The sequence below is a fragment of the Neoarius graeffei genome, chromosome 25 (genome assembly GCF_027579695.1).
Source record: "Neoarius graeffei isolate fNeoGra1 chromosome 25, fNeoGra1.pri, whole genome shotgun sequence".
Lineage (NCBI taxonomy): Eukaryota > Metazoa > Chordata > Actinopteri > Siluriformes > Ariidae > Neoarius > Neoarius graeffei.
The window spans coordinates 15,314,005-15,565,466 of NC_083593.1; the positions used below are offsets into that span (position 1 = coordinate 15,314,005).

Here is a 251,462-nt window from a genome sequence, read left to right on the forward strand (position 1 = left end):
GGCCATGCAATATGAATGGTCAGATTCACAAGGCTTTTTGACTATACCCACATGCTGATTGCTGTCTTTGTCAGCTAGCATCAGTAGCTTGCCAAAACAATAATGGAGGAGAGCTACAATAGCAGTGAAAATAGCACAAGATGGCCATCTGGCTTTTTTTGCCTTCTCGACCTGATTATATATAGCCGATGAACTGTTTGCCATCCTCCAGAGCAAACTGCAATGCATGCATTAGCTCCTAGTGTCTCCATTTTGTTGGGTTTAATACCATAAGTCGTCTCACAAATATGACACCTTTTTTTCTTGTTTGTGATACAGGTGGCTTGTTCAAAAATGTATCAATATGCACATCTGTGCAGTTTTGTAGGACGGCCGCATTCACATTAGTTAGACACAGGCTACTTTATGAATGTATCCTGTCAAGATTCATTCGGTATGAAAAAAAAATGGAATTGAACAGAGGCTTGTAATGTGAATGTAGCTATGGTAACAGAGGCTGGTGTCCAGATAATTTTTTTTAACTGGAAGGATAAATTATAGAGCAATGATCTGGTCCTTCCTCCCCCATGAGAGATCGCTGTGAATATACGTTGTTGGCAAATAGACATTTTGAATAATGAGGTGCTCTGCAAGTGGCAGCCTGGTGCAGCAGGTCTGTGCATTGTGCATGTTGTGTTTTTTTTCTGCTGTTTTTTTCTGAGATGAACTGTGAGTGCATTGTTTATCTGGGTCCTGGTGATAGTGCTACATGAGCCTGCTTTATTACAAGGAGAGAGCTGTCAGATTCCAGAGGAGCTCAAGGGGTGATACAGGGCAGTTAGCAGATGCTCTTATCCAGAGCGACATACAAGAAGTGCTGAACTTCTAGACAAGAAAGTCCTAGTGCCCACTGAACAAGTGACAGAATAACACTTGGTGTAATATTCTGTTGAAGTACCAGTATTCAAACAGCCAAAGAAAACAATTCAACCATACAAATGAGCTGACAAAGTACAACTAAATAGAAAAATAAAACTCCAACAGCTAACCCCAGGCTAGACAGTACACGGCCTGGGTTAGTCAAGACCGATACGTGGTTAGACAGTGGGCAGGGAAGTGGGGGAGAGGTGCAGCCTGAAGAGGTGAGTCTTCAGTTTGTGCTTCAAGGTAGTCAGCAGTTTTGACCTCAATGGGAAAGTCATTCCACCGACAGACAGCAACCTTGAGCGGGCTGGGCAGGAGTGAAGAGGAGGGGAGGAGCCAGGCAACCAGTAGTAGTAGTAGTAGAGCATAGGAATCTAGCTGGCATGTAGGGGTGGATCAGTCTCTGGAGGTATGCTGGCCATAGCCCCTTGACAGCCTGGTAAACAAGCACCAAGGTATTAAATTTGATGTGAGTTGTGATAGGTAGCCAGTGCAGGGTGGCAAGCAGAGGGGTAACGTGGGAGAAACAAGGGAGGTTGTAGACCAGTGTTCTGGATGAGCTGCAGGGGTCTGATGGGATATGCTGGAAGGCCAGCAGGGAGAGAGTTGCAATAGTCTAAGCAGGAAAGGATCAGTGCTTGCACCAGGAGCTGAGTAGAGTAGGTGGTGAGGAAGGGGCAGACCCTTCAGATGTTGGAGAGGAGAAATGTACATGTCTAGGTCACTGCAGCGATGTTTGCTGGGGAGGAGAGTCTGTCATCGAACACCACCCCTAGGTTCTTCACACTGGGTGAAGGTGACCGAGATTTCCACCAGAGAGATGACGATGTCCAGGGGTGCAGATGATGGCGCAAGAATGTAGATCACCTCTGTCTTGCCTGGGTTGAGCTTCAGATGATGGTTGTCCATCCACCTCTGGATGTCACGCAGGCAAGCAGAGATGCAAGCAGAGACTTGTGTGTCAGAAGGAGGAAAAGAGAAACAATTGGGTGTCTTCAGCATAGCAGTGGTATGATAGACCATGAGCAGAAATAATTGGGCTGAGAGACTGGGTGTAGAGGCAGAAGAGAAGCAGACCAAGGACTGAACCTTAAGGGACTCCAGTGGTAAGTGGGTGTGGTGCTGATACCACCTGGAAAGAGTGACCAGAGAGGTAGAACTTCAACCAATCCAAGGCTGTCCCATGGAACCCCAGAGCTGATGGGGATGACCGGAAGATCGGGTGATCAACAGTGTCAAATGCAGCAGAAAGGTCTAGGAGAATCAGGACCGAGGAGAGGGAGGCAGCACATGCTGCATGAAGTGCCTCACTGGCAGAGAGGAGCATGGTCTCGGTTGAGTGTCTGACTCAGAAGCCAGACTGGTGAGGATCCAGGAGGTTTTTCTGAGGGAGAAAAGGAGAGTTAGTTAGCAAACAGCACATTCAAGCGTCCTTGATGGGAAGGGGAGAAGAGAAGCCAGGTGGTCGTTCTGGATGACAGAGGAGTCTAGTGTTTCCAAGCAGAGGGGTGATGTGGGCCTGTTTAAAGGTGGAGGGAAAATATCCAGAGGACAAGGAGGAGTTGACCAGGGAGGTGATGAATGGGAGAATGTCAGGAGTGATCATCTGGGCACAGGTGGTAAGATGGTGAGAGAGCAGGAGCTGGGAGACATCAGAAGTACAAAGAGGGGAAAAGCAGAGAGCAAGGGGGAAGAAACAGGGAGGGGGTGGGAAGGGGAGGCAAGAGTGATTGAGGGAGTTGCAGATGGCCACAATCTTTTCCTCACAAAAGACTGCAAAGTCCTCTGCAGTGCTGGAGGACTGAGGTGCAGCTAGTGGAGAGTTGAGAAGAGAAAACAGAAAAAAGGTGACAAGGGTTGGATATGGAGGAATGAATTTTGGAGTGATAAAACTTGATCTTAGCTGATTTGAGTGAAGCTGTAAACTTGGCAAGAAGGGATTGGTAGTGAGACAGGTTGGCTGGGGCCCTGGATTTTCTCCACTTCCTCTCTGCTGCTCATAGCCTGCTTCTGTTGGAGTGAAGTGTTTCAGACATCCAGGGACTAGGAGGGGAAGATCTTACTGGCCTGGAGACAAGAGGAGATAACGTGTCAAGTTATGAGGAGACCATAGAAGATGCAGCAGATTCAGTGGGAATGTTGGGCAAGGCTTCAAAGTGGGGGAGGGAAGCAGTGACCAAGAAGGAGGGCGAGAGGGAGCAGAGGTTACGGTGAACTGTAACAGTGGGGGTGGGCGAGAAAGAGGAAGGAAGAGAGAAATTAAGTGGTGGCCAGACAGATGGAGAGGGGTACGTGTGTGATCTGAGGCAGAGCAGTTTCTGAGGAAGTCCAGGTCTAGAAGGTTGCCAGATTTATGGGTTGAAGGTGAGCGCAGCAGGGAGAGATCAAAGGAGTGGAGTAGTGGAATGAAGGCAGCACAGTGGGAAGCTTCTAGGTGAAGTTTCCCAGGAGCATCAGTGGGGTGCCATCTTCTGGGAAGAAGCAAAGATGTCCAGTTCATCAAAGAACCATCCCACAGGGCCAGGAGGGCAATAAACAACAACAAACAGGTCAATAGGAGAAGAGACTGAAACCGAATGAAATTCAAAGGAGGTTATGGGAGAGGTGGAAGAGATGAAAACTTCCACAACTGAGAGATCAACATATCAGTACCATCACCATGACAACCAGATGGTCGAGGGGTGTGGGAGAAGGAGGTGGAGAGGGCTACAGGTGTTGTGGCATTTTCAGGTGAAATCCAGGTCTCAGTCAGTGCAAGGATATGGAGGGACAGGAGGGAGGTGTAGGCCGAGATGAAATCAGCCTTCCATGTGGCGGACTGTCGGTTCCATAATCAAACGGTGATCCAGATGTTAGTGGAGGTAGCTGAAGTGTAGATGAGGCTGGAGAGCCATTGTCCTCATGGGGGGGATGGAAGCACCTTTTTTGGGTGAGACCACAAACAGGAATGGGGTTGAGACACACAATGAAGAGGTAATGGGAGGGGTGGGAGAGGAGGAGAGATTTTGGGAAGGAGCTTGAAACTACACTAAAATCCCTGCTAATTAGCAAATGGAAAAACAGCTGATTGCTTGTGCAATTGAAACTGATGGGCGAGGCCCGTCTAATAGCTAAACAGGTGTAAATACAAGGTAATGGAGTAGCACGTGTCTAACAAGCAACAGATAAACTGAATATTCAACAGATACAAGCAACAGAAAAACACAACCAGCAAAACACAGAAAACTTGGCCTGCTCCAAAAGTGTTCTGTAGCTCCTGTAGCCAGCGATGAATGTGCTCAACGATGCCTTGGACATAGGGTCAAAATGGGAAAAAAAAGGGACATTAAATGGCAGTTTAAACTAGGTCTGGGTGAGATAAGCAAAATCTCTTGTCCGAATGTAGGTTCTTTCATATCCAGATAATGGACATCACAATATAGCATATTTTCTGTAAATTCAAAGAGTAAATCTAGTTTTATTAAACAGGAATGTAGCTTTTTCAGATTATCATTCTTCAGAAAAGATTAAATAATGCATATAAACCTGGTATAAGTGCATGTTTTGCTAAGGTTGTAAAAAGTGGTAAAATTATTAGCCAATTCACCATTTAAAAAAAAAAAGCAAGTTACGTTTTGATCCAAAATAATACTGAGAGTCCTTGTTTCACATTGGTATCCTGGTTTAATTATGTGACTTGTTGATAATTTCTTAATAAACATGTTTACCTGTAATTTGACTGGGGGGAAACATCAGCCTCTACTCCACAGCGAATAACCACATTTGTGCTAATGTAGCCATAGCAGTGCCCAGCAGCCCATCACTTAGAACAGCAGCAGCACCTGCATCCCAACTGTCCAAATGATGAAAAATATTCCTGTAAAGAGTGATTTGCAGGACAATGTAATAGAGTAGAGCATAAAATGAAACGATAATGTTTTTCTATCGTCACACTATATATTTTGTCATAACCCACAGCCCTAGTTTAAACCATTCCTTCCGTCAGTCGTCATGCAGAATGCATGGTCTCAGGCTAAAATTGATTAATTTCAAGCCTCTGCAAAATACTAAATATGGGGATAGGAGCATAATGTGCTTCCATGAGACATGGCTACATGACATGGCAACTTACAATTCCCAATGTCGAGCCAGTAAAGGCCAAAGAAAACACCCTTTAATTTGAAGTTCCTCCTTGTCAACTTGGGGTAGTCGTCTTAACTATGAGGTTTCTTCCCAGTTTATGGAGTGACATTATCATAATCATTACTGATGCCATCAGAAATAAACAAATTTTCACTTCTTACCTGTAAATGAGTTATGCATACAACCCGAGTTCCAAAAAAGTTGGGAGGCTGTGTACAACAGGAATAAAAAACAGAATACAATGATTTTCAAATCCTTTTCAACCTATATTCAATTGAATACAAAGAAAAAGATATTTAATATTTAAACTGATCAATTCTTTTTTGTTTGTTTGTTTTTTGCAAATATACACTCATTTTGATGCATGCAACATGTTCCAAAAAAATTGGGACAGTGCAGCAACATACTAGGAAAGTTGGAAAGGCTGAATCATTCACAAGCAAAGATGTTCAAGTTCACCACTTTGTAAAATAAAAAACTGCATGGGCAAATACAGTTTAAGAATGTTTCTCAACATACAGTTGCAAGGAATTTAAGGATTTCACCATTGACAATCCATAATATCAAAAGTTTCAGACAATCTCTGCACATAAGGGGCAATGTTAAACACTTATGACCTTCAATCTTTCAAGTGGAACTGCATTAAAAATTCTGACATGACTGTATAAAGGGCATTACTACGTTGGCTCAGGAACACTTTGGAAAACCATCGTTGGTAAGCACAGTTCGTTGCTGCATCCACCATGCAAAGTGAAAGCCATATATCAACAACTTCCAGAAATATAGTTGAATTCTCTGGGCCTGAACTAATCTGATATGGACTGAGGTGCGAGCGTGCACACACACAGACAGACAGACAGTGCCCTCCATGACTATTAACATCCCTTGTAACGATTTGCAAAAAAGGTTAGAAAAATCAGCCTTTTGGTGAAGTAGCTTCATCTTCTACTGAAAATGAGAAAAATCCAATCTTTAATTGAAATAAATTTATTCAGAGAAAAACAAATTCATCAAGAAATAATTTTCAACAAAGACGTGCCACTATTATTGGCACACCTCGAAATTATAGTGAACCCAATGTAACTGAAGTATATTTTCCATTTAAATTGTACATTTGATTTGAGTGTGTAGGAACTGTCAAGCTATAATCCATGACTCCCTGATTAACTGGGGTACAAATACAAGGTAATACAGAGGCCAAATTCCCTTAGTCATCCATCAACACAGGAAAGACAAGAGAACACACAGCCAAATGAGGGACAAGTGTGTTGACCTTCATAAGTCAGGGAATGGTTATTTTAAAAAAGATCCTTGCCTGAAACTGCCACTTTCTACTTTTAGGGTATTAATAAAAATAAAGCTCGTCTTGGATATGAATGTCATGGGAATATCAGGGTTTCAATTATTTCTTTCAGTTGTTCTTTTTCTGTGGCAGAATGGTTGTACAACATACAGTGTCTTGCAAAAGTATTAATCCCCTTTGTGTTTGTCCTGTTTTGTTGCATTACAAGATGGAATTAAAATGGATTTTTTTTTGGGGGGGGTGTTAGTACCATTTCACACACACACACACACACACACATCACATTATCTCTAGCCGCTTTATCCTTCTACAGGGTCGCAGGCAAGCTGGAGCCTATCCCAGCTGACTACGGGCAAAAGGCGGGGTACACCCTGGACAAGTCGCCAGGTCATCACAGGGCTGACACATAGACACAGACAACCATTCACACTCACATTCACACCTACGGTCAATTTAGAGTCACCAGTTAACCTAACCTGCATGTCTTTGGACTGTGGGGGAAACCGGAGCACCCGGAGGAAACCCACGCGGACACGGGGAGAACATGCAAACTCCGCACAGAAAGGCCCTCGCCGGCCCCGGGGCTCGAACCCAGGACCTTCTTGCTGTGAGGTGACAGCGCTAACCACTACACCACCGTGCCGCCCTAGTACCATTTGATTTACACAAAAAAACAACAATTGTCACCTTTAAAGTGGTATGCGGGCGGCACGGTGGTGTAGTGGTTAGCGCTGTCGCCTCACAGCAAGAAGGTCCTGGGTTCGAGCCCCGGGGCTGGCGAGGGCCTTTCTGTGTGGAGTTTGCATGTTCTCCCCGTGTCCGCATGGGTTTCCTCCGGGTGCTCCGTTTCCCCCACAGTCCAAAGACATGCAGGTTAGGTTAACTGGTGACTCTAAATTGACCGTAGGTGTGAGTGTGAATGGTTGTCTGTGTCTATGTGTCAGCCCTGTGATGACCTGGCGACTTGTCCAGGTTTACCCCGCCTTTCGCCCGTAGTCAGCTGGGATAGGCTCCAGCTTGCCTGCGACCCTGTAGAAGGATAAAGCGGCTAGAGATAATGAGATGAGATGAGAAAGTGGTATGCATGTTGTGTAAATCAAAAGGTGCTAAGCCCCACAAAATCCATTTTAATTCCATCTTGTAATGCAACAAAACAGGGCAAACACAAAGGGGATGAATACTTTTGCAAGACACGGTCTCTATTTTATTTTTCAAGAATTATTATAGCATTTTTCATAAATTGCTACTGTCATTTCACCGGTTTGTTTACATTCTAAGTGGAAATGATTGTTGGACGTTTTGTACAAAGTTTTTATTTATCGAATTTGCAAAAAATAAAAGTGCTCAGTTTCTCAAAATCCAGTAAATGTGGATATAATAAAACAGTTATTCCACTCAGTCTCATCGTACATGGCTTATAGCCAACTCAGCACTACGCGCCTCATTGGCTATCAGCTCATGCATGACTCAATTTTGTGGAATAACTGATACACACACCGATCAGCCATAACATTATGATCACTGACAGATGAACTGAATAACATTTGATTATCTCATTACAGTGGCACCTGTCAAGGGGTGGGATATATTAGGCAGCAAGAGAACAGTCAGTCCTTGAAAGTGATGTATTGGAAGCAGGCAAAATGAGCACGCGTAAGGATTTGAGCGTCTTTGAAAAGGGCCAAATTGTGATGGCTAGATGACTGGGTCTGAGTATCTCCAAAATGGCACATCTTGTGAGGTGTTCCTGGTAGTACCTACCAAAAGTGGTCCAGGGAAGGGCAGCTGGTGAACCAGCAATAGAGTCATGGGTGTCGAAGGCTCATTGATTCACATGGGGCATGAAGGCTAGCCTATATGGTCCAATCCCACAGAGGAGTTACTGAAGCACAAAATGCTGAAAATTTAATACTGGCTAAAACAGAAGGGTCTCATAAGATACCCACATGTTGGAAACATGTCAGTTTATTAATGTATCTAAAGAAAGAAGAAACCTTTTATTATTCATCACATGCACACTGAAATTCATCCTCTGCATTTAACCCATCTGAAGCAGTGAACACACGCACACACTCAGAGCAGTGGGCAGCCACACCAAAGCGCCCAGGGAGCAGTCAGGGGTCAGGTACCTTGCTCAAGGGCACCTCAGCCCAAGGCTGCCCCACAACCTAACTGCATGTCTTTGGATTGTGGGGGAAACCAGAGCACCTGGAGGAAACCCACGCAGACACGGGGAGAACATGCAAACTCCGCACAGAAAGGCCCTCGCCGGCCGCTGGGTTCGAACGCGGAACCTTCTTGCTGTGAGGCAACCGTGCTAACCACTACACCACCGTGCCGCCCTTAGATCTAATATCCAGATCTAAGGGCGGCACGGTGGTGTAGTGGTTAGCGCTGTCGCCTCACAGCAAGAAGGTCCGGGTTCGAGCCCCGTAGCCGGCGAGGGCCTTTCTGTGCGGAGTTTGCATGTTCTCTCCGTGTCTGCGTGGGTTTCCTCCGGGTGCTCCAGTTTCCCCCACAGTCCAAAGACATGCAGATTAGGTTAACTGGTGACTCTAAATTGACCGTAGGTGTGAATGTGAGTGTGAATGGTTGTCTGTGTCTATGTGTCAGCCCTGTGACGACCTGGCGACTTGTCCAGGGTGTACCCCGCCTTTCGCCCGTAGTCAGCTGGGATAGGCTCCAGCTTGCCTGCGACCCTGTAGAACAGGATAAAGCGGCTAGAGATAATGAGATGAGATATCCAGATCTGCATCTGATAGACTCAATTGTAGGCCTAATGTCTGTAACAATCCAGGATTACTATGTGATTTATCAAATGTCAAAGTCATTGCTCCCTCTAAATAAACACTGCTCAGTGCTGTCAGATGCTAACTATGTGTTGGTATTAACTGATACATGATCCACCTGCAAGTTTTGATACCAATATAAATGTTATAAAAAAATAAGCTGAAATGTTTGGAAATTGCATATTTCAATGCCATTTTTTTCAAACATTTTTTGGGGTTACCCTCTCCCGCACCCTCCCCTCTTGGTGCTTTGCTACCATCAATCAGCTACTGTGTGGGCTCAGCCTCCAGCTTTACTCCAGAAATGGACCAGCATTTGGAAGTTGGAAACTTGGGACCTATGCATATCTGATACCAAAAATGAGGTTTTGATGACTTTAGAAGTGCCATTACTACTGTGCATGACCAGATGTTACTCTTCTCCACCAATGGAGGGCACAATCTCATAAATTCTTGTGCAACTTCTGACAGCCCCTTCCTACTGTCAATCTAATGGAGGTTTGGAAATCTAAAGTCAGCTGTTACTTATTAATGGGGTTTATGCTGAGATTTACTAACCTCAGGTCAGCCTGCAATACAGAGACCCCTCTCCTTGATAAACAAAATATTATGATGGCCTTCCTTGAATAATTAGATCATGTAAAACATGTCTGTGGTTGTGCTCAATCTTGAGCATCCTGCCATCTGCCCACAATGCAGTGAGAACCTTCACCCTTACCACAATGTCCTTTGCACATTGTCATTACGTTCAACACAAATCTACCAGTATCAAAAGGTTTCATCACTGCACTCTTCATAAGATTCAAAGATTCTTTGTCAATTTACTATATATCCAGGACATATAGGAGAATCGAAATGCTGTTTCTCTGTCACCTTACTTGAAAAAAACAGATAAAGATTACACAAAAAAGAGAGAAAAAAATTAAGAAAAACAATACATATAAATATTTATAAATATAGATAATATAGATAAAAAACACTCTAAAATCAAACAATGTTCAAAATAGCAGTAGTGCAAATACAGTACAATATCTAACGGAGAAGGTGCTAGAAGAGTAGCTTATGAGGTGTATATGAACAGTAGTGCAAATAAGCAATAGCAGCAGATACAGCAGTAACGCTAATGTTTGTGGTGTGATGTGCAAACGGATGAGATAGTTTCTTGTGTGAATGAATGAGTTACAGACCAGGGGTAGGTAGTGGACAGAGTTCAGCATCCTGACAGCCTGGTGGATGAAGCTGTTTAGCAGTCTTGTGGAGCTGGCCCGGAGGCTCCGGTACCTTTTCCCTGAGGGCAGGAGGCTGAAGAGTGAGTATGAAGGGTGGGAGGTGTCACCAGCGATGCTGATGGCTCTGCGGGTGATACGGGAGTGATAGATGTCCATAAGGGAGGGCTGAGGGGTACCGATGATCTTGCTGGTCGTGTTCACTATGCGTTGCAGAGTGCACTGCAGCCTCCGTACCACTCAGTGATGCAGCCAGTGAGGACACTCTCAATGGTGCCCCTGTAGAATGAGCACATGATGGGGAGTGGGACTCGTGCACTCCTCAGTTTGTGGAGAAAGTAGAGGCGAGTTTGAGCCTTCTTCGCCAGTGATGTGGTGTTATTGGACCAGGAGAAGTCCTCGGTGATGTGCACCCCTAGGAATTTGGTGCTGCTCACCCTCTCCACTGCAGCACCATCAATGGTCAGAGGGGGATGCTGTGACTGACCTCTCCTGAAGTCAACTACAATCTCTTTGGTCTTCTCCACGTTCAGGAAGAGATTGTTGTCTTTACTCCACTCGACCAGTCGGCTCACCTCATTCCTGTAGTTGGCTTCATCGTTGTTAGTGATGAGGCCCACCACAGTCGTGTCATCTGCAAACTTGATGATGTGGTTGGTGCTGTAGATTGGTACACAGTCATGGGTCAGCAAGGTGAAGAGCGGCGGGCTGAGCATAACCATGCTTTTCTATTTAAAAGAAAAAAAACATTTTGATCGTTACTTCTGCCCATCCATCTGAAACTGTAGCAGTCAGGAGTCATGGACCTGTAAAGTGGTGCATGTCTGATTACAACGAACAGAAGAGCTCACTTCAACAATGAGGTTTTGATGACTTTAGAAGTGCCATTACTACTGTGCATGACCAGATGTTACTCTTCTCCACCAATGGAGGGCACAATCTCATAAATCCTTGTGCAACTTCTGACAGCCCCTTCCTACTGTCAATCTAATGGAGGTTTGGGAATCTAAAGTCAGCTGTTACTTATTAATGGGGTTTATGCTGAGATTTACTAACCTCAGGTCAGCCTGCAATACAGAGACCCCTCTCCTTGATAAACAAAATATTATGATGGCCTTCCTTGAACAATTAGATCATGTAAAACATGTCTGTGGTTGTGCTCAATTTTGAGCATCCTGCCATCTGCCCACAATGCAGTGAGAACCTTCACCCTTACCACAATGTCCTTTGTTCCACACTGTCATTACACTCAACACAAATCTACCAGTATCAAAAGGTTTCATCACTGCACTCATCATAACCATGCTTTTCTATTTAAAAGGAAAAAAACCTGTTGATCATCACTTCTGCCCATCCATCTGAAACTGTAGCAGTCAGGAGTGCTTAAGTAGGAGTCATGGACCTATAAAGTGATGCATGCCTGATTACAACGAGCAGCTCTGAGACCAAATTTCCAAATGGACAAGATACAAATTGCATCCACAGTTACACTCAAGCCAGATGTTCACCAGGGACTTTCACCCAAGACTTCTTTCAAGCAAGTTCAGTCAATGATTCAGTGTTCTTTCCAAAGTACTTGGACACGTTAATCCAGTTTCAAATCACCTTGAATTACCATCATCTTATAGAACAGCCCTTATATGCCACATATAGTACGTGTGCTCAAAACTATTTTCTTCTGCCTGGGGCAAATGTCCGAGCTGCAGTTGTGGGTTATAGCATTAAAAAGGACAGTAGAGTTGATGCTTTTCTGTCACAAACTTCCTGTGTTCTGATGAACTTTACCTTGCAGGTCCACCTCCGCATTGTAAAGAGTGAAAAGTTACCACTGAACAGCTGCAATACTATGGAAAAGAAGTTTTATGTAACCACTTTAGGTCAGTCCATGTTATATCTGAAATTCATGCAGTTTTGTAGTGTCTCAATGGTCTCTGTTTTCTGAGTTTTGCTTCAAACGTCTCAGATTCTGTTGTACAGAGAAATTGGCATGCCAGAAATGCTGAGCTGTGGTTTATCCTCACACATGGTGCCATGTTATGGTCCAGGTTGGGAATACAATTACAGTGGTGCTTGAAAGTTTGTGAACCCTTTAGAATTTTTCTATATTTCGGCATAAAGTTGACCTAAAACCTCATCGGATTTTCACACAAGTCCTAAAAGTAGATAAAGAGAACCCAGTTAAACAAATGAGACAAAAATATGATACTTGTCATATATTTATTGAGGAAAATGATCCAATATTACATATCTGTGAGTGGCAAAAGTATGTGAACCTTTGCTTTCAGTATCTGGTGTGACCCCCTTGTGCAGCAATAACTGCCACTAAATGTTTCCGGTAACTGTTGATCAGTCCTGCACACCGGCTTGGAGGAATTTTAGCCCATTCCTCCGTACAGAACAGCTTCAACTCTGGGATATTGGTGGGTTTCCTCACATGAGCTGCCCGCTTCTGAAAATGGACAGATGTCCTGACACGTGGCTTGTCCACGTGATCTTTAGCAAACTGCAGATGAGCAGCAATGTTCTTTTTGGAGAGCAGTGGCTTTCTCCTTGCAACCCTGCCATGCACACCACTGTTGTTCAGTGTTCTCCTGATGGTGGACTCATGAACATTAACATGTTTTATGGTTTGTATATCCTGGGCTTGATCACATCATGCTTTGGTCTAAACTAATCAAAACCTAAAAGACCAAATGCACTGACAGAGTTCTTTGCAACAAGCAGCACCATGTACCTGGTATTTTTTCCACATTATTTCCTATACCAGTATACTTACATTGCAACAACTTATAAAGTAAGGGCTAAATATTATTTGTAAGTACTACATCATAATTATAATTTAAAAAAATCATCTGAATAATTATTGTCTGAAGGAACCAAACACTGCTGTACAAACCTGTTAGGTTTTAAACAAAGTACTATGAATTGAAATATCCAACATGGATATGCAGGTTATGCGGCAGACAGGGACAGGTTTGTAATTAGAACATACCTCATGTGCCTACTATAAAATAAAATGTTATTGTTAATTTGTTATTCACCATGTCATTGTGTAGTTATGTTCATTTCTGTGACTGAACATAACTAGATGATGTTATTTGTCTGGTTTTTTTTTCCTGGTTTGTAGTATCTGCAATATGCATCTCCCTATCATTACAGTATATCATAAAACAGAACCTATTCTGTATATTGTAGATACACTGTCTGTCCTTAAAATCTCCTTATATTTGCCACAGCATAAATTATACTTGCTTAGGAACAGAAGGTGCACTATTCATATACACTTTTTTTCTCTTGTCAAGTGTTTTGTTCCAGCTATGCAACCTAAACACTGCCTTACTGAGCTTCAGAATAAAACCTACTATATTTTTCTACTATTTTTCTGTCTGAAACAAAACCACTTTGCTTTTATTTTTAGAGCCAATACTGTACACATAAATAGCCCACACAGATTATGTACTGTGCACAGGGCAAGATATTGCTGCTGGGGTCAAATTTAATTAATTTGATATATGAGCGAGAGTGGCGGCGGCTACAATTATCAACACCTTAACGATCTTTTGGTCATCTCAAAAGTAGAAAAGACTTTCAATACATAAATTGTGCATGAATAATTACTCAAACTTCCACTGGAAAAAAAATGAGTCGATTCACGATTACTTAGTATATCAGATCATGTGACACAGTTCCACAATTATTATGAACTTCCACATGAACTGCTCGCTTCTGAAAATGGACAGATGTCCTTACACGTGGCTTGTCCACGTGGTCTTTAACAAACTACAGATGAGCAGCAATGTTCTTTTTGGAGAGCAGTGACTTTCTCCTTGCAACCCTGCCATGCACACCATTGTTGTTCAGTGTTCTCCTGATGGTGGACTCATGAACATTAGCATTAGCCAATGTGAGAGAGGCCTTCAGTTGCTTAGAAGTTACCCTGGGGTCCTTTGTGACCTCGCCGACTATTACACACCTTGCTCTTGGAGTGATCTTTGTTGGTCGACCACTCCTGGGGAGGGTAACAATGGTCTTGAATTTCCTCCATTTGTACACAATCTGTCTGACTGTGGATTGGTGGAGTCCAAACTCTTTAGAGATGGTTTTGTAACCTTTTCCAGCCTGATGAGCATCAACAACGCTTTTTCTGAGGTCCTCAGAAATCTCCTTTGTTCGTGCCATGATACACTTCCACAAACATGTGTTGTGAAGATCAGACTTTGATAGATCCCTGTTCTTTAAATAAAACAGGGTGCCCGCTCACACCTGATTGTCATCCCATTGATTGAAAACACCTGCCTCTAATTTCACCTTCAAATGAACTGCTAATCCTAGAGGATCACATACTTTTGCCACTCACAGATATGCAATATTGGATCATTTTCCTCAATAAATAAATGACCAAGTATAATATTATTGTCTCGTTTGTTTAACTGGGTTCTCTTTATCTACTTTTAGGACTCGTGTGAAAATCTGATGATGTTTTAGGTCATATTTATGCAGAAATATAGAAAATTCTAAAGGGTTCACAAACTTTCAAGCACCACTGTAAATGCTTCACATGATTTCTGTTTGAAAACTATGTTCGGTAGGAGAGGGAAGTCAGTGCGACTACTGGTGCCACATCTAGGCAATTAACTAAAATAAGGCACTGTACTTTCAGAAAGTTATAAAGAAGCAGAAATAAGTTACAGAATAATTTCACTTGATAAAACATAAAGTATAATAAATAAACACATACACTGCCTGGGGAGCAGTTAGGGGTTAGGTGCCTTGCTCAAGGGCATTTCAGCCATTCCTGCTAGTCTTGGGAATCAAACCAGCAACCTTTTGGTCCCAAAGCTGCTTATCTAACCTTTAGACCATGACTTTTTTTTTTAATGATGTCTCTTTCAGTAATTGTTCATCAGTTTAATAACTGATTTTTATGGTTACATCTTCCTGGCATTGAATTAAGTACAGAATACCAAGCATGTTCTGCTAATGAACTGCTAATCCTAGAGGTTCACATACTTTTGCCACTCACAGATATGTAATGTTGGATCATTTTCCTCAGTAAATAAATGACCAAGTATAATATTTTTGTCTCATTTGTTTATCTGGGTTCTCTTTATCTACTTTTAGGACTTGTATGAAAATCTGATGATGTTTTAGGTCATATTTATGCAGAAATATAGAAAATTCTAAAGGGTTCACAAACTTTCAAGCACCACTGTATATTAAAACATTATCTCTTGGGTGCTGAAGTAAAAAAAAATTGCAGAGTTTTAATAAAAAGAGGTGTCAATCTGAAGGGGTGCTGTAGCTGTGAACAAACTGCTGTTGACTTGCATTTCACAAAAAGGAAACTGTAGCCACAAACCTGTTTTATTTCAGGCTGCCTGAAGCAGAACGATCACTAGAGGAATGGGTCCATACACGCTGCGTTGTCTACAATGGTGAGAAAGATGTTACTGTCTCACTGCACAGTACATTTCATGTTTTATATGTCGTTAAGTATCAAGTTAGCCTCCTTAATATTGTTATTGTGTTAATACCCAGCTGTCTGAATTTGTCTGCGATTTCTATGTCACCTATATTTCTATATCATTTATACAATTTCTATGTCATGTATAGGCATCAGTAAGGAGCCGTTTTATCTGCACTGTGTGGATGCATCTGTGCTTTCTTTCAGGTAGTGTATTTTTGCGTTCTGTTCATGAAGACAAACATGAGCATTATGAGCATAGTTACTTTTTTTGTATAACAGAAAAGCTCACTGCCATTCCTGAGCCTCAGTAAACCAACATGATATAACTTACACAGCAGTTATGTTTTGGCTCATGGAGGAAAATTATTGTTCCTCTTTTTCTGAACTTTTTATTTCTCCAGCCATGAATACACAGAATTGCAGTGAATTCAGTCAGACAGAGACCATCAGATCTGTCAGAGAATGTCAACCAACATCAGCTGCAATTACAGAAAAAACAGAAGTCAATATCTTCTAGCATCTTTGAGAACAAAACAAAAACTGTGTGAATACTTCTATTCAAATGGATCCTGGACTAAACAATTCTGTCACAAAAACATCACATTGATATGGATTCCAGAAACAGAGGAAATATCATTTCATCTCATACATCTTCAGATAAATAATTCAGGCGTTTACACATGTGCTGTTGAAGAACACGTACCACCACCTACAAAGTGTTTGGGAAAGACGAGCATATACATTCATGTAAAAGGTAAGTGTGCTTGCTTACAGGACAATAATCCTTAAATTGAGAAATCTGTTGAAATCTCTATGATCTTTGATGATTTTTTATTTATTTTTTTATTTTTTATTTATTTATTTGTACAACAAAAAAGAACATAATACTATAAACAATAAAAAAAAACAAGTGCAGGCGGAGGGAAAAGCGTTTATCGCTTATACTAGGCCCTCCTCCTCTATACTTATTTAAAATTGATTATAGTCTTAATTACCAATAATCATGACTATAAATGAAATAATACAAGTAATATAATACATAGAGAGTGATAACAATACAATAAGGATAATTAAATACTTAATGACATAAATCAAAATAAGAACTGATCATATGAGGCTATTACAAGGGACTATGATGGCTTATGAGATGGCTTTTCAGGGCACTTTTAAACATCAGAAAAGAGGAAATTGTTCGTATATTTGTCTGAAGACTGTTCCATATTGTGACACGTTTATATTTTACGGAGGACTGTGCTAATGATGTGCGGAAGAGAGGAATATGGAGCTGATTCCTTTGCCGGGTATAATAATTATGTACAAGTGAATTAGGATTTAAGAAATTCATTCATTCATTCATTATCTCTAGCCGCTTTATCCTTCTACAGGGTCGCAGGCAAGCTGGAGCCTATCCCAGCTGACTACGGGCGAAAGGCGGGGTACACCCTGGACAAGTCGCCAGGTCATCACAGGGCCGGATTTAAGAAATTGCCAAATATATTGGGGAGATTGTTTGCCAGGAAGTTAAATGTGAAGATACTAATTTGTAATTTATTGATATCATGGATATTTAGTATTTTTAATTTTTGAAACAAGGGAGCCAAGTGTGATCGAGAGTCAGAAGCAATTGCTATTCTTACAAATTTCTTTTGGAGGGTTATAAGAGAGTGTAGAGTTGTACGGTAGGCACATCCCCAAACAATGTTACAGTAAGTCAAGTATGGGTAAATGAGGCTGTTATATATAGTTATAAGAGTCTTTTGAGGGATAACGTATTTGATTTTCCCAATAACACCAATTGTTTTAGCAACTCTTTTACTTATGACAGAGACATGGGCTTTCCAATTTAATTTGTCATCTATTACTACCCCCCAAAATTTAGTCTGTCTCTCTTGCATAATAGAAACATTCTTTAAGAATATTTTGGCCTTATTAATATCATAACTTTTATTTCTACTACGGAAAATAAGGAAATTTGTCTTTTTAGTATTTATTGATAATTTATTTGCTTCAAACCACGTAGCTACTTTAGTCAATTCTTGATTAGCCAGTTGTATCAGAGAATCAAAGTTTTTGTGAGAAAGGAATATGTTGGTGTCATCGGCAAACAGTATTGAGGAGGCTTCTGCTAGATCATTGATGTAGATCAAGAATAGTAGAGGACCCAAAATTGACCCCTGTGGTACTCCACATTGAATTTCTTTGTAGGTAGATTTGATTCCGTTCAGAGTCACATATTGTTTTCTATTATTCAGGTAATTTCGAAACCAATTTAATGCAATGCCACTAACACCGTAAGCAGCTAATTTCCGGAGGAGTATGGTATGGTTTACTGTATCAAAAGCTTTTGATAAATCTAAAAATATTCCTATTGTATATTCGTTTTTGTCAATGGCTGTAGATATTCTGTCTACTAGTTGTATTAGGGCAAGAGAAGTGGATACACCCTTGCGTAAACCGTATTGGTGTTTGTATAGGATATTATTAATGTTGAGATATTTAATCAGTCGATTATAGACAAGCTTTTCGTACAGTTTTGACATACTGGGCAAGACTGAGATTGGTCGGTAGTTGTTAAATGATGTTGGATCTCCACCTTTGAAGATAGGGATTACTTTAGCAGTTTTTGTCCCAGTGGGAACCTCTCCACTTTGTAAAGACAATCTAAGAATATGTGTGAGAGGAATGAGGATGTGGGGAAGGGCCATCTTTAGGGCTTTAGATTTAATTTCATCATATGCAGCAGCAGAGTCTTTTAAATTTAAAACTATGTCCTCTACTTCTGTGCTTGAAGGTGGTTCAAAATGTGACAGGGAACAATTTCTAGGGGCCTTAACGTAGCTTATGGGATCTTTTTGCATTCTTGAAATTTTATTTGCTAGATTAGTACCAATATCTATGGGGCACCGTTTGTAAAGCATGTCCGTGCTGAAAATTTCAGCAACATTTTGTCACATTTGGCTTAAAACAGTGTTTTAAAAACGGTGTGAATTTTTCAGACTCCCCTTTTTGCACATTTATAACAATATTTGTCATCTTAGAGATATTCTAAATAGTTATATCTAAATGTTAAATGTTACAAATAAATGTTAAATGTTAAACCTAAATGTAAAAATTAACATTTACTTTTAACATTTAGATTTCATTTTTATATTTATATTTAAATTTAACATATATTTTTACATTTAGGTTTAACATTTAACATTTATTTGTAACATTTAACATTTAGATATAACTATATAAAATATCTCTAAGATGACAAATATTGTTATAAATGTGCAAAAAGGGGAGTCTGAAAAATTCACACCGTTTTTAAAACACTGTTTTAAGCTAAATGTGACAAAATGTTGCTGAAATTTTCAGCACGGACATGCTTTTTTCAGCACGGACATGCTTTACAAACGGCGCCCCATAAATATCAACAAAGAATTTGTTAAACTCGTTACACATTTCAACATTTTCATTGATGATTTTATCTCTCATTTTTATTTCTTGTGGGCCTGCGTTTGTCTTTTTTTTTTTTACGATTTAGTACTTCATTAATAACTCCCCATGTTTGGTTTATATCAAGACTTGCTTCCGTAAACCTCTTGTGAAAATATTCCTTCTTTGCAGTTCTCAACATGTGATTGAGTTTGTTTCAATATTTTTTATATTGGTGTTGGTTCAAAGGCGTTGGAATTTTTAGGCAGCTTTTATATAGTTGTTGTTTCCTGTTTATTGATTTAAGTAATCCTTTGCTTAGCCATGTTTTTTTGTAACTTTGGTTGGGGCTTTTAGCCGTCTTAAGAGGAAAGCTTTTATCATATATGGTTCCTACAATATTATGGAATAAATTAAATGCTGTCTCAGTGTCAGGTTCCTCTAATACTCCGGTCCATGATACGTCAGACAGCAGTTCTTTAAATTTCTGTGTTTCTGTTATTAACTTGTCGGTATGTGTATCTATCCATTGTTATCTTAGGTTCTTCAATCCCGGTTATTATAAATATAGGAAAATGGTCGGAAATATCTGTAACCAAAACACCTACTTTATAGTCACTATTTAAGGAATTTGTATAGATGTTATCTATTAGTGTTGCAGATTTGTTGGTTACCCTTGTTGGTCTACATACTAGTGGAACAAACGAAGATGAAAATAGGTTATTTATGATCTGCAGTGAGGGAATTAGAACTTTTTATGAGATCTATATTGAAGTCTCCGAATATGTAGCAAGGCTTGTTTTTTCCACTGACCTTACTCATGCTTTGTGTCAGTTGTTCATCAAAGTCATGAATACTTGTGTTAGGCGGTCTATAGATACATCCTATAACTACGTTTTTATCTTTTTTGGATAAAATTCCCACATAATTAGAGAGTATTGTATTTCTATATGTGTGAATTACAGGTTTTTACAGTACCAGTCAAACATTTGGACACACCTACTCATTCATAGGTTTTTCTGTATTTTGACTAATTTCTACATTGTAGAACAAAACTGAAGGCATCAAAATTGTGAAATAACATAAATGGAATTATCAAGCCAAGTCACTTTATCTATATAGCACATTTAAAACAACCTACAGGTTGACCAAAGTCCTTTACAGAGTTGGCAAATAAAACACAGAAAGTCATCATTAAAAAGAGGACATAAAAGTAAATAGTACATAAATGGATAACAGTACAATGACTGGGTGATAAAACACAAGCACATAAAGCAACTAAAAATCCAAAGAAAACAAATGGATTTTTAAGTGGGTGGTGGGGGCTGTTCGGACATAGTGGGAGTTTGTTCCAGTTTGAACCCAGATATACAGAAAGCACAATCACCTTTTTGTCTCAACCGACTCTGCTGGATGGAAAGAAGCACCTTGTCGGAGGACCTTAGAGGTCTACCAGGATGGTGGGACTGTATGAGGTCAGTGAGGTATTGTGGGGACTATGTGTCCAAAGCTTGAAAAACAAACAATAACAATTTAAATTCAATCCTAAACTTAACTGGCAGCCAGCGTAATGAGGCTAAAATCAGGGTAATGTGGCAGATGTCTTTTTTTTTTGGGTCATGAGACGTGCAGCCACATTTTCCACTAGTTGTAACTGACACAAAGTAGACTGACTGATTTTGAAATAAAGTGCATTACAATAATCCAAGTGAGAAGAAATAAAAATGTGTATTATCATCTCAAAATCCTTCAAAGAAAACATGTGCTTGACTTTGCTTCAAACTCTAAGATGATAAAAAAGCCGCTTCACAATGGCACTGATGTGCCTATCGAGTTTTAGATCAAGGTCAAATAAAACTCCAAGATTTCTTGCATAGCGTGTGACATAGGCAGAAAGTAGACCCAGGTTTCTAACTACATTCTTAGCTACTTCTGGAGTTCCAAAAATTAAAATTTCTGTCTTAGTCTCATTTAGTTTTAAAAGCTATGAGCCATCCAGTGCTTCATGTCTCCTAAACAGTCAAACAGGGCTTTCAAAGTCCCATGAGCACCAGGTCTCACTGGGCGATATACCCACGTGTTGTCGGCAGAACAGTGGTATGGTACTCAATGCTTATTCATAATGCGGCTTAGGGGCAACATGTACATCCATCCATCCATTATCTGTAGCCGCTTATCCTGTTCTACAGGGTCGCAGGCAAGCTGGAGCCTATCCCAGCTGACCATGGGCGAGAGGCGGGGTACACCCTGGACAAGTCGCCAGGTCATCGCAGGGCTGACACATAGAGACAAACAACCATTCACACTCACATTCACACCTACGGTCAATTTAGAGCCACCAATTAGCCTAAGCTGCATGTCTTTGGACTGTGGGGGAAACTGGAGCACCCAGAGGAAACCCACGCAGACACGGGGAGAACATGCAAACTCCACACAGAAAGGCCCTCATCGGTCGCTGGGCTCGAACCTGGACCTTCTTGCTATGAGGCGACAGTGCTAACCACTATACCACCGTGCTGCCCGCAACAGTGAAAATAAAATGCAACTAAGAATCAAACCCTGAGGTACACCATACAAGAGAGAAGTAGGAACAGATGACAATCCACCGAAAGAAACTGAAAAGGATCTCTTTTCAAGGAAAGAGGCAAACCAATGGAGTGTGGTGCCTGAAATGCCTACCCAGCGCTCCAGGCGATTGAGGAGGATGCTATGGTACACAGTGTCAAAGGCTGCACTGAGATCTAATATTGCGCAGTCATCTGCAGACATCAGTGTTTATGTAGTAAACAAAAAAAGTGTTAAAAAACCAAAATATGTTTCATATTTTAGATTCTTCAAAGTAGCCAGCGTTTACCTTGATGACGCTTTGCACACTATTGGCATTATCTTAACCAGCTTCATGAGGTAATCACCTGGAATGCTTTTAGTTAACAGGAGTGCCTTGTCAAAAATTAATTAGTGCAATTTCTTGCCTTCTTCATGCATTTGAGATCAAACAGTACAAAGTAAATAATAAAAATACAGTAAACAGCCCTCAACTGTAGTAATATTATGTCAAGAACTGCTCAACTAAGTAAAAAGAAACGACATCCATCATTACTTTAAGACATGAAGTGACAGTTAATAGAAATAAAGAAAAACAATTGAATTAAGAGGTGTGTTCAAACTTTTTGTACCTACCAGTGAGCACTGATCAAGTATCTTTCTTCATTTCATTGTAATATTTTGTAATTTTCACTTAATTGTAATATTCAGAATTAGTAATTAATAAGTAATTCCTTCTATAGTAATTAGTATGTTTCAGAGTATGTCCTCTGTACTATACTGTAATATATGTGTGTGTGTGTGTGTGTGTGTGTGTGTGTGTGTGTATATAATATATATATATATATATATATATATATATATATATATATATATATATATATATATACACAACCCCGATTCCAAAACAGTTGGGACAAAGTATAAATTGTAAATAAAAACAGAATGCAATAACTTACAAATCTCAAAAACTGATATTGTATTCACAATAGAACATAGACAACATATCAAATGTCGAAAGTGAGATATTGGCTCATTTGAAATTTCATGACAGCAACACATCTCAAAAAAGTTGGGACAGGGGCAATAAGAGGCTGGAAAAGTTAAAGGTACAAAAAAGGAACAGCTGGAAGACCAAATTGCAACTCATTAGGTCAATTGGCAATAGGTCATTAACATGACTGGGTATAAAAAGAGCATCTTGGAGTGGCAGCGGCTCTCAGAAGTAAAGATGGGAAGAGGATCACCAATCCCCCTAATTCTGCGCCGACAAATAGTGGAGCAATATCAGAAAGGAGTTCAACAGTGTAAAATTGCAAAGAGTTTGAACATATCATCATCTACAGTGCATAATATCATCAAAAGATTCAGAGAATCTGGAAGAATCTCTGTGCGTAAGGGTCAAGGCCGGAAAACCATACTGGGTGCCCATGATCTTCGGGCCCTTAGACGGCACTGCATCACATACAGGCATGCTTCTGTATTGGAAATCACAAAATGGGCTCAGGAATATTTCCAGAGAACATTATCTGTGAACACAATTCACCGTGCCATCCGCCGTTGCCAGCTAAAACTCTATAGTTCAAAGAAGAAGCCGTATCTAAACATGATCCAGAAGCGCAGATGTCTTCTCTGGGCCAAGGCTCATTTAAAATGGACTGTGGCAAAGTGGAAAACTGTTCTGTGGTCAGACGAATCAAAATTTGAAGTTCTTTATGGAAATCAGGGATGCCGTGTCATTCGGACTAAAGAGGAGAAGGACGACCCAAGTTGTTATCAGCGCTCAGTTCAGAAGCCTGCATCTCTGATGGTATGGGGTTGCATTAGTGCGGCTGTTGGAACGCCTGACGATCTTCCTGTTGCGCCAGGACCAGGGCCTCGAACCATTGTTCTTGCTCCTTTCGGAGGGCGAGCACCGCCTGGTGCTGGCTCTGTTGGGCCGTGGTGAGGGCGTGGATCAGGTCTGAGAAGGGGGAGGACTCCATGGGGCTGTTCTCTTCTGTGCTCGGGCTCCCGGGTTTCGGCACCACTGTAGAACTTTGAACGGGTGGGTGGAGCACAGAAGTACGGCAGGCCAGAACTAAGTTTCCAAAACTCTTTATTTTTGCACTTTTCAGTGACACACGTCCACTCTCCCAGCCATACACATAAGACATCTGGTTCAGGAGAGAGCTCCCTTCCTCTGCCCTCTCTCTCCTTATATAGGGCGTGGTTGCTGGGAAGACACACAAACACAGGTTAATTCACATCAGGTGTAGTGATTCTGCCACTTACCTTCCCTGACTCCGCCCTCCGGTCACAGACCGACGCTTGACCATGCCCCTACTGCCACAAACAGATAAGAAGAATCAAGAGAAACATGGGACTCATAGTAAACTAATTTTCTAATAATAATCATCATATAAGTTTCACATAATCTCAGTTTACATTAAAGAGGTTATATACAACATCCTCCAAAAACGAGACCTGAACGATAAATTGTAAGTGAACAGTAGTGTGTGTGTGTGCGTGTGTGTGTTGTTAATACATTGTGTTTTGTGGTTTGCATATCCTCGGCTTGATCAGATCGTGCTTTGGTCGAAATTAATCAAAACCTAAAAGACCAAATGCAAAATAAATACAGAACCTTTAGGTCAGATTGTAACAGGTCTTGAACGCAGTCATGCTGGTCTTTATGAATGTTTGATGATCAGTGTAATGCTACCACCAGCAGAGGAAAAATATTCAACCCTGATGCTGATTATAATCTTCTGTTACTCTTCACTTGCTCTTAAAATGGTTTCTGTCACTCACTCTGCTAACAATAAATGTAATATTATGTTCATCTCATAAAGCCTGTACTATATTTTATGGTTTCTTGAGGAAATGTCACCATGGTGTACTGATTTCAGTGTTCTCTCCCCCTCTGCAGTTCTACCATCTCTTACCCTGCAGCTGATGAACAGCACTAATGTCTCCTGTGTGGAGCTTCTCTGCTCTCTGCAGGGTTTAAGACCACAGCAGGTAAACTTCACATGGACCAGAGCTACTCAGCTTCTTCACCATCACGAGTCCAGGAACATGAACAGCACGTTGATGCTCTGCAAGCCGAACTGGACAGACGGAGAAACATTCACTTGTCACGCCAGTTACTCACACAGCCACACACTCTACAGCAAGAACATCACACTCCCATGCAACTCAGGTGAGCCTTTTACTTACTCTATAAATGTGGACATTTCTTTGATCAAGTTAGTCCATGTGAGAAGATAAGTGAATTGACTAAAAGGAGACAGATTTGTTGAATTGTGAATTCACTCAGGCCTTTTATGTTTTTATATGAAGTTATTTCTTTACAGCTTTGTTTACTGAACAGTTCTTATAGTGGTGCTTGAAAGTTTGTGAAACCTTTAGAATTTTCTATATTTCTGCATAAATATGACCTAAAACAACATCAGATTTTCACACAAGTCCTAAAAGTAGATAAAGAGAACCCAATTAAACAAATGAGACAAAAATATTATACTTGGTCATTTATTTATTGAGGAAAATGATCCAATATTACATATCTGTGAGTGGCAAAAGTATGCGAACATTTGCTTTCAGTATCCGGTGTGACCCCCTTGTGCAGCAATAACTGCAACGAAACATTTCTGGTAACTGTTGATCAGTCCTGCACACCGGCTTGGAGGAATTTTAGCCCATTCATCCATACAGAACAGCTTCAACTCTGGGATGTTGGTGGGTTTCCTCACATGAACTGCTCACTTCAGGTCCTTCCACAATATTTCGATTGGATTAAGGTCAGGACTTTGACTTGGCCATTCCAAAACATGAACTTTATTCTTCTTTAACCATTCTTTGGTAGAACGACTTTTGTGTTTAGGGTCGTTGTCTTGCTGCATGACCCACCTTCTCTTGACATTCGGTTCATGGACAGATGGCTTGATATTTTCCTTTAGAATTTGCTGGTATAATTCAGAATTCATTGTTCCATCAATGATGGCAAGCCGTCCTGGCCCAAACAATGATACTACCACCACCATGTTTCACATATATGATAAGGTTCTTATGCTGGACTGCAGTGTTTTCCTTTCTCCAAACATAACGCTTCTCATTTAAACCAAAAAGTTCTATTTTGGTCTCATCCATCCACAAAACATTTTTCCAATAGCCTTCTGGCTTGTCCACGTGATCTTTAGCATTAGGGCTTAGGGGCAACATGTACATCCATCCATCCATTATCTGTAGCCGCTTATCCTGTTCTACAGGGTCACAGGCAAGCTGGAGCCTATCCCAGCTGACCATGGGCGAGAGGCGGGGTACACCCTGGACAAGTCGCCAGGTCATCGCAGGGCTGACACATAGGCTACATTTACATTAGACCGTATCTATCTCGTTTTCTTCGCGGAGGCACTGTCCGTTTACATTAAACCCCCTGGAAAAGCCAGGAAACGGGAATCCGCCAGCGTCCACGTATTCAATCTAGATCGTGTCTGGTCCGGTGCTGTGTAAACATTCAGAATACGCGAATACGCTGTGCTGAGCTCTAGCTGGCGTCTCATTGGACAACGTCACTGTGACATCCACCTTCCTGATTCGCTGGCGTTGGTCATGTGACGCGACTGCTGAAAACCGGCGCGGACTTCCGCCTTGTGTCACCTTTCATTAAAGAGTATAAAAGTATGAAAATACTGCAAATACTGATGCAAATACTGCCCATTGTGTAGTTATGATTGTCTTTAGGCTTGCCATCCTTCCACTTGCAAGTAGTAAGTGATATGCGCTGGGATCACACACACAGCGGCTCAGTCCCGAATCGTGGCTTCTGCACTTCACTTGCGCGCTGTGTGAGCTGCGCAGGGCCGTAGTGCGCACCCTCCAGAGGGCACTCGCTGTTCAGGGCGGAGTGATTTGGAGCGCAGGATGCCTGCGGAGCCGAGCGTATCTGCGTATTGGCGTCGCTATGTGCACGGCTAACGGTTTTAGTGTAAACGCGAATCATTTTAAGAACATTAATCTGATGATCCGCTGATTCGACGTAATGTAAACGTAGCCATAGAGACAAACAACCATTCACACTCACATTCACACCTACGGTCAATTTAGAGCCACCAATTAGCCTAAGCTGCATGTCTTTGGACTGTGGGGGAAACTGGAAATCCCGGAGGAAACCCACGCAGACACAGGGAGAACATGCAAACTCCACACAGAAAGGCCCTCATCGGCCGTTGGGCTCAAACCCAGGACCTTCTTGCTATGAGGCGACAGTGCTAACCGCTACACCACTGTGCTGCCCACAACAGTGAAAATAAAATACAACTAAGAATCAAACCCTGAGGTACACCATACAAGAGAGAAGTAGGAACAGATGACAATCCACCGAAAGAAACTGAAAAGGATCTCTTTTCAAGGAAAGAGGCAAACCAATGGAGTGTGGTGCCTGAAATGCCTACCCAGTGCTCCAGGCGATTGAGGAGGATGCTATGGTACACAGTGTCAAAGGCTGCACTGAGATCTAATATTGCGCAGTCATCTGCAGACATCAGTGTTTATGTAGTAAACAAAAAAAGTGTTAAAAAACCAAAATATGTTTCATATTTTAGATTCTTCAAAGTAGCCAGCGTTTACCTTGATGACGCTTTGCACACTATTGGCATTATCTTAACCAGCTTCATGAGGTAATCACCTGGAATGCTTTTAGTTAACAGGAGTGCCTTGTCAAAAATTAATTAGTGCAATTTCTTGCCTTCTTAATGCATTTGAGATCAAACAGTACAAAGTAAATAATAAAAATACAGTAAACAGCCCTCAACTGTAGTAATATTATGTCAAGAACCGCTCAACTAAGTAAAAAGAAACGACAGCCATCATTACTTTAAGACATGAAGTGACAATTAATAGAAATAAAGAAAAACAACTGAATTAAGAGGTGTGTTCAAACTTTTTGTACCTACCAGTGAGCACTGATCAAGTATCTTTCTTCATTTCATTTCATTGTAATATTTTGTAATTTTCACTTAATTGTAATATTCAGAATTAGTAATTAATAAGTAATTTCTTCTATAGTAATTAGTATGTTTCAGAGTATGTCCTCTGTACTATACTGTAATATATATATATATATATATATATATATATATATATATATATATATATATATATATATATACACACACAACCCTGATTCCAAAACAGTTGGGACAAAGTATAAATTGTAAATAAAAACAGAATGCAATAACTTACAAATCTCAAAAACTGATATTGTATTCACAATAGAACATAGACAACATATCAAATGTCGAAAGTGAGACATTTTGAAATTTCATGCCAAATATTGGCTCATTTGAAATTTCATGACAGCAACACATCTCAAAAAAGTTGGGACGGGGCAATAAGAGGCTGGAAAAGTTAAAGGTATAAAAAAGGAACAGCTGGAGGACCAAATTGCAACTCATTAGGTCAACTGGCAATAGGTCATTAACATGACTGGGTATAAAAAGAGCATCTTGGAGTGGCAGCGGCTCTCAGAAGTAAAGATGGGAAGAGGATCACCAATCCCCCTAATTCTGCGCTGACAAATAGTGGAGCAATATCAGAAAGGAGTTCGACAGTGTAAAATTGCAAAGAGTTTGAACATATCATCATTTACAGTGCATAATATCATCAAAAGATTCAGAGAATCTGGAAGAATCTCTGTGCGTAAGGGTCAAGGCCGGAAAACCATACTGGGTGCCCGTGATCTTCGGGCCCTTAGACGGCACTGCATCACATACAGGCATGCTTCTGTATTGGAAATCACAAAATGGGCTCAGGAATATTTCCAGAGAACATTATCTGTGAACACAATTCACCGTGCCATCCGCCGTTGCCAGCTAAAACTCTATAGTTCAAAGAAGAAGCCGTATCTAAACATGATCCAGAAGCGCAGATGTCTTCTCTGGGCCAAGGCTCATTTAAAATGGACTGTGGCAAAGTGGAAAACTGTTCTGTGGTCAGACGAATCAAAATTTGAAGTTCTTTATGGAAATCAGGGATGCCGTGTCATTCGGACTAAAGAGGAGAAGGACGACCCAAGTTGTTATCAGCGCTCAGTTCAGAAGCCTGCATCTCTGATGGTATGGGGTTGCATTAGTGCGGCTGTCGGAACGCCTGACGATCTTCCTGTTGCGCCAGCACCAGGGCCTCGAACCGTTGTTCTTGCTCCTTTCGGAGGGCAAGCAGCGCCTGGTGCTGGCTCTGTTGGGCCGTGGTGAGGGCGTGGATCAGGTCTGAGAAGGGGGAGGACTCCATGGGGCTGTTCTCTTCTGTGCTCGGGCTCCCGGGTTTCGGCACCACTGTAGAACTTTGAACGGGTGGGTGGAGCACAGAAGTACGGCAGGCCAGAACTAAGTTTCCAAAACTCTTTATTTTTGCACTTTTCAGTGACACACGTCCACTCTCCCAGCCATACACATAAGACATCTGGTTCAGGAGAGAGCTCCCTTCCTCTGCCCTCTCTCTCCTTATATAGGGCGTGGTTGCTGGGAAGACACACAAACACAGGTTAATTCACATTAGGTGTAGTGATTCTGCCACTTACCTTCCCTGACTCCGCCCTCCGGTCACAGACCGACGCTTGACCATGCCCCTACTGCCACAAACAGATAAGAAGAATCAAGAGAAACATGGGACTCATAGTAAACTAATTTTCTAATAATAATCATCATATAAATTTCACATAATCTCAGTTTACATTAAAGAGGTTATATACAACATCCTCCAAAAACGAGACCTGAACGATAAATTGTAAGTGAACAGTAGTGTGTGTGTGCGTGTGTGTGTTGTTAATACGTTGTGTTTTGTGGTTTGCATATCCTCGGCTTGATCAGATCGTGCTTTGGTCGAAATTAATCAAAACCTAAAAGACCAAATGCAAAATAAATACAGAACCTTTAGGTCAGATTATAACAGGTCTTGAACGCAGTCATGCTGGTCTTTATGAATGTTTGATGATCAGTGTAATGCTACCACCAGCAGAGGAAAAATATTCAACCCTGATGCTGATTATAATCTTCTGTTACTCTTCACTTGCTCTTAAAATGGTTTCTGTCACTCACTCTGCTAACAATAAATGTAATATTATGTTCATCTCATAAAGCCTGTACTATATTTTATGGTTTCTTGAGGAAATGTCACCATGGTGTACTGATTTCAGTGTTCTCTCCCCCTCTGCAGTTCTACCATCTCTTACCCTGCAGCTGATGAACAGCACTAATGTCTCCTGTGTGGAGCTTCTCTGCTCTCTGCAGGGTTTAAGACCACAGCAGGTAAACTTCACATGGACCAGAGCTACTCAGCTTCTTCACCATCACGAGTCCAGGAACATGAACAGCACGTTGATGCTCTGCAAGCCGAACTGGACAGACGGAGAAACATTCACTTGTCACGCCAGTTACTCACACAGCCACACACTCTACAGCAAGAACATCACACTCCCATGCAACTCAGGTGAGCCTTTTACTTACTCTATAAATGTGGACATTTCTTTGATCAAGTTAGTCCATGTGAGAAGATAAGTGAATTGACTAAAAGGAGACAGATTTGTTGAATTGTGAATTCACTCAGGCCTTTTATGTTTTTATATGAAGTTATTTCTTTACAGCTTTGTTTACTGAACAGTTCTTATAGTGGTGCTTGAAAGTTTGTGAAACCTTTAGAATTTTCTATATTTCTGCATAAATATGACCTAAAACAACATCAGATTTTCACACAAGTCCTAAAAGTAGATAGAGAACCCAGATTAAACAAATGAGACAAAAATATTATACTTGGTCATTTATTTATTGAGGAAAATGATCCAATATTACATATCTGTGACTGGCAAAAGTATGTGAACATTTGCTTTCAGTATCCGGTGTGACCCCCTTGTGCAGCAATAACTGCAACGAAACATTTCTGGTAACTGTTGATCAGTCCTGCACACCGGCTTGGAGGAATTTTAGCCCATTCATCCGTACAGAACAGCTTCAACTCTGGGATGTTGGTGGGTTTCCTCACATGAACTGCTCGCTTCAGGTCCTTCCACAATATTTCGATTGGATTAAGGTCAGGACTTTGACTTGGCCATTCCAAAACATGAACTTTATTCTTCTTTAACCATTCTTTGGTAGAACGACTTGTGTGTTTAGGGTCGTTGTCTTGCTGCATGACCCACCTTCTCTTGACATTCGGTTCATGGACAGATGGCTTGATATTTTCCTTTAGAATTTGCTGGTATAATTCAGAATTCATTGTTCCATCGATGATGGCAAGCCGTCCTGGCCCAAACCATGATACTACCACCACCATGTTTCACATATATGATAAGGTTCTTATGCTGGACTGCAGTGTTTTCCTTTCTCCAAACATAACGCTTCTCATTTAAACCACAAAGTTCTATTTTGGTCTCATCCGTCCACAAAACATTTTTCCAATAGCCTTCTGGCTTGTCCACGTGATCTTTAGCAAACTGCAGACGAGCAGCAATGTTCTTTTTGGAGAGCAGTGGCTTTCTCCTTGCAACCCTGCCATGCACACCATTGCTGTTCAGTGTTCTCCTGATGTTGGACTCATGAACATTAACATTAGCCAATGTGAGAGAGGCCTTCAGTTGCTTAGAAGTTACCCTGGGGTCCTTTGTGACCTCGCTGACTATTACATGCCTTGCTCTTGGAGTGATCTTTGTTGGTCGACCACTCCTGGGGAGGGTAACAATGGTCTTTAATTTCCTCCATTTGTACACAATCTGTCTGACTGTGGATTGGTGGAGTCCAAACTCTTTAGAGATGGTTTTGTAACCTTTTCCAGCCTGATGAGCATCAACAACGCTTTTTCTGAGGTCCTCAGAAATCTCCTTTGTTCGTGCCATGATACACTTCCACAAACATGTGTTGTGAAGATCAGACTTTGATAGATCCCTGTTCTTTAAATAAAACAGGGTGCCCGCTCACACCTGATTGTCATCCCATTGATTGAAAACACCTGACTCTAATTTCACCTTCAAATGAACTGCTAATCCTAGAGGATCACATACTTTTGCCACTCACAGATATGCAATATTGGATAATTTTCCTCAATAAATAAATGACCAAGTATAATATTTTTGTCTCATTTGTTTAACTGGGATCTCTTTATCTACTTTTAGGACTCGTGTGAAAATCTGATGATGTTTTAGGTCATATTTATGCAGAAATATAGACAATTCTAAAGGGTTCACAAACTTTCAAGCACCACTGTAAATGCTTCACATGATTTCTGTTCGAAAACTATGTTCGGTAGGAGAGGGAAGTCAGTGCGACTACTGGTGCCACATCTAGGCAATTAACTAAAATAAGGCACTGTACTTTCAGAAAGTTATAAAGAAGCAGAAATAAGTTACAGAATAATTTCACTTGATAAAACACAAAGTATAATAAATAAACACATACACTGCCTGGGGAGCAGTTAGGGGTTAGGTGCCTTGCTCAAGGGCATTCCAGCCATTCCTGCTAGTCTTAGGAATCAAACCGGCAACCTTTTGGTCCCAAAGCTGCTTATCTAACCTTTAGACCATGACTTTTTTTTTAATGATGTCTCTTTCAGTAATTGTTCATCAGTTTAATAACTGATTTTTATGGTTACATCTTCCTGGCATTGAATTAAGTACAGAATACCAAGCATGTTCCTCTTACTCCTGTTTTTACAGGTTCAGTTGTGCGTTATATAGTCGTTGGGATCCTTTTTGGCTTATTGATTGGCACTGCTTTGTCCATTGAGGTTTACTATCAATGTCTCAGTAAGTTTGTGTTTATATATACACAATATAAAACCACAGTAAACATAACTATTTGTCTTTCCAGTAATGTTCTACATGAGTTGAACAGTTTTGCATGTAATATTATAAACTAATTGCTGTCACTGTGTTTCAGCTGGATGCCGTCACCAGGCTCCTGCATCTGAACTTGTCTCAACCTCTCATATCTAGTACATCAACAGCACAAACTGAAACAAACATATCTGGTACCAAAAAAGAGGCTTTGATGACTTTAGGAGTGCCATTACTATTGCACAACACCAGATATTACTCTTCCCTGCCAGCAGAGGTCGCAATCTTCCAAATTCTCATGCAACTTCTGACAGCCACTTCTCGGTCACAAGATTGGCAAGACTTTGTAGTGTGTTGCTGAACTTGTTGGGTATATACAACAAGTTCAGCAACACACTACAAAGTCTTGCCAATCTTGTGACTGTGTAAATTATGAGCCTTGTAGTTCTGATGATTTTCTCTGCTGTGTCTAACTACTCTCTTTGTTTATTCTTGAGCTCACTCTTATTCCTGGTTATATTGTGTCTTCTTGTGTTTTGAGTGCTTTTCCACTCTGAGTTGATTTGTAATTTTAAGTTTGTATTCCTGGAGTCCATAATAAAGTGCCTGTGATCATGTTAGAAGCACTCTCCTTTTGAATTCAGTCTGTTACTGAAGAGCTCACTTCAACAATGAGGTTTTGATGACTTTAGGGTGGCACGGTGGTGTAGTGGTTAGCACGGTCGCCTCACAGCAAGAAGGTTCTGGGTTCAAACCCAGCAGCCGGCGAGGGCCTTTCTGTGCGGAGTTTGCATGTTCTCCGCGTGTCTGCGTGGGTTTCCTCTGGGTGCTCTGGTTTCCCCCACAATCCAAAGGCATGCAGTTAGGTTGACGTAGGGCGGCCTTGGGCTGAGGTGCCCTTGAGCAAGGTACCGAACCCCTGACTGCTCCCCGGGCGCTCTGGGCTGCCCACTGCTCTGGGTGTGTGCGTGTGTTCACTGCTTCAGATGGGTTAAATGCAAAGGATGAATTTCACTGTGCTTGAAGTGTGCATGTGACGAATAAAGGTTTCTTCTTCTAGAAGTGCCATTACTACTGTGCATGACCAGATATTACTCTTCTCCACCAATGGAGGGCACAATCTCATAAATCCTTATGCTGAGATTTACTAACCTCAGGTCAGCCTGCAATACAGAGACCCCTCTCCTTGATAAACAAAATATTATGATGGCCTTCCTTGAACAATTAGATCATGTAAAACATGTCTGTGGTTGTGCTCAAGCTTGAGCATCCTGCTATCTGCCCACAATGCAGTGAGAACCTTCACCCTTACCACAATGTCCTTTGCACATTGTCATTACGCTCAACACAAATCTACCAGTATCAAAAGGCTTTATCACTGCACTCATCATAACCATGCTTTTCTATTTAAAAGGAAAAAAAACCTGTTGATAATCACTTCTGCCCATCCATCTGAAACTAGCAGTCAGGAGTGCTTAAGTAGGAGTCATGGACCTATAAAGTGATGCATGCCTGATTACAACGAGCAGCTCTGAGACCAAATTTCCAAATGGATAAGATACAAATTGCATCCACAGTTACACTCAAGCCAGATGTTCACCAGGGACTTTCACCCAAGACTTCTTTCAAGCAAGTTCAGTCAGTGATTCAGTGTTCTTTCCAAAGTACTTGGATACATTAATCCAGTTTCAAATCACCTTGAATTACCATCATCTTATAGAACAGGCCTTATATGCAACATACAGTACGTGTGCTCAAAACTATTTTCTTCTGCCTGGGGCAAATCCCTGCGCTGTGGTTGTGGGTTATAGCATTAAAAAGGACAGTAGAGTTGATGCTTTTCTGTCACAAACTTCCTGTGTTCTGATGAACTTTACCTTGCAGGTCCACCCCCGCATGTAAAGAGTGAAAAGTTAGCAGTGAACACCTTATGTTGTTATCTGATGTGTCGTCTCATGTAATGGAATAATTGCACTTCTGTTGGCACTCTAAAATAACTTTGCTTTCAGATCGCCATTATCAAACGAGACGTCTGTCAGATGGAAAGTGATCCAATGCTCTGAAAATGTAGACCTGGTTTGTACAGTCGTGCTTGAAAGTTTGTGAACCCTTTAGAATTTTCTATATTTCTGCATAAATATAACCTAAAACATCATCAGATTTTCACACAAGTCCTAAAAGTAGATAAAGAGAACCCAGTTAAACAAATGAGACAAAAATATTATACTTGGTCATTTATTTATTGAGGAAAATGATCCAACATTACATATCTGTGGGTGGCAAAAGTATGTGAACCTCTAGGATTAGCAGTTAATTTGAAGGTGAAATTAGAGTCAGGTGTTTTCAATCAATGGGATGACAATCAGGTGTGAGTGGGCACCCTGTTTTATTTAAAGAACAGGGATCTATCAAAGTCTGATCTTCACAACACATGTTTGTGGAAGTGTATCATGGCACAAACAAAGGAGATTTCTGAGGATCTCAGAAAAAGCGTTGTTGATGCTCATCAGGCTGGAAAAGGTTACAAAACCATCTCTAAAGAGTTTGGACTCCACCAATCCACAGTCAGACAGATTGTGTACAAATGGAGGAAATTCAAGACCATTGTTACCCTCCCCAGGAGTGGTCAACCAACAAAGATCACTCCAAGAGCAAGGTGTGTAATAGTCGGCAAGGTCACAAAGGACCCCAAGGTAACTTCTAAGCAACTAAAGGCCTTTCTCACATTGGCTAATGTTAATGTTCATGAGTCCACCATCAGGAGAACACTGAACAACAATGGTGTGCATGGCAGGGTTGCAAGGAGAAAGTCACTGCTCTCCAAAAAGAACATTGCTGCTTGTCTGCAGTTTGCTAAAGCTCATGTGGACAAGCCAGAAGGCTATTGGAAAAATGTTTTGTGGACAGATGAGACCAAAATAGAACTTTGTGGTTTAAATGAGAAGCGTTATGTTTGGGGAAAGGAAAACACTGCATTCCAGCATAAGAACCTTATCCCATCTGTGAAACATGGTGGTGGTAGTATCATGGTTTGGGCCTGTTTTGCTGCATCTGGGCCAGGATGGCTTCCCATCATTGATGGAACAATGAATTCTGAATTATACCAGCGAATTCTAAAGGAAAATGTCAGGACATCTGTCCATGAACTGAATCTCAAGAGAAGGTGGGTCATGCAGCAAGACAACGACCCTCAGCACACAAGTCGTTCTACCAAAGAATGATTAAAGAAGAATAAAGTTAATGTTTTGGAATGGCCAAGTCAAAGTCCTGACCTTAATCCAATAGAAATGTTGTGGAAGGACCTGAAGCGAGCAGTTCATGTGAGGAAACCCACCAACACCCCAGAGTTGAAGCTGTTCTATACGGAGGAATGGGCTAAAATTCCTCGAAGCCGGTGTGCATGACTGATAAACAGTTACGGGAAATGTTTAGTTGCAGTTATTGCTGTACAAGGGGGTCACACCAGATACTGAAAGCAAAGGTTCACATACTTTTGCCACACACAGATATGTAATATTGGATCATTTTCCTCAATAAATAAATTACCAAGTATAATATTTTTGTCTCATTTGTTTAACTGGGTTCTCTTTATCTACTTTTAGGACTTGCGTGAAAATCTGATGATGTTTTCGGTCATATTTATGCAGAAATATAGAAAATTCTAAAGGGTTCACAAACTTTCAAGCACCACTGTATACCTTGATCAGTACAAAGAAGGATGCTAAATATGTGCCCGATGCTTCACAATATTTAAAATAATCTGTGAAATATATATGTAATATAAGTTCTGGTTCAAGAATAAATGGCCACTTTAGGCCTGTCCGTGTTATATACAAGATGAAAGTTTGTTTTGGCCCTTTTTTTTGGAGATTCAAGTGATTCGGTTTACAGACTTTTTCTTGTCAAGTTTCCAGATTTTGCTGTACAGTAAATGTGTCCTGGCATTACATCATATTAAGATGCAGAATAGATTATAGATGTTTTGATTAAAGCATTTCTGCTGATGCTTGGATTCAGAAAATTCAACACAGTCGTGTTACATGGTGTTACAGCGGTCAACAAACTACTGACAGGAAACTGTAGCCCCAAGCCTTGCCTTAAAGTTTCCAGCCCTGATTTATTTCAGGATGTGTGAGGCATAATGATTACTACAGCAATGGATACATACAATGTGAGATAGTGAGAAAGTGTTTACCTAGTCAGTATAATGTACAACATGTTTTATATGATTATTATCTATCAAAAAGGACTGGGTTACAATAGCATTAACCTCTAATGTTCATTTTGTGTGTTAATACCCTTTTTATTACCAGAGTCACATCTGTATTCAGTTATGGACAAGTCACCAGATCATCGCAGGGCTGACACACAGAGACAAACAACCATTCACACTCACATTCACACCTACGGTCAATTTAGAGCCAATTCTAACCTGCATGTCTTTGGGGGAAACTGGAGCACCCAAAGGAAACCCATGCAGACACGGGGAGAACATGGAAACTCCACACAGAAAGGCCCCTGTCGGCCATTGGGCTCGAACCCGGACCTTCTTGCTGTGAGACGACAGTGCTAACCACTACACCACCGTGCTGCCTGGCTATTTACTGTATCTTACCATTTACTATTTGGCTTCAAACACATTAAGAAGTCAATAAATTGCACTTATTAACTCTTGACGAGGCACTCCTGCTAATTCAAAAGCATTCCATGTGATTGTCTTATGAAGCTGGTTAAGATAATGCCAATAGTGTGCAAAGCATCGTCAAGGTAAACGGTGGCTACTTTGAAGAAACCTTTTAACACTTTTTTGTTCACCACATAATTCCATATGTGTTCCAGATGTTATTTCATAATTTTGATGTCTTCCGTATTGTTCTACAATGTAGAAAATAGTCAAAATACAGAAAAATGCAAAGAGTGGGTGTGTACAAACTTTTGACTGTTACTGTATTCTTCCCCCCGTCCTTAATTAATAGCAAAAAAATTAAAAAATCTTAATAGCGCTAAGGTCGACCTTCAGTAGAAGAATGCAGTGTACAAGTGTAATAAATAGAATTGTTTAGGCTTGTGGAGGAAAATGAATTTCCCTATAAACTGCTTCTTCCAGCCAGAAAAACACACAATTGCACTGAATTGAATACGACACAGACGGTTTATCTGAGAACATCAACCACAGTCAGCTATCGTTACAGCACAAACAGCAGTCTACGTCCTGTGGTATATTTCAAAAGAAAACATTTACATCTTCCTCAATAAATCCTGGATTAAAGCATCATGTGAAAGCCACCGATCATGAGCTGTTAAATCTTCAAAGAAGTAATTCCGGGGTTAATACATGCATCACCTCCTACAAGAGCATGCATCGCCTCTTACAAGAAATGTGTGAGAGAAAAAGATATTCATGAGAAAAAGATATTCATTCACTGTAATTGGCAAGAGTGATTATATTGGTTGACAGGAAAATAGTTTCTGTAAGCCTTGATTTAATGATTGAATATCCATATAACCCCTTCGGACATAATGTGTACAATTGTACACGTGAAGTTCCATAGCACTTTTCCTTGTGTCCGAAGGGGATAATATTGATATTCTGTGTACTCAGTTTCAATTGTTGATGAAAACATGATGGGTCTTGACTTAGACTGATCACTTTTGGAACTACATACCCTTACTTAACATAGCTTCTTTGTACTTGCTAAATCATTTGCTTTAAAGCATGGGTTCTCAGCCTGTAACAAGTCGGGGCCCATTCAAAAAAAGATCCCCAATTATTTTGGCACATCTATTCTATTAGAATCTACATCACTGAGGATGTGACCTGGGAAAGCAGCTGAGGTTTCCCCAACATGTGGCAGCAACAACTCTCCGTCCAGACGTGGTGATAACATCTGAGGCTTCAAAACACCTCATCATTCTGGAACTAACAGTTCCCTGGGAAGAGCGTCTTGAGGAGGCCAATGAGAGGAAAAGAGCCAAGTACCAGGAGCTGGTGGAGGAGTGCAGGGAGAGAGGTTGGAGAACCTTCTACGAGCCCATAGAAGTCGGCTGTAGGGGTTTTGCAGGGCGCTCCCTCTGCAAAGTCCTGAGCCGCTTGGGCATAGTAGGAGCAGCTAAGAAGAGGGCCATTACATCCGCAAGCGAAGCCGCAGAGAAAGCCACACGGTGGCTTTGGATTAAAAGGGGTGATCCGTGGACTGCTACTGGGACGCAAGTCGGGGCTTGATCAACCCCGGCTGGGTCGCCTGGGTGAGGGTGTATGATGTTGCGAGACCCGAAACACCCGAGGACCCCAGGATACATCACTGAGGATGCGTCCCAGTGCATCCATGAGGTGTTTCTAGCATAGTATTCGAATCTAATAATCTACTCTAAAGTGTATTAATGTGATGCAACATCACTCCATGTTACAGATGGGAGCCCAGGAAAGAAAGAAATGCAATAAAAACAATGTTTTTAATTGTAGGTATTGTATTTAAAACTGTATGGATGTACCAGAAGTTAAACCATGCATGCAGGACATTCTCAGTCAAAAGGGATTAATGATCCAAAAGTGGAGTCTGGTCCATTAACACAAGAACTTATTGCTATGTTTGTGAACAGCAAACTAGCAAGTTATTAAAACCAAGAAGTACACTCAAAAGAAGTGGATATAGAATCCACTCAATGGGATTAGAGCCTTACACGCTAGATTTTTTCTGATGAGTTGGAAAATGATCCATCCGTTGAGTTCTCCGACATCTCAAACTACCAGGTGCTGCAGACATCATTCTACACAGACACACAGATGAAAACCTGGAAGAGCATGGAGGAGAACAACTTTTTATACGTGGCTGGGTTAAAGATCTGGGGATTAGGATACTACAAGATAAATCCTGTATCGTTTATGCCCAGGTAAGTAGGCATTTTTGGGCTCTTTGTATGCGTCTTCCCGATGGTTGCTAGGATGCTACAAGTTTTAGTATCAGGTGTAAACAAACCACAGCCACTTGATTCTCAATCCTCCCTGCTCTTCTCTTCCAGCAGGCACCACAGATCTATATAATTACTATACTTGCATGCATTGTTATATGTCAAAAAGTCAAAGTCCTTCCCACGCCTTAGAGTACCTGGTATTCCTAGGCAGTCTCCCACTCAAGTACTAACCAGGCCCAACCTGTATGTGGCGCATCGGGCGGCGCCGATCTCCGTTTCCATAGCCCTCGGCCTCTCGCCTATTACATAGCTAGAGTTACAGTGGGGGGCTAGTCCTCTGGTAACCACGAGAGTTTAACTCCCCATGCACATCTGTATTGCAGCGTGCCTTGCCAGATGGCAGTAGGTACCATTTTTATGATGGTCTTTGGTATGACCCGACCGTGAATAGAACTCACGATCTCCAGATCGAGAGGCGGACACGCTACCACTAGGCCACTAGTCGGTGTTGTTATATGTACAACCCCAATTCCAAAAAAGTTGGGATGTTGTGTAAAATGTAAATAAAAACAGAAGGCAATGATTTGCAAATCTCATAAACACGTATATTTTTCACAATAGAACATGGACAATATAGCAACTGTTTTACTATTTTTACTATTTCATGAAAAATATTAGCTCATTTTGAAATTGATGGCAGCAACACGTCTAAAAAATCCGGATGGGGGCAACAAAAGGCTGGAAAAGTAAGTGGTACTAAAAAGAAACAGTTGGAGCCAATCCCAGATGACTTTGGGCGAGAGGCAGGGTAAACGCTGGACAGTTCATGAGTCTATCACAGGGCTAACACAGAGACAAACAACACTCACACCTATGGGCAATTTAGGTGGTGTTTACATTAGACCGTATCAGTGGATCATCAGATTAACGTGTTTAAAACGATTCGCGTGCACACAGCAACGCCAATACACGATTCGCGTGCACACAGCAACGCCAATACACGGATACGCTAATCACATGACTAATTAGACAGCACGTCACATGATCCCAGTGCATATCGGGCATGCGCAAGTCACTCACCACTTGCAAGTGGAAGGATGGCAAGCGAACACCTTCTCCAGCAGATAAACACACCTGGCTGTGATGTTCATGTTCTCACTGAGTTTAAGCGCCTGAAGGAGGTAAATAAGGTGAAATGTGTAAATAAACCTCAGTGCGGCTCAGCGCTTCCTCCTGCGCTCCAAATCACTCTGCCCTGAACAGTGAGTGCCCTCTGGAGGGTGCGCACTCCGGCCCTGCGCAGCTCACAGAGCGCGCGAGTGAAGCGCACAAGCAGTGATTCGGGACTGAGCCATTGTGTGTGTGATCCTAACGCCAGCGAATCAGGAAGGTGGATGTCACAGTGACGCTGTCCAATGACGACGTCAGCTAGAGCTCAGCACAGTGTATCCTCGTTCCTCAATGTTTACACAGCACTGGATCAGATACGTAAAGGATTGAATACGTGGGCCCTGGCGGATTCAAGTTGTTCCGCCTGTGGAGTCGTTTCCCGGCGTTTTAATGTGAACGGACAGTGCATCCGCGACGAAAACAAGACAGATACGGTCTAATGTAAACACCACCTTAGAGTAGTTGACCTAATCCACATGTCTTTGGACTGTGGGAGGAAACCAGAGCAACCCCATGCAGGCATGGGGAGAACAGGCAAACTCCAAACAGAAAAACCCCATTCAGCCATGAAACTTGAACCTAGAACCTTCTTGCTATGTGGCAACAGTGCTAACCACTTTCAGCATGACTGAACTATCTATCTGTCCATCCATCCATTATCTGTAGCCGCTTATCCTGTTCTACATGGTCGCAGGCAAGCCAATCCCAGCTGACTCTGGGTGAGAGGCAGGGTACACCCTGGACAAGTCACCAGGTTATTGCAGGGCTGACACACAGAGACAAACAACTATTCACACTCACATTTATACCTACGGTCAATTTAGAGCCACCAATTAGCCTAACCTGCATGTCTTTGGACTGTGGGGGAAACTGGAGCACCCGGAGGAAACCCATGCAGACACAGGGAGAACATGCAAACTCCACACAGAAAGGCCCTCGCTGGCTACTAGGCTCGAACCCAGGACCTTCTTGCTGTGAGATGACAGTGCTAACCACTACACCACCCACTATTGAACTAATAATCTTAATTATTAGTGAACTAATAAACGTAATTATTATTATAATATTAATTATTATGGGCGGCACGGACAGTGGTGTAGTGATTAGCACAGTCTCCACACAGCAAGAAGGTTCTGGGTTCAAGCCCAGTGGCTGGTGGGGGGGCTTTCTGTGTGGAGTTTGCATGTTCTCCCCGTGACTGTGTGGGTTTCCTCCAGGTGCTCCGGTTTCCCCCACAGTTCAAAGACATGTGGTTAGGTTAACATGGGGCGCCCTTAGGCTGAGGTGCCCTTGAGTGAGGCACCTACCCCCCAACTGCTCCCCGGGCACTATTAGCATGGCTGCCCACTACTCTAGGTATGTGCATGTGTGTGTTCACAGCTTCAGATGGGTTAAATGCAGAGAAGAATTTCACAAGTGTACATGTGATAAATAAAGTTGTTCTTTTTCTATTAATTCCAATTATTAGTAAGTGGATATATGTACATTTTTGACCATGTGTTCATTTCAGAAAACATGTGCACCAAATTCTTGTTGGTTTTTTTTTCTACTAAAGATGTATATGTATAATAATTCTGCCGTGGGTGGGTGGACGCTTCAAAGAAATCACTGAAAGCCCAAAACTGCCATCACACACACACACACACACACACACACACACACACACACACACACACACACACACACACACACACACGGTGTAGAGCTGCATGTACATCAAGACAACAGTGAATGCTTAACCCTTACAGTAAGTAGATCTGGTGGCTTTGTTGTGCTGTGGTGGGTTTTTTGTTTTTGTCGAAACTTTGTGTACTCCACTTAACACGAGTGTCGTGTTCATGTGTTATGCCTAAATGTCATGCCATATTTCACATAAAGGAAACTGTGACTACTGTGATCTACCTCAGAGCCCACAGCCTTTACATCAGGGTGTATGAAACATAATCTCAAAAACAGCAGATACAGAAATAGGACCTGTTCAGCAGTGTGAGCTGCTTTTCAGCTGTAGCTTAAACTATTTAATTTTTCCCCTACCAAGCCTCTGAGCCTGAAAACGAATTAATGACAACTTTAAGACTTTTTATACCTTGACAATTAATTGTTGTCCGTTGTCATCACAAATCAAAATTCTTGTTTTTTCAGTAATCAGTCAGAATGGAATGACTTTTGCCCACTTGAGCAGTCTGAATCTTTACACTGCCATATACTGCATGCATATATATATATATATATATATATATATATATATATATATATATATATATATACGGTGTGTGTGTATATATATATATATATATATATATATATATATATATATATATATATATATATAAAAAAAAATCTCCTTCTCACCCCCGGCGGGGGTGGGGGGGTGGTATCCATGTCATCCTCAAGCTCGGGTCCTCTACCAGAGGCCTGGGAGTTTGAGGGTTCTGCGCAGTATCTTCGATGTTCCTAGGACTGCGCTCTTCTGGACTGAGGCTTCAGATGTTGTTCCTGGGATTTGCTGGAGCCACTCTCCCAGTTTGGGGGTTACTGCCCCAAGTGCCCCCACTACCACGGGGACCACGCAACCCTTGACCTTCCACATCCGTTCCAGCTGCTCTTTCAACCCTTGATACTTCTCAAGTTTCTCATGTTCCTTCTTCCTGATGTTGGCGTCAGCTGGGATCGCCACATCTATCACCACCACCCTCTTCTGCTCTTTGTCCACCACCACTATGTCCGGTTGGTTAGCCAGGCTCTGTTTGTCAGTCTGGAAGCTGAAGTCCCACAGAATCTTGGCCCTGTTGTTCTCAGCCACCTTCTGTGGTATGGCCCATTGGGACTTGGGTATTTCTATTCCATACTGGTTGCAGATGTTCCTGTATACTATCCCAGCCACTTGGTTGTGCCTCTCCATGTACGCTGATCCAGCTAGCATCTTACACCCTGCTACTATGTGCTGGACTGTTTCAGGGGCTTCTTTGCACAGTCTGCATCTTGGGTCTGATCTACTCTGGTAGATCCTGGCCTCTATGGCTCTTGTGCTTATGGCCTGTTCTTGTGCTGCCATGATTAGTGCCTCTGTGCTGTCTGTCAGTCCTGCATTATCCAGCCACTGGTAGGATTTCTTGATATCAGCCACTTCCTCTATCTGACGGTGGTACATGCCATGTAGGGGTTTGTCTCTCCAGGTTGTCTGTTCCTCCTCCTCCTCTGCACTCTCATCAGGGTTCTGCTGCCTGAGACATTCACTTAGCAGTTCATCCTTTGGGGCCATCTTTCTGATGTATTCTCGGATTTTCGATGTTTCATCCTGGACCGTGGTCTTGACGCTCACTAGCCCTCGGCCTCCCTCTTTCCGCTTAGTGTATAGTCTCAGGGTGCTGGACTTGGGGTGGAACCCTCCATGCATGGTGAGGAGCTTTCTAGTCTTGATATCTGTGGCTTCTATCTCCTCCTTTGGCCAGTTTATGATACCAGCGGGGTATCTGATGACTGGTAGTGCGTACATGTTGATGGCTCGGACCTTGTTCTTACCATTCAGCTGACTTTTCAGGACCTGCCTTACTCTCTGGAGGTATTTGGCTGTGGTTGACTTCCTTGTGGCCTCTTCATGGTTTCCATTAGCCTGTGGGATGCCAAGGTACTTGTAGCTGTCTTGGATATCACCTATGTTGCCCTCTGGTAGGTCAATCCCTTCAGTCCGGATCATCTTGCCTCTCTTTGAGACCATCCGGCCACACTTGTCCAATCCGAATGACATCCCTATGTCATCGCTGTAGATCCGGGTGGTGTGGATCAGCGAGTCTATTTCTCGCTCGTTCCTGGCATACAGCTTGATGTCATCCATGTAGAGCAGGTGGCTGATTGTTGCCCCACTACGGAATCGGTACCCGTAGCCACTCTTCGTGATGATCTGACTGAGGGGGTTCAGGCCTATGCAGAACAGCATATATATATATATATATATATATATATATATATATATATATATATATATATATATATATATATATATATATGGGGCGGCATGGTGGTGTAGTGGTTAGCACTGTCGCCTCACAGCAAGAATGTCCGGGTTCGAGCCTCGTGGCCGGCGAGGGCCTTTCTGTGTGGAGTTTGCATGTTCTCCCCGTGTCCGTGTGGGTTTCCTCTGGGTGCTCCGGTTTCCCCCACAGTCCAAAGACATGCAGGTTAGGTTAACTGGTGACTCTAAATTGACCGTAGGTGTGAATGTGAATGGTTGTCTGTGTCTATGTGTCAGCCCTGTGATGACCTGGCAACTTGTCCAGGGTGTACCCTGCCTTTCGCCCGTAGTCAGCTGGGATAGGCTCCAGCTTGCCTGCGACCCTGTAGGACAGAATAAAGCGGCTACAGATAATGAGATGATATATATATATATATACCCATAATATCATATCACCTGCAATCAATTTATCTCTAAGCATAAAAGTTGAGCCTGTTTCAATAGAATATATGTCATATTATGAAAACTGGTTTATGTTCGTAAACAGTGGTGCAGTGATTAGCACTGTCACCTCACAGCAAGAAGGTCTGGGGTTTGAACCTCACAGCCAATGGGGACCATTCTGTGTGGAGTTTGCATGTTCTCCCTGTGTCTGTGTGGGTTTCCGTTCATAGTTCAAAGATCAGGTTAAAAACTGTTGGACTTGTACGTCGCTCTGGATCAGAGCATCTGCTAAATACCTGTAATGTTTACATTTAACTTTTTTTAATAGTACATTAGGACATTTGATAATATAGCTAAATACAAGAAGAACACTATTCTGTGTAGGATTGACATTTGTATGGTACATCTTTCCTGTTGCCCACTTCCTGTGGTTCTTATGAACACAACCTCACAAGTCCATCTCCACCTGTGAAGAGTAAAAGCTTGTCACTAAATAACTTCCTTTTGTCATTCTTATATTAGGTATCATTTCTTGTGATGAGAAATCAATTGCATTTATGTTGCTATGCAAAAAAACCCAACATTCAAATAACTTGATTTCAAAATAACCATTTGAAAATTCCATTAGATGGAATCTGATATAAATTCTAAAATAACTATATACTGTAAAAATAAACATGATATGAAAAATAATCTGGAAAAGAAGTTTGATGTAACCACTTTAAGCCAGTCCATGTTATATCTGAAATTCATGCGGTTTTCTAGTATCGCAAGGGTTTCTGTTTTCTGAGTTTTGCTTCAAAAGTTTCAGATTCTGTCGTGCAGAGAATTGGCATGCCAGAAATGCTGAGCTGTGGTTTATCCTCACACGTGGTGCCATATTATGATCCAGGTTAGGAATGCAGTTATATTAAAACGTTATCTCTTGGGTGCTGAAGTAAAACATATTGCAGAGTTTTAACAAAAAGAGGTGTCAATCGGAAGGGTCTATGAAACTGGTTCTATAGCTGTAAACAAATTGCTGCTGACTTGCATTTCACAAAAAGGAAACTGTAGCCACAAACCTGCTTTATTTCAGGCTGCATGAAGCAGAATGATCACTAGAGGAATGGGTCCATACACGCTGCGTTGTCTACAATGGTGAGAAAGATGTTACTGTCTCAGTGCACAGAACATTTCATGTTATATGTCATTAAATATCAAGTTAGCCTCCTTAATATTGTTATTGTGTTAATACCCAGCTGTCTGAATTTGTATGAAATACCTTGTCTGTGATTTCTATGTCACCTATATTTCTATATCATTTATACAATTTCTATGTCATGTATAGGCATCAGTAAGGAGCCGTTTTATCTGCACTGTGTGGGTGCATCTGTGCTTTCTTTCAGGTAGTGTATTTTTGCGTTCTGTTCATGAAGACAAACATGAGCATTATGAGCATAGTTACTTTTTTTGTATAACAGAAAAGCTCACTGCCATTCCTGAGCCTCAGTAAACCAACATGATATAACTTACACAGCAGTTATGTTTTGGCTCATGGAGGAAAATTATTGTTCCTTTTTTTCTGAACTTTTTATTTCTCCAGCCATGAATACACAGAATTGCAGTGAATTCAATCAGACGGAGACCATCAGAGACCATCAGATCTATCAGATCTATCAGAGAATGTCAACCAACATCAGCTGCAATTACAGAAAAAACAGAAGTCAATATCTTATAGCATCTTTGAGAACAAAACAAAAACTGTGTGAATACTTCAATGTAAATGGATCCTGGACTAAACGATTCTGTCACAAAAACATCACATTGATATGGATTCCAGAAACAGAGGAAATATCATTTCATCTCATACATCTTCAGATAAATAATTCAGGCATTTACACATGTACTGTGGAAGAACAGATACCACCACCTACAAAGTGTTTGGGAAAGACGAGCATATACATTCATGTAAAAGGTAAGTGTGCTTGCTTACAGGACAATAATCCTTAAATTGAGAAATCTGTTGAAATCTCTATGATCTTTGATGAATTTTTATTTATTTATTTATTATTTATTTATTTGTACAACAAAAAAGAACAATACTATAAACAATAAAAAAAACAAGTGCAGGCGGAGGGAAAAGTGTTTATCGCTTATACTTGGCCCTCCTCCTCTATACTTATTTAAAATTGATTATAGTCTTAATTACCAATAATCATGACTATAAATGAAATAATACAAGTAATATAATACATAGAGAGTGATAACAATACAATAAGGATAATTAAATACTTAATACGTACTGTGGAAGAACAGATACCACCACCTACAAAGTGTTTGGGAAAGACGAGAATATACATTCATGTGTGCTTGCTTACAGGACAATAATCCTTAAATTGAGAAATCTGTTGAAATCTCTATGATCTTTGATGAATTCCCACATAATTAGAGAGTATTGTATTTATATATGTGTGGATTACAAGATTTTACAGTACCAGTCAAAATTTTGGACACACCCACTCATTCATAGGTTTTTCTGTATTTTGACTCATTTCTACATTGTAGAACAAAACTGAAGGCATCAAAACTCTGAAATAATATACAGAACATATATGGAATTATGTGGCAAACAAAAAAAATTGTTAAAAATGTTTTATATTTTATATTCTTCAAAGTTTACCTTGATGACGCTTTATACGCTATTGGCATTATCTTAACCAGCTTCATGAGGTAGTCACCTGGAATGCTTTTCAATTAACAGGAGTGCCTCGTCAAAAGTTAATTAGTGGACGAGTTTCTTTCCTTCTTAATGCGTTTGAGATGAAAACAGTCAATAGTAAATAATATAAATACAGTAAATAGCCCCATTCAACACCGCAACTGTAGTAATCCATATTATGTCAAGAACTGCTCAATTAAGTAAAGAGAAACAACAATCCATCATTACTTTAAGACCTGAAATGTCTTTTAATTAATAAAAATAAAGGAAAAACCATTGAATTCAAAGGTGTGTCCAAACCTTTAGTACCTACCAGTGAGCACTGATCAAGTATCTTTCTTCATTTCATTGTAATATTTTGTCATTTTCATTTAACTGTGATATTCAAAATAGTTCACAAGTAAGTAATTCCTTCTGTAGCAATTAGTACATTAACCAGTATGTCCTCTGTACTATACTGTAAAAAAAACATAAAATAGCAACTAACTAGTGTACTTCACTATTTAGCAATTAAACAGTAATTGTTCTCTCTGGTACGCAGAACAAAACTAGATATAAACAATTATTCAGGGAGTTTGTATGAGTAAATCCTTTTAAATAGAAATATGGCTGTAAAAATATAATAATAATAATAATAATAATAATAATAATAATAATAATAATAATAATAATAATTTATTGTTCATGGTAATTACTCAGTAATTATCTCTCTGTTGTATGCAGACCATGTGCTCATGCTGTATGATTTAATGGTTAACAAGCTACCGACTTTTGTTCAATACCTTTTATTATATTACTATATACTGTATAGTATTACTGTCTATATGTTTGTTTTCCTGAAAGTTCAGGAATTAAATATATAAATATGTTACATGAAATTAATGCAGGTACTATGTTTCTCATGAGTGGTTTAACAGTCTTCTTTTAATGTGGTACCTGAAAAAAAAAGTTTTGTGTTCATATGTCATGTTTTATGGTTTGTATATCCTGGGCTTGGTCACATCATGCTTTGGTCTAAATTAATCAAAACCTAAAAGACCAAATGCACTGACAGAGTTCTTTGCATCAAGCAGCACCATATACCTGGTATTTTTTCCACATTATTTCCTATATACTTACATTGCAACAACTTATAAAGTAAGGGCTAAATATTACTTGTAAGTACTACATCATAATTATAATTTAAAAAATCATCTGAATAATTATTGTCTGAAGGAACCAAACACTGCTGTACAAACCTGTTAGGTTTTAAACAAAGTACTATGAAGTGAAAAATCCAACATGGATATGCAGGTTATGCGGCAGACAGGGACAGGTTTGTAATTAGAACATACCTCATGTGCCTACTATAAAATAAAATGTTGGTGTTAATTTTTTATTCACCGTGTCATTGTGTAGTTATGTTCATTTCTGTGACTGAACATAACTAGATGATGTTATTTGTCTGTTTTTTCCTGGTTTGTAGTATCTGCAATATGCATCTCCCTATCATTACAGTATATCATAAAACAGAACCTATTCTGTATATTGTAGATACACTGTCTGTCCTTAAAATCTCCTTATATTTGCCACAGCATAAATTATACTTGCGTAGGAACAGAAGGTGCACTATTCATATACACTTTTTTTTTCTCTTGTCAAGTGTTTTGTTCCAACTATGCAACCTAAACACTGCCTTACTGAGCTTCAGAATAAAACTTACTACATTTTTCTACTATTTTTCTGTATGAAACAAAACCACTTTGCTTTTATTTTTAGAGCCGATACTGCATGCATAATAGCCCACACAGATTATGTACTGTGCACAGGGCAAGATATTGCTGCTGGGGTCAAATTTAATTAATTATATATATATATATATATATATATATATATATATATATATATATATATATGAGAGAGAGAGTGGCGGCTACAATTATCAACACCTTAACGATCTTTTGGTCATCTCAAAAGTCGAAAAGACTTTCAATACATAAATTGTGCATGAATAATTACTCAAACTTCCACTGGAAAAAAAATGAGTCGATTCCCGATTACTTTGTGTATCAGATCATGTGGCACAGTTCCACAATTATCAACACCTTTGTCCACAATTATCAACATCCAGATGATTTATTTAAAAAAAAAAAGTAATCGGTATGTGGTATTAAGTTAACAAAACAAAGTTTCTATTGAAAATTTGTTTTACATAGACTTATATTTAGTACAAAATACCTTTTATATAAATATATCGATATCGGTGTTTACGTAAATGAGGAAATAATTCTAATGTTTGTAAACAAATGAACTGATAATGTTTAACCTGCGTCAGAAAATCTTTGTTCTACTTTCTACCCACTTTCCAAGTATTTTCGTAGATCACATTTTGTTAATCATTCATTGTTGTTTGTATTAATTTCTAGTTTTGTAGTTTATCAATAAATGTCAACAGGCAACTGACATTGTAATCACATGAAAATTCAGGTCAAAGGTAGATTTTTTTTTTAAATTGAGATTTTAAATTTACATCTAAAAATTTAAAATGTCTACTGATATTGTAATATGTGGTAGATATTTACAACAAACTGCAAAACGTGGACAGAACCAAAAAGGTCATTGTTGACTTCAGGAAAAACCAACCCAGCCACACTCCACTTCTCATCAACAACACGGCCATGGAGGTGGTCAACAGCACCAAGTTCCTGGGGGTGCACATCACAGACAACTTCACCTGGTCTGTGAACACCATGTCACTGGCCAAGAAGGCACAGCAACGTCTGCACTTCCTGCGTAGGATGAGGAGAGCCCACCTGCCGCCTCCCATCCTCACTACATTCTACAGAAGCACCATAGAGAGCGTTCTAACCAGCTGCATCTCTGTGTGGTGTGGAGGCTGCAGTGCCTCTGACTGAAAGAATGCGAGGACAGAAGAGAAAATCATTGGGACTTCTCTTCCCTCCATTCAGGATATTGCACCAAGGCGCTGCATGTCTCAAGCCAGAAACATCATCAGTGACCCCTCACGCCCTCATTATGGACTGTTCTCACCTCTGGCCTCTGGAAAGAGGTTCCGCAGCATTAGGTGCAGGACCACCAGGTTCTGTAACAGCTTTTTCCTCCAGGTCATCAGACTGCTGAGACCGACTAGTGGCCTAGTGGTAGTGTGTCCGCCTCTCAATCGGGAGATTGTGAGTTCTATTCATGGTCGGGTTATACCAAAGACCATCATGGTAGGTACCATGACCATCATGGTACCTACTACCATCTGGCAAGGCACACTGTGATACAGATGCGAGTGGGGAGTTAAACTCTCGTGGTTACCAGAGGACTAACCCCCCACTGTAACCCTAGCTATGTAATAGGCAAGAGGCCGAGGGCTGCGGAAACGGAGATCGGCGCCGCCAGATGCGCCACATGGTGCGGGAAGGACTTTAACTAACTAACTTTAACATCAGACTGCTGGACTCCAAACCCAAACTTCTATTTATACTTGAACATTCCTAATTCCAGAGGTCACTTTATACTATTGCATTTTATAATTTTTTTGCTGCTGCATAATGTAATTTAATACACTTCATATTTAATTCTGTGCTGAGCCAAATTGCAATGAAATTTCATTCGGTGTACACTTGTTGCATACTGAATGACAATAAAGGTTGTCTAAGTCTAAAATAAATATTTTCTGAACAGAATAGAAAACTGAATATTTCAAGCATGTAATTTTTGATGTGCTAGGAATTTAATTTTGCTCTAATTCTATTTATTGCAGTAGGATTCCAAATACTCTACAAATATTCCATTCTGTAATGAATCAGAAAACAAATTATTATAAATCATAGTACTTTTTTTTTACGTACTTCATCTACTTCAGCAATGTTACACAAAGATCGATCCATAACAGTTGTAAATGTCACTTAATTCCACAGGGTGTCGATAATGGTGGACACCGGTGAAAGCAATCACTATTATCGACACCTCATGTGGCTTCTCAAACGCGCGTTTAGATACAAAACGGCGACTGCCAAATGAAAGAGTAAGAAACAAAGTAGGTTTCGACGAGGAGATCATGAAATGTTGGTGAATTTGAGAAGTTAAAACATGTCCATGATCTTTCCACCATGCTTACCTGTGATGAGAACGTCCGGGTTTTCCTCAAATTGCTGATCGTGCTGAAAAAATTCCATCTCAGGTAACGAGCTGTGTCATCAAATGACAAGATCAAAGGGCGAGGGGGGTCTTCCAGTTGATTAATTAACCAATGTAACTGAAACTCACCTTTGTAAAATTGCTGTTTATTGGTAAATCTGCAAAGGTGTTGATAATTATGGACTGTTGATAATTGTCACCACTGCGCTCTCTCTCTCTCTCTCTCGCTCTCTCTCTCTCTCTCTCTCTCTATATATATATATATATATATATATATATATATATATATATATATATATATATATATATATATATATATCCAATGCAATTTTATTGTCTTTGACAATGACAATAACCCTGGAAACCATCTTTGTACTGCATTCTAAGAGTCTGTCTACCAAACTTATTTCTCTACAAGCTCAAGAGCTCAAGTAAGGGTAGTATCTCACTGGCCTGCGACTAGTTGGAGACACAACAATTGTGATAAAATATGCAAATTAGCGACAATTTTCACTTGGAATCACACTGAATTGATATTTGCATATTTTACCACAATTGTTGTGTTTCCAACTAGTCGCAGCCTGGCTTTCCCTCGGCAGGCAGGGAAGTAGAGGAAGCCTCACGGAAACTGACTTGAGAAGGGTTCGCGGCGGCTTTGCAACACCAGAGACGCACTTGCGGCTATTTTGAGAGAAATTTTGTCGCACGAATTTTTTGAACATGTTCAAAATTTCAGCGACGAAGGAGCGACACTTTGCGACTCATGTGAGGAAATTGAGAAGCCCCGCGAATGTTTCAAGACACTTTTGAAACTCTCGCGAATGACGTTCGCAATTTGTCACAAGCTGCTGCAGCCCAGTGACATACTGGCTTAAACCTGATAAAATATTACTAGATGGCTATTGTTGTAATCTATCAACAACAGTTCCCTGATTTGGAAAGCTTGCCCAAAAGGTCCAAGGGGCATCTGGTAAAGACTAAAGTTAAAGCTTTAAACTCCCAAAACTTGTTCATGGGACAAAGACTTACTTTCTTCACTCTTGTAACTTCATTTTTTATTTGTTTGATTGTAATACAAATAATTTGGATTAGTTACTGAAAAATATACTTTAAGGTGAATAAATGAATAATAATGAATGTTTGTTTACACACAATAACAGCACTAAGTCTAGAATGCATTGACTACCAGCTATTTGAAGACTCAAGAAAAACATCTGTATCATGAGAAGATCTTATCACAGATAGATATGGTGCTAGAGTTTTGTGGGGGGGTTTATCATAGACTGTGTATGTATGCAAATGCTATTTCCTAGAATCATTCTCTTTCTATTATCTGTTACTCTGCAGCAACTCCATCCGTAAATGTATCATGTGTGAAAAGGCCTGACAGAGCTCCCACGGTACTTTGCATTTCTCAGGGCTTTTATCCTGATGATCTGAAGCAAGCCTGGCTCAGAGATGGAGAATATATCACTTACCTGAACACTTCACATAAACCTCTATACAAGGAAAACTTGAACTTCTCTGAAGTTAGCTGGAACTACAGCAAAAACACAGATGGGTCTTACAGCCTCACATCGTACCTTCACCTGTCTTCAAACATAACAGTGGACTCCTGTTGGGTGAATCACTCAACCCTGAGCCAACCCATCATTGTTAATGTATCCTCCACTGTGTGTACTGAAAGAGAAGATAGATTAATTGGTATTTTTAACAAATTAACAGATTTTCAGATAAGATTTGATTGTAAAATACTTTGATGATGCATACATTGTATTTTTTTTTTTTCAGATGCGTTGTCATCAGTCACAGGAATCAGCTGTGGTGTGATCGCTGGCATTGGGCTGATAACTGCAGGATGTTATCAATGTTTCAGTAAGTTTCACTATGCCTCGTTTACTTAGTAAATATTATTTCTCTAATTTGTGCCTTCATGATGGTTCTGTTATTGAGATTTTAATAGTGGCAAATTCAAGTGAAATCTGTGCATCACTGCTCAAATACATAATCATATTTGAGATCATAAAGAGAAACTGGCAACTACATTGCTGCACCTCTCAGGCTCAGTGGTTTAGCCAGAATTTTATGATGTGACTTTTTTTTTGCATCTACAGGGATGTTTGAAAGTTTGTGAACCCTTTAGAATTTTTGATATTTCTGCATAAATAGGACCTAAAACATCATCAGATTTTCACACAAGTCCTAAAAGTAGATAAAGAGAAGCCAGTTAAACAAATGAGACAAAAATATTATACTTGGTCATTTATTTATTGAGGAAAATGATCCAATATTACATATCTGTGAGTGGCAAAAGTATGTGAACCTCTAGGATTAGCAGTTAATTTGAAGGTGAAATTAGAGTCAGGTGTTTTCAATCAATGGGATGACAATCAGGTGTGAGTGGGCACCCTGTTTTATTTAAAGAACAGGGATCTATCAAAGTCTGATCTTCACAGCATATGTTTGTGGAAGTGTATCATGGCACGAACAAAGGAGATTTCTGAGGACCTCAGAAAAAGCGTTGTTGATGCTCATCAGGCTGGAAAAGGTTACAAAACCATTTCTAAAGAGTTTGGACTCCACCAATCCACAGTCAGACAGATTGTGTGCAAATGGAGAAAATTCAAGACCATTGTTACCCTCCCCAGGAGTGGTCGACCAACAAAGATCACTCCAAGAGCAATGCACGTAATAGTCGGCGAGGTCACAAAGGACCCCAGGGTAACTTCTAAGCAACTGAAGGCCTCTCTCACGTTGGCTAATATTCATGAGTCCACCATCAGGAGAACAGTGAACAACAATGGTGTACATGCCAGGGTTGCAAGGAGAAAGCCACTGCTCTCCAAAAAGAACATTGCTGCTCATCTGCAGTTTGCTAAAGATCACGTGGACAAGCCAGAAGGCTATTGGAAAAATGTTTTGTGGACGGATGAGACCAAAATAAAACTTTTTGGTTTAAATGAGAAGTGTTATGCTTGGAGAAAGGAAAACACTGCATTCCAGCATAAGAACCTTATCCCATCTGTGAAACATGGTGGTGGTAGTATCATGGTTTGGGCCTGTTTTGCTGCATCTGGGCCAGGATGGCTTGCCATCATTGATGGAAACATGTCTGTCTTTTTACCACCCACAGATCATTGATGGAACAATGAATTTTGAATTATACCAGTGAATTCTAAAGGAAAACGTCAGGAAATTTGTCCATTAACTGAATCTCAAGAGAAGGTGGGTCATGCAGCAAGACAACGACCCTAAGTACACAAGTCGTTCTACCAAAGAATGGTTAAAGAAGAATAAAGTTAATGTTTTGGAATGGCCAAGTCAAAGTCCTGACCTTAATCCAATCGAAATGTTGTGGAAGAACCTGAAGCAAGCAGTTCATGTGAGGAAACCCACCAACATCCCAGAGTTGAAGCTGTTCTGTACGGAGGAATGGGCTAAAATTCCTCCAAGTCGGTGTGTAGGACTGATCAACAGTTACCGGAAACATTTAGTTGCAGTTATTGCTGTACAAGGGGGTCACACCAGATACTGAAAGCAAAGGTTCACATACTTTTGCCACTCACAGATATGTAATATTGGATCATTTTCCTCAATAAATAAATGACCAAGTATAATATTTTTGTCTCATTTGTTGAACTGGGTTCTCTTTATCTACTTTTAGGGCTTGTGTGAAAATCTGATGATGTTTTAGGTCCTATTTATGCAGAAATATTGAAAATTCTAAAGGTTTCACAAACTTTCAAGCACCACTGTTCTTTCCTCAAAAGTATACTATAATACCCAGAGACAATATGCAAATATGTCCTGAAATCATGAAAGAATCCTCACCAGGAGCAATGAATTATTAGCACGAGCATGTCGCGATTACTAGCCAGTTGTAGCATAGGATGCAAGATTAGTTGCAAAACAGGTCAAAAATATATAGTCTTGGAACAAAATACAACTTGAAGGCTGCCTGTGTTAATTCAGTGTGTGATAAACACAAAAGGTGAAAGCTGAACGTGCTGTTCATCACTGCTTCCTTGAAAAAAATTATTGAGTGTGCAGCTAACATTTAAAACCAGAACACTACTACAAGGAGGAATGCTTACAGAATACTTACTGGAGACAAAATAGTCACAATTCTATTTTGCTTCAGGAGGGGTGGCTATCCATAGGACTAATTGCCTGATTGCCATCCCACTCTAGCAGTCCCTCAAGCTAAATGTCATAAAAAGTTATAGAATGACAAAAATATATATATTAAGCACAATGTGAAGAAAAATTGGATGAAATACACCAGAGAATTGTTAAACAAATTTAAGTGTATATTCAGACAACTAGGGTAGCACAGTGGTGCAATGGTTAGCCCTGTCGCCTCACAGCAAGAAGGTTCTGAGTTCTGGCAGGAGCCTTTCTGTATGGAGTTTGCATGTTCTCCCCGTGTCTGCGTGGGTTTCCTCCGGGTGCTCCGGTTTCCCCCACAGTCCAAAGACATGCAGGTTAGATTAATTGGTGGCTCCAAATTGACTGTAGGTGTGAATGTGAGTGTGAATGGTTCTTTGTCTCTATGTGTCAGCCCTGTGATGATCTGGCGACTTATCTAGGGTGTACCCCGCCTGTCGCCCATAGTCAGCTGGAATAGGCTCCAGCTTGCCTGCGACCCTGCACAGGATATGCGGTTACAGGTAATGGATGGATGGATGTAGATTTAGAGCATCTTATTGTCTCTTGGAGTCTGTCGTTGTCAACTAATGAACTTTGGTTCATTAGTTATCTAGATCACCATTCAAAGTTCTTTAAAATAGTTTTGTGACTATTATCTTCTGGTAAAAGTGTCAAAAATAAAATTTATTTGAATTGACAGGGCTCATCTCATCTCATCTCATTATCTCTAGCCGCTTTATCCTTCTACAGAGTCGCAGGCAAGCTGGAGCCTATCCCAGCTGACTACGGGCAAAAGGCGGGGTACACCCTGGACAAGTCGCCAGGTCATCACAGGGCTGACACATAGACACAGACAACCATTCACACCTACGGTCAATTTAGAGCCACCAGTTAACCTAACCTGCATGTCTTTGGACTGTGGGGGAAACCGGAGCACCCGGAGGAAACCCACGCGGACACAGAGAGAACATGCAAACTCCACACAGAAAGACCCTCGCCAGCCCCGGGGCTCGAACCCAGGACCTTCTTGCTGTGAGGCGACAGTGCTAACCACTACACCACCGTGCCACCATTGACAGGGCTTTCCTCAAAAAAAAAAAATATTCTGTAACTTCTTTTCACATGCACCAACCTAATGACAACCTAATGGCCTCTGTTGCCTTGATAGGCTGCTAAGACTTTCACTGTCCAGTGCTTTCCAGTCATGGAACTTGGTATTTAGTTGGTCTTCATCCAGCCGGAGCCACAGGCAGGTCACCCTCAACAGCTGACACATCTGTCTCAGGCTACATCCACACGACAACGGCAACGAGATTTTATTTAAAAAAATATCGCGTCCACATGGGCAACGGATCAGTAAAATATCAGGTACATATGGCAACACAACGCTTGCTGAAAACGATGCAATACACATGCCACACCTTTACATGCGCTGTAAGACGGTCCCATCGGAGACACCAGAACAATAGAAGAAGTAGGACGCATGCGCATAAACCCCTTCTTCTACCCGGCGTGAAGTACTCACAGGAACAAGCACACAACAAGAAGAAGAAGATGGCTGCGACTACGCGAGGATATCGTGCCTTCTGTGTGTACAAATTAGTTTTATTAGTGTGCATAGTTTTATATAACTTAATTTTCTTATTGTGTGTGAACATTTTGAAAAGCATTTTTATATAATTTATATAACTTTTTATATTGTGTGTGAACATTTTGAAAAGCAGTCTTATCCAATAAAAAAAAGAAATTCAAGAAATGGTTCAGTTACTTGTTTATTTAAAAGAAAAGCTGTATACAAAAGTGAATGCAATGCAGTGGTTCATACAAAACAGCGAGAGTGCTGCTTGTTCTAGTCATGTGGCTGTGACGTCATTGTAAACAAATCCGTTCTACTCATCCAGATGACTTCGCAACGGCGCCGTTGCCAGATTTTTCCACTCTGGAACCTGTTCTCAAAAAATATCGTTTTGGGGCACCCAAAACGCCGGTGCCGTGTGGACGCCAGGCCGAAACGATAAACAATTTTATCAGATTCACCTGAATCCGTTGCCGTGTGGACAGGGCCTCAATGAGTGGCCAAGGATGTCACCCTCAGTGATAGACTCAAACATATTTAGAAAGGCTTATACATTGGTTTTGTCTAGGAAATGTTCTCAGAAAACAGCTATATAGTGCAGTGCTGGAGAATCCTTAAGAATCAAATGTAAATATTATTATGGCTGCATAAAACTGACCTGAAGAAATCAACAAAGAATGTAGGAAATCGAATTTATAATATCTCTTCTGTCTGAAGGCAGTTTACGAATACTGAATGTACTGGAATATGTCCTTATAGGAAGAAGAACTTATTTACTGTCTTCAGTAGAACCATCTCCATTGCCTGAGACGGTGTCCCATTCTACACTGGGGCGACTGGAGAACCATCAGCCTGGTCCACAGGTGCATTCAACACCGGGGAACCGTCGGCTTGGTCCACGGGTGTATTCAGTACTGAGGAATCCTCAGCCTGATCTACAGGTGTACTCAACACTGGGGAACCATCAGCCTGTTCCATGCAGGAACAACAGCAATGACTCCACATCTCCCTCTCTATGAGGTTCGCTAAACAGTCAAATACTTTAAAATGTGTGACTTATGTACCCACTGGAAGCTACCCAAATGTTAAGTAATCTGATTCTGCTTTTCACTCAACATTTTGAAAAATATCTGTGCAACTGTAGTTAGAAACTAAACCTTGTTCGTCATTGTTATTATTGTCTATTATTATTATTGTAATTTTTTTTATTGTCATTGCTACTGTTATTAATATTGCCTTTCATTCTTATGACTTTTTTCTCTCATCTAATTTTGACTGTTTTTCATCCTTTCCTTCTCATATATGCTTTTCCCCCTTTTTGTCATTAAAGGTGGATCGGGATTTATATGGAGGCTAGGAGATCTGCACACAAAATGTGTCATGCAAAAAAACACAAGGATGTTGCTCACAACATCTGGAAACAGCAGATTATGAAAGGACAAATTCCTTTTAAACTTTTTTGGATTTATTGGGGTGTGTGTGTGTGTGTGTGTGGCCGGCAAGGGCCTTTCTGTGTGGAGTTTGCATGTTCTCCCCGTGTCTGCGTGGGTTTCCTCCGGGTGCTCCGGTTTCCCCCACAGTCCAAAGACATGCAGGTTAAGCTAATTGGTGGCTCTAAATTGACCGTAAGTGTGAATGTGAGTGTGAATGGTTGTCTCTGTGTCAGCCCTGCAATGACCTGGCAACTTGTTCAGGGTGTACCCCGCCTCTCGCCCATAGTCAGCTGGGATAGGCTCTAGCTTGTCTGCGACCCTGTAGAACAGGATAAGTGGCTACAGATAATGGATGGATGGATGGATGGATGAATGGTGTGTGTGTGTGTTTAGATCATTATTAAATTAATAAAAAAAACAATGGAACGGTGATTTTTTCAGGTGTGACACAAGTCAATAAAAGGGTATAGTGTGCTCACTGGTTATTAGAGCACTTAGTCTTAACATAGTGCCTATTGTATTTCTTTTGTCCCTTCTGTGGTATAGTTTAGATAATCATGAGCTCATCCTATGTTTGAAACAGCCTATGTTTAATTATTAAAAAGTTATTTACCAAATTACCAGAGGATCACTACCTCACATGGCCTTTTTAAAATCAGAGACAGACTGCGGCAGTGTGGTGCTGGAGTGGTTAGCACTGTTGCCTCACAGCGAGAAGGTTCCATGTTTGAACCTTATGGCCGACAGGGGCCTTTCTGTGTGGAGTTTTCATGTTCTCTCCGTATCTGTGTGGGTTTCCTCTGGATTTCCTCCACAGTCCAAAGACATGCAGTTAGGTCAACTGGCTACTGTAAATTGCTCATAGATGTGAATGGTTGGGTGGGAACTGCTCTACATCCTTGACGTCCACCCTGGGTAGCTCTCCTGAGCTTACTAACAAATCTGCAGTAAACAAACAACTACAGGTGACATATGAGAAGAAGAGAGGGCCAGACTCATTCCTCTAACTACGGTTACTGAATAATTCATAGTACAGTGTCTTGCAAAAGTATTCATCCCCCTTGATGTTTGTCCTGTTTTGTCGCATTACAAGCTGGAATTAAAATGGATTGTTGGGGGGTTAGCACCATTTGATTTACACAACATGCCTACCACTTTAAAGGTGAAAATTGTTTTTTTTTTATTGGGACACAAACAATAAGATGAAAAAACAGAAATCTGGAGCGTGCATAGGTATTCACCGCCTTGCGTATGAAACCCCTAAATAAGAGCTGGTCCAACCAATTCACTTCATAAGTCACATAACTAGTTGATTAAGATCCACCTGTGTGCAATCAAAGTATCACATGATCTGTCACATGATGTCTGTATAAATCAACCTGTTCTGGAAGGACCCTGACTCTGCAACACTACTAAGCAAGCAACATGAAAACCAAGGAGCCTCCAAACAGGTCAGAGACAAAGTTGTGGAGAAGTATAGATCAGGGTTGGGTTATAAAAAATATCCCAAACTTTGAATATCCCAGGGAGCACCATTAAATCCACTATAGCAAAATGGAAAGAATATGTCACCACTACAAACCTGACAAGAGAAGGCCGCCCACCAAAACTCACAGACTGGGCAAGGAAGATAACACTGAAGGAGCTGCAAAGATCCACAGCAGAGATGGGAGTATCTGTCCATAGGACCACTTTAAGCCATATATTCCACAGAGCGGGGCTTTATGGAAGAGTGGCCAGAAAAAAGTCATTGTTTAAGAAAACATGTTTGGATTTGCCCAACAGCATGTGGCAGACTCCCCAAACACATGGAAGAAGATTCTCTGGTCAAATGATACTAAAATTGATCTTTCTGGCCATCATGGGAAATGCCATGTGTGGTGCAAACCCAACACCCTGAGAACACCATTCCTACAGTGAAGCATGGTGGTGGCAGCATAGTGCTGTCGGGATATTTTTCATCTGCAGGGACAGGAAAGCTGGTCAGGACTGAAGGAAAGATGGATGGCACGAAATACAGGGTAATTCTGGAGGAAAACCTGTTTGAGCCAGCCAGAGGTTTGAGACTGGGATGAAGGTTCATGTTCCAGCAGGACAGTGACCCTAAACGTACTGCTAAAGCTACACTGGAATGATTTAAAGGGAAACATTTAAATGTCTTGGAATGGTCTAGTCAAAGCCCAGACCTCAATCCAATTGAGAATCTGTAGCATAACTCAAAGATTGCTGTACAACAACGCAACCCATCTAACTTGAAGGAGTTGGAACAGTTTTGCCTTGAGGAATGGGCAAAAGGTGGCTCTACAAAGTATTGACTTTTTTTTGGGGGGGGGTACCCATGCACACTCCAGATTTCTGTTTTTTTCATCTTATTGTTTGTGTCTCAATAAAATAGCAATTTGCACCTTTAAAGTGGTAGGCATGTTGTGTAAATCAAATGGTGTTAACCCCCCAAAATTTCATGTTAATTCCAGCTTGTAATGCAACAAAACAAGACAAACACCAAGAGGGATGAATACTTTTGCAAGCTGAATCATTTGCTTGTGAAATATTATGGTGAATACCAAAGTAAACTCATGGTTGAAATCCTTCCTCTCTTGCAAAAAATGTCTGTGATCAGTAAATGAACTCACACTCGTGCGAATTTGCATTTCTGAATTCTAAAGGTCATAATTAATTTAACTCATAAGAAATTTAAGAATTCTTATTTCTAACAAACAGGTTTATTATACATTCAGAATATGGTGCATTTTAAAGAGAATGAATGAGAATTAAATACAAATGTAACAATTGTGTTCTCTTTTACTGCATTTATGCAACATTTTTTTATTTTTATTTTTTACTATCAGCTATGATGGGACTTTCCCTCTCTGTATTCCTCATTGCAAAACACATAAACAGAGTAAACAGCATAAATGACATTCAGAGTCAATGACTAATTTCCTGGCTAGTGTGCACATGCTCAGCACATGCGTTTTCTGATCTTCTCTATATTTCCACCTCAGATCTCTCCCAGAGCCCCCTTGTTTTCAGGCTGCATGAGGCAAAACTGTGCTCTTTAACCTATTTATACATTTTCCTGTACCAACCCTCAGACTCTTTATGTAAGTACATCAGGAAAAAGTGCTTCTTTTCATGACAAAACTAAAAAAAAAAAAAAAAAGGACATTATCAAGGGTAGGTCCCTGCTGCCACCCAGTTCTATTGCTTTCATGAACTTTCTCTTTCAAGTCCACCCACACACAAAACGTTGACAGTAATGCTGCATTTAACTACAGTTCACTACTCATAATTTCCAACCTCCAACTAGGAAAAACCAAAGAAACCCTTCCTTAAGAGAGAATTTTCAAGAGAGAGACAGGTGGTCATCCAGTTTCTATTTAGAATTATAGAAGCCAAGAAGCCTTTATTTTGTCATATGTACACTCAAGCACATATTTAAGCACACCGTGAAATTTAATCTCTGCATTTAACCCATCTGAAGCACACACAAGTGAGCAATGAGCACATACACATACGCAGAGCACTGGGCAGCTATGCTACAGAGCCCGGGGAGCAGTTGTGGGTTAGATGCCCTTACTCAAGGGCACTTCAGCCCAAACTCAAGCCATGGCTGCCGCATGTTAACCTAACCATATGTCTTCGGACTGTGGGAGAAACTGGAGCACCCGGAGGAAACCCACACAGACACAGGGAGAACATGCAAACCCCACACAGAAAGGCCCCCGTCAGCCACTGGGATTGAACCCAGAACCTTCTTGCTGTCAGGTGATCACCATGCCACCCAAAAAGTTAGACAGCCCCAGTGGTTCAAACTTGGGTTGGGCCGGTGTACAACTGAAACAGTATTCAATGGAAGTAACCACTTGGCTATGCTAATGTACTCAGAATTAACTAAGAATTACTTGGGACCCTGGGCTGCTCTGCTCAACTCTGAATTCAGCAAGTGACGTCAAATAAACATGGTTGCACACAGCATCAGCAAAATAAACAAGGTAGAAATTATTACTTTTAAATGAATAAAGCTGTATACACACACACACACACACACACACACACACACACACACACACACACGTATTTGCCTTAGCTCAATCACCATACACACTCTAAAAGGTAATAGCTATGCTTACTTAAATTATAATAGTGTACTTTACTTATCTGTCCCTATCCTGTTGATTTAACTCATGGAGTGGATGTACTCATTTTTCCTTAAGGAGGTTTAAAACTAAGTTCATCTGAGTAAACTGGACTTGTAACATTCTGTTCCTGGAGTGAACACAGAGGCTCAGCAGTGCACATGCGCAGTAGAGCAGTACAAGAAAAGTTTCCAGAAACTGCATGGACAAAAACTTTGGAAGAAAACAACATTTTCTGGGTCTCTTGGTAAGTTATTCAAAGTCTTTCAATTGATTCAAGATTCAAGATGTTTATTTGTCATATACACAATAGCAGACACAGCAGTTATTATCTCATCTCATTATCTCTAGCCGCTTTATCCTTCTACAGGGTCGCAGGCAAGCTGGAGCCTATCCCAGCTGACTACGGGCGAAAGGCGGGGTACACCCTGGACAAGTCACCAGGTCATCACAGGGCTGACACATAGACACAGACAACCATTCACACTCACATTCACACCTACGGTCAATTTAGAGTCACCAGTTAACCTAACCTGCATGTCTTTGGACTGTGGGGGAAACCGGAGCACCCGGAGGAAACCCACGCGGACAACATGCAAACTCCACACAGAAAGGCCCTCGCCGGCCCCGGGGCTCGAACCCAGGACCTTCTTGCTGTGAGGCGACAGCGCTAACCACTACACCACCGTGCCGCCCAGCAGTTATTATTGAGTAATGAAATTCTTATTTTGCAACTACTCGACCAAACTATCTCATCTCATCTCATTATCTGTAGCCACTTTATCCTGTTCTACAGGGTCGCAGGCAAGCTGGAGCCTATCCCAGCTGACTACAGGCGAAAGGCGGGGTACACCCTGGACAAGTCGCCAGGTCATCACAGGGCTGACACATAGACACAGACAACCATTCACACTCACATTCACACCTACGGTCAATTTAGAGTCACCAGTTAACCTAACCTGCATGTCTTTGGACTGTGGGGGAAACCGGAGCACCCGGAGGAAACCCACGCGGACATGGGGAGAACATGCAAACTCCGCACAGAAAGGCCCTCGCCAGCCACAGGGCTTGAACCCAGACCTTCTTGCTGTGAGGCAACAGCGCTAACCACTACACCACCGTGCTGCCCTACTATATATAAAATATAAAATATAAAGTGCATATGCAATGCAAAATATAAAGTAGAATGAAAATAAACAAAAATTAACATAATTAAAATAAAGAATAACAAATAACTGATCAATGCAGTAGGACAGCAATCAAACAATATGCAATAGCACAGATATAATGTGCAATGTGCAATGTCTTGTGCAAAATTGCAAATATAGAGGTAGATGGTGATTATAACCTATGGTTCAAAAGCCTGATGGCCTGGGGGTAAAAACTGTTTGTCAGTCAAGTAGTCCTTGCTTTCACACTCCTGTAGTGTCTGCCAGATGGTAGGACAATTGTCCTACCATTGTAGGACAATTGCCAGCTATAATTTCATTACTTACTACATTTTTGGCAGGACATTTTTTTCTGAACATAGATATTACAAACATCTCTGGAGATAACTAGGCTAATGCTATTGTTAGCTAACATTAGCCAAGGCAGCTAACTAAAACCGCCATTATCATGTCATTCACACGATAATTTATACTGTGAGCTATAGTACATAAATGATGTGATCATGATGCAAATACTAATATATGTCTTTTCTCAGGGAAAGTTTACTTCCACTTTCATATTACAACAGTGAACTAAACAACAGATTTCCTGGGTAACTGAATAGTACTAGTGTTATATTATGGCCATGGGTTAGGAGATATCCTTTGTGTCTTGTTTTGGCATGGAGAATGGCTCTAAATACTGAGTGAGCCTTAACTACCAGTTAAGTTGTACTAGATGCACCACTTTTCTGTCTTTGTGAAAAATATACATTTGAAATTATTCGTTGAATTGGTTGGAGTTGCTTAAATTATCTTGCCTTCTAGATAACTCAGACCATACCAGCATTAATACACCCAGTTTTAAATACTGGATAGTGACCACAAAATCTTAAGGGATACTTCTATAGTGGCCATGGAGCTTTGGGAAATTCAGATACCCAGATTGCCTGTATAAATCCACCTATTTTTGCATTTTGTTTTGTTTATTACAGTTCAAAGCATATGCATTGTTTGTGTTTCATTTAACTTGAAAGCTGGCTGAAGCTTAATTGAATATTGGTATTGTGATAAAAGGAGCCTTGTTGAAGTCTTAAGTAATGCCAGAGAAAAAGATATGTTTCTGTTTAGAAAGATTTGCATATAAAAGATTATTTTACAAGGCTTACATATTTGTTTTTATTTCATTTGTGTCCACAAACAGTGGCCTTGGCTTAAGATGCACAATTACATTTTGTTCCAATAATAAAATAAGCCTGAAAACTTATCATTCTTTGTTCTGCTTACTTTATTTTTTTTTTAGTGCAATTGGTTTCCTAGATTCTACTGAGTAAACAACTGTTCAGTTAAGTCAGACTAACTTGGCTTACTTAACTTGGTAACACTTAGAAAGATCAAGTTTATTATACTTGCTATTATTTTTTAAGTTTAATTAACTTCACAAAATTAAGTAACTACAATTAGATTTAAAGTAAACTTAACAAGTAGATATGAAGTAAACTTAACTTAAGACTATTAGTTATATTTACTTACCTTTTTTAATGTAATCGGTTTCCTAGATTCTTTTAAGTAAGCTCAACTTGTCACATTTTAGAGTGCAGATATACAGTATTCATTTGTGAAATATATAACACTGACTAACTTCATTGTTTTGAGAAGAAAAATACATCACTCATCATAGCTAGCTTGTTTTCTAATAAAATACATGAAAAAGACATTTTTCTACGCAGGCTCAGGTCTTTCATCATATATAACTGGGGTTATTCTGTCACTGTCGCTGCCAGATTGCTTTTCTTTACTGTGGTCTACTAAAAGAGCAGAGCCACCACAAAGGAATCACCTCAATAAGCTCATTCGAAAACCTACCCTTATCAAAAAGTATACTTCAAGTTCATTTTATTAAGTGTACTTAATAAACTACTTTTGTGTACCAAGTATACTGATACCAATGTACTTACAGTATACTTGTAAGTAAACTAATCTAATACTTCTTGGGACTAAATTGGCCCACTTTTAGTTTATAAAAAGTATACTTTAAGTCTAAGAGAAGTAAACTTTGAGTATACAACTAGTATTTTTTTATTTTGTACTGCAAGTAGACCACGAGTAAACTTACATACTAATAGTTTACTAGTTCTATACTTGTAGTCCACTCTTTAGTTTACAAAAACATACTTCATAGTATACTGGAAATATACTATGAGTTTACTATTTTATGCTTCTAGTCCACTTTTTAGTTTACTAAAGTATACTTTGTAGTGTACTGGAAATATACTACTGGTTTACTCATTACACACTTCTAGTCCACGTTTTAGTTTATAAAAGTATACTTTATAGCATATTGGAAATATACTATTAGTTACTGGTTATATACATCTAGTCCACTTTTTAGTTTTGAAGTATCCCGCAATTACCACAATGTGTCACAATGTTCTCACCTTTGTTTTCAAATTTGTTGGCAAATAAAATAAAAGAAATGTTTATCTGTCTCTTTGTGGGTTAATAACACTATGTACATAAAAGATAAGTTTAAGTTCCAACACTGTTTACTCTTAAGCTATTCCACCCCAGAGCTGACCACAAATTTATGGTACATGTAGATTTAAAAGATGGGATTTAATACATGCTGCCGTATATCACAAAGAAGCCAATATGTGTGAAAAAGAAGTATTTTATAGGCTACTATCAAAAGGATAAGCACAACTACAGGGCAAGTACACTTAAACATAAGGCACAAATATTTGAATACTTGAATACACTTTTGTTAAGTATATCTTGATCAAAATTTTAAGTACAGTGGGGCAAAAAAGTATTTAGTCAGTCACCAATTGTGCAAGTTCTCCCACTTAAAAAGATGAGAGAGGCCTGGAATTTTCATCATAGGTATACCTCAACTATGAGAGACAAAATTAAAAAAAATCCAGAAAATCACATTGTCTGATTTTTAAAGAATTTATTTGCAAATTATGGTGGAAAATAAGTATTTGGTCAATAACAAAAGTTCATCTCAATACTTTGTTATATACCCTTTGTTGGCAATGACAGAGGTCAAACGTTTTCTGTAAGTCTTCACAAGGTTTTCATACACTGTTGCTGATATTTTGGCCCATCCCTCCATGCAGATCTTCTCTAGAGCAGTGATGTTTTGGGGCTGTCGCTGGGCAACACGGACTTTCAACTCCCTCCAAAGATTTTCTATGGGGTTGAGATCTGGAGACTGGCTAGGCCACTCCAGGACCTTGAAATGCTTCTTACAAAGCCACTCCTTCGTTGCCCGGGCGGTGTGTTTGGGACCATTGTCATGCTGAAAGACCCAGCCATGTTTCATCTTCAATGCCCTTGCTGATGGAAGGAGGTTTTCACTCAAAATTTCACGATACATGGCCCCATTCATTCTTTCCTTTACACGGATCAGTCGTCCTGGTCCTTTTGCAGAAAAACAGCCCCAAAGCATGATGTTTCCACCCCCATGCTTCACAGTAGGTATGGTGTTCTTTGGATGCAACTCAGCATTCTTTCTCCTCCAAACACGACAAGTTGAGTTTTTACCAAAAAGTTCTATTTTGGTTTCATCTGACCATATGACATTCTTCCAATCCTCTTCTGGATCATCCAAATGCTCTCTAGCAAACTTCAGATGGGCCTGGACATGTACTGGCTTAAGCAGGGGGACCCGTCTGGCACTGCAGGATTTGAGTCCCTGGTGATGTAGTCTGTTACTGATGGTAGCCTTTGTTACTTTGGACTCTCTGCAGGTCATTCACTAGGTCCCCCCGTGTAGTTCTGGGATTTTTGCTCACCGTTCTTGTGATCATTTTGACCCGACGGGGTGAGATCTTGCGTGGAGCCCCAGATCAAGGGAGATTATCAGTAGTCTTGTATGTCTTCCATTTTCTAATAATTGCTCCCACAGTTGATTTCTTCACACCAACCTGCTTACCTATTGCAGATTCAGTCTTCCCAGCCTGGTGCAGGTCTACAATTTTGTTTCTGGTGTCCTTTGACAGCTCTTTGGTCTTGGCCATAGTGGAGTTTGGAGTGTGACTGTTTGAGGTTGTGGACAGGTGTCTTTTATACTGATAACGAGTTCAAACAGGTGCCATTAATCCAGGTAACGAGTGGAGGACAGAGGAGCCTCTTAAAGAAGAAGTTACAGGTCTGTGAGAGCCAGAAATCTTGCTTGTTTGTAGGTGACCAAATACTTATTTTACCGAGGAATTTACCAATTAATTTATTAAAAATCCTACAATGTGATTTCCTGGATTCTTTCCCCCCATTCTGTCTCTCATAGTTGAGGTATACCTATGATGAAAATTACAGGCCTCTCTCATCTTTTTAAGTGGGAGAACTTGCACAATTGGTGGCTGACTAAATACTTTTTTTGCCCCACTGTATAAGCTTAATATACTTAGACTTTTCTATATACTTTTCAGTATAAGCCAAGTATACTTATGTATAAATGTATTAAGTATATCTCTGATAAGTAAATAAAATGTAAACTGAAAGCATACTCTCTTATTTTTAGTTTAAAAGAAGTATACTAGAAGCACACTTGAATAAACTTCTTTTTTGCAAGGGTAGCTCTCTCACAGGACTGTTAACTTGATGCAAACTTCTTTTTTTTTAAATCTGCCCATCCCCTTATTTCCATAACATTCAGGAGCATCTGGATAAGTAAACACTCATGAGGCTCCACAATCTCATTCTATTCCTGCATACTTCAATTCTGTGGTTATATCTTTTTTGCATTCAGGCCATTTTGCATTAAGGCCATTATATCACAAACTGGGTGGCACGGTGGTGTAGTGGTTAGTGCTGTCGCCTCACAACAAGAAGGTTCGAGCCCCGTGGCCAGCGAGGGCCTTTCTGTGCGGAGTTTGCATGTTCTCCCCGTGTCCGCGTGGGTTTCCTCCAGGTGCTCCGGTTTCCCCCACAGTCCAAAGACATGCAGGTTAGGTTAACTGGTGACTCTAAATTGACCGTAGGTGTGAATGTGAGTGTGAATGATTGTCTGTGTCTATGTGGCGGCCCTGTGATGACCTGGCGACTTGTCCAGGGTGTACCCCGCCTTTCGCCCGTAGTCAGCTGGGATAGGCTCCAGCTTGCCTGCGGCCCTGTAGAACAGGATAAAGCGGCTAGAGATGAGATGAGATATCACAAACTAAGAGAGATGGAAGCTCTTCTTTTACTATACAAAGAATGTTGTAGTGAGTATTTACACACGTTACACAACAGATTCAAATATAAAAAATGCAGCATGTGCAAGTTCAAGTTGCAGTTTATTAGTCATATGTAGGTTAACACAGGGTCTACGATACAATGAAATGTGTTGGACGAAAAAAACAGGTCAACTCAGCAATGAGAGCACGCATCGTGGAAAATTAAGAACAAGGGAAATTTAAAAGATGAGATTAGGTAAATAGAAATATAACACTACATACGTAACAAAAGCAAACAGTAAAAGTGATGTGTATACAGCAATATTGCGCAGTGTCTGGCATCCCAGACACCAGAGCCCATGCAATTAAGGATGCATACCAAGGTACCCAGGCTAAGGTCATAATTTCAGATGGTGACACAGAAGAATTTGACATCCTGGCTGGAGTGCTTCAAGGCAATACACTGTTCTCATATCTGTTCATGATTGTACTTGACTATTGCCTCAGGTCTGAAATCAGTGGTGAAGAGAAGAGATTGGGATTCACAATCATACTTAGAAAAAGCCGCAGAGTTGGTCCCTTGAACATAACAGACCTCAATTTTGCAGATGACTTTGCACTTTTGTCACTCTCGTCTCGTCTCGTCTTCTTCCGCTTTATCCGGGACCGGGTCGCGGAGGCAGCAGTCTAAGCAGGGAAGCCCAAACTTCCCTTTCCCCAGACACCTCGGCCAGCTCCTCGGGAAGAACACCGAGGCGTTCCCAGGCCAGCCGAGAGACATAGTCCCTCCAGCGTGTCCTGGGTCTTCCCCGGGGCCTCCTCCCGGGGGGACATGCCTGGAACACCTCCCCAGGGAGGCGTCCAGGAGGCATCCGAAAAAGATGCCCGAGCCACCTCAGCTGATTCCTCTCGATGTGGAGCAGCAGCGGCTCTACTCCGAGCTCCTCCCGAGTGACTGTGCTTCTCACCCTATCTCTAAGGGAGCGCCCAGCCACCCTGCGAAGGAAACTCATTTCGGCCGCTTGTATCCGCGATCTTGTCCTTTCGGTCATTACCCAAAGCTCATGACCATAGCTCATGTCACTTTTGTCACTCTGCGCAAGCATAAGAACTGCTCAGAAAGCTTGAGAATGCTACACCATGTGTTGGTCTACACATGAATGCCAAGAAAACTCAGTTTATGGCATACAACCAACCAAGCTGTGTCAAAATCCAAACATGGCAGCTTTTTAGAGGAAGTAAATGATTTCAAATATTTGGGGTCATGGGTTCAGAGTACTAAGCAAGATATCAAGGTTAGAAAAGCGTTGGTGTGGAAGGCATGCAACAAACTAAATAAAATATGGAAGTCTAACCTCCCAAGGTCCCTGAAAATAAAGCTATTCCAAGCCACAGTTGAAAGCGTGCTGCTATATGGTTGTGAGACCTTGACCATTACGAAGAAAATCAGGAAAGCCTGGACATTTAGTGTTACACTAAAATGTTGAGAGCAGTTTTGAATGTAAGCTGGAACTCACATATGACCAACAAAGAAATATATAGTGACATACTTCATCTCTCAAATAAAATCGCTATCAGGAGACTGGCTTTTGCAGGACATTGTAAAAGGGCAGAAGGGAGTATGGTGTCAAAATTGATTACATGGCAGCCTACACAAGGGAGAAGAACTCAAGGGCGTCCCATGAAGACGTACATTGACCTACTACAGGATTACACCAGCTATGAGATCCAGGAGACTGAAACCAGCATGCAGGATAGACGTTTTTGGAGAGCCATCATCAATGCCTGACAGCAAGAGTCGACGGAGTGAGGGAGTGAGTGTGCATTGGATGTGTATCAGCATTTTATTCTGTGCAATTTTGTATGTAAACAGTGTGATAATAGTGCAATGGGCTCATATGCTGTGGAAGGTTTAAATGTGGAATGTTTCAATATTGAAGTTGAGAAGCCAGATGGCCCGGTGATAAAAACTGTCCTCGAGTTTGATGTGTGGAGCCATAGTCCTGAATCCTTTCCTTCACAATATTGTAAGTGATCTGGGTGGCACGGTAGTGTAGTGATTAGCAGTCGCCTCACAGCAAGAAGGTCCAGGGTTCGAGCCCAGTGACTGACGGGGGTCTTTCTGAGTTTGCATGTTTTCCCCGTGTCTGTGTGGGTTTCCTCCAGGTGCTCCAGTTTTCCCCACAGTTCAAAGACATGCAGGTTAGGCTAATTGGTGGCTCTAAATTAACCGTAGGTGTGAATGTGAGTATGAATGGTTGTTTGTCTCTATATGTCAGCCCTGCGATGACCTGATGACTTGTCCAGGGTGTACCCCGCCTCTCACCCATAGTCAGCTGGGATAGGCTCCAGCTTGCCCACAACCCTGTACAGGATAAGCAGCTACAGATGATGGATGGAGTTGTTAAGACCAACAAAAATAACAAGACCGCAAAAGATCGCCATTTTTAAGCGATGAGAAGCCGCAGCTGTACAAACGCTTAGTCATCCATTATTATTATTATTGTTGTTGCTGCTGCTTCTTCCGTGTTGTTTTTGCTTCGATATTCACGCCAAGGTTTATGCAAACGTAGCGACGTAACTGACGTATACAGCAATGTAATGACGTATACAACGAAGTAACTGACATATACAGCGACGTAATGACGTATACAACGAAGTAACTGACATATACAGCAACGTAATGACGTATACAACGAAGTAACTGACATATACAGCGACGTAATGACGTATACAACGAAGTAACTGACATATACAGCGACGTAATGACGTGGCTTCCCTTAGCACCGCGAGCGATGGAAAAGCAAACTGGTTCTCAGCTGGCTCACAAGTTGAATGAGTTGTGAACCAGCACCAGCACTGGCCCCGAACCAGCCCTGGAACTGATTTGGTGGAAAAGAGGCATGATGAGTGACCTAGATACCCTGTACTCCTGCAGTATCATCAACAACAAATACTGAGACACACAATCATTGGTCTTGTCTAAATAAACACAACACTTAGACTCTTTGCCTGATCCTTTCCCTAAGATTTGTTTACAAAGGGTGGCCCTACATTTAGCTTACAATGATATAGTCCTGAGGTTCACTGGATTACACACGTCTGTTGAACTTGACAAGGTTTTGATCCACAAAGGGGGCTGAGTAAACTCACATTATATATAATAAAGCTGTTGTGCAAGAAACTGAATATGATACAGATGGTTTATGAGGAAATATCAACCACAGTCAACTGTCATTACAGCAAAGCACAAGTAAATCTTTCTTCTACAGCAGCTTTGAAGGCATTTAAAACACCTATTTGAAAACATCTATCATGTGCAGCATCTATTTTTTAAAATCATGGACTAAAGGATTCACTAAATTTGAATGCAGTCCTGAAACAGAGGAAATAATTTCAGCTGTTAACTCTTTAGAGAAATAATTTTAGCATTGTACACGTACTGTGGAAGGACTAATAGCAGGCCCTACAAGATGTGTGGGAGAGAAGAGAATGTTCAGTCATGTCATAAACATGTTCTTGTAAGCAAATATACAAGTGTATCTAAAAAAAAAGAGAATATCGTGGAAAAAATTCAATATTTTCCATCAGTTATTTAAGAAAGTGAAAATTTAATACATTTGAGACTGATTACATGTAAAATAAATGTTTCAATCATTTTTCTATTTTAATTTTGATAATTATGGCCTAGGCGGCACGGTGGTGTAGTGGTTAGCGCTGTCGCCTCACAGCAAGAAGGTCCTGGGTTCGAGCCCTGGGGCCGGCGAGGGCCTTTCTGTGCGGAGTTTGCATGTTCTCCCCGTGTCCGCGTGGGTTTCCTCCGGGTGCTCCGGTTTCCCCCACAGTCCAAAGACATGCAGGTTAGGTTAACTGGTGACTCTAAATTGACCGTAGGTGTGAGTGTGAATGGTTGTCTGTGTCTATGTGTCAGCCCTGTGATGACCTGGCGACTTGTCCAGGGTGTACCCCGCCTTTCGCCCATAGTCAGCTGGGATAGGCTCCAGCTTGCCTGCGACCCTGTAGAAGGATAAAGCGGCTAGAGATAATGAGATGAGATGAGATGAGATAATTATGGCCTATAGTACAAAAGAAAAAAAAAACCATCTCAATATTGGAATATTTCATTTGAGTAAAACAGTATAAATACTGTGCATCTCTCGGTCTAGTTCACTACATGCAACCACAATCATGAGTAAGACTGCTGACTTGACAGTTGTCCAGAAGATGATCATTGACATCCTCCACAGGGAGGATAAGCCACAGAAGGCCATTGCTGAAAAGGCTGGCTGGAAAAGGTGCACAAGCAACAGGGCTGACCACAGACTTGAGAAAAGTCAACTCAAGAATTTGGGAGAGCTTCACAAGGAGTGGACTGAGGCTGGTGTCAGTGCATCAAGAGCCACCACACACAGACGTCTTCAGGAAAGGGGCTACAACTGTCACATTCCTAATATCAAGCCTCTCCTGAACCAGAGACAATGTCAGAAGTGTCTTACCTGGGCCAAGGAGAGAAAAACTGGACTGTTGCTCAGTGCTCCAAAGTCCTCTTTTCAGATTAAAGTAAATTTTGCATTTCATTTGGAAATCAAGGTCCTAGAGTCTGGAGGAAGAGTGGAGAGGCACAGAATCCAAGGTGTTTGAAGTCCAGTGTGAAGTTTCCGCAGTCTGTGGTGATTTGGGGTGCCATGTCATCTGCTGGTGTTGGTCCACTGTGTTTTATCAAGTCCAAAGTCAACACAGCCATCTACCAGGAGATTTTAGAGCACTTCATGCTTCCATCTGCTGATGAGCTTTATGGAGATACCAATTTCTTTTTCCAGTAGGACTTAACACCTGCACACAGTGCCAAAACTACTACCAAATAGTTTCCTGACCATGATATTTCTGTGCTTGATTGGCCAGCCAACTTGCCTGACCTGAACCCCATAGAGAATCTGTTGTGTTTTGTCAAGAGGAAGATGAGAAACACCCGACCCAAAAATACAGATGAGCTGAAGGCCACTATCAAAGCAACCTGGGCTTCAGTAACACCTCAGCAGTGCCACAGGCTGATCGCCTCCATGCCATGCCACATTGATGCAGTAATTTGTGGTAAAAGAGCCCCAACCAAGTATTGAGTGTATAAATGAAGAAACTTTTCAGAAGTTGGACATTTCTGTATTGTAAATCCTTTTTTGAATGATCTTTGGAAAAATTCAAATAATTTGAGATACTGGATTTCTGATTTTCATGAGCTATAGGCCATAATCATCAAAATTAACACAAAAAAGGCTTGAAATATTCCACTTTGTGTAATGAATATAGAATATGAAAGTTCACCTTTTTGAATTAAATTACCAAAAAAAACTTTTTCATGATATTCTAATTGTTTGAGATGCTCCTATACATTTCTGAATTAATATTACCATCACCGTTTTTCAACATTTCAGTAATTTTCCCATGCATTGGCTGATGAACTGGAGATCCTCAACCCATCTTTGCTCTTCAAACACTAGACCTTTACTGGATGCTGATTTTGACTAAATCATGATTACAATCACCTGTTGACATCACCTGTTTCAAATAGCATCATTTTTTTACCCGTTTTACCTCATTACTAGCCTTAAATTGCCCTGTCCCAAATTTTTTTGGAATGTGTTGCGGGCCTGAAAAGTAGTAATGGACGTATATTAACAAATGAAATGAAGTTGACCAGACAGAACATGAGATATATTTGGTTCATACTGTCTGGAATGAAATACAAAGTAAATTTTGAAATCACTGCTTTCTTTTTTTATTTGCATTTTCTCTACCATCCCAACTTTGTTCTCTTTTGGGTTTGTATTTTGAGCACTTGTTGGTTGCCTTTATTTCACTCTGCAATCCAATTAATCCCAAACCATCTCAACTGGGTTTAAGTCAGGTGATTGTGGAGCCCAGGTCTTCTGGTGCAGTACTCGTTCGCTCTCCTTCTTGGTTAAACAGCCCTTACATAGCCTGGATGTGTGTTTTGGGTCATTGTCCTGTTGATAAACAAGAGGTGGTGTGGGGAAAAAAGATGGTAGTGATGCTGGTTAAGTGTGCATTTAATTCTGAATAATTTCCAAAAAGTGTCATCAACAAAGCACCCCCACACCATCACACCTCCTCCTCCATGCCTTATGGTGTGAACTACACAAGCAGATACCATATGTTCTTTTCTGCACCTCACAAAGACATGGCATGTGATAACCAAAAATCTCAAATTTTGACATCAGATCAAAGTACAGATTTCCACTGGTCTAATGTCAAGTCAAGTCAAGTCAAGTTTATTTGTATACGGTAGCGCTTTTAACAATAAACATTGTCGCAAAGCAGCTTCACAGAATTTGAACGACTTAAAACATGAGCTAATTTTATCCTTAATCTATCCCCAGTGAGCAAGCCTGTGGCAACGGTGGCAAGGAAAAACTCCCTCAGACGACATGAGGAAGAAACCTCGAGAGGAACCAGACTCGGAAGGGAACCCATCCTCATTTGGGCAACAACAGACAACATGACTATAACATTAACAGTTTTAACATGAAGTCAATTTCGTTGATGTTATAAACTCTTCATTGATGGAAACTTGAGTGCAAAACTGTTCATGACAACTGCAGTCCTAAAGTTAGCAAGTCAACTGTAGTCCTCAGCCATAAAAGCATTACTGTAAGAATCCAGAGCGTCCTCCAGGTGTGACTTTCAACTGTCCACACGCAGCCATCCTCCACAGGAGCGATGCGATGAGACTCCAACCAGACACAGGGCACCAGGACGGATCAGGCAGGTCCAAGGAGCAGAAGAGGTCAGCATCTCGAGCCCAGGGCCGACATGTAACTCAGAGGGACAGATTTTTTTTGGGGGGGGGAGAAAACACAGGTTGTTAGGTATGCCCAATGTCACCTGAATAAGTAGGAACAGTATACATATTGCACTGAGTACAAGCAGGGACTCCGGCAACTAACTATGACAGCATAACTAAAAGGGGAGAGCCAGAAGGTAACACAGGCATGAGGGAGCCCCAGGACATAAAGCAGCCAGCCACTACACCGTCAACAAACTCGAGTGAGCAAGCAAGTGGGGGACTGACAGCGTCCATACATCCCAGTTTACCAAAACACTCTATGTCTGAAGACCCTCCAGATCTACACCTTTACCTCATAAACACCATTAACAAAAGGCTTGACTAAACAGATATGTTTCAGCCTAGTCTTAAAGGAACAGTCCACCGTACTTCCATAATGAAATATGCTCTTATCTGAATTGAGACGAGCTGCTCCGTACCTCTCCGAGCTTTGCGCGACCTCCCAGTCAGTCAGACGCAGTCAGACACGCTGTCACTCCTGTTAGCAATGTAGCTAGGCTCAGTATGGCCAACGGTATTTTTTGGGGCTGTAGTTAGATGCGACCAAACTCTTCCACGTTTTTCCTGTTTACATAGGTTTATATGACCAGTGATCTGAAACAAGTTCAGTTACACAAATTGAAATGTAGCGATTTTCTATGCTATGGAAAGTCCGCACTATAATGACAGGCGTACTAACACCTTCTGCGCGCTTCGGCAGCGCATTGATAAGGAGCTCAGATATCAATGCGCTGCCGAAGCGCGCAGAAGGTGTTAGTACGCCTGTCATTATAGTGCGGACTTTCCATAGCATAGAAAATCACTACGTTTCAATTTGTGTAACTGAACTTGTTTCATATCACTGGTCATATAAACCTATGTAAACAGGAAAAACGTGGAAGAGTTTGGTCGCATCTAACTACAGCCCCCAAAAATACCATTGGCCATACTGAGCCTAGCTACATTGCTAACAGGAGTGACAGCGCGTCTGACTGCGTCTGACTGACTGGGAGGTCGCGCAAAGCTCGGAGAGGTACGGAGCAGCTCGTCTCAATTCAGATAAGAGCATATTTCATTATGGAAGTACGGTGGACTGTTCCTTTAAACGCTGAGACTGTGTCTGAATCCTGAACATTACTTGGAAGGCTGTTCCATAACTGTGGAGCTTTGTAAGAAAAGGCTCTGCCCCCTGATGTAGCCTTCACTATATGAGGTACCAGCAGATAGCCTGCACCTTTTGATCTAAGTAGGCGTGGCGGGTCATAGAGGACCAGAAGTTCACTCAGTTCACTCAACTTCACTGTGGTGCGAGACCATTCAGTGCTTTAAAGGTCAATAGTAGTATTTTATAATCAATACAAAATTTGATTGGGAGCCAATGCAGTGTGGATAAGACAGGGGTGATGTGGTCATATTTTCTAGTTCTAGTAAGGACTCTTGCTGCTGCATTTTGAACTAACTAGAGCTTGTTTTTGCACTTATTGGAACATCCAGACAGTAAGGCATTACAATAATCCAACCTGGAGGTAACGAAAGCATGAACTAGTTTTTCGCGTCATGTAGTGACATTAAATTTCTTATCTTAGCAATATTTCTGAGATGAAAGAAAGCTATCCGGGTGATGTTATCAATGTGAGTTTCGAATGAAAGACTGGGGTCAATAATCACTCCGAGGTCTTTTACTGCTGCACGTGAAGAAACAGAAAAGCCATCCAGAGTTACTGTGTAATCAGAAAACTTACTTCTAGCTGCATGTGGTCCTAGTACAAATACTTCAGTCTTGTCAGAGTTAAGCAGAAGGAAGTTAATAAGCATCCAGTGTCTGTCCTTCACACATTCCTCAATTCTATTAAGCTGGTGTCTCTCATCTGGAACACAAAATTGGTAGTGTTCAAATTAGCGTGGAAGGAGAGCTTCCTGAAGTATAGAAAAGCTCTTAGTGCTGCGAGATCAACATATTTCTCCTCCCTAATAGAAGATAACAAAAATAATCCTAGATTCCTATTTAATACTGTAGCAAAATTAATGAGGAATAAGTCCACTATAGACACATGCACACCTGCAGTATGTAGTAGCAACGACTTCATGAATTTTTTTAATGACAAAATTGAGAATATCCGACAAAAAATTCAAACTACTAATTTAAGGTCAGACAGTGAAAGTGACCTTGTAGTTAACTATATAACTGTATCAGATCATCAGTTAGAATGTTTTACTCCCCTTAAAGAAACTGAATTACTTTCATTAATCTCTGCATCAAAAGCCTCAACTTGTGTACTAGATCCCTTACCTACACATCTATTCAAACAGATAATACCTGAAGTAATTGAACCGCTTCTAAAAATAATAAATTCTTCTCTTATGATTGGCTATGTACCCAAATCCTTTAAACTAGCAGTTATCAAACCCCTGATTAAAAAACCTAACCTTGATCCCTGTCAGCTGTCCAATTATCGGCCAATATCAAACCTTCCCTTTGTCTCCAAGATCCTTGAAAAAGCTGTGGCACAGCAGTTATGCTCATATTTACATAGGAATAACATCCATGAAATGTATCAGTCAGGATTTAGACCTCATCATAGCACAGAGACAGCACTGGTTAAAGTAGTAAACGACTTACTGTTGGCATCTGATCAGGGCTGTGTCTCGCTACTTGTGTTGCTTGACCTTAGTGCAGCATTTGATACCATTGATCATTCCATTCTTCTGGATAGACTAGAAAATGTTGTGGGAGTTAAGGGAACAGCCCTCTCCTGGCTCAGGTCTTATCTAACTGATCGTTATCAGTATGTTGATGTAAATGGTGATATTTCTAGACGTACTGAAGTAAAGTTTGGTGTTCCACAAGGTTCTGTCTTGGGTCCACTGCTTTTTTCTTTATATATGTTATCTTTGGGTGATATTATTCATAAACATTGTATTAGTTTCCACTGTTATGCTGATGACACACAGTTGTATGTCTCTGCAAAACCTGATGAGAGACACCAGCTTAATAGAATTGAGGAATGTGTTAAGGACATTAGACACTGGATGCTTATTAATTTCCTTCAGCTTAACTCTGACAAGACTGAAGTACTTGTACTAGGACCACATACAGCTAGAAGTAAGTTTTCTGATTACACAGTGACTCTGGATGGCCTTTCTGTTTCTTCACGTGCAGCAGTAAAAGACTTCGGAGTGATTATTGACCCCAGTATTTCATTCGAAACTCACATTGATAACATTACCCGGACAGCTTTCTTTCATCTCAGAAATGTTGCAAAGATAAGAAATTTAATGTCATTGCATGACGCGGAAAAACTAGTCCATGCTTTCGTTACCTCCAGGTTGGATTATTGTAATGCCTTACTGTCTGGATGTTCCAATAAGTACATAAACAAGCTCCAGTTAGTTCAAAATGCAGCAGCAAGAGTCCTTACTAGAACTAGAAAATATGACCACATCACGCCTGTCTTATCCACACTGCATTGGCTCCCAATCAAATTTCGTATTGATTATAAAATACTACTATTGACCTTTAAAGCACTAAATGGTCTCGCACCACAGTACCTGAGTGAACTTCTGCTCCTCTATGACCCGCCACGCCTACTTAAGTCAAAAGGTGCAGGCTATCTGCTGGTACCTCATATAGTGAAGGCTACATCAGGGGGCAGAGCCTTTTCTTACAAAGCTCCACAGTTATGGAACAGCCTTCCAAGTAATGTTCGGGAATCAGACACAGTCTCGGCATTTAAGTCTAGGCTGAAAACATATTTGTTTAGTCAAGCCTTTTGTTAATGGTGTTTATGAGGTAAAGGTGTAGATCTAGAGGGTCCTCAGACATAGAGTCTCATCTCATTATCTGTAGCCACTTTATCCTGTTCTACAGGGTCGCAGGCAAGCTGGAGCCTATCCCAGCTGACTACGGGCGAAAGGCGGGGTACACCCTGGACAAGTCGCCAGGTCATCACAGGGCTGACACATAGACACAGACAACCATTCACACTCACATTCGCACCTACGGTCAATTTAGAGTCACCAGTTAACCTAACCTGCATGTCTTTAGACTGTGGGGGAAACCGGAGCACCCGGAGGAAACCCACGCGGACACGGGGAGAACATGCAAACTCCACACAGAAAGGCCCTCGCTGGCCACGGGGCTCGAACCCGGACCTTCTTGCTGTGAGGCAACAGCGCTAACCACTACACCACCGTGCCGCCCCCAACTAAAGCTTTGTCTAAGGAAATAACCAGATCTGAGATAAAATCTGCAAATTCAGAAAGAAACTCAGAATATGGCCCCGGGGGCCTGTAAATAATAAGTAACGGAATTAACTGGGTAGACCTATTTTCCGAGGCTACATATATTATATTAGTATGAAGAACTTCAAATGTATTAAATTTATAACCAGGTTTTTGTGTTACACCGAGATAATCATTATAAATAACCGCGATGCTTCCTCCTCTACCAGTTAGACGAGGCTGGTGTATATAACTGTATCCAGGATGACTAGCTTCATTTAATGCTATATATTCATTTGGTCTAGCTTGTACATAATGTCTTAATGTACAAGCTAGAATTATTTAGTTATCTGTCCAGAAAAATGACATGTCATCTAACCTTGCTCTATCTTGCAGTTGCACTCACTAGGCAGGCTTTTCTTTTCTTTGCTGGTGGCTTTTAGCTGGCTGAAGAGCGGAGTCCACCATGTTTGCCCACATTGACTTGTTTTGGTTTAAAGTAGGTCAAACACCAAACACCCCACGGTGGTCACGTGATATTGTTGCTACTTGCTTTGGCAATCACCAGAATTGTAAAATGTGGGATGCTTTTTATCTCAGCAAAACATTTACACATAGGTTACACAGTGTGTGCAGCAGCGAAACATCTTGAAACTACAAGAACAACAGAAATAGAAGATTTTGCCCAGCATTCAACTTTGTAGTCAGCACCTTCAAAATAGTGTGCAAAGCATCATCAAGGTAAATGGCTGCTTTGAAGAAACTGAAAAATATTTTTAAACACTTTTTAGTTTACCACATAATTTCATGTGTTATTTCATAGTTTTGATGTCTTCAGTATTATTCTACAATGTGCAAAATAGTCAAAATAAAGAAAAATCTGTGAATGAGTAGGTGTGTCCAAACTTTTATACGTTTATATCTCATCCCAACAATCTCTACAAACTCTCACATGCTCCAGCTCATCTTCATATTAATCACACATTTTAAATTATTTTAAATGGACTTTACCAAAACACAGTGTTTTCTTAAATTCAGTCTGAACAGCGGTGGGTTTCCCAAAAGCCTCTTAACTCTAAGAGCGTCTTAACTAGGAGAGTGTTCAAAGTGCTGCCTGCTCTATCATTTAACAATCTTTGTGCTGCAATGCTTTTGGGAAACCCACCCCAGATCAGTTGCCTATAAATCGAACATCAAAATATCAATAAACTGTAATTTCTTGCAGAAGCAGCATAACAAAGGTTTTTAAATAATGAACATAAAACATCTATTCATCCATTATCTGTAACTGCTTATCCTGTGCAGGGTCGCGGGCAAGCTGGAGCCTATCCCAGCTGACTATGGGCGAGAGGTGGGGTACACCCTGAACAAGTTGGCAGATCATCGCGGGGCTGACACATGGAGACAAACAGCCATTCACACTTACAGTCAATTTAGAGCCACCAATTAGCCTAACCTGCATGTCTTTGGACTGTGGGGGAAACCAGAGCACCCGGAGGAAACCCAAACAGAAAGGCCCCCGTCAGCCACTAGGCTCAAACCCAGAACCTTCTTGCTGTGAGGCAACAGTGCTAACCACTACACCGCCGTACCACCCTGTTTTATGAATCGTTATCTTTTGTTACAGGACTATATCTTATATACATACCGGTATGCATAATAAATATGTGTAACATATTATGTGATGGGCGGCACGGTGGTGTAGTGGTTAGCGCTGTCGCCTCACAGCAAGAAGGTCCGGGTTCGAGCCCCGTGGCCGGCGAGGGCCTTTCTGTGCAGAGTTTGCATGTTCTCCCCGTGTCCGCGTGGGTTTCCTCCGGGTGCTCCGGTTTCCCCCACAGTCCAAAGACATGCAGGTTAGGTTAACTGGTGACTCTAAATTGACCGTAGGTGTGAATGTGAGTGTGAATGGTTGTCTGTGTCTATGTGTCAGCCCTGTGATGACCTGGCGACTTGTCCAGGGTGTACCCCGCCTTTCGCCCGTAGTCAGCTGGGATAGGCTCCAGCTTGCCTGCGACCCTGTAGAACAGGATAAAGCGGCTAGAGATAATGACATGACATGTCATTTTTCCCACCTCAAGATTTTGGAGTCAACTTTATACTGATGAACACAGCCATGAATTAAATCACATTGTTTCTTTCAAGCAGATCTACTGCAAAGGCTTAGTTAGTCATATTGTTTTTGTCTTTTACTTATCAGACCAGAAAATAAATGCTGCCCAGGTAAATTGTCCCAGTGTCTATTTTCTTATAGAAAAGAGCAAACACGTAAACGCAGAAACAAAGGTGGAACCATCAACTCTGGCTCGAGTTTCACGTCGGAAACATTTTCTTGTCGTACTTCGTGTACATGGACGCTTCAGGTAGATTTTAGCTGCGTTCGATATGCATTACGTGTCGAGTTTAATGAAGATTAAACGTGATTTGTGACATGCAGCTAAGCCATCCGTCAGAGACATTTAATTAGCATCGAAGATTTGTATATACTTCAATATATACTTCATGCTAGCAGCTAAGCGCTGTGTTTTGGTTCACAGTTAGTAGCATGAAGTGCTGTCATTGAGTCAGCTGTATTTATGGTCAAACTTCAAACTGGGTTCATCTCTGTTTTTGGACTGTAATTTATTTTAACGCAAAATATGACAATTAGGAAATTGCTAGCAATAGACTACTTGTCTATCCTGTATTATGTGAGCATCGCCTGTACTATTCTGTAAAGACAGCTTTCTTATTTTGCTGAATACAATACTGAGTATTTTAGTGCACAGGTCTCATCTTTGGCTTGGACTGCTTTTACATTTTAGTGGTTTCCTTGCTCAAATGCACCTGATTCAAATAACCAGCTGCTTAGCAGGCCTTACTGAGGTGCAATGGGTGTGTGAGAGCAGGGAAAACACTAAAATGTGCAGGCTAGGAGGCTCTCCAGGAACAGGGTTGGGATCCTGTTCTTTACTGATGGCAGTGTAAAGGATTTAAACCTTTTACCCACAGTGATTTTGTTTTCTCTATCAGCACGACACCTTCAGCTATGTCATCGATATCCCATGGCTTTAAAAGCAGCAAGCAAGACTTCACGTTTGGGCCGTGGAAAGTCACCTCAGCAAAAACCCACATTATGAAATCTAAAGATATCGAGCGGTGAGTATTTCTGCATTTCTCACAGCGAGAAGGTTCCAGGTTCGAACCTCATGGCTGACGGGGGCTTTTTCTGTGTGGAGTTTGTATGTTCTCCTCGTGGCTGTGTGGGTTTCCTCAGGGTGCTCCAGTTTCCCCCACAGTTCAAAGGCATGTGCTTAGGTTAACTGGCGACTCTAAATTGCCCATAGGTGTGAATTGAGATGTGAGAGGAGAAAATCTCTATAATAATCAATCAAGTAGAAGGCAACCGGAAACCACTTAGAAACTTTGATGGAAATCAGAGCGGCCACACCACTGCACTGCGCTGGCATGCCAAATAGTGAGTGAGTGATAACAGTAATGGGTGGATTTTGTCGAGATATTAGACTGGAGATATTGGAGTGATTTTTATTGCTGTCCTGATCTTTCTTCTGATGACTTCTTGTGAAGGTTAGCGGAGGAAATGCACATGCCGTCTCTCCCAGAGATGCTTTTTGGAGACAACGTGCTGCGCATTCAGCATACCGATGGCTTCGGCATCGAGTTCAACGCGATCGATGCCCTCAAGCGCGTCAACAATTTACAAGACTCGGTACAAGTTGCATGTGCCCAGGAGTGGCAGGAAAGCAGGTGGGACTTGCTAAGTAGCACACAAAACATTAAAATATATATATGTATGTATGTATGCAGCTTTTGGTTTGGTCCACTGACTTGGGGGAGGGGGAAAAAAAAACATGGACAGCGTGGCTCCATGCACTTCTGTTGTATAGAAATGAAACCAGATTTCTTCTGCTATGTTGCCAAATTTGGGGCCTGAGGCTACATCCACATGACAACGAGATTTTTTTTTTTTTAAATATCGCGTCCACATGGGCAACGGATCAGTAAAATATCAGGTACATATGGCAACGCAATGCTTGCTGAAAACGATGCAATACACATGCCGCACTTCTACGTGCGCTGTAAGACGGTCCCATCGGAGACACCAGAACAACAGAAGAAGTAGGACGCATGCGCATAAACCCCTTCTTCTGTAGCATTAGCCACATAAAGTTTTGATTATTAATCAGTAGCGTAAAATAGTATCTATTGTCTAAGACACTTATTTATATTTCATATTAAAACATCTATGTAAATTAATACATAGAAAGCCTGGCCAGGCGCTGAACGTTCTTCTGCCTTCACTTTAAGAGAAATTCAGGGCGAGCATGAGCCTAGGTTCTTCCCTGTCACTGTCACACGCGCACACCTTCTCACTGCCTATCCTATGGATGTAGTCCCTTTAAATCACGTGCTCGTTTTTTGAATGGAGACGCGGAAAGAGGAATGAACGGGGGTAGATGGAAGCCGGTACGCCAACATTCTGATATCCTCCAGAATTCTTTAATGGTCCGGAATAAATTGAATGCTACACGTTGATGGATTACTTTGTTCTTCTACGCCCTTTTTGAGGAATGTATTGTTGGACTTAAACCAACATCTGAAGAGGTGAGATCACTCCTTTTTTTTTTCCTTATTTTTGCTGGCGGGATTGTTTTTGTTTTTGGAAAGTGCACGGGCGGTGCGCGGTTTTGGTTATACTGCTTCCGCAGTGTTTGGACTAAAGACTCTGCCCTAAGGGCTATTCTCTCTCTCTCTCTCTCTCTCTCTCTCTCTCTCTCTCTCTCTCTCTCTCACACTTTGCACCATTACACAATAAATATTCACAGTGAGAATATTTTGTAAGCGCGTTTCATGAACCAAGTTATAGGATTTGTTGACAACTCGCATCGAGTTCGTTACACTTCTACCCGGCGTGAAGCACTCAGTCATGTGGTTGTGACGTCATCGTAAACAAATCCGTTCTACTCATCCAGACGACTTCGCAACGGCGCCGTTGCCAGATTTTTCCACTCTGGAACCCGTTCTCAAAAGATTTCATTTTGGGGCACCCAAAACGCCGGTGCCGTGTGGACGCCAGGCCGAAACAATAAACAATTTTATCAGATTCACCTGAATCCGTTGCCGTGTGGACAGGGCCTGAGTCTGCGCAGGAGAGATGAGATCTTCCGCCATCCATGTTTTTACAGCCATTGTTTTGAACATTCTATCTTGCTGCAGAGCCGATTCAGAGCACAAGGAGGTCGTAAAGCGTTATGACTGGACGTACACAACAGATTACAAAGGGACGTTGCTTGGTGAAGACCTCCAGGTAAAGGTAATTTAACACATGAAGGTGATGAACATGTTCCTTTCTCCAAAATCTTAGCGAAACTTACTGACACGCCTGTCCATCCTAAAAGAAGTGCATATGATACTCAGGTGTCTTCTACATCAGAGCGGATAGACCTGGAGAAACTGAAAGCTCGGGAGCAGATCATGTTTTTCGAGGATGTGTTATTGTTTGAGGATGAACTCCATGACCATGGTGTATCTATGATCAGTGTGAAAATTGTGAGTGATGTGCATTTCATTTGCAAAATCTGTGTTGTGTAGTGCGTGTCAAAGTTAATACAAGATTCAGGGATGGTATTTACTAATCTGTGTAGAAGAAAATCTCTAGATCTAGAAGCAAGGTAGTTGAGGGGTATATGATCATTTCCAAAGGAAATATGATCATCATGTCCTTTAATCCAGACTCGGTGCTCGGTTGTGTGTTTCAGAGAGTGATGCCCACTAGCTTCTTTGTGTTGCTGCGCTTCTTCCTGAGAGTGGACGGAGTTATGATTCGGATCAACGACACACGGCTCTATCACGAGGCAAGTAAAGCTTGGTGTGGAAATACTGTACCAAACAGATTTGCCTTTGATTTATTAAATATTGCTATGTGGCAGGACTGATCCTATACCTGGAAATGTTTCTTATGCACCTTGTGTTCATATTAGTGTGAACTGAGAGTTCTCAGTTTTATTAGAATGAACAAACTATTTACAGATGAAATGAGTTGAATTGAGCAAATTTCTTAAATGTTGCTTAGATATGGTGTGGATTGTACTCCTGTGTGTTTTGATTTTTATGCACTCGAATTAAAGACAGCTATTTCAACCTCTTTTTTACAGTATAGATAAAGCATAACGATAACCAAGATAACTAAGAGTCTTACAAATTGTATAACTGCTAAATCAAGTTTGTTCAGATGTAGACTGGTACCAAAATTCAAAAAAGTGCTTATTTAAGGAGTTAAAGGCATTTTTGAGATAAAGTCAGCAAACGGTCTTATTTTGTCAATTTGGGTGTGCCGAATTCAAATCTGCGATATGCCGAGCTCTATCTGACCTCTGTTGACCTCTAGAGGTCATTGAACTTTGGGCCTGTAAACGTCTCAGCTGAACCCAGTTTCTCAGCTTTCTAAGGAAGGAAATGTACTAAAATGATTAATGAAGTTAGCAAATGGCCTTGTTTGTTAAATGTTTGGGTGCTGAATTCATTTTTCATTTGTAAAACGACATATGACCTCTGATAACCTCAAGGTCATTAAACTTGGCCTATAGGCCTATGCATTTAACGGCATTTTTAAACTGACTTTATTCCCCCAAAAAGAATATGAACGGACAAAAAACAAATAAAAAGGAACAAATACAACATTAAATGCCAGTCCATGTAAATGTGACTTACTTTTCGCAATGAGAATGCCTAGGCGATCACCTTACATAACATTGCATTACATTTAGCGGTTATTGTTTATACAAAGCTCCTGAAAAAAGGACAGATTCAGCAGCATACAAAATGTGGGGGCGTACAGGGTATACAGGTTAATCAGGGTTAGTATATAGGAGAGTTTTTTTCTTTGTTTGTTTTTTGTAAAGGCTTTACCCCGTTTAAAACAAAACAAAAAACTCTCCTATATACTAACCCTGATTAACCTGTATACCCTGTACGCCCCCACATTTTGTATGCTGCTGAATCTGTCCTTTTTTCAGGAGCTTTGTATAAACAATAACCGCTAAATGTAATGCAATGTTATGTAAGGTGATCGCCTAGGCATTCTCATTGTGAAAAGTAAGTCACATGTACATGGACTGGCATTTAATGTTGTATTTGTTCCTTTCTATTTGTTTTTTGTCTGTTCATATTCTTTTTGGGGGAGTAAAGTCAGTTTAAAAATGCCGTTAAATGCATAGGCCTATGGAGCACTTGCATGTGACGTCACAGCCGATCCAGATTGTGACAGACGCCATCTTGTCAGTCAAACGCCATATTTCCGCCTTCTACTTCTGGTTCTACTTCTGCCTTTTCTTCTGGAAAAACCTACTATATACAATTCTACTACAACGGCTGCGGCTACAAGCTCTCTCTACCTGTGCATGTTTTTTATGTTTTTTGTGTGTATTTTTGCGTGTTGTTCGTCTGTACCGGACTTCAATATCCACTACAACCGTATGGACTTACTGGACATGGGTTTCCAGCAGAAAATGACGGTTTGTAGCGATTTCCATCGCATGCACAACATTCCGGACGAGAAAAAAAAAAAAAACATTCCGGACGAGATAGCGAGACCAGCGGGGTCTCCGTGGATTGTTATTGGAAGCAAAGCTAAGGAGGCGGCGCCGGGAGCCGAAGCAAAAGCGAGGCTGCAGAGCCGGCCTGTTGACTAAGCTCAGAAAACAGCCACTCAAACCTCCACTGCTAAGCCTCTACCTCTCCAACGCCAGGTAAACAAGACGGACGATTTAGAATTACAGCTGGAATTACCTTATTCTATTCTATAATTGGCTGGTCAGTGCTATACTCAATACTTAAGTGACTTACCCATCCAGTGAGGATCATTTTCTTGTTTACAAGATGCCACATCTGAGTCGCTGACAAATCCTGAATTTCTGTAAAGATAACTGTCCAGAGATTTATAAGCACGCAGTGCTTCACCACTGAACAGTGAGGGAAAGTTAATGAGGTAATTATACACGTCCGGGTATTCCGCTGGCAGTTCCATATCCACTGACACGGTTGTGAAAACTCCGTCCGGAAAGCCATAAGGGTCACTAATCTGTAGATCGTTTATTTTAGACATATATCTAGTTATCTGTTCATTAGAAAAATGAGCCGTGTAGTCCGTCGGTTGAAATTGATCCATTCTGTACACGAGTGCAGCAGTATTCAGCGGTGCTGTTGACCGACAAGATGGCGGCTGTGTACTTTCCGGTCACGTGACTGCAAGATCTCTATAGGCCAAGTTTAATGACCTTGAGGTTATCAGAGGTCATATGTCGTTTTACAAATGAAAAATGAATTCAGCACCCAAACATTTAACAAACAAGGCCATTTGCTAACTTCATTAATCATTTTAGTACATTTCATTCCTTAGAAAGCTGAGAAACTGGGTTCAGCTGAGACGTTTACAGGCCCAAAGTTCAATGACCTCTGGAGGTCAACAGAGGTCAGATAGAGCTCGGCATATTGCAGATTTGAATTCGGCACACCCAAATTGACAAAATAAGACTGTTTGCCGACTTTGTCTCAAAAATGCCTTTGGGCGTCTCAATTCTGGATTTTGGTACCAGTCTAATGAGCTTTAATGGGAATTAATAGGAATGTTTTCTCCATGAATATATAATCTCTAAGCAGGACTGTGTATGATTTGGATGTTAATATTAATGCTGTTTCTAGACCTCGTATGACAACTGTATGCTTTATATTACACCATATAGAAAGTGTGATTTGCAATGCATCTGGCTAGTTTTTCATCTGATGCTTTTTCAGCCCTGAAATTAGCTCCGCCCAGTCTCTCTTTAAAACAGTGTTGTAGTCGAGTCACTAAACCTCGAGTCCGAGAACAAGACTCCAGTCGTACCATTTGACGGTGGCTGTTGTTGCCTTTATGTGAAACCGTCTCTGCTACTGTGTTGGACTAACGTTCCTGCTTGACTGCCCCATTTTACTTTAATAGGCTCCAGATAAAAAGCTTGTTCATCGCTCAGGAAGCCCCACACGCTATCAACAGAGCAATGAACATAGCATGTCACTTCCTTCTCTGGGTGGAGTCTTGCCAAATGACAGTTGAAGTTTGAGGTTGTCCCCTTGATGGTTCTTCTACATAAGGAACATATAGCAGTGGATTTTTTTTTTCCCCACTGCATGAGAAGTCTGTATAAGCAAAGTGGACAATCCTAGGGGCTTCTGTCCAGGCATTTTAGCACCATTAACGTTAGTTTGTTCCTGAACATGACGTATGAACAGGTGAACGTGCATTCTCTTGCCTGAAATTAGGATAAAAATTAATGTAGATTATTATGGCATGTTACAAAAAAATAAAGAAAAAAAAATCAGTCCTCATCTCCAATTTGCGAGTCCGAATGCAGTTAATGCACGAGTCCAAGTCATCAGTGCTCAAGTCCACGTCAAGTCACGAGTCCTTAAAATTAGGGCACGAGTCGGACTCAAGTACGACAAGCCTGCTTTAAAAGACCATTCATAAAGATACTGATGCTGCATTAGACGCATAATTTACAACCTCTGACGAGGAAATGCCAAAGAAAAAGCCTCCTCTAATCAGAATACCGAGTCAGACACTCAGGACGGTCTCCTGAGCCCGGAGTTCAGCCAGTGATTTTAAATCAACCTGGCTGCTCACAGCATCAACAGTAAACGATGCCTTTAAAGGAACAGTCCACCGTACTTCCATAATGAAATATGCTCTTATCTGAATTGAGACGAGCTGCTCCGTACCTGTCCGAGCTTTGCGCGACCTCCCAGTCAGTCAGACGCGCTGTCACTCCTGTTAGCAATGTAGCTAGGCTCAGTATGGCCAATGGTATTTTTTGGGGCTGTAGTTAGATGCGACCAAACTCTTCCGCGTTTTTCCTGTTTACATAGGTTTATATGACCAGTGACATGAAACAAAGTTCAGTTACACAAATTGAAACGTAGCGATTTTCTATGCTATGGAAAGTCCACACTATAATGACAGGCGTATTAACACCTTCTGTGTGCTTCGGCAGTGCATTGATACGGAGCTCAGATATCAATGCGCTGCCGAAGCGCGCAGAAGGTGTTAGTACGCCTGTCATTATAGTGCAGACTTTCCATAGCATAGAAAATCGCTACGTTTCAATTTGTGTAACTGAACTTGTTTCATATCACTGGTCATATAAACCTATGTAAACAGGAAAAATGCGGAAGAGTTTGGTCGCATCTAACTACAGCCCCAAAAAATACCATTGGCCATACTGAGCCTAGCTACATTGCTAACAGGAGTGACAGCGCGTCTGACTGCATCTGACTGACTGGGAGGTCGCGCAAAGCTCGGACAGGTACGGAGCAGCTCGTCTCAATTCAGATAAGAGCATATTTCATTATGGAAGTACGGTGGACTGTTCCTTTAATGCTGTATACCCAAGTGTTTGCTTTAGATGATTCGAATATACAGGCCTATTCACTCGTTACATCTAGAACGCTGAATATCCCCTTCGGACATAATGTGTACAATTGTACACGTGAAGTTCCATAGCATTTTTCCTTGCGTCTGAAGGGGATATGTTCAGTAGGCTGTTGTTTTGAGGAGGTCAAAATTTCATCACAATTACCCGGCAGGATTCCTGCCAGCAAAAGACAAATATTCACATTTTCTCTCACATTGTGGCTTGAGGTCAGAAATTATGTAAATAAGTTCTGATTTTTCTCTTCAGAGGTAAGAGTGTTTTGGATGGAGAGCAGAAAGAGGAGGAGACTTTCTTTTTTTTTTTAAGCAGTATAAACAGGAAAGAGTGACGTGCATCAATTGTCAAACAGTTTAAACTCTATTTCTGCCTGCAGGCTGGGAAAAACTACATCCTGCGGGAGTTCAGCTCACGAGAAAGTAAAGTGTCGGCTCTTCAGGTGAGAGATGTGCTCCTGGGCCGGACTACTGCACAGACAGACGTAAAAATCCATCCGTGCATTGAAATACACTTTTTTTTTTTTTTTTTTTTTGGTCCTGTGATAAAAACAGTGGGGCGGCACGGTGGTGTAGTGGTTAGCACTGTCGCCTCACAGCAAGAAGGTCCGGGTTCGAGCCCCGTGGCCGGCGAGGGCCTTTCTGTGTGGAGTTTGCATGTTCTCCCCGTGTCCGCGTGGGTTTCCTCTGGGTGCTCCGGTTTCCCCCACAGTCCAAAGACATGCAGGTTAGGTTAACTGGTGACTCTAAATTGACCGTAGGTGTGAATGTGAGTGTGAATGGTTGTCTGTGTCTATGTGTCAGCCCTGTGATGACCTGGCGACTTGTCCAGGGTGTACCCCGCCTTTCGCCCGTAGTTAGCTGGGATAGGCTCCAGCTTGCCTGCAACCCTGTAGAACAGGATAAAGCGGCTAGAGATAATGAGATGAGATAAAAGCAGTGGTTTAATCCACCTGGTCCACATACAGCAGTTGAGGTGGCTGGGGAGGAATTCACTCCGACTTCTGCAGAGCTCATGGTTTGCTTGGAGCGATCAGAAATCTAAAGCTCCTCTCCCCAGCATTTTGTTTGCTAATGAATTCCACGTGTAGCTGTTATAACTTTTTCAAATCTGTCCGCCACAGAAAGTGAAAAGGGAGAAAATCACATTTAAAGATTAAATTCAGTTGAAGTGAAGTACAACGGTCACATCGATGGTCTAAAAGCAACTGTTTGATTTTATTTCCATGTAATTTTAATATGCAATAAATATCCAAATTAGAAATAAGACAGTAAAAAGTTTGTCAAGGCCCAGCCACTCCCTAAAAGTCTACTGCTGTACTCCTTTCCAGCTGTCTGGCTCTTCCACATCCGGCAGTCTTTTTATGTCTCATAATAATAATATCCTTTATTTTATATTAAAAGAGCAAATGTTTATATGTTTTCAGGAAGCATTTAAACATATTTACACTATAAACTGTTTTAAGAATCCTTTACGCCTCTGTCATCTCTATTATATATTATTACTTACCGATATTTGAGAGAATTTTAAGCCGAGTTAATATTATCCTGAGCTGACAGGCAAGCATTCGCCAGCCAAATGTTACGTTTGTAACCCAGTTTAAAGGTTCTGACTGCAAAGTTGAATTCTGGGCAGAAATGTTGTACGGCTATTGCTGTTGGAGTTTCGAGATGGTATGTGCAGCAGCGAAACGTGGATCCTATGTGTAAATGTTGTGCTGAGTTAAAAAGCGTCCCGCATTTTACTATTCCTGTGATTGCCAAAGCAAGTGAGCGACAATATCACCTGACCACTGTGGGGACCTACTTTTAACCAAAACAAGTCGGCATGGGCAAACATGGCGGACTCCGTTGTCTCTCCCCTCAGCTAAAAGCCAGCAGAAAAGGAAAGAAAAGCCTGCCTATTGAGTGTAACTGCAAGATAGAGCAAGGTTAGATGACGCGTCGTTTTTCTGGACAGATAATTAAATCATTCTACAGTGGTGCTTGAAAGTTTGTGAACCCTTTAGAATTTGATATTTCTGCATAAATATGACCTAAAACAACATCAGATTTTCACACAAGTCCTGAAAGTAGATAAAGAGAACCCAGTTAAACAAATGAGGCAAAAATATTATACTTGGTCATTTATTTATTGAGGAAAATGATCCAATATTACAGATCTGTGAGTGGCAAAAGTATGTGAACCTCTAGGATTAGCAGTCAATTTGAAGGTGAAATTAGAGTCAGGTGTTTTCAATCAATGGGATGACAATCAGGTGTGAGTGGGCACCCTGTTTTATTTAAAGAACAGGGATCTATCAAAGTCTGATCTTCACAACACATGTTTGTGGAAGTGTATCATGGCACGAACAAAGGAGATTTCTGAGGCTCTCAGAAAAAGCGTTGTTGATGCTCATCAGGCTGGAAAAGGTTACAAAACCATCTATAAAGAGTTTGGACTCCACCAATCCACAGTCAGACAGATTGTGTACAAATGGAGGAAATTCAAGACCATTGTTACCCTCCCCAGGAGTGGTCGACCAACAAAGAGCACTCCAAGAGCAAGGCGTGTAATAGTCGGTGAGGTCACAAAGGACCCCAGGGTAACTTCTAAGCCCATGTTTACATTAGACCGTATCAGCGGATCATCAGATTAACGTTTTTAAAACGATTAGTGTGCACACAGCAACACCAATACACGATTTGCGTGCACACAGCAATACCAATACACGGATACGCTCGGCTCCGCAGGCATCCTGCGCTCCAAATCACTCCGCCCTGAACAGCGAGTGCCCTCTGGAGGGTGCGCACTCCGGCCTTGCGCAGCTCACAGAGCACGCGAGTGAACAAGCTGTGATTCGGGACTGAGCCGCTGTGTGTGTGATTAAAGCGCATATCACTTACCACTTGCAAGTGGAAGGATGGCAAGCCTAAAGACAATCATAACTACACAATGGGCAGTATTTGCATCAGTGTTTGCAGTATTTTCATACTTTTATACTCTTTAATGAAAGGTGATACAAGGCGGAAGTCCGCGCCGTTTTTCAGCGGTCGCGTCACATGACCAACGCCAACGAATCAGGAAGGTGGATGTCACAGTGACGTTGTCCAATGAGACGCCAGCTAGAGCTCAGCACAGCGTATCCGCGTATTCTGAATGTTTACACAGCACCGGAGCTGACACGATCTGGATTGAATACGTGGACCCTGGCGGATTCCCGTTTCCCGGCATTTCCAGGCGGTTTAATGTAAACGGACAGTGCATCCGCGAAGAAAACGAGACAGATACGGTCTAATGTAAACGTAGCCTAAGCAACTGAAGGCCTCACTCACATTGGCTAATGTTAATGTTCATGAATCCACCATCAGGAGAACATTGAACAACAATGGTGTGCATGGCAGGGTTGCAAGGAGAAAGCCACTGCTCTCCAAAAAGAACATTGCTGCTCGTCTGCAGTTTGCTAAAGATTATGTGAACAAGGCAGAAGGCTATTGGAAAATGTTTTGTGGATGGATGAGACCAACATAGAACTTTTTGGTTTAAATGAGAAGTGTTGTGTGGAGAAAGGAAAACACTGCATTCCAGCATAAGAACCTTATCCCATCTGTGAAACATGGTGGTGGTAGTATCATGGTTTGGGCCTGTTTTGCTGCATCTGGGCCAGGACGGTTTGCCATCATTGAAGGAACAATGAATTCTGAATTATACCAGCGAATTCTAAAGGAAAATGTCAGGACATCTGTTCATGAACTGAATCTCAAGAGAAGGTGGGTCATGCAGCGAGACAACGACCCTAAGCACACAAGTCGTTCTACCAAAGAATGGTTAAAGAAGAATAAAGTTAATGTTTTGGAATGGCCAAGTCAAAGTCCTGACCTTAATCCAATCTAAATGTTGTGGAAGAACCTGAAGCGAGCAGTTCATGTGAGGAAACCCACCAACATCCCAGAGTTGAAGCTGTTCTGTACAGAGGAACGGGCTAAAATTCCTCCAAGCCGGTGTGCAGGACTGATCAACAGTTACCGGAAATGTTTAGCTGCAGTTATTGCTGCACAAGGGGGTCACACCACATACTGAAAGCAAAGGTTCACATACTTTTGCCACTCACAGATATGTAATATTGGATCATTTTCCTCAATAAATAAATGACCATATAAATAACTGGGTTCTATTTATCTACTTTTAGGACTTGTGTGGAAATCTGATGATGCTTTGGGTCATATTTATGCAGAAATATAGAAAATTCTAAAGGGTTCACAAACTTTCAAGCACCACTGTATAGCATTTAGCTATTTTAGCCTTAGAATGCATGGGATCGACTCCACAGTAGCGAGTATGGAGTTATACACCTAGTGTTTTAATCTTGCACAGAAAGAAACAGCAACAGACAGAAGATAGGTTTTTTTTTTTTTTTTTGTTTCACGGATCTTTTTGCAAATGTCAACCACAAATTGCGTGCCTGTGACACAAAACTCTCTGAGGTTGATTCAGAGTCACGATGTTTTCTGCACGTCTCCATCTTGGTGTGCCCCAGTTCCATAGTTATGCTAATTAGTTTAAGCTCCTTGCGTTCGGCTGTTTCCGTAGGGTATGACCTGTTTACCTCAAGAGGTAGGAAAACGGTCCCAAAACGGAAAAGCGACCCTCAGCATATCAAAATGATCACATCTAGTCTGCAAGATATTGTTCCTGTGAGACAGAGGAAAATGGCACACACAATAAAAAGCTTTGAAAATTTCAGATGACTTTGCATTCAGTACCTTTTAAATTATTAATCAAAATTAGTCTTTTTTTTTTTTAAACCACATATATATATTCACTCACTCACTGGCCACATTAATAGGAACATCTGCTGATTCATGCGATCAGCCAATCACGTAGCAGCAGCAGTGCAGCGCATAAAATCATGCAAGCACACATCAAGAACTTCAGTTAATGTTCAACATCAGAATGACTATGACCGTGGTGTGGTTGTTGGTGACAGATCTTCAAAAATGTCCTGCTCTCTAGAGTTTATCCAGAAAGGCAGTTAAGCAGCAGTTCTCTGTGTAGAAACATCTTGATGAGAGAGAGAGAGGTCAGAGGAGAAAGGCCAGACTGATTTGAGCTGTCAGGAAGTCTGTGGTAATTCAAATAACCACTTGGTCGAGTCTCGGTGAGCATAAAAGCGTTTCAGAACACACACCACATCAAACAGTGAGGTAAAAGAGTTCCACTCCTGTCAAATCTGGATAAGATCGTCTGCTAAATGCCATTAATGTAATGTAACGAGGCTACAGTGGGCACGGACTCGCCAAAACTGGACAGCTGAAGACTGGAAGAATGTCACCTGGTCTTCAGGTTGTGCCTGTGAGATGAGCCGTCTCTCAAATCTCAAATACTAGTCACAGAGGTCACGCTCCCCCCCCCCCCCCCCTTCGTTTGATGTGAACATTAACCGCCACATGATTGGCTGATTGTTATAATGGCAGATGAGGATATATCGATGCATTTAATCTTTAGTATATAAAACTTCTCTAACCTAATTAGTGTTGTAATGTAGTATTCCATCCATCCTTCGAAGATTAATGGCTACGTTTATTTATTCTGCTTCCTCCTGTGGTTGCTTCTGTTCATGCCACTTCTTCCTTTTCTCTCTGCAGCATGTTCCTCCAGCCTTCTACACAGATCCTAATGAGATCGTTCAGCATTTACCACTGACACTCATAGAGTGCGAGAAACTCGAATTCCCAGAGCCACAGCCCCCAACCGAGTCTCCACAGTGACACAAAGATTACACATATCGAACCTCAGAGTGCTGATCTTGGATCAGTCTGTTGCAGCTATATTCACAGTGACCGCTGAACCCAGATCAGCATTCAGACACTGAGATGTTTGATGCCTGTGAACCCAGAAATGGAACTGGAACAAGCGCTAGGGTTGGATCTTCCTAGAACGCAGGTCCATCAACTCTCAGCTCTGTTTAAAGAGTTTTCTAATGAATCAAACACTCGCTGTCTGCCTCAGTCAGTTACTGGATCATCACATCTGTTTGAGTTGCATTTTCTCTCTCACACACACACACACACACGATGTAACCAAAATGCCAGCTTGATTGGGTTTTTTTTTTTTTGAAGACACCAGTAGCAAAGGAAGTGGATTGTTGGTTGATTATTGATTATGAGGCATGTGGGGGGAAAAACAAGAATTACAAAATGGTTTATTAAAAGTATGTGTTTGTAATGGTCACTCCACTGTGTGTTTTTGTGTTTCACATAAATAATGGAGAAAATGAAAAAGGTCATGTAAATGGAAACAAAAACCTTAATTATTCTTTTTTTTAACAGTTTGTATGTTGTGGTTGTAATTGTGGATGTGTTGTGAAATTATGTGCTGGGGTTATGGTATACAGCCTTCGTATACGTCATCATTACCTGTGAAAAATCCCAGCCAATAGAAAATAGTGTTCATATACAGGATATGGGTTTTTACAGGAAAGAAAAAAGCTGCATCTCATCAGTTTTAGGAATTTATATGTACGGTTTCTTATTAATTACAGCTCATAATATCTTTTACCTAGAATATACTGTTTGTTTTATGAGATGCTTGTTCTGTGAGAACAATTGATTTTTTTTTTATGTAAGTATACAAAACATTGAATAGTTCTATCATTTATAATAAGATGAAATGGACAACTTTTAATTCTAAAAGCTTTACATTATTGTTCTTTAATATGAAATCAGTTTACTGTGACACTTCCGAAAAAGCATGGAAAAATAAAGCATGCTCTGTAAGAAAGAGTAACGTCTTCAGTTTTGTCGCTGATAAAAAGCAGATGAATGGAATGGTGGATATTCTTGCAAAGTACATTCCATACTACGTGCTCCATTACTTTGAGATCAGTTCACTTGTTGGGGGGGAAGCTCTAAAATTCTGTATTTGGAGCCTGATAAAAGCTTAAAACTAGATGCCCTTTCGATTTCATAAAATTGGTGAAATTTAGTTCCCTTTGAAATTTAGTTATTGTGATTATATGTTTATTTCTGTAATATCTTAAAAACAGACCATTCTGTGGCTGGGAAGTTATTTAATTTGAGGGGATTCCCGAGCGAATAATGTGCATGAAATCACTCGCAGGTTTATCATCTTCTTTTGGGTTTTACGGCAGCTGGCATCCAGTGTTGCATTACTGCCACCTACAGGTTTACCTTGACCGTGCACTGACGGTTCCATCATTCTGTAGCTAAACGAACAGCTGATCACGCCTAGGTGCTCGCTGACCGCCGATATTTATTAGTTTGGTCCTGCGTTTCCTTTGTAACATAATGTCTTTTCTTCTCATTTTCCGTTACTCTAGTCGGTCTTTCACACTTCATTCGCACACTCGCGTCCTCCATTTTTCTTTCCTGTTTCAGATTTGTATGCCACAATGCGTTGAGCGAACGGGGAAAACCCACCACGTAATGCATGAAATGTATCTTGAATTGGGTCATGATGAAGCAGGAAAAAATGGTGGAGAATTTAGGGCCACAGGGCCCTAAATTCATTAATTGTTCTCTTTTAAAAAAAACTAATAAAATTGGAAGTCTGTGATTCGAATAAAGCAGCTTTCAGTCCACTAAACAAAAATAATTGGGTGTCAGGGAAAATTCTTTTTATGACCTATACTTGAAAAATCTGAAAGACGGTCTACCTTTAAGTCCAAAAAGTAGGGAAAAAATAAATCGTACATTCCTTCCTGAAGAGGACCTCCGATATGTGTATATACTATGTGTTTCTTTAATATCTACATCACTTATCAGTCAGCATCATAGAGGAAGCTGTAGCCAATCTCAGCTGACTTCAGGTGAGAGGCAGAGTACATCCTGAATGGGTGGTCTGTCTGTCATAGGACTAACACAGAGAACAACAACCATTCACACTCACACATATGGGCAATTTAGAGTTGCCAGTTGATCTAATCCGCATATCTTTGGACTGTTCAAGCACGGGCAGAATATGCAAACTCCACACCGAAAGGCCCCAGTTGACTGCAAGGTTTGAACCCAGAACTTTCTTGCTGTGAAGTGACAGCGTTATAACCACTGTGCCCCCTCTTTAATATCAATTAAGTGAAATTAGGCTGCTGGCTAGCATCGCTACCTGATATTTCTATATCTTACCGAGACCAGGGTTTTTCAAAGTGTGGGAGAGTCAGCCCCCCCTCAGAGAGCAAATAAACAATAGCGGCCCCCCCTTACAATTTTTATTGTTGCTATACTTAACGTTCCATTCGTATTTTTAAAAAAAAGGGTTTTGTACACATTTTTTTTTGTTGTACACATTTTTATTTTTTTTCTTTTACACATTTTAAACATATGAGCTTTTTTTAAAACATCTTTTTTTTACACATTTTAAACACCTGTGCTTTTTAAAACCTCTTTTTTTACACATTTTAAACACCTGTGCTTTTTAAAACCTCTTTTTTTACACATTTTAAACATCTGTGCTTTTTAAAACCTCTTTTTTTACACATTTTAAACATCTGTGCATTTTTAAAACCTCTTTTTTACACATTTTAAACATCTGTGCTTTTTAAAACCTCTTTTTTACACATTTTAAACATCTGTGCTTTTTTAAAACATCATTTTTTTTTTACACATTTTAAACATCTGTGCTTTTTTAAAACATCTCATAGCATCGTTAGCTAGCACCTCTTGGCAGACAACACACTGTGGCAGTGGAGCATCTTCAGATCCAGTCCATGAAAATCCAAACTTTAAATAATCGTGGTCATACTTCCTTCTTTTTTTGCTTAGCCCAGACTCTGTCTCCTCACTCACTGTAGCTTTAGGTACTAAAAATCGATCCATTTTGTCTCTGGCAAAGGCTAGCTGAAGTTCGCTAAATGTCCGCAATAGTAACTTATTCTGGTTTATTTTTCCTCACGTTGCGCCCCCCTGAAGAACTCTGGCGCCCCCTAGGGGAGGCGTGCCCCACACTTTGAAAAGCCCTGACCTAGACTCATCTCATCCCATTCTCATTATCTGTAGCCGCTTTATCCTGTTCTACAGGGTCGCAGGCAAGCTGGAGCCTATCCCAGCTGACTACGGGCGAAAGGCGGGGTACACCCTGGACAAGTCGCCAGGTCATCACAGGGCTGACACATAGACACAGACAACCATTCACACTCACATTCACACCTACGGTCAATTTAGAGTCGCCAGTTAACCTAACCTGCATGTCTTTGGACTGTGGGGGAAACCGGAGCACCCGGAGGAAACCCACACGGACACGGGGAGAACATGCAAACTCCGCACAGAAAGGCCCTCGTCGGCCACGGGGCTCGAACCCGGACCTTCTTGCTGTGAGGCGACAGCGCTAACCACTACACCACTGTGCCGCCCCCTGACCTAGACTCATCTCATCTCATCTCATCTCATTATCTCTAGCCGCTTTATCCTTCTACAGGGTCGCAGGCAAGCTGGAGCCTATCCCAGCTGACTACGGGCGAAAGGCAGGGTACACCCTGGACAAGTCGCCAGGTCATCACAGGGCTGACACATAGACACAGACAACCATTCACACTCACGGTCAATTTAGAGTCACCAGTTAACCTAACCTGCATGTCTTTGGACTGTGGGGGAAACCGGAGCACCCGGAGGAAACCCACGCAGACACGGGGAGAACATGCAAACTCCACACAGAAAGGCCCTCGCCGGCCCCGGGGCTCGAACCCAGGACCTTCTTGCTGTGAGGCGACAGCGCTAACCACTACACCACCGTGCCGCCCTGACCTAGACTATATGGCCAAAAGTTTGTGGGCATCTGACCGTATGTGATTCTGCCCCAAACTGTTACCACAAAGCTGGAAGCACACAATTGTACAGGATGTCTTTGTATGTTGCAGCATTACAATATCCCTTCACTGGAACTATGGGGCCCAAAAATGTTCCAGCATGACTATGCCTCTGTACACAAAGCGAGGTCCATGAAGACATGTTTGGCTAAGCCTTCTTTGGGATGAACTGGAACACTGATTGTACCCCAGGCTTCCTCAGACAGAATCAGTCCCTGGCCTGACCTGACTAATGCTCTTGTGGCTGAATGATCACAAATCCCAACATCCCTGATGATTTGTACTGAGTGATTACTTGTGTATCTGGATTTGCTCTTTTTAATGTCATTTCAATGCTTTGGAAATACTATTGCTGCTCTAACGGTGATGCCAGAAAATCTCTCTGAATTGAATTGAATTGAATTGAACAGTACAGTTGACGGTAATACAGTAGTCGGTTGCTCGGAGTACACTGTGGAACTTCAGTGAAAACGTGTTTCTAGTCGGAAGCTTAGCGGTGTGACACACGACTTTCACGTGGAACGCCGAGTAAGTTAGTGCTCATTGCAATTACACGTTACATTGACAGCATTAGTGACGTCCGTACCGGGAGGTAATTTTGTTTGACTTTAAAGCATCTGTTTATGTAGATAACCGAAATGAGACTTAGTTAAATAGTGCACACGGAGAAAAAGTATGTGTAATTAAGCAGTAGAGCATAACTCAGTACTGTAAACCAAACGCAAGGGCGTTACGGAAATGAAAGAGATACTTTTAAGGCAGAGTGAAGTGTGTGTGACAGCAGTCACTAAAGCAATGGTGTATGTATGTGTACAGTGTCTTGCAAAAGTATTCATCCCCCTTGGTGTTTGTCCTGTTTTGTCGCATTACAAGCTGGAATTAAAATGGATTTTGGGGGGTTAGCACCATTTGATTTACACAACATGCCGACAACTTTAAAGGTGCACTTTTAAAAAAAAAAATGACAAACAATTCATATGAAGAAAAAAACCCTCCGCAGAACGCTGGAGTGTGCATAGGGATTCAGCCCCCGAGTCAATACCTTTTATTGCATTACAGCTGCAAGTCTCTTGGGGTACAGTATGTCTCTATTAGCTTAGCACAGGGGTTTCAAAGTGTGGGAGAGTCAGCCCCCCCTCACAGAGCAAATAAACAACAGCCCCCCCTACAATTTTTATTGTTGCTATACTTAATGTTCCATTCTCCGCTAAGATCTCCGCTGTGGATCTTTGCAGCTCCTTCGGTGTTATCTTTGGTGTGTCTATTGCATCTCTGATTAATGCCCTCCTTGCCTGGTCTGTGAGTTTTGGTGGGCAGCCTTCTCTTGTCAGGTTTGTAGTGGTGTGCCATATTCTTTCCATTTTGCTCTGATGGATTTAATGGTGCTCCGTGGGTTATTCAGAGTTTGGGATTTTTTTTTATAACCCAACCCTGATCCTGTTGGAGTGCTCCTTGGTTTTCATGTTGTTTGTTTAGTAGTGTTGCAGAGTCAGGGTCCTTCCAGAACAGGTTGATTTATACAGACATCATGTGACCCTTGGATTTACGAAAGGGGGTGAATACCTATTCATACTCCAGATTTCTGGTTTTTCATTTTAATTATCGTTTGTGTCACAAAAAAAAGTGCACCTTTAAAGTGGTCGGCATGTTGTGTAAATCAAATGGTGCTAACCTCCCAAAATCCATTTTAATTCCGGCTTGTAATGTGACAAAACAGGACAAACACCAAGGGGGATGAATACTTTTGCAAGACACTGTATGTATTTAAACATGGCACAAACCAAACCCTGCTCCTAGAGTCCCTCCTGTTCTGCACCATTTAATGTTTTCCCTTCTCCAATACACACTTCAGCTCAAGAAGTGCTGATTAGCTGAATCAGGCGTGTTCGTGCAGGGAATCCCATAAACATGCTGTTTACTCCACAGGGTTGGGAATCTGTAATCAAGATCCAGAGACTCATTTAAAGGTTAAATTTAGACTTATGTTTGAATTAGTCAAAACTCAGGATACTAAGTGTAGTCTGTTGTGTGCTGCACAGGGATGCCTAAAAGCGGCAGATCAGCAGTAACCTGTCCTAAGAAGAATGAGGACGTGGAAGTTCCTGCGAAACACAGAAAGACAGACACTGCCAGCTCTGCGTCTCCATTGTGCTTCGACTCTCCAGCCAGCTTCTTCCAGAGTCTGATCTCTCCGATGACTGTGGACGAGTTTTTCCAAGAGCACTGGGAGAAGAAACCATTGCTGCTGCAGAGATCAGACCCAGCGCTTGTGTCCTACTACCAGTCCCTCTTTCAGCTGTCAGATCTTAAACAGCTGTGTGCCCAGGGTCTGGAGTACACCAGAGATCTGAATGTTTTACGCTGCGTAAATGGCAACAAGTTGGTGATGAATAATGAGGGCCGAGTGAAATACAGCCAGCTGAGAAAGGATTTTAATCAGAAAAAAGCCACTATCCAGTTCCACCAGCCACAGCGGTTTAAGGTGGAGATTTTCAATCCAAGAGGGAATGACAAGTGTTTTTAATATAGGATAAGTGAAAGAATCAGGCTTGTCGTGTGTGTGTTTGTTTTCAGGACGAGTTGTGGCACATTCAGGAGCGGCTGGAGTGTTTCTTCGGGTCGCTGGTTGGATCCAACGTCTACATCACACCTGAGGATTCTCAGGGTCTACCGCCTCACTATGATGACGTGGAGGTAGGATTGAAGAGCATTCACCTGCTCATTTCACTAAAGTGCTTTCAAGTGCTCTGGTGAGTGTCAGCAGTCCCACAAATTCCAGTTTCCTAATCCGGAAAATATGTATCTGATGCACAAAAGTAGTATCTATAGGGTGAAATATAATGCAGCAAGCAACAAATATAACTAGTGCCAGTATTTGAAATGGGGGGGGTGTGTAAACCCATGACTGTGTGTTCTGAGTGCTTTCTTTCCCCCAGCATAGGTGTTTATTCTGCAGTTGGAGGGTGAGAAGCACTGGCGCCTGTACGAGCCGACTGTCCCACTGGCCCGCGAGTACAGCACCGAGCCTGAGGAGCGCATCGGAAAGCCCATTCACGACATCATACTGAAGGTGAACATGTAGGGCCTTGACACTAACAGCACGATGAACACGATGCGCAGATACTGAAAAGTTCACTCTGCTGCCCTCTGCTGGTCAGGCAATGAACTTCAGCTGTTACTGACAGCTCATGTTTTCTCTTCAGTGTTCTTGGAAGAATATTCAGTCCCTTTTTTGGTACACATAATTCTTATCCTGATGGACTGAAGTGTTTGAACATTTTGTCACCTATTTCTGTCCCTTTTGTGATTTAAAGTGGCTTTTTAATAATAATAATAATAATAATAATAATAGATTTAGGCACTGCCTAAAAGCGGAGCTCCCATCTGTTTCTGGGTTGTAGACTTATATTTTGTTTTATTTTTTTACCGGCTAACACTGGCCACTAGGCAGTGTGTATGACTGGTAATTACTAACACTGGCCACTAGGCGGCGTCTATGACTGGTAATTACTAACACTGGCCACTAGGCGGCGTCTATGACTGGTAATTACTAATACTGGCCACTAGGCGGCGTCTATGACTGGTAATTACTAACACTGGCCACTAGGCGGCGTCTATGACTGGTAATTACTAACACTGGCCACTAGGCGGCGTCTATGACTGGTAATTACTAACACTGGCCACGAGACGGCGTGTATGACTGGCAGTTACTAACACTGGCCACTAGGCGGTGTGTGTGACTGGCAATCACTAACTGGCCACGAGGCGGTGTGTATGACTGGCAGTTACTAACACTGGCCACGAGGTGGCGTGTATGACTGGCAGTTACTAACAGTGGCCACTAGGCGGTGTGTGTGTGTGACTGGCAATTACTAACACTGGCCACGAGGTGGCGTGTATGACTGGCAGTTACTAACAGTGGCCACTAGGCGGTGTGTATGACTGGTAATTACTAACACTGGCCACTAGGCGGTGTGTATGACTGGTAATTACTAACAGTGGCCACTAGGCGGTGTGTATGACTGGTAATTACTAACACTGGCCACTAGGTGGTGTGTATGACTGGTAATTACTAACACTGGCCACTAGGTGGTATGTATGACTAGCAGTTACTAACACTGGGCACTAGGTGGTGTTTAGGACTGGCAATTACTAATACAGGTAGTCGTCGACTTGCGACTGCGTTTGGTTATAACTGACCGGTCGTAAACTGATCTGGTCGTAAGTCGGCCTATATTAAATAAATGTAAGTATGTTGTGATGTGTAATGATATTGTAATCATCTTAAAGTCTTATTTTATCAACATTTTCTTATTTCATTACCTTGGCTCATTATTTGGTTTAAGTCAAACACTGCAGGGGTGAAAGTAACTTTTATTTCTTGCCGGTATATTATTTTGAGCCATAGTGTGCGTGCGCATCGAGCGCCGAAAAATACACCTAATTATTTATTATTGTCTACTTATCAAGCATTCAATAGGACTTCTTATCACTCAGTAGTACTAGTATAGTACTTTTTTATCACACTATCACTCTTTCATCCACCTGTATCAGTTTTTGATTATAAATAAATTGCAAACACATCATTTCAACAACACAATCATTTTAATTAATTTTTTTTTTTAGCTGAACAGTTGAAAACTAACTTTTTTCATTTTGGACATTGGACACAGAACAGTGTAACAGAAAAGTGAAAGTTACTTTGATTACCAGCTGCGCACATTATAGCATAAGATCTGGTTAAGCCGTACGCGCGCTGTAGCTCGCTCGTTGTTTGTCCAGCGAAACACTGCACACACAATAGAAGAGGCTGGATGCAGTGTTGCCAGATTGGGCGGTTTTAAGTGCATTTTGGCGGGTTTTGAACATGTTTTGGGCCGGAAACTGTCAGCAGTATCTGGCAACACTGGCTGGATGCAGGGCGCTGCCGGGAGCTGGGGCGGAAACTGTCGCACGCTCAGCTGGGAAACACTTGCCAGTCATAACCAGACGGTCGTAAAGTCGATCGGTCGTAAGTCGCATAGGTCGTAAGTCGACGATTACCTGTACTGGTATGGTGGAGGCACGCACAGGACCGAAACCATCAGAAAACAACTCGATGGGTTTTTTTATGTATTCACACTCTATGCCTATGGGGATCTGCTCCGCTTATAATTTTTATTCATAACACACTTTACATTTAGAGCAAATCTCAAAGTGCTACAAAGTAGAAACATCACTCAAAAGACAAATAGAAACAACATAAAAATGATAACTAAGAGTCATATGTTCTGCTAAAAAGAAATGTTTTTTAAGTTCTCTCAGTAGTCTGTAGTGCCCTCAGATGGTCAGGGAGGGCATTCCATAGGCAAGGGGCAGCAGAACAGAAGGCAAGATCTACTCAAATTAAATCTATATACTTTTTATATTGATTTAATTTTTTTTATCCCCCCGGCATAAAATGCAGGGGGGGGGGGGTATATAGCTATCGCTCTGTCTGTCTGTCTAAACATTTTAGGTTCCAGAGCATAACTCAAACTATTAGGAATTTTTTTTCACGAGACCTGACAGTTATGTTAAGTGACTAGAGGAGTTGTGCCTTTTGACATTTTGGGATTTCTGTCATTTTATATTTTTTCCGTATTTCCATGGCAACCAATTCAACTTAAGAAACTTTGGAGTTGAGTTTCATGCCAGGGGGATACATCATCTCCTGATGACTCTTGTTTCCCTCAGATAGACGGTGCTTTTATTCTAGCTTGCTTGTGTTTCCATTGTGCATACTTTTTATCCCCCACTGGTGATTTTCCTCCGTCCTTCCCTCCCAGGAAGGGTGCTCACCTTCTGAAATCAACAGTTTTTGGAGGAATTTCACGAAACTTAACGGGATTCTTTGTTATATGTCGTTAATATGCATATTGTAATTTCGTTAAATTTGGTCGCATTTTACCAGAGTTACAGCCCTTGATTAACAAAATTATACTTTGACAATTTCATGAGTGTGTTTTCCTTCTGAAATCAACTCCTCTCACAATTTTTGGAGGAATTTCATGAAACTTGGCAAAACACCTTGTTATATATCAGTAGTATGCATATTGTAATTTTGTTCAATTCGGTTGCATTTTACCAGAGTTATGGCCCTTGATTAACAACCTTGTACTTTCACAATTTCATGAAGGTGTGTTCACCTTCTGACATCAGCTCCTCTCACAATTTTTGGATGAATTTCTCAAAACTCGGCAGAAGGCCTCGTTATATGACGGTAATATGCTTATTGCAATTTAATTTCATTGGTGAAAATTTGACCAGAGTTTTGACCCTTGATTAAATAACTTGTACTTTGACAATTTCATGAGCGTGTACGTTCTTCTGAAATCAACTCCTCTCTCAGTTTTTTGGAGGAATTTCACGAAACTTGACAGGATTCTTTGTTATATGTCGGGAATACGCATATTGCAATTTCATTCAATTCAGTCGCATTTTACCAGAGTTATAGCATAGTTGCTAGCGGGGGATATTGTGCTCTCCAAGCACACTTGTTGATTATGCATTTTGTGTGTGTGTTTTTAGGCAGGTGATCTGTTGTACTTCCCCAGAGGAACCATTCACCAAGCAGACACACCTGCAGGAGTGGAGCACTCCACACACCTCACTCTCAGCACATATCAAATCATGTACGTGTGCATGCATACACACACCACCTGCGTTCTAATGTAGTATTTCTCACTCTATAAGGTAGTATAATATTTCTATCTCCTTCCTGCATTTCATTCCCAGGTCATGGGGTGACCTCGTGTTAGACGTCTTCCCTGGTTTGATGTTTGACTCGATGAAGAATGACCTCAGCTTGCGTCGTGGTTTACCCAGAAACCTCCTGACTGTAAGAGCATCACGTTTTCCTTATTGCTACTACTTGAGGTGACTAAAATGAAAATCCTGTACGCACTGATTCACTAACAGGTTTCCACACTAATTAATATTTCAGTTTAGTAGGGCTGTTTATTGACTTGCAGTACCAGTCAAAACTTTGCACACGTCTTCGACAACCCCAAATTAGAAAAAGGTGGGACGGTATGAAAAATGCAAATTAAAAAAAAAAAAAAGCATTGATTTCTAAATTGACTTGCATTTCATGTTTTGTCTGGTCAACTTAATTTCATTTCATTTGTTAATATACAGCCATTACTGCGTTTCAGGCCCGCAACATTTAATGTAATTATAAAAGGATATAAAGCATCATGCGGTGTTATTGAGCTTTTGTCAGATTGCTGTAGTATAAGAGGAGCAAAATGTTTCAGGACATATTGTTATTGGAAAATAATAACTTTGGGCTCTGATCATTACTATGTCACCACTCCACTGTGGCTTATTTTCCTTTTAACAGCATGTCCTGTTGTTTTAATCTTTACATGACAACTGTTGCTCATGGAAGGTCATGTTAGGAAGACTCGTGTCAAACAGCGAAGAACTTTACATTTCTCAAGTCCGAAACAAATGACCGAGAGCTGATGTCAAGAAGGACAAAAGCAAAGTTGCTAGCACATGTGCGAAGTGATGCACTAAAGCATTTTTTTTTTTTCGTATTGTGTGAACATTTTTAAACAGTCTTAATCTTCAGGAACAAAGGAGTAACCCTGCACTTTGCTCCATTACAAACTACAAGAAGTCAGACTATGAAGACATGGGCATCATCATCCATCTCTTTTTCAGGGACATCAGATCCATATTCTCTTTTGCAGTCTGAAAAACTAGTGTGTACATTTCCAGATTTTCTCGAATAGTGTTTGGGCCGCGAAGTGCCATCTAGTAGGCTGTGAAATTTTTTTCAAGTTTGAGGCCAAATACTAAATAGTTCAGGATGTTGTAGTGTCCCAAATCCGGTAGCTGGTTTGCTGTACGCTTTTCAAGTGGAATAAATACATTTGTGGGTAAATTAAAAAGAACAAGCCTTTATTTTTGTCACATTTAACCTGTGTATGTGCGTACACAGAGAGAGAGTGAGAGAGTGCGGCGGGCTGGGTAAATTATATAGATCTGTGGTGCCTGCTGGAAAAGAAGAGCAGGGAAGATTGAGAATTGAACAGCTGTGGTTTGTTTACACCCGATACTAAAACTTGTAGCGTCCTAGCAACCATCACAAAGACACGTACAAAAAGCCCAGAAATTCCTCCTTACCTGGGAAAAAAAACGACACAGGATTTATCTTAAAGATCTAGGGATCAGGATACTTCAGCTAAGCCACATATAAAAAGTTGCACTCAACCTGGAAGAGCATGGAGTTCATCTGTGTCTCCGTGTAGAACAATGTCTGCAGCACCAGGTAGTTTGAGATGTTGAGGAACTCAATGGATGGATAATTTTTCAACTCCTAATGAATGAATGAATAACTTTGTTTAATCATAAGTTGATCAGCAGAGCTGGTGGGGTCATGCGTGTGCAAATAATTACAAATACAAAAGACTAAAAATATACACAATCTTTTTATTAAAATCCCCACTTAAATCTGTTAATGATCTTCATATTTAGTTCCGGCTACAACAGGATCAAAATTTATTTTACTAATGTCAAATTTAGCTAGTAAATTTTTCCTTCATAGGAAAAATCCTTCTTTGTTAGCATGTAAGGATCTAATCCCACTGAGTGGTTTCTGTGTCCACTTCTTTTGAGTGTACTACTTGGTTTTAATAACTTGCTTGCTTGCTGAACACAAACATGGCAATACGTTCTTGTGTTAATGGACCAGACTCCACTTTTGGATCATTAATCCCTTTAGACTGAGAATGCCCTGCATGCAGGGTTTTATATTGGCTTCTGGTACATCCATACAGTTTTAAATACAATACCTGCAATTAAAAATAGTTTTTTTATTGCATTTATTTAATTCCTGGGCTCCCATCTGGAACAGGGAGTGATGTTGCATCCTATTAAATACACTTTACAATAGATTATTAGATTCTAATAGAAGAGATGAGCCAAAATAATTGGGGATCTTTTTTAATGAGTCCTGACTTGTTTACAAGTATGAATAGGTGGGCCTTAAAAGGTTGAGAACCCCTGATCTAGAACATCAGATTCCTGAGAAGTGGTGTTGCATCTTCTACCTGTTCAATAATTCCATTATAAATTGACTTAAACCTGTTTTAATGTTGACCACCTCATTTCTGTTCTGCTGTGTGTGTCAGTCTGCACACATGGGTTCCGAGGTAAAGAAGCAAGTGTGTACAGTTCTGAGAAGTCTCGCGGCGCGACTGGAACACGATGAACAGGATCTGCGTTCCTCTGAGATGAGAAGAGACTTCATCTCCAACAGACTCCCACCTTACCACCTGCAGGAGGAAGACCTCGCTCCAGGTGTGTGCGCGCGCGCAATGTTTATGATGATGATAAAGTCCAGCTGGCTCCAGATAATAAATCTAAATTTACACTGGACCCTTTCAAAGCCACAACTGACCCGATAATGGACTAGAACGTGTATATACACCATTGAAAGCGTAAAATGGAGTGATACACCTGCTAATGGAGGTTTTACTTCCCTTTTTCTTGAAGCTGGAAAGTTGCCAACGCTGGAGGACTCGGTGTGTGTGAGGTTCAGAGAGCATATGGTGTTAACATTGGAGCCCAGTCCAGATAACACGGTATGTCCGTCTCTTTTGAGTTTACTAGCATTTGTCGCCATTAGTCACATGAAAAAAAGACACTTTTCCCTTTAGGATGAGGCTATGAAGTTGGCAGCATTCGTGCTACACTCGCTGAGGAACAAAAGGGAGACGCACATGATGGGACCTCAGGATCATCATCATGAGGAGGATGAAGAAGAGGAGGATGAAGAGGAAGAGAAGACAGTACAGGTAACATAAAAACAAACAACTGCTGAGTATAGTGATTAGAACAGAAACCTTTCTCAGCTACAAGAATTTAGTCGGTGAATTATGTTTAACTGGACCACGTCAATGTGTTTTTCATATAGAACCATAAGGGTCAGAAACGTACAATGAACAATTTCTAAGCCTGATTGGTCACTTGAATAATAATAGTCTGAATTAGAACAGCAGTTTGAATAATGTTAAGGATTGATTTAAGAAATGTGACGCATTTCCAAGTTTTTTGGGTTTTATGAATGGACAGGTAATGAATAAAACTCTCATCGCTCTGAAAAACAAACACGTCTATAACAGGCCTAATACCAGAGCTCCGAATATGGTAAGGGTTGTTTTACAATCAGGGTACAAAGTTCAAAAACTGGTACAAGAACCAGTTTAAGTGAAGGACAAGTTAAAGAACAGATAGGCATGTGTAATAGTTTGTATTATAACTAAGTGTAGCTTTAAGCAGGGCTGGGAGAAACAAATGAAGTGATTCTCGGAGAGGACTTTTTTTGACAATTCAGAATCCACTACTTCCATAGTGCTTTTAAATATAAGGCTGTAAGCGTTGTGTTAGTTGTCTCTAATATTTATGTCCCAATATCTTGACCACATTTTAGGATGAAAATAATCATTTTAGATATGTTATTTTATATTGAAAAATTAGCCGTCTCGGAGAGGACGTTTTTTTGACACAATTACATACTAATTTGATCAAAATAGTCTGAAAACTTACTGGCATTCAACATTAAAACTTAACTATGTTTCCAATGATATGGAACCAAATATTTGTTTTATGGTATAAAGAATGATTTAAGTGCATCCCTTCTGGAGCTACCTGTGGTCAAAAAAGCTCTTTTTCTAAATGACACGAGTAATTTTGCTAAATATGACACACATTGCCATACATTCACCAAAAATAACGTTATCACAATTTTTTTTTGCATGGTAAATAGAGCTATCACAGGGCTACAATAAACAACCAAGTTTATTTAGTCAAGCCTTTTGATATTGAAGATAAGTGTTAAATTTTTAGCTTGCGTACCCTGATTGTAAAACAACCTGTAATGCATCGACCTGATTAAAAAAAAAATGTATGGTTTTTGCAACCGTATGACATCCACTGCCTTGTCAACTCTCACAACTTTGCCACGAGACTCATGATTTTTCAGAAAAAAAAATATATTCATGGAAAACAAAGCATTATCGATGCACCAGTGCGTGCTATGGCTACGATATCGTGTTTCCAGAAGCCCAGTGAAGGAGCTTTTGAAAGCGGTTGACAGCTGTGCATCCGTATGTACGTGGCCCACCAGACAATGAAACTTGTATCTTTATTTACAAAAGATAGACGGGTTTTTATCCAGCACTTATTTTTCAAAAATAACATGGGATTATTTATGAACACACACTTAGGGCTGTGCGATGTCCCCTTAATTGGCATCGACGATGTTTACAGTGCAAACATCGTGATGGACGATCATATCGTGGGCGGGGGGAGGGGGGATTTTAATACCACATTATTAAATATATTATTATTATTATTATTATTATTAAAAGCATTAGATACTCATCCGAGGCTTTGGCACGTAAAGAAAAAAAAGCGCTAGGTGATGTGGAATATTTGGCCTTGATAACGGATATGTGGTCCAGCTGCAACATGATGCCCTACATGTCAGCTACCGTACATTATGTGGACCGAGAGTGGGCAATGCAGTCCAAATGCCTGCAGACGAGTTTCATGCCAGAGACACATTCAGTGGACAATTTAGAAGACGCATTGCGCGAGACACTTGCCGAATGGAAAATAGAGGAGAAAAAGATCGCCTGTATAACAACGGGGCGAATATTGTCACAGCCATCAGGCAATTGAGATGCCGTGGTTAAGTTGTTTTGGGCACAATTTGAACCTGGCCATAACCAATTCGCTTGCGCAACAGAGGGCCAGTACAGACCGAGTGTTTGGAGTTTGCCGAGCAGTCAATACTGCGTTTGCGCACAGCTGGCTTCGGAGAAATGAGCTGCGCAAAGCGCAGGTGGAAATGAACCTCCCCGAGCACTCACTGATCACGGTAAGATATTAATCTGCTCTAGCAATGAAAGACTAGTATTCAAACTATGAGAAGAAACTACACTTAAGCTATTACTCATTGTTTATTTACACCATATCAATTGAAGATGCGTTTCGGCCTTTAGTGCGCACTTGAACGCGCTAATTTTTCCAATTTATTAGTGTTTGAATTATTGCACCAGCTTTTAAAATCATGATTTAATATTGTTTTTTGGTTTTTTTTACTGTCTTTACATTTGTCAGAATCACCTTCATTCTTCCATTTGGTTTGACATTATGGCTTAGAGTGGACCATTTTGTGTCTGAAAGTAGGCCTATTTACCAGATTAAAGTTATTTGACTTCTGCCGAAGTCTGCGCTTCACTGCCGTTTGAGGTGCAATATTTCCCGACTGAAGTCGTTAATAGTGGCTATTTGTTTGAACAACATGACAAATTTTACATTAAAAGTATAGTGTAGGCTAAAAAATGAAGTCAAAATTTATTATTAGTAGTATACTGTATTTGTGTAACCACGTTATGTTCACTAGCACGTCCCTGCACCATAGCCTACGTGAACAAGCGGTAATAGGATATTACTTTATAATGATTTATATAATTATGTATTTATTATTATATGTTATATATTAAACAAAACTAACAAAAAACTAACTTTTTAGGTTAAATAGGCCCAGATGATACCGTATATGCATGATTATGACAGGAGGGGGCGTGGTATCACGATGGTGGCTCTCCATCGTGATGGACGACCACCATCGTCGATGGACGATGGCATCGTCTATCGGCACAGCCCTACACACACTACTGATTTTTTTTTTTAATTTTCCTACCTGAACGGTTTCTTACTCTGCCCACTTGTGTAAACAATTATTGTATAGTTCAATAGCAATCATGAGTATCTTTCTTTAGTGTTGGATAATCTAAAGCTATCATAGCTCAATATCGGTTAGTTCTTATGTCCAAGAATATTCAAGTCGTAACTATACGGTAATGATGTAAAGTGAAAGTGCTGTCCACCAGGGTCACACCATAGTAAATATGTATTCGTAACAAGTGATGGGAATAACGGCGTTAAAAATAAGCGGCGTTACTTACAATAAAATGCTCTGCGTTACTTTATTAATGCTGTTTTCATCTGGCACGCTGCTCGTTCAGCCTTTCTTTACTCTGCTTTAGTGTGGGGCGGGGAGACGCGAGACAACGGCATAGTCAGCCAATCAGAGTAGATTTGGACAACATGCTGTACGTAGGTAGGCTCCGCCTACTGCGCACACTTTCAATCAGAAGACACCGCGATGGCGAGCGGTCAGCCCAAGACTGCGCTTTCAAATTGGAAATACAGCCATTGCTTTTCATTACTTGAAATAAAAGGCAAAAATGTGTACGTGCAATGCACATTATGTCGAGGAACAAAGCGTTTGTCCTCGTCAGTGGCCAGTAATTAGTAACGATTTTAATAACTACAAAAATATATTAAATTTGATAGATGTCTTATCTCACATTGTCCCACAAAAATATTAATATAGTGTAGATAACGTTACTAACTGGTTCTGTTAAGTGTCCATTTCAGTCATTAAACACATTTAACATTCACTTTTATTATGATTACACTAATTGAATTTTTTTTTGTTGGGGGGGGGACACAAAATGTAACGGAATAATTACTTTCCCTGGTAATTAGTTACTTTTATGACAAAGTAACTCAGTTACTAACTCAGTTACTTTTTGGGAAAAGTAACTATAATTACTTTTTGAAAGTAACGTGCCCAACACTGTTCGTAACTGCGATGCACACCGCTATTATTGGTCTCACTGTCACAAGACAATGCAGCAGTTTGTTGATGTGAAACACTACATTACGCAATTTGATGGTTCATATACTTTTATTCTTCTTCTATTCAGGTTGATTTTGTGCCCTTGTGAATATTTTGCTTATACACTCAGCAGGAGCTCGGCTTTGAGGCACTGCCTAAATATCTATATTGTTGGGGTTATCTGTCGATTTTATTTATTTTTATTCTTCCCACGCTTATATTTCTGCTGCAGGGTCTGGATTTCCCCATGTCGCACCTCCCTGCTCTGCAGCAACTCCTGAGTGGAGAGCGACTCCGTGTAGCTGAGCTGCCACTGCAGCAGGATGCTGATAAACTGGGCCTCGTGCTCGGACTCTGGACCCAGGGATTGCTGCAGGTCTGCTAACCAGACGTGCACAATATAGAAAATGATAGCAACATTGGGGGGGAGGCAATTTGAGGGAAGTCTGTGCCTTGTGTGAGCCTTCGAAGATTCGGCGGTTATACTGCCTTCCAACCAGAAAGCATGAGTGATGACACTGACCTCATCTCCTATTGTTGTTCAGCGTGTGATCCACAGCTTACAGGCTTCTCATACTCTTGCACTACTGACCTGCCTGTCCAGTTGGAATATCAGCAATATGGGAGAGTGACACATGAGCATGTGTAACAGTAAAGGTATTCTTCTGGTACATACTGTGCTATTGTGTCGTGATGTCTCAGTCTGAGTGACGTGTAGCAAGGATCCTCTCAGTACCATTGTGAGAGCAACACTCCCGTTCTTTCCGGTACGGTCTAGGATCTGCTGTCTTCCAGATAAAGGGCTGGAAACTTTTCATTCAACCAGCACACCAGCTTGTAATATCTTTAATCTTAATAACATTTAAAAACAGAGCTTAATAACTGTACACATTTCCTTTGCACATGGCATTCAATACATACATCTTTTCCCGAATATCATACACGCAGCGCTCTGTGATAAATCCAGTGATTTGACCAGCTTTAAATAATTCTCTGTACACAGCCTGACTACCAGAAGTAAGCGCTGGCTCTCGGCCCGTGTTTGTCTGAGTAAAGGGAGTTTTGACATCATTTGAGGCTGAAAGAGGACATCAAGTGTTCTAATCCAGTAGCAGTGCATAAGGGGAATGCACTAAACTTACAAAAGGGCCAGTCCTGTTCAAATGAAGAGCTTAATAGTGCAAATGTGCTTTAGAGAACAAAAAAAAAGCAAGCATATAATTCCTACTCTTTATGTTGCCTCAAACAGGAACTGCAAACTGCTCTGTTCTCCTCACGTAGTCTGCGCTTGAACAGTCCTAGACTTGCGTAGTGGTTTTGGGTGTTGGTCACCTCTCGAAACAGGCTTTCCTCCTCGTTTGTTCTAAACTATGACACAAAACAGAACCTCCAGCTTTTGATTACACTTGGTGGTATTCACCATGATCAGAACCGAATCAACTGCCTAAACATCACCTAATGGGTTGAACAAGTTGATGTGTTAGGATTGAGATGCAGAACTTAATGAGAACTGCTGAGGCTCCTCAGGGCGAGGTTTTAAGGAACAGTGATTTCAGCCTGTTCGTCTGTAGCTGGGTGGAGGCAGTGCTGTTTAGTTTGAAACTGTCCATGTTTCAGGGAAACAGATACTTGGCCTCAGCACTAAAGCACCTCTATGTCCCAGAACTGTGTGGCTCGATCAGGACAAAACTCACTGAGGATCATATGGTCCTTGTCTATTCCACTCCCTCCTGAAACACCACCAGCAGAAAGGCTCCAGTCAGGTTTCCAGAATGCATTGAAGCGATGTGTACAAGCATCAGAAATTGCGGGGTTTATTTTTTTGCAATAAAAACGTGGTGAAATGCTTTATATGCAAAACAGTAATAGAGCAGCGGCTACAATTAGTCAATTATCGACACCTTTTCAGATACAACAGTTATTATTGGTTAATTAATCGACCTGAAGACCCCCCTCGCCTTTTGATCTTGTCGTCTGATGACACAGGAAAGCATGGTGGAAAGATCATGGACATGTTTTTACTTCTCAAATTCACCGATATTTCATGATCTCCTTGACCTACCATATTGGCTCGAATATAAGACGGTGTTTTTGTTGTAAAAAATAGCTCTTAAAAAGGGGGGGTCGTCTTAAATTCGCAGACTGGACAAAATGCCGCCAAAAATGAAAGTGAAAGTGAGGACAGTGAGAGTGAGCAAAGTGAGGCTGAGGATCTCTGTGCTGAGTAGCTGTAATTTTAGCAAACTACCCTTTCCATTGTTTCAGTTGTTTATTATTGTAAACCTTAATGTATTGTTTAATGCATTGTTTAAAACATTTGCACTGTTCTGCAAATTTATTCCATATACCCGTAGGCTATGGGAAGTTAATGCATTGACATTCTGAAGTTTATGAACTTTCAATCTAAACCTGACAAATTTGTTGAATTAATGCAATTTAAATGTTTTAATTTGGCTTGTCTAGTAGCCTGCAGTTTAGCCTCTTTGTTTTACTTCTATGAACAGTGTTCACGGAAATGACCTCTATTTAAATGTGAAAAACAAAAGCCTCCAATTTTAAACAGAATTTTGAAATAAATACGCGTTATATGAATGAACATTTGGTCTTCAAAAAACTTTTTCCCCAAAGATGAACTTGGAAAAGGGGGGGTCGTCTTATATTCGGGCCAATACGGTACTTTGTTTCTTACGCTTTCATTTGGCAGTCGCCGTTCTGTATCTAAACGCGCGTTTGAGAAGTCACGTGAGGTGTCGATAATAGTGATCACTTTCACCGGTGTCCAACATTATCGACACCCTGTGGAATTAAGTGACATTTACAACTGTTATGGATCGATCTTTGTGTAACATTGTTAAAGTTTTTTTTTTTTAAAGTGTTGTGATTTTATAATTATTTGTTTTCTGATTCATAACAGAATGGAATGCTTAGAGTATTTGGAATCCAATTGGAATACATAGAATTAGACCAGAATCAAATTCCTAGCATATAAAAAATTACATGCTTGAAATATTCAGATTTTGCTATTCCGTTCAGAAAATTTTTTTTGCAGTTTGTTGTAAATATCTACACCACATATTACAATATCAGTAGACATTTTCATGTGGTTACAATGTCAATTGCCTGTTGACATTTATTGGTAAACTACAAATGAATGATTTAACAAAATGTGATCTATGAAAATACTTAAAGTGGAACAAAAAGATTTGACACAGGTTAAACATTGTTTGCAAACATTAGAATTACTTCATTTACGTAAGTATCGATATTTATATTAAAGATGTTTTGTTAATACCACATACCAATTATTTTTTATAAATAATCATCTGGATGGAGCGGCACGGTGGTGTAGTGGTTAGCGCTGTCGCCTCACAGCAAGAAGGTCCGGGTTCGAGCCCCGTGGGTTTCCTCCGGGTGCTCTGGTTTCCCCCACAGTCCAAAGACATGCAGGTCAGGTTAACTGGTGACTCTAAATTGACCGTAGGTGTGAATGGTTGTCTGTGTCTATGTGTCGGCCCTGTGATGACCTGGCGACTTGTCCAGGGTGTACCCCGCCTCTCGCCCGTAGTCAGCTGGGATAGGCTCCAGCTTGCCTGCGACCCTGTAGAACAGGATAAAGCGGCTAGAGATAATGAGATGAGATCATCTGGATGTCAAATTGTAGAATGGTGTCACGTGATCTGACGCGCTAAGTAATCTGGAATCAACTTCCACTAGAAAAAGAAAGTTTGAGTGATTATTCATGCACAATTTACGTATTGAAAGTCTTTTTTACTTTTGCACTGGCCAAAAGATCGTTAAGGTGTCGATAATTGTAGCCGCCGCTCTAATCAGGTAATAAATGATAAAGAAAACTTACCTTTCTGATCCAGTACTAGGCTGTGGTTTAAATGAGAAGCGATAGTCCCATTTTCATTTAAACTCCACCTTTGATTCAGTCGCCCATGCTCTTCCCATAAAGCCACTCTGGCCCCCGCACCTGCCTTCCCACCAATCACAGACATGCAGCCCTTCCCCACCTGTACACACGTTTACAGCTTTGAGTAGACGCCCTTATCCACAGCGACTTACAGAAGTGCTTGGTGGTCTACACATAGCTGTCCATAACAATTCTACTTGTCAATCAAAACTGGAGTCTGTGCTTCAAGCAGATTACATTTCACCATGCTGAGTGCTCAGATCCTTCATTTTATAGCAGCTATGCTTATCTGTATTCAGGTTTTGCTGACCTGTGCAACTCTCCGATTGGATTCAAGTTCTATCAAGCTCTATAGTTAGAACTCTATTTTTAGCCATGTGACACTTTAATTTGAGACTGTGAAACAGGAAAGCAATTACAGCATAGTCTGTTATGGAAAGCTGAATCTGTGCCTGGGTGATGATGACTATGGTTAGTTTGCACACTGAATATGTGCTACACTATAATAAATATCATGCAGTTAACAGTTATTCCACAAAATCGAGTCATACATGAGCAGATATCTGACGAGGTACATCGCGCCAAGTCGGCTATAAGCCATGCATGATGAGTGATCCACATTCACTGGATTTTGAGAAACGGAGCATTTTTATCTCATCTCATTATCTCTAGCCGCTTTATCCTGTTCTACAGGGTCGCAGGCAAGCTGGAGCCTATCCCAGCTGACTACTGTACGGGCGAAAGGCGGGGTACACCCTGGACAAGTCACCAGGTCATCACAGGGCTGACACAGACAACCATTCACACTCACATTCACACCTACGGTCAATTTAGAGTCACCAGTTAACCTAACCTGCATGTCTTTGGACTGTGGGGGAAACCGGAGCACCCGGAGGAAACCCACGCGGACACGGGGAGAACATGCAAACTCCGCACAGAAAGGCCCTCACCGGCCACGGGGCTCGAACCCGGACCTTCTTGCTGTGAGGCGACCGCGCTAACCACTACACCACCGTGCCGCCCGAGCATTTTTATTTTTTTAAAAATTCAGTAAATAACATCTTTATACAAAACGTCCGACAAAATTTTCACTTCGAATGTAAACAAAGCGGCAAAATGCCAGTAGCAATTTGTGAAAAATGCTATAATTCTTGGGGGGGTTCTTACCATCAAATACTTTTATTCCATATTTTTTGCCTTTTTTTTTTTTTTTGGAGGTTGGCAAACCAACTTAAAAGGTGTGAGGAACAGGAGATTCTTTTATAGTTATTTTTGTTTCTTTTCATTTTTTGAGGTTTTCTTTTCAAGTTGAGTTTGTATTTCGTCCTTGGGTGGTTCAGCAACACGCTCCGCTATTTTGTTTTTCCTCTACTCCAAGTACATAAGCTGATATCCTAGTAGTAGAGTAGCCAATCAATCAATCAGAGCGCACGATTGCTCATATCCAATGAATGTGGATACAATATACTAGAACAGTACTCACCACTCCGAATGTGACTATTAATCTATACCACACTGTCATTAAAGCAATCCAAATGCTAAGCAGCTCAAATTCATGGAAATATTTCAGACATTCTACTTTTCACTCAAGTTGGTGTCAATATTATTCATCATGGAAATTGTATTAAATTAGAAAAGAACAGTATTTTCATGAGTTCTCTCAGACTTTTGGACCCCATTGTAGCATGTGTTTTTTCCATAAATGATCAAATGAGTAAACAATCTTTCAGTTGTCGAGGATTTCATTGCTGACCTTGCTCTTGAGCCGAGACTGTGTGTACACCCAGTGCTGTGCGTGTAGTGAGTGTTCAGTAGGACGCAGTGAGAGTCTGGCAGGACACGGGTGTTCCCCGGTTCTCTCTACAGTCAGTGCCATCCCCAGAGCTCGATTTTTCACCTGCACATACGCCCTTCGCTGAGGGGAGAGAAAACATTACTCATACATCAAACATCAGTGTACGGTATATTCACCACCTTCTTAACTACGGCAAAAGAAAAAGTACCACGTGAGACTTATTCAAGCCGCTACTGTTGTACATAGAACTATTACCAATACGGGTTCAGGTTCCTTCATTTGTACCCGCAAGTAGATTTGGTTTGTTGTAGGCGAGTCATCGTCCATGTTGAGACACGTTTTACAAAACACCATAGAAAATCAGCACCCGTAATTTAAAAAAAAAAAGTTCCAGATCTTACTGAAGCACTAAAATGAATAAACATTATATTATACATTGGCGTGACGTTTTTAAATCTAAACCTGACTGATTTTAAATGTTGCACATGGAAGCGTTTAACAACCTAATTAAGAGGGACAGGAAAAAGAAGAAAAAAAAATATCCCAGAAACGCTCATCCTACATCTTCACTCCTACATTTGCTGCCAGCACTATCTAGTTATGTAAATGCATCATATCTTTTTACGAATGAATGGCTTTTATCAGGGCACTACAGACTACTGCTCAGACAAACACAGACGCAGTCCCAAATGACTGCAGAGGTCTGATAACGAGTGGGTGAGATTTTGAGCTGAATAAATTTTGTATGTCAGGTAAACCCAAGGAGTGGAAAAAAGAAAGAATGTAGGCGCTTGAGGGAGTCATTATGAATCTGTTTGCAGCACTAGTACGAGCACTGCTCACCACTGAACGTCAAACAAGAACTCGTTAAGTAATTACTTCAGACCAAATTTAATTTCAATTTGTGTTTTAATATAACTGCTGTATTTTACAGTATGTATTTCTGTTTCCTCACACACTTGCACTTTGAGGTTCCGTCCCATTAAGACCAGTGTTGTAGTCGAGTCACTAAACCTCGAGTCCAGTCTCAAGTCCCCAGTGTTCAAGTCCAAGTCATTAAAAAAAAACAAAACTGAATCCGAGTCGAGTCTGAGAATAAGACTCCAACCACACCATTTGACGGTGGCTGTTTTAGCGCCATGTTTCTGAACAGGTCAATGTGCATTCTCTTTGTCAGGGAGTGTGAAGTATTCTGTCAGAGATAGATGTAAGTGCAGAAGCTGTGTTTATTAATACAAGTGAAGACAGGTAAACAATCCAGAACAGCTGGCAAAATCGTGAAACATGCAATAGGTTGAGCAAGGCACAAACAGGCTATCAAAGACAAGAAACAGGAGATCAGAGATCAGGAAACCAAACAAGGAAGTAAGGCTCGGTAATGTGTCGTTAACGCACCTCAATAGAGATCTTGCATGTGACGTCACAGCCGATCCAGACTGTAACAGACGCCATCTTGTCGGTCAAACGCCATATTTCCGCCTTCTACTTCTGGTTCTGCTTCTACCTTTTCTTCTGGAAAACCCTACTATATACAATTCTACTACAACCTCTCCCTACCTGTGCACGTTTTTTGTGTGTATTTTTGCGTGTTGTTCGTCTGTACTGGACTTCAATATCCACTACAACCATATGGACTTGCTGGACATTGGTTTCCAGCAGAAAATGACGGTTTGTAGCGATTTCCATTGCATGCACAACATTCCGGACGAGATAGCGAGACCAGCAGGGTCTCTGTGGATTGTTATCGGGTCTGGCAGGCGAAGGAGGCGGCGTCGGGAGAGGAAGCAAAAGCGAGGCTGCAGAGCCGGCCTGTTGACTAAGCTCAGAAAACAGCCACTCAAATCTCCACTGCCAAGCCTCTACCTCTCCAACGCCAGATCCATGGTAAACAAGACGGACGATTTGGAATTACAGCTGGAATTACCTTATTCTATTCTATAATCGGCTGGTCAGTGCTATACTAGATACTACTGATATATCTAGTATCAGTACTAGTAATACTTAAGTGACTTACCCGTCCAATGAGGATTGTTATTTTCTTGTTTACAAGATGCCACATCTGAGTCGCTGACAAATCCTGAATTTCTGTAAAGATAACTGTCCAGAGATGTATAAGCACGCAGTGCTTCACCACTGAACAGCGAGGGAAAGTTAATGAGGTAATTATACACGTCTGGGTATTCCGCTGGCAGTTCAATATCCACTGACACGGTCGTGAAAACTACGTCCGGTAAATCGATAAGGGTCACTAATCTGTAGGTCGTTTATTTTAGACATATATCTAGTTATCTGTTCATTAGAAAAATGAGCCGTGTAGTCCGTCGGTTGAAATTTATCCATTTTGTACACGAGTGCAGCAGTATTCAGCGGTGTTTTTTACCGACAAGATGGCGGCTGTGTACTTTCCGGTCACGTGACTGCAAGATCTCTATACTTTGCAAAGTAAGTACGTTTTCACAGTCTTTACATAGGCACACTGATTGCATCTCAATCCTGTGCAGATGTGAGTCGTTTCTGGTGCGCGCGCACATATGAGAGTCCGCTTAGTGTGCTGGTGTGATACTCTTGCACGATTTAGTACAAAAATTAACGTAAATATAAATATCTTATGCCGAATTATTATGGCATGTTACAAAAAATAAAGAAAAATTCAGTCCTCGTCTCCAATTTACGAGTCCGAACACAGTTAATGCAGGAGTCCGAGTCAAGTCACGAATCCTGGACTCGAGTACTACAAGCCTGGCTGGAGCTCACCTGTCTAAGTGGGTGGAGGGAGCCGATGGTGTCCCAGCCACTGTAATCACTCCAACATGGAAACTCGCCGGTTTGCAGCAGCATCTGACGGCCCTTAAACTGGCTGAATTCGTATGCCACCCACCTGTCAGAGGCACCGGCAGACCTAGCTCGTTATCATATGAACTCGAACACAAATATTTAAATAGAAAGCAACAAAAGATTGAGGGATTTTTACAGGCCACTGTTGACTTGAAGAGACTGAGTAAAGAAGTTGCTCATGGTCTCCATGGGTAAACCTGTCTCAGTCTTCAACCCCTCAAACGAGCTCAGTGAAAAGAGGCTGATGGAGGGCTCCGAGAAGCTCTGCAGGGGGTAACACAAACAGGCTTCTATTAGCAATCACACAGCACGATGTAGAAATCTGTGAAACGTCCATTGTATAAATGAGATGCACAAAAATATACAGTACCAGTCAAAGGTTTGGGCACACCAACTCATTCACAGGTTTTTTGACTAATTTCTTCATTCTAGAACAATACTTAATACAGCAAAACTATGAAATAACATATGGAAATGTAGTAAACAAACAAAAAAAAGTGTTTTAAAACACATTTCATGTTTTAGATTCTTCAAAGTAGCCACCATTTACCTTGACGCTTTGCACACTACTGGCATCATCTTAACCAGCTTCATGAGGTAATCACATGGAATGCTTTTTAATTAACAGGTGTCTCGTCAAAAGGTAATGAGTGGAAAATTTTGCCGCCTTAAGGAGTTTGAGATCAAAACAAATAATAATAATAAAAAATGTAAATAGCCCTCAACTGTAGTAATCCATATTATGCCAAGAACTGCTCAACTAAGTAAAGAGAAACAATATCCATCATTACTTTAATATATGAAATGTCTTTTAATTAATAAAGAAAAAACAATTAGAATGTGTGTCCAAACTTTTGCCTGGTACCTATACACACAGTGCCCTCCAGGATTATTGGCTCCTCCTTGTAAAGGTTAATAAAAAAGGGTTAGTTAAAAAAAAAAAATCCACCTTTTGGTGAAGTTGCTTCATCTCACTAGGAAAAAAAAAAAGAGAGAAAATCCAACCTTTAATTGAAAAATTTATTCAGAGAAAAACAAATCCCTCATCAAGACATAATTATTTTTAACAAAAGCACATGCCAAAATTATTGGCACCCCTGGAGATTATAGTGGACACAATGTAACTGAAGCATGTTTCCTATTTAAATTGTAGGTTTTTGAGTTGACGGGAGTGTGTAGGAACTTTCAAATTGTTATCCATAACTTCCTGATTGAATTATTAACAAATATGAGGTGACAGAGAGGCCAAATTCCCTTAGTCATCCATCAACATGCAAAAGATAAGAGAACACACAAACCAGATGAGGGAGAAGTGTGTTGACCTTCATAAGTCAGGGAATGGTTCTTTTAACAAAAAAAACAAAAAGCTACTCGCCTGAAAAAGTGTCCATTTCTACTTTTAGGCCAAAACTGGAACTGTTATAAACTTGCCTGTAAGAAGACCAAAGTTTATCCCCCCCCCCCAATGTACAGTGAGGAGGAGGGTAAGAGGGGCAAAAGAAAAAAAAATCCCCAATGATCACTGTTGGTAAATTACAACAAAAAGTTAAATCTTGGGGTTTCCAAGTTTCCAAAACCACCACCAGTCTCCACCTTCATGCCAACAGATTATTTGGAAGGTATTTCAGAAAAAAAAAGCCTTTTCTGTCTGTTAACCACAAACATAAGCATCTGAAGTTTGCGAAACACTTCTACAACTCTGACTGGAACTGTGTTCTCTGGTCTGATGAAACAAAAATGGAGCTTTTTAGCAATGAACACTCAAGGTGGGTCTGAAGTAAAAAGAAGGACGGCTATAATAAAAAGAACCCGATCCCGGCTGTTTTTCCTCCAAAGTCCCTGGAAACTTTGTTCGGGTACATGGCATCATAGGCTCCATGAAATACCAGGACGTTTTTGATCAAAATCTGTCTGCTTCTGCCAGGAAACTAAAACTGGGTCGTCATTGGCTCTTCCAGCAGGACAATGAACCGAAGCATATGTCCAAATCAACACAAAAATGGTTCGCTGAGCACAGAATCAAGCTTCTGCCCTGGCCATCTCAGTCCGCTGACCTGAACCTCAGTGAAAACCTGCGGGCTGAGCTGAAGAGGAGAGAGCACAAGAGAGGGCTGAGGACCTTGGATGATCTGGAGAGATTGTGGAAAGAGGAATAGTCTCAGATGTCCTGCTCTGTATCTCCAACCTTGTGAAATGTTATCGGAGAGACTCGGTGCTGTTTTACTGGCAAAGGGAGGTTGTATAAAAGTACTGAATGCAGGGGTGCCAGTAATAGTGGCACGTTTTTGTTGAAAATGATTATTTCTTGATGGGGGGGTTTGTTTTTCTCTGAATACATTTTTCAATTACAGGTTGGATTTTTCCTAATTTTTTTTTTTCCAGTGTGAGATAAAGCAGCTTCACCAAAAGGTGGATTTTATTCTAACCCTTTTCACTAACCTTTACTGGGGGAGCGCAGTAATCGTGGAGGGCACTGTATGTGTGGATAGAGAGGGAGAGATTTTCAACTGACAAAAATTTGGTCAAACAGCAGGACTAATATTTAAAAATCTATTCTAATGTTAAGATATAAAGAAACAGGACTTGCCATTCAATTTAATTAACAGCAGTTATTATGAAATGCAGCACATTCAGGAGTACTCCAAAATAGGGGGGAAAAAATGTAGAAAGTTTTTAAATAAATGTTTTATGAATCAAGGGCTCACATATTGAATGGGTTTGAAGGATTTAATGGCTGTTGCCATGCAGCCAAAGGAGGTGAGGTCTGGATAAAAGCCCTCTTCAAGGACAAACTGGTTACCACAGAAACCCTTTTCATCGTACAGCAACCACCTAAACATTGTCAGACAGGGACACACGGAGACTTGACTGTAAATGTTAATTGAATGTGCTGGCTTCCCGCAGCAGTGGGAGTGTATTGAACATGGTGTTCATGTCAGTGGAACTTAAAGCGTTCTCACCTGCCCTGAATTACTCGGAATGACGTGGGATTTGACATGGGACAGTCTGCCACTTCACTTTCAAATTCTCTGCTTTCTCCCGCAAAGCATGGTTTGCTGTAGGCACACAGCTGCATGCACACAAACACAATGGCACGCAAAGCAAACGTGTACAGAACACGGAGTCAGAAATTAACGGTGCAATTATAAACTAGCAGTTTGATCTAACTGTGCTATATTTTCATATATTTGGCATCATGTTTAAGAAACATACCATGAACTTTGGATCCATTTCTCCACAAAGCTCCTTAGAAAGGCAAAAGATATTTTGGAATCAGTCATGTTCATATTCACTTGAGGCATGAGGTTAGCAGCTTTTCTGATCAGACCACTGACTGATTTAACATTAAGTTTGTAATGGAAGCTCAGAAAATAATAAAACGACAGTCACTGTCTTGGCTGGCACAAAAGAAACGGATCTGTTTCTGTATGGAATCAATTTTGTGCCAAAATGTTCATACAATACTTTTGAAATATCAAACAAAAATGACAAATCAAAATACAAGTAGTCATTTTTTTTAGCCTGGCAAACAAATCATTCGTGTAATCGTGCAAAATATCAGTCTATTACTCTTCAGAAACCTTTTATTTTTGTTCCGCGTCTTTCTCAGTTTTGTTTGATGTAATTTATTTCGGTTGCGATTCCAGCTTTCTCGTTTGCGCTCCCTGACTTTTTGCTTGCAGTTTTGGCACAAACTTCACGTGTGGGTGGGCTGTCCAGGAATGCATTCCCATTGGCTAACTTGTGTTTGACTGACAGCTACGCTCAGCGATTCCCCCGGAAGCTGTTGCGGCCATTTCCTACTCGGATTTTGCTGGACTGTTTGATGAGTGTAATATCATAGTCGCCACTGAAGTCTACTCGATCCTTGTGTACCGTCAATGGATCGGTCACTCGTCAAACAGTCCGCCAGAATCCGAGTAGGAAATGGCCGCAACAGCCTCCGGGGGAATCGCTGAGCGTAGCTGTCAGTCAAATACAAGTTAGCCAATGGGAATGCATTCCTGGACAGCCCACCCACACGTGAAGTTTGTGCCAAAACTGCAAGCAAAAAGTCAGGGAGCGCAAACGAGAAAGCTGGAATCGCAACCGAAATAAATTACGTCAAACAAAACTGAGAAAGACGCGGAACAAAAATAAAAGGTTTCTGAAGAGTAATAGACTGATATTTTGCACGATTACACGAATAATTTGTTTTCCAGTCTAAAAAAATTGACTTTTTTTTGTATTTTGATTTGTCGTTTTTGTTTGATATTTCAAAAGTTTTGTATGAACATTTTGGCACAAAATTGATTCCATATTTCTGAACCTTGACTGTCAGCATTCCGGTGTGTACTTACCCTCCGTACAGCCCGGATGGAGACGGGTGAACACTCCCTGCCACCCCAGTCTAATGCTCCAGAGTATCGGCCCTTCTCAAGTATACACTGTTCACCTGTGAAATATCTCCCGCTGTAGGCTACCCACCTAAAAACATACAAACAAAACTCATACAATTCCAGAGAACTTGACAGAAATACTCATTTGTCAGCATAAACCAGTAACACATTACCAGGAAAGAGCATGACATCCTGATAACTATTTATCCTACGACATTTTACACCTTTTTTTAGTGGGTGATTTAATAAATGTTCGCACAATAGCAAGAAAACCTAGTCAACGACTAAGAAAAATGACTGGAAATTTAAAAAAGGGGGGGACGACAATATTTTAGCATTAGACATGATGCAGTCATTTATGAGGAATTATTATACATACAGGACACTTTTTCCATGGAATAAAAACGTGTTCTAGTCCCTTCTTGCGGGTTTCATAGCATGCAATATTGTTAGCATATCGCTTATCCTACGTGTATTACGTCACCCTACTCAATGGAGAATGAGCATTGAATATAGTTTACGATATTGCATGGTTGTCAAGACAACATGACGTCATACGTCGGAGCTGATGCGAATATTCAATGAGAGAGTTTTCTGCTGCGCATGTGCAAAAGCATTTCTTTGTTCGCCGGGAAAAAGAAAGACGCGTTGAACACCTGAAAGGCTACCAAAAACGTCATTAGATATTCTTCATGCATATTTACAAGAGAAAAACATACCAACGGACATCAAAAAACTGGAAAAGAGACACATCGGAGATGTAAAACTAATGCGCTAGCGAGCGACTGTGACAATTTGTAAACAAACATGGCCGCCAGGTTTAATTCGTTAAAAATGGAAGATTTTGAGAGAAGTTTGAAAGAGAAAGACGCGTTGAACACCAGAAAGGCTACCAGATATTCTTCACGCATATTTACAAGAGAAAAAGAGGAGTTTTTGGAGTTGGACCATTTTTATTGTTAGAACTTCGACTTTGTACACTGGATTGACCGAACATTGAATTACATTCAATATTGGTAAGTTACCCCCGTTCTTAAGTTTTTGTAAAATCTGTAATTGTTCCATCGAATGTGTATGTATTAGCTTATCTCATCTCATTATCTCTAGCCACTTTATCCTGTTCTACAGGGTCGCAGGCGAGCTGGAGCCTATCCCAGCTGACTACGGGCGAAAGGCGGGGTACACCCTGGACAAGTCGCCAGGTCATCACAGGGCTGACACATAGACACAGACAACCATTCACACTCGCATTCACACCTACGGTCAATTTAGAGTCACCAGTTAACCTAACCTGCATGTCTTTGGACTGTGGGGGAAACCGGAGCACCCGGAGGAAACCCACGCGGACACGGGGAGAACATGCAAACTCCGCACAGAAAGGCCCTCGCTGGCCACGGGGCTCGAACCCGGACCTTCTTGCTGTGAGGTGACAGCGCTAACCACTACACCACCGTGCTGCCCTTGTATGTATTATTATAATAATAATAATGACTTTTTGTCGTGGTATATCAGATCTATTCCATTCAGCTAGCATGATATTGAACTCTTCTTTGGCTCGTTCAGCATCATGCTAGCTGAATGGAATAGATCTGATATACCACTCAACACCAAGCAATATTATTTAAATACCCAGCAGACTAAAGAACGCACCGTAACTAGAGAAAACACACGTATGAGGAAAAACCTCATGTATTTGAAGTGTCTATAACAAATTCATTATATGTGGGAAGTGTTATACTTCACAGCCTGTGTAACAAGGCTTGGTGAATGTGCATCTAAATATCATTTTAAGATTGCAAGTTTAAATAACAAAAAACTTGAACATTACCAGTAAAGATATGAATTGACATACAGGCATTTGAGTGTGACAACACACTTCCTCAAGAGCACCAGGAGTACATCAAATGGAACTGAGCCCAGAACATATCAGCATCTTCTCTCAACCCTATGCTATAAATAGAGTATATTAAATTGCTCATGAATAAAAAGTTCCTTCATGTCTTACTCACACTCCACTTCTAACGTGGATGGCGTTTGCTTCATTCACTAGCCCAGCCTGCTGCAGGTCCGCCACGTCCTGGTCCACAAGCTCAATCTGCTCCCCGCAACTGTTAAGCGACACCGCAGGCTCAATGAAATCCTGGAACAACCACGACATTTCCGACTTAATAAAATCAATATCAGTTTTTCCTCATTTATTCAAGTACATAATGACGGACAGAGTTGTTGCACAAAGTTTTATTCTAGTTTGCAAATGTCAGCATGCAAAGGATTCCAGCAGGAGTTCTTTATGCGTGCAGGAACAACCAGGGCCGCGTTAACCCTTGCCAAGGCCCTGGGCAGACACCCCCCCCGAGGCCCCGCCCCCGCCTGTTGTCAACTGCGCTCAGCAAATTCACCCCCTCAGACGTGCCTGTCTAACTAGACACAGAAACTTAAATAATGACAGTGGCACAATTAGAAATACTATTGAACGATAAAACTTTATATCCATCAACACCTATTTAATCGAGAAAAAGCAATGGTGAAATAGACAATTGCATGGTGAAAAAATCCATCAGACATCACGGTTAACAAGTCCGGTTAACTAAAGTTTAGCCTCAAGAAGCCTTTGAATGAGTGAGTCAATGAACAACATGTCAAGAACATAACCTAGGCCTACAACAGTTTCTTTAGTATTCAGAACAAGAACATTAATTTGGTATAGAACCGTTCGTTTTCATTTTGGAATCCAGGCGACTTTTAACTTGTGAAAACAAAGAGCGATAAAGAAAGAAAAATATCTTGCTTCTCAGAAATAAATCTCAAAATGTTAGGCTATGTGAAACATTTCATCCTTTCACACACGTAATGTCCCAAACAGCAGTGGCACACAGCTTTGCGCATTCAGTTTGACAGCCATGGGTCAACTTACAAGGGCACTTTCCTACTTTTCTGGAAAGCGAAGTCATTAATTAAATCACTGAACTCAAGCTGGCGTAGCGTGTGAAGACATGGTGGACAGTGATCATATTGACAATGACGGGTGATTTATGCGACGGGACAAGGTGGGCTTCCTTACGGGTGGCGAAATGCATCAAAAATGTTATCAATATGATCAAAACTTCTGAAAATATCGTTTCATATTTTCCGATCTCGCCACCTCCGAGGCCCCCTAGTGGCCGAGGCCCTGGGCAGCTGCCCATGAAGCCCATTAGGATAACGCGTCCTTGGGAACAACCACCTCTACCTGAACATTTCTATCAGAGACCAAGCCTGAATCTTTTATCTCACACCCCTTGCCTTCAACTATCCTATCCCTCGTTTACTACTTACCCCCATCGTGCTTAATTTTATCAACAGTGCTGTTTATTGAGATACAAGTGCGAGTCGAACTGGGTCAAAGCCCTCGAGCCTCAAATTCAAAATCTGACCTACTTTTAGGTCCCACAGCATGCACAAATATAACTTCTCCGAGACGCATATTTGGAAGAACTTGAATAGTTGAAGTAGCGTCAAGATGATCATAGAAGAAAGATGATAATAGGCCCGTGTTTAAATTCACGTCAACGTACTTGCATGTGTATACATCAGGAATTGCACAGACGGGTCATCTAACTCGGGCTGTCAATCGATTCAAATATTTAAATCACGATTAAATCGCATTATTGTCCATAGTTAACTCACAATTAAATCGCAAATGAATCACACTTTTTAAAAAATCTGTTCTAAATGTACCTTAAAGGGATATTTTTCCAAGTTTTGGGGGGAGTGGACAAACACGCTTGCTTTATGTTAAGAAAGGATAAAGCTGGACACAGTAAAAATTATTTTTGTGGGTATTTTTATTTTTTAAAAATAAATAAATAAATAGTGGTGTTAAAAGGAACTTGTGTTAACGCATCATCATCGCGTTAACTTTGACAGCCCTGCATCTAACACGTCACTAATACAGGTCGCCACTCCGAGGACGTCAAGTGGTGAAAACAGAAAGGAAGACGATAAGGAATTGCAAGCAGTGAGTAAAGGAAGGTACTTTGTTAGTCTGAAAACATTTTAGACTAGATGGAGCCAGTTCTACATTTCAAACAGTCTTTTTAATATCCTTTTACTATAATGGACCGTTAAGACTTTGCTTTCACTTTGCATGAAGTTGAGAAACAAGTCAGATCAGCGACACATGCCAGCTCAATGAGGCAGATCTACAGTAGTTGTTGGACGCTACCGAGGCTCGAGTCGAACATGAAAACATTACAGGCTCTGCTGTAGACGTCGTATCCTCCATCCATGAATATACTTTAAGGAGCTTACACACACACACACACACACACACACACAAAACACACTCAAGAGCCACTAACTCATCTATACGAGTGCATTTTAGAAACTGGAATGTCTTTGAATAATGTAATATGGTGCACAGAATTATTATTTTGCACATTTATTGCACTTCTGTTACAACAGTGAGGCCTAAAAGCACTGCAGCTTTAAATTTAATTTGTAGCCTGTGTAGGACTGTTAACTGAAGCGCGGTTTGATGTGCTCTTTGCTGCACAAATAAAACAGTCTAAAAAAAAAAGCGATGTCCTGAAAAACTTTTACCTTACCTATGGAAAAAAACAACAACTAGTTAGCTACTCTGGGGAATTACTGATCAACTGGTAAAAATTAGTAGTCATGCAATGCCTAGCATACATACAGTACCAGTCAAAAGTTTGGACACACCTCCTAAATCTATGGGTTTTCTTTATTTTCATTACTTAAGAGTAGGCTTGTAGTACTCGAGTCCAGGACTCGGACTCGATTCCGACTCGTGCCCTAATTTTAAGGACTCGTGACTTGACTTGAGCGCTGATGACTCCGACTCGTGCACTAACTGCATTCGGACTCGTAGATTGGCGATGAGGACTCGGATTTTTTTCTTTATTTTTTTGTAGCGTGCCATAATAATTTGGCACAAGATATTTCTATCTACATTAATTTTTATACTAATTTCATGCAGGAGAATGCATATTCACCTGTTCATACGTCATGTTCAGGAACAAACTAACGTTAATGGCGCTAAAATGCCTGGAGAGAACGCCCCAGGATTGTCCGCTTTGCTTTTATAGACTTCTCGTACAGTGGGGAAAAAAAAAATGCACTGCTGTGTGTTCCATATGTAGAAGAACTATCGAGGAGACGACGGGGACAACCTCGAACTTCAATCGTCATTTGGTAAGACTCCACCCAGAGAAGGAAGTGACACGCTATGTCCATTGCTCTGTTAATAGATAGTTTTCATATGACGTCACAGAGTCGGGGATTCCCTAGTGGCGGCCGTCTTGCGGGTCAAGCTTACCGTACGGGTCACTGAGCACACATTGTAACGCGCGAGTACAAAGTCTTCAAAAGAACCCAAGCAGGCTATTTAAAGCTAGCAATGGTGCACACCTGTTGTATTCACGGCTGTCGTTATAGGTCAGATGATGACGTCAAGCGGAGCTTTTATGGAATTCCCACTGTACGGGAGCACGAAGGCGAGCAAACAAAGAAACTCAGCATACAAAGGAGAAATCTATGGCTTGCGAGAATCAACCGCAAGGATTATCAGCCTTCCAAACACAGCAAAGTCTGCTCCGATCATTTTATAAGTGGCAAGTTGTTTAAATAAACAATCAATTGTGTTTACGTTTGTTTTTGGAAACCAAAACATCATGTGAACAATCTCTGGAGAATGCCTAACTGGAACCGCTGAGTGTACATTTACATTGTAATGTACACTTAATATCGCTCGTTTGTCACGTTTCTATTTGACACTTGTTGAGAGCTCTAAAATTCCAATGTTTACATACCTTGGCTGTAATTAGGACACAACTGTCACTTGGTTTTATATGGTGGACTTCACGGACCCAGCCACAGACAAAATAATTGTATGACTCCAGCGACTTGTATGCTTTGAGGTCGTCAAGCGTGTAGGCACTTTTACTATTCACGAAATATTTCACAATATCAGGGTACGATATGGATGGCAGCCCGGCATAGTCATTTGAAAATGCATCTTTGTCCACTTCGTAGGGGTCAATTCCCCCAATCAAGGCCAGTTTGGCTGCATACCGTTGTGAGATGTCATCCAATGTATCCATATACTTCCGTTTGCTTGATTTTGCCAACATTGATCTTTATTTTAGAAAACTGACTATATAACTTTATAAATTCGTCCGAGATAACGTAGCCGGTAATAGCGATGGTCCGTTTTGTTAGCCCCACAAGATGGCGGCTGGAGGGCGTTCCCCGGAATGCCGTGACGTCAGTGAAAACTATCTATAGCAGGGCTTGCTGACTGATGAACTAGCTAGTGTTAACCCTCTCTCATGTTGTTTACCCTGTTGATAGTGGGCGGGGCTTGCTGAGCGACGAACAAGCTTTTTACCTGTAGCCTATTAACTAAAATGGGGCAGTCAAGCAGTAACGTTAGTCCACACAGTAGCAGAGACAGGTTCACATAAAGGCAGCAACAGCCACCGTCAAGTGGTGCGACTGGCGTCTTGTTCTCGGACTCGACTCGAAATTTTCTTTATTGACTTGGACTTGAGGTTTAGTGACTCGACTACAACACTGCTTCAGAGACACTTCATGTCTTTAAGTAACGATGGATGCCGCTTCTCGTTACTTAGCTGAGCGGTTCTTGACATAATATGAATTACTACAGTTCTGGAATAGGGCTATTTACTGTTATTATGTACTCTTTACTGTTTGATCTCAAACGCATTAAGGCGGCAAGAAATTGCACTAATTAACTTTTGACGAGGCACTCCTGTTAATTGAAAAGCATTCCAGGTGATTACCTCATGAAGCTGGTTAAGATAACGCCAATAGTATGCAAAGCGTCATCAAGGTAAACGCTGGCTACTTTGAAGAATCTAAAATATGAAACAACGTTTTGTTAAACACGTTTGTTTACCACATAATTCCGTACATGTTATTTCAGTTGTGATGTTTTCAATTTTGTTCGACAATGTAGAAAATGCTCAAAATACAGAAAAGCCTATGAATGAGTAGGCACGTCCAAACATTTGACTCGTACTGTCAAAAGTCAAAGTCCCTTCCATGCCAGGATCTGCTCTTCCCAGGCAGTCTCCTGTCCCAGTACTAACCAGCTCTTTGAGGCGCATGGGTGCGGCGCCGATCTCCGTTTCCAAAGTCCTGGACCTCTCGCCTGTACAGTTAGGGTTACAGTGGAGGGCTAGTCCTCTGGTAACCACGAGAGTTTGACTTCCCTACTCACATCTGTATTGCAGCGTGCCTTGCCAGATGGCAGTAGGTACCATTTTTTATGATGGTCTTTGGTATGACCCTCCTGGTCGAGAGGCGGACACGCTAACCACTAGGCCAGCTCGTGGTGACTGGTACTGTAAATGTAAGCAAATACATCAAAGTGCGTTTCTCTGTACGTGTGTACACTCACAGCCTGAAGGAAGCGGCAGGATCTTAGAACGTTTCCTGGTTCACTGAAGAGCGTGGTACAGTTGCTGTACTCGCCTTCCTCCAGCAGACATTGTTGCCCTCTGTAGTTTTCACAGGAGTAGCCCAACCACCTGCATCACAAAGCACATAAATGTAACCTTTGCCACAGCAGCTCACCTACCAGCTAAACACAGAATACTTAGAACAAGCTCATTCATCACGCACCATTCACACACACATATCTACACATCTTGTAAATCAGCAAAGATTTTTCTCTTCGTATTGCCATTATTGACCCATCCCACGTGACGTCACAACAAATGCAGCTGCCATTTTGGACATGAACTACCAGTAGTCTACCACAGCCAACAACGAGGAACGACGGCGAAGCATCGAAAGGAATATAGCCATCAAAGAAAGTTTTTACTTTCAGCAAGACTTCCATCATGCCATTATATTGTTGTGCACCTGGATGTAGTAACCATCAACACACAAGGCAAGATTTATCATTTTATCGGATCCCGACAGATGCTGACCGACGGAGAAGATGGATAGCGGCCATTAACAGGAAAGATTGGCAGCCCTCGGCATACCAACGCTTGTGTAGTGACCACTTTGTTGGAGGTAAGACGAATAAAATTAGCCAGAAAAGGCATTACATTACTGTTAACATTTTGTGGCGGCGAGTGTGTAACCAAATAGGTTAAAATAACCCATTGTAACCTCTTTGTTCTTCTGTAGTAGCTATTAGCTAACGACATTAGCTAACGTTGTGTTCCTTTGCTGTTGGTAGACTGTAGGACAGATCAGAGGTAATGTCCTACAAATAAGTGTTCAAAACAAGAGGAACATGTATTTGTCTCTTAAATCCAGGCCGTTCCCTGTAATCTGTAACAACGGTTGGAGAAAGTAATGGCAAATAGTGAGTGCACAAACCATAGAAGGTAAACTGTACACAGCGCCAGGGCAGTGTGATGGTATGTCTACTTTTAGATTGTGTTAGCTTATCAATGAACACACTCGTCACTCGACGAGTTTCACGTCTTTACGACGGATACTTAAATGTGTGTTAGGCATTATTGTTGCAGTCTAAGCAGTCATTGTAGCAGCTAGATGAGCGAGAACCGAAAGGGTCTGTGCCATAAACCGTTATTTCTGTACGGCGTTGCTAATGTGTCGTTACTGTTGTTATTGCAGGCAAGAAAAGCAACAACCCCTTATCTCCGGACTACGCGCCCAGTGTGTTCAAGTATCTGACGGAAGCAGGTAAACGTCGTTCTCTAAGCCTGCTAACCTCAATTTTTGCAAATCCCTCTCCCTCTGCTCACCCTGTAAATGCCCTACGTCGCTGGATAGTGAAGGTGTTTTCTGCATCTCGCTCCTTTTTCTTTTATGTTTTTCGTTTGTCGTCTTCCTCGCATTCAAACCGATTCGAACCGAAGTCCACTTCATGTCCAAAATGGTGGTCGCGTTTACAAAGGTCACGTGAGTGGGAAGGGTCAATAGTGCATGACTAAGAATCACAGAAAAGGAGCCCTGTCCAAGGATCTCTTACTGTAGGTTAATAAGAGTAATAGATAGAGAAGGAGCGTCAAAAAGACAAAGAAACTCATATCAGCCTCCTTCCACACCCAGTTATTAGAGATCACTGACGAAATCAGTCTACACACAAACACGCTCCCCTTCAACACACACATGCCCTAAAGTGCATTAACGGTTTGTGCTCTGTTTGCAGAAGGTGGAGAACAGGATTTGTTTAAGTCGTAACTCGTGTCTTGCTGCAGTAATGTCTCACATACACACACACGCTTCAGAAGCATTCCAGCCTGGTCACATGTCAAGGTATGATTCATACTAGGCATAGCAGGTGAAAATTCAAATTCAATCCAAATTGCTTGAAACGGCTCTCATTGAACTCAGAATTGAATGCTAAACAACGTACTTTTCACAGAATTAAAATGTTTATCTGTTCTTGAGATATTACCAAATCAAAGATTGAAAAACGGCTTAATTTTTAGGAAACTGACCTAATATTATTTATTAGGATAGCATGGTCCAAAATGGGCCTCATTAACCAGTGAGATCAAATGTTTTTTCTTAATAACCCCGCCCCAAAGATATTTACATGGAAATTGGCAGGCACATAGATGGTTATATATGGAATAAAGTTTGAAAAATTAATAAAAACAATTATGCTAATGAGTATTTAATTAGTATTAATTATGCCAATTAGGTAAAACTGGTGCACTCTTCTTCAAAGTTTCACCAGATGGCTTTATTTGTGCAATATAAAGCTGATCTTAACTCATTTATACATCACAAAGAAGGAGAAATCAGTGTTAATTACAAAATATGCATAAATAAGCGCTGAACGTCATTCACATCTACCATTCTCTATCAAAATAAAAAAAAAGAATATTTCTAATACCCTCTTTATGCTCTGTCGGCCTTTGTATTTCTAAGTAAGGCCTACTAGTGTTTATATGAAAGATTATAAATGATTATTTCGATTATTATTCACAGCTTTCAAGGCTAACCTCAAAAAAAAAGTGTGTGAGACACATCTGATAAACAATTCCAGTTAACTGAATTGAAATTGACGCTCACGTTTCTGACTTCCGTTTTTTTAAATCTCATTCCGACCACTAAGATCTCAACATTTTTCATCAAAACAACTACTCTAAATAAAATATTCTAAAATAGTTATTTACATGAATCCGTTTTATGTTGAAAAAATAAGTAGGTAAAGTTATGAAAACTCACTTCAAAGTCTCCCGTGAAGTACATCATCAAAACTAGCTGACGGAAAATTTTGCTGAATACTTCATCAGAAACAGTGAGAGCGAGAGAACATCTCTATAGAGGTTATCTGATTAATATTCATGAGTAATCCAGTCGGAAACCGATCAGAAGAGAGAGAGCCTGACTGCTTTACTGTGACGCAAAAAGCACCGGCAGTTTCCTGATGTCACGCGAGTAGAGAGTGAACTCCGTTGTACCAACTTCAACCTGCTGTTAGTCCCAAAGTACTGAACAGATAAGCTTTTTAATGATAGTATTCACGATAGAAAATATTCAAGAGTTAAGCAAGGACAGATTTGGAAACTCAGATGAGCGTCTGCATGCGCAATTTTCACAGCACGGCCAGCGAGCGTCTGATCTGCCTATTTATACTTCAGACAGCTAGATATCCATCAGCCCTCATTCACAATTCTGCACAATTACGCACAGGCAGCACAGAAACGTCACCTTCATTAGAAAAGCATGCGAAGCACACTGTTTACAGTTACAGGGCCATTAGCACCTTTGCTGTTGCGTTTGTGTGCGTGTTAGCAAAATACTCACACTCCACCAGTGACTCGTAGCGAAGAGACACGTACTACTCCGTCAGCAGTTTCTAGGCTAGGTGTGTTCTCCAGTAGCTCCTTGCATCGACCCTGAAAGAACGGCTTCTCATACATCACCATCTATACAGGGACACAGGAGAACATCAATCCTCACCGAGATGCACGTGGCCACATCACATTTGCAGTATGAATGTGTCCCAGTGCGTTCCTGAGAGCACCAATAGTCTTTCCACTTAACAGCTTGTTTTCACACTGCTCACCTACCCTGCTGATACAGTTTGAGCGTGGCTGTTTTGCCAAACATGTATTAATTCAGTCTTTATTTTGAAATGTGTATACAGGCCATGCACAGTCTTGTATGTGGGTCGATTCTCACTGTTCTTAATATAAGCTCTGCCTCTTCAGACATGAGCTCAGAACTCCTGTCTGTGTGTACAGGCTAACTACAGTACAAGAATACTGATAGTTTTATAGCCCTGTGTCCACATTCATTAGATCGTTATGGCCCTTTTCCACTATCCTTTTTCAGCTCACTTCAGCCCGACACGGCTCGCGTTTTGACTACCAAAGAACAGCACGACTCGGCTTGCTTCAGCCCTGCTTAGCCCCTAAAACTCGCACCGTTTTGGAGTGGGGCTGAAGCGAGCCAAACCGAGCCGAGTGAGGCTGGGGGCGTGAGCAGACACTCCCCTGTGCACTGATTGGTGAGGAGGAGTGTCCTCACATGCCCACACACGCCCCGCGAGCACGCTGGGATCTGTAAACACCGTAAACCCGGAAGAAGAATAATTACGAATTACGAGAATTTCTGAAGCCTTATGTGCCTCGCCTCATCTATACGCTCTTGCCAGTATCTGTTGGCGTTGTCGGTGACAACAAGCCACAGCACCAAGACCAGCAACACTAACGACTCCATGTCCTCCATGTTTATTGTTTACTATTCGGGTCGTGAGACTACCGCTTAAAAGCTCACTGATGTCACTGTTTGCGCTGCTTAACGACATCACGTGACGTCCACCCACTTTCGCTAACTCCACCCAATGTGTCCACCCACTTCCAGCCAGCACGGTTCAGCGCGGTTGTAGTCGAAATGCAACTCCAACAGCCCCACTCAGCCCGACTCAGCCCAACTCAGCACGGCACGGCTCAGCCCGACTCAGCCGCGTTTGTAGTGGAAAAGCGGCATTAGAGCTGTTTGAAGGACTTTTTTTTTTTTTTTAAATCCTCAAACACCAACACTTTGCACCAGTACTCAAATGACCTGGATTAAATTTAAATGTATGCAATTCAGTTTTACTTCCCTCTCTTCCTCCTCACATGAAACATTATTAGCCAAGCAGATTTTACACCAGAGAACAGTACAAATAAAGCTTTTATAAAGTATTGACCTGAGCACACAAGAAATGTACGCAGGAAATAACATACAATATCGTTATACACTGTCCACACACACACACATTTTGATTTTTTTTTTGTACTGGCTAGTATTTTGGGTCTTTTTTTTTTTAATAATTGCTTTTGACATATCTGGCAACCCCGATCACAAGTTATCATTTCAAAATGGTGAAAAACGCATAAATGGTTTCTTTGTTGCTTATTTCCTCCTTAGCTATTATGTAAAAGGATTATAAACGTTGACGATCTCCCTCAATTCGGCCTTGTTTTTCCTTACCTTAGGATCCAGAGGTCTTCGTACTCTCAGACCTCCCTGCAGGCAGAATAAAAATGGGAATTACAAGATATTTACGAACCGTACAAGTTATTCATAGGACATAAAGTCTCTGGGTACATGCAACCATGGCCAGATCTATAAAATATACGCAGCTTTTTTTTTTTTAAAGCATATTCATCATTTACCTTGCCTTCATGCTTTTATCTTAAGTTCATGAAGTAACACAAGTACACCACCAAATTACTGGTTTAAATACTACACAAATGCTGTTGTGATATGTATTGATTCTTTCCGTGCTGTAATCTGATCTACTGAGGCAGATGTGGGGTTAGTGACTATGTCAGGGGTGAGAGGTTAATGTAGTCGCACCATTCTCATTGGACGCAGTGACCGCACGCAGGAGATGGGAGCATTCTGTAGAATGGGTGTGGTCAAGCCTCCAGCTTCCAGAACCGTGCTATTTCCTGTGAATCCAGCACCATCGTAGGCCACCCAGCTACGGTTAGAAAAAGATCACAACTGGCTTTATGTCAGGAAAGAAACTTGCCTGCCAGCTACAGAGGCGCACGCACACACACACACGTCTCACTATCCTTGTGAGAACCTTCCATTGACATAATTATTAATGCACTTAATGTCGTGCCTGCACCTAAACCAAACCTCAGGAATGAAAAGGAAACTTTTTGGCTCTTTTATTTTTGTTACATCATTCTCCTCCTCCTCGTGGGAATCATCCAAACATGCCCACAACGTCGAAATTGTCAGATTTTCTCATGCTTATGACATTTGGTCCTCAGTCCTCTCTCACTGTGTGTCACACAACCAAAGTAAGCCAGTCTGGAAAACTCTGCTCAACTTTGTGACTAACACCAAAACGAGCTAGATTTAAAATGTGGTGGACACCCGTGAGTATTTATACCCAGTGGTAATCGAAAAGGTGTCAAATTCTGCTCCAAGATGTTAACACACTGTTGCTACACTTCATAATTATGTTAACCCAGACACATTAGCACATAGCGTCTGGTGGGGTTTTTTTTTTCCCCAAATGGAACAAAGAGTTCAGTAAAGAGGAATACAGACTGACTGACAGACAGTCAGTGTGTGACCAAGTCAAATCACCCAGTTGAGGATGTACAAGGTCACATTTTAAATGCTTTTTTGGCAGTCTACCTTCTAGAAAATGTCCAGAATGTCTGATCTAGTAGTTTTTACCGACATGCATGCTAAATTTAGTAGGTGTGGTATAAAATGCAGAAAAACAAACGCCACATTGACAATAAAAGCTGAATGGTTTCACAGTATTGGTTACCCTGATAGCACCTGTCTGAGACCGACCCAGGATATCTGACATTGCAGCCTTTTGACTGAAAGTGTAATTAATCATGAAAAATGCCCTTTTGTTAGCGAAACTACCCTTATCTCCATGCTCATGAGAGTTAGATTTATCCTGGGAGGAGTCACTGTTTTAGCTGGAACATGATGCCTTTCCAGAAGACCCACTTTTATAAGCAGCAGAACAGGAACAGTGGACCAGGAAGTGGCCCATCCTTCACAGGTGCAGTGTTTAGGAACACACTTATGACTCAGCACTGAACAATGCAACACAGCCAGTTGGCACAGACGCCCCTTCAAGCTCGGGACAGTGCTGCAGTGGATTTAACACAACAATGGTAAAGTCGCTTCACTTGAGCTGTTCTTGTTGCCATTATGGCAACAATTAACAATATGTCTGATCCATGATGCTATGGAGATCCTTAAGCCTGCATTAAACGCTTTGAACTACAATTGTGTGTACACAAGATGGCTGCAGCATGTATCCTATCCTTGACTTGCAAGTAACATCAAAGCAAAATAGAAGCCCGGATGTCGGCCATGTTGGTGGATATACTGTACAAACGCGGGGTCAAGCGGCATTCCATACAAAACAGTCACGCGTGCGCAACTCTCTCTGTTTTTCCACTGCTTTAAGCGTTCTTTTAGCTCTGCCATATCTTTGTGCTGTATATGGTTGCGGTCACAACAGTACTCGTGACCGTGGCACGTTCCAATTTTTTAGAATTCCGTCCGTGATTCGGAAAGAGGGCGAGGAAACTCTGAGGCTTAGTACGGAGACGAGACGAGCGCGGCTGAACAACATCGGCAGGGATGATCTAACAGTGGCTAAAACTAAAACAGCTCGTGTTTGCAGTAATCGTTTTCTCAAGTGAGATTCAAAAGCTTTCTCGATAACATCATGAAAGAATTTTATTTCGTGTTGCTAGAATTTTGCTAGAAAATGAGCGTTCTCTTGTCGTGCTTCACTCGGTCGTGGTTATATTTTAACACACATATTACCATTTCGCTTGTAGGAGCGCCAGAAAAACTATATGATAGAAACAATCCAGACTGGGCACCCACTCAGAAAATGGGCTGATTCTTCAGCAGCCAGACCAGATAGAACGCGATATCTGGGTACTCGATGGTCAGTAGAAGTGTTTTACCTTCAGAAAAGTCTGACTTTTTTAAATAATATGGGTCAAAACCACACATATCTATCTTCTCTTTGTATCAAATATTCGCTCGATTGTTCAAATCGTGGTAATATTGAGAAAATTCAGCACTGTTTACAGACATGCTTTCAGCAGCTGCCATCCTAGTCGCTTTGTACCGTAGATCCACCATCGTGGCGGACGCTCATGACGTACTATAGCACGTTTTGATCACGTGGTTGCAAGTCATCTATAGTTGTTGGAGTTTTGTGTAAATAGTGCCCCCACAGTCTAGCATTATGTGATACAGAGCCTAAAACTGAACAAACAAACAAACAAACAAAAACTAGTGTTGTGTCTTAAATGGAATATTAAATGACATTTATTAAGTACTAACACCAAGTACTAATGTTAAGTACTCCCAGGTTTCAGCAAAGAAGGAACAAAGTAATTCTTTAGGGGCAGCCATGGACTGAAGGTTAGAGAAGCAACCTTGGGCCCAAAGGGTCACCGGTTTGATTCCCGGGACCGGCAGGAAAACGTGAGGGGAGTTGAGTGAATAAACAGCACTTTCCCCTCCATCTGTATTGTGGCTGAAGTACCCTTGAGCAAGGCTCCCCAGGCGCATAGCTGCCCACTGCTGTGTGTGTGTGTGTGTGTGTGTTCACTGCTTCAGATGGGTTAAATGCAGATGATGAATTTCGCTGTGCTTGTGTACATGTGACAAATAAAGGCTTCTTCCTCCACTTCTTTGTGTTTAAATTTTAAAAACCTCACGTCTTCTGTACCAGTCTTCTAAACACTTTTTGAACGGAACTGTGATGCGGCTCATGACAACAATCACAACAGCAGCAATTTTGAAAAGAAATAAAACTCGTCAGTCTGTTTAATACTGCTGCGTCACTGAACGTTTTACACTTTGACTTAGAACCCTGATGAACGGTATGTGGAGGTTGTTTTAATGACCAGGATGTACAAAAAGTACGCAGGAAAGTTATGTGAACAATGCCATTCGTGCTGCTACTGCAAGGTCACACACTTCAAGTACAATTCAGAGCTTACCATCCAGAGCGCACACTGAGGTCAGAGAGGTGGACAGGGTCATGTGCGCCTATGTCATCAGCTTCAGAGTGGAGACAAACATGCTCTTTCTTCTTAGCACTCGCTAACTGGAGATGAATCTCTGGAACAGCGTCATCCTACAGACAAAAAAAAAAAAAAAAAAAACAACCCAGACCACCATCTTTTCTTGTGAGATATTTCTTCAAATTAAGAATCATCATCATCATCATCATCATGTTATGGTGCTGAGTAGGACTGCAGTGTGCACAGATATTTACAGTCATGGGGAAAAGAAAGTACACCCTCCTTCAATTCAATGTTTTATTCATCAGGGTCTAAATACTAAATGTATGGACCTTATGAACTTCTATAAACAAACAAATAACCTCCAGGTGACAGAAAACAGAATTCAAATATATAGTCTTTTTTCCCCAAAAAGTAAGCCAACATTCAGAAACCAGGTGGGGGGAAAAAAATAAAAAAATACACCCTATAATTCAGTAACAATAACCGGAAGTAAACTTATTTTTTTTTCTGTGTGTGTGTAGGAGTTTGTCCATCTCTCATCATTTTCGAGAAATTTTGGCCCACTCTTCTTTACAACATTACTTTTTTTTATGGTGTGCTATTAGCAACTGTTGGGCTGAACAATTAGTTATAGCTCCAGCAGCACTGCCTTTGTGGAACGCATTATGATTTTTGTCCTGGTTACACTGAATTTAAGCCAAAACGGAATTTATCACAAAATCTCTCAGCCACCAAGGAGTCAATTACACGGAGAACGTGTGCCAAAATGCTGCAACATTATAGGAATGCACAAACACTAGTTCCCTTCCAGTCATTTTAATACACTAATAAATTATGAGTGTATTTTTGGCTGGAGAGGAAATGTGTCTCCTGATGCATCAGATGGCCACTGGGAACATTAGGATATAAAAAGGTAGATATAGATGGAGGTAGAGAGAGGGGAAAAAAAAAAGTTGACAGATATACCTTCACTGCTCTCCTGAAAGAGCCAACAGACAATGTGGCAGGAGCAGAGGGCCCATCCCGCTCTCTAGTCTCGCCACTGGTCTGTATAGTCTGTCCCTCTTCAAGCAGGATACAAGATCCCTGGTATCTCCGTTCCACGTACAGTAGCCAACTGCGGCACACACAAATAGTCTGTATAGTCTCCATTACCCATCACACAAAAAACACACAGTAACCCAGATATTGCCCATAATGACACTCAAAACAGCTCCAAGGATGTTTCCATAGGGACTAAACCACTCCCTCCTGTTGTGGTCCCTTTAGTTTAGTTAACACCCACCCCTGCTAGATGGCATCGTCAAGCCAGAGAGGATGACAAGCTAGTTTACTAGTACAGCAAAAACAAAAAAAAATATTATTTAAAAAAAACTAATTTTAAAAAAGCTAAAAAGTTACCCTTCCGGTCTTCTCTGTTTCACTCTTTTTCCTCAGTCCTTTCAGTTCAATAAGCTTTTATGGCACGACTATATTTACTTTAGAGGATCAGCAATGAGTGCCTGCAAACCATCACCGTTCAGCCAAAACGGTATCAGAGGTGTGAGGGTTAAGCGAAGTAAAGCTCCAACTTGAAGAATGACTGTTCTGCCACATTCATAATCCATCAAAGCACGACATGCTGCTGTGATACAGCAGGAAACCATCTCATCGATCTAGACAGAAGGATGTGTGTGAAAAAGTCTACGTCAACGTTCTCTCCCTCCTTGCTTGGCTTGCGGCATGATCAATAATTAGAATCAAAACCAGTAAATCAAATTTCAAACAAACAAAGTCCACTAAGTGCTTGAATATAGTTGCTAGCTCCTATTCGATTTCCCACTGAACCACACAAATGCAGCCAATACAGCCAGCTCAACAAAAGCCTGTTTGAAAAAAGGATTAGACAAAGACTCTTACACACACTAACTGCCAAAGAGCTCCAGCAACCACAAAACACTATTACTAGCATTATAACTGCCACGAGTCCACTGCCTGTAACTGTATATGTATGTAGTTCATGATCGAGCTGTCAGGAAATCAATTTCTGGGCTCCTACGGAAGGCACTTAACCTTGAAATGCTCAGGTACAGTCCACACCGAAAGTATTGGAACAACATTTTTGTTTTTGTTCTACAGTGAAGACGTGGGTTTGAGATCAAAAGATGAACACAGTGACCGATCAGAGCTGACGGATTAGAATTTCAGCTTTCACTTGCTAATATTTACACCTAGACGTGGTAAACGATTTAAAACGTGACACCTTTTGTTTTAACCCACCCATTTTTCATGTGACCAAAAATATTTGAACACAGGACTGTCAGGTGTTCCTTGTTGCCCAGGTGTGTCCTGTTAGACTAATTGTTTAAACAATTGATAGCTCTGAATGTCTCTTCTTGGATTTGAGCCCTGGGCTTCACCTGTGAACACTGCATTTGTTGTTCAAAAGAATAAAACATAAAAGTCCACAGAGCTGTCTATGGGAGAAAAGCAAGTCATTGTGAAGCTGAGAAAAGAGGGGAAAATCGATCAATTGCACAAGCACTGGGCACAGCCAATACACTCTGGAACGTCCTGAAAAAGAACGAAACCAGCGGTATGTTAACAACCAGACACGGAACAGATCGGCCAAGGAAAACAGCAGCAGTTGACAGAAACATTATGAGAGCTGTGAAGAAAAACCCCCAAAGCAACAGTCGGTCACATCACCCACAACCTTCAGAGGGCAGGGGTGAAGGTATCACGAGCCAAAGTTCTAAGAAGACTTTGAGAGCAGAAATATAAATGGCAATACCACAAGCTACAAACCACTCATCATCAGTAAGAATCAGAAGGCCATAAGTTGTAAATATTAGGAAATGAAAGCTAAAGGGCAATTCCATGTAAATGTCAACCTCACCATGCAAAAATAAAGCAACATGTAATACATCAAAACCACTCCCAGAGATATCACCTAGGCCTGTATTTTACAGATGTGAATAAGTTGAACCAATTTGTAACCAACCTAATATGTCACTGTCAGTCTTTCTTTCTTATAATGTAAAACCCAAGCTAAAATCAACTTTGATCATGTACAATTCTATATTATTGCCACAAGCCACAGAAATGTATGCTAAAATCCACAAAACAGCGAAACAATAGCCATCCTAAATATTATTTAAGAACTTTGATAGTTTTAGCTGATATTTAGAGAGTTTTTCAAAGGGTTATGGTGGTTAAATTGCTGATTTTCTAAACATATGCCATGTCTATTTCAGACGCGTCACATCCATAACGGAATTTCGTCACATCCATAACGCTGACTTTTCCTTCCGAAACTCTGCATGAAATACAAAATATTTTAAACAAAGATTTTTTAATATTCACCTTGGACCCCTCTATCAAACGGATATCTCCATTTCGACATTAGGTTTACGATTTCACAGAGTTTGATAAAAATGTACAGTCACCCAAGAAAAGTGATACTTTTTCTGTCACATCCATAACGCATCTTTTATTGGCATTTTCTGGCATGCCCTAGATGTACTATGGGAATTGTTCTTGTTCTATCACTTCTCCAGTATGGTACAGCCTTAAAATATGCAACACCTGTTTAAATACTGGGAGACAATAAAACATGCACTGGGTCATTTGTTGCCATTTTGAGTTCAAGTGTCACGTCCATAACGCTGGAATTGCTCTAAACAAGATCGACCGTGAGCTACTGTTCACTTGCGTTTCCCCCTCCGATCTTGCTTATATCAGAATGCAAGCAATTGAAGGAATAGGACACTTATTATGAATGTTGACTTCAACAAATAATTAACCCTGAAACAATTAAGTAAAGCACAGTGCTCTCTAAACAGGCTGTAGAAGAATGACAGACATGAAAACTCTGTATATATTTTAAAAAAAAAACCAGCTGAAACTCAGTTACAAATATCAAGCAGCTGTGATTCGTAGTTGCTGAGAAAAGTGTTACGAAAATTTTGTAAATCCACATTATATGTTTCATAAATACATTCAGTCGGTAAACAGGAAGTCGATGTGTGGCAGACCTGAAAACGGTATGCATGGTATAGAACCCCAAGCTAAAGTTTGGTACCAAGTGGCTATGATTTGTGGTTGCTGAGAAAAAGGGGTGTTTCGGACAAACGGAAATACGGACGGACAGGGATAAACCTGTATAACCCCCCTTCGGAGTAGGGGTATAATAAGGGGAAGCCCAATGGTTAGAGAAGCAGCTTTGGAACCAAAAGGTTGCTGGGTTCCTGGACCAGTAGGAATGGCTGAAGTGCCCTTGAGCAAGGCTGCTCTGGGTATATTGCACGTTGCTCTGGATAAAAGCATCTGCTAAATGCCTGTAATGTAATGCAAAATATCTGAAAGTCTGATCCATCATTTCATATTCATCTTTTGATCTCAAACCCAAATGTCTTCGGCGTACAGCAAAAACAAAATAATTGGCCTTGCTGCTCTTATACTTTTGGAAGGGACTATTCTCGATTTGCAATTGCTCTTGGTACTTCTCACCATGCCAAGCCCACACTAGCATCATGTTGGGCTCAGGCAGAAACCAGATGAGGAAAACAGAAAACGGACACCCATTAGAACCATTTCATAAGCTCTTAGTGTGGTTGAATGCCAAGTTTACATTAGACCGTATCTGTCTCGTTTTCTTCGCGGATGCACTGTCCGTTTACATTAAACCGCCTGGAAACGCCGGGAAACGGGAATCCGCCGGGGTCCACGTATTCAATCTAGATCGTGTCTGGTCCGGTGCTGTGTAAACATTGAGAATACGCGGATACGCTGTGCTGAGCTCTAGCTGGCGTCGTCATTGGGCAACGTCACTGTGACATCCACCTTCCTGATTCGCTGGCGTTGGTCATGTGACGCGACTGCTGAAAAACGGCGCGGACTTCCGCCTTGTATCACCTTTCATTAAAGAGTATAAAAGTATGAAAATACTGCCCATTGTGTAGTTATGATTGTCTTTAGGCTTGCCATCCTTCCACTTGCAAGTGGTAAGTGATATGCGCTGGGATCACACACACAGCGGCTCAGTCTCGAATCGTGGCTCGTGCACTTCACTCGCGCGCTCTGTGAGCTGCGCAGGGCCGGAGTGCGAACCCTCCAGAGGGCACTCGCTGTTCAGGGCGGAGTGATTTGGAGTGCAGGATGCCTGCGGAGCCGAGCGTATCCATGTATTGGTGTTGCTGTGTGCACGCGAATCGTGTATTGGTGTTGCTGTGTGCACACTAATCGTTTTAAAAACGTTAATCTGATGATCCGCTGATACGGTCTAATGTAAACCCAACCTGAGACACACACAAACGCACTCTGCCCACAAGGCTATACGGTAGCCGTAGCCCTACGTTAAATTAATACACATGTACTGAGCAGCAACCAGAAGCTAAAAGACAGAGGTTGAAAATGGAGATTTACTACACACCAGCAGCCTGCTCGCAGTGCATCTGCAATGGGTGATTTACAGAACTGTGAGTGAATTATAAAGGGAGATTTCTCAAAGTCATACTGCAGCTATATTTAGGTTGAAGCCCCCTTTCGGTCCTCAATCCTCATCATGATTACTTTTATTGTCTTATATTAACAAAAAGGTCCATTAAAACATCCTTACCACCCTCTCTGGGCCTGGACTGTGGCTTCTTGTGGGAAAAAAAATTCCCCCACATCCTCCACGTCCCCGCAGATCTCAATCCTTTTCCCACATGGTGCCAGACCCTCGTAGATGTGCAGCTGCATCATTAGGCATGGTCATTAGATTTTCATCATTGGTATACAGTCATTAGAGACCCATCATTAGGAAACAGTAGGGTACTATATACTTTGTTTTTCAGAAACAAAAAATAACAGCTTCAGTCAATTAAAAAACAAACAATGGGGAAAAAAAACAGCCAACACCACGTGCTAATTAATATGCCAACAAATTATCCAAGAAGCATCTGAATGCCCGATTTACTAGTTAATTTAACCTAGTCTTTAAGGAGACTTTTATTACCAGCTACACCATGCAACTCAGATCACGCTTAGCATTACAGGTATCAAAAGGTTCAGTTTTAGGAAAAAAAACAAGATCAACTGTGAGCTACTGCTCACTTACGTATACCCCCGCTCATATCAGAATGCAAACAATCGAAGGAAGAGGGCACTTATTATGGATGTTGACCTCTACAAATAATTAACCCTGAAACAAGCAAGTAAAGAGCAGTGTCTCTCCCCAGGGATTTCAAATAGCATCCTGGTAAACTGTCATTTTGGAACAGCATCAAAACCCACCCTATAGGTTTCGTAAATACATTAAGTCGGTAAACAGGAAGTTGATGTGCGACAGACCTGAAAACGATATACACGGTATAGAACCCCAAGCTGAAACTCTGTATCAAATATCAAGCAGTTGTGATTTGTAGTTGCTGAGAAAAGTGTTACGAAAATTTTGTAAATCCATGCTGAGTGTTTCGTAAATACATTGTCAGTAAACAGGAAGTTGATGTGCGACAGACCTGAAAACGGTATACAGAGTATAGAACCCCAAGTTGAAGCTCAGTACCAAAAATCTAGCAGTTGTGATTTGTAGTTGCTGAGAAAAGTGTTACGAAAATTTTGTAAATCCATGCTGAGTGTTTCGTAAATACATTCAGTCAGTAAACAGGAAGTTGATGTGCGACAGACCTGAAAACGGTATACAGAGTATAGAACCCCAAGTTGAAGCTCAGTACCAAAAATCTAGCAGTTGTGATTTGTAGTTGATGAGAAAAGTGTTATGAAAATGTTGTAAATACATTCGGTCGGTAAACAGGAAGTTGATGTGCGACAGACCTGAAAACGGTATAGAACCCCAAGCTAAAGTTTGGTACCGGGTGGCTATGATTTGTGGTTGCTTGGGGGGGGGTTCGGACGGATGGACAGAGGTAAACCAGTATACCCCTCCCTCCTTTGGAGCAGGGGTATTTTAAAAAAATTAAAATAAAATAATAATAAAATGTGTGGCAATTATACTATATAGATACATGCACATTTAAATAAAGCTCATATGTGAATCTCTCTGTTCAGCGTTTTTGCAGATATTGTACCTGGAGGAAGAATCTGCATTTAGCCCCATAAATGGCTGTATAATAGTTAACTGTTGCTCGAAGGCAAAAACTGTACATCACTAAGATGTCTAATACTGTTGCATGACGCAGGACGGCAATGAATAACCAGTTATGAAACGGGGATTAAATCTGTGACAATACAAGGCTTTGCAGCGATTAAGCCATCTGATAGAGCCCTCTCTATCAGATGGCTTAATCGCTGTAAAGGTTGTGAGCCTCTCCTTGAAATCCTCATTAAGCTAGAAGCGAATACGAAGTTGCAAGGCATGTCATTTCACTTCACTCTGGGAGTTCACTATGAATAATAATACATTTCTATAACATACAATGAGAGGCGCGTAAGAGAAAGTGAAAGAACAAGAAGAAAAGAGTGTGACTCAAGAGTAAAACAAGAAGGAAAATGAGTCAGAACCCTTACCAGAGTAGGCCGTGGACTGACTTTCCCAAACCCTCCCATCTCTATCTGTGGAGCCAAGCAGGAGACAGTCATCGAACTTGGAGACTCACTACTACATGACTTGTGATCAATAAACACTACACTTGTTACAAACATCCTTACCACGGTAGTACTGGTCAAACTTTCCCCATTAGGAAAAGATTTACTCTCTGTGGCAAGTGATGGCACTACATTGGATTTCAAATATTGATAGAACGGAGTATTGGCAGTCCTTACAGCACTGCTCAGAGTGGCTTCACAACGATTTCCTTCCAAATCCCCATCCTGAGTTTCACTGGTTTTCTGTTGTGGACTAAGGCTGGGAGGAGAGTCCTCATCCTTCGTTGGTTCCTTACTGAGGAACGTTGTCCCTGTGAGCTGTTGGTGTAACAGCAAGCTCGACTCTCCATCAACTGTGGCATCATTGTCGTCGTTATCATCATAGCGATCCCAAAGGGGCCTGAGAAAACGCTGAGGGTACTCCGGTTCATCTGGCCTGTCTTCCACTTCTTCCTCTGTCTCAGAGCTGGTAAAGGTGGACGATTGCAACCTCTCACTGACAGACTGCAGGAGCGAAAGGATGGAGGAGGCTTGCTGTTCCACACTCCGCTGCTCCTCCTCTGTGGCTGGGGGCACATGCAGCACATCGTCCCGTGAGGCGTCCTCTCTTCCACTGTCTTCCTCGTATATTGGGGAAAGGGAAAAGGGGTAGATCTTGACCCGACGTGTGCTCGGACTCAGCAAAGGCCCCGTGTCATTCACAAACACTGTATCAGTCTCCTCCTCCTCGCTGATTATGGCAAAGGTGCCAGGGAGGTCTAGGTGAGGTCTAGCTGAAACTGGAAAGGCTGCTAGCCTGCCAGCGGCTCTGTCCATGCTCAGTCCTCTTGAGGAATCTGACTTTAGTGCATCATCTTCCTGGCTCTGGTCATTAACAACAGTCACTTTAACTGCTCGGAAACACTCCGAGTCATCGCTAGAACCAGCTGGTGTCTCTGAACTGAGCAGCCAGCGCTGTGGACCAGCAGAGGCCTTCTCCTCCTCCCAGGTCTCACCATCTGGTCCAGGCTCAACTGCATATGCTAAAGGTGCCACATCTGGGACTAAGCTTGGCTCCCCTGTGCCTGCACAGTTCGATGACCCTTGTGTATCTCCACTTTTTATATCCTGAGAAACCAATGTGGGCTTGTCCGAACTCTCACAACTGATCAGATGAGGTTCTATCATCTTGTCATGTGCATAGCTTTGGACCACTGACGGATTTGGCCCGTCCTCGTTTTCAGAGGACTCTTGTACTAGAAATACGTTATTTTCAGCAAGCTGTTCCGAATCTGGGTTATTTACACCGACTTGAGACAAGCTTTTTCTCATGCCCTCTACTTGGCTTGATTCCATAGCGTTAATGATTGTAGATACATCACCTGAGTTCATGTGCAATGCATGACCATGATTATTGCTTTCTAGATTGTCTTTGGCTGAATACTCAAGCCCTGGGTCATTCTTGTTCTGCGGAAAACAAACGTGCTCATCCAAAACACACTGTGCCTGTCCTCTGTGTAACTCGCATGAAGTTTCAGATGTGGCTGGCTGTCCAGACGTTATATTGCTATCACTAAAAACATACTGGTGTAATTGTTCATTGTTTGTCTTAGTTGTGGCAGGTCCTCCCTTCTCAAGATTTACTCCAAGTAGCAAAGCAGGACTGTGATGGAGAGAGTCCGGTTTATCATTTTGAGAGGCAGAATTCCTCTCCATGCTCAGCTTGGTAACATCATCTGGATAACATCCACTCACCGTTTCCTCTCGGAGTTCCTGCATGCTGAATAGCCCACTGGTCGAGGTAACATCAGCACTAATGGCCACACTGGTCCGGATATCCGTGTCTGAACCAGCAATGGACTCGTAGCCTGAGGACGGGGTGGACCGACTCCCATCTGTCTGTATCCTGCTGCCCAAAGTTCCATCAGAGATGGTTGTCTGGGGATTCCCATCACCCTGAACAGGTAAATGTTCTCTCAGTGCCTGCCCCAGGCTGGTTTCTTCATCCTTTGGTCCCATAAAGATGAGATTCTCCATCCCCTCAATAAACTCATCTCTTGATCGAGTCTCACTTTCTCGCTCAGAAACGTCAATCCTCTCCAGGGCAGCCAGAGCATTTGTGAGAATGCTGTCTACTAACTTTTTGGACTCTAGCTGTAGTGTCTCTCTATCTACATCCAGCTGTTCTGTCTCTTCATCGTCCAGGATGAACTCCGCCTGCCAGGCGGCGTGTCCCGAAATTTCTGCTACAGATGGTAACCCCGGGGCTCGGGTTTCCTTATGGTCCCATCCATCTAGGCCAGAACTAGACAGTTTGCTATCCTGCCAGGAATCAGGAGCAATTTTCAAACCAGCGGAGTTTGTGTGCAAGTTGGAGGCAGTGTTAATTTCAGGAAAATGTGTGTTCGAGTTTGCGGCAGTATCAGCGTTGGACGGCTGCATTTGGGAAGTACCTGGGGTTTCAGCTAAAAAGTCAAACATCAGATCCTCCATATAAAGAGACTCTGAATGTAGACAAGTCTCAAGCTCCGATTCAGATTCGAATGGCTCGGACTTATGGATATGAGCTTCACCAACGATAACCGCCTCTAAAATAGTAGACCTACAGGCACTATCCTCATTCGTACACATCTTACCAGTATCAAAGTCTAAAGAATTTATATTGGCCTTGGTGTGTATCTGTAAGGCACTTGAGCTCAAAGCACTGTGCGTTCCTTCTGCCTCTGCTTTTCTGCAAGTGTTGGAGTTTACAGTGGAAGAACCCACTGAAGCATAATCAGAACAAACACCGTTTGAAGATAATGTTTTCGGGTTAGGCTGTCCTGAAAGGATCTCTGTGGGGGGAGGTATGACATGACTGCCTGTGTTTGCCTCATTCTGCTCTGTTTCTTCTTCTTCGGAGGCAGACAGACCCACATCAACTTTGCACTGCCCCTCCTCTCCCTCCGAGATTGGGGAGTAGATTTGCACTTCCTGGTTCCTCTTCATCTTCCTGATTTTCCTAAGGCCACGGTACGTCACATGTGTTACCACTGGGGGGCATGCCAGAGCACGACGCCGCTCCTGCTCTTCTTTCTCCTCGTTCTCTTCTTCCACAGCAGCAGACGGGTTCTCTATTGCTGTATTTCCATCCTCTTTGGCCAAAGCCTCTTCCTGCAGCCTGCAAACAAAGGGCAGAGACATCAGTTAATACAATACAAGTCTGATCAAATTCATTTTAAGGTGCAGTCATTTGGTTTTAGAAGCGGTCTGGTTTGAGCTTTCTCAACTTTCTTCTACAAGATACTGAAGAAAGAGTGGACTGGGTTACTCTGAAATAAGCTGATATGGAAGTCATATTTAAGAGTTATTCCACGAAATCGAGTTGTACATGAGCTGACAGCCGATGAGGCGTGTAGCGCCGAGTCCGCTATAAGCCACGTACGACGAGATTGAGTGAAATAACTACTTATATCCATGTTCACTGGATTTTGAGAGAGCATTTTTATTTTTTTGCAAATTCAATAAATCAAAAGACTTTATACAAAACGTCTGACAAAATCGTTTCCATTTAGAATGTAAACAAACGATGAAACGACAGTAGCAATTTATGAAAAAAAATGCTATAATTATTGAAAAATTAAAAAAATATATATCTATATGCTACATCTTACCATCAAATACTTTTATTCCTTTTTTTTTTTGCTTTTTCTCCCGCCAGCATATAACATGAAGGGTACAGCTATCGCTTATCGCTCTGTCTGTCCGTCTGTAAACGTTTTAGTTTCCGGAGCATAACTGAAAAACTATTAGGAATTTTTTCACGAAACCTGACAGTTATGTTAAATGACTAGAGGAGTTGTGCCTTTTGACATTTTGGGATTTCTGTGATTTTTATTATGTCCGTGTTTCCATGGCAACCAATTCAACTTAGGAAAATTTGGAGCGGGGGTTTCATGTGGGGGGCACGTCATCTCCTGATGACTCGTTTGTATTTTTGGGGGGGTTTTGTTTTCGAGTTTTTATTTCGTCCTCGGTTGGTTCAGCAACACGCTCCGCCATTTTGTTTTGCTCTACTCACGGTATAGGAGCTGATAGCCTAGTAGCAGAGTGGCCAATCAGAGCGCGTGATTGCTCATATCCAGTGAATGTGGATAGAATAACAGGCTATACCATTAATACATTCAAACTAGTGGTCATTAAAACATGAGAAACAAATGCTGAACTATAGATGAGGAAAAGCAGTCTTATGGCCCTTTTCCACTACCCTTTTTCAGCTCACTTCAGCTCGCTTCAGCCCGACACAGCTCGCGTTTCGACTACCTCAGAAGAGCACGACTCAGCTCGCTTCAGCCCTGCTCAGCCCCCAAAACTCGCACGGTTTTGGAGTAGGGCTGAAGCGAGCCAAACCGAGCCGAGTGGGGCTAGGGGCGTGAGCAGACACTCCCCTGTGCACTGATTGGTGAGGAGGAGTGTCCTCACACGCCCACACACGCCCCGCGAGCACGCTGGGATCTGTAAACACCGTAAACCTGGAAGAAGAAGAATTACGAGAATTTCTGAAGCCTTATGCGCCTCGCCTCATCTATACGCTCTTGCCAGTATCTGTTGGCGTTGTTGGTGACAACAAGCCACAGCACCAAGACCAGCAACACTAACGACTCCATGTTTATTGTTTACTATTCGGGTCGTGAGACTACCGCTTAAAAGATCACTGATGTCACTGTTTGCGCCGCCTAACGACATCACGTGACGTCCACCCACTTTCGCTAACTCCACCCAATGTGTCCACCCACTTCCAGCCAGCATGGTTCAGCGCGGTTGTAGTCGAAATGCAACTCCAACAGCCCCGCTCAGCCCGACTCAGCACGGCACGGCTCAGCCCAACTCAGCCGCGTTGGTAGTGGAAAAGCGGCATTAGAACACCCCGTATGACTCATCTGGTGTTGACACCAGGCTCCATACACATCCGCTGCTTTTAGCAGGCTCTCTCCTACATGTCCATCAACTGATGTGTAAAAGCACTTACTCAAACAGCAAGAACAGTTTTCATATTAAACATTTATAACCAGCTACACAAAACCCCACTTTTCCCATGGGCATGGTGCTGAGGCACTCCGAGTGCAGCTTTACCTCACGAGCGTCACACTGTTCCGTAACAGGATTAAAGTTTTATTTTCATTGATATGAAAATATTCACTGATCTTCCTACAAAAGAGGCAACTGTGGCAAACCGGAAAGTACATGCTTTCCTAAAAGCTTCATTCCTTGATTTCTGTCTGACTTGTTCACCAGTGTACAAAAACCACTCATACAACTGCATATTAAAGCTAAACCTTGTCCCACCTTATTCTCGATCAATTTTTAACCAATTACACAGCTGCCTTTCAATACAGCAAGAGAAGTCCAAGCCCCTTTTAAAAACCTCATGTTCATAAATGAAAGACGCTTGTGTTTTCCCTACAAAAGACATAAAACGGAATGCAGCGTGAAATCTCAGTAGTGTAAAATAATTAAAAAAAACCAACACACGCTCGGAAGAGACGTTACAAATGCACAGCATTTCATGCGGGAGTAAGAATGTGCGTGTGAGAGAGAATGAGAGCAGAGCAGAGCTGGCACACTGTCACTCTTCAGACCTATTCCTAGCAAGCCGTGCAGTGAGGTTTTCTCGATTGCGCCTGGAGCCCATCCTCCACAGACAAGTCGAAGCAGAACTAAGACTCCTCCTAACCGGCATCCAAAAATGATGCATCTCCCTATAAACTCTTTTTATAATTGCTTTGGATAGGAAACCACATACTTAATGTTCTGTAAGCTACGGTGTTTCACAGTCTTTTTCTCTGAACCTGATGAGATGGAGGCAAAAACTGGAAATGATGTAGTGTAGCTCCATTTAGAAGCCGGTTCTATTTTTTTAAAAAAGCACAGATTTTTCTTTCGTTTCTGACATTAAGCCAAAAACATTCTACGTCCTGTGTGCTGCTAAAAATCACCTCCAGGCACCAGTGGGGGTTATAGACCATATGGAACATAAGGAGCATATGGGCCATAATTTTATCCTCATCACCATACAATGAGTCATCAATACTCAGACAGAAGGAGAGAGAGAGAGAGAGAGAGAGAGAGAGAGAGAGAGAGAGAGATTCCATGCAAGGTTTATCTGGGGCCCTATGTCTGTCCACCCATCTGTAGAGAGGAACTGAGATAGCGCCATGAGCAAGTACACACACCCTACCTTGTTAGGATTTTCTACTGACTAATAATTACTAATGCAGCTATTTCACAGTTAGTCCACAAAATCGAGTCGTACATGAGCTGATGGCTGACGAGGCACGTAGCACCGAGTGGGCTATAAGCCATGTATGACAAGATGGAGTGGAATAACTCTTTTATTCTATGCACATTCACTGGATTTTGAGAAACAGAGCATTTTTATTTTTTGCAAATCCAATAAATTAAACAAACAAACAAACAAACAAACAAAAACCTTTATACAAAACGTCCGACAAAATCATTTCTGCCTAGCGGACACGTGACAAATTGCATACACGCGAAGCAAAACATTCAAATTTGACAAGATTTACATCAACAGTCGATCAATGAAAACATTTTATTGAAAAAAAATTAAGCTTCAAATTTTTCAAGTAGAATTTTTATTTCGTCCTTGGTTGGTTCAGGAAAATGCTCCGCCATTTTGTTTTACTCTAATATATATTAGTGCTGTCAAGCGATTAAAATATTTAATCGCGATTAATGTCGCGACTGTCATAGTTAACTCGCGATTAATCGCAATTTAATCGCACGTTTTTGTCACATGAAAAACCATTGTAATTCTCTTATCAGCATAAAAAAGTGAATGGGTTTGCTTTGTACCAAATTTTTTTTTTATTGCAGAGCATAACACGTCTTGTCACAGCCACTGCAAAGTCGGGCTGGAGCCGCCAATGGGAAAACGAAACCTAAGCCGAGCACCGTGGCTCTTCGTCCCGAGGCGCGGGGCTAGCGCGCCATGCCCGCGCTGGTTCTTCGGGGGAGGGCAGAGGACTCTGGCTGTGCGGGGCGTGGCATTACAGTCTAGCTGCTATCGTTTTTCTAAGCAAAGTCTCTGTTCCAAGTTCCTGGCAGTTTCAAAAGCTTATGAAAAACCTACATCATGTCACAGAGCGTTAATCTCGCGATAAAAAAAATTATCGCCGTTAAAATTGAGTCAAGTTAACGCGATAACAACGCAACATTTTTGACAGCACTAATATACACACACACACACACACACACACACACACACACGAGTCGATATCCTAGTAGTAGAGTAGTCGATCAGAGTGCACGATTGCTCATATCCAGTGAATGTGGATAGAACAATTAACAGTTATTCCATGAAATCGAGTTGTACGTGAGCTGATAGCCGAAGAGGCGTGTAGCACCGAGTTGGCTATAAGCCATGTATGACAAGATTGAGTGGAATAACCGTTTTATTCTACCCACATTCACTGGATTTTGAGAAACGGAGCATTTTTCTTTCTTGCAAATTCGAGACAAAAAAAAAACAATACAAAACTTCCGACAAAATCATTTCCGCTTAGAGTGCAAACAAACCAGCGAAATGACAGTAGCAATTTGTGAAAAAAAAAGAAGATACGTTCTTACCATCAAATACTTTTATTCTATATTTTGTTGCACTTTTTTTTTTTGGGGGGGGGTTGTTTTCAAGTAGAGTTTTTATTTCGTCCTCAGTTGGTTCAGCAACATGCTCCACCATTTTGTTTTTTTTTTCTACTCACAGTATATGAGCTGATAGCCTAGTAGTAGAGTAGCCAATCAGAACATGCGATTGCTCATGTCCAGTGAATATATAATTAATGTTATACCAACCCCTAAACCTAAATAACCTTGTTTAAATAAAATCCCACCAGTCAAAAGTCCTCACAAGTTTAAACTGTCAGACATTCCTAATCTTCTCACAAAGATCGAAAACATCATCCTGCCACCTCCCTAACACACACACGGTATACACACAAAAATAAGCTGTGCAAGTAAAAAGAACTGAGCAACTGACCTTGCAGCATTAAAGGAGACAAGAGGTCAAACAGGACTAAAGCGGTCGGCCTGCTCTGCTCACGTTAACAAATGTATCTGCAGACTAAGCAAAGCTTAGAAAAGCATATTGTATTAGTTCAGACAAAACTGGCTTTCACTCCGAGGTTAAGCTCTAAAACACACGTTCTATAGGACTTTCATTTTACAGTTTACAATTCGTGCTGTTCATCCAGTCTCATCCGTGCCACGTGCACAAACCGTTACGGATACGACTCGACTCTGGTGCGGCCCGTTTGCTATGCAGTGCTGTCTCTGCTCTTTAATGGTGCATAGCTCCGCACTCACAAGCACTTCTACCTCAGAGAAAGTAATTCTCTCTCTGCAATTTTAGCCTGAATCACTTTGCTCTCACAATCAAATCTAATTATTTTCTGCACTTATGCCCCAGGAGCTTCTCTGGTACAACATCACACACTTTCAACATCCCCTAACATCAATGATTCAGTTAATCAGGCCTCGTCCTGACTCCCGGTCTGCCTCCGTCTCCATGTCTCTCAGTACGTACATTAAGTCAGGCTCCTATAGTTAATTGTAGAGCTATGAATAGAAGCTCTCTTTGCCCTAGTTCAGTAGCAGAGCAGAAATCAGCTTCAGCTTCACCGAGGATGTTCTCCGACTCTCTTTCTCTTCACTCAGGTTTGAGACCTTTTCCTTTCTCTCCCTTCTTATCCATGGTCAAGGACCAAATGCTGAGGTACACTGACCCAATCATACACTCGGAGCTCACCATGTAGAACACGCAAGAGTTCGGAGGACCCTTCGTGTCCTCACACACCACTCGGCTCAGATTCCTCTCCCAAATTAATTCGCTACAGAACAGTCAAGGATGAGCATTTTTCTTGCAGTCTTAAGCACGTTCAAGAAAACAGAGGCATTCGGGCTTCTCCGTGCATGAATTAATGATGCTGTGTCTAAAGATAGATCACAAAATCATGCGCACAAACACCAAGCGAGAATACTGATAAGACCAAATGTTTCTCTGCGATGATTATTTTAGCATGGCTATCAGATTATTCCTGAGGTCACATTCACATCTCATGGGGGACTTCTCGGGAATGACTACTGCACACTTCCTTGAGGCCCTTAGTGATGTTTGTCTTCCTCTGGGGACAAGTGATTTCAACCAAGATACAGATACAAGCGTACATGTGCACCATTCCGACATGACAGCAACTGAGCTCGAGCGTAATAAATACAGTGGATATAAAAAAAAAAAAGAAGTGTACACACCCCGTTAAATTTTTTTTTTTTACATCAGAAAAACCTGAGACAATAAATAATTTCAAAACTCCCCCCCCCTTTAATGTGACCTATAACCTTTACAGTTCAATTGAAAAACAAACAAATCTGTTAGGAGGGAAAAAAAATAAAAACTGTACAATAAGCTGGTTGCGTAAGTGTGCACACCCTTAAACTAATACTTTGTTGAAGCGCCTTTTGATTTAATTGCAGCATTCAATCTTTTGGGGTTCACACCTGCCATCAATTAAAATGACTCTGATTAACCCCAAATAAAGTTCAGACATTTACTCAGTTGCATCTTCCAGCAAAAGCCAGCGTTCACCGAGCGCTTACAAAGCATCAAAGGGAACTCATTGCTGAAAGGTATCAGTCAGGAGACGGGGACAAAAACATTTCCACGGCATTAGATATACCATGGAGCGCAGTGAAGAGAGTCATCAAGAAGTGGAGAAAATATGGAACAACAGTGACGTTACCGAGAACTGGACGTCCCTCCAAAATTGATGAAAAGACGAGACGAAAACTGGTCAGGGAGGCTGCCGAGAGGCCTACAGCAACACTGAAGGAGCGGCAGGAATTTCTGCCAAGTACTGGTTGTGTACTACATGTGACAACAATCTCCTGTATTCTCCATATGCCTGGACTATGAGGTAGGGTCAAAGAAAAATATCCAGGCCTGGCTAAATTTTGCAAAAAAAAAAAAAATTTACAATCAACTCTCCCAAAAGCATGTGGGGAAAATGCGTTATGGTCTGATGAAACCAAGGTTGAACTTTTTGGCCACAATTCCAAAAGGTACGTTTGGCACAAAAACAACACTGCGCATCACCAAAACACAACCATACCCACGGTGAAGCATGGTGGTGGCAGCGTCATGTTTTGGGGTTGTTTTTCTTCAGCTGGAACAGAGGCTTTAGTAAAGGTGGCGGGAATTATGAACAGTTCTAAATACCAGTCAATTTTGGCCCAAAACCTTCAGGCGTCTGCTAGAAAGCTGAAGATGAATTTCATCTTTCAGCACGACAATGACCCCAAAAAAGTTTTGGAACGGCCCAGCCAGAGCCCAGACCTAAATCCAATTGAAAATCTGTGGGGTGACCTGAAGAGGGCTGTGCACAAGAGACGCCCTCGCAATCTGACAGATTTGGAGCGCTTTTGCAAGGAAGAGTGGGCAAATACTGCCAAGTCTAGATGTGGCAGGCTGATAAACTCCGACCCAAAAAGACTGAATGCTGTGATGAAATCAAAAGGTGCTTCAACAAAGTATTAGTTTAAGGGTGTGCACACTTATGCAACCAGCTTATTGTACGGTATGTTTTTCCCCCTAACAGATTTGTTTGTTTTTCAATTGAATTGTACAGGTTATAGGTCACATTAAAGGTGGGAAAAGTTTTGAAATTATTTTTCATGATCTCATTTTTTTTTCTACCATTTTAACGGGGTGGGTACACTTTTTATATCCACTGTACCCGCCCTAGATTGTGTTTGAGAGGCATGCTACTTCTGAGTCTTGCTGGTGTGTATTTACCGTCTTGAACTTGGACAATAAAGACGCTAAGAAGACAGAACTGTTCAAATGATCCTGAGGAGACAGTACACACCAAGAATTAAAGATTCTGTTGTTTAATAGTTAGACACTGCTATACAGACTGATGTCCACACTTGACTTATCAAGTATATTAGTGTCGGACCTTTAATTTTGGCTTTAAAAAGTGCATATTCTGGACAAATTTTGGTTTGTTTGTTTTTTTAAATATGAAAAGTATGTCCCTTTACACACTCATCCAGAAGGGTAATTTTGCACAAGGCCATCTGTCTACAGCAGAAAAAAATAAAATAACAAAACGCGTCTGGAAAAATCCCAAGGGAGTCTGGAGCCAGATTCGTGACGTCACGTGCGGATCCGCCAGCAGGCTGCGAGAGCTTACATCGATTCAGTGCACAGTCCATGTAGACCAAGTTTAGCAGCTAGCGATTTTGCATTGAAATATGGAATTGTCGCCTGAGCTTCTAAACCCATGGATTCATGCATCAATGCTCATCTATCTAGTTACATAAATCGTATTTTTTCTAATTACTATTATGTATTTATATATTTCTTCATTTAGAAGAGTACTGGCTACTGTAGGACAAGGATTTCATAAGCTACACACATGGAATCGGCTAAGCAGGGTTGTATATACGTTTAATGTGTTTGACAGGTCCCAAGATCTCAAGCCCTGACACGCAGATCCCCTTGATACATGTGAAGTAAGCGTATTATCGCCCAGCGCTTCCGTGTTGTTTACTTTTGCGTGTCAATAAATAACATTATCCGCGTACCACACAAACACAGGAACACCTAATTTAGAGTATAGTCCCTTATTTCTTACCCTGGCAACAGTCAACTTGTGAATTGCCAATTTTCTTGGTCTTTTTCTTGGCTCTGCTTGGTCCTCGGCTTTTTCCGGGTGCCTCGCACGAAGCGCTCCCGTTTCTCTCTCATTGTCCGGTCTTTTGGAAAACGATGAGTACTAATCCCATCATGATTGGTGTTGCTACAGCCTCCTACGATACAGCTGTTAACCATTTTAATAATTACGTGATAACGTTGAAGAAATTTGCAGAAAACCACCAGGTCGTTTTCTCATAAACAAACCAACACTGACATGGGATTCAGAAGGAGGCGTCCCGCGTGTGACATCACGAAAATCAATGTTTCCCGGGAAATCCAATGCCAAGTTTTTTCAAAGGCGAACCAATTCGCCTCAAATGGCTTGATTTAAACTGAATTTTTCTGGCATTGCATAAAGGTATAAAAATTGCACAAAATGCAAAATGTGATGGGTATTTTATATTAAACTTTGGTCAAATAAGAGAATTACATTGATCTTGCTCCTAAATATACCCAAGATGTGCACTTTAACAGCCAGTGTTGTGATGACTACAGTGTTAAACTGAATTCTTAGACACAGAATAAGCCTGAAAGAAACAGATGGCTGAGGTGGAATGAAAGAAGCCAAAAAACACCCATCACATCAGCAGGATTTTTTTTAAGAAAATTTTAAAATGTGGCATCTAAAGGTCAAAGTGCTCTGCTATTATTCTAAAGGTTTTTACAGTGGATATAGAAAAAAAGTCTCCACACAATGTCTTGCAAAAGTATTCATCCCCCTTGGTGTTTGCCCTAGTAAGTAAGTAAGTAAGTAAGTAAGTAAGTAAGTAAGTAAGAAAGAAAGAAAGAAAGAAAGAAAGCACAACTTTATTCATCACACACTTGTGAAATTTCCTCTCTGCATTTAACCCATCTGGGGCAGTGAACACACACACACACACACACACACACACACACACACACGAGCAGTGAGCACACACACACACATACCCAGAGCAGTGGGCAGCCATGCTAACAGTACCCGGGGAGCAGTTGGGAGTTTGGTGCCTCACTCAAGGGCGCCTCAGCCCAAGGCCGTCCCATATTAGCCTAACCTGCATGTCTTTGGACTGTGGGGGAAACCGGAGCACCCGGAGGAAACCCACGCAGACACGGGGAGAACATGCAAACTCCACACAGAAAGGCCCTTGCCGGCCGCTGGGTTCGAACCCAGAACCTTCTTGCTGTGAGGCGACTGTGCTAAGGCCAAAAAAAAAAAAAAGTGTGTTTCAGGTAACATGAAATACTAAAACAAGGTCGGTAGGTAGGAAAAAGGTTTTTTTTTCTTAAATTTTTTTTATTTTGTTCGAAAAAATTAACACAAGTAAACATCTTACAAAATAGTATTTTGGCACAGAATCCTTTATACCACACATCATAATAAAATAAAAGTGTTTTAAATCTTTAAACGAATAAAAAAAAATATCGCAAGAGTTCGAGTTATGACCTACGGAAGCGTATTGCTGCCACACTCAAAAAAAAATTGGCTTAGAATCAAGTAATTATGTGAAAAGATATTGTTAAAGTTATCACGTTTTTACAATATATTTATCATGTAATAACAACATCACGTAATTTCATGATACGAAATTATCACGTTATTTCATGATATTTTCATGTAATAACGTGAAAACACCTCATCAAGAAATAACGTGAAAATAACGTCCTAGGCTAGGCTACTTCCATTAAAAGCAGACGGCCTAGCCTAGCCTACTGTAGAACTTGGGTCGAGCAAAAACACCGAGCAAAAACATGGCTGAATCCTGAATGACTCCTATTTGTATAAAAATGGGACTACATAGGCGGCAAAATGTAGTGTTTTTCCCTGCCATGGAAGTGCACTTGTATACTGAAGAGGAAGCAATTTGCATTACAGCCGTGAATGAGGATTCAAAATGGCAGCTCGGCTCAGTTTTCCCTTCCTCCTTCAGTATACAAGTGCACTTCCATGTTTATGCAGGAGGGCTGACAGAAGTGGCGAAACATTTTACTTTTTATCGTTTCTTTCACAACTTGAATGCGTTGAAACAAAAAATTATGACAAACTAAAATATCGAGGGAAATTTGTAATAAAAACTTTACGGTCGGCAATTTCGACGCAGAAATTCTCGATCGGTCGGGTTACCGGAAACACACTTTTTTTGGCCTAACCACTACACCACCATGCCACCCTGGTATTGACTGGTATTCACCCCTCAAAGTCAATACTTTGTAGAGCCACCTTTTGCTGCAATTACAGCTGCAAGTCTCTTGGGGTATGTCTTGATTAGCTTAGCACATCTAGCCACTGGGATTTTTGCCCATTCCTCAAGGCAAAACTGCTCCAACTCCAAGTTAGATGGGTTGCGTTGGTGTACAGCAATCTTCAAGTCATGCCACAGATTCTCAATTGGATTGAGGTCTGGGCTTTGATTAGGCCATCCCAAGATGTAAATGTTTCCCTTTAAACCACTCCAGTATAGCTTTAGCAGTATGTTTAGGGTCATTGTCCTGCTGGAACGTGAACCTTCATCCCAGTCTCAAACCTCTGGCTGGCTCAAACAGGTTTTCCTCCAAAATTACCCTGTATAGAGATCTTGCAGTCACGTGACCGGAAAGTACACAACCGCCATCTTGTCGGTCAAAAACACCGCTGAATACTACTGCACTCGTGTGCAGAATGGATCAATTTCAACCGACGGACTACACAGCTCATTTTTCTAATGAACAGATAACTAGATATATGTCTAAAATAAACGATCTACGGATTTGTGACCCTTATGGCTTACCGGACGGAGTTTTCACGACCGGATTTTGAACTGCCAGCGGAATACCCGGACGTGTATAATTACCTCATTAACTTTCCCTCGCTGTTCAGTGGTGAAGCACTGCGTGCTTATAAATCTCTGGACAGTTATCTCTACAGAAATTCAGGATTTGTCAGAGACTCAGATGTGGCATCTTGTAAACAAGAATCCTCATTGGACGGGTAAGTCACTTAAGTATTGAGTATAGCACTGACCAGCCGATTATAGAACAGAATAAGGTAATTCCAGCTCGTCCGTCTTGTTTACATGGATCTGGCGTTGGAGAGGTAGCGGCTTGGCAGTGGAGATTTGAGTAGCTGTTTTCTGAGCTTAGTCAATAGGCCGGCTCTGCAGCCTCGCTTTTGCTTCTGCTCCCGGCACCACCTCCTTCGCTTTGCTTCCGATAACAATCCACGGAGACCCCGCTGGTCTCGCAATCTCGTCCGGAATGTTTTTTTTTTTCTCGTCCAGAATGTTGTGCATGTGATGGAAATCGCTACAAACCGTCATTTTCTGCTGGAAACCAATGTCCAGTAAGTCCATACGGTTGTAGTGGATATTGAAGTCCGGTACAGACGAACAACACGCAAAAATACACACAAAAAACATAAAAAACGTGCACAGGTAGGGAGAGCTTGTAGCCGCAGCTGTTGTAGTAGAATTGTATATAGTAGGGTTCAGTGTTGCCAGATACTGCTGACATTTTCCAGCCCAAATTATGTTCAAAACCCGCCAAAATGCACTTGAAACCGCCCAACTTGGGCGGGAAACCGCCCAATCTGGCAACACTGGTAGGGTTTTCCAGAAGAAAAGGTAGAAGTAAAAGCAGAAGTAGAACCAGAAGTAGAAGTAGAAGGCGGAATATGGCGTTTGACCGACAAGATGGCGTCTGTCACAATCTGGATCGGCTGTGACGTCACATGCAAGTGCTTCAAACCTGATCAGCTTTCCTGTCACTGCAGATGAAAATTATCCCCACAGCATGATGCTACCACCACCATGCTTCACTGTAGAAATGGTGTTCTCAGGGTATTGGGTTTGCGCCACACATGGCATTTCCCATGATGGCCAAAAAGATCAATGTTAGTCTCATTTGACCAGAGAATCTTCTTCCATGTGTTTGGGGAGTCTGTCACATGCTGTTGAACAAACTCCAAATGTGTCTTCTTAAACAATGGCTTTTTTCTGGCCACTCTTCCATAAAGCCCCACTCTGTGGAGTGTACGGCTTAAAGTGGTCCTATGGAAAGATATTCCCATCTCCGCTGTGGATCTGTGCAGCTCCTTCAGTGTCATCTTTGGTGTCTTTGTTGTATCTCTGATCAATGCCCTGCTTGCCCGGTCTGTGAATTTTGGTGGGCGGCCTTCTCCTGTCAGGTTTGTAGTGGTGACATGCTCTTTACATTTTGCTATAATGGATTTAATGGTGCTCCCTGGGATATTCAAAGTTTGGAATTTTTTTTTTTATAACCCAACCCTGATCTATACTTCTCCACAACTTTGTCTCTAACCTGTTTGGAGGCTCCTTGGTTTTCATGTTGCTTGCTTAGTAGTGTTGCAAAATCAGGGTCCTTCCAGAACAGGTTGATTTATACAGACATCATGTGACAGATCATGTGACACTTTGATTGCACACAGGTCGATCTTAATCAACTAATGATGTGACTTATGAAGTGAATTGTTTGGACCAGCTTTTATTTAGGGGTTTCATACGAAAGGGGGTGAATACCTATGCACACTCCAGATTTCTGTTTTTTCATCTTAATTATTGTGTCACAATAAAACAACAATTTGCACCTTTAAAGTTGTAGGCATGTTGTGTAAATCAAATGGTGCTAACCCTCCCAAAAATCCATTTTAATTCCAGCGTGTAATGCAACAAAACAGGACAAAACACCAAGGAGGATGAGTACTTTTGCAAGGCACTGTACAAGTCTACCCCTGCAAAAAAAAATTTATGATGCAAAACAAACCAAGATATGATTTATCAGATCTTTTTCCACCTTTAATCTGATATGGGGTTGAAGCAAACGTTTACAATAACAAGGTTGTATAAGCTGATACTAATTACACAAGTTTTAATTAATACTATGATAGAGCACATTTCGTCTTAATAAAGCACTTGGTCTTTGCGGTTAAGAGCCTACCAATTAAGTACATCTCGATTTGCCAATTTTATTCCACTCCTTGCAAAAATGCTCCACAGCTATCAAATTCTAAGGAAATCTCCTTTGCACAGCCCTCTTTAAATCATTCCACAAGTTTCAATAAGATTTAAATCTGGGCTCTGATTGGGCCATTCCAAAACGTTGATCATTATCTGAAGCCATTTGTTTGTTTACTTGAATTTGTGATTTGCGTTGTCATGCTGGAAGGTGAAATTTTTCTTTCATCTTCAGCTGTCTAACAGACGCCTGCACATTTTGTGCCAAAATAGACTGGTATTTGGAACAAACCATGATTCCCTTTATCTTGACTAGAGCTGTAGTCAAGAGAAGGCGTCCCATAGAGCGTAATGCTGCCACCACCATGCTTCACTGTAGGCATGATGTTCTTTGGGTGATAAAATGTCTTGTTATTGCCGAAAAACACGGCAGCCTCCTTGATAAGATTTCATCTTGTGCTTTCGTCAATTTTGGAGGGGCGTCCTGTTCTTTGTAAGGTCATCGTGCTGCCTTGTTTTCTCTACTTGCTGACAATGGCCTTCACGGTGTTCCATGGTATATCTAATGTTTTGGAAATTCTTTTGGATCCTGCTCCTGATTGACACTTTGACAGTGCGAGCCCATACATGCTTTGCAAGCTCAGCGGTTGAATGAAACCAAAAAGCTGACAAGAAAATTCTACAAAAACGGCTGATCTTCTTTGGGGTTAATCAGAATTACTTGATGACTTGATCATCATGTCCATCGCTAGCGATGATGACTGCTTCATTAGGATGCGCAGAAACGCGGATGGGCCACAAGGTCCGCACTGGAGCAACAGAATCATCTGCAGCGGTGGCATGAATGAGCCTCTCGTATACTCCCTCTGACGCTTGTCTTCAATTGCGGAAACTGAGCTTTTAACCATGCTTCGCCATGTTGCTCTATCCGAGACGTCCCTTTCCCACGTCTGAGTGATAATTCCGGCATTCTTCATGTTCCGCTTCAAGACGTCTTTGTCCCTCAGTTTCTGCCCTCCTTGTTCCTCGGCTCAGTTCTCCATAGAAAACTGTTTTGGGTATTCGCATGTCAAGCATGCGCCAGATGTGTCCAGCTCAACGAAGTTGGGAGGCTGTGAAAAGGACTTCCATGCTTACTGTACTGGCTCGCCTGAGGACTTCTACATCAGGGAGTGCTCAGATGACTTGATACAGAATTGATGACAGGTACATGATATTACTTCTGAACATGAGGTCGATTGTGACTGGTTACTTCTGAACACTGTTCACATGACTCATTATAAAAGGGTGAGCGGTTGTTTTTCGCGGTTGTTTTTCACTTGAATTTTACTGGTTGCTCCATCCCATTAACAGTGGAACAAGAGCTGGCATTATGTTCATCACAAAAAACTGCAACTTTAACAAGGGCATGTCGACTTTTGATATCCACTGTACAGACTAATACAGTGATTCTCAAACTGTGGTACGCGTACCACTAGTGGTACGCGGGCTCCATTCTAGTGGTACGCCAAAGAATCACTTAATTAAATATAAATTTAAAAAAAAGTGAAATACTATCTATAATATCCGAATGGATGAAAATATCTTATCAACCGATGACAAGAAAATGAAAGGAGATAAATTAAGTTAATCATTTTAAAAAGTTTGCAAGTGCTTCTGGGTAGCCATACGTAGCGTACGTACGCATTCCCGCCGGTTCCGCTGACCGATGGTTATCCGCCATTGGTAGACTAGGCTGTGATGGGAAAAGGTGGAGGTGGCTTTGCTAATTATGACGAGTAGGACAAAATTACTGTTGTGGCTTAAATCCGCGAATGGGAGCGTGGATCAGGAGAGAGGGAGAACTGAAGAGGACGTGTGTGAGCCGAGTGCAGATGCTAACGCCAGTGGCAAAACCAACCCCAGAACTGCTAGCAAACGGCAGAAACCAGTGAGGAGGAAGTATGACGAAAAATACATAAAACTGGGATTAATCTGGAGCGGGACGGAGGAGCTGCCCAGGCCGCAGTGTGTTGTATGTGGCGACGTTCTGAGCAATGAGTCCATGAAACCATCGCATCTCAAACAGCATCTTACAACCAAACACACAGCACTAAAGGACAAACCAATGGATTTTTTTTTTTTAATGAAAACGTGATGAACTGAAGCAGTCCAAGTCCACCATTCTGTCCTATGGTACACCCGTAGCCAAAGCACAGGAAGCTTCATATCGTGCCAGCCTCCTGATCGCCAGAGCCGGTAAGCCGCACACAATCGGGGAACTGTTGTGTTTACCATTAGCCAAAGAGATGACAATATTAAATATACTTGTTAAATAAAACCTCCGCCTTGTTTTTAATGAATACTTAGGCCTACTACGCTACTGTATTTTAATGTTGGTCATTATGGTGGTACTTGGAGAGCAAAGTATTTTCTGAGGTGGTACTTGGTGAAAAAAGTTTGAGAACCACTGGACTAATAGTCTGAAATTTTGTCTGGAAGGAGCAACATTTCCCATATTGGTGAGGTGTGAAATAACCCAGTCCACAGCTATGTTTACATTATACAGGGATGTGATTTGGGGCTGGTGAAATTATCTGAAAATTTTAGCCGGGGGTCTGGGGGCCGCAGGCCCCCAGCTGGCCCAGGGCAGCACCCTGGTGGGGGGACAAGGGGGGAAGCCCCTCAAAGCTCCTGGGTTTTGGGGTTTTCTGACTTAAAAATTGTACTAAAATGGCAAGCAAACACACAAGAAAAAACTTGTCATGATTAACAAATTCAAGCCAATTTAATGGTCAACATGCAACTCTGACACACTCACTCTCGCTCACTCTCTCACTCGCGCGCGCGCACTCACTCTCTCTCGCTTGCTCTCTCTCTCGCGCGCGCGCTCTCGCTCTCTCTCGCTCTCTCTCTCTCTCGCTCTCTCTCACGCGCACACTCTCTCGCGCGCGCACTCTCTCACTCTCGCTCTCTCTCTCTCGCGCACTCTCTCTCTCACTCGCGCGCGCGCACTTTACGCTCGATCATGGAGGCTGCCATCTTTCAACTCTGTTTGAAGCGAGCTTACGTACAGCTATCTAACAAGCGCGTTCATTGGTTGTTACAGAGCGATGGGCCAATCACATACCTTGTTTCATCTCAATGACGTAATTGCGTAAATGACGTAATTACGTCAATGAGATGAAACGAGGTACGTGATTGGCCCATCGCTTTGTAACAACCAATGAATGCGCTCGCTTCAAACAAAGAGTTGAAAGATGGCAGCCTCCGTGATCGAGGCGTAAAGATGCAAATCCGAGGCTGCCATCTTTCAAACAAAGCCGGAACGAATAGGATACGAATGTGGATTTGAGGGAAAAATCGGAAACATTTTTTTTCAAGTTTTGAGGTGAAAAAAGCGGAATTCCGCGAATTCGCGGAAAAATCACATCCCTGATTATAGTGGCTTCGGCATGGACTGTAACCAGCACCTGCAATGTGTAAACATGCCGTCATTGTCTTCTTCCTCTCCTGGGTATAAATGAACCAACCACACTCCTCTTTTTAGTAGATCTTCTCTCGGTCGGAGTGCGTTTGTATAGATTTAAATCGGTCTTTGCCTCACAAATGAAAACATTCCTGTAAAAATGCTCATAGTGCCAGGAACATGACATCACCATGCATCAAACCTCAGGACAGATGTTATCACATGAAATGGGGGAATGAACAAAAGACGCACACGTACACATTTACATATTCACTAAAACTCCTAGGCCCGGCATGCTGCGGTTCCTCTCGTTTCTAGTTAAGTCTGTGATGCGTCTCGCAGAGCTGAAATCACTTCGGTGCCGGTACAGTTTGGGATTATTTGCTGCATATACTTTAAACTCTAACTTGTGTAACGTAACTAATTTAAGTGCCTTTTCACAGCCAAGTTACCACCACGGACTAAGATCAAGAACCAAGATCAGTACAGGCAGACAAATTTCATTTCGCCCTGGTGTTTGTATGATACCAGATCAATGAAATATCATCTTCACTGATGACACACTCTCACACTCTCTCCCTCGCTTTCTTTCTCAGACTCTCAGGCCTTCATTTCCTTCTTTTCAGCGAAGTTTAATTTAAAGCTACAGGATGTAAAATTTCTAAATGTGCGTATTATGTTCTAGTCTGTCAAAAATGTTCGAAATGACAAGATAGTTTTAGCAGGCTGGCTAAACTCACTCCGAGGATAAAAAGCCAAGGATCATGTGAGCAGAGACTTCAAAATCACCTTACATAACCGTTTGAAATACAAGAACACAGAGAAACTCGCTTCTTGGCATCACTAATCTGCTCTCAGGAGTTCTCCAGCTAAATAACACACAACTGTGCGCAGAACTAGTAATTCTCACTCCTGTAATTATTTTTTGTTTGAACTCACCCACAGTATTTTATAATAAACTTGGTTATTCCCCAAAATAAAAATCAGTTAGTAAGTTAAACTCAAGCGACCCTGACCAGAATAAAGCATTTACTGAAAATGAATGAATAAGCATGCACGTGCTCATGAGTGTTTTGCCGATGTCAATCGTCCAATGCATTCCCGTGTTAATGAAGGGGCCTTTTTTTTTTTAAATCCCTCGAACAACTTCTGACCATCCGCAGGACAGTAAAAAAATGCCTGCTCCTGTGCCTTTTTTTGTCGTTCCCGATGATCTAAAACGAGGATAAATCAGCTGACTATCATTAACTCATTCATCATTAAATAAAATACCTTACCTGTCAAGCAAGACAAAAGTTAAAACTCCATCCCTTAATCATTTTTCCTCTTACAGTATAATACTGTTCTCTTTCAGATCCTCACTCCTGTTTGGTTTGTTCACACTGATTCTCTCTCTCTCTCTCTCCTAAATGGCTCCGTTTCCTGCCAGTCACTGCATAGCTGCATTTCCCCCCCAGCTGGAGCATGATGTTTAACACACAGTTCCCTCCGAAACTACTGGAACGACAAAGCCAATGCTTTTGTTTTTGCTATACGCTAAAGACTAAGTGTTCGCGATCAAGAGATATGAGACAATAGGTCAGAATTTCAGCCTTCATTTCCTGATATTAACGTCTAGATGTGTTCAACAACTTAAAACAACATGATGTATTCAAACAATATGCTGGAATATGATGTAGGAGCACAAATTTCCTGCCAGGTCTCACACTGCTAACACATTACTGAGCGTGACATACTATAATAGGGCTGTCGGAGTGATTTACAACATTCCAGGATCATGATATTATAATGCAGTTTGTTTTTTTTTCCTCCGAGACTCATGTTTAACTCCGAGTCGTGTTTAATCCTGTAGCACTGGGGCTTCATGTAACGTCATTAAAATTTAAGTAACTTGGCTCCCCCCCCCCAGTCCTCAATAACAGGCAAGATATTTTAGCTGTTGCTTTATGCGGCTACCTGAATTATAGCTGGCCAACTTACCCCACTGTTCAGGGTAACTAAGGGTTATTTTTAGCTTCCAAATTAACACTAGCCAACTAATTGGCGAATGGTGCGTTTTGTCCGTTTGGCTGACTTTAGTCATCTGAGCTCAGTGTACCTGACTTGCTGCGCCTGGTCAGTTTTGAGGTTTCCTTTGCTCCGTATACCGTACGTCGCAGACTGATGGGAGACCAGAGCTCTATTCTTTGCGCCATTTTATTTATAGCTGCTGTTGCTGCATGGTACGGTATATACGGTATAGTAGTATTAGTCATTGCTCGACCAGCTAAACAATACCAATATGGGCACAGCTACAATTTATTCATGTCTGATCTGAAGAAGCAGCAGCCTTTATTCACCCCATGCACACCCAAGCACAGTGAAATTTGTCCTCTGCATTTAACCCATCTGAAGCAGTGAACCTACGTATGCATGAGCACACAGACATACCCAGAGCAGTGGGCAGCTATGCTACAGCACCCAGGAAGCAGTTGGGGGTTAGGCGTTTTGCTCAAGGGCACCCCGTGTTAACCTAACCACGTCTTTGAACCGTGGGGGAAACCAGAGCACCCGGAGGAAACCCACGCAGACACGGGGAGAACATGCGAACGCCACACAGAAAGGCCGCCGTCAGCTGCTGGGCTCGCCTTCTTTCTAAATTCACATTGCAACACAAGTGTCTTTTTCTCGCAAACAGCTTTATGACTTGGGTGAAATGCCAAACTCATTCGCTAGCCCACTTTACAAGTTAAATCCCCTACTAGGCTAAATACGAAAGAACTCCTAGCCAACATAACAAGAGTGCTCTGAGAGCACAATATCCCCTGCTACGATATATTGCAAACGAAATTGCAATATGCGTATTACTGTCCAGTAACAAAGCATTTTGCCAAGTTTCGTGAAATTCTTCCAAAAATTGTGAGAGGAGTCAATTTCAGAAGATGAGAACCCTTTCCGGGACGGATGGACGGACTTCGCAATGACATAATCCCCCTTCGGGCCTTTCGGCCAGCGGGGTATAATAAAGCATGGTGAATTAGTTAGCTAGTTTAAGTACTTTAATGCAGACGCCAACGTAGAAGAATTCCCACATAAGGAACGACTCCATCCATCCATCATCTGTAGCTGCTTATCCTGTTCTACAGGGTCGCAGGCAAGCTGGAGCCTATCCCAGCTGACTATGGGCAAGAGGCAGGGTACAAGTCGCCAAGTTATCGCAGGGCTGACACAGAGACAAACAACCATTCACACTCACATTCACACCTACGGTCAATTTAGAGCCATCAATTAGCCTAACCTGCATGTCTTTGGACTGTGGGGGAAACCCACACAGACACGGGGAGAACATGCAAACTCCACACAGAGAGGCCCTCGCCGGGCATAGGGCTCGAACCCAGGACCTTCTTGCTGTAAGGCGACAGTGCTAACCACTATACCACCGTGCTGCCGGAACAACTCCACCATTACTCATTTCTAAGAAAGTGTGATGTAGCACATCGTGTTTGCGCCCGCAAGTCATCAAGTCGCTAGCCGTTGTTTGGCTATGGGCTGTGGTGTTCTCTTAATGTCACCCTTAAAGGAACAGTCCACCGTACTTCCATAATGAAATATGTTCTTCTCTGAATTGAGACGAGCTGATCCGTACCTCTCCGAGCTTTGCGTGACCTCCCAGTCAGTCAGACGCGCTGTCACTCCTGTTAGCAATGTAGCTAGGCTCAGTATGGCCAAAGGTATTTTTTGGGGCTGTAGTTAGATGCGACCAAACTCTTCCGCGTTTTTCCTGTTTACATAGGTTTATATGACCAGTGACATGAAACAAAGTTCAGTTACACAAATTGAAACGTGGCGATTTTCTATGCTATGGAAAGTCCGCACTATAATGACAGGCGTACGAACACCTTCTGCGCGCACATGATGCATGCCACATGATGATTGCATATCTGGGCTATTAGGCTTTATTTTGAATAATCTCTTTAAAGGAACAGTCCACCTCTCAATGCGCTGTCGAAGCGCGCAGAAGGTGTTAGTACGCCTGTCATTATAGTGCGGACTTTCCATAGCATAGAAAATCGCCACGTTTCAATTTGTGTAACTGAACTTTGTTTCATGTCACTGGTCATATAAACCTATGTAAACAGGAAAAACGTGGAAGAGTTTGGTCGCATCTAACTACAGCCCCAAAAAATACCGTTGGCCATGCTGAGCCTAGCTACATTGCTAACAGGAGTAACGGCGCGTCTGACTGACTGGGAGGTCACGCAAAGCTCGGAGAGGTACGGATCAGCTCGTCTCAATTCAGAGAAGAACATATTTCATTATGGAAGTACGGTGGACTGTTCCTTTAAAGAGATTATTCAAAAATAAAGCCTAATAGCCCAGATATGCAATCATCATGTGGAAGCCAATAGTTAGAGAAGCAGCTTATGTACCGAATTTTGTCTGGTTCGATTCCTTGAACTAGCAGGAATGGCTGAAGTACCCTTGAGCAAGGCACCTCACCCTAGGCTGCTCTGGGTATGTTGTACATCGCTCTGGATAAGAGCGTCTGCTAAATACCTGTAATGTAATGTAATGTAATCTTGTCTCTGGTAATTGGGCGAGTGATTTGTCCAGCGCAGATACCCGTAGAGATTTCTACTCTCTTAGCTATCCTAATACTAACTCTTTTGCCTTAGATTAATCCGTGGGAGGACAGCGTGTTCATCTCAAATGAGGTTCTGAAAAGTTCTTCCTTAACTTGCTTACAATTCTATTCGAGAGGTCTCCATCCCCACCCCCAGTTCATATACTGCTAGCTTAACTACTTAATTGCAAACACCGTACAGCTGCCAAAAAAAAAAGAAGATTTTTTCCCCCAATGAACAGTACTCCAAACTGTAAATGCAAAGAATATGTAAAATATTTGAACAATCCTACAGTCAGATCAAGTCCCCAAGCAGATTAGGGAAACTGTTACAAGATTACAATGCTTTATTGAAACTTCATCTCTCTTTTCCTCGCTCTCCATCAGTCACACACGCATCACAGACATGTAAAAGGTCACACTCACTGTGTATCTTGTACGTCTTGCCCAGTTTGAATTGTGGCTTCGACCTCTGGACCTGCAGTACAGTGAGACACCTCCTGGGGTTTCAGTGGCTGGATGTATGCTTCTTTTTCCTCACTTGTCTCTGCATCTTTCTTTACCGTATGCTGTGTGTCCTCTTCTCCAGGCTGAGCTCGAGTGAAAAGAAACAGGCTGCCCAAGCGCCTGAAGAAACCGTCTACAGGGGGCAGTGGAGAGCAGGGCTCAGAGACAGGGGGTGTTATGGTAGGAGGGTCGCTCTCTGCATCCCCCTGAACACCGTCCTCGTGATCGCACACACCGTCTCCCTCCAGTGCCCCGTCCTGCTCCGAGTGTTCCAGCACCTGAATAGAGAGAGAGAGAAAAAGAAAGAGAGGAAAACGCAGCCGTATCAGATTTCCTGCTTACAGCCTTCAGCCGGTAGTGTGAATAGTAGAGATTCCTGAAAGTACCTCATTGGCTCTCTCAGGCTGCACTGTTCCAGCCTCCACTGCTAATGGAACTAAGACAGCAGCATGTTCGCCCCCCCACCCATCCTGCCCCTCACCCCACCAGTCCTGCCCACTGCAATGTTAACTCTTTCTGTGCCATAAAGCAGAGGAGATATTAGGAGGAGGTTGGCCGGATTACATACAAATTGGAAAACTGGGATCATTTTGAAAAAATTATAATAAATTAATCATCTAGGGTTCAATAAGAACCATCATTGTTGGGGTCACTAGTTTATGCAGCATATAGCTGCTAAATGAACTTCAGTAGCTTTTATTAATTAGACTACTGAGGGCTGATTTATGACCACTTCCTCTACTTCACATCCTAAATGAACAAAACCACATGATCTGACGGAGCCAGTAGAACTATGGGCCCAATGATTTCAGGTACCACAGAATAAATATGGGTTCACATCTAGTAGATATTAAAAAAAAAGTCTACACATCCCTGTTAAAATTGCAGGTTTTGGGGATATAAATAATGAAACAAAGATAAATCGTGTCAGAGCTTTGACCTTTCATGTGATCTAGCAACAAGTAAAATTCAAGTGAAAAACATTTTTTGGTGGGGGGGGGGGATGACACCGTTTACAAAAAGATTAGATTAAACTTTACCGTCATTGTGCAGAGTACAGGCACAAAGCCAATGAAATGCAGTAAAACTAGTAAGACGCCGAGCCTCGCAATGTGAACGTACCACCACCTTGGTCATAACCTAGGTGCATAAGTTTGCACACCCCTTTCAACATGCTTTAGGAGTGGGACTCTGACTGGACCACTCAAAAACTTTGATCTTTTTCTTCTGAAGCCTTTCCTTTGCTCACTTGAATTTGTGCTTTGGGTTGTGCAACAGACACCTGCAGGCTTTATACCAAAATAGATTGGCATTTGGAGCTTTCCTTCCTTTTATGATTTCTTCCATTTTTGACTAGAGCCCCAGTCCAAGCTAAAGAGTAGCAGCCCCGTAGCATGATGCTGCCACCACCATGCTTCACTATGTCTGTGTGTGTGTGTGTGTGGGGGGGGGGGGGGGGGGGGGAATCTACCTTGGGTTAATCAGAATCGCTTAACTGGTGACCGGCGTATGATAATTACTTTTGAACAGGAGTCTGAATGTGATGCATTGGGGTTTGCATTAGGGGTGTCACGATTCGGTTCGGTTCATCGAAAATCGAATCGGTAGCAGTACGATTCGATTTCGATTCGTCATACTTCAATTTCGATTCGATTCATGAATTACCTTACATCCCAAGTCTCCCAGAACTTCCGGGAGTCTCCTGCATATTGATAGAAGTGAGCAAGAGCGTGCGCACGCGCGCGCGCAACATTAAGGTCTGCATCATGCATCTTAGAATGTGCGCGCGCGAGGGAGACTGTGTGCAGTGTTGCCAGATATTGCTGACGTTTTCCATCCCAAAATATGTTCAAAACCCGCCAAAATGCACTTATTAAAACCACCCAATGTGGCAACACTGCCTGTGTGCCTGTTCATGTAGCGCATGCCAGACAAAGAGCATCCTGATTGGGTTACTCAGCAAAATAAGCCAATCAGCTTTCAGTGTGGGCGGGCTTTTATCCCTTTTCTCGAGGACCGACCGGCATAGCAGAGAGAGAGCGCGCGCCCCAAAAAACGAAAGTACAAAACCCACTTCAGCTCAGATTACACAAAAGAATCTCCCTGTCTAATAAGGGTAGAAAATAATGACAGTTTCGCGGGATGTACTGTTTGCAGCAGTGGTTTCAGCATTGCCCATGGTGGCTTAAATGATTGTAAAGGACATGTTAAGGTGAGGAGTGTCATTTCATGTGCATTATAGGTCTACAACAGGCTGTCATGAAAAGACCAAACTTATTGAAGATTTCCGTAAAGTAACAGTGTATGAATATACATCATATATATCAAATACATGTCATATATAAGTGTGTATCTTTTTATAAATGAGGTTAGCTTGTCTAATGTAGCATGTTGGGGAGAATCATAGTATCATATCTATATTTCTGATAAAATTTTAGGTATGATACCGTGTATAACTCTCCTACTTATTGCTCATTTCATTATTTTGAGTTAATGTTGACTGTTGACTGAAAACTTTACCTTTGTGTAACAGTTTTCAAATTAAAGTGAAACTAGTCAAAGTACATCATTTCTTACTTGTTTATCAACTTAAAGTGAATCGAATCGAAAAGAATCGAATCGAGTACTAATAATCGATAATCGTATCGAATCGAAGAGTGAGTGAATCATGACACCCCTAGTTTGCATACTTCCTTTTTTCTCCTCTCCATTTGTTTTTCACTTGGATTTGTGCACTATCACATTAAAAGGGGTGGAAAAAGCTCAGACATGATTTCTCTTGGTTTTGTTTTATCTGTGTCGTTCATATTGTCAATAAAAGATCGGATACAGGTCACATATGGGCAGTGATGGGAATAACGGCGTTAGAAATAACGGCGTTACTAACGGCGTTACTTTTTTTAGTAACGAGTAATCTAACTAATTACTTTTTACATCGTTATAACGCCGTTCCCGTTACTTACAATAAAATACTATGCGTTACTTTATTAAAGCTGTTCTCATCTGGCACGCTGCTCGTTCAGCCTTTCTTTACTCTGCTTTAGTGTGGGGCGGGGAGACACGAGACAACGGCACAGTAAGCCAATCATTATAGATTTGGACAACAGACGTAGGTAGGCCACGCCTACTGCACTACTGCGCGCTCTATCAATCGGAAGACCCAGCGATGGCGAGCGGTCAGCCCAGCACTGCGCTTTCACATTGGAAATACAGCCATTACTTTTCATTACTTGAAATAAAAGGCAAGAGTGTTTACGTGCAATGCACATTATGTCGAGGAACAAAGCGTTTGTCCTCGTCAGTGGCCAGTAATTAGTAACATAATTTTAATAACTACAAAAATATATTAAATTTGATAGATGTCTTATCTCACATTGTCCCACAAAAATATTAATATAGTGTAGATAACATTACTAATTGGTTCTGTTAAGTGTCCGTTTCAGTCATTAAACACATTTAACATTCACTTTTATTATGATTACACTAATTGAATTTGATTTTTTTTGAGGGGGAACAAAATGTAACGGAATAATTACTTTCCCTGGTAATTAGTTACTTTTATGACAAAGTAACTCCGTTACTAACTCAGTTACTTTTTGGGAAAAGTAACTAGTAACTATAACTAATTACTTTTTGAAAGTAACGTGCCCAACACTGCATATGGGCGAAAAGATCGGATTTGAGTCACTTCAGCCTGCAGTGTGAACGTAGCCTTTGACAGCGCAAAAACCTACAAATTTGTGTGTAGCCTTTTTTTTTTTTAAATATCCACTGTAGATAAAGAGTAAAAGATCTCATGCAGATTCAGCACTGAAGAAATTAATTTTTTTTTTGTATATGGTTCTTAAAAAAAAAAAAACACTACATGCCAGGAAGACGTAATTGTACTGCTTAGTCTGCTTCATTTCATGCTAGTACACATCTCAGTAGAATTCCAACAAGGCACAAATCCGATGAGATTTGAGCCTTAGCATATTTTGGGTACTTCAGGCAGCTGCTCCCCTGTGAGCACACAGAACAGATCTACAGTAGAGACACTAGTTCAGGATTCCCCAATTAGTTTTTCCCCAAGGGCCAAAATGATATCATGCATGCCAAGCCAAGGGCCAAAACGTCCAGGGTTAAACAAACACTCTCACACCCATAAACAGTGAAAAAATAAACATCCTGGCATGCACACACCTTTTCATATCTGATTCAAGCCGAAAACACTTTTAATTTACTGCACCTCTAACAGCAAAAAACAATGACTAACAACAGCACTACAGCAAGTGGCACACAGCAGGAAAGGCCTGAGTATCCTGAGGAAAATAGAACTGTGTCAACTTTTCTACAAAGGCCTGACATGCCTGCATTCCAACAAGAACATTTAAAGCTACATGGCCTTTCGAGTTCATAAAATTGGTGACATTTAGTTCCCTCGGAAATTTGGTCATTGTGATACATGTTTATTTCTGTAATATCTCAAAAAAAAAAAAACCCAGATCATTCTGTGTCTGGGAAGTTATTTAATTTGAGACGATTCCCTAGCAAACAACGTGCATGAAAATCGCTCGCTTCGCGCAGTCAATCAGACAGAGTAAGTCCATCTGCGCATGCGCAGGTTTACCTTCTTCTTTTGGGTTTTACAGCAGCTGGCATCCAGTGTTACATTACTGCCATCTCTACAGGTTTACCTTTGACCGTGCACTGACGGTTCCGTCATTGTGTCGCTAAACGAACAGCTGATCACACCGAGGTGCTCGCTGACCGCCGATATTTATTAGTTTGGTCCTGCGTTTCCTTTCCTTCGCAACATAACGCCTTTTCTTCTCGCTTTCAGTTACTGTTGTCGGTCTTTCACGCTTCATTCACGTCCTCCATTTTCCTCTCCTGTTTCAAATTTGTATCCCACAATGCCTTGCGCAAACGGGGGAAGCCCACCACGTGATGCACGATGTAATAATCTTATATTGCATCATGGTGAAGCAAGCAGGGATGAGAGTGGGTCCTGATGAAAAAAGCAGAAAATCTGTAATAAGGGTGGTCCGGGGGGACACCCCCCCCAGGAATTTTTTTTCAAAATGAGACCTTACACACCCTATTTCCTGCAATCTGAGCTGTAGTTAATTAAAAACACCTGATGCCTATTTTAATACTTATTGAAATAAAAACACTATTATATAGAACAATATGTATCAAAATCAATATGTGTATTGCATTAATTCAAAATAATATCTACATTTTATGGGGACTGGTTATTACTCATTGTCAACATCACTTGTTTTTCTAAAAAATGTCCATTAAAATTCAGTTATTTACAGTTCCATTAATAATTCAAATTTTCATATATTCAATATATTGAACTACATAAAAACATTCATATCTTATTGAAACTGACCTTTTCCTAATGTCCACATTACTTGCATATGATTTCTTCACAATGTCTATTTAAACTTTAAAGTTATATAGTTATCAACACTATCAGCTATAATTCAAACTATCATAAATTCAATGTATTGAATCAAACTGTGGCAGTGGGGGCATGGTCAAGCATCGGTCTGTGACCGGAGGGCGGAGTCAGGGAAGGTAAGTGGCAGAATCACTACACCTGAGGTGAATTAACCTGTTTGTGTGTCTTCCCAGCTACCGCGCCCTATACAGTATAAGGAGAGAGAGAGCAGAGGAAGAGGGCTCTCCCGACCAGAACACATGTGTGTGTGGCATGTGTATGAGTAAACGTGTTGAAGCTGAAAATAAAAGAGTTATTGAGAACTCAGTACTGGCCTGCCGTGCTTCTGTGCTCCACCCACCTAGAACACTTGCTACAGTGGTGTCGAAACCTGGGACCGGAGCACAGGAGAGAACAGCCCCATAGAGTCCTCCCCCTTCAAGGACCTGGTCCATGCCCTTGCCACGGCCCAACAGAGCCAGCACCAGGCGCTGGTCACCCTCCGGGAAGAACAGGAGCGAAGGTTCGAGGCCCTGGTGCTGGCGCAGCAGGAAGATCGCCGGGCGTTCTGGCACCTACTCGCGTCGGCGGGGTCCACCACCTCCACGGGCCCTTCCCACCTCACCCTGACGAAGATGGGTCCGCACGACGACCCCGAGGCCTTCCTCGCTCTCTTTGAGCAGGCAGCAGGAGGCGTGGGGTTGGCCGGTGGAACAGCGCACAGCGCGCCTCCTCCCCCTGCTCACGGGCGAGGCGCAGCCAGCCGCGCTACAGCTCCCCACCGACAGCCGGCCGCGCTACAGCTCCCCACCGACAGCCGGCCGCGCTACAGCTCCCCACCGACAGCCGGCCGCGCTACAGCTCCCCACCGACAGCCGGCCGCGCTACAGCTCCCCACCGACAGCCGGCCGTGCTCCAGCTCCCCACCGACAGCCGGCTGGTCTACGTGGACCTCTGCAGGGCCGTCCTCCAGCGCGTAGGTCGCACTCCAGAGCAGCAGCGGCAGCGCTTCCGCGCTACGCCTGGAGGAGGTCGGCCGGCCGTTCGCGTTTGGCCAGCAACTCCAGGACGCCTGTCGCCAGTGGTTGAGGGCCGACAGCCACGACGCCGAGGAGATCATCGATCTGGTGGCGCTGGAGCAGTTCGTCGCTCGACTTCCAGAGGGAACCGCGGAGTGGGTCCAGTGCCATCGCCTGGCGTCGCTGGATCAGGCCATTGAGCTGGCGGAGGACCATATGGCGGCCATTCCAACGGCAGGACAGCGTGTCTCCCCTTCTCTCCCCTCTCGTTCCTCTCCCTTGCCCCATTCCCCCACCACGGAGGCGGGGGCCGGCTCCACCCCAGCCGGCCCGCCGCACCCGCGGTGTCCTACCGTTTCCTACTTCCGTGTCTGTGTCTTCCCCCCCTCAGGTGAGTGATATCCGGAACACTGGTGCAGAGAGAGAGCCCGGGCCGGTGTGCTGGCGCTGCGGGGAGCCGGGGCACCTCCAGCATCAGTGCTCGGCGATGGAGGTGGGCACGGTGGTCCGGATCCCCGACGCGCCAGGAGCCGCCCTCGATCAGACCAGAGCATATCGCATACCGGTGAGTATCCAAGGGGATACGTATCAGGCGTTGGTGGACTCTGGCTGTAATCAGACCTCAATTCACCAAAGCCTGGTGCAAGACGAGGCATTGGGGGGAGCACAATTGGTGAAGGTGTTGTGTGTGCACGGGGATGTTCACAGCTACCCTTTAGTGTCAGTCCACATTTTTTTCAGAGGGGAAAAATTTAGAGTAAAGGCGGCGGTTAATCCTCGCCTCACCCACTCTATAATTTTGGGGATTGATTGGCCGGGATTCGGGTAGTTAATGAGTCATTTAGTAAAGAGTGGGTCCTGCCGTAGTTTAGCAAGGGGAGGTCCCGGTGTCACTTTGGCGGGAGCAGCTGTCACAGAGCCGTCTACGTCATCTCCGCGTCAGAGTGAGGAGCCGCCAGCTCCTCCTCCCTCTCTCGGGGAATCCCTCGCGGATTTCCCGTTAGAGCAGCCGCGAGACAAGACTCTGCAACATGCATTTGACCAAGTGAGAGTAATCGATGGTCAAATGCTCCAGCCAAACGCCACCCTGTCCTTCCCCTATTTTTATATTATGAAGGCTAGATTAAACCGAGTGACGCAGGACACTCAGACTAAAGAACAAGTCACGCAGCTGTTGATTCCAAAAAGTCGCTGGGAATTGGTATTCCAGGCGGCTCACTTTAATCCCATGGCTGGACACTTAGAGCAGGATAAAACACTAGCCCGAATAATGGCCCGGTTCTATTGGCCAGGGATTCGCGGCGATGTCCGTAGGTGGTGTACGGCGTGCCGCGAATGCCAGTTAGTAAATCCAGCGGCCATTCCAAAAGCGCCTTTGCGCCCTCTCCCATTAATCGAGACCCTGTTCGAAAGAATCGGGATGGATCTCATCGGGCCATTAGATCGGTCAGCACGAGGGTACCGCTTTATATTAGTTCTGGTGGACTATGCAACGCAATACCCAGAAGCGGTGCCTCTTCGCAATATCTCAGCACACAGTATTGCAGAGGCGCTCTTCCGCGTTATCTCCCGAGTTGGAATCCTGAAAGAGATTCTGACTGACCAAGGCACCTCGTTTATGTCACGAACACTGAACGAACTTTATGAACCCATTAGGTATTAAGCCGATCCGCACCAGCGTTTATCACCCACAAACGGACGGTTTAGTCGAACGATTCAATCGCACCCTCAAAAATATAATTAGGAAATTCGTAAGCGAGGACGCATGTAATTGGGATAAATGGCTCGAACCCTTGTTGTTTTCAGTGCAAGAGGTCCCCCAAGCCTCCACGAGGTTCCCCCTGTTCGAATTGTTATATGCGCGTAAGCCGCGCAGCATTTTAGACGTGCTGTGAGAAAATTGGGAGGAGGGACCTTCACCAAGTAAAAATAAAATTCAATACGTTATGGACCTGCGCGCAAAACTCCACACACACACACACACCTAACCCAGGAGAATTTGCGGCAGGCCCAAGAACGGCAAACCCGCCTGTACAACAAGGGTACACGCCTTAGGGAGTTCACACCGGGAGATAAAGTACTCGTACTGTTGCCCACATCGAGCTCCAAATTGGTCGCCAAGTGGCAAGGACCCTTTGAGGTCACACGGCGAGTCGGGGACGTCAACTACGAGGTGAGGCGAACGGACAGGGGTGGGGCGCTACAGATTTACCACCTCAATCTGCTCAAACTCTGGAACAAGAAGGTCCCCGTGGCGTTGGTGTCGGTGGTTCCGGAGAAGGCGGAGCTGGGGCCGGAGGTTCAAAAGGGAGCACTGGCATCGCGTACCTCTCCGGTCCCCTGTGGAGACCACCTCTCCCCAACCCAACTCGCGGAGGTTGCCCAGTTGCAGACCGAATTTTCAGACGTGTTCTCGCCCCTGCCCGGCCGCACCGACCTCATAGAGCACCACATTGAGACGCCCCCGGGGGTAGTAGTGCATAGCCGCCCTTTCAGGCTACCCGAACACAAGAAAAAAGTGGTTCGGGAAGAACTCGAGGCCATGCTCGAAATGGGCATTGTCGAGGAGTCCCACAGCGACTGGAGCAGCCCGGTGGTCTTGGTACCCAAGGCCGACGGGTCGGTCCGGTTCTGTGTAGACTATAGAAAAGTCAACGCGGTGTCTAAATTCGACGCGTACCCAATGCCTCGTATTGATGAGTTGCTCACTCGACTAGGCACGGCTCGCTTTTACTCGACACTGGATTTAACAAAGGGTTATTGGCAGATCCCCTTGACTCCATTATCCCATGAAAAAAACGGCCTTTTCCACACCGTTTGGCTTACACCAGTTTGTCACACTTCCTTTTGGGCTGTTTGGGGTGCCTGCTACGTTTCAGCGGCTGATGGATAGGGTCCTCCGCCCCCATGCCACCTATTCGGCCGTGTACCTTGACGACATCATTATTTATAATAATGACTGGCTACGGCACCTACAACACCTAAGGGCCGTCCTTAGGTCGCTGAGGCGGGCGGGTCTCACAGCCAACCCAAAGAAGTGTGCGATTGGGCAGGTGGAAGTACGGTATCTGGGCTTCCACTTGGGCAGGTGCGTCCCCAAATTAACAAGACGGCAGCGATTGCGGCCTGCCCGAGGCCCAAGACCAAAAAGGGGGTGAGAGTTCCTGGGGCTGGCTGGCTACTATCGTAGGTTTGTACCTAATTATTCGGACGTCACTAGCCCGCTGACTGAGCTCACTAAAAAGGGGGCACCAGATCCGGTCCAGTGGATGCAGCAATGCCAGCGGGCTTTTTCTGAGGTAAAGGCTGCACTGTGTGGGGGCCCACTGTTACACTCCCCTGACTTTTCTCTCCCTTTTATATTGCAGATGGACGCGTCGGACAGAGGGCTGGGGGCTGTTTTGTCCCACGAGGTGGAGGATCGCCCAGTGCTGTACATAAGTCGTAAGCTGTCAGTGCGTGAGGGGCGCTACAGCACCATAGAGAAGGAGTGCCTGGCCATCAAGTGGGCGGTCCTCGCCCTCCGTTACTACCTGCTGGGACGCCCTTTCACCCTCTGTTCGGACCTCGCGCCCCTCCAGTGGCTCCACCGCATGAAGGATGCCAACGTGCGGATCACCCATTGGTATCTGGCACTCCAACCCTTTAACTTCAAGGTGGTCCACAGGCCGGGGGCGCAGATGGTCGTGGTGGACTTCCTCTCCCGTCAAGGGGGGGGGAGTCGGCTGCCCGGCCTGAGTCGGGCGGTGGGGGTATGTGGCAGTGGGGGCGTGGTCAAGTGTCGATCTGTGACCGGAGGGCGGAGTCAGGGAAGGTAAGTGGCAGAATCACTACACCTGAGGTGAATTAACCTGTTTGTGTCTTCCCAGCTACCGCGCCCTATATAAGGAGAGAGAGAGCAGAGGAAGAGGGCTCTCCCGACCAGAACACGTGTGTGTGGCGTGTGTATAAGTAAACGTGTTGAAGCTGAAAAGCTGACAATAAAAGGAGTTATTGAGAACTCGGTACTGGCCTGCCGTGCTTCTGTGCTCCACCCACCTAGAACACTTGCGACACAAACAAATGCATATTTTACGGGGACTGTCTTTATCTTATTGTCCACATCACTTGTATGTTTTCTTCAAAAGGAAGAGCATACGTCTATTCACACTTTTTACAGTTAAAAGTTATTTACAGTTCCCAGTTATTTTTGAAACAAATTTTCATTTGATCATTTAGACTTCAGCTTCTTGGCCAAAGCCAAAACCTTATCAGTCCTCTCTTTTTTCCTTTTTCTTTCATTAGCCAGCGCCTCCTGTGTTTTTACATGCTCTAACCTGGCTCTCTTCTGCTCTCTTGCTTTCCTTTTGCTTTGCTAAACTTTTTTATACCAGCATCAATTTCACGTACCTTCGCTTCATCTCGCTTGTCATTCGGCATCTTGAGAAAACACGCCGATTAGAGGAACATATTTTTGATATGCAGCTCACGAGCATGTGTAAGTTTTGATAAAAGAAAGTGGATGTGGGTGTCTTTGTAAAAACTGTTTTGATTGGCTATTATGGTCTCGACATCGATGTTTTGACCAATAACAATGTAGATAACACGAATTTTACATCACATTCAACAAGATTAAGCGAGACTAAAGATGGCGACTTACAAATAACGTGTAAACATCGTTGGAGTTAATAAAGTTGGAACAACATGAAGGAACATACCCCAACCCCCCGAAATTAATAAAAAAAATTCTCAACGGATTTGGCATAATATAAAAAGGTCGTTTTTTTTTACTCAAAAAAAAAAGCGGAAATCCGCCGAAAAGCGGAAAACTCATCCCTGAGCAAGAAAAAAAAAAAGCAAAGAATTTAGGGCCATGTGGCCCTAAATTCATTAACTGTTCTTTAAAAAAAAAAAACTCATAAAATTGGAAGTCAGTGATTCGAATTCAGTAGCTTCCAGTCCACTAAACAAAAATAATTCCGTGTCGGGGAGAATTCTTTTTATGACCTAAACTTGAAAAATCTGAAAGGCAGTATAGCTTTAATGATCATTGTTAAACAGTGAAAGCATCTGCAAAATGTCGAAGCAGCTTCCACAAACAGCTTTCAGCAAACATCTCTACAAACACATTCACCTCAAGAGGAGTCAAGAGGACATACTGTATTTACATACACAGAGAGATTGTCGCTTTTAAAATACAAGGTTAAAATACCACAATAACACACCACACATTATTATTAGTTTGACATTTAATTTGTGTTTACCAAATAATAGTAGGTTATACATACCATTACATAAAATGACATTTAGCAGACGCTTTTATCCAGAGCGATATACAACATATCCAGAGCAGCCTGGGGAGCAGTTGGGGGTGAGGCACCTTGCTCAAGGGCACTTCAGCCATTCCTGCTGGTCTAGGGGATCGAACTGGTGACCTTTTGGTTCCAAAGCTGCTTCTCTAACCATTAGGCCATGGCTTCCCCCAACGAAAACAAAATTACCAAATTGTATTATTTGCTTTTCTTGTGGCCAACAATATAATTTGCTTTTACACAGACAGCTACGGTCTGCATACAAAAACGCACGTCGGTTTAACACTGGCATGGTCTGATACAATAAAACAAAAACTGATCAGTCCAGTCAGATCTGAACTGAAGGGTTTTCTGCTCAACTCAACATTTGGCCATAGTCAAGTCAAGTCAACTTTATTGTCAAAAGGGGTGTTCACACGGCAACTTTTACTCCGGTGTAGCACCGGGGCTGCCCCGGTAGAGCGTTCACATGGTACAAAGTTATACCAGTGTAGCCCCTGAAAGCTGCTTAAACCGGTGCAAATCTAACCCTGCTCGGGAGGTGGTTTAAGAAATTTACTCCGGAATAAATGCTAGTTTGCGGGGCAGCACCAATATAAAATGGGATGTCTGAGCGCTACAGGGGTAGACTCGCTACGCGTGAGGAGAGTTGATTACATACGGGCATTGCATAATTTGCATCCTGGTATTTTGCGCTTCCAAAATGGCGAATATCAACAACAACGGAACTGCGTGTCTTCCAGTGTTGCCAGATTGGGCGGTTTTAAGTGCATTTTGGCGTATTTGAACATATTTTGGGCTGGAAAACGTCAGCAGTATCTGGCAACACTGGTGTCTTCATCCACGTTGTTTTCCCGGCGCTTGGTGATGCCATGACAACCGGGAAAAGGAAGTACATTTTCACGCATGCGCATATTTCATTTCCGCATTATTACTATCGTATAGCACGGTCGCAAAAACTGCCGTGTGAACGCAAGTGGGGCTGCACCGGTGCTAACACGCTTCTCTCTAGTAAGCAGGTGTGTGACGTGTGAACGCTCCACAAAATTTACACCGGTGTAAGATATATATCGCAACAAAATGTTAGGACTAGGACTGTTTTGGCCTCTAGAGGCCGCTGTTATTTCCTTTTCATGTCGTGTTTATTTTGGCCTCTAGAGGCCGCCACTGTTCCTGTGTTTTGTGTTTGTGTTAATTGCCTAATTATCTTCACCTGTGTCCTTAATTAGTTTGTCTATTTATACCCCTGAGTTCAGTCCGCTTGTCACGGAGTCTTTGTGCTGTTATGTTTATCTCCAGTTTCCTTTGTACTGTGTTTTTTTGATCTTCTTAGCTTTTGTATTTTTGCACTTTGCTTTTCTTTTGGATTTTACTCTTTGGTTTTTTTTTTTTGTCTTTTGTTTTGCCCTGTATATAGTGTATATAGTTTAAATAAACCTTTTGATTCTTTTTCTACTTCCGCCTCACGCCTCTGCATTTGAGTCATCCCCCTGGTGGCCTAGTGGGGGTTTGCTGGATTATCACACCAACGAACCAGGTTCGAATCCCAGCAAAACCCTAACAGAAAGACTCCGTCATGACCGACTCAGCAGAGGCTGCTTCAACTGTCTACCCGGCCAACCTTCAGGGAATTATGGCAGCTTTGACACGCTTCGGAGCGACCATGGACGCTCATGGACGTACGCTCACCAGCCAACGTGAGGCCCTTGCTCGCCACGAGGAACTGCTTCAGCAAATTGGGAAAACCCTGGCACAGCTGACATCTCTGCCTGCATCTCCTGATCCAGTTCCTGCTCCTGATCCAGCTCCTGCTCCAGTGCCTCCTGCAATGCTGCCTTCTTCACCTCGCGAACCCAGCCTTCCTGCACCACAGAGGTATGACGGCAAGCACAGTGAGTGCCGAGAGTTCCTTACCCAGTGTCAACTCACCTTTGAGCTTCAGCCTACCACCTACACTACGGATCGCCGCAAGATTGCCTTTGTGATCACCTTATTAGCTGGTAAGGCGCGAGCCTGGGCTACTGCTATCTGGCAAAGACAGGGACCTGAGTGCTTTGATTTCCAGCTGTTTTCTGAAGAGATGCTTCGGGTCTTCGATCAGGCAGACATCAGTACCGACGCAGCCCGAAAGCTCATGTCCATCCGGCAAGGAGGAAGCGTCGCAGATTACGCCATCTCGTTCCGAACACTCGCAGCAGTAAGTGGATGGAACGAGACTGCCCTGGTGTCAGCCTTCCACCATGGTCTGTCTGACCCCATCAAGGACGGTCTGGCCTCTATTGGATGCCCAAGTGACCTCGAAACCCTCATCTCACATGCTATTCGTCTGGACAACAGGATGAGAGAACGCCACCAAGCCTTGAGCCCCCCCAGCCTCCCTACCTCTACCTGGAGACCGTCTACCTCCTTCAGTGACTGTCCAGAACCCATGCAAGTGGGTCGTACTCGCCTCTCCGCATCTGAGAGGGAGCGCAGAAGGAGGGACAAGTGCTGCATCTACTGTGGCAAGCCTGGTCACTTCCGAGCATCATGTCCCGAACTCTTGGGAAAAGGACCGCCCCGTCCAGCCGAGGGAGGGTTGTGACGGGGCCTACCCTCTCTCCCGGACTCCCTGGCCAAGGAATCTACATCCCGGTCTCCATCTCCTGGGGTGAGTCTGTCCACTCTTGTCAAGCTTTGATAGACTCAGGGGCGGCTGGGAACTTTATGGATATTCACTTCGCCCAAAGCATCAATATTCCGACTGCACCTCTTGAAGTCCCACTGTCTGTGTCTGCCCTCGATGGCCAAGCGTTAGGTGATGGAAGAGTCACCCAAGTTACTTCTCCAGTTTTCCTCCAGTCTCAAGGTCACAAGGAAGAAATATCCCTGCACCTGATTCCTTCACCTGAGTTCCCAGTTATTCTAGGCCTTCCTTGGCTTACTCGCCACAACCCTCGCATAGACTGGGTAACAAGCCAGGTTGTGGAATGGGGCCCTGCATGCCATGCCTCTTGTCTGCTCTCTAGCTCTCCTGTGTCTCCTGCCGAGCCCCCTGATCTCACCGAGTTATCTCAAGTTCCCACAGAGTACTGGGATCTCAAGGAGGTATTCAGCAAGAGCAGGGCCGCCGTTCTTCCTCCGCACCGGGCCTACGACTGTGCCATCGACTTGCTCCCTGGGACTACCCCTCCTCGTGGCAGACTGTTTTCACTCTCTCAGCCAGAACGCAAGGCCATGGAGGAATACCTCAAAGATGCCCTGGTCTCTGGGTTTATTCGACCCTCCACTTCACCTGCTGGAGCCGGCTTCTTCTTTGTCGGCAAGAAGGATGGGGGGCTCCGACCATGTATTGATTACAGGGGCCTGAATAAGATCACTGTGCGCAACCGATATCCCCTTCCGCTGATGTCCACAGCTTTCGACCTGCTCCAAGGCGCCACCGTCTTCACCAAGTTGGACCTACGGAACGCATACCACCTCATCCGTATCCGACAGGGAGACGAGTGGAAGACTGCCTTTAACACCCCGTCTGGGCACTACGAATACCAGGTGATGCCCTTCGGACTCACCAACGCACCAGCTGTTTTTCAGGCCCTAATCAACGACGTCTTAAGGGACATGATTAACCTATACGTTTTTGTCTACCTCGACGACATCCTTATCTTTTCCAAGACCGTGCAGGAGCACCGCCACCATGTCCGCCAGGTTCTCCAGAGGCTGCTACAGAACAATCTGTTCGCCAAGGCCCAGAAATGCGAATTTCATGTTCCCAAGGTCTCCTTTCTGGGATTTATTGTACGGACAGGCCAACTCCAAATGGACCCTGCCAAGACCCTGGCCGTCCGGGACTGGCCTACTCCCAAGTCCGTTAAGGAGGTTCAGCGGTTCTTAGGATTCGCTAACTTCTACCGCAAGTTCATCAGGAACTTCAGTTCTGTGGCAGCACCCATGTCAGACCTCACCAAAGGGACAGGTGGATCTTATGGCTGGTCTCCTCAGGCAGAAAAGGCGTTCAAAGACCTCAAGGACCGCTTCTGCACGGCACCCATTCTGGTTCTCCCGGACACCTCCCAACCATTCATCGTGGAGGTGGACGCCTCGGACAGTGGTGTCGGCGCGGTGCTCTCTCAACGTTCGGAAGGAAAGCTGCACCCCTGCGCTTACTTCTCCCACCGCCTGAGTCCTGCTGAGTCCCGGTACGATGTGGGGGATCGAGAACTGCTAGCGGTCAAACTGGCCCTTGAGGAGTGGAGGCACTGGCTGGAGGGAGCACAACATCCATTCCTGGTTTGGACTGACCACAAGAACCTGGAGTACCTCCAGCAAGCCAAGAGACTGAACCCTCGACAGGCTAGGTGGGCCCTGTTTTTCAGTCGGTTTGACTTCACCCTCTCATACCGCCCCGGCTCCAAGAACACCAAACCTGACGCACTGTCCAGACTGTTCTCTGCCACTAACAGGGAGAATGAAGTCGGGCCTATTATCCCTGTGTCCCGGATTGTGGCCCCTGTCCGCTGGGGTATTGAGGAGGCTGTCCGACGAGCCCAACGCCAGGACCCCGGTCCTGGGACGGGGCCACCAGGCCTCTTGTACGTCCCACATCAAGCCCGGGCCAAGGTTCTCCAGTGGGGTCACTCTTCCCCTCTCACCGCCCACCCGGGAGCTCGGAGGACCCTGGACTTCCTGAAAAGACGCTTCTGGTGGCCTAACATGGAGAAGGAAGTAAGGTCATTTGTCCTGTCCTGTGAGGTTTGCACCAGAACCAAGAACCCACGACAGCGTCCCCAGGGTCTCCTGCATCCTCTGACCATTCCCCGGCGTCCCTGGTCCCACGTGGCAGTCGACTTTATCACGGGTCTCCCTGAGTCACAAGGTAACACGGTCATTTTGGTCTTAGTTGACAGATTCTCCAAGGCCTGCCGCTTCATACCACTGTGCAAACTCCCCTCTGCTCTTGAAACTGCGAAACTTTTGTTTAATCATGTCTTCCGAGTCTTTGGTCTTCCACAGGACATCGTCTCAGACCGAGGGCCCCAGTTCTCCTCCCGAGTGTGGCACGGGTTCTGCAAGGTCATCGGAGCCACTGCCAGCCTCTCCTCTGGGTTTCACCCACAGTCCAATGGTCAGACGGAGAGGCTCAACCAGGACCTGGAAACCACCCTGCGAGGCCTGGCTATGGATAACCCGACATCGTGGAGCACCTGGCTGCCATGGGCGGAGTACGCCCACAACACCCTGCAGTCATCGGCCACCAAGCTGTCGCCATTCCAGTGCCAATTCGGGTTCCAGCCACCTCTGTTCCCGGACCAGGAGGAGGACGCGGGGGTGCCCTCGGTCAACCAATATGTGAGACGGTGTCGCAAGACCTGGAGCAAGGTCAGGAAGACCCTCATACAGACCTCCAGAACCAACCAGACTCAGGCCAACCGCCATAGAAGACCTGCACACGCTTTCCGCCCTGGGCAGCGTGTTTGGCTGTCCACTAAGGACCTTCCACTGCGGGTGGAGAACCGCAAGCTTGCTCCTCGCTACATTGGCCCCTTCAAGGTGGTGCGCAGGGTGAACCCTGTCTCCTACCGGCTCCAGTTGCCCCGGACTCTGAGGATCAACCCCACTTTCCATGTTTCCCTGTTACGGCCCGTACTGACGTCTACGTATGCCCCTGCCCCTAGGAACCCCCCACCCCCCCGCATCTTCCAGGGGCAGACTGTGTTCACTGTGAATCGCCTGCTTGACTCCCGCCGGGTCCGCGGCGGGTTGCAATATCTGGTGGACTGGGAGGGCTATGGTCCTGAGGAGCGCTGCTGGGTTCCTGCTCGGGATGTCCTTGATAAAGAACTATGTCGGGACTTCCATTCGGCCCATCCGGATCGCCCTGGGAACGTCAGGAGACGCTCCTAGAGGGGGGGGTCCTGTTAGGACTAGGACTGTTTTGGCCTCTAGAGGCCGCTGTTATTTCCTTTTCATGTCGTGTTTATTTTGGCCTCTAGAGGCCGCCACTGTTCCTGTGTTTTGTGTTTGTGTTAATTGCCTAATTATCTTCACCTGTGTCCTTAATTAGTTTGTCTATTTATACCCCTGAGTTCAGTCCGCTTGTCACGGAGTCTTTGTGCTGTTATGTTTATCTCCAGTTTCCTTTGTACTGTGTTTTTTTGATCTTCTTAGCTTTTGTATTTTTGCACTTTGCTTTTCTTTTGGATTTTACTCTTTGGTTTTTTTTTTTTGTCTTTTGTTTTGCCCTGTATATAGTGTATATAGTTTAAATAAACCTTTTGATTCTTTTTCTACTTCCGCCTCACGCCTCTGCATTTGAGTCATCCCCCTGGTGGCCTAGTGGGGGTTTGCTGGATTATCACACCAACGAACCAGGTTCGAATCCCAGCAAAACCCTAACACAAAATACATCGGTGCAGCATCGATGCAAATATGTGCTGTGTGAACACCCCTAAATATGCTATACATGCTCGACATACAGCACAGATGAAATTTCAGTCCTCTCTGACCCACGGTGCAAACAGGCAATGCAATAAATAAAAACAGAATAACTGAAATAAACAATATAAACAGTATAAACACTCTAGATAAGAAAATAGACACAGACTAAACACTCACATGTTGTTCTTGGTTTAGGAAAGTTAATGGTTATCTGTTATTTACTGGTTATAAACAGGCAGCTTCAGCTTGCTAGTCGAAGACCGTAGAGAGCGCACACGTCTTCTGATATCTACACACTTTAGGGCGTAGTTCAGAGGTCAACTGTATGGTATTGGATGAAGTCAAAGTACAGCAGCGCACACTTTATTTATGATGTTATTATCAGTGCATTAGTGCGGGTCAGGTCACACCTGGCCCACGGGCCACCATTTGGGATTCGGGGGACGTAGTTTCTATTCAAACCAGTCAATAAAAATTTGTGACAGCAGTATGAGGTCATGTATGAAATCCCCCAACATAAGGAACAAAAATGGGTGCATTGTTTCAGTCTTTGGACTGTTATTTGCTTCTCATGATCACATCTGGAACTTCTCTACATAACCTCAACTTCATGTCCAAGCTGTGTCACTCTGACATTTTATATCTCTCTCTTTCGTTTCCACAGTGATCATGGCAGGAAGCTAGTCAGGAAGCTGAAGAGGAAGGAGAGTGTTTCAGAGTAGCCTTAGCGCTGATGAGCACATCCCACAGGCTGGTTGTACTGTTGACGCAACACGCTTGGAGGAAAAGCAGACACAAGCTTGACTTTGGCTGATGCTGGCCCACTTACCAAGCTGTCTGTACAGAGAGGAGCAGTGTTTAAAACGATTCCGAAATCCAAGTACCAGACCTCGATATCACTGCCTGCTGTGATGACATAGTGGCTGCGGCTCTGATCATAACATTGTGAGCTCACATCCCAGCATTGTCACAGAACCACTGCTGAGCTGTTAAGCGAGGCCCTTAGCCACCAGCTGCTCAGGATTAGAGCTGTCTCAGTTGTAAGGCATTTTGGATAAGAGTGCAAAATCCTCACCATTTAACAAAGGCCTTTTGATTTCATATTTTTTTTTTTAAAAAAAAAAAGGGAAAAAAAGGCAATTTACTCCCCTCTGAAATTTGGTCATTGTGATGCATGTTTATTTCTGCAACATCTCAAAAAACAGGCCATTCTGTAGCTAGGAAGTTATTTAATTTGAGAGGATTCCCTAGCAAATAATGTGCGTGAAAATCGCTCGCTTTGAGCAGTCAAGCAGACAAAGGAAGTCCAGTGTGCACATGCGCAGGTTTACCTTCTTCTTTTGGGTTTTACAGCAGCTGGCATCCACAGTGTTGCATTACTGCCATCTCCAGGTTTACCTTGACCGTGTACTGACAGTTCCATCATCTCATCTCATCTCATTATCTCTAGCCGCTTTATCCTGTTCTACAGGGTCGCAGGCAAGCTGGAGCCTATCCCAGCTTTCTCTCCTGTTTCAAATTTGTATCCCACAATGCCTTGCGCAAACAAGGAAAGCCCACCACGTGATGCACGACGTATCTTGAATTGCATCATAATGAAGCAAGAAAAAAAAAATAGCAGAGAATTTAGGGCCATGTGGCCCTAAATTCATTAATTTTTTTAAACAATAAAATTGGAAGTCTGTGAGTCAAATTCAGGAGCTTTCGGTCCACTAAACAAAAATAATTAGGTGTCGGGGAAAATTCTTTTTATGACCTGCACTTGAAAAATCTAAAAGGCAGTCTACCTTTAATCGTCTGAAAAAACAAAGCTAAAAAGGCTAAAAAGGGAATAAGACTTGTTCATGACTACTTGTAGTGTATGACTAAAGAGCTGAAGTGCAAGAAAAGGCCTGCACAGCTGCCAGCGATCAGGACTAAACAAACAGTGTGTGAACCCGAGTGTATGAATAGCGAAATAAAATTCAAACACTCTCAGCTTTGTGGCAGTTTTTGAAGGTGTGTGCATTCTCACAGGGCTCAGAGCGCTCCTTGTACAGTTTGTCTATTGAGAATCTACTCAAGCCGTAAGCTTTCTTCCAACTCTATCGCAACCTTACCACATTCCTAAACAAAAACGCTACAAAAACATCAAGACATTAATATACTTAAAAATTGGTACCCTATGGGTCCATGTGGCTACTGCTTATAAATAAAAGTTGTTTTCTGATCCCATGTCCATACAGTAAAGATCTCATCTCATCTCATTATCTGTAGCCGCTTTATCCTGTTCTACAGGGTCGCAGGCAAGCTGGAGCCTATCCCAGCTGACTACGAGCGAAAGGCGGGGTACACCCTGGACAAGTTGCCAGGTCATCACAGGGCCGACACATAGACACAGACAACCATTCACACTCACATTCACACCTACGGTCAATTTAGAGTCACCAGTTAACCTAACCTGCATGTCTTTGGACTGTGGGGGAAACCGGAGCACCCGGAGGAAACCCACGCGGACACGGGGAGAACATGCAAACTCCGCACAGAAAGGCCCTCGCCGGCCACGGGGCTCGAACCCGGACCTTCTTGCTGTGAGGCGACAGTGCTAACCACTACACCACCGTGCCGCCCCCTACAGTAAATATAGCATATATATTTACTCTATGAGGCAGTAGCCATAAAAATTAAGTGTAATTCAAAAATGAACAATTAAAATAAATAAATAAATAAATAAATATCACAGAAGTAAAACATACCAAGTGTCTATACTTTGTATTATTCTACTCTAAGTTTTCGAAACTGAAACCTCTGAACCGAGGCTGACATACACACGCTGTCGCCATGACCGAAACTCTAATTTCCCGGAAAAGGCCCGGCGCTAGAGCTCAGTACTCTTTTCGACAACTTCCTGTAACAACTCGGAAGTGCATCACATTGACATCACACATGGGACCACTGGCCGAAGAAAGGGGGACAACCTAGCCTGGGCCCGCCCATCCTAAGCGTGACGCAACACGAGGGCCTGTTGCGAGCTTAGTCTGGCCAGGCAAGCTATCTACAGCTCTTCCAAGCTCCCGAAAAATCGGGAGCCAGTCAACTTTGAGCATCTCCAACGGCCCTGGGTAGAGGCGTGTTCAAGGCACTGACGTAGTAGAACTACGACTGGAAGCCAATAGATTGTTTACAGAATCTATGCCGGAAGCGCTTCATTCACTAGAAACATTACGAACATGGAGCAAGTTCTCATTGAAAACGGAGCAAAGAGCAGCCCTGGAGGTATTTATTGAAAGAAAGGACATTTTCGCTTTGCTCCCGACCGGCTTCGATAAGAGTTTAATCTACCAGTTAGCCCCGTCGCGTCACATACAGTGGGGCAAAAAAGTATTTAGTCAGTCACCAATTGTGCAAGTTCTCCCACTTAAAAAGATGAGAGGGGCCTGTAATTTTCATCATAGGTATACCTCAACTATGAGAGGCAGAATGGGGGGAAAGAATCCAGGAAATCACATTGTAGGATTTTTAATGAATTAATTGGTAAATTCCTCGGTAAAATAAGTATTTGGTCACCTACAAACAAGCAAGATTTCTGGCTCTCACAGACCTGTAACAACTTCTTTAAGAGGCTCCTCTGTCCTCCACTCGTTACCTGTATTAATGGCACCTGTTTGAACTCGTTATCAGTATAAAAGACACCTGTCCACAACCTCAAACAGTCACACTCCAAACTCCACTATGGCCAAGACCAAAGAGCTGTCAAAGGACACCAGAAACAAAATTGTAGACCTGCACCAGGCTGGGAAGACTGAATCTGCAATAGGTAAGCAGCTTGGTGTGAAGAAATCAACTGTGGGAGCAATTATTAGAAAATGGAAGACATACAAGACCACTGATAATCTCCCTCGATCTGGGGCTCCACGCAAGATCTCACCCCGTGGGGTCAAAATGATCACAAGAACAGTGAGCAAAAATCCCAGAACCACACGGGGGGACCTAGTGAATGACCTGCAGAGAGCTGGGAGCAAAGTAACAAAGGCTACCATCAGTAACACACTACGCCGCCAGGGACTCAAATCCTGCAGTGCCAGACGTGTCCCCGTGCTTAAGCCAGTGCATGTCTAGGCCCGTATGAAGTTTGCTAGAGGGCATTTGGATGATCCAGAAGAGGATTGGGAGAATGTCATATGGTCAGATGAAACCAAAATAGGACTTTTTGGTTAAAACTCAACTTGTCGTGTTTGGAGGAGAAAGAATGCCGAGTTGCATCCAAAGAACACCATACCTACTGTGAAGCATGGGGGTGGAAACATCATGCTTTGGGGCTGTTTTTCTGCAAAGGGACCAGGACGACTGATCCGTGTAAAGGAAAGAATGAATGGGGCCATGTATCGTGAGATTTTGAGTGAAAACCTCCTTCCATCAGCAAGAGCATTGAAGATGAAACGTGGCTGGGTCTTTCAGCATGACAATGATCCCAAACACACCGCCCGGGCAACGAAGGAGTGGCTTCGTAAGAAGCATTTCAAGGTCCTGGAGTGGCCTAGCCAGTCTCCAGATCTCAACCCCATAGAAAATCTTTGGAGGGAGTTGAAAGTCCGTGTTGCCCAGCGACAGCCCCAAAACATCACTGTTCTAGAGGAGATCTGCATGGAGGAATGGGCCAAAATACCAGCAACAGTGTGTGAAAACCTTGTGAAGACTTACAGAAAACGTTTGACCTCTATCATTGCTAACAAAGGGTATATAACAAAGTATTGAGATGAACTTTTGTTATTGACCAAATGCTTATTTTCCACCATAATTTGCAAATAAATAAAGTATTTAAAAATCAGACAATGTGATTTTCTGGATTTTTTTTTCTCATTTTGTCTCTCATAGTTGAGGTATACCCATGATGAAAATTACAGGCCTCTCTTATCTTTTTAAGTGGGAGAACTTGCACAATTGGTGACTGACTAAATACTTTTTTGCCCCACTGTACGTCAGAGGAAAGAGTGATGTGATTGGTTTAAGCTTCGTCACAGCCTTTTCTGGCTTCAACCAGTAGCAAACTGAGGCATTTCAGGGAGGCGGGTCAACCACGCACTTTGGGAAACGGTTGGGCTTAATATCTTTGCCAGACCAAATGCTCGCAGAGCTCTGAAGTCGCGTTAGCCAGACTAGGGACAACCTGGAGTATATTTTAAAATAGGAACGCACTTTCCCTAATAAGCATAAACATGCATGAAAGCAATTTCTTTAGTCTAGTCCCTTTATTTCGAACGGTGAACCGAATTGTCTACACTCACCTGTCATTTTAATAGGAACACCTGTATGCACATGCGCAGTGCGCGATCGTTACACTCATGCTTACATCATGATCACATAGTGGCTACAGCCTCATACAAAAATGAATGTTTGAGAGTCAGTGTCAGAACTGTACAAAGCCCAAAATATTATTTTTCTAATTATGGAAGTGCAGGTAGCAGCCATGGATGCAAAGGCTTACACAACAGTTACTTTATTCTTACAAATTAGTTGTCTCACCCACAGATACACACCTCCATTCAAAAGGGCTGCATGCAAAGCTTTTAAGCGGCCCCAGAGTTGTATCTTATAATCATTCTTATGCAAATTTAAACTGAAAATTAAAAGCAATTCAAAACACATTAAAACGCCAAACCAATTAAGCCTCAGTTATCTCTTCGAAGAAGGAAGGAGGAGAACGAGGACTCAATATGCTTTAACGTTTCCCTTCACTGGAACTAAGGGTCCAAAAACCCATTTCATCATGATCATGGTCTACAAAGCGAGGTCCATGATGAGTGAAGGTTGGCGTGGAAGAACTTGAGCGGCCTGTGCACAACCCCGACCTCAACCCCACTGAACACCTCTGGAATGAACTGGATCACCGAATACGTCACGCTTCCTCACCCAACATCGGTGCCTGACCTCACTAATGCTCTTATGGGAGAATGAGCAAATCCCTAAAGCCACGCTCCAAAATCTACTGGAAAATCTTTCTAGAACAGTCCAGGCTGTTACGGTCGCAAAAGGTGGGACAAACTCTGGAATGGGATTTTCAACAAGCACATATGGTTCGGTGTTCACATACTTTTGGCCATACAATACTATGCAACATAATACAATACACTGTCCAGCCACCCCCCCCCCCCCAAAAAAAAAAAACGTTGCACACTAATATTTCACTAGACTGCCTTTATCTTTGATTATGGTGTGCATTCACTGTGACATTGTATCAACATCACCACAACATGTGTTTCCATCCGGAGTTGCGTTAATTTTTTTGTCGAGATCTTGCCTTAACAACAGGAGAGTTAAACCACTCCAGGGCAATTCCATGTAAATGTCAACCTCACCATGCAAAAATAAAGCAACATGTAATACATCAAAACCACTCCCAGAGATATCACCTAGGCCTGTACACTGAGTGCAGAATTATTAGGCAAGTGAGTATTTTGACCACAACATCCTTTTAATGCATGTTGTCCCACTCCAAGCTGTTTAGGCTTGAAAGCCTACTACCAATTAAGTATATCAGGTGCTGTCCATCTGTGTAATGAGAGGGGGGTGTGGTCTAATGACATCAACACCCTATATCAGGTGTGCATAATTATTAGGCAACCTCTTTTCCTCTGGCAAAATGGGTCAGAAGAGAGATCTGACAGACTTTGAAAAGTCGAAAGAAGCGTGTGGGGGAAAAAAAGGCGCAAAATAACTGCACATGATCTGCGGAAAATCAAGCGTGAAGCTAACAAGCAGCCATTAGCATCCAGTTCTGCCATATTCCAGAGTTGCAACATTCCTGGAGTGTCAAAGAGTACAAGGTGTGCAATACTGAGGGACATGGCCAAGGTAAGGAAGGCTGAAAAACGACCACCACTGAGTAAGGCACACAAGATAAAACGTCAAGACTGGGCCAAGAAATATCTTAAGACTGATTTTTCTAAGGTGCTGTGGTCTGATGATGGGCCAGATGGATGGGCCTGTGGCTGGATCAGTAATGGGCACAGAGCTCCACTCCGACTCAGACGCCAGCAAGGTGGAGGTGGAGTACTGCTATGGACTGGTATCATCAAAGACGAGCTTGTTGGACCTTTTCGAGTTGAGGATGGACTCAAACTCAACTCCCAGACCTACTGCCAGTTCCTGGAAGAAACCTTCTTCAAGCAGTGGTATAGGAAAAAGTCAGCATCTTTCAAGAAGAACATGATTTTCATGCAGGATAATGCTCCATCTCATGCGTCCAAATACTCCACTGCGTGGCTAGCCAGTAAAGGTCTGAAAGGTGAAAAAATAATGACATGGCCCCCTTGTTCACCTGACCTAAACCCCATAGAGAACCTGTGGTCCATTATAAAACGTGAGGTCTACAAAGAGGGAAAACAGTACACCTCTCTGAACAGCGTCTGGGAGGCCGTGGTTGCTGCTGCACACAATGTTGGTCGTGAACAGATAAAGAAATTGACAGAATCTATGGATGGAAGGCTTTTGAGTGTCCTCATGAAGAACGGTGGCTATATTCGTCACTGATTTGTTTTTGTTTTGTGTTTGAATGTCAGATATGTTTATTTGCAAATCTGGAGTTGTCATATCAGTGTACCTGGTGAAAATAAATAAGTGAAATGGCTACATATTTGGTTTTTATTAAGTTGCCTAATAATTCTGCACAGTGAAAGTTACCTGAACACATACATATTCTCCTAAAATGGCCAAAACTAAAAACGCCCCACTCTAACTTCCATACATATTCAGCTTTGATATTTATGAGTCTTTTTGGTTGATTGAGAACATAGTTGTTGTTCAATAATAAAACTAATCCTCAAAAATACAACTTGCCTAATAATTCTGCACTCCGTGTATTTTACAGATGTGAACAAGCTGAACCAATTTGTAACCAACCTAATATGTCACTGTCAGTCTTTCTTTCTTATAATATAAAACCCAAGCTAAAATCAACTTTGATCATGTACAATTCTATATTATTGCCACAAGCCACAGAAATGTATGCTAAAATCCACAAAACAGCAAAACAATAGCCATCCTAAATATTATTTAAGAACTTTGATAGTTTTAGCTGATATTTAGAGAGTTTTTCAAAGGGTTATGGTGGTTAAATTGCTGATTTTCTAAACATATGCCATGTCTATTTCAGACGCGTCACATCCATAACGGAATTTCGTCACATCCATAACGCTGACTTTTCCTTCCGAAACTCTGCATGAAATACAAAATATTTTAAACAAAGATTTTTTAATATTCACCTTGGACCCCTCTATCAAACGGATATCTCCATTTTGACATTAGGTTTACGATTTCACAGAGTTTGATAAAAATGTACAGTCACCCAAGAAAAGTGATACTTTTTCTGTCACACCCATAACGCATCTTTTATTGGCATTTTCTGGCATGCCCTAGATGTACTATGGGAATTGTTCTTGTTCTATCACTTCTCCAGTATGGTACAGCCTTAAAATATGCAACACCTGTTTAAATACTGGGAGACAATAAAACATGCACTGGGTCATTTGTTGCCATTTTGAGTTCAAGTGTCACGTCCATAACGCTGGAATTGCTCTCCATAAGGTTTTCTCCAGCACATCCCAAAGACAGTAAAATGAATGGGGTTAAGGTCAAGACTCGGTGGTGGCCAATTCATGTGTGAAAATGATTCCTCGTGCTCCCTAAACCACTCTTTCACAATCTGAGCCTTAATTGTAAGCCTGTGCCATCAGGGAGGAAAAATTAATTGATGTGACTGATTTAACCTGGTCATTTGGTACATTCAGGTCGTCAGCTGACTTTATTTTACTGCCCCATAACATTTCTGAGCCTCGACCAGGCCAACTGACGCAACCCCAGATCATAATACTGCCTCCAGAGGCTTGTACAGTGGCCACTATGCATGATGGGTTTCATCGCTTCATGTGCTTCCCTTCTTTCCCAGACACGTCCATCTCTCTGGAATAGAGTAAATCTGGACTCGGACCACATGACCTTTTTCCATTGCTCCAGAGTCCAATCTTTATGCTCGTTAGCAAATTGAAGTCTTTTCTTCAGATTAGTCTCACTAGCGAGTGGTTTTCTTATGGACACACAGCTGTTTAGTCCCAATCCTGTGAGTTCTCGTCACATTTCTCCCATAGTTCTGCACCATCCTTCCAGGTTTTAATAATACATTAGATAGTTCTTAACCCAATTCCAGTCCTTTCAGCAATCTTCTTTAGTTGTTTTCTTTGCTTGATTCAGGCCCATATTTTAACCCTTCTGAAACACAGTAACAGCTTTTCCATGACCACAGGACACGTCTTCTGATATGGTTGTTTAAGAAATGAGAAGCTACTCACTGCATCAGTTAAGTGTAAAAGAATTGTTGCCAGCTGAAAACACATTAAATCACTGCAGCAATTATCCAATCAAGGGCTCTTAAGTATTTAATTAAATCCAAATGGAGACTTTTTTTAATGGCCAGGCAGTGCATAATACCAGAGTTAGTAGCATAAAGAGCACAAAGTTTGCGAATGGGAACCTAATTGCCTCAGAGCAAGCTTACTTGCATCTGTCTAACACAAGGCCCACACCCTCGTTTCATCTGGCCCACGTGAAATTAAAAAAAACACATCATATATATCGCCTTAAAGCAGGGGTGTCAAACCTGATCCATAAAGGGCCTTGTGGCTGCAGGTTTTCATTCCAGCCATGCAGCAGCACACCTGACTTGGCTCATTCAATCAACTGAACTGTCTTCACACAGTCAAATACTTGCAGCTACACCCACCCTTGATTAAAGGGTGGGTGTGTCAGTTGATTGAATAAGCCAAATCAGGGTGCTGCTGCATGGCTGGAATGAAAACCTGCAGCCACACGGCCCTTTATGGATCAGGTTTGACAACCCTGCCTTAAAGCTAGACAGCCTTTCGATTTTGTAAAATCAATGAAATTGAGTTCCCTCTGAAATTTGGTCATTGTGATACATGTTTATTTGTGTAATATCTCACAAAAATATTAGGCAATTTTGTGTCTGGGAAGTTATTTAATTTGAGGGGATTCCTGAGCAAATAATGTGCGTGAAATCACTCACTTCGCGCAGACAGAGGAAGTCTGTGTGTGCCTGCCCAGGTTTACCTTCTTCTTTTAGGTTTTACAGCAGCTGGCATCCACAGTGTTGCATTACTGCCATCTACAGGTTTACCTTGACCACGCACTGACAGTTCCATCATTCTGTCGCTAAATGAACAGCTGATCACACCGAGGTGCTCGCTGAGCGCCGATATTTATTAGTTTGGTCCTGCGTTTCCTTTCCTTCACAACATAATGACTTTTCTTCTCGCTTTCTGTTACTGTAGTCGGTCTTTCACGTTTCATTCGCGTCCTCCATTTTTCTCTCCTGTTTCAAATTTGTATCCCACAATGCCTTGCGCAAACAGGTAAAGCCCACATGCTTGGCGATCATACATGATGCAGTATCTTGAATTGGGTAATGCTGAAGCAAAAAAAAATAGCAGAGAATTTTGGGCCACGTGGCCCTAAATTCATTAATTGTGCTATTAAAAAAAATTAATAAAATTGGAAGTCTGTGATTTGAATCCAGTAGCTTTCGGTCCACTAAACAAAAATAATTGGGTGTTGGGAAAAATTATTTTTATGATCTACACTTGAAAAATCTGAAAGGCAGTCTACCTTTAAAGTAATTGCAATTACACCTCAACATTGCAGTGGTTTAGTTTGTCGTCATTTCAAAATAAGTGGATTACGATTTCATGTGTCAATATCAATATTTTGTTACAAAAATGTTTGCATGTCAGTAAAGAAAGCAACATTCTGTAACAGACCAGAGACATAAAATACATTTTAAAAAAAAAAGTCGAAGGCTGTGACAGTCACAGTGTGCAGAAGAACTAGGGCAGATTCTCCAGGATTCTCAGTAAAACTTAGCAAACAACCTCCTTATAAAACTGCACTAATTGTACCGGGGACTATTTTTTAATCACAACAAATACTAACTTTGTTTAGTTTACAGTATTTTTCGAATATGGAAAATTTTAATTCAAATATTTCTGAAGACATCTTTGCTTTACAGCATTTCTTACACGTGCCTAAGACTTTTGCACGGTACCGCATCATGATCACTATCGTACATTAGATCCTGATGTTGCTGTTTTATCACCATGTTGAGATCATGGTCATATTGCCCCACCCAAACGGGAACAAAATCGGAAGAAGAAACGACCTTGATTAAAGATGTCCCGCTCTACCTCACCTGTGCTAATGATGATGCGTTCAGGTGATGTTCAGGTGTGAGCAGCGAGTGGACCTCACTAGACTGGCTGGCAGCACCGTCATCCTCAAGTTCCTCCCTGCAAGACCAAAGGAAGGGAAGAAATACAGCAATCAGAAAATCATCCAAACACTACCATGTCCTCATGACGGAACTACAGTGTTCTGAATAGAGTATAGCATACAGGGGAAATGGGAACATTTTTAGCTGTGCGTTCACTGTGTAAATTACTCGTCGTGTCAAAAAAAAAAAAAAATATATATATATATATATATATATATATATATATATATATATATATATATGAGTGATTCCACACTTATGGGTACTGAAATGGGGACATGAACTTATTTTTAAAAATTCACCTAAAACCATTTCTTTTTTTACCATCAGGTCACAAAACATGTAATCTTTAATGAATGATATGTTAAAAGATAACTTTAATTTTCTGAGATGTAATAAAAACATATTTATATGCCAAAGTCAGAACGTAACAGAAGTGTTGTGGACATATATATTCTCAATTTTAACAATGTAGAATTACTTTTTGAAACATAGGAAGGTGATGTTTTAGCAAATATAATTAATAAACATGTGTAGTAGAATACACATACACATTCTTTCAATAAGATTAACATGGTATATAGCTAGATTGTAATTAATTTGTAACAGACGCGAGATGGACAATCGTAACAGAAGTAATGTAACAGACATCATTTTGGAACTCATAGGCTTGACTTTGGCATATAAATATGTTTTTATTACATCTCAGAAAATTAAAGTTATCTTTTAACATATCATTCATTAAAGATTAAATGTTTTGTGACCTGATGGTAAAAAAAGAAATGGTTTTAGGTGAATTTTTAAAAATAAGTTCATGTCCCCATTTCAGTACCCATAAGTGTGGAATCACTCATATATATATATATATATATATATATATATATATATATATATATAAATATTAGACCCATGATTCAGGCCTCTGAGGTAAATGAATCATTTTGTGATTGTGTCAGACTCAACGCCATTGTTTCAAGGTGTACACTAGGCAATCTGGATCGTGCCCAAGCATGTGTGACTCCCAAAGTCCAATTCATTTGAGTAGTGCGATTGTTTCATACTGCACTCGGGTACAGTTCACCTGGACCGATTGGAAGAAGTGCGCTCAGACCAGACCTGTTATTAACCCAAAAATGCTCAAATGAATTGAAAAGTGCAAATGTGTTTCCTTCAACTAATTCTGACATCATATAGTTTGAATTCCATGCTTGGGCGCAGTTAGCAATCACAAACTTAATTGAACCTAACTGAATTGCACCCAAGCATGGAACTCGAACTATATTACCCCTTTTCCACCAAATCAGTTCCAGGGCTGGTTCGGGGCCAGTGCTGGTGCTGGTTCACAACTCGTTCAACTTGTGAGCCAGCTGAGAACCAGTTTGCTTTTCCATAGCTCGGGGTGCTAAGCGGAGCTACGTCAGTTACGTCGCTGTATACGTCAGTTACGTCGCTGTATACGTCAGTTACGTCGCTACATTTGCATAAACCTTGGCGTGAATATCGAAGCAAAAACACGGAAGAAGCAGCAGCAACAATAATAATAATGGATGACTTCGCGTTTGTACAGCTGCTGCTTCTCGTTGCTTAAAAATGGCGATCTTTCACGGTCTTGTTGTTGGTCTTAACAACTCCGCCCCCCCCGGTGATGTAAGCGGTTCTTTCCTCTGGCCCAGCAAAGAGGTGGTGCTAGCCTGGAGCCGGTTTTTCTGGCCCCAGAGCCAGTTCTTTGTCAGTGGAAACAGAAAACCTGGTTCCAAACTAAGCACTGGCCCCGAACCAGCCCTGGAACTGCTTTGGTGGAAAAGGGGCATATGATGTCAAAATTATTTGAAGAAGAAGCCTTTATTTGTCATATGCACACTCAAGCAGAGTGAAATTCATCCTCTGCATTTAACCTATCTGAAGCAGTGAACACCCACAAGTGAGCAATGAGCGCACACAAGTGTTTTGCTCAAGGGCACTTCAGCCCAAGGCCACCCCATGTTAACCTAACCACGTCTTTGGACTGTGGGGGAAACCGGAGCACCCAGAGGTACCCACATAGACATGGGGAGAACATGCAAACTCCACACAGGAAGGCCCCTGTCGGCCACTGGGTTCGAACCCAGAACCTTCTTGCTATGAGGCAACAATGCTAACCACTACACCACCAGAGGATGGTTTCGATCCATAGACCTCTGGGTTATGGGCCCAGCACGCTTCCAATGCACCCCTCTAAAGGAAACACATTTGCACTTTATTTCATCATCTCATCATCTCTAGCCACTTTATCCTTCTACAGGGTCGTAGGCAAGCTGGAGCCTATCCCAGCTGACTATGGGCGAAAGGCGGGGTACACCCTGGACAAGTCGCCAGGTCGCACTTTATTTCATTCGAGACTTTGAATTAATAACAGGTCTGGTCTGAGCGCAATTTGGGAATTAGTAATTTGGTGCACCAGTATTAATTTATTTTGGGTTTTCTGAAATCAACACAAGTTTAAAATTATATACACAGGGTCTGAAATACATACGGCCACTTAGATTATTAATTCAGTGGTGCTGAAAGTTCTAAAATGTCTTAACCTTAACCAAGGCCTCTTAACTTCCTGTTAGTGAGCATGAAGCCGGTAGCTTCTCTGCACCAACATAAAAAAGGGGGTTGTTATTGAGATCTGTAATCATTTTGCCAAGGTCTGGAAAAATACTCAAACTGTCATCAGTAGCGAAGAGGAAATTGGTTCAGATGGTCAGGAACAACCCAGGAACCACCAAGGCACAGGCCTGCCATGGACTAGAAGCTGCTGGAACACCAGTGTCTCTTAACTGTAGACAGTGAGCTTTACATCGCCACGGACTGAGGGGCTGCCATCCGAGAAGCTCCAAATTTGACACCTTCAAGCTCAACTAAAGTTTGCAGCTGACCACATGAACAAAGAAAAATCCTTCAGGAGGTCAGATAAGACAAAGGTTGAGTTGTTTGGCTAGAATGGAGCACTTGCATGTGACGTCACATCCGATCCAGATTGTAAACAGACGCCACCTTGTCGGTCAAACGCCATATTTCCGCCTTCTACTTCTACCTTTTCTTCTGGAAAACCCTACTATATACAATTCTACTACAACGACAACTCCACTGAAAATCAATAAAACATAAGACGAGTGGAATCCTGTGTCCGAGTCCTTCCCTTTCAAGTGTGGGAAACCCATGATGCTCACATCCACTTGACAGTAGGCTGCCACGGGACCCTGACAGGCATGCAAAATGGATTGCTGCTATCAGGTATACCATATATACAGTAATAGTGATAGACTACAAGCTCTCCCTACCTGTGCACGTTTTTTGTGTGTATTTTTGCGTGTTGTTCGTCTGTACCGGACTTCAATATCCACTACAACCGTATGGACTTACTGGACATTGGTTTCCAGCAGAAAATGACGGTTTGTAGCGATTTCCATCGCATGCACAACATTCCGGACGAGATAGCGAGACCAGCGGGGTCTCAATACTTAAGTGACTTACCCGTCCAATGAGGATTGTTATTTTCTTGTTTACAAGATGCCACATCTGAGGGGGGCTGACAAATCCTGAATTTCTGTAAAGATAACTGTCCAGAGATTTATAAGCATGCAGTGCTTCACCACTGAACAGCGAGGGAAAGTTAATGAGGTAATTATACACGTCTGGGTATTCCGCTGGCAGTTCAATATCCACTGACACGGTCATGAAAACTACGTCCAGTAATCGATAAGGGTCACTAATCTGTAAGTCGTTTATTTTAGACATATATCTAGTTATCTGTTCATTAGAAAAAATGAGCCGTGTAGTCCGTCGGTTGAAATTGATCCATTTTGTACACGAGTGCAGCAGTATTCAGCGGTGTTTTTTACCAACAAGATGGCAGCTGTTTACATTCCGGTCACGCGACTGCAAGAGGTCTATAGACCCTTTTCACGTGACGTCACGACAAACGCGGCCGCCATTTTGGACATGAACTACCAGTAGTCTACCACAGCCAACAACGAGGAACGACGGCGAAGCATTGAAAGGAATATAGCCATCAAAGAAAGATTTTACTTTCAGCAAGACTTCCATCATGCCATTATATTGTTGTGCACCTGGATGTAGTAACCATCAACACACAAGGCAAGATTTATCATTTTATCGGATCCCGACAGATGCTGACCGACGGAGAAGATGGATGGTCTCTAAAATATTGGCAAAATGATGTTTATTGACATAGCAATTGTGTGTAACGGGAAGCATTTGCATATCCGAAGTGTTGTGTTTACATCAAAGATAAAATAAACCGATATGACAACGACTGCTGCTGCCAGGTTGGGGACACAAACTAGTAGAAAGGAAGTGTGCCAACAGACTTCCTTTGTGGTCGATTCTGCTTTAAGGTAAGATGCATTTAATTATTCGTCTGCTGTGGGTTTGGAATCGGTAGCCTGACCAATTCGTTCATGTTTGTGGTGCCATTTGTTTGTTGACGCGTGCTGAAATGGAAGATTGGTTGTTGACATGATTTCCAGTGATGCTTTGGTGCTGCTGTGGATCAGATGTGTTGAGTAGCCTGACTGTTTTTTTTTTTCTTGCGTGTGGTATCATTGTTGACGCGAGGTTGTTTTTTGAACATGCCAATGCGGACACGATTTCCCCTGATGAGTTATGACTTCAGACGCGATGCGTGTGTGGAGGTGTGGAGTCCGCGTGATGTGCGCAAGATAGGCTTCTCATGTGTTTGGAGATCCGCACTCTGAGACAAGCGCAAGCACCCCACCCCCCCCAAGGGAAAAAAAGGGACCCCCCCGAAAATATCGGCATAGTTCGAACACTGGGTTGGAGAAAGTAATGGCAAATAGTGAGTGCACAAACCATAGAAGGTAAACTGTACACAGCGCCAGGGCAGTGTGATGGTATGTCTACTTTTAGATTGTGTTAGCTCATCAATGAACACACTCGTCACTCGACGAGTTTCACGTCTTTACGACGGATACTTAAATGTGTGTTAGGTATTATTGTTGCAGTCTAAGGCTACAGCCACACGACAACGGCAACGAGATGTTATTTAAAAATATATCGCGTCCAAATGGGCAACGATCAGTAAAATATCAGGTCCATATGGCAACGCAACGCTTGCTGAAAACGATGCAATACACATGCCACACCTCTAGGGGCACTGTAAGACGGTCCCTTCGGAGACACCAGAACAATAGAAGTAAGGACGCATGCGCATAAACTACTATGCGCGAGACTTCATATTAGCCACAAAGTTAGGAAAATCTGTTCGTAAAATTACATTATAATGACCAAATACAATGAAAAGTATTTTTCCAGTCTCACCTGTGAAAGGTAATCCCATGTGATCTCGTTTGGATGGTAAACCTGTTGGTACAGTTAAATGCAGCACGTGAATCTTTATTCTCCGCTTTGACCTATCCAATATGGCGGCGAGGATGACGTATGATTCTACGCGGAAGGCGGCGTCTTTAATGGTCCGGAATAAATTGAATGCTACACGTTGATGGATTAATCTGCTCTTCTACGCCCTTTTTGAGGAATGTATTGTAGGACTTAAACCAGCATCTGAAGAGGTGAGATCGCTCCTTTTTTTCCCTATTTTTGCTGGCGGGATTGACTCTGCCCTAAGGGCAGAGTCTCTCTCTCTTTCTCCCTTTGCACCATTACACAATAAATATTCACAGTGAAAATATTTTGTAAGCACGTTTCATGAACCAAGTTATAGGATTTGTTGACAACTCGCATCGAGTTCGTTACACTTCTACCCGGCGTGAAGCACTCACAGTCATGTGGTTGTGACGTCATCGTAAACAAATCCGTTCTACTCATCCAGACGACTTCACAATGGCAATGTTGCCAGATCTTTCCACTCTGGAACCCGTTCTCAAAAAGATTGCGTTTTGGGCACCCAAAACGCCGGTGCCGTGTGGACGCCAGGCCTAAACGATAAGCAATTGTATCGGAGTCACCTGAATCCGTTGCCGTGTGGACAGGGCCTAAGCAGTCATTGTAGCAGCTAGATGAGTGAGAACCAAAAGGGTCTGTGCCATAAACCGTTATTTCTTCATGTCCAAAATGGCGGTCGCGTTTACGAAGGTCATGTGAGTGAAAAGGGTCTATGGACCCTTTTCACGTGACGTCACGACAAACGCGGCCGCCATTTTGGACATGTACTACCAGTAGTTTACCACAGCCAGCATTGAGGAACGGCAGCAAAGAAAGTGTTTATTTTCAGCAAGACTTCCATCATGCCACTATATTGTTGTGCACCTGGATGTAGTAACCATCAACAAACAAGGCAAGGGTTATCATTTTATCGGATCCCGACGGAGAAGATGGATAGCGGCCATTAACAGATTGACAGTCCTCGGCATACCAGCGCTTGTGTAGTGACCACTTTGTTGGAGGTAAGACGAATAAAATTAGCCAGAAAAGGCATTACATTGCTGTTAACATTTTGTGGCGGCGAGTGTGTAACCAAATAGGCTAAAATAACCCATTGTAACCTCTTTGTTCTTCTGTAGTAGCTATTAGCTAACGACATTAGCTAGCGTTGTGTTCCTTTGCTGTTGGTAGACTGTAGGACAGATCAGAGGCAGTGTCCTACAAACAGCACTTAATTTGAGGGGGAACAAGCCGGAGCGCGCTCCGGAACCTCGGGCGTTGGCTCCGGCAGCTATTTACACTGGATCCGGTGATCCGACACCTCTTTTGACTATGTAACAAAAAAAAAAAAATGATTGTCTTTAGGCTTGCCATCCTTCCACTTGCGAGTGGTAAGTGATCTGCGCTGGGATCACACACACAGCGGCTCAGTCCCGAATCGTGGCTCGTGCACTTCACTCGCGCGCTGTGTGAGCTGCGCAGGGCCGGAGTGCGCACCCTCCAGAGGGCACTCGCTGTTTAGGGCGGAGTGATTTGGAGCGCAGGATGCCTGCGGAGCCGAGCGTATCCGTGTATTGGTGTTGCTGTGTGCAGACGAATCGTGTATTGGTGTTGCTGTGTGCACACTAATCGCTTTTAAAAACGTTAATCTGATGATCCGCTGATACGGTCTAATGTAAACATGGGCTAAGTGTTCAAAACAAGAGGAACATGTATTTGTCTCTTAAATCCAGGCCGTTCCCTGTAATCTCTAACACTGGGTTGGAGAAAGTAATGGCAAATAGTGGGTGCACAAACCATAGAAGGTAAACTGTACACAGCACCAGGGCAGTGTGATGGTATGTCTACTTTTAGATTGTGTTAGCTTATCAATGAACACACTCGTCGCTCGATGAGTTTCACGTCTTTACGACGGATACTTAAATGTGTGTTAGGTATTATTGTTGCAGTCTAAGCAGTCATTGTAGCAGCTAGATGAGCGAGAACCGAAAGGGTCTGTGCCATAAACCGTTATTTCTGTACGGCGTTGCTAATGTGTCGTTACTGTTGTTATTTCTCCCTCTGCTCGCCCTGTAAATGCCCTACGTCGCTGGATAGCGAAGGTTTTTTCTGCATCTCGCTCCTTTTTCTTGTATGTTCTCCGTTTGTCGCTTTCCTCGCATTCAAACCAATTCGAGCCGAAGTCCGCTACATGTCCAAAATGGTGGTCGCGTTTACGAAGGTCACGTGACTGAAAAGGGTCTATAGCCAGAGGTATGTTTGGAGGAGTAGGTATTCAATCCCAAGAACTGTTAAGGAATTGTTAAGCCTATGGAATAATGAAGAAGGAAAACTGCTTCAGAATTCTTCAGGATAACCTCAAACCATCAGCCAGATAGTTGAAATTTGGACACCATTGAGGGTTCCAGCAGGACAATTACCCCAAACACATCCAAGATGATTGTGGAATGGATAAAGAAGGCTAACATTAAGCTTTTTGAATGGCCTTCTCATTCAAAGGGAAGTCCTGACTATTGAGGATATGTGGATTATGCTTAAAAGTCAGGTCCATGCCAGGAAACCAACAAATTTAATTTGTTCAATTTAAACTCTAGCAATTCTGCCAAGAAGAGTGGTTAGATATCTGACTGGAATTCTGCCAGAAGCTTGCTGATGGCTACCAAACACGTCTGGTAAGGGACATTTAAACAAATATTTGGTGTGCTATTTGTATCATTTTGATCCCATGTTGATTTTAGAAAACCCAAAGTAAATTAAAACTTGCGCACCAAATTATTTTTTTCTATTAAAAATGTCCATGATGAGTGTTTGTATATATATTTTAAAAGGGAACCAGAGGGTCTCCTGAGCCTCATAAGAGTACAACGTATCTAGATCACTACTTCGTGCAATCCAGTCTCTGTACAATTGTAATAAGAGTTGACCTCAAGTCAGAGCTGTTTAGGGTGTGGGTCAGACATCAACAGTGAGGTGGATCAGGCACGTCCTATAGAGATCTTGCAGTCACGTGACCGGAAAGTACACAACCGCCATCGTGTCGGTCAAAAACACCGCTGAATACTGCTGCACTCGTGTACAGAATGGATCAATTTCAACCGACGGACTACACGGCTCATTTTTCTAATGAACAGATAACTAGATATATGTCTAAAATAAACGATCTACAGATTTGTGACCCTTATGGCTTACCGGACGGAGTTTTCACGACCGGATTTTGAACTGCCAGCGGAATACCCGGACGTGTATGATTACCTCATCAACTTTCCCTCGCTGTTCAGTGGTGAAGCACTGCGTGCTTATAAATCTCTGGACAGTTTTCTTTACAGAAATTCAGGATTTGTCAGCGACTCAGATGTGGCATCTTGTAAACAAGAAAATGATCCTCACTGGATGGGTAAGTCACTTAAGTATTGAGTATAGCACTGACCAGCCGATTATAGAATAAGGTAATTCCAAATCGCCTGTGTTGTTTACATGGATCTGGCGTTGGAGAGGTAGAGGCTTGGCAGTGGAGATTTGAGTGGCTGTTTTCTGAGCTTAGTCAACAGGCCGGCTCTGCCTGTAGCCTCGCTTCGGCTCCCGGCGCCGCCTCCTTCGCTTTGCTTCCGATAACAATCCACGGAGACCCCGCTGGTCTCGCAATCTGGTCTCGTCCGGAATGTTTTTTTTCTCGTCCGGAATGTTGTGCATGTGATGGAAATCGCTACAAACCGTCATTTTCTGCTGGAAACCAATGTCCAGTAAGTCCATACGGTTGTAGTGGATATTGAAGTCCGGTACAGACGAACAACACGCAAAAATACACACAAAAAACATAAAAACCGTGCACAGGTAGGGAGAGCTTGTAGCCACAGCCGTTGTAGTAGAATTGTATATAGTAGGGTTTTCCAGAAGAAAAGGTAGAAGTAAAAGCAGAAGTAGAACCAGAAGTAGAAGGCGGAATATGGCGTTTGACCTACAAGATGGCGTCTGTCACAATCTGGATCAGCTGTGACGTCACATGCAAGATCTCTATTGAAGAGAAATTGCAGGGCTGACCCAGGACCTACTGAAGGGATTATCTCTCAGAGTTGATGATGGAACATCTGGAGATCACTCAGGAGGTGCCTGGGGATATAGAAGTCTGCACTGACCTCCTCACCCTGTTGCCAGTGAAACCCCCCACCAGGAGAAGCAAAAGGAGGGGGATTTTTTTTTTTTAATGAACAACAAAGAAACAAATGAATGAAGGGATAAATAAATGAACTGTAAGAAAAAAAAATCCCCTATTGGTGCAAGTACTGGATAAAATCAGTCAGTCTTCAGGTAAAAAAATTAGTACAGAGAACAGGTTATACAGATTTGAACAATAAACAAAAAATAGCCAAGAAGTCATGGGAACAAAAATTATGCGCACTTTCATGTTACGTAAGGATCAGTGGCTGTGTCTGAAATCACTCACTCATTCACTACCTCCTGCTCACTATCTAGGGAACTCTATATAGAGGATTATATAGTGAGCTCATTGGTACAACAGGGGGAAAAAAAATAACAAAAAAAAAACACCACACTTCTGGACACTACTCTGCCGCGCCGTTATTTATGTCATTACTGTCGCACTATTAGAACGTGCCAGATCAGTCGGCTGATGGGTTTTCAAAATAATATAATACATATTATACTAAGCGTATTTCCCATATTAATAAATACAAAGTACTTTGTCTCTGCTGCATCTTTCAGTTCTTTTAAATCAAGGCTGAATCCTTTCTTCTTTGCCGCTGCCTTTTATTAAATCAAATTTGAGGCTTTTGATTCATTCCTCGCTCTGCACCCTCACTTTTATTCATTGTATTTTATGTCTTATGCAATTTCAGCTTAATTTCTATTCCCTTACTATTTTTAGTTGTACTTGAATGTCCGTTTATAATGCGTTTCTTCCTCTGTCCATTCACCTCAACACACTTTTTTTCCCCCTTTCAGCGCAACCACAATGCATGATGGGATGTATTGCTTGGTTAGTGACTATCAGTTGTACACTACTTTTCATGGTGCATTGTGGGATACTATGAGTCCACTATATAGGGTGTAATAATTCTCACTAGACATTCGGACAGCGCTACAAAATGGCGAACTCACCATGTAGTCCACTATATAGTGAGTGATTTCAGAAACAGCAAACGACTTGGGTTTCTTGGAGAACACCGCAACACAAACTTAAGAGGAACTGAAGAGGAGACTCACTTCCTCCTTGCTGCCTCTAGTGTAATCCTAAACAATGCACCTTTTGTCTCTATGAAACATTCCTTATAGACCCAACTAACTTTAATGGGTGTATTTAATTACTGCAGGTTATGAGAAATAAACTGAAAAATCAGTTTATGCATGTGTGTTTATGTAGTCGTGTTCTCTTTTTCCTGTTAATTGATGACCTGTGCTGACTGTGGTAATTATTACCTTATTGCAAACACGCCTGTGAAGGTTCTCAGTCACCCAGGTCACAGTAAACCATATGTGCGAAAAAAGGAAACAACCTAGCCTTTGTGGATTGCGGCATGCACATCGAGCAAGACAGAAGCCTTAGCATCAAAGTCTACCAGAAACCCACACATACACACATCAGTACCTACTGTTTGACTCTCACCACCCACTGGAACACAAATTGGGGGTCGTTCGGACCTTACATCACAGGGCTCAGAACATTCCTACAACGGTAGAAGGAAAAGAGAAGGAGCAAAAAAAAAAAAAAAAAAAAAACATCCAGGACGCACTTCAGAAGTGCGGGTATCCCAACTAGGCTTTCGTCAAGACCAGAAAAAGAAACATAACAGACAGGGAAGAAAACAGCAACAAACGCAAGAACACTGTCATTCCCTACATTTCTGGACTATCTGAGAAACTCAGGAGAAGCATCGACAAACATAACATCCCTGTACACTTCAAACCCAGTAAGACTCTGAGGCAGAAATTGGTCCACCCTTAGGACAGAATACCCAGACACAAACAGGTCAATGTAGTGTACGCAATTCAGCGTAGTGAGGAAACGAAACAATGGCTTCACAAGCGCATGGCTCAGCACAGGAGAGCCAATTCTTCAGGCCAGGACTCTGCAATCTATCTTCATCTCAATAACGAAGAACACTCGTTTCAGGACTGCAATGTACACATTTTAGCCAGAGAAGACTGGTGGTTTGAAAGAGGAGTAAAAAGAAGCCATCTTCGTCAACCTGGAACGACCGTCACTGAACACAGGAGGTGGTCCGAGACGCCACTTATCAGCCAGCTACAATGCAGTCCTTGGCACACTTCCCAGAAAACTGAATACAGATCCACACCAAGACTCAGCTGACTTCAACGACTTGGGCCCTGTCCACACGGCAACGGATTCAGGTGACTCCGATACAATTGCTTATTGTTTAGGCCTGGCGTCCACACGGCACCAGCGTTTTGGGTGCCCAAAACGCAAATCTTTTTGAGAACGGGTTCCAGAGTGGAAAGATCTGGCAATGTTGCCGTTGTGAAGTCATCTGGATGAGTAGAACGGATTTGTTTACGATGACGTCACAACCACATGACTGTGAGTGCTTCACGCCGGGTAGAAGTGTAACGAACTCGATGCGAGTTGTCAACAAATCCTATAACTTGGTTCATGAAACGCGCTTACAAAATATTTTCACTGTGAATATTTATTGTGTAATGGTGCAAAGTGAGAGAGAGAGAGAGAGAGAGAGAGAGAGAGAGAGAGAGAGAATAGCTCTTGGGGCAGAGTCAATCCCGCCAGCAAAAATAGGGAAAAAAAGGAGCGATCTCACCTCTTCAGATGTTGGTTTAAATCCTATAATACATTCCTCAAAAAGGGCATAGAAGAGCAAATTAATCCATCAACGTGTAGCATTCAATTTATTCCGGACCATTAAAGACGACGCCTTCCACGTAGAATCATAAGTCATCCTCGCCGCCATATTGGATATGTCAAAGCGGAGAATAAAGATTCATGTGCTGCGTTTAACTGTACCAACAGGTTTACCATCCAAACGAGATCACATGGGATTACCTTTCACAGGTGAGAAACAACAAATTAATCCATCAACGTGTAGCATTCAATTTATTCCGGACCATTAAAGACGCCGCCTTCCGCGTAGAATCATACGTCATCCTCGCAGCCATATTGGATGGGTCAAAGCGGAGAATAAAGATTAGCTGCGTTTAACTGTACCAACAGGTTTGCCGTCCAAACGAGATCACATGGGATTACCTTTCACAGGTGAGACTGGAAAAATACTTTTCATTGTATTTGGTCATTATAATGTAATTTTACGAACAGATTTTCCTGACTTTGTGGCTAATATGAAGTCTCGCGCATAATAGTTTATGTGCATGCGTCCTTACTTCTTCTATTGTTCTGGTGTCTCCGAAGGGACCGTCTTACAGCGCCCCTAGAGGTGTGGCATGTGTATTGCATCGTTTTCAGCAAGCGTTGCGTTGCCATATGGACCTGATATTTTACTGATCGTTGCCCATTTGGACGCGATATATTTTTAAATAACATCTCGTTGCCATTGTCGTGTGGATGTAGCCTTGCATGATGGCTGAGAGAGCCAACGACCCACAGATCACCCTAACGACCCTCTCAGCTGCCAACACTGTTCACACCCGGCCTCCAGTGACCCGAATACCTACAGGATGACTCAGGCCCTGTCCACACGGCAACGGATTCAGGTGAATCCAATAAAATTTTTTATTGTTTCGGCCTGGCGTCCACACAGCACCGGCGTTTTGGGTGCCCCAAAACGGTATTTTTTGAGAACGGTTTCCAGAGTGGAAAAATCTGGCAACGGCACCATTGCGAAGTCGTCTGGATGAGTAGAACGGATTTGTTTACGATGACGTCACAACCACATGACTAGAAGAAGGGGTTTATGCGCATGCGTCCTACTTCTTCTATTGTTCTGGTGTCTCCGATGGGACCGTCTTACAGCGCACGTAGAGGTGTGGCATGTGTATTGCATCGTTTTCAGCAAGCGTTGCGTTGCCATATGTACCTGATATTTTACTGATCCGTTGCCCATGTGGACGCGATATTTTTTTTATCCGCTAAAAAAAAAAAAAATCTCGTTGCCGTTGTCGTGTGGATGTAGCCTCAATGACCCTCCTTAGGGTTGCTTTTTGTAGCAAATACGCTTTCCATTTAAACAACTATATCGTTCTGCTTTTTTTTTTTTTTAAACGTACCTGTAACCTGGCTCATTTTCAACCATGCTATACTTGTTTCCAACCAGCTGGTCAAAGATTTGTCTGAGGAACTTTCATTGCTGCTGCCCCCTTTAAAGTGGACATGCCGTACACTTTTCAATTATTTACTGAGATGTTTTTGTAAAGTTTGTGATGTTTTTTTTTTTAACTTGAAACTTAAAAAAAAAACCCGCCTCACTTGTATTTTTTCATGCCATATTAGCATGGTATGAAACCCCTACAGGACAAGACAAGCTGAATTGTGGCTGTGCTTATAAATATTAAATATGTAAATAGCTTCACTCTGATTGGCTAAAATCTTTAAATGAGAACTCAGTCATCCCCACCCTCTCCAACACGATGTGTGGAATTGTAGCTAAGCTCAGAGGAAAGCAATGGGTTCTGCGCAAGGAGTACAGCCTTACAGGTATGACCCCGAGTCAGAAGAGGAAAATAAAAGGCGCCGACACCAAACCAGTGCCACAACCAAGTCGACAGAGACGGTTCACCTTGGAGACCTGCTGTGGATACAGATACGGGTATGGCCCGGTAGGAGATCTACACCCTCTCCCCGGATTTTCAAGAGCCAGCAAGAGCTCACCGGACACTTTGGAAGAATATGCAGGTTTTCTTTTGTGCATCCTGGAACAGTACATCTGCGCTTTCTCCCTCACATCTCCACTTGCTTCTTTCAGGTATCATTTGCTAGGTAGACGGCTCCATCTTCTTGATTCAGTTTGCCATCGGCGGTCATATGATAACGGAGGAGCAGTAACAGAAAAATGAGAGGAGATTTATGTAAGATGCATGCACTTTTGTAATTGGCCTGTTCTCTTTGCCTGTTTTCTTCCTACGGCCCTTAGAAGGACACTAGTGAGTGCATACCTCCGCCAAGCCACGTATTAGAATATCCAGATGTTTAGTAATCTGGGATGTGGATCCATATATGTATATGCCTACTGGATATACAGGTCATACAGGGGTTTGATTATACATGGACCGATATTTATGTGTATTAACAATTTATTATTTTTGGATCCAGATCATCATCGTCAAGCTTTACAATTTTTCCTTCAAGTATCAACAGAAAGCCACTCACCAACTTACACTGAAATCCAACCAATACTTGCCCTATTAGAGTTTTCTGGATCCAAAAGAAGAGATAAAGAAGACACGGATCGCTTCCAAAAGTTAACCAATTCTAAGCTGGGTTAGGACAAAGCTATATACCACATTTCATCAAAACCCATCCACTGCTTTTGGAGTTATCTTGATTTTTTTTTCCTTTAATATTTATTGAGAATGCCAACGTCACAGTGTGATTTACAGAAGGGTCCTCAAAATAATAAATAACAAAGAAATTAAATATAAACTATAAAGATGATGCAAAATAAAATATGAAAAACACAATTTAATAAAGTGGTTTACATCAACCTATGAATAATGAGTGAACTGGGGGGGGCAGGTTCGATCAAAATCAATTAAAAAAAAAAAGGTATAAAAATGGATCCAGATCAACATAAATTAAAAAAAAAAAAAATCACTTGAACCTAAGATAATGCTAAAGCTGGACACCAAATTTCATCGAAATCCATTCACTACTTTTTGAGTTACTTTGGGAACAGAATAAATAAATAAAATCCTGGATCCACATACATATCCAGATCTGCATCAAAATCTAAACAACTGTTTCTCAGCCCATGGCTTACCTTTCCTCAAAATGTCATCAAAATCCGTTCACTACCTTTTGGGTTACGTTGCGAACAGACAAATAAACAGATGCGAAAACATAACCTAATAAACAGTTTTCCACTCCATGTCCTCTTTCAAAGCTACACGCTTAAATTGGATCCTGAAGAACTTCCTGTTAAGAGCTTCTTAACATTCTTATTTTAGAATATGTGTAATCCTTTGCCTGATGGAGAAAAACACTGTGTGCCCACAGTAACATTATCTGTGTTATGAACTAAAGGTAGACTGCCTTTCAGATTTTTCAAGTGTAGGTCATTAAAAAAAAAAAAAGAATCCCCCCCAACTATTTTTGTTTAGTGGACTGAAAGCTACTGAATTCAAATCACAGACTTCCAATTTTATTAGGCTTTAAAAAAAAAACCAGAACAATTAATGAATTTATGGCCACGTGGCCCTAAATTCTCTTATTTTTTCCTGCTTCACCATGACCCAATTCAAGACACTACGTCATGCATGACGTGGTGGGCTTTCCCCGTTCGTGCAAGGCATTGTGGGATACAAATTTGAAACAGGAGAGAAAAATCAAGGACGTGAAAGAAAATGAAACGTGAAAGACCGACTACAGTAACGGAAAGCGAGAAGAAAAGCCGGTATGTTGCAAAGGAAAGGAAACGCCAGACCAAACTAATAAATAATCGGCGGTCAGCGAGCACCTCGGTGTGATCAGCTGTTCGTTTAGCGACACAATGATGGAACCATCAGTGCATGGTTAAGGTACACCTGTAGATGGCAGTAACGCAACACTGTGGGTGCCAGCTGCTGTAAAACCCAAAAGAAGATGATAATCCTGCGCATGCACACACTGGACTTGCTCGGTCTGCTTGACCGCGCAAAGTGAGCAATTTCATGCACGTTATTTGCTTAGGAATCTGCTCAAATTAAATAACATCCCAGCCACAGAATGGCCGAGGTTGTTTTTTTAATTTAGATATTACCAAAATAGGCGGCACGGTGGTGTAGTGGTTAGCGCTGTCGCCTCACAGCAAGAAGGTCCGGGTTCGAGCCCCGTGGCCGGCGAGGGCCTTTCTGTGCGGAGTTTGCATGTTCTCCCCGTGTCCGCGTGGGTTTCCTCCGGGTGCTCCGGTTTCCCCCACAGTCCAAAGACATGCAGGTTAGGTTAACTGGTGACTCTAAATTGACCGTAGGTGTGAATGTGAGTGTGAATGGTTGTCTGTGTTTATGTGTCAGCCCTGTGATGACCTGGCGACTTGTCCAGGGTGTACCCCGCCTTTCGCCCGTAGTCAGCTGGGATAGGCTACAGCTTGCCTGCGACCCTGCAGAACAGGATAAAGCGGCTAGAGATATTGAGATGAGATGAGATTACCAAAATAAACATACCACAATGACCAAATTTCAGACGGAACTAAATTTCACCGATTTTATGAAATCGATAGGTTGTCTCACTTTAAATGTTCTGAGAAACCAGAAAGCGAGTGAATGTTTTTGGAGCATGTAGCGAGAATGCATTTGGGGCAGAGAGAGTGTCTCAGACAACACCGGTGTATATTCAGGAAGCTTCTTTAAGATGATCATTTCTCATCCAGTCTCAGTACCTGTTTGTAAATCTTTACTGAAGGGGACATAGAAAATTGACTTCACAATCTGGGGTGGCACGGTGGTGTAGTGGTTAGCACCGTCGCCTCACAGCAAGAAGGTCCGGGTTCGAGCCCCGTGGCCGGCGAGGGTTTCCTCCGGGTGCTCCGGTTTCCCCCACAGTCCAAAGACATGCAGGTTAGGTTAACTGGTGACTCTAAATTGACCGTAGGTGTGAATGTGAGTGTGAATGGTTGTCTGTGTCTATGTGTCAGCCCTGTGATGACCTGGCGACTTGTCCAGGGTGTACCCCGCCTTTCGCCCGTAGTCAGCTGGGATAGGCTCCAGCTTGCCTGCGACCCGGGAGAACAGGATAAAGCGGCTAGAGATAATGAGATGGTTTAATGTCATGTATAAATCTGAGCTGTTCACTAGGTGTCAGGTTCCTTATGATCTCCATCAGGCAGACCCAGGAGTGAGTGTGACAGGATGCAAACACAAACAGTGACAACACTAAACTGTGCCTCACCTTTCAGTGGTGAGGCACAATACTGAGTTCCTCAGCAGCAGACAGAGCTCTTTCCCCACGTCAGGTTGCTACAAAACACTTCATACTCTCAGGTCTGAACATGTGAGCGTTCTTGGTTTCTTCTTGTTGAGTGCAGAGACACAACACAGTAAAGCACTTCACTAACAGAACTCTGTAGCTACTGTACATGCCACACACACACTGTAGTGCTGTCACAGAAACAAAAACAATTAAACCGTTATTTAAACCACTGAAAATGGAGGTGTGTAGTGCTTTCAGCGAGCTTACCGCTTCTCCCTCTCCGGCTCGGTTTTGTTTTGCTCGAAGGCTTTATTTCTCGAGAAGAGTCTCAGAAAGTTCCTGGGGAAGTCTTCATGCCACGACCGCTGCCTTTTCAAACCGGCCATTTCTAGTCGAAGAAACCAACAACACCTGAGTATAATAAATACACACTTCTTTAAAAATATATCTAAAACTACTTTAAAACTTCCGTTCCATGCTGAACTTTCTAAAACGCAGCCTGTCGAGGTCTACACTGACTGTTCTCGGTGCGGTCCGCGTACTAGCGCACTACATGCGCAAACAGTGCGCTCCCTTTCCCGAGACCCGCCGCGTCCGCGCCACGCGCACTGTTTAGTAAATACTGTTTAGTAAGGTAGGAGCCTCAGACTGTTAGAGGAAGTGAGGGAGGAGTCAGCTTCAAAGGAACTCCACAGACACTTCGGTCGATTCTTTCGCGTTAATGTTGAGGTCTGAGATTTATCTCAGAATTATTCGTTTTTTCAATTTCATTAGAATGAGATTCTACTTCATAATAATGATTTAGTATCTCATAATTACGACTCACTACCTCATCATAATGAAACGTGAGTATCTCATAAAAATGAAACGTGAGCATCTCATAATTATGACTTATCTCATAATAATGAAACATGAGTATCTCATAATTATGATTTAGTATCTCATAATTACGACTCACTACTTCATCATAATGAAACGTGAGTATCTCATAATTATGACTTAGTATCTCATAATAATGAAACGTGAGTATCTCATAATTATGATTTAGTATCTCATAATTATGACTTAGTATCTCATAATTATGACAGTATCTCATAACGTGAGTATCTCATAATTATGATTTAGTATCTCATAATAATGAAACATGAGTATCTCATAATTATGATTAAGCATCTCATAATTATGACTTAGTATCTCATAATAATGAAACGTGAGTATCTCATAATTATGATTTAGTATCTCATAATAATGAAACATGAGTATCTCATAATTATGATTAAGCATCTCATAATTATGAAACGTGAGTATCTCATAATTACAACTCACTACCTCATCATAATGAAACATGAGTATCTCATAATTATGACTTAGTATCTCATAATAATGAAACATGAGTATCTCATAATTATGATTTAGTATCTCATAATTGCATGTTCTCCCCGTGTCCGCGTGGGTTTCCTCCGGGTGCTCCGGTTTCCCCCACAGTCCAAAGACATGCAGGTTAGGTTAACTGGTGACTCTAAATTGACCGTAGGTGTGAATGTGAGTGTGAATGGTTGTCTGTGTCTATGTGTCAGCCCTGTGATGACCTGGCGACTTGTCCAGGGTGTAACCCGCCTTTCGTCCGTAGTCAGCTAGGGATAGTCCCTGTAAAACAGAATAAAGCAGCTAGAGATAATGAGATAATGAATGAGATCTCATAATTATGACTTAGTATCTCATAATAATGAAACATGAGTATCTCATAATTATGAGTTAGCATCTCATAATAATGAAACATGAGTATCACATAGTTATGACTTAATATATTGTAATTATGAAACATGAGTATCTCATAATTATATGATTTAATATCTCATAATAATGTAACATGAGCATCTCATAATAATGAAACATGAGTATCTCATAATTATGACTTAGCATCTCATAATAATGAAACATAAGTATCTCATAATTATGACTTAACATCTTGTAATTATGAAATATTAGTATCTCATAATTATGACTTAGCATCTCATAATAATGAAACATAAGTATTTCATAATTATATGATTTAGTATCTCATAATAATGTAACATGAGCATCTCATAATAATGAAACATGAGTATCTCATAATTGTGATTTAGTATTTCAATTATGACTTAGTATCTTGTAATTATGAAATATGAGTATATCATAATTATGACTTAGTATCTCATAATAATGAAACATGAATATCTCAATTATGATTTATTATTTCATAATTATGACAGTATCTTGTAATTATGAAATATTAGTATCTCATAATTATGACTTAGTATGTCATAATAATGAAACATAAGTATCTCATAATTATATGATTTAGTATCTCATAATAATGAAACATGATTATCTTATAATTATGATTTAGTATCTAATAATTATGGCGGCACGGTGGTGTAGTGGTTAGCGCTGTCGCCTCACAGCAAGAAGGTCCTGGGTTCGAGCCCCATGGCCGGCGAGGGCCTTTCTGTGCGGAGTTTGCATGTTCTCCCCGTGTCCGCGTGGGTTTCCTCCGGGTGCTCCGGTTTCCCCCACAGTCCAAAGACATGCAGGTTAGGTTAACTGGTGACTCTAAATTGACCGTAGGTGTGAATGTGAGTGTGAATGGTTGTCTGTGTCTATGTGTCAGCCCTGTGATGACCTGGCGACTTGTCCAGGGTGTACCCCGCCTCTCGCCCGTAGTCAGCTGGGATAGGCTCCAGCTTGCCTGCGACCCTGTAGAAGGATAAAGCGGCTAGAGATAATGAGATGAGATCTAATAATTATGACATAGTATCTTGTACTTATGAAATATTAGTATCTCATAAGTATGACTTAGTATCTCATAATAATGAAACATGAGTATCTTGTAATTATGATTTAGTATCTCATAATAATGTAACATGAGTATCTCATAATAATGAAATATGAGTTTCTCATAAGTATGACTTATGAATGAAATATGAGTTGCTCATAATTATCACTTAGTATCTCATCAGAATGAAATATGATTTTCTCATCATTATGACTTACTATCTCATGATAATGAGATATTAAGTCAAAGTTTTGAGAATATGTTATGAAATAGTAAGTCATTAATATGACCATATCTCAAAAAATATGAGATACAAAGTCATTATTCTGAGATACATTCTCATTAATATGACTTACTGTACTATGTGGTGGAAATGGGCTTCCATACAACACAATACTGTTATGAAGTCTGATAAATTAACCACAACACAACACATTGGGTGCTCAAGTAAAAAGCTTTGTAACCCCACATTAGCCAAATCTCCTTCCTGCAACCCAAACTGTACACTTTTTAAAATAAATAAATAAAAATAACAAATGCATTCGGGGGCGGCACGGTGGTGTAGTGGTTAGCGCTGTCGCCTCACAGCAAGAAGGTCCTGGGTTCGAGCCCCGGGGCCGGCGAGGGCCTTTCTGTGCGGAGTTTGCATGTTCTCCCCGTGTCCGCGTGGGTTTCCTCCGGGTGCTCCGGTTTCCCCCACAGTCCAAAGACATGCAGGTTAGGTTAACTGGTGACTCTAAATTGACCGTAGGTGTGAGTGTGAATGGGTGTCTATGTGTCAGCCCTGTGATGACCTGGCGACTTGTTCAGGGTGTACCCCGCCTTTCGCCCGTAGTCAGCTGGGATAGGCTCCAGCTTGCCTGCGACCCTGTAGAAGGATAAAGCAGCTAGAGATAATGAGATGAGATGAACAAATGCATTCACGCGCCACAGGAAACCATGGTCTTCTGACAGAAGCTAAACAGAAAAAAAAACAGCCCAATTTTCCTTCAACAACCTTTTATTTTAGCACAACAGTCAGCAGGGCAGACACCACATATATTGTGCTGGGGATATTATTATATAGTGAGGCAATAGAATTGCCTGAGAGGGAGCTTATTTTTCCTGTAATGCAATTGGAGGCCATTTAGAGGTGAAGAACATTTTGCAGGTTATTTAAGGACTGTCTCACCAGCAGTTTCCAGCCTCATTCTCATACCTGAGACAGATCAGTTGTCAGCTGCTAAGGTATAATGCATCTCCTCTGCAGTATGTGGGTCAGACACAGCAGCTCTGATGCACTGGCTCCCTCTGCTGCTTACTGCTGAAACACTGCTGAAAGACCTTCAGTACAGACCACTGCACTGGGGTGTTTACAATATGGTATGATTGAATACTTTGGTAGACTATACCTTTGCTACACTTTAATAAATCTAATAAATGAATCTCAAATAGTTAATTTATGTCATTAATGTTACTATATCAGAATAGATTATGAGAGCAACATGGTGGCACAGATGGTAGTGTCCCAGTTACAATCACTGTATCCATTTTGGTTAGTTTTCTGGTTTCCTTTTATATGTGAATGTGTGTGCATGGTGCCCTGAGATTCCCATCCAGGGTGTATATACCCAGTCTTTCACCAAGTGCTTCTAGGATGGGCTCAGGATTCACCAGAACCTTGACCATAATAAATCCATCTATCCATCCATTATCTGTAGCCGCTTATCCTGTTCTACAGGGTCGCAGGCAAGCTGGAGCCTATCCCAGCTGACTATGGGTGAGAGGCGGGGTACACCCTGGACAAGTCGCCAGGTTATCGCAGGGCTGACACATAGACAACCATTCACACTCACATTCACACCTACGGTCAATTTAGAGCCACCAATTAGCCTAACCTGCATGCCTTTGGACTGTGGAGGAAACCGGAGCACCCGGAGGAAACCCACGCAGACACGGGCAGAACATGCAAACTCCACACAGAAAGGCCCTTGCTGGCTGCTGGGCTCGAACCCAGGACCTTATTGCTGTGAGGCGACAGTGCTAACCACTACACCACCATGCCGCCACCAGAATAAATCATTAACTGAAAATGAATGAATGAGTCTTTAAAATGATTGTCTTCTTCTTCTTCTTTTGACTGCTCCCGATTAGGAGTCGCCACAGCGGATCTTTCATCTCCATTGCTCCCTGTCTTCCGCATCCTTCTCTACCACACCTGCCACTTTCATTCCTCTCTCACCACATCCATGTATCTCCTCTTTGGCCTTCGTCATTTTCGTGTGCCTGGCAGCTCCATCCTCAACATTCTCCTTCCAACATGCTCTGCATCTCTTCTCAGGATGTGCCCATACCATCTCAGTCTCATCTCTCTTAGCTTAATTCCCAAGCTCTCCACATGTGCTGTCCCTCTGATGTGCTCGTTCCTTATCCTGTCCAACCTTGTCACTCCCATCGCAAACCTTAACATCCTCAACTCCGCCACCTCCAACTTTGCCTCCTGTCTCTTCGTTAAGGGTACGGTCTCCAATCCATACATCACAGCTGGTCTCACTACTGTCTTATACATCTTACCTTTCACTTTTTTTTGACGCAACAGACGCAACAGTAGCATACTTTCCACCGGCACCCTGTTGACCAACAGTACCGGAGGTGGTCGTTGTTAACCCGGGCCCCGACCAATTCGGTATGGTATTTCTCTTTTCAATCCACATGTTAGATTTGGCATGGTTTTACGTCGGATGCCCTTCCTGACGCAACCCTCTCCAATTTATCCGGGCTTGGGACTGGCACCAAGAGTACGCTTATGCACCCCCCCAGTGACTGGATTTTAAAAATTATTGTATGAATTTAAAAAATATATATTTAAAAAAATGATTGTATGAATTACATTTTGTCTAAAGTCTAAAATATACTACAAGATTTCAACTTGAAATGTGCTTTTTAACGAATTAACACAAGTAGCAAAACGTACACTTTATTGCCAAAAGTATTTGCTCACCCATCCAAATTATCGGAATCAGGTGTTCCAATCACTTCCATGGCCACAGGTGTATAAAATCAAGCACCTAGGCATGCAGACTGTTTTTACAGTTTGGAGCTGGCCCCTTCCTCTTCCAACATGACTGTGCACCAGTGCACAAAGCAAGGTCCATAAAGACATGGATGACAGAGTCTGGTGTGGATGAACTTGACTGGCCTGCACAGAGTCCTGACCTCAACCCGATAGAACACCTTTGGGATGAATTAGAGCGGAGACTGAGAGCCAGGCCTTCTCGTCCAGCATCAGTGTGTGACCTCACAAATGCGCTTCTGGAAGAATGGTCAAAAATTCCCATAAACACACTCCTAAACCTTGTGGACAGCCTTCCCAGAAGAGTTGAAGCTGTTCTAGCTGCAAAGGGTGGACTGACGTCATATTGAACCCTATGGATTAGGAATGGGATGTCACTTAAGCTCATATGTGAGTCAAGGCAGGTGAGAAAATACTTTTGGCAATATAGTGTAGTTTTCCACACTGTTTTGATGAAGTCTGAAAATGAGATTAGTTCACATTCGAACTCTTGTTCAAATGTCATTATCATGCACCTGCCATCAGTGAAGCAATTCTGATTAATCTCAAATAAAGATCGGCTGTTTTCGTGGGAGTTTCCTGACAGTGTCTTATGAGAAAGAAAGGTATTGATCAGGAGAGGGGTACAAAATAATTGCCAAAGCATTGGATATACCATGAAACATATGAAACACGTCATCAACAAGTGGAGAGAACGGGGCACCACGATGACATTAGCAAGAACAAGATGGCTTTCCAATATTGATAAAGGGATAAAAATAAAACATATCAAGGAGGCTACTTTGACCTATGGTAACATTTAAGGAGGCTGCAGGAATATCTGCCAAGTACTGCTCACTCTTTGCATGTGACAACAATCTCATATTCTTCACATGTCTGGGCTCTGGGACAGGGTAGCGAGAAATAATCCCTTTGTAACAAAAATAAATAAATAAAAACAGCCAAAACGTGGCAAAATGTGTTACGGTTTGATGAGACCAAGGAACAATTCTTTGGACATAATTTTAAAGGTGCAACTTGGACAACTTATCATCCATTGAACGCCATCCCCACAGTGAAGCATGGTGGCGGCAGCATCATGCTGTGGATTTAGGAGATCTAAATCCTACCAAAAACTTATGAAATGAATTGAAGAACGCTGTGCACAGGAGATCTTCTCACAATTTTTTTTCCTGATGAGACCAAGGAACAATTCTTTGGACATAATTTTAAAGGTGCAACTTGGACAACTTATCATCCATTGAACGCCATCCCCACAGTGAAGCATGGTGGCGGCAGCATCATGCTGTGGATTTAGGAGATCTAAATCCTACCAAAAACTTATGAAATGAATTGAAGAACGCTGTGCACAGGAGATCTTCTCATAATTTTTTTCCTGATGAGACCAAGGAACAATTCTTTGGGCATAATTTTAAAGGTGCAACTTGGACAACTTATCATCCATTGAACGCCATCCCCACAGTGAAGCATGGTGGCGGCAGCATCATGCTGTGGATTTAGGAGATCTAAATCCTACCAAAAACTTATGAAATGAATTGAAGAACGCTGTGCACACGAGATCTTCTCACAATTTTTTCCCACTCATTTTTTGCAAGGAAGAGTGGAACAGAATTGCCTAATCAAAATACTGGGAGACTTTTATCCAAAAAGACTGGGTGCTCGACTACAAGTAAAAAGTGCTTTAAGACGGTATTAGTTAGGCGTGTGCACACTTGTGCAACCAGGTTATTGCAAGTTTGTTTTCTTTTTCTCCTGCCCCAGAACATTTATATTTGTTTTTCACTTGAATTTTGTTGGTTGCCATATATTACAATCAAGTGCAAGTTCAAACAGTATGCAAACAAAATAAGGCTGAAGTTTTAAATTCTCAACTCACCTTTGTACAAATGGCCTCTAATTTGAGTAATTGTGAGCTTGTTTAACTAATTACCCTGTAATAGTGCAGGTCACTGGTGTGTGAGGGGCTGCGAGTATGGACTGAAAGGCTTCTGAGAGCATTCTCGACGTCTGTACAACTCTTTCAAAATGGAAAATGGGAGCTTGTAACATTGCACAGATCCAACACAGATAATAGCTATAATTTTAAACAGACACTTTCTGAAATAAAACATCGTTGTTGATTTGCAGGGAGGAAAAAGAATGGCTTTAATTACAGGAACATTTATCACATTTATTAATACAAAGCTGAAACCGAGAGCTGTTCCTGTTCCCCCACTAACAGGCAAAGGAAACAGAACAGTGTAAGTTAATTATCTGTTTATTCTGACCTTAATAAATCTTAACATGAGGCTTGTTCTCAGTACAGCAGGAGCGAGCAGTGTGTTTATTTTATGTTGGGGACGTTCATAGGAAACATGTCTGATTGAAGGAAAGGAGTCTGAGCCAATGCTGTACTTGATCTCTGCTGTGCTCCAGTTCCTGCTTTCTATCTGAGTGTTTTGGTGCAAATCTTTAGATTCAGCAAGACAAAATATACACCCATATTTATTACATATATCCTGCTTATCCACTCCGTTTGTTCTTTGAGCTTTTTAGTGGAAATGTATCGTTGATGCTTGAGTCAGGATACATAGAGCAGGGGTTTTCAGCAGGGTTTGTAAACTGGGAATTTAAATATTATGCAGATTATTAAATCTGTATGATGACATTTTGTTACTTATTTGAAACATCAGTGGGTTGTATACTCAGAAAATCAAGTCTGGTACATTGTATTACAATGTAGATTCAAAACATTTCATTAATAGCCTTTTTCAAATTATTATTATTATTATTATTATTATTATTATTATTGTGTTGGATTCAAATTCATGCCTTCTTTGTTACTGCAAGCTTGAAATAGGAAATTGCCGTTTTATAAAAGCCTATAGACACATTCAGTTCAGTGACCAGTCAAATAGGTTAATAACTATAATAACTAAATTATATCTATACCAACTGCAATAATAGGAGTTGATACTGATCTAAATTCAAATGATTTAAAGAAAAGAGTTATAGACCATGGAATTAAATCACTAAATCTTCTTGGTCTCTACCACTTTTATTTTACTTTTATTTTAAAACTTTATCAGAACAGAATGATCGAACCACTACTTTACATATGTCAGTGAATATGTACCGTATGTAAGTATATAAGTCTGAATCTACAAATTTTTCAACATATTACTTATGGTTGCATTGATTAGACTAAATTTATTATACTGATGAGACTTTTAGTATTAAACTATACATCTCACATTTAGGCGCACCTTTACAGGATTCCTACATTCCCTGTTTCAACATCATCATCACTTGAAAGCTGGAGAAAACAAAATACTTTGCAATATTGTTTTGAGACCAAATGGGAGCCATGTTCATGTGTCTGCACATGTGTATACAACAATGAATAAAAACATTGACATGTGTAGTACAACACATCAAGCCGGAAGCCATATGTCTGCCATCAGTAAGAGCACAGGGTCCAAGGGCCACCTAACTGAGTAGGAACTATTAGTCTCATGAGAGGGAGTTGGCCCCAGGATAAAAGTACTGCTGCGATATTATAAATGCAGAACTACATTTTCCAGAGCAAATCTTCCCTCACTCTGATTACCACACTTCGCGTCTGGATTTCATCAACCGTGAGCCCCAGTGCTTGACTTAGAACACAGCAGTTGTTAAATTTTACCTCAGTGACAATGAGAAGATTGTTTTTCTTGGGAAATCAATCTGTGTGTGGCATAGCTAATAAAACAGCCATAAACCTCTGGATCTGGATTTTTGATCTGCTCGTCTTTTCTCCGCTCAGTGACGAAACTGGAGACTCAAAAGCCCTGTTCTTAAAACTGCAATGTTTAAGCCAGAAACCATCTTAAGGATTTCAGAGCAGCTGAGTTAGTGAGTAGAGGCTGGTTTAGTGGGAACGCTCCTGGCTGTGCAGGGTTAAGTAAGGCTAATTGTGGAGCTTTACAGTGTGTGTGGGTCACAGAACAAGGGCTCACACTCGTTTTGAAACTGCATTTCTGCAGGCGAACATGCAAAATGCTTTCCACATGCTACTGTGAGGATTTTTTACACACACACACACACACACACACACACACACACACACACACACACACACACACAAAGTTCAGATATCATAAAGACAAAGTCCTTTTAACACAGAATTTCATCAGAAAGTCCACCGATTTCTAGAACTTGTGAAAGTCTAGGAATCAAGCTAAAATAAACCAGACAGATTTGTATACCTCTTCCCATATCTTTTTTTTTTTTTTGCTAGTGTCATCCCATCTTTATACACTTATAATGCCATGGGGTGCAAACATGTTCTATGTGCACAGGACTACAGTATATGATATACAAATATTATGGCAGTGCAAGACAAGACCAATGTATAAAACTACAATTCCAGTACAATGACAAGTGCAGCACAATACGATGGGTAACTCCACATTACATACTAACTGCAGGAGTGGCATAAGTGAACAAAGCTGGTCATACAAACAACAGTTCTTTGGATGTTTAAGGGTTTAAAGGTGTTCCTTTTCTGATAAGGCGACTTATCTGTTGTATGCAGGCTTGTAGTACTCAAGGTCAGGACTCGGACTCAAGTATGACACGTGCCCTAATTTTAAGGACACATGACTTGACTTGGGCGGCACGGTGGTGTAGTGGTTAGCGCTGTTGCCTCACAGCAAGAAGGTCCGGGTTCGAGCCCCGTGGCCGGCGAGGGCCTTTCTGTGCGGAGTTTGCATGTTCTCCCCGTGTCCGCGTGGGTTTCCTCCGGGTGCTCCGGTTTCCCCCACAGTCCAAAGACATGCAGGTTAGGTTAACTGGTGACTCTAAATTGACCGTAGGTGTGAATGTGAGTGTGAATGGTTGTCTGTGTCTATGTGTCAGCCCTGTGATGACCTGGCGACTTGCCCAGGGTGTACCCCGCCTTTCGCCCGTAGTCAGCTGGGATAGGCTCCAGCTTGCCTGCGACCCTGTAGAACAGGATAAAGCGGCTACAGATAATGAGATGAGATGAGATGAGATGAGACTTGACTTGGACTTGAGCACTGATGACTCGGACTCGGACTTGTGCATTAACTGCATTCGGACTCGTAAACTGGAGACGAGGACTCAGATTTTTTCTTTATTTTTTGGAACATGCCATAATAATTTGGCATAAGATATTTATATCTACATTAATTTTTATACTAATTTTGTGCAAGAGAATGCACATTCACCTGTTCATACATCATGTTCAGGAAAAAACTAACGTTAATACTTATACAGACTTCTCGTGCAGTGGGAAAAAATGCACTGCTAGGTCAAGGTCAAGTCAACTTTATTGTCAAATATGCTATACATGCTCGACATACAGCACAGATGAAATTTCAGTCCTCTCTGACCCACGGTGCAAACAAGCAATGCAATAAATAAAAACAGAATAATTGAAATAAACAATATAAACAGTATAAACACTCTAGATAAGAACTAGACATAGACTAAACACTCATATATATATATATATATATATATATATATATATATATATATATATATATACAGTATACACACACACACATATATACATACACATATACACACACACATAAATTGGAGCAAATAAACAGTCAAGGGCACTTGAGGTATAGCAGGTAAACATGAAATAAGCAGTATAAATAATAAACTAATAGCTGTTAAGGTGAGGTAGTGCGGAATAGTGCAAATGAGCGAGGTAAAGTGAAATGTGCAGTCCCTGAGTTCAGTGTGTTAATGAACGTTGAGAGTAAGTATGTGTGTGTGTGTGCATGTGTGTGTGTGTGGGGGGGGAACTGTGAGGGTGACATGTCAGATGCTGAAGGGGGGGCGGGGGGTGTGCGGGCAGAATCTGTGGCAGGGGCAGAGGGGGGAGGAGGGGCAGAACAGGGAGGGAGTTGAGCCTCCTGACCGCCTGGTGAAAGAAACCGCCCTTGAGCCTGCTGGTTTTGGCCCGGAGACTCCGGAGTCTCCTCCCCGACGGCAGCAGACTGAAGAAGCTGTGAGATGGGTGGGTGGGGTCACCTGCAATCCTGATGGCTTTGCGGGTGAGGCAGGAGTTATAGATATCCATAAGAGAAGGGAGAGAGACACCAATGATCCTCTCAGCTGCTCTCACGATGCGCTGCAGAGACTTGCAGCAGGACTCGGTGCAGGCGCCGTACCACACGGTGATGCAGCTGGTCAGGATGTTCTCGATGGTGCTTCTGTAGAATGTGTGCATGATGGGGGCCGGGGCTCTTGCTCTCCTCAGTTTGCGGAGGAAGTACAGACGCTGTTGAGCTTTTTTGGCCAGTGATGCGGTGTTGTTGCTCCAGGACAGGTCTTCAGAGATGTGCACACCCAGAAACTTGATGCTGCTCACCCTCTCCACTGCAGCACCGTTGATAGATAGTGGAGCATGCTGGGTGTGCGCTCTCCTGAAGTCCACAACAATCTCCTTCATCTTCTCCACATTCAGGCGGAGATTGTTGTCCTTGCACCACATGGCCAAGCGGCTCACCTCACTCCTGTAGATTGTCTCATTGCCATTGTTGATGAGACCCACCACAGTCGTGTCATCCACAAACTTAATGTGTTCCATATGTAGAAGAACTATCGAGGAGACGATGGGGACAACCTCAGACTTCAATCGTCATTTAGCAAGACTACAGCCAGAGAAGTAAGTGACACACTATGTTCATTGCTCTGTTGATAGAGGGGCTTGCTTGCTGACCGATGAACTAGCTGGTGTTGTTCATCTGTGGTGTTGTTCATTCCTTCCAGCCCCTGGCTGTGCCTAGAAATTCTGTGATCCTCTCTCATGTTATTTGCCCTGTTGATAGCAGGGCTTGCTGAGCAATGAACAAGCTTTTTATCTGTAGCCTATTAAATAAAATGGGGCAGTCAAGCAGTAACGTACGTCCAACACAGTACCAGAGACAGTTTCACATAAAGGCAGCAACAGCCACTGTCAAGTGGTGCGGTTGGAGTCTTGTTCTTGGACTCGACTCGGACCAATCGTGGACTCGACTCGAAATTTTCTTTAATGACCTGGACTTGACTCGGACTTGAACACTGGGGACTCAAGAATGGACTCAGACTCGAGGTTTGGTGACTCGACTATTGTTGTATAGTTCTAAACCTTTTCTTCCATAAGGACATCTGAGAAACTCTTAAGAATTCAATATTTAAAGTATCCTTGCTGCATATAGGCACAACAACTACTTTTATACACTGTCAGAAATAGGGGTACAGTAGGAGTCCATTTCCATCCCCCAAGGTACAGTCTACACTAACGTACCCCCTAGGGCTCATTATTGGTCCTCAAGGTAGCTATGTGCACCTTTTTAAGGTCAAAAAGGTACATATATGTTCCCAAGCAGTGCATAAAGGGTACAAATAAGTACCTTATAGGGAACTGCCCCAGTGACAAGCCATTGTACCCCTAAAGATACAATAAAGTACTTTATTTTCTGAGAGTGTAGGAATGCCTGTACACTTGCTCATTCATGCAATTATCCAATCAGCCAATCATGTGGCAGCAGCACGGTGCATTCACTCATGCAGATACAGGTCAAGAGCTTCAATGTTGACATCAAAAATTAAATGGGGAAATTATGTGATCTATGTGACTTTGGCTATGGCATGGTAGTAGATGTTAAATAGGCTGGTTTGAGTATATGAGTGGCAGGTCTGAGGGCAGAAGAAAATGGCCAGATTGGTTTGAGTTGACAGGAAGGCTACGGTAACTCAAATAACCACTCTGTACAACTGTGGTGTGCAGTAAAGCATCTCAGAACACATAACACATCAAACTTTTATGTGGATGGGCTACAACAGCAGAAAACCACATCAGGTTTTACTCCTGGCAATCAAGAACAGGAATCTGAGGCTACAGTGGTCCCAGGTTTACCAAAACTGCACAATTTTGGTGAAGGTTGAAGAACTACCAGAGAAAGACCAGGTGAAATCAAATCAACAGCCCAATCCTGCAATTATTTTTCCACACCAGAACCTTTTCTGACTGCAGAATCCACTCAAATACTCAAACACACATGACTTTACAGACATGACTACTGCAGCTCTCTAATTACTGTGCTGGCCTGCCTTCATATGTCATGTCTTCTATACAGAATATCATTTCAGAATACTGCTGCTCACCTGGTTTATAACCTCCCATAGCTCTCCCATGTAACACAACACCCCCCCACCCCCTACCCCCCGGCTGAGGTCATTCCTCTGGCCTCCTGTTGTGGCAGAAAATCAAATTCAAAACTCTTATCCCTGCTTCACAGGCATCAAAGAGCTCTGGACCACATTATCTACATACTCTGGTTCAGACCTACACACCTGCATGCCAACTCAGATTTTCAACCTTGGGGCAACTGGCATGTACTTCTCGAAGCAAGATCTCGCTGCTTTAGTATCCGAGTTCCTCAGCTTTACAATGAACTTATCCCTACTTTTTGAATGGACCTATGTCTCTTCTTCTTCCTTGCATTAGTCCCGCATGGGTGCAGGGTCCGCAGTTTGGCTCAGCTGTCTCCATTTACTCCTATCAAAGACATCCTCTGGTTTTGCTTTTGTGGACTTTAGGTCCTCCTTTATTGAGTCAACCCATCTCTTTTTGGGTCTTCCACATGGCCGCTTGCCTGGAATGTCCTGTGCTGTTGCAGATTTAGCCACTGCTCCATCTGAGCTTCGCATGATATGGCCATACCATTGGAGGCGTCACTCTCTCATCTTTGCAGTGATTGGAACCACCCGCATTTTTCTACGGACCTCTGTATTTTCCACATGGTCTAATAGAGAGAGTCCTTGAGACCAGCATAGCATTTTGCTCATGTTTTACAGCGACTGGCCAACATTCACAGCCATATAGTGGTACTAGGCGTACCACAATCTTATATACTTTAGCCTTCAAATTGGTTGGCATCCTGCGGTCACAAAGTACACCTGTTACCTTTTGCCATCTCAGCCAGGCAGCATTTACACAGGCTTTGGTATCTCCATCCTCACAAAAGACAGAACCCAGATATTTGAACTGGGTGACTTTGGGAAGATCCTGCCCATTGATGGTGATGCTGCCATCTGTTTGTGAACCAGATTCCATGTACTCAGTCTTCACTAGGTTCAGGCACAGACCATACCCTACCGTACCATAGCCTTGATTTCCATAGCTGCACCCTTGTTTCCAGTTCTTGGCGAGTGTTTGCAGATAGAAAAACATCGTCTGTATAGAAAAGTGTCCATGGATGTGGTGTTTGGAGATCTGCTGTGACAGTGTCCATACACAGAATAAACAGCAGGGGTGAAAGTGCTGACCCCTGATGTACACCGACACGTATGGGAAAAGCTGGGGAGGGACCTATGTCAAACGGACCTCTCTGTATCTTTCTATAAATGACTAAATACCTAATTCTTCAGGCAGCATTGAGGATAATAGTGTTATTTATTTCTCTATACATAGCTGCCCAGGTTAACGTCCATAATATTATTTAGTTTTATGAACTTATTTGGTATTACTGTTAATGCACTTAAACCTTTTTTTTTTAAATGAATAGACCACTCTAGCACTAAATGTAAATGTAAATGCAAAACACCACACATGCATACACAAGCCCCTGTCTGGCCTCACTCCTCTATCACTGTAGCACAAATGAAAGACTGTAATGTCCGACAGGTGCAGTAGAGGAATCTAGTAGTTGGGCTCTTTCCATTTTTGCAATTAATTGCCCAACTAAGGACACATAACAAGCATGATCAGCCTCTGGGGAGCAGCCACTGGCCACTGCTTGCAAATATACCCTCCACAAGTTTGAGCAAACTACTTAAAGTCTGTGTAATGAGTCCAAATGGCCCATTTAAATGCTCTGAAAACAAATCTGGCCCGCTTGTATGGCTGCACAAACATGTAGCCAGAGTCTTAAGTCCTGAAGCCACAGCGCAGCCTGACATACTCTATTAGAGCCTCATTAGCAACAGGAGATGGATGGTGACTCTCTAATAGGGTCATGATTAAGTACCTCAGTGAGATGGGTTTTACTTGTTTCAAAATAGCAGCTATGGGCTGGCTCAGTTTGCAAAAGAGTCCCAGTAAATGGTCTTTTTAAAGGATTTTCAAAGCGATACACCATTTTTTTTTCTGACCTTACTAGGTTGTGTTAGTGAAATTACATAGTACACACTACACTTACGGTACATGTCTCTGCTTACAGCCGTGGTTCTAGGTGGGCACGGATACCCCTCTGTCAACAAGCTTTGACCATCCACTTACCCCATGACACACACACCTGGAATATGTAGTTAAATTATTAACTCCGTTTCTACTAATGACAACACAGAGTTTACTCTGCATGCACAGGTTGATATGACTTTTTTAAAAGAGAAAGAAGAAAAACAATATTTGCCAGAGGAAACATTATCCAAATGACATGCGAGAAAAGACAAGAAACCTTATAGGTGACTGGGAGTACTGTATGTTATTGTCTGTTAGCTATCTACTTCTAAAGCAATAGACACTAAGCAAATCTCCGAAACAAATGGCGGTAGCTTAGTGAAGCTATACTGACTTTGAACTTTAAATCATGAGACACCATGTTGTTGCTGAAATCCATGATTAAGTAATATTTAGTTGAATGATTACTGATATAAACTCCAGCTACCAAAATTACTTTCTGTTTAGTCAGCTATGTCGGTGACCTTGTGCGAACATACCTGCACATTTCTTAAAGTCATATGATACAAATATACACATTAGGACATGATGACAGAAAGTTAAAAGAGATATCAGGCTAAGAGGAATGTCACAATATATACAAGGGACATTGCCTGTAGATGATTCAGTAATTCATAGCTTGCTTTTGGGGGTACTGTTTGAATAATTGTTTTATCGTTAATTTTGGTTGAATTTTGTCTTTCATTGCTCAGAAAAAAAAAGGTACAGTACATTTACTCTCTGTTAAGCTGTTGTTTCCTGGATATCTACCTAATTCTCAGATATTTAGTCAGTCAGCAACTGGTTTACTATTTGCCAAGATCAGTTTTGTTAGCTTAAAGTGCACATTCTGGACCAATTTCGTGTTTTTTATATGAAAAAATGTCCCTTTACACACTCATCCAGAAGGGTAATTTTGCACAAGGCCATCTGTCTACAGCAGAAAAAAATAAAATAACAAAACGCGTCTGGAAAAATCCCAAGGGAGTCTGGAGCCAGATTCGTGACGTTATCTGCGGAAGCGCCAGCAGGCTGCGAGAGCTTTGCACGGTTTCAGTGCACAGCCTGTGTAGACCAAGCGCTCCCATTTCTCTCTCATTGTCCGGTCTTTTGGAAAACGATGAGTACTAATCCCATCAAGATTGGTGTTGCTACACCCTCCTACGATACATCTGTTAACCATTTTAATAATTACGTGATAACGTTGAAGAAATTTGCAGAAAACCACCTCATAAACAAACCAGCGCTGATGTAGGATTCAGAGGGAGGCGTCCCGCATGTGACGTCACGAAAATCAATGTTTGCCGGGAAATCCAAACGCCAAGTTTTTTCAGAGGCGGACCAATTCGCCTCAAATGGCTTGATTTCAACTGAATTTTTCTGGTATTGTGCAAGGTAAAAAAATTGCAGAGAATGCAGAATGTTACAGATATTTGACCAAAGTTTAATATAAAATAGGAGAATTACATTGATCTTGCTCCTGAATTTACCCGTGATATGCACTTTAAGGCTAAAGCATGAAAGAAGCTCCCAAGGTACAGAATGATAATTGGTCTAAATCCACCACTTCTCCTATTTTCAACTGTTACACTATGCCTGCTAAATTGCTCAGCGTAAATGTGTCAACTATTCAACCACGTCAAGTTGAATTTTCTTTCCAAATATCCACCTATTGCCACCTATGCACATTTTAAAAAGGCACTTCAGTCGGCACTAAGAATCTTAAAGTAGATGTGATTATACATGTAACATACCTAAGGAATTAAACATAACAGGGCATACTATCATCGAAACAATCAACGACTGGGTGCTGGGATATGGAGCAAGGCGAAACAGACATCCCTAAGTGTTTTATTCCTCTTATACCACAGCAGTTTATAAGCCATGTACGATGAGATTGAGTGGAATAACTATTTCTGGATTTTGAGAAACGGAGCATTTTTATTTTTATTTTTTGCAAATTCAATAAATCGAAAAACTTTATACAAAACGTCTGACAAAATAATTTCCGCTTAGAATGTAAACAAATCGGCAAAATGACAGTAGCAATTTGCGAAAAATGCTATAATAATAATTCTTGAAAAAAAAAGAAAAAGATACGTTCCATATTTTGTTGCCTTGTTGTATTTTTGGGGATTTTGTTTTTGAGTAGAGTCCTCGGTTGGTTCAGTAACATGGGCCGCCATTTTGGTTTTTCTCTACTCACGGTATATGAGCTGATATGCTAGTAGTAGAGTAGCCAATCAGAGCGCGCGATTGCTCATATCCAGTGAATGTGGATAGAGTAATTGCTGTTATGGAGACAAGTTAGTATCACTTAGGTTATACAGCTATAAACAGTAATTCCTTCACAAGCATTTCTTTTTTCTGTCGCTTACATTACATTACGTGGCATCTAGCAGACGCTCTTATCCAGAGCGACGTACAACAAGAGCAGAAATCAGGTACACAAAGTGCTGAACTTCTAGACAAGAAAGTTCTAGTGCCAACTGAACAAGGGACAGAATAACACCAAGTGTAATATTCTGCTGAAGTACCACCACTCAGCAAACAGCCAAGGAAACAAACCAACCATACAAAGTACAACTAAACAGAAAGTTCAAACAGCTAACCCCAGGCTAGACAGTACACAGCGTTCTCTAAACCGACACGCAGTTACACAGTGGGCAGGGAAAAAGTCTCTTGAAGTTAATAAGCCTCGGCACAAGAGACTCCTTCCATAAAAGTTTAATAAATTTCTCCGTACAGAAAGTTTCACCATATCAACGACTAGACATTTTCTTTTGTTAAATAACAACACGTTTTAAAATCCATTTATTATTAGCCTTAGATTAGGTAGTGTCTGTCTTTTCCTGAAAAATAAAGTCCCAAGTCCTTGTAGAAATAAGGTATAAGAATTAGTGCATATAAACCTATAACATGCCTTAAGGGCCACACTGTGAAAATTAATCTGCCGAACCCGATCTGGGCTTGAGGCAAACCATGTTTGGTTGACTTGGCCAGAATTGCAGCAGTAGGGTAGTAGTTCCTTTCTATGCACTCACACCTATGGACAATTTAGAGTAGCCAGTTAACCTAACTGCAGGTCTTTGGACTGTGGGGGAAACCCACACAGACACGGGGAGAACATGCAAACTCCACACAGAAAGGCCCCCGTCGTCTACTGGGCTCAAACCCAGAACCTTCTTACTGGGAGGCAACAACACAAACCACTACACCACCATGCCACCCCATATTCAGCACTCTTGTGGTGTAATGTTCTTGAATTTTGTCATACGCAGACAGCATCAGACTCAGGAAGATAAGCCAGTTTAAATGAACATGCTTTGTGAGTGCAGTTTAAAAAGGTTAAATAAATAAAACAGCTTAGAATTTAAGTGTGTATGTACGCCAATAATCTGAAGATCTTATGTGCTGATTTAAAAAAAAATTTTTAATTATTATTTTAAATGTTTGTCTGATCTGGGTTTGTCCAATTATACAGATATTTTCCATGTCTCACCATTAGGGGGCGCACGTGTGCATAGAAATAAAATAAAAGCTAGGGCAAACAAATTCATGAAAGTTGAAAATAATACTGATTTGTTAATGAAACAGAGACGAATAAGGTTTTACTCTCACATAAGGATTTGTCAAAAAATTATTATTATTATTAGTAGTAGTAGTAATTACTATTATTCATCATTACTATCATGTTTTATAAAGATGATTATTATAAACAAGTGATCATTTTGACTCTTGATATCTATATCTAGAATCTGTAATGTTTACATAAAGCATCCGGCTTGTTATATTGAAATTTCTGATTTTTAATTGATGTGTTTTCTTCGTTCTGAGTCAAATTAATCACGCTTTTTTTTAACTGAATATTGCTACTGTCTAAATGTGATTCTTAAAATGTGTCTCATTCTGTAACAGTAACATGGCCATGTATCTTGGTGCAAGTTCAAAACTGTCATCAGAGAAAAACGACATGTTTGTGAGAAAGTACCGTAGCTGCTTTGTGTTAGACACCATCTATGAGTCCTTGCTCTCACTCATGTCATGAGTACATTGCTTGCATTTCTTGGTGGTGTTACAATTTCTTTATTTTAGTGTCTCACATATCCTCTCATGTCTTCCTTATACTGTACATCTTTCATTTCCGATGTCAAGTCTCCTGTTCTCCAGCTGAATTACTATGTCAGTGTCATGTAAAACAGTGGAAGCTGCATGGTAGTGTGGACAGACAGAAAACTGCACGAAGCCAAGTGTACAGTGATCACAATGTAACTCTGACATTTTCCCATATGGTGCATGTAAAGAGTCAAAAGCATACAGTCCATCTTTTTAAAAATGTATTTATTTTTTATGTTAGCCGGGTTTCTGAACTGCTGATGACTAATGGTCTCGCACAATTACATCCTCAGTGGCTGTCTGGTGATCCTGGGAGATGAACCCAAATCTTCCAATTAATACCTCAGAACATTATTAATTGAGCTATACAGATGCTCCATGTTATTACAGTATTGCATTAATTACTTCATTTACTAATGTATATTCTATCCGCATTCACTGGATATGAGCAATCATGCACTCTGATTGGTTACTCTACTACTAGGCTATCAGCTCATATACCGTGAGTAGAGAAAAACAAAATGGCGGTGCGCATTAAGTCAGATATATCACTTTGTTATCTCATCTCATCTCATTATCTCTAGCCACTTTATCCTGTTCTACAGGGTCGCAGGCAAGCTGGAGCCTATCCCAGCTGACTACGGGTGAAAGGCGGGGTACACCCTGGACAAGTCGCCAGGTTATCACAGGGCTGACACATAGACAACCATTCACACTCACATTCACACCTACGGTCAATTTAGAGTTACCAGTTAACCTAACCTGCATGTCTTTGGACTGTGGGGGAAACCGGAGCACCTGGAGGAAACCCACACGGACACGGGGAGAACATGCAAATTCCACACAGAAAGGCCCTCGCCGGCCACGGGGCTCAAACCCGGACCTTCTTGCTGTGAGGCGACAGCGCTAACCACTACACCACCGTGCCGCCCCCACTTTGTTATCAAATATTTAAAAGAAACAGAAATCGCTAAATAAAAGAATTTTTTTTTTTCCTCCCCCAGTATCTCCTGTTCCACACTTCAGCCCAGTCAGTGGCAGTAATGCACCTTTAATTTGGTTTGCCAACCACCAAAAAGTGCAAAAAGTGCAAAAAGAAGAAAAGAAAATGGTAGAGCGCGTTACTGAATCAACTGAGGACGAAATAAAAACTCTACTCGAAAACAAAACCCCCCAAAAATGCAAAAAAAATCAACAAAATATGGAATGAAAGTATTTGATGGTAAGAACGTATCTTTTTTATTTTTCAATAATTGTTATTATGGCATTTTTCACAAATTGCTACTATCATTTCACCGGTTTGTTTACATTCTAAGCAGAAATGACTTTGTCGAACGTTTTGTATTAAGTTTTCATTTGTCAAATTTGCAAAAAATAGAAATAAAAATGCTCTGTTTCTCAAAACCCAGTGAATGTGGACAGAATAAAATAGTTATTCCACTCAATCTCATCGTTCATGGATTATAGCCAATTTGGTGCTACGCACCTCGTCAGCTATCAGCTCATGTATGACTCGATTTCGTGGAATAACTGTTATATATAGGCACTGGAAAACGAATGTTTGGAATGCCAAAATGTTTTTGTAATGTTTTGACTCGATAATGTAGAAGTCATAAAATAGAAATCTATAAAAAAGTTTGCATAAAAAATAGGGGGCCTAAGACTTTTGCACAGTACTGTGTGTGTGTGTGTGTGTGTATATATATATATATATATATATATATATATATATATATATATATATATATATATATAATTTTAATGTCACACACTACATGTTTACTGAGAAAAAGAAGAAGCCAAAAGGACTTTTGAAAGTTGAAACTATTTCTGTGTTGTTCCAGTAGACCAAGGAACAGTATGAAGAATAATAATGTTATATAATTGCAGATGTTTGAAATGAAGCTTGTGACTGCTGCAAATGTAAGACAAATGGAATTTTTTGATTCAGACAATATCCTGACTGTCCTGATGAAGAAAAATGTGTGTGAGAGTATCGTATGTGTTTTCACATGCATAACTAATCTATTAGCTGTCTCAAGCAGCCCAGTCTCAAAAAAAGGGGTGGGGGTGGAATTGGGTCTCAAACTGAGAATCAGATATATCAGATATTCTGTCTTCTTGCCTGCATATTCCTTACCATATAAAGCTTTGTAAGAAAGAGGTTTGACAGACGTTTGAGGATTTAAGGTATTAAGCCCTCAGCACTGATCAAGTAAAACAGATTGGCTTGATATAAGCAGAGGAACGAATTGCATGTACTCTCTTTGCAGTGCTTGAGTACAGTTCACTGTAACAGAACGTTTTGTGAGTATAGTTACATTATAATACTATCACTTCATCTCATCTCATCTCATCTCATCTCATTATCTCTAGCCACTTTATCCTGTTCTACAGGGTCGCAGGCAAGCTGGAGCCTATCCCAGCTGACTACGGGCGAAAGGCAGGGTACACCCTGGACAAGTCGCCAGGTCATCACAGGGCTGACACATAGACACAGACAACCATTCACACTCACATTCACACCTACGCTCAATTTAGAGTCACCAGTTAACCTAACCTGCATGTCTTTGGACTGTGGGGGAAACCGGAGCACCTGGAGGAAACTCACGAGGACAACATGCATTTATCTGCACAGAAAGGCCCTCGCCAGCCATGGGGCTCGAACCCGGACCTTCTTGCTGTGAGGTGACAGCGCTAACCACTACACCACTGTGCCGCCCACTATCACTTCATTTTTTAAAATAAATTATTCAACTTTGTGACGTTTATTTCTGATCATTTGAAAATTTGAAACCATTATGTTTTGAGATCCAGTCAAAATAAAACAGTTGCCGAGAAATTCTACACAGCAATATCTGAGACACCGGAGACAGATGAGCATCAGTGGCCTGGTAGATCATCGTAAAATGGGAAAATCCAAGGAGCTTAGTCCAGATCTGAGAAAGAGGATCGCAGATATACACAACTCCAGAATGTCTCTTGGAGCCATTTCTAAACAACTGCAAATTCCAAGATTAGTTCAAACAATTGTATGCAAGTTATTGTGAGGTGTAGTCACTTTGCCAAGCCACTTTGCTTCAAGAAAAACCAAACTGTCTCCCTCAGCTGAAAGGAAATTGGTTTGGATGGTCAGGAACAACCTGGGAACCACCATGGCACAGCCCTGCCATGAACTGGAAGCTGATGGATCATTGTCTACAGTTCAGATCACCATGGACTAAGAGGCTGCTATCCAAGAAATAACCCCCTGCTCCAAAATTGACACCTTCAAGCTTAACTAAAGTTTGAAGCTGACTACACGGACAAAGAAAAAGCCTTCTGGAGGATAGCTGTATGGTCAGATGAGACAAAGATTGAGTTGTTTGGCCCCAATGACCACCATGCACAGAGGGACACTTTACCAGCTGGTGGTGGTGGTAGGATCATCATGCTCTGGGGCTGTTTTGCTGCCAGTGGAACTGGTTCATTGCACAAAGTGGATGGAATAATGAAAAAGGAGGACTACCTCAGAACTCTTCAGGATAAACCATCAGAAACTTGAACACAACTTGGAACTTACAACAGGACAATGAACCCAAACACACTTCAGACCTGGTTGTGGAGGATAAAGCAGGCTAACATTAAGCTTAAAACAAGTCCTGACTTCAACCCTATTGAAAAGATATGGACCATGCTTATAAGTCGAATCCATGCCAAGAAAAAAAAAATTGAATTGAACTCCACCAATTCCACCATGAAGAGTCGTGAAATATCCAACCAGAATTCTGCCAGAAGCTTGTTCATGGTAAACAAAAATGTTTGGTCAAGGTGAATCTTACGAAGAGACATTTTACATTTGGTTGTGGAGGATAAAGCAGGCTAACATTAAGCTTAAAACAAGTCCTGACTTCAACCCTATTGAAAAGATATGGACTGTGCTTATAAGTCGAATCCATGCCAAGAAAAAAAAACCAAATTGAATTGAACTCCACCAATTCTACCATGAAGAGTCGTGAAATATCCAACCAGGCTAACATTAAGCTTAAAACAAGTCCTGACTTCAACCCTATTGTGAATAATATTGTGAATAAATATTGTGTGCTGTATGTATAGTTTTGACCCCGTGTTGATTTCAGAAAACCCGAAGAAAACTAAAACTTGTGCACCAAATACTAGTGTTTTTTTTATTGAAGATGTCTGCTGTACAATCATTCTCATCTCATCTCATCTCATCTCTAGCCGCTTTATCCTTCTACAGGGTCGCAGGCAAGCTGGAGCCTATCCCAGCTGACTACGGGCGAAAGGCGGGGTACACCCTGGACAAGTCGCCAGGTCATCACAGGGCTGACACATAGACACAGACAACCATTCACACTCACATTCACACCTACGGTCAATTTAGAGTCACCAGTTAACCTAACCTGCATGTCTTTGGACTGTGGGGGAAACCGGAGCACCCGGAGGAAACCCACGCAGACACGGGAAGAACATGCAAACTCCACACAGAAAGGCCCTCACCGGCCACGGGGCTCGAACCCGGACCTTCTTGCTGTGAGGCGACAGCGCTAACCACTACACCACCGTGCCGCCCCTGTGCAATCATTCTGCCACAGAAAAAGAACAGTTCAGAGAAATTACTGAAAGCCCAAATATTGCCATGACATTCATATCCAAGATGACATTCCAGTCACTGTATGTAAACTTCTGAGCACAACTGTAGCTCTCTTGGTGAATTAACATTGTTATTAAGAAATGTATTCGTCCCATAAAGAGCATCTTTGGATTAGTTGTGTGTCATGACTGATTTACTCACACTTGAGTAATTTTCTGATCACTCTCTATTTCTCTTACTCAGTTTTTTTTCTTACTCAACCGAATTATTACAGTCGTGATACTTTTCCTCAAGTCAGTGTGTTTTGTATCCTTTCCACCACTGCGTAATAGCAGATAATGTTTTATACAGACGCACATGAAAAAGACACATTTAGAGTTGCAATAAAAGAACCCTCTGAAACCAATTTGAAAAGCAACTCTTTCAGGTCAGATGGAACCAATTAAAAGTCCGATCTAAAGCTTTCCAGAGGGTTCCGTTATCACTACAAATTGATCTTTTTTTTTTTTTTGAAAGTGTGGTAGAGCTCGGAGAGGATGAAGGGATGGTTTCTGGGAGGAGGCAACCCCGCTGATGATTATTTGGCTACTCTCCTCTCATTAATCATCAGCCTCTGACACCTTGTATATTTACACTCTGCACACGCATGCACGCACACACACACACGCACGCACGCACGCACACATGTGCGTAAGAAGGATAGACAATCTTTTGATCTCTATTGAAATTCTTCTCTTTCCATAAATGATATTTTAATGCCTGTTTAAAAAAGCTCTTTTACATAATTTATTTAAATTCATTGTCATGAAAACTTGCTTTATGGTTAATTCCATTCACCAGCAGTTATGAACAGGTGAATAAAAAAATTATTTCATTTTAATGATTAAAATGAACGCAAATAAAATATTTACCGTACATAACCTCGACTTTATGAAAACATTACAAGTCATATGTTATAGTGTGAATCTGAAGTGTTATTTCAAAGGGACAATCAGCTTTTATAGGATTTGGATTTTGGAATATATTGCATTTATTTTTTTTTTATATAAATCTATATTATATGATTAGAGATAACATTTGGTGTTTTATGCATAGCAGCAGGGTGGTGTTGTCACCTCATACAGTAGCTCCAGGGTCTGTGGCTCGATCCTGAGCTCGAGTTAGTGTCTGTCTGGTTTTGCATGTTGTCCACATGTCCGCTTGGATCTCCTCTGAGTTCTCCAGTTTCCTCCCATCACGGCGATGGATTGGCGTCCCCATGCAGAGTAAAAAACAGGTAAAGAGCAAACCTGTTACTAAAAATGAATTAATTGTATGAACTAGCGCATCTCAAAAAATTAGAATATTGTGAAAAAGTTCAATATTTTCCATCAGTTATTTAAGAAAGTGAAAATGTTATATATTATAGACTCATTACACATAAACTAAAATGTTTCAAGCATTTTTCTATTTTAATTTTAATCAGTATGGCATACAGTACAAAAACAACAAAAAAAACCCATCTCAAAATATTAGAAAATTTCATTTTGAGTTTGAGCAAAACAGTATGAACACAGTGTATCTCTCAGTCTAGTTCAGTACACACAACCGCAATCATGGGGAAGACTCCTGACTTGACTGTTGTCCAGAAGATGATCACTGATGCCCTCCACAAGGAGGGTAAGCCACAAAAGGTCATTGCTGAAAAGGGTGGCTGGAAAAGGTGCACAAGCAACAGGGATGGCCTCAGTCTTGAGAGGATTGTCAAGAAAAGTTGATTCAAGAACTTGGGAGAGCTTCACAAGGAGTGGACTGAGGCTGGTGTCAGTGTATCAAGACCCATCACGAACAGACATCTTCAAGAAAGGGGATACAACTTTCGCATTCCTAATATCAAGCTACTCCTGAGCCAGAGACAATGTCAGAAGTGTCTTATCTGGGCTAAGGAGAGAAAGAAATGGACTGTTGCTCAGTGGTCCAAAGTCCTCTTTTCAGATGAAAGTACATTTTGCGTTTAATTTGGAAATCACGGTTCTAGAGTCTGGAGGAAGAGTGGAGAGGCACAGAATCCAAGGTGTTTGAAGCCCAGTGTGAAGTTTCCACAGTCTGTGATGATTTGGGGTGCCATGTCATCTGCTGGTGTTGGTCCACTGTATTTTATCAAGTCCAGAGTCAATACAGCCATCTACCAGGAGATTTTAGAGCACTTCATGCTTCTATCTGCTGACGAGCTTTTTGGAGATGCTGATTTCCTTTTCCAGCAGGACTTAGCACCTACCCACAGTGCCAAAACTACTACCAAATGGTTTGCTGACCATGATATTACTGTGTTTGATTGGCCAGCCAACTTGCCTGACCTGAACCCCATAGAGAATCTATGGGGTATTGTCAAGAGGAAGATGAGAAACACCCAACCCAAAAATACAGATACGCTGAAGGCCACTATCAAAGCAACCTAGGCTTCAGTAACACCTCAGCAGTGCCACAGACTGATCACCTCCATGCCACACCGCATTGATACAGTAATTCATGGTAAAGGAGCCCCAACCAAGTATTGAGTGTATAAATGAATATACTTTTCAGAAGTTGGACATTTCTGTATTGTAAATCCTTTTTTTGATTGATCTTAGGGAATATTCTAATAATTTGAGATACTGGATTTCTGATTTTCATGAGCTATAAGCCATAATCATCATAATTAAAAGAAAAAAGGCTTTAAATATTTCACTTTACATGTAATGAATATAGAATATATGAAAGTTTACCTTTTTGAATTAAATTATGAAAAATAAGGAACTTTTTCATGGTATTCTAATTTTTTGAGATGCACTAGTATATACTGTTTAAGAAGGTTACATACCTACAGTGATTTTTTTTTAAATACGTAGTTCTGATCCATGCCAGACATTTAAAGTAAAATAACACATCTTGCTCAGTGGATTTACTCAAACACTGTGGGACTCACTCCAGACCTCACTTATCTCACCTGACTGTCCAGTTTTTAATTCATTCTGACTACACTGACAAATTAATTTAAACAGGCCATCAACTTTATAAACTGACTGAATGGCTGGATATATATATATATATATATATATATATATATATATATATATATATATATATATATATATATATATATATATATGATTTTGGGGGAGAACGGAGCTCGGTGACCCAAAAACAAAACCTTCACAGCTGCAAGTGGAAGAACTGAATGAGTTACTGATTTCCACTCATTTGGCTTAATAAGAGGTTAAACTATTCACTACTTCTGGGACATCTCTCATTCTTTAATTTCCTGTGTGTGTGTGTGTGTGTGTGTGTGTGTGTGTGTGTGTGTGTGTACACTCACTGTTCACTTTATTAGGTACACCCATCGACCTGCAGTTATCTAATCAGCCGATCCCTTGACGGCAGCACAATCCATAAAATCATGCAGATACAAATCAAGAGCTTCAGTTAACATTCACTTCAAACATCAGAACAGGAAAAATTGTGATCTCAAAGTGTGACTTTCTTTCACTGTGGCACGG

At 42.0% G+C, this 251,462-nt stretch overlaps 4 protein-coding genes and 1 gene segment (V, D, J or C); 4 read left to right on the top strand and 1 right to left on the bottom strand.

Moving 5' to 3' along the window:
- Positions 1-15,723: 15,723 nt before the first annotated feature.
- On the top strand, positions 15,724-32,944 carry LOC132873670 (immunoglobulin heavy constant alpha 2-like). The segment is given in 7 exon segments: positions 15,724-15,778; positions 15,957-16,014; positions 16,212-16,564; positions 24,686-24,958; positions 29,971-30,243; positions 32,459-32,548; positions 32,682-32,944. Coding segments are annotated over 5 exon segments (984 nt in total).
- A 13,086-nt stretch (positions 32,945-46,030) lies between these two features.
- Positions 46,031-60,111, top strand: LOC132873619 (uncharacterized). Of its 2 annotated transcripts, XM_060909356.1 has the most exons (7): positions 46,033-46,196; positions 46,387-46,444; positions 46,642-47,013; positions 53,233-53,589; positions 53,677-53,760; positions 58,370-58,630; positions 58,941-60,111. In XM_060909356.1, exons 1-6 carry the CDS (start codon positions 46,194-46,196, stop codon positions 58,627-58,629), a joined length of 1,134 nt encoding a protein of 377 aa, XP_060765339.1. In that variant the 5' UTR covers positions 46,033-46,193; the 3' UTR covers position 58,630; positions 58,941-60,111. The 2 variants fall into 2 exon arrangements, with proteins under 2 accessions (XP_060765340.1, XP_060765339.1); XM_060909357.1 differs by lacking the exon at positions 53,233-53,589 and having other exon boundaries at positions 46,031-46,196.
- Positions 60,112-82,856: 22,745 nt separating this feature from the next.
- Positions 82,857-97,227, top strand: tiprl (TIP41, TOR signaling pathway regulator-like (S. cerevisiae)). Of its 2 annotated transcripts, none has more exons than XM_060909377.1 (8): positions 82,857-82,914; positions 83,564-83,689; positions 84,119-84,298; positions 85,769-85,865; positions 85,970-86,101; positions 86,311-86,406; positions 91,397-91,459; positions 96,642-97,227. In XM_060909377.1, exons 2-8 carry the CDS (start codon positions 83,580-83,582, stop codon positions 96,762-96,764), a joined length of 801 nt encoding a protein of 266 aa, XP_060765360.1. In that variant the 5' UTR covers positions 82,857-82,914; positions 83,564-83,579; the 3' UTR covers positions 96,765-97,227. The 2 variants fall into 2 exon arrangements, with proteins under 2 accessions (XP_060765360.1, XP_060765362.1); XM_060909379.1 differs by having other exon boundaries at positions 85,769-85,859.
- A 4,074-nt stretch (positions 97,228-101,301) lies between these two features.
- riox2 (ribosomal oxygenase 2) lies at positions 101,302-115,213 on the top strand. Of its 2 annotated transcripts, none has more exons than XM_060909376.1 (10): positions 101,302-101,344; positions 102,856-103,298; positions 103,391-103,510; positions 103,758-103,886; positions 107,366-107,469; positions 107,573-107,675; positions 109,978-110,146; positions 110,342-110,430; positions 110,506-110,643; positions 114,775-115,213. In XM_060909376.1, exons 2-10 carry the CDS (start codon positions 102,858-102,860, stop codon positions 114,925-114,927), a joined length of 1,446 nt encoding a protein of 481 aa, XP_060765359.1. In that variant the 5' UTR covers positions 101,302-101,344; positions 102,856-102,857; the 3' UTR covers positions 114,928-115,213. The 2 variants fall into 2 exon arrangements, with proteins under 2 accessions (XP_060765359.1, XP_060765358.1); XM_060909375.1 differs by having other exon boundaries at positions 101,320-101,408.
- LOC132873630 (uncharacterized) lies at positions 114,593-223,762 on the bottom strand. The gene is made up of 22 exons (XM_060909374.1): positions 223,434-223,762; positions 205,652-205,748; positions 176,177-176,535; positions 151,101-154,176; positions 150,960-151,004; positions 149,068-149,186; positions 144,435-144,585; positions 143,442-143,578; positions 140,281-140,407; positions 139,912-139,947; positions 138,238-138,359; positions 134,894-135,023; positions 129,477-129,607; positions 127,429-127,555; positions 126,302-126,334; positions 126,049-126,158; positions 125,794-125,920; positions 123,225-123,352; positions 123,008-123,131; positions 120,212-120,373; positions 118,399-118,558; positions 114,593-116,272 (listed from the first exon to the last, which is right to left on the bottom strand). Exons 1-22 carry the CDS (start codon positions 223,550-223,552, stop codon positions 116,184-116,186), a joined length of 5,709 nt encoding a protein of 1,902 aa, XP_060765357.1. The 5' UTR covers positions 223,553-223,762; the 3' UTR covers positions 114,593-116,183.
- Positions 223,763-251,462: the final 27,700 nt, after the last annotated feature.

What these genes read in the sequence shown, in the direction of transcription:
- LOC132873619 (XM_060909356.1), top strand. An exon ending in GCATCTGTGCTTTCTTTCAG is followed by an intron (nt 46,445 to 46,641) that starts GTAGTGTATTTT and finishes TTATTTCTCCAG; the next exon opens with CCATGAATACACAGAATTGC. An exon ending in CATATACATTCATGTAAAAG is followed by an intron (nt 47,014 to 53,232) that starts GTAAGTGTGCTT and finishes GTTACTCTGCAG; the next exon opens with CAACTCCATCCGTAAATGTA.
- riox2 (XM_060909376.1), top strand. Translation starts at nt 102,858, where the DNA reads ATGCCTAAAAGCGGCAGATCAGCAGTAACCTGTCCTAAGAAGAATGAG. An exon ending in GGAGGAAGACCTCGCTCCAG is followed by an intron (nt 110,147 to 110,341) that starts GTGTGTGCGCGC and finishes TTTTTCTTGAAG; the next exon opens with CTGGAAAGTTGCCAACGCTG. An exon ending in AGGAAGAGAAGACAGTACAG is followed by an intron (nt 110,644 to 114,774) that starts GTAACATAAAAA and finishes TTTCTGCTGCAG; the next exon opens with GGTCTGGATTTCCCCATGTC.
- LOC132873630 (XM_060909374.1), bottom strand. Translation starts at nt 223,552, where the DNA reads ATGGCCGGTTTGAAAAGGCAGCGGTCGTGGCATGAAGACTTCCCCAGG. An exon ending in AAATGGATCCAAAGTTCATG is followed by an intron (nt 126,159 to 126,301) that starts GTATGTTTCTTA and finishes GTGTGCATGCAG; the next exon opens with CTGTGTGCCTACAGCAAACC. An exon ending in CCCTCCACCCACTTAGACAG is followed by an intron (nt 120,374 to 123,007) that starts GTGAGCTCCAGC and finishes CTCTCCCCTCAG; the next exon opens with CGAAGGGCGTATGTGCAGGT.
- tiprl (XM_060909377.1), top strand. Translation starts at nt 83,580, where the DNA reads ATGTCATCGATATCCCATGGCTTTAAAAGCAGCAAGCAAGACTTCACG. An exon ending in AAATCTAAAGATATCGAGCG is followed by an intron (nt 83,690 to 84,118) that starts GTGAGTATTTCT and finishes CTTCTTGTGAAG; the next exon opens with GTTAGCGGAGGAAATGCACA. An exon ending in GTGAAGACCTCCAGGTAAAG is followed by an intron (nt 85,866 to 85,969) that starts GTAATTTAACAC and finishes TATGATACTCAG; the next exon opens with GTGTCTTCTACATCAGAGCG.